The following is a 267,526-nucleotide window of genomic DNA, read 5'->3' as shown; positions in this document are numbered from 1 at the left end:
ATACATATTTTGAATATAAATAGTTCTCCAAGATTACTGTAAACTAATAAAGCCTTCCTTTTTTAAATAATAATTAAATAAACACTATTATTTTATAATTAGCAGAAGTAAATAAATCATAATTACTCTAACAATTGTATAACTACCACACAAAGTAAGCCAAAATTGTAAATAGTACAAGTCCGAACGGTACTACAAGTAAATTCTACCTACCAAGTTCCGCTCGTCGTCCCGTCGCTCCTGTCAATGTTCAAAGGTGTGAAGGTAGTAACAATACCCCGTGAGTGCAACTTCACTCGTTAAATTCGGGATGTAATGGAATATTCGGTAATGATGTATGAAATATATTATAAAATTTTATTAGTCTGTGGCATCACATATGTGATTTCACAATCGTGTTTTGAAGTGATTTTCGGATTTGTTAGTATTCTTAATTTAACCTAAAATTAAATTTGTTTTTAAATTGTATTGTTTTGGGTGTTATCGTTGGTTATAAGGTATTTGCACGCTTGATATGTTTTTTAAAGACTGTTTTTTGCTACTATTTTGTGTCTGTGGTTTTTATTCTCTGATTTATATTTTTGTTTCGCTGTTAAATATTATTTACATGTTAATTTTAATTAAATTGTTACGAAATATTAAACAAATTTGTTACTTAAGTTTTTTATTTTAATTTGTTATACATATATTGTGCCTATGTCAGGTGTAATGAATAAGACGCGGGACGTGGTACTAAACAGTTCCGACATATTTTTTTTCACAAACACGATTTATTTAGACAAATGAGCACTGATATATTTTACTTGGTTATAAGGTGTTGTGCATGTCCGTCTTGGTAGGTACCACAAATACAAACATTCTACCACCTAACAGGAAATTGCTATGATTAGTGGTGTTATATTGATGTTTAAATGGTGAGTGAACCAGTGTAGTAGTGTGTAGTGTACTCTGGAGTAATGACAAAGCATTCTAACGGCGCTAGTGTCATAAATACTATAAGTGGTCAAGCCATAGAAACCCACCACCAACGTAGCCTTAAAAAAAGATTATTATATAAAATTATAAAGTTAATACCGCGGGATGGAAAAAACTTGTATGAAAATCATCAGTGCAGTCCAAATCACAAGGTTATAAACGAGGTAACATATAAACAATTTGAAGAAGAGAACGTTAAACGAAATTATACTAAATTAGAAGTACTTTAGGTACTATTTACTAGCCGCTTTGCGCGGATCACCTGCATTAAACGCTACTGCCAACCAGTGAGTCAACGCGCTTTTACGTTCAAAAAGATTTATTTATCAAAGTCAGATATAAGATTAAATTATATTATTCAAAATATTGTTTGATAACTATATATTCGATAAATAAAATAACGATTCATAAAACTTTACGTTAGCAAAGTATGATTAGCCTTCTATCGTTAAATAAATAAACACTACAAAGTTATAAGATATAAGCAAAATAATTAGTCTTTCGCAATAAATGTACTATCTCACAAAAGTTTTTAAGAGTGGTCAATTCCGAATTTAACCCATACAAACTAACACTTCAGCTTTAATATTAGTAACGATTTATATATATATATTTACATAAAACCGTCTTTCAAATATATATTTTTTTTTTTAATGACAAACGACACTTTGTTAGTACGTCAAATTGACGTATAATCGTAAAACAAATTAAAAAGTAAAAATTATCTGTAAATCAAATAAAATGAAGAAAAATTATAAACACGATGGATACTAATACAAAAGAGATATGTGGACCTTAACTTGAATAATTATGGGTAGAAAAACAGCGGATTCAACTTGCGGACTTAGTTTTAATTTAAACCAGCTTCTCATGATCATCGGCTCAATAGTGATTCTTGTGCTATTATTTCTGATCGTATGCCACATCGTTAACGGACGATAAATACAAAATATGGGGCGAAAGGGTGATGTTTGCTACAACGTCGATATCCTCCAAGTTCTTCTGATAGCATTTGCATTCGTTACACTGCTCATGGTAATGAGCTGGATGTGTAAATATTTCCAAGGGACGTGATCATTTTTATTCGACAATGGGAGCAAATTGCGGTCTGACATTTAATTTAAACCAATTACTAACTGTCATCGGATCGATGGTCGTTCTTGGATTACTTTTCGTGATTATCTGCAATTTAATGGACAAAATACCCGACTGAAATTATGAAAAGATTTGAAGAGTCGAACGATGAATTTCAATTCGTACTTATTGCTTTCTCTTTTGTATTATTGCTTATCGGTATGAAGTACATGTGCAAATATATACAGGAATTGCCTCCGTAGTTGGAAATTTTCATAATACCGTTCACTTTGCGGGATGCCGCATATTTTGAGGCTGCCGCAAACCAAAATGAAATTGTAATTGCTATCCACATATCCGCTCGTATTGTCAACAATCCGAACTTTGAATGGTATTAATTTAAATAAAGTTTAAATTGTGTTTTATCGTTATTTTTATAACATAAACAATAAATTATGTAATATCTTGAAAACAACATTTATTTTATTCAAAGAATTAAAAAAAATAATTAAAGATGAGGATATGGTGCAGTTAACCAGTTTTGGAACAATTTACCCATTTTTTTAACTTCTGATCTCTCTATGTTGGCACTAACTAATTTTACAGAGTTATATTGGCGAACTGTCAAATATAGAATAAATAGATACAAGTCCAAAGACGATGAGATGAGATTTAAACATAGTCATTTTTACTAAGTTTTACCAATTTTATAAATTCCTAACATAGTTTTCTAATTATTTGAATAAAATGCATTCGTTTTCAAATATATTTTGCATGTTTTTTCAAACAAATATGTCTCTTTTAATTGACTAAAAAGATGAACTGAATCTAGAATAAGTTTTGTCCTATATTCATTTATAACTAACGAACTTTATTAAATAAGGCGCATTTGTTTTTGTCTTCAACAACGTAGCGGTGGTTCTCAGAAATTTTAATAAGTTTAATTCTATTATAACTGCTTGTCTTCTGCAATGTAATTGAATATTTAAATGCGGAGGATAACACAAAATTATTCACTTATATTGTTATGTAAAAAATGTTTCGTTTTTTTTATATGCTTTTATGGTAATGGTTTCCTCCTAATGGGTAGCTCCCGATTCGATTCCGATCCAATCGAAACTATTCCTCACATAAATAAATTTCAACCTTGGCAGCCTCTCATAATCCTAACTAAGGGCAAATTCTGATTATTTATATAGGTTATGACAGATCCCGATTATATTCCGATCCAACTTCGACAGAACAGCAACTGGATCATTGTATAGTAGTAGAATATGAAATTCGATTCGATTGCGGAAAAGTGCCAATTTGCTGGTAGAATTTGCGCCCTGACCGATGTCGGACGCGCCAACTGTAGTTGAGGGTAGTCTGCACAAGACACATCTAAATTTATAATGAGCAAGAATGTACGCAAATACAAGTGTATTTCCTTCTTCCACACTCTTAATCTGATGTTAAGAGTTTAGATGTAGAATTGACTTGCTTTCTTTTTTCCTAAATTCATTCATTAACGTCAGTTCTTTCACGATTTTTTTTTTCCAAATCGGTTGTATTTTACTTTGGCTATCAATAATTGAGGCAAAATATTAAATAAATATTTCACGTGAATCGTACTTTGTTCAAAATTGAAGCCAAATGAAGGAGAACATTTTCTGTTTACTTTAATAAAATATTGCTTAATATCAAGCAATATTACTAAATCACCTTTAAGTTAATTAGTTTGTTTTATTTCTCCAGACCCTCGCCATTGTTTGTGCGCCTTTATTCTTTTATTGTTTATTCGACTTTTCAAATATTCGTTACATTTCTATTGTTTTAATTTGTCCATCTAGTACTGATTACATTAATATATATTAATTAAAATTTAATTAAATTTAGTTAGGATTCGAAACGGAACTCGATCATAAAAAAAATAAGGTCGATAAAAGTAAATGTAAAATATTAATGAAACCTGGGCAAATCCGCTTCTCTTCTCGAAGAGATGCTTCGTAACTAATCGCGTTTCAGTGCGGGTCGATGTTTTAACATATGGCTGAAATTCATCCAACACATACTATTCTTACGATGTTTTCTTTCAACAACGAGCATGATTTTTGGATACACGTGTCCAAAAAATCTTTTGACAGTTTACAATCTCGCGATATAGATTAAAAACTAACGGTTTCATACGATTAAATTCCTTTCAGCTACAGCAAATCCGTTTCTGCAAAAAATGCAGAATCTTCCCAATCTATCCATTGCACACGATTTTTTCTTTTTTTCTTTGCCCTCTCACTGTCCACACTAAAGTAGAGAGAAGACACGAAGAAACGAAGAAAAATTTACTGGATCATAATGGAATATGTCTTGACTATCGTACAATAACGGGTCCTTATATATTCCAGTTTTTTTTTTGTGTCTCTGTGGCAATGACAACTGTATTTGGTGTTTGAAGAGAATTTTAAAAATAATAAGTGTTGTTTCTTATAATTTTGGTTAGTTTTATAAATCCGATTAAAAATCATTTATCATAAGCATATTATATAATTATACAACATTCAAAAGTGATCGCGAATAGTTTAGGATACCTGTAAAGATTCTTGACAATTATTAAATAAAAATAAATATCTTTTTGTTTTACATGCGTTAAGCATTTAAACAAAAAATAAAAGATCAACAAGTAAAAACAAAAAGATTACTTTAGTGCCATAAGTGGTTTCTAAAGTGACATTGGTGGCTTATAAGTATACTGTTAATATTTTAAGCGTTTACTTTACCTTTTTATAGCATAGTCAAGCGGGTTGTACGTGATCACGTCACCATGCTCATAGACATTGGCGCCGTGAGAAAATTTAAACATTCCTTAAACTGTACCACACTGTACCATCAACCTTGGGCACTAAGATTTTAGGCCTCTATGTCTAGTTACACTGGCTTCGTCATTCTTTAAACCGATACAAGAATACTAAGTGTTACTGCTTGACGGTAGAATATATTATGAAGAGTGGTACGAGCTTGCACAAAACCTTACCACTAATATAATTTATTTTAAGAGCTTTAAGCCGCTAGAAGTCCGAGAATAGAGAGTAATACCAATAATCACTCTCGATAATTGCTGTTCATCGACTTATCTTCTTACGGGCGCAGATGAAAGCCGACGTGATCTTCTTAAAAGAAGAAGGGCCCAAAACTTGTAATAACAGGGAACACATGACCTAATCAGGGTCTACTCGCGAATACTTATTATAAAAGGGAATATTAGGTATAAATGTAAACTTGGATGTAGCCAACCAACTCGAAGAGTATTTTCATAATGTTCCAGTAAATACCAATAAAGCACTTAATGCGTCATCCAATGAAGCCCTAGGCTTCCTTAAGCGTTACGTTCCCAAGAATGAAGTAGAATTTTCCTCTGAGAATATACCTCTCGACGGAGTATTAAAAACTTTTAAATCATTAAATTTTAAAGAGACGTTTTATGGGTTTTATCTTTAAAAATTATTAACTTAGCTTATTTTTAATAAATGTGTACAATTCAAGTAAACTAATTCCATTATTTAAGTTAAGTGATAAAAATAACCCAAACAACTACAGACCAAACTCAATTTTGCAAGTAGGTGATAAGTAAAATATTTGAAAACAAAAAGCAATCTTATTCAATTGTTATTATACTTTAACTCGAACAATCTAGTACATTGTTTACAAATAGATTTCACTTAGGGATGAAAAGTCGGTGGAAAGATAAGCAACTATGACAAAGTTAGCAGTGCATATACAGGTTCTTGGTTGGTTTGACATAAATCATCTTATCCTAAATATATGTTATTTTCCTTGCGAAGTTCAACTCATCCGTGGTTATTTTGAATAATGTTGAACTTGGGTTTGTTGAGTCGTCCATCTAAGTATTATCCTCTACCTACTCCACACTTCAGTGGGGTAGCAGATAAATGAAGTAGTGCCCTTTTAAAGCAATTAAAACAATTCGAAAACCAGCAGATATAAGCACTACTAGGCTATGTTATGTTATGCTAGGTTATGGTTAGAAATAGGTTTATTAACTGCTGCTTTACAACATATTTATGATAATATTATGTTCGTACGGAAGAATATATAAAAATCTTCCATAAAAACATAATAAATAAAAAAAATACTTTGCTTACCTACGGTACTGAGAATGTTTTTTGGCATTGTTATAAATATATATACATATATCTATATATATAAAAATGAATTGCTGTTCGTTAGTCTCGCTAAAACTCGAGACCTGCTGGACCGATTTGGCTAATTTTGGTCTTGAATTATTTGTGGAAGTCCATGGAAGGTTTAGAAGGTGAGTAAGTGTGATAATAATGCTAGGAATTTAATAAAAACAACTTTGTTTTTCCTTAGAAATAGGGATGGTCGATTATTATTGATTTTCGATGATCATCGATGTTAGACAATAAAACATAGATGTTTTAAAATTGATTTTGCTTTATTTAAAACATCGTTACATCTATTTCTCAAATTTAATAATTTCTTCCCTTTAGGACGACGCAAAGTTTACAAAAAAACACCGATGTCATCAATTAACATCGATGTTTAGTGCTCAATAAACATTGAGTATCAATGCTCGGTATCGATGTCATTATCGACGCCATAATCATGTTTTTGCAACATGGTAACCAACAAACCAACCAACAAATAGATCGAACCAATATTGACGATTGATTCCTCTTATGACAAAGAGTGCATTCTGCATCCTTCTATCCCCCTGTATATTATTACTCTTTGCTTCTATCTTTGTGAGTGACGGTTACAACTACGTGCGCGAGAACTTTCTTTACTTCGGTGATCCTTTGCGATGTGCTCTTTTTTAACCTTTGTGATAATGACACTTTACTACAAAGTGCGCGAGAATTTTTCTTACTTTTTTTACGATGCTGAGGAGAACATGAGCTGACTTAGGTCGTCGCAGACAATCAAATATGCGAATAGCTACTTCACGTGTTATCCGTACTAATGACCAGAAAGAGACAGATCGAGAAAATAGTCGTATAAAATTAAATGTTAGTAACATAATGAAATTGAGAGATCTCGCAGACTCAGTGGTCCTGTGATTCTGAAACGATCCTGCATTCCACTTTGATCCAGCAATAGATTATTGTGCCGACAAATCGGCAAAAATTGGGGAAATGACAATAATTGGTAAATATTATAAGATGTTACAATACCAGTTGGTAAGCGTTGTGCTCACAATCCAACAGTGAAGAGAACCATTGTCCATGAATTACAATATTTTCTTTATCGGAACAACAATTTAGTAAACATGTTCAAAATAGCATTGGATCGAATGCCATCCGAAAGCCATAATATTGTCGTTCGAACTGACAAAACACCTGCCGATGAGCCGATGCCGATGAGGCCGATGACACACAAGGAGGTTTAATTCGCTCACCATTGACGAAGTGGATGATGTCATTGTAGGAGAAAATTTACAGTCTAGAGATATTGCTTCATCGTCGGAATAATGATTTGAAACATGTATCTGAAACACACAGGACTTATGATGTGTCACAATCTCCTTTGATCGTCTGACAGGGGGAAGATGGGTACCATTTTAATATAAAAATGGTTACACAAGTAACAGGCGCTGATGCCAAACAGAGGCCCACAAAAAGTTATTGCTATGAATTTCTATTCATACGTGTAGGTGAAGTAAATCTTATTACTATCATATTCTGAGGTGCTTTTCCATCAGTTTGCAGTTTTCCATCAGTTTGCGATTCCAAAGAGACCTGATTGCTGAAACCATCACGGGAAATGATGGATACTCATTGTATCGTCGGCGATCAGTTGCGGACAATGGTCGATTGGTAGTTGTGAGGGTAATAGGAAAAAATATTGATGTAGACAATCGTTGTATTGTGCCATAATCGCTAATATTGTCCAAAGCTTTTGAAACTCACATTAATGTAGAACATTGTAACTCTGTGAAGTCTAAAGTACATATGTAAATATATTAGCAAAGGTAGCGATATGGCCGTCGTCGCTATAACCGATGCAAATTATGAAGTATCACAGTACCAGATGGGTCGCTATGTAAGTAGAAACGAAGCAATTTGGCGTATCTTTTCATTTGTGATCCATGAAAGACAAATACAGTAGTCCAAAAATAAAATATAATAATTAATTATATATTAATTACATATGTAATATATACTTACACATGTAATTAATTGAAAATAATAATAATAAAACCTCATTTATATCAAGTATTTTTTTATTTTTTTTATTTTGAAAATTTATTTTATACGAAAGTTTAGCTTTTTTATTTATCGATTATGGCAGTACGAAGTCTGCCGGGTCAGCTAGTATATATATATATATGTAAAACAAATATAGCAAAATATAATCAAATTACATTTAACAAATTTGAAGAGTGTATGGAGACAAAATTAATCAATAAATTTTATTATTCATTAAACTAACAATACTTTTTGGAAAAAAATGCCTAGATTTAAGCTCGGATTCCATAAGAGGAGTGTTCGAACAATAGTATTGTGAATAACATAATTGTAAATCTGTTTTTTTTAAAAGAGCAGCTATTGAAATATTGACGATACAGAAATTCAGATTGTAAAGTTTACTTCAATAAAATAAATTTGATTTAAATACAGCCTAAAAAAAAAGCAATTCGCCAATCAATAAGAAAACAGGAGACTCAGTTCTTCTTCAATCTGACGTTATGTGAATATAGTTTGATTGTTTTTCCAAAACCGTAAAATTCGAGTCCAATCTCCATTGTAATCTCAAATAATAAATCATTTTGATACGGCTTTGATAAATTTGTAACGGGCGACTCAATATTCGAGTGACATGCCGGCGAGGCATTTACGAGTACGAGTAATTTGAAGAAATTTTATTTCTTATATATTATATTTATGAAAAAAGAAAATTGTTTGAGACATCACTTATTCCATTAGCATTAGCAGCCCGTAAATGTCCCACTGCTGGGATAAAGGCCTCCTCTCCCTTTGAGGAGAAGGTTTGGAGCATATTCCACCACGCTGCTCCAATGCGTGGCAGAATTTCGTGAAATAAGACACATGCAGGTTTCCTCACGATGTTTTCCTTCACCGCCGAGCACGAGATGAATTATAAACACAAAAAAGCACATGAAATTTCAGTGGTGTCTGCCTGGGTTTGAACCCGAAATCATCGGTTAAGATGCACGCGTTGTAGTCACTGGGCCATCTCGGCTCATCACTTATTCCAGTTTTTATAAAATAGACTTCTCGAGTACAGTGACGAAGTAAGTGCACGAACAAAGATGCAACTGCAACCTTACTTCTGAATCTGATTGCAAGATAATCTAATAGGTCTCGAGAGGGACCAGTAGGACTATTCAGTTAGAAGAAACTCGAAACACACTGCGATCGATCACGAGCGCTTAGTCAGTATGTGATATGCGACTTTGACTACAACAATTATATAATTTACAGGATACACATATCAAAATGGCGTATCATCATATATCGTTTGTCAAAATTTCACGAGTGAGAACAAAGTAACTTTTTACAGAATTGGAGGAACTGCGTGAACTCTTTGGGTTTTCTAACGTAGTGAAGTTTATTGACAGATCCTAAGTACAAGATCTACAGAATTACAAATTAGTAAATAAAACAGGTATTTCTCTGTATATTAATACTTAAATGAGGAACATTGTATTATTATAGTGCATAATATAATAATATACAATAAAGAAAAATTTAATTGTAACTAATACTATGATCCTTACCGACTCAACGGATCGTCATGTAAATTTGGATAGACGTTGGCAGGGGTGAAGAAGACATAGGATAACTAACACTTAACCCCCTACATTAACAGCCTGTAAATTTCCCAATACTGGGCTAAGGCCTCCTCTCCCTTTCAGGAGGCTAAGGCCTCCTCTCCCTTTCAGGAGAAGCTATGGAGTATATACCACCACGCTGCTCCAATGCAGGTTGGTGGATACACATGTGATAGATGAGATGAATTATAAACACAAATTAAGCAAATAAAAATTCAGTGGTGCTTGCCTGGGTTTGAACCCGAAATCATCGGTTAAGATGCACGCGTTCTAACCACTGGGCCATCTCGGCTTAACCCCCTAACATGGTTGTAACTGCAAACGGAAATAATTAATATAATATTTTAATAAATCAAACGTTAATATCATTTAAGAAATAGCAAAATGGAATATTACAATGAAATTACAAATTAAAAGTAAAATTAAATTAAACACAATGGGTAAAGGAACAAAGTTATCGTTTTTACAACGTTATCGGGAAAAAGGGTCCCAGAAGTCATCTTATATTTTTACAGACGGCTACCCCGGTAGGGCTGTGCAGTGTTGTCATCTAAAAAAATATATATTTTTGCCAAATGTATGAAAGTAAGTTCGTTCATAATGACGGCCAAGAGACCGTAACTTGTTGCTGTACTAGTAAATTAAACATGACGTATTTGTTCGTGTTAAGTTTATTTCTATTCAAGTACAGTTTGTCAATGTTAACAGTTGTTGAAATAAGACGTAAGTTACAAACGATATTATGATTTTATATAGCTAACACTTATACATAGTGGAAGTGGGAAAAAAGATAAACAAATCTAAGATTTACGTATTTCATGCTCAACTCAGCTATACATTACTAAGAGTTTATGATTAATATATCTTTATTTATAATACAACATTAATACACTTAACTACTTATTTCCATTTTTTATTTTTCTTCCGAAAACAGTTTCGTCGACGTTCAAAACGCAATTTTTTCGCAAATCCAAAGTGTATAATCATAGATTAATCAAGCTCTCGACCACTGATATCGCGTCAATTTGCCGTCACGTTGTTTATTTGGCTTTTCTCCTCTTATGGTTGGAATAGAGTGTAAGAGAAAACACACCTAACCAAAATATCTCACTAATGAGGGTTCCTCAGGAGAAGTTATTTTAGTAAGAGTTCAGAAGATTTTGAACACAGACTAAGATAATGAAAACGATGTTACTCGCCTGGATTTCTTCTTTTTTTATGGCATTGGTTGGCGGACGTGCATATGGGCCACCTGATGGGAAGTGTTCACCACCGCTCATAGACAAAGGCGCTGTAAGACATATTAACTATTCCTTACATCACCTATGCGCCACCAACCTTGGGAACTAAGATGTTATGTCCCTTGTGCCTGTAGTTACCTGTAGCTCACTCACCCTTCAAACCGTAACACAACAATACTGAGTACTGCTGATTAGCGGTAGAATATCTTATGAGTGAGTGGTACCTACCCAGACGGGCTTGCACAAAGCCCTACCACCAAGTAAAAAGTATTAGAGGAAAGGAAAAGTCATGGCACGATTGTCATGTGTTTGCACACAAATTAGTTCACTTTGTCGTTGTATTAATCGCAAGATAAATCTTTAGCGGTCTTGGGATCAAAGCAAATTAAGACGCTGACAGCACCCAAATTACGACGTTCAATTATTACTTACAATTAGAATTTTTCCTGGTTTAAATCATGTTTTCAACAATTTTCTCTACTAAATAATAATGTTATTTTTAAACTATTTTATCGAAATAACAATAATAATACACTTTTGATTTGTTTTATACATTATTGTAATGTTTTTATAATATTGAAGAATATAATTTTTAGAACAAGTGTTATTAATAAATTGCAATAATGTTTATTTGACACAATCAAATAATAAGAAAATTTACGTCATACACTTACGTTGGTTCATTTTCTATACACATTGTACGTTTATAAATCTATTTATTCAAGAAGGCGCATTCCTCGCGTTAAATTATCGATATTTTAATACAATAAACTTATGAAATATAATTTAATTTTTATGTTAAGCTGTCTTTGTTATTGGTCGTCTCACACATACTGAGTAATTTTATAAGCACGAGCGTCAATCACTCGTACTAATGCATGCTGTTACTAATTTAACCGTAGAGGTGCGAGCTATTGATTGGATAGATATATACGATTCACTGAAAATGAATTCGTATTAGACTTAACTCAGGCGCAAGAATAACTAATAGAATAACTCGTGAGGTAACCTGTATGTTTCGTGTATCTTTGTTTCCAAAATGCATTGGAAAGAGCTTCCAAAATTATCCTTAAAAGGAAAAGAGGCCTTAGCCAGAGAGTGGCATTGGCGAAATAATCTGTGCCAACGTAAAAGCCACAATAATAGAATTAAAATTTGTTTAATAGCGTTAACCGCTTATAAATACCGATTAAAAGCGGTTTAACGTTTATCTCCTTATTTTTAAAACGATATCAAAGTAATTCAATCAAATCTCCATCGAATGGGGGAGACCGTTTAAAAGAGGAAAAAAATAAATATCACTGACTTTTAAAGCAAATAGTATCACCGAATCCGGATCTCGGACAAACTAAATTAAACTTCACGAGCGAACGAGACGCAAACTGAATTGGATTTTAATATTAATTAGAAATTGCAGTCAGTGTCGTTTTTTTTTTTTGTACATTGTGTAATCCCGGAGGCATGTGTTTCGGAATAAACAAGTGTAAAACGAACGTTGATTAAAAAAGTATAATAGGCTGTCCAGAGGAGTTGATGTTAGTCGATCGATTTATTTCCCGAATCGCTTAAAAAAAATTAAGTCTACGGAGATTTTCGATTATATTGAATTTAAATCGATAAAAGCAAATTTTGACACTTTACAAAATATTTTGAATTAAGTATAATTTTTTAAATTCGTTTTCTTTGATATCAATTTTAAATCATCTTTTATTGAACTGTAAGAAAGTGCTCATGCTTTTTTGTTGACCAAAAATATAATTAAACTGTATATATAATAAAAACAAGCACAAAAATAGTTTAAATAAAACTTTTTGTGGAAGAAAGGGACAGAGAGAAAGAGAAAGAAGAGGGTAGGCGGCATAACGCTTTATGCTTTTTACTCATGTTGATGATTTCTGCCAGCTAACTCTACCGTAGACTGTTCTACTGTAAACTTCGTTCCAATAATAATATTTTTTCTTTAGATCACCTGATAGTAATTTATCGTCCCCAGCTGAAATACGTACGACGAAAGACTTACTTTGGACAAGCTGGAAGACGTTGTCCTTCCTGTAAGTGTAACAATTGTTGTGGCGATCAACCGATGGTAACATTATTGAAGTCAATGCAACGCCATCTAATATTGTGTTATATCTACTTTGTTGTAGGAGTTTGTGCCCATCTGACTAGGTACCACTTACTCATCGTATTTTCTACCGCCAAGTTGAGTTGAGGTAAGTACTGTGGTGTTGGACATACTGAGGGACATCACGGTAGTATGCGCAAGCGATCCCGTGACGTCCCTCCAAATGACGGAAGGAGTACCGCTGGTTTTTTAGAGGGTACTGTGCTTTTTCTGCGCCGGCCAGCCCCAACACTATGTGGGGGAAACGCTTAACGCCTTTTTCCGGCAATAAAAAAACAAAAAAGTACTGTTGTGTTCCGGTTTGAAGGGAGTCAGTGTAATTACAGGTAAAAAGGACATAACATCTCAGTTTCCAAGGCTAGTAGCACTTTGTTTATGTAAAAATATATTAAAAAAAATGTCTTTAGGCATTGGCAACCGCTTACGTCTTATGTCTATAAAAATGGTAATCTGTCAAAACAAAGTAATGATCTAAAAAAGATTTACTAATTTTATTATCATTTTACATAATAAATATTTAATGAGTAACAACAACCATCAAACTAACCTACACAAAAACCTAATTTAATTAAAAGATCATCTGATTAATAATGCAGATGTTATAAAACATAATCGTTGTAATCAAATAATGTCCGTCTTTGATTAAAGAAATCCACGAACGAACTAATGTTTAATCAGACCGACTTAATTACACGCCAGTGGCAACGAATCTAATTGTTTTCGAAGTTAAATATTTCATTTCTGTACAATGATAGAAGCATTTTCATCTCGATATCAAAGCAACCCCGTCTCAACCAGCCCAGCGTTTTAGATAAATGTCCGAAGCAATTTAGCACTTCCAGTTCCGCTGATCAAAGATGTACTAATTTGAGTTTATCGTTCTTAAAGACTAAAACTGTTTTGTTATAAAATCATTCAGACGAATGAATTTAAATTTAGAATTAAGTTATTCTGTTGTGGATAATCTCAAATAAATACAGGGTGACTGGTGAATTACTATCGATACTTGAGGACGTGATATTTGACGATCATATATGACAAAATAAAAATTAATATAACATAAATATTAATAAACTTCTAAGTAAAGTTAACCAAAAGTTATGTAATTAATTACGCATCGTGTGAACACAGTATACCTACCTACATAACAAAACAGTTATGTAGGTAGGTACATTTAGTTATCGCGCGGTAGTTTACCTACATCCAAACGCCGCGCGCCGCCGCGTGTTAACAGGGTAGCAGGCTACCTTGGATAATCAAAAATGATCCAATTCCCTTCATACTTTAATCCTGGCTTAGGACAGGCAAAAATACCAAGATATTTCATTCGTTTAAGCAACCAATTTATTGACTAGGTAAATGGTGTGAACTTGACACAAAAAATAATATGAACTGTTTACCTATCTTGGTATTTCCGGCGTATTTAAAAATGGAATCATACTTATTTACAACAATTGTCAATCATTAAACTACCTATTTACCTACATAACTACACTAACCTTAACAAATGTTCAAAGTGAGCTCCTTCTCGTGTGATACACAGTTCGGCACGTTTACGCATATTGTCTTTCACACGATTTAATACGAATGGGTCACTTTTAATAGTTTCGAAAGCACTCGTAATCTTTGATTAGCGTTTAAGATGACGCTGGCCGTAGGTACTCGACGATTGGGGAACATCTCCCGGTACAAATTGATTGCGCCCGGCAAGCTATCATTTGCACGCGCATACGCACGAACCATGTCCAAGTATTCTGCATTTGTGTATTGATAAGCCATACTTAATTACTAATAAGTAATAACGGGTCACACGCACACCCGACAGATTAGGTATACACGTAAGATCGATCGCTAGGCGCGCGCACGGGAAGACGGACGTACAGACCTTACGGCGGCACTCGCCCGACTAATTAGCCACGGGGCGGGGGTTGGGGCTAGCGACACACGCGTGCGGCGGCGTGGTGTTGTATCAGCACGCCGCCGCACGCGCCGCCGGCACGGCTGGGAACGTGTCCACACTTTATTTATTTATACGGAAATTTGGTCAAAAATTAAGTACCTATTTTTTTTACATAATTCGAATGAGAATCATGTACCGAGTATTCTCCTTAAATATTGATAGTAATTAACCAGTCATCCTGTATAATTTATTGAAGATAATTTTTATTATGAAAGAGATGTCACTTAATAGGGCTTTGTCCAAATCAGTCTGGGTATGTACATTGTACAACACTCTTATCACATATTTTCATATGTTGAAGAAAGTGCTGGTAGATTTAGCAACCAAATAGTGGTAAAAATGATGGAAATGAATGGGATGAAAGAAAAACCGGTGGATGTTGGGATGAGATGGCAGGTACATAAGGAAAGTCGCAAAAGAGGTGTCTGGAGAGTCGATAGGAGGTTTGATTGATAAACACATGGTGGTAGAATGAAGAAGTGCAAAATGTACTGAAGGAGAAGAAAGGGGCATTTAAATAATGTCAGGCTGTAGAAAATGTGAATGCATGTCTGAAAGATGCAAAAAATGAAGTTTACAAGGAATGGAACAGGAAATCAAAGTAGGTGGTAACAGTTGCCAGAGGCAAGGGACAAGAGAAGTTGTGCAACTCACTGGAAAGCCCTAGAGGCCAGAAAGAACTCTACCGATTTACGAAAGAGAGAGAAAGACGATCGAAAGGTATAAACCGCTGTACTTAGTAATGTCGTGTTTCAGTTTGAAACAAATGATAATTATATACAAACGAATATTGTTTTAATATATTTAGTTTTTATTAAAATATTTTTTATATCTAAATATCATTTTTTTCTCTTGATTCTTTGATAAGACAATTTGCACTAAACGTAATGCTGCTTATTTTCATCTAGGAAAAGTCATTTCTCACGCAGTCCTTCTTTTGTCTTAACCTCGTCTAGTGACAAGATATTCATATTTTTGCATTACTTGTCCACACCGCAATGTTCAATTGCATGTCAGCTTCCCTGTCGCAGGTGCTACTGTCAAACTTCGTCTTAAGTACCTCTTTCGTATTCTATCCATTCTTGTTAGTCGTAACCACACATGTTAATCTTATAATTTCATTAAATTTATAATGTATTAAGTTATTCGAAAGCCATACAGTCATACCATACAGTCATACCCAACACACACACACACGTGCAATAAATACAATATTAAAAAATCGGAGCCGAGATGGCCCAGTGGCTAGAACGCGTGCATCTTAACCGATGATTTCGGGTTCAAACCCAGGCAGGCACCACTGAAATTTCATGTGCTTAATTTGTGTTTATAATTCATCTCGTGCTCGGCGGTGAAGGAAAACATCGTGAGGAAACCTGCATGTCTCTAATTTCAAACGAAATTCTGCCACATGTGTATTCCGCCAACCCGCATTGGAGCAGCGTGGTGGAATATGCTCCAAACCTTCTCCTCAAAGGGAGAGGAGGCCTTTATCCCAGCAGTGGGACATTTACGGGCTGCTAATGCTAATGCTAAAAAATCGGGGTAATACCGTTTTATTTTCTAAAAGTAATGTAGCCTGTAAATGTTCCACTACTGGGTTAAAGCCTCCTCCTGGTAAATATGGCAGAATTCCATTGAAATTAGACACATGCAGGTTTCCTCACGATGTGTTTCTTCACCGCTTAACCAATAGGCCGCTTTATCTCGCCTTTTTTATTTACCAATACTATTTATTTTAAAATAAAAATTTCCAAAGAGTATTAATTTTTGAGTCTTACTTAGGTTACCGATTCAAAAAAAAGCGAAAATCAGATATGCTAGACGCGTACGAATTTTTTTATCTGTGGTCATGAATTTATCGCAAGTGGCATTATGCGCCAGATCGAAAATTTTCAGAAAATTAGAACATTAAACTTCTTCAATAGTATACCAAAGACTCAGACTTTAATCATTTACGTTGAAATTAATCATTCAAACTGTTAACACTAAGTTCATATTTGGTTAATATATTCATTAAATTTACATGAACGAACGCGGTAAAATTTCGTCTAAAATTACATAGTTATGTCATTTCCCAAATAATTATTACGGTTATAAAGTGATATTAATTTGTCAAAATGGTTATTGGAATGAAGGTTTTTACTTTGAAAGAATCACGTATTTTAGTCATTGGATATTCGTCTGCCTTAATATTATTATTATTAAATGCACGCAAGCACCACTAAATTTTCATGAGCTTTTTGTGTTTATAATTCATCTCGTGCTCGGCGGTCAAGGAAAGCATTGTGAGGAAACTTACTAATTTCAGTGAAATTCTGCCACATTCCACGTGGTAGAATATGCTCCAAACCTTCTCCTCGAAAGGAGAGGAGGGCTTAGCCCAGCAGTAGGAAATTGACAGGCTGTTAATGTAAAGTATCTAAAATGTAATGTAGATATGAATATAACAATCATCAAAATGAAAAATGTAATACAGATTTATTGATGTACAAGTTTTCCATTAATCCTTTTCAGTTGATCGCTCTCTCTTTTTCTAAATTTCCAGTAATATTTTCCGTCCTTTTCACACACAGTCGATTCCACTTGTATATTATCCACCGTTTATATTCTTAAAACCAAATAGTAATTATCAGCAGTTGCCATCACGAAACCAATATTTTAAGTGCAATTCAACACACTTAGTTTTGCTAATTTAATCTTTAATACAAGTGGATAAATTCTATTTTCCAATTTTGAATGTTGATTTTTATTCCTATATTGTTAGAGGATGCAACAATGGTTGCTGATTCTAATTGGACTATATTGTTAACAGCGGCGGGTTCCGCGATATGTTCGATTCTGTTTTACATACATACATATATTGATATGCAAAATGTGACATTGGTTGAGCCACTTTGCTATTAAAGAATTTAAAGTGTATGTGAATTGTTCAGTTTTACTAGTTCGTACTGAAGTCGACGGTTTTATTATAATCCCTGTTTTAACACTAGAAAGACCAAGACCGTCAATTTGACCGCACAGCGATTTCATTCTTAAATATTTTACAGACTATGTTTTTGTTTCTATGACTTTTCCTAGATTGCTATTATTATGCTAAATCTGTATAAAAAAAATATAAAACTATATGTTGTATATGAGATTGCTTTACCAATACCTACTAAAACCGCACACCGTCAAAATGACGGCATATAAAATCAGCGATAAGAATAGTAAACAACTATTTCTTCAAACTAATGAAGGTACTTTTGTTTTTATTTACGTTAAATTCTGAGTCAGTTGATACTGTTTAGCTTGTTTACATTACATTGGTTTCGTCTTGTGAGTAGTTGTAATTTGTTGTAATAAAATGAGCCGCCCTCTCAGTAGTTCTCAAATAGAACAAGAACTGTTGCGTTATCGGGATATACAACTAGATGTATCCGGTGATGAAAGTGATGACAATTTATCAGTCAGTGCTTGTGACACCCGTGATGTAGAATTTCAGCCGGAACAAGACACTTCTTCATCAGAAGACTCCGAAGTAGATTCCTCTGCTATAAATAACAATATTATTGTAAATTCGCGTAGAGGACGTGGGGTATCTCGTAGATCCATTAGCGGCGGGCGAACAGCGCGCGGAAGACGTTCAGCTAGGACATCAGTACCAGAATTCAGTATGTCACAAGTAGCAAGTGACGGCACAGAATGGACTTGTACTTCTGCAAACGTTAGTGGAGTAGGACGTCGAAGCCAGCTAAATATACTTAGAGAAATCTCAGGTCCTACTCCATACGCCAAACGATATGTTGAAAATAACAAGCCAATTTCTGCATGGAGACTATTTATTCATGAGTACATTCTACGACGTATAAAAGAATTCATTGAAAAGGAAGCACGTGACAAGAGTCGAGTCGAGTCGAGTAACACTTGGAACTTGTCCCTAGATGAACTAGATGCATTTTTTGCTTTGATTTATGCTCGTGGAGCCTATAACATAAGCCACCTAGATTTAGATATTTTGTGGTCACAAAATTGGGGACCACCCGTTTTCAAAAATACTATGAGCAAAAATAGATTCAAGGAGATAATGAAATACTTACGGATTGATTTGAGAAGCACGCGTTCTGCTCGCTTAGCTAATGACAAATTTGCGATGATTTCGGATATATGAAATACATTTATAGATAATTGTCAAATGTGTTACATTCCTGGAGAAAATTTGACAGTTGATGAGCAGCTATTTCCGTCAAAAACTCGCTGTCCATTTTTACAATATATTGCAAACAAACCCGATAAATTTGGCATAAAGTTTTGGCTGCTTGTAGATGTCGAGAGTAAGTACCTATGTGGAGGATTTCCGTATCTAGGCAAAGACGAAAACCGTTCAAACGATATTTCATTACCTGAATATGTAGTTTTGAAACTGGTACAACCCTATTTCAAAAAGGGCCGAAACTGACAACTTTTTCACATCTCTAAATTTGGCTAAAAAACTTGTGGTCGAAAAGACTAGTATTGTTGGAACAATGCGGCGTGCAAGACGAGAAGTACCGCCGATTTGTAGAGGTATTCGCACAACAAGACTTAACTTTTATAAGTCTATCAAGGAAAACCAACAAAAAATGTTATCATTTTAAGTACTCTGCACCCCAACGTGAGCATAGGTACTGATAAAAAAAAAGCTGCCTGAGACAATTGAATTTTATAATGAAACCAAATTTGATGTAGACATTGTTGATCAAATGGCACGCAAGTACACCGTAAGAGCTGGAAGTCGGAGATGGCCAGTTCATGTTTTTTACAATATATTTGATTTAGCAGCAATAAACTCGTGGATTCTGTACCGAAAAGTCACAGGAATAAAAATATCTCGACATGATTTTATCCTTCAACTAGTGAGCGATCTACGTGCAGAGTATGTGAAAAAAAAAACTGTAACTGCGACTCAAAGACGAGAAACTAATCCTGAAAGAAGTGATAGTGAAAACAAGCAATAAGAGACAGCAATGTCAAGTCAATCGTAATTGTAAAAAAATAAAACGTGTGAAAACTGCACAATCTGTAAAAAAGCTGTTTGTGGGAAATGTATAAAAGATTCCAAAAAAACTATTACTTGTTACAAATGCTAAGTACCTAGTAAAATTATTTATCATAATTTAAAAAATAAATTGACTTAGTTTTTTTTTTAATGGTATTTTCGCAATAATTTCAAAAGTATTCTGAACCTCTAGTACCGTCAAATTGACTGCTGCGGTCTTTAAAGGTATAGTATGAAGCCCGACCCTTCTAGTGTTAAAACAAAGCCGCTTCCCGTCATCTGTACGCTTAGATCTATTAAAGTACTTCTTCTAAGCTGTTTTTTTAGTGATTCAAATTCAAGCGGTAAGACTTACATGTATCATACATGCATATTTACTTGGTGGTAGGGCTTTGTGCGAGCCCGTCTGGATAGATAATATAAATATTTTACCGTCAAACAGCAGTACTCAGTATTGTTGTCTTCCAGTTTGGGACATAACATCTTAGTTTCCATGGTTAGTGGCGCATTGGTGATGTAAGGAATGGTTAATATTTCTTAAAGCGCCATTGTGTATGGGCGGTGGTGACCATTTACCATCAGCCCATTTGCTCGTCGGCCTACCAATACCTTTAAATATATATACATATATATTATAGAAAAGAAAAAATGAGATTTTCAACTTTAATAAAACGATATATTTTTTTATATGTTTTTTCTTCGATCTAAAATCTATTTAGAGACCCTTATTGTGCCCGTGTAAAGCTATGACAGGCATTTTGTGAGATAGAATAATTTTGATTACATATATAACTCTGTCAAGGTAGTCAATTCAATAATTGATGTAATCGCACCCTACCTTGTCACTATATTTAATAAATGTGTCCTTAGTGGCGTGTTTCCTGACCTCATGAAACATAGTAGAGTATTACCAATATTTAAGTCAGGTAGTGCATCAGACCCCAACAACTATAGGCCCATCTCTGTACTACCAACTCTTAGCAAGATCTTTGAAAAGTTATTATTAAATCAAATGCTAGTACATTTTAATAATAACAAGTTGCTACACAAGAAACAATTAGGATTTGTTTTAGTAGTTTAACTGACGCTGGTGTTGAGCTCGTTAAAAATATTTACAAGGCCTGGGAGGAGTCACAGGATGCCTTAGGGATATTTTGTGATTTATCTAAGGCCTTTGATTGTGTGCAACACGAAACTTTGGCCAGGAAGCTACGTCATTATGGAATTAGGGACACTGCACTCAGTCTTCTGATTTCGTATCTGAGTAATCGGATTCAGAGGGTTGATGTAAATGGAAAGAGATCTCCCGGGTCTCCAGTTATTGTGGGGGTCCCTCAAGGATCAATTCTTGGACCATTTCTCTTCCTTGTTTATATAAATGACCTGCCACATCTCCTAGGTGATAAACTCGAGATAGTATTGTTTGCTGATGATACTTCTTTAATTTTTTAAATAAAAAGAGGTCTTTCAATATATGACGATGTGAACAATACTCTCTCTGGAATAGTAAATTGGTTTAGTGTTAATAATTTAATGTTAAATAGTAAAAAGACTAAATGTATTAAATTCACTACTCCCAATGTAAGATGTGTCAAAACGAGTGTACGTTTAAACGGGGAAGCATTAGATGTTTTAGAATCAACAGAGTTCCTTGGTATGACAATAGACTCTAAGCTCCAATGGGGCTCCCATATAAATAAATTGGCGAATAGATTCAGATCTGCAGCCTATGCGGTAAAAAAAATTTGACTTTTGATTGATGTGGATACGGCTCGCCTTGTGTACTTCACTTATTTCCATAGTATAATGTCGTATGGCATCCTACTCTGGGGTAATGCAGCTGACATTAATACTATTTTTGTACTGCAGAAGAGGGCTATTCGTGCAATTTATAACCTGGGCCCAAAAGATTCGTTAAGAGGTAAATTTAAAGAAATTAAAATAATGACTGTCGCTTCTCAATTTGTTTTTGATAATGTTATGTATGTACGCAAAAACATAAATGATTTTCCCCGAAATTGTGACGTACATTCTGTTAACACTAGGAACAACAATAAACTTGTTACTCCAAGTACCCGATTACACGATTATACGTTTTTACAACAGGATCCCAAAAAACGTTCAAAATTATTCAATTATAAAATTTAAAAGAATCGTTAAAGAGCGTTTGTGTGCTAAAGGATATTACAACACTAATGACTTTTTAGTTGACTGCACACCTTGGGAATGAAATGATCGCCTCCAGGCTGTTTCAAATAACTAAAATATAATTATCATTGTACATGGAAAATGGTTAATAAAAAAATATATCCCGCTGAGTTTCTTTCGCCGGTTCTTCTCAGGTCTGAGGTGCTAAATTCCGAACCGGTGGTAGATTTTTGACAATCAATAAGCAAGTGTAAACACTTCTATATTGAATAAAGTTTTTTGACTTTGACTTTAATTATTCAAATTTTCATTTATAACATACAAATAATAAAAAATACATAATAGTACAAAGAAAATTTGTTTCATATTGGAAAATAAAGCTTCACTGGCTAAATAAACTGTATCTTCAATCGTCCTCATCAAACTCAATAACAATCAAATAATATCAAACAAAATATAATGGAAATACACACAGACGATCAAGATATCTCTCCCTTAATTCTCTGAACAAGAACATTTCACATTATTACGTTTTATAATATTATATAAAACCTGACAATTATATGAATACCTTCATCATTTAAGATTCGTATGCAAATGCTTAAATTCTCGAAGGTAAGGTAGGGATTAATGAGCAAGACCACGGCGGGAACACAGCGTTTCCACTTAATTTATACCTGAGAAATATATTACAGTCTTAAGTAAAATACGTGTGTGACTAAGGAGAGAATATTCATTAATTCGCTTGACAAATGTTTCTTCTGTACTCATTCGTTTGGTTATTTTGTAATTAGTAGATTTCAGTATGAAAGAAAATTATTTGTTACCAAATTCGAAATAAAAATATACTTTATTCTAGTAGGCTTTTACAAGCACTTTCATTTAACAAACTATATTAAATTAAGCTACCGCCGGTTCGGAATGTAGATTCTACCGAGATAAGCCAGCAAGAAACTCAGTATTGACTCATTGCCACCCTTTAAAATACAAATTTATGTTAGCCAAATATATTATCCTGTATCTAATAATATGCTTTTTTTATTAATGCAATTTTACAAATGATTTATCTTATAAATATATATATAGACTTTTTATTGGCAATATCAGGATCATTCGAGACAAGTGGGCGTATATTCAAACGATTTTATATATAACGATTCACAAAGTTAGTTAGTTTTTAATTAAATAAATCAATTACACAGATATATTCACAATAGTCATCAATATCGATTCGTTAATAAATCATTTACAAAAACACATATAAATCACCGAATCTATTACAAAAGAATAAAGATAATGTCGGAAATTAGCGATTCGTCGCAAACGTGGTGCGCGGCAAATCTTGAATATCTGTCGATTCAAGATGGCTGCCTCGCTACCATCGACGCGTCGCTTCACTAGAGCGCCGTTTAACTCCCATTAACACTCTTTTCCAACCAGTATGAATAAAAAAGATGGCGGACCATACGCTGTCAACGTCATATATAATTAGATATCTTACTTGACAAATGGATAAAATACTTCCTTATACCAGGAAGTATTTTATCCATTTGGACACATAGGGCACTTTTTTCCCTAAAACCTATACCCTCACCACTCATACGCGGGCGTAAACTAACTTATTTTTTATTTATAAATGATAAATAAAAAAGGAGGGTATAATAAATTAAAAAGTAATGTTTCACTGATGAGCAAAGTTTTCCTCTTCTTTTGAAGATAGGACTACGCTTATGTCACCACAATGCGGGTAAATTTCCTCACCTCAGGTGTATTCTTTCACCGCCAAACACGAGATAAATTATAAAAACAAATTAAGCAACGTATACGTATATGTTGAAAACAAATTAAGCAACATATAAACTTAGGGTTCGCAGGCTTTCAACCAGCAATTTTTTTTTAAGATTCAAGTGTTTCGTGCACTAAGCCAACACAGGCTAAATAGAGCAACTCCCGATGTTTATAGACAGAAGGCACGACATTCCATACCGTGATCACGACACACTAAAACGATTGTTTAAATATGTAAAAATATGATCCCAACATAACCCTTAATCCCATTTAGTTCTCTAAGGTAGGCTGGACGTGACCATTATGTAGAATATATAATGGTCACGTCCGTATTTTTCTGTAAAATAATTATGATTTATTCTTTATATATAAAATGAAAAAACTATACCGAAGAACGAAGAAATTCTATATTCTAAATCACTTCTATAAAGTTTCACAAGCAAAATAAAATAAACTATATTTTTTACAAAAGTAAACACAAAAGTCGTTAATCGAAAAATCAATGGATGCGCAAAACGAAACTTGTTAAAAAATTGAAAAAAAAAAATCGTTTTGCATTTCCTGTCTCGAAAAACCTCTCTGTGGCACCAACTTCGACGACGGTTTTCCGAACCAATGTGACTTGGGTATCTTCAAAAGAAGAGCCAACTCATTCCTTTAATGCTGGCAACGTATCTGCAACGGTTGCAGATATCCATGGGCAGTGATAGTCACTATTACGTAGTTACATAGTTTGACATCTATTCCATAAAAAAAAATCTTATGGCTAGCAGAAGTGTCTAATATCGTGATCTGTCATCTTTATATGTCTACCTTGTTACCCGTTTTGGTAGATGTAAGTAGCGACTCAATTAGTTTACGGATTACGCCTCGTAGACGATATAACTATTCTATCATTCCTTTATTATATTTAAAATTTGATACGCAAAGAAAATTGTCGCCCTCCAATCAAAGTCAGACAGCATGCATACAAGGTTCAATATTAACATTTTAAAACCCTCATTTGTTATTCAACATATTAATGTGGTTACGTTTATTTACGTCATAATTATTTACATTAGAAACTTAAATAAGTATATTTGAATCCATATTAAAAATGGCTACTGACCAAATCATGACTGCGTGGAATGACGGCAGATCTATCAGCATTTCGTCATCGAATCGCTATTCCAATTTTCTAGGCAAAAAATTTACTAGTGCTCCTATCACCAGTAGAAACAATAAAATAATATTATGCTTAGTAAAGAAGTAATCGACATCAATCTGAAAATAAAGAAATGTGACATTGATTCACCGAAAATATTAACACAAACTTTTAATAAATCGATTTTGGTTACTTCAATTTGATTAAAAGTCCAAATCTGTTGATCGACTTAATTCACCTTTCGTAAAAGCGGTTTGAATTATTAAATGTATATAAACAACGACGACTAGGTGTAGGTACCAGACAAAAGTGCTTAGACTAACGATATCTCGTGACAGACGCCAGATGTTACTGAAGTACTTGAGACGACGTTTTGCACATGAGAAAAATGAACTCCGCGACTACAGTTTGACAGACTCGGGTTCTTTTATTTAAAACTCTTTTGGATTATTGAATTTTTTACAATACTTATTCTGCGGTTGTTTCAACGCGTCTGGACATTCATGCTACATAATAGAAAATATCGGTGAAATGTTTCCAGAATTAAATATACAATTTGGATAATTCAAAACATAATTACGGTACATGATTACGTTATCCTAGCCAGCTGATCAAATTAGCTAGATAAATAGTTAATAACTAGCTAACCTCATTTATTCGATGGAAAAACACGCCATTTTATATTGAGAGTAGGAAGGCATACTGACAAATGGGCCATTCGGTGGTAAGTAGTCACCACCGGCCATAGACATAAGGACATCGGTTAAGATGCACGCGTTCTAACCACTGGGCCATCTCGGTTCTCAAAGATATATTAACCATCCCTTATATTGCCATCATTTCCTAATATTAGATACTAAGATGTTATGTACCTTGTGCCTGTATACTGGGTCAAACCACTGGGCCCTTTAATCTAAAACGGAACGCTATTTGGTGGTAGAATATGTTATTAGTGGATGGATCTTGAAAATAAACCTATTAATCAGATTGGTAGTTTAAAGATAAAAGAAAAATTACTTAATTATATAATATACAGTTTAATTTCCCTCAATTATTTATTTAGTTATTCCACTGTCATCAACGCCGTTGATCGTGTCTTTTTGCGTATACATAAAGCACTCGCACACAATATTTGATGTCAATCTGCTTACCAAGTTCAAAACTTCAAGCTCAGAGTAACTACATAAGTTATAGACAGATGCCAACTTAAGCGTCAACTTAATAAAGCTAATAGTTTTCTATCATGAGCTAAGTACAGCATTAAATGCCTGAGTTAACTTAAGTGTCGCTTGGAATTCTTGAAGAAACTTGTCTTGCACATGCTGAGAGAATATGGAATTTCAATTTTATGACTTTTTGTCAGCTGGAAGGATTCCAACAATTATTTTTGGATTGAGATGCTGAACACGGATAAAGTTGCGCAAATTATTCTTAGTTTACGGATTATCTTAAACCGTTGTTATTTTCGATTCCGAGAACATTTATGAAATTATTTTTTTTGAATTCAAATTCAATTGATATGTTGTTTGGATTAGCACTTAAAATAATCACGATGTGAAAGTCCATTTCAAACGGATTGGTATTTGAAAAAAAAAGCCATCTTGATATTTTGGTATAAAAATGCAATGTCGATATGTTTTTATTATAATGGTATTTAAAGAATCTTACATCAGGCAATTTTCTTTTAAGTTAACACTGATTAATTAATATAGCTTAATGAGAAATTGGTTGAAACGGGCGCTATTGGTAAGAGGAATAAACTGATGTCCTCTTGGATAATTTTAGCTATAACACCTTTTATGGAGGGCGACTAGATACAAGTGCACTTGCTGTTCCTATAATATTAAAATCATCTTGGAAATTAGATTCTACTGAGAAGAATCAGCAAGAAACTCAGGAGTTAAAAACTTTAATACATTGAGCTACTACTGAGACTTTCCAAATTGTCAATTTATCCCAACTCGGCGATGGAACCCAGGACCTGTATGTTCTAGTAAACAAGGACACATTTTATTAGTACATCACATACATAGTAAGTAAAAATTAATAGATACGAAAACCTTCAAGTCTATTAAGCATAGAATTGTTCGGAAAAATTAAAAGCAATAAAAATTTATATCTTCGAAGTTATTATTAAACGTAATGAAAAAATCTTACCTTATTTACATCCAAGATCGGTGTTCTTGACATCAAAGATCCGTAACGGCCAAAAACAAAACTTTATTATTGCTTTAATTAACAAATTCAATTTAACATTATTTTATTCCTTTGATCTTTCTTCGTTAAAGATTTATCATGTTTTGTTTGAAACAAATAAAATTATTTGTAATTAACTTTTTAACGGAAATTATTTAAATGCATTTCGTGTAATAAAATTGATATTTGCGCCTAGATTGCCTACTAGATAGAAAACGTGACAGTAAATCGAAGACGTTTAAATCCGATGAGCGACAAATATTTCATGAACTCCATATTTATTTGTAATTAATTCCAGTGATGTAAGAAGACAAAAGAGCCTTGCTTGTATCGGATGAAATTCTGCCACATATGTTGGACGCATAACATTGGAACAGTGCGGTTGAATGAGCTCTGAAGCTTCCCCACAAAATAAGAGAAGGCCTTTGACTAAAAGTAGAACATTTACAGTAAAAAACTTCTCAATCGATATACATAAAAGTGTACTGCGTTTCGGAAAAGGTTTTAGTACATGATTTCTGACACGACTAGCAAGGATTTGATCTTCTTTTGAAAAATATAATAGATAACTCTCACATTCTTATAGTTTGACGTCATAATAATTAATAATTAAATAAAATCAAACCCAAAATTAATATTTAGATCCAACTTAAAAAATTCGAAAGACTGAATAAGTTGTTCAGCTCGTTACGTTTAAAGCATATCTAATACAAGTCTTTGTTACCTCCATAGCACGAAGTTTTGGCAGGAAAATATTGTGCATGAAAGTTCCTTTTAAAATTTAATGATCTATGAGTTAAACTTTTGACAGCGTGTTTAACTTCAAAATAACTGTCAAATACGTGTAGTCGCTCGTATTTATTGTATGCGTTTTACTAATAGAAAACGTAAGAAAATCAAACGATGTTTTCTGAGTCGAGATGGTCCACTGGTTGGAGCTTTACAGAAGATTGGAGGTTTAAGCCGAGACAACAACACTGAATTTTCATGTGTTGTTTGTGTTTATAACAATCGGGTAAACATCTCGGGTTCGGTGAAGGAAAACATAGTGAGAAAACCTGTATTTATTGGATGAGAAACTGCCATAAGTATATTTACCAACCCGCATTAGAGCAGCGTGGTGGGATATACTTTAAACGTTCCCCTCAAAAGGAGAGACCTTACCCAAGAGAGTGATAATTTTTTTATGAAACTGAGTTTACAATGACCAAGCTACTACTTTGCATACTCATTTGTAATCGAATTACACTGTGTATAAAAACTTTACTTCTCAGGTAGCTTTCTTAATTTAAAGTAAAACATATGACATAAAAATCATTTTTCAATGAAATATTAAAATTTTATTATATTTGTAAATGACAAAATACAGAAGCAAATTTAATTTTATTTAATAAGGCTAACATAAAGGGGTCTGAAAAGGGTTTGGCTATTATAAGCCCACTAGATGTTATTAATTCCTAGTTACAATGTTAATTTTCCTCCATAAGTTGACGTCATGTGGTCTATTTACACACGGATAAATAGAATGAAAAGCTTTAAAGCCTAGATATGGACCCCTATGGTCAAAACATATTTTTTTTAAAAAACCATTTTTTTTTAAAGAATAGTAACAATGCCCCGCAATAGTGCAATTAAAGAATTACTAATAGTTGTATTTGCCCCTCCTTTTAAGCTTATCACTTGTGTTAGGAATGGGGACGACAATAGCCCAATAGGGGTCAGGATCGATCCTGCAACTTTTTACATCGCTAGGCGGCCCATAAACCGATGCGCTACTGACGCTTCAAACCAACCATTGCTTGGGAGTGAAGGAAAACACCGCAAGAAAAGTTCCATGTGTGAAATGAAAATCTGTCACTTGTGTATCGCACAGCAGCAGCAACAGCAGTGCCGGCCAGAATTGCAACAGTGTGAAATAAGCTACAAACCTCGATCTCAAAAGAAAAGGTCTTAGTTCAAATGTGGGTCATTTATGGGTTGCTTGTTAGAGCTTTAAAAACTCTGCTCATTGAAAACGTTATTTGAAAATCGTCATTGTAAAGGGAGATACGCAAAAATTTACTGAAAATAAATTAGTATTGAGTAATGTGTATGACTAAATTTCCCAAAAGTGCCATTTTGGAGTTTTTGAGTTCATTCTTTTCACTGACGAAAGGTAATCTGTGCTAAATTCAAAGCATATTTGTATCATTGGTAGACGGACTCAGAAATATTAATCATTCCTCATGACACCAATGTGCCTCAAACCTTGAAACTAAAATATGATGTCCCTTGTGCCTGTAGTTATATTGACTCACTCATAGCTTAACAATATGAAGTAGTACTGTTTAGCGGTAGAGTAGATTATGAATGGGAGATAGCTACCCAGGCGGGATTACGGGAAGCCATACCACCAAGGAAATACGAAACCTCAATAAATTTATTAGTATTAATGCAATTTACAATTTAATTCAGCTATTGTCTGCCACCATATCCGATGTCACGAGACTTACCCGCTGCTCAGCAAAACACTTCATATCAATGTTGGTGATTCAACGACTCCGGTACAATGATGAGGAATTTTTAAGTACATCAGACAGGAGAATCCAAATGCAGTGTAGATATATTATATAGCTTACATTATATATCCATTAATGAGGAGCCTTTTTTTTATGATGCCTAACTGAATTATATTAAATTAAAATACATAAAAGTTATACGAGAAGTTGCAGCGATTGTCCAAGTAGGTTCTTATATATGTTTTATATTATTACTAGCTGTTGCCCTTGGCTTTGCTCGCGTGGAAGTTGGATATATTTACAGACTAACTTAAAATGTTACGTCTTTGTATACCTCATTGCTGTTCATGTTTCTAACTTAAAAAGTGTCAGACTTCCATTCAAACTATCAACCCCTATTTCAACCTTTAGGGGTAGAATTTCCGAAATTTCTTCCTTAGTGGGTGTCCACTCAATTAAACGATCCTACTCACCAAATTTCAAGGCCCTAACTTCAATAGTTTACTCGGCAATGATGAAATAGTCAGTCAGGACTTGTTATTTTATATAAATAGATAAGAAGATACAAGGAGAAGCGCTTCGCCGTTTCACGCGTTTTAACTTTAGACTATTGACGGGTCAAGCGTGATTTTCAGTTTTTGTATAAATATAAACAACTTTACACAAACGAATACAAGCAAAACTTCAGTGTCACTCTATCCGGGAGGTACAGTCGCGAGGGAATAACATTAAAACTTTTTTAAATCCAAAGCAGCTTGTAGTAGTTTGAATATTTAAAGGAAAAAAAAGTACTTTTTTAATGCAGTTTAGAACGAAAGTAAATTATCGTTATCGATGTTTCATTCGTTTGTATCTAAATGAAATAAGGATATTATAACATCTATATTTATTTAATTTGATCTGAATTTACGTATTTACTCTAAACTAACTCTAAAAGTATTTACGTACAACATTCCTTTTTAAAAAAAATTATAAATAGAAAATATTTTAATATCTGACTTGATGGCAATTAGTGTTACATTTTAAAAAATCAATTTTATAGCTGTTATAAAAAGTAAATCAAGATTATCTCTAACTATGGTGGGGCTTTGCACACCCGTCCGGGTAGGTACATACCGTAGTACATTCTAAATATAATTATAATCCTTTTGGAGATGAGTAAGTTAGTGTTAACTAGAGATATAAGGGATACAGATGTACTATTATGATGATGAATATTTCTTACATTGCTCTCTATGGCCGGTGCTGACCACTCACCATCAGGTATCCCTTCATTGAGTACATCGTTTGCCAAACAATTTGTTATTATTTTTATATAAATAAAATTAAATTAACACGGAGGATAAACGTGTACCTATAGCAGATAGTTTATTAGATAGGTAGCAACTTACTTGGTGGTAGGGCTTTGTGCGGGTCCGTCTGGGTATCTACCACCCACTCACCATTTTTTCTACCGCCAAGCAGCAACACTTTGTATCGTTGTGTTGCGGAGATGTACAGAATGATTAAAATTTTCTCACGGAGCCATTGTCTATGGACGGTGATCACTTACCATTATTGCTTTGCATTTGCTTGTCCGCCTACCTATTTAATTTAAAAAAAAAAGTCCTTAATGCCACCACTTAAAGGGTGCCTCTCTTGCTTTAATTAATAGTGTGAATAATTAGTGAGATGGCCCAGTGGTTAGAACGCGTGCATCTTAACCGATGATTTCGGGTTCAAGCCCAGGCAGGCACCAGTGAATTTTCATGTGCTTTTTTGTGTTTATAATTCATCTCGTGCTCGGCGGTGAAGGAAAACATCGTGAGGAAACCTGCATGTGTTTAATTTCAACGAAATTCTGCCACATTTGTATTCCGCCAACCCGCATTGGAGCAGCGTGGTGGAATATGCTCCAAAACCTTCTCCTCAAAGGGAGAGGAGGCCTTTAGCCCAGCAGTGGGAAAATTTACTGGCTGCTAATACTAATGCTAAAAATGTGAATAATTAGTAAATATTATCGAATTTGTCCGTCTTAATCTCTTTGTTTTTTATTACTATCTATAATATACAGACAATATGCCAGAAGGCTTAATATTGAGTACGGTTTATGTCAGAGGACTCTGCTGCACTACTTAGCTTAAAGTTTATTAATAGTTAAACAAAACAAAAATAGTTTTATCTATACTATTATTATAAATGCGAAAGTAACTCTAACTGTTGAAACTATTTACTTAAATTTTACACGTGTAAAGCCGAAGGTATTGGTAGTAGCAATAATGAAACAATAAGTATATTCGACATTTGTAAAAACGGTGTGTAGTGCGTAATGTGCAAATGAGGGTACAGACATTCGTTTCAAAACATTGTGTTTCGCAACACGCTAGTATTCGTGTTGAAGGGTCAATAGTCACTTTGAATTATACACTTTGTACGATTCAATTACTTCGAACATTTATAAATTCCTCATTGCATCGTAGTTCTACTAACCCGCAATGGAGCAGCGTAACGGAATATGCTCCAAACATTTTTCTCAAAGGAAGAGGAAGCCTTAGCCCAGCAGTGGGAAAGTTACATGTTGCTAATGTTTAAAAAAAATCTTATTAACTTAATTGTAAAAAAAGTTAAACCACGAAATTTACAATTGTGTTTACCGTGGCTTTATTTTATCTTTTTACAATTTCGATCGACTTTTTTTATGGATGTCCTTTACTTCCAGACATCTATCCCAGCAATCTAAATTTCAAGCTAACCATTTTAATTGCCCCCTGAGTTTTTATGGACTCAAATTTTGTGTGTCAATTGTTTCTAAATATTGTTTTGGTCTTACGAAATACTTGGACATTATACGTCGTTTAATCAAATAACAAGCTCTCGATCTGATATTAAGTATTTAGCTTATCATTGTTCAAAATAGGACAACCAAAATCTATTCGATGATTTAGATCTCATAACAAGCGGCACTTCTTATCACATAATATCCTCGGTGGTAGGGCTTTGTGCAAGCCGTCTGGATAGGTACCACCCTCATCAGATATTCAACCGCCAAATAACAGTACTCTGTATTGTTGTGTTCCGGCTAGAAGGGTGCGTAAGTCAGTGTCACTACAGGCATACGGACGTAAAATCTTAGTTAACCATATAAAACCATAGACAATTGTATTGTAAGGAATGGTTATTCCTTACAATACAATTGTCTATGGTCAGTGGTGACCACTTACCATCAGGTGGCCCATTTGCTCGTCCGCCTACCGAAATCATATATATATATATATATATATATATATTGTTCATTCGGGGCTTCATATTTCTTCATTATGGTGGGTATTCACTTCTAATTAAAATGCTAATGACAGTTGATTGCGCTGTTTATTTTTCACTATGATTACTCTTTTAATAAATAAATTTGATATAGAGACTGAGAGAGATGGAGATACAGACACAGCCATTTTACATTTTACGTACATTTGTACTGATATACCCTTATTCACTGATTAAAGCCACATTATTCCTGAGTGATGTAAGGCATAAATTATATATTTTTTCCCATTTCCTGAATAATAATTATCACCCGCGTAAAATTGGGTAGGCCGATACATACGTTCGAATTGTCCGTTATAAAAAAATTGTTCTAATTTTACGCCTTTTGATTATTTAATAGCAAATCCGCACATTGTCGATTTTACAGCAAACTTTATAAATTTTACCGCTATTACATATAATTGTTTTTCGGTAAACATAAAAATTCGGAATATAAAAATTCACCTATAGTATGTTTATTATGATTCTTAATACACATAAAATATAGGTATAAGTGTACCCAAGTAAAATTATTAATTGTATTTTAGAAGAACAGTGAAACAGGTACCTTCTCAAAAAACTATGAGTGTTCCATCTTAAGTCGTCGGTATTAAAACAATATTTTGAGATGGGCCAACGGAAGGTAGGTAGACTAAAAGATTTTTTATTAAGTGCATCAATTCGGTACACGTCAACAACTTATGTATATGGAAGCAAAGATTTCTACTCGCGAGCAAAAGTATTCCCAGCGGGGATTATTTTTCTAATTCAGCTTATATATTGAACCAAGCTCTTAAATAGAATAAAGGAAATCACTGTAATTAACATGTTGTTTTGTCTCATGACCATAATTGAGCTAAAATTAAATAATTTATTATTAAATGTCTTTGTGAAGAGTTGGGGTATGCATGTTTTGCGCGTATGTTCTAATTTCACGAATATTATTGAGACCTTTAAAGACTACGATTTTCATTTTTTTTTTTTTATGATTTATGGTGATATTATGACTTCGATACACTCATCATCATCATCATCATCAGCAGCCTGTAAATTTTCCACTGCTGGGCTAAGGCCTCCTCACCCTTTTAAGGAGAAGGTTTTGGAGCATATTCCACCACGCTTCTCCAATGCGGGTTGGTGGAATAGACATGTGGCAGAATTTCGTTGAAATTAGACAAATGCAGGTTTTCTCTCGATGTTTTCTTTCACCGCCGAGCACGATGAATTATAAACGCAAATTAAGCACATGAAATTCAGTGCTTCTTGCCTGGGTTTGAACACGAAATCATCGGTTAAGATGCACGCGTTCTAAACTCTGGGCCATATCGGCACATCGATGCACTCAATGAGGATTCCTCGACAAATAACGTGCGTGAAATCCTGAGACAATAATAATATTACATGCACTGACAATTTATTTAGTAGTAAAACCGCGAAGAAAGATAGTTGCTTAAATCTAACTGCAAGTGTTGATTCTTTAAACTTATCTTGCTTCTTAACCCATTGTAATATTGTATGAAGCTCACTGCCGAGCTATAAAGCTACTCATTCTAATGCTACCTTAATGCACCTTCCATCGCACAGGGGAGTTTTCCGCGCGATATTTTCCGTCTGAAACCGTCTACGTCGACCTTATTAAATTTTCACGCCAAATGCAATCTGGTATTTCCCTAGAATAGTGATGTCTAATGTACCGATTTTAAACGAAAAGTTCCGATATTTTGTTCTACCTTCTACTCATTAAGCATATCGACAATATAAATAATATTTAAATTACATTGCGTATGTTATATAAATTGAAAATTTATTATTATTAAATGTAGAGAGCTATTTATATTGAAATTATTATCTCACGTTTTATTACGGAGGCTGGGTATTCCGATTTTCAGTACCGAGATAACATTACTAACATAAATGCTTGTCAGCACAAAAGAATTTGGAATTTAAGTGAAGAGCACTTAACAAATTATTTTAGTTTGAGAGTGTAATATATGTTCTATTTTCAGTGAGAGAACTCGGCTAATTAAAAGTTATATGGTTCGTTAAATATTTTACCTTTAGTGTTTGCTTTGTATCTTAAATAATAAAACTTTTTTTTTTGTTATATCTCTAAAGATATTCTGTCCGTACTCCTTGCCTTTGGTGTATGTATGTGATACAATCTTTATTGTATTTGTTATTTTAGTATGCTTTATTTAAGTTTTTTCGTGGTATTCATTATGCACTTTAAGCATGAGTCTGCATTAGAAGTCGGAGATTCGAAAGGACATCTTCATTGACTCGGAATTTTGTTTTTCTTCTTGGAATTATGGATTCCTTGGACAGTTTAGATGGATGGTAGTCTTGGCGAGTCTGTTCATAATTAAATCAGCCCTACTGTAGATCATCTTTTAAGATTGTAATCTAGAATCTATTCAGTAATCACTCTTCGCTTCTGTCGTATAAAATACGAAGATTTTCTTGTGATGCAATATTGTAACCACTGCATGGGACTGTATCACGTTAATTCCTGTTCTTCATCAATATATGAAGGTGTTGGATCTTCTCCATTAACGTACCACTGGAGCTATCGGGATTATTTCTCTGCTTGTGAGTATGTCTAGTACAGAGTACTTTGATAGATGAGTAAAGTACTAAGGCTAGTACTACGTTGAACGGACATCAGTGTGTGCATGCGTTCTTGTGAGATGGTTGACCAAAATATTTGGACTGAATTAAGTTAACTTAAAGAGATTGACTCGGTCAATGATAATAGGTAGTTTAGTATAAAATATTTTATTTGTCTGAAATTTACTATGGAATTTTTATTTGACTCATATTCAACCTATTACTGTTGTAAAAACCATCAATAATGATCGTTGTATAATTTATTTTTTGTTAAATCCGTTATCTGCAATATATTTATATTTTAAAATCGATATCTGTAATATATTTTTATCCCGAATAAACATATTGTTATTCGTTTTCACATTTGTTCTCAATTACGTTTATCTAGAAAATAAACTGGTGCCTTGGAAAAATTGGAACAGTGTTATTTATTACACTAAAACTTCAAGACTAAACTCACAATAATGACAAACATCATTCGATTTTCTTGGTGACATTTAAAAGAACGCTGCAGGCGTTTTTGATTGGGTCTGCATCGCCATTTGCATCCACAATAATGAACAATACTGAACAGTTTACGATGCCTGATGATCAACGACTTTCAGTGACTTCAGAAATATTTTATAAAATCTATTAATTCAAAATCCTTTGTGTGATAAATTCCATTTTAAATAAATTTGAAATAGAGCATTATGAAAGACAATGTCTTTGACAGACAATAAACTCATTTACAAAATCGCTATCAATTTATAAGCAGGTGGTTGAATTTGTTGGCTCGTTCTTCGTAACTCCCAATTTGCAATTTAATGGCTAAAATGAAAATTTTAAACATCTATTTATGTATATTCTCTATAGAAATTTGTTAAGTAGCTGATAAACTTATCACTCATTATAGTTCAAAACCACAAAGTTAGTGATTGAGCTAAAGTTAAAAATAATTTAAAAAAGATAAGTACACTAGCGGAACACCCCGACTTCGTACGGGTTAAATTTATTCATAAATACCCATTCCTTTTCTTTATTTTACCCCTTAAAGTTGAAATTTCCAAACATTTCAGCGTTATAAAATAAACTTAAGTTCAAATATTTTACTCAGTAGATATAAATATTTTTCTATGGCTGCGCGTTGCTAGTCAAGCAAGATAAAATGAAATAATTGTATGCATTGCAGGAGTGCTATCACTACATAGTATAAAACAAAGTCGCTTAACGCTGTCTGTCTCTGTGTATGCTTAGATCTTTAAAATACACAACGAATTTTGATGCGATTTTTTTTAACAGATATAGTGATTCAAGAGGAAGGCTTATATGTATAATATATGCAAATTACACCAAATTTTTTTTTTGTTTTTACTTTTTCTTTACGATCTCGTTTATGCGTATGTCATTTGTTGAACACATTTATGTTAAGATTTTTAATTCTACAATACAAGTTATACAAGTCATACCTACTCTTGTCCTTAGGTCAGTTTGTTTCACGTGATTCGTCACGTCACGTCACGTGTTTGGGTTAAATCACGCGTGTATCCAGTCCATTTGTCAGCTGTAAAGGAGTTAGCGATGGAGCTCGACGAAAGGCAATCGATCACGGTATTGTTAATGCACTAGGCAGTTTTGTGCGCGTAACCATAACGACTCCTGGAAACGCTTGTGTTAAATACATTTTGTTAAACGCGATCGTTTGCGTGATAGATCACGCGAATATAAGCGAAGATCGTGCTTGAATAATCGTAAATTTCCATTGGATAAAAACTCAAGTAAGTGAAACTTAGTTTAATTTTTATTTATAAGTGCAAAGAAGCAACTATATGATGAATGAAATTTTGTTCACCGGGGAGGAGCATGGTTCTAAGCATTATTTAAACGTTACCACGTATAGTCTATTCCAATGGAAGTAGGAAAAAAGATAAACAAACCTTAGATTTACGTATTTCATGCGATTTGCTAATAACTCAGCTATATTGTGCATTACTAAGTTTATGGTTAATATATCTTTATTGATACAACATTATTACACTTAACTATTTATTTCACGTTAATTTTATGTCCAATATTTCGATAACAGCTTCATCGACGTTCAAAACGCCATTTTTTCGCAAACCCATAGTGAATATCATAGATTAATCAAGCTCTAGACCAATAATACCTCGTCAATTTGCTGTCAAATGTAGTTTATTTGGCTTTTTTTCTGTTATAGTTGGAATAGAGTATTCAATAACAGTTTATTTTATGTTGTTACTATATGAATTCTTCTTAGGGAATTCTAGCTCTTAGTGTTTGTCTAATTTACTAACAATATATTTTTTTTTTTTTAGCATTAGCAGCCCGTAAATGTCCCACTGCTGGGATAAAGGCCTCCTCTCCTTTGAGGAGAAGGTTTGGAGCATATTCCACCACGCTGCTCCAATGCGGGTTGGCGGAATACACATGTGGCAGAATTTCGTTGAAATTAGACACATGCAGGTTTCCTCACGATGTTTTCCTTCACCGCCGAGCACCAGATGAATTATAAACACAAATTAAGCACATGAAATTTCAGTGGTGCCTGCCTGGGTTTGAACCCGAAATCATCGGTTAAGATGCACGCGTTCTAACCACTTGGCCATCTCGACTTTTATTTATTTAACCATAGAGTTTTACAATATTTTTTGTTGTTTAGTACCCTTAAACTAGACATTAGTTTTTCAGATATTGCAAATTCCTATTCGATAATAACAATGGTTATGTCAGCAGTTGTACTAATAAATGGTTTAGTCAGAAAAAAAATATAAATAAATAAGTTAAGAAAGAATACAGCCAACTTTCAACGATAAGGTCAATCGGTCAATTTAAAGTATGAACGTATACATTTATATTGTCAAAGCCAAAGACAAAAATCTTTATTCAATGTAGAAGTGAAAAAATCTACCACCGGTTCGGAAATTAACACCTCGGACCTGAGAAGAACCGGCGAAAGAAACTCAGCGGGATATATATATTAGAGATAATTAATTAACACGGGTATACGACGCCATTTATTAGAATGACAATGACACACAACGTGATTAATTTTAAAGATTGTCAGTTGGGAGATGTCAATTGAAAATAATATAATACTGGCACGTGTTTTGTGACACAGCCGACTGATGGAAATATAAAGATTTAATGATGTATCTGTCAGTGTGTGTTCCTTTTTTGAGTGAGGCACTTGGTCTCTTGGTCTTGGGACACCGCCAGCGCCAGACGTGCGTAATGACTGAATAAATAAATTCAACGTCGGACGACAATAGTAATCTTTTAGATCCATGTGAATCTCCGACAGTATAATAGTTCATGTACGATAATAATAAATCCATTTTCGTTATATGAAACAGCCTGTTGATGTTTACTATTGAAGGGTAAGCACGAAAAAGCAAAAATTTACGCGAGACGCTTCTTTTACGTAGAATTGCAATCCGTTACGAATTTGTTTTTTTATGTTGGCATTTTTTTATTTGCGGCTTGTATATATGCAAAGTTTTCACATATACAAACCGATGTCTAGCGTTACAATATATTTGATCGAACGGTTTCTATAATGTAATTTTTTCAAAACCGTTTTTAGATATAAAATTTTAGATTTTTTTTACGTCATTGTATATATATTTCAATGTTATTGATTCTCTTGGACACAGTGGAATATTATTTATTATTCTAGGTACAATTTATTTTAAATAACGATAATTTGTCAACACCGGAGTTCATGAGACAGGTGTAATCTTTTTCAAATACTTCTTAGCCTTTTCCTTAATATTGAATGACTAACTTCAGATTTCTCATGATTATAACAAATTCTTAATACAAATTTAAAAATGTATAAGAAGTTCTATATAGACTAACTGTTACCCGATCGCTCCGCTGGGCATCATTTCTCCGCTTTTTTATTTAAAAAAGCGGAGAAACGGAATTCAAAATATTAAAATGGTATAACCATCTGACGAAGATACCGCTTCTATTGATCATATTCTTATCATACGTTCAGTAGTTTTCACGTGATTGACGCACAAGAAAAATCATTAAATATTTTATCATTGTCATTATATAATGATCATATGTAAAATGACAACAGTTTTTGTTCGTGAATTTTACCTCATCAATGTCAAACTCTTAACTAAAGCGTATGTGTGTATTTTACTTGAAGTTTGTTAATTCAAATCTAGCGACGACTGAATTTCTACGTGCTTAATTTGAGTTTTTTATTAATCTCGTGCTCGGAGGCGATAAAAAATATTGCTGGGAAACCTGTGTCAGATGAAGTTCAGATACAATTTGTATATTTGTGAGCTCACATCAAAGGACTATTACGGAATATTGTCCAAATCTTCACCTCAAGATGGAGAGTTTTTTCCAACAATGAGACAATTACTGACTGTTTCATTATTTTAGCTAATTTTAGCCGATAAGTAGTTAATTAAAAATAATTCATTCTGTGTGCGGGAGCCACCTTATAATCAATCTCAATCAACTTTGCATTATGTACTCGAATGAGCCAGTACAGGTACGAGAGACATTACATTCAAGACCTCAAGGATTAATGGCGATGGATGAAGTAAGGAATGATTTTCATTTATTAAAACTAGTGGTCGCGGATTGGTCGAAATTCATTGCTGACAAAATATCTGATATTTTGTCAACAATGAATTACGTTAATGCGTTGATTCGAAAAATACCTAAAAAAATTAAGCTCAACTGGACGATACCCTGTACTACAATAAGAACATTAAAATTAAAAAAAAAAAATTGATTTTCATCTTTGACTTTGACTATGAATGTTTCATATGATATATTATGAGTATAAACGTGTACGTGTGAAACCTATCTTAGTGTGTGTAATGTTCCTACACAGTTATTGCTGCACGTATATATTAATAATAATTTACTCAATACTTTTTAAAATGTTAACATTGTGTCTCAAAATATCACTAATGGTATAAAAGTAATAAGAAATTTATTTTATAATACGATAAGGTGTTTTACGTCCAAGTAATAAAGTATAAATGCAAATCATATGTATTTTTACTGTGGACATTTTAAGAATTCTTTATGTTCCACACTAGAAAGCCTCCCGCATTCGCACGGGTGAATTATATTAAAAACTAGAGACTAAGAGCTGGACATATACCATCACGGACTTTTTTGAAGACAGTTTTAAGTTGTACAATAATGTAGTACATTATTTTGATCTATCTCGTAGGGTTCAACCAGCATTTGCAATGTAAGCGCAAAAAAGAGACTTATTTACGACATCACATTAAAAACCTCTGAAATTATCTGTATTTCTCAACTTTAGAATGCATGTGTTATTCATATAAACCTTCCTCTCAAATCACTCTATCTTTGAAAAAAAACCGCATCAAAATCCGCGTAGTTTTTAAGATCTAAGCATACATAGGGACAGACAGCTGGAAGCGACTTTGTTTTATGCTATCTAGTAAAGATAATGAAAAGTGCATTTAGCAAAAAAGTATTAGGTAGATATTACTTTATCGATTCATATATATAAGTTATCTATAAATAAGAAACATATATAACATTAAAATAAGCGTTAATAGCGCAGTGGTTAACGGGCCGCCTAGTGATGTAAAAAGCTGCAGGATCTATCCTGACCCCTTGGGCTATTCTTGACCCCACTCCTAACCCATAAGTTTAAAAGGGTTAAATAGGATTTTTTTTATTATTTTAAGATATATATTACAAATATATACCTATATATTTATAAATAAATTGGAATCGTAATTAAACGTGTATTAAAATTCGTCCACAGCTTGTAGATTCCAATTTACATAATTTTAAATTGCTAATATCAAAGATTTATTATTACAGTCAGTTGTTGACCACACGTTTCGCGGCGAAGAATTTATTCGTTGCACATATTTGTACATACGCTATGAATAGAACACCATCATACTATCGCCTAATTTGTACAGAATATTTACAAATTTAATATACAGACCTACGTTTATCGCATTTTTTACTAGTGAAAACCGTATCAAAATCCGTCAAGTGGTTTGAAAGAAAGAAGCGAAGATACTGACGCAGATACAGAAACAAAAAGCGACTTTGTCATGTAGTATTTATAAATAGATATCGTTGAACATAAAAATATATTAATAAATATTTGACAACATCACATACATAACTCTGATCCCAAGGTAAGTAGGTAAAGCACTTGTGTTATGGAAAATCAGAAGGAACGACGGTACCACAAATACCCAGACCCAAGACAACATAGAAAACTGATGAACTTTTTCTACATCGACTCGAATCGGGAATCGAACCCGGGACCTCAGAATTGCGTACCCATGAAAACCGGTGACAACACTACTCGACCACGGAGGTCGTCTAAATGTTTGTGGTATTAGTCGTCACGACAATATATATATTAAGAAACCTTAAGAAACCTTTCAACGTCACGTTTCTAAACTGCATTTGAGCGATATTTACCGAGTCATATTATTTTATTGCTATAAGACATAATTTTCCCTTTAATGTTATAATTGGATGGATTGATAAATGGAATGACGGATCAAAATGAAAATAGCTTATGTTGCCGGGAAATACTGCTGAGACACGCTCTGATAAGACTTGGGAAGCGCTTGAATCGGCTTTAAGCTTTAACAACATGATTTATTTAATGTCAGTATGAATTATTACTACGTATTAAAGAGTTGTGATCATTACCACTGTTTATACTGACTGTTACTGTGACTAACCCCTATTATTGTGAGATTCTACCCCCTATTAATAATATTTATACATTGTATAACACCACGCTATATGCTGGGCCAAACCGAATCGATATGAGACCAGCCAAGCCAGCCAAAGCTAAACCCTAAGCCTAAGCCAAAACCAAAGCCAAGTCAAAGCAATGTCACGACAGTTAACTCTGTGCAAGCTCGTCTGATTAGGTACCACCCACTCATCAGATATTCTACTGCCAAACTGCAGTACCCAGTATTGTTGTGTACCAGTTTGAAGGGTGAGTGAGCCAGTGTAACTAAAGGCACAAGGGATATAAGAAAAAGGACTATAAATCTTAATTCCCAAGGTTTGTGGCCCATTGGCGATGTAAGGAATGGTTAATATTTCTGACAAACATAAAAAAAAGTTAGAGTCATACATGTTTGCATAAACGCTTATGGACTATGTTATTTTTTGTGTTCCAAATAAAATTTATAAAGGAAAATATATATTAATAAAATTAGTAAATATCATTCACATATTTAAAACACAAATTTAATTTTGTGGAAATTTAAATTTTTACATTCTTTTTTCATTTTTTTATTTATTTTGTTTTTTCTTTTCTTTTTTGGGTCAATGTGAATGTGAATACTGCCACAGATTCTACCACTAAAACAAACTTTATTTATAAGTTATATGTATTGCTCATTGTAAAGTTAACTGTAAGGTTCTTTGTGAGTAATAAAGTTCTTTAACCTGAAATATCGTTTAAAATAACATTATCAATTTTTTTTAACCTGAAATAATAAAATAATGCAGGTGTACGGTAATTCATATATTTATATTTATTTTACCCAAGCAAAGCCAGGATTTAATCTAGTATAACATAATGTATTATAAGTAAAACCTATCATAAACGAATACCAATCTTATTTTCGATCTACCTACAAATTTTTATAACAAATTCTCATATGAAAAAAAATGGTAATTCGACACGGTATGTCAGCAGTCCTGACGATTGGCCTTCCTATACTCGGTGTCGTGAACCATTTGTTGTTATTTACTTGTTCTGTGTGTCAGCCACCATTTTGGTGTTGTTAAACTTTGGTTAATTAACGGTTATTAATTAGAAATGTTATTTTCTTACGTATTACGGTTAAATTACGGTTTTTCAAAAACTTGAAATTAAAAATGACGGATGTGATTATTATTTATTAAATATTACATACTTTAACGCCTATTTCATAATAGAAGTCTCCATAGCTTATCCTGTTCCGCGGCGCAATATGCGTTCGACCTCACGAATGTACCATCATTACTCAAAGTCCGGCTAGCGCAACTAAGTTGATTTTTTTTCTCGTATTATAGCAAATATTCGGCCGTTACAGAAATCCAATGCGATATAAATGAGATATAATCCTTATGAATGGAAACCCATTTCGTTTTACGGAAAAGAAACGGTGAAAACGTGTCATTTCATATATATAATATGTGAATAAAAAGGACACAAAATAAATATTAAAAACGATTTATAAGTAAAAAAAGTTTATTTAAAATAATAACAAAGTTTTTACAAATGTGGAATTATCTTATAGTTTTACTATCACTACTGGCATTGCACTGCGATTTACCCGCGTAAATTTATAAAATTTTGCACACAAAACATCAACCCCTTATCACCGCTTCGAGTGTCGAAATAAAAAATACTAGACATTCAAACTATCATCATGACATGACATGACATGACAAATTTCATCTAAATCACTTAAGCGGTATAAAGGCGAAGAGTTAACAGACAGAGTTATTTTCGCATATATAATATAATGTCTAATCCTTTCATCGCCAACGCGCCACCAACCTTGGCAATTGTTTTCCTTCGCCGCCGAGCACGAGATGAATTATAAACACAAATAAAGCACATGAAAATTCAGTGGTGCTTGCCTGGATTTGAACCCGAATTCATCGCTTAAGATGCACGCGTTCAAACAACTGAACTATCTTAGCTCCTCGTAACGTTAACGTACAACATTTTTATTACATAGTATAGAATTTGATCTACATTTTAGGTATAAAAACTATGAAGTCGGCCGAGCGTACGACGCGGAATTCATTCAAACTATACCAATTATTAATTATTATTAAATAAATTAACTATTGAGACCTTAATATTCCGCGTGGTCAACTACAAAATATTTGATACATCCCTGGATCATACCTTGGATTATCTGCCCAATAATACTTTTTAAAGGTCTTATATCAGTACTGCAATGATATACTGACTATCCATAAAAACCTCATTCATACCATTTTTATCACGAAAATACTTGATAAAATATGAGAATAATATATAAAGTACCTACTTAAATATCTCCACGCATTATATGTGGAGTCATATCCACTTGACCTGGTAAAGGTGTAATTTACTGCCCACCTGTCAGCCCCGTCCCGGGCGAGCGGTAAATTCTTTATAATTGAACGCCGCAAATTATACCCGGATGAAACTGTTTCTTTGAAAACTACATCGACTTTCCAAATCCTTCTGGATGTTTTGGTCGAAATCTAAGTATAACTCCGATTATAAAATAAAAGACAGATGGAGCGTGTGTAACATTATAGTGAAGAAAAAAAGCGAATACAATTTTACCAGTTGTTTCTGTTTCCTGATTGGTTGATTAAGTCAAAATGGCTGTCACTTTAATCAATCAAAAAAAATCGAATTTATTTGTTCAATATAGAAGCATAATACTTACTTATTCATGCTCTAATAAAAACTGCCATCGGTTCGTAAAAGAAAATGCCCTGACCGGAGTAGAACCGGCTAAAGAAACTCGACGGGATTGTCCTTTTTTATATCACGTACTAACAAAACGACGCATCGTTTCGAACTAACCAGAATTTGTATTTGCTTTTGTTGCTTTACAATATTGATCCGCGCGATCGAACAAAAACGAGACCCTTTTGTTTGATAACCAATGTATTATTTATTAAATTAAGCTTTTAGAAGCATTTTAAAATCTAAAATATAATTTAAATCCTGAGGGTAAAAAAGGGTATAACTACCAAGACAGGTTTGCATAAAGCCTTACAACCTAGTAAATAGTAGTAATGGCTCTATTCAGTCCATGTACTTTTGTCTTTATAATTTATATAAGAGTTGACTTTACTACTGACGTTACGTTTTTAAATAACAAATTGAAGTTATATTTGTAACAATTCAAATGTTCAATGCAAAATTTAATTAAAAATGCGTATATAATAAAATATTGTATTGCCATATTCATAAAAAATAACCTAGGCTGCTTAGGTTTTTATAATTATCCACGTTTATTTATGCTAATATTATGTGAAAGTCACTGTCTGTTTGTTTTCGCGGCCAAACCACTCAACCGAATTTGATGAAATTTGGTATGAAGCTATTTTGAAAACGTACGCAGGACACTTATTATGCCCAACACCTGACCAAATTTCCCTAAAACGCAAGCAAAACCGCGTGCCACAGCTACTTAATAATAAATTCAGTATAAATATTTTTATTCTGTACCTTTATCATTATCATTATGATAGTCATAGTCAAACAAGTATTTATTATAAGAATTGATAACATTAAGTGCTTAAATATATATACAAATTTGAATTAAAAATAGTTACTGTATAAATCTTGACCGCGTGGAATGATGGCAAGAATGCTAGCAGCATTTCCCCGTTGAATCGTAATTCCGATCCTCTCGGCTAAAAATGAACCAGCCCTCCTGTCACCAGTGGAGGCAATAAGGCGAGGTGTTATACTTTTTGCACCATTACTCCAAGGGCCAAGTGTTTCGACAGCAAATGGGACAAAAAAGTAATTTGACATAAGACACGAATATTTAGATCTTTTTTTGCTTCAGCTTTTTCCGCAGCGGCACATAGTATAGTCATAGTACATTATGGCGACTTCCGTGGTCGAGTAGTGTGTACACCGGTTTTCATGGGTACGCCACTACGAGGTCCCGGGTTCGATTCCCGGCCGAGTCGATGTAGAAAAAGTTCATTAGTTTTACATGTTGTCTTGGGTCTGGGTGTTTGTTGTACCGTCGTTACTTCTGATTTTCCATAACACAAGTGCTTTAGCTACTTAAATTGGGATCAAAGTAATGTATGTGATGTTGTCCAATATTAATTATTACTCATTTATTATTAAATACCTTAATGACGAGTATCACAATAATTACTTTCGTTGCTCTTTTATTTATATATTATAAATGTTTCTGTTTATTACAAGACATTGTTCAGGTTTCTGTACAGCGTACAGCCTAATAAACGATTCGAGCGCTAAAAGCTATGCAAATTAGGGTAATTCTATCAGCATCTGATCGTCAATGTAGCGAACAATAGCGCGTCAGTAGCATTGTAGTAAATTTATATCATTTACATAGTTTACTTCGTACGATAATGTTTTCACAGAGCACACACATGTGACCTCGATTTTGTACATACATCATCAGCCCATATTCATCCACTGCTGGACATAGCCCTCTCCAAATGCACGCCACTGTGGTCTTTCAACTTCGGCAACTCGCATCCAGCTTCTGCCAGCCGTCTTGCGCAAATCTTCACTCCACCGTGCCTGAGGACGTCCTACACTACGTTTGCCGAGACGCGGTCTCCACTCTAGAACACGTTTTCCCCAACGGTTATCGGTTTTACGACAAATATGGCCGATCCTATGTCGATGACCTCGATTTCGTACACGATAATTACTAAGGACTGAAATTTGTTATATAATATCTGCGTTTCATTCTAAAAAATAATATAAACGGAACGGAGGGATATATCCTTTGACAATTCGTACTTCCATTTATGCCGAAATTGCAGTTCAAATCGTTATCCCAATCGTACTTTTAATCATTTCTAGAAACGATATCTTATAGGCGCGATGCCTTTGTCGGTACCCATGCTTTACATCTTCTAGACGAGTCCACGTTAAATTACGACTATACTATAATTACGTACTCTTTGATATACTTATTTAATAGAGAAGTTTGGGAGTTATCTATTTATAAAATATGTCGGAATATGTTATACGCTTCAGACATTTTTTTTTATCTAGGCGTACCGGCAAATGGACCACCTGATGTTAAGTGGTCACCTCGCCCATAGACATTTTTCGCTGTTAGAAATATTAACCATCCCTTACTTCACCAATGCGTCACCAACATTGGGAACTAAGATGTTATGTCCCTTGTGCCTGTAGTTACACTGGCTCACTCACCCTTCAAACCGAAACACAACAATACCAAGTATTGCTGCTTGGCAGAAGAATATCTTATGAGTAGGTGGTACCTACCCAGACGGGTTCGCATAAAGTCCTACCACCAAGTAGATACCACATAGTGATACTATCGTCTTATGAGGGTAGGAAGTAACGCAAACACAATAAAATTGATAATTTAATTTGGTTTACAATAATCACAGTAATCACATGTCTTTAATTAGATAGTAAAGTATTTAGCAACAGCAAGAGACAAACGTTACGTTGGAGGAATGCGAGTACACCCAACGCTTGTCGACTGAGAACTGTCCTTGTCGACTCTGCGCTGGCATCTGCCGGCCAACTAATCCATAAATTTATTCAAAAAACAGAATAAAAAAAGGGAATTTAGAACATTCTGTATAATATATAAATTACAACGCAAAAGTTTATTGTATGATAAAAATATTACTAATACTAGTATCCGCCCGCCGCTTCGCCTGCATTTGATGGGTTGGGCCGTGAGGGAGATAGTCGTAGGTTTGAAGTACAAAAAGTAATGTCCTATCCCTTTTCGTTCCTCGGGGTTCAAGATTAATACAAAATATCATCAAATACGATTCAGCGGTATAGCCGTGAAGGCGTACCAAGATAGAGTTACTTTCGCATTCATAATATTATTACAGATGGAATAATTATATTGAAGTAAAATAAATATATCAGTCAATGAATGTCGGAAATCTTTAATAACCTCTTCGAAGTTAAAGTGATTCGCTATTGCACGTATAGATATGATATATCGATGAAAATCTGAAGTTAAACCTAGTTTTCATAAATTGGAAAACTTATAGCGTCCGAGTTATATTCCAGTAGCGTTATGATGCTTTCAAAGTATCCGAGAAATATTTTACGACAACTTTCTTGATAATATGAAATTTATTCTTCTTGCTATTTCGTTCCTATTGTGTTTATTTATTGGAATTTACTGGAATCTTTCTTTATCGTAAAATATTATTTAAATTTATATATCTTAAAACAAATAATCTCGCGGATATTTTATACAGATATAGGAAAATAAATTACACTGAAAAATAAATTAAATTAAATTGTATTCGTCTACATTTTTCGATACGGATGCAAGAGACATCCTATAGGATATGAATTATTTTAATACAACATAATGTGTGATAATAATAAATAAATAAATATTGGACAACATCACATACATTACTCTGATCCCGATGTAAGTAGCTAAAGCACTTGTGTTATGGAAAATCAGAAATAATAACGGTACCACATACACCCAGACCCAAGACAACGTAGAAAACTAATGAAATTTTTCTACATCGACTCGACCGAGAATCGAACCATAATTATCGAGTACTGAGAATATTATCAAAATGTATCATTTTAATCAAACACACACATAAATAAACAATAACCTTGTCTCACGCACACGAACATGCAAAGATATTTTACTAAAAATATACTAATTTATAATTCGTCGGTCAGCTAAGCGTAATCGAATTACATATACGTAAACGCACAAACCTAAATTAACTCATTAATAATAGGTATAAATAATTATTATCGTTCAATGTAGCAATTACGCAACTTCATTTGTTATTCACAACCTTTTGAGCAGATTCATCTTTAATCCCCCCCAAATTTATTTCCTAACATCAAAGCTATGAACAGACATAAAGCGAAATAAATCGCCAAGAAGATTTTCCGTTACGAGTGGATTAGCTAAATTTAGATCCGTTCCGATTCCGTGATAAATCATTCCGGTGTTAGTATTTTGTGTTTTTTATGTGACAATAATGAAGAGGCACCTAATCTTCGTGAGAGATGATAGGATCAGACTGGACCAACAGCTTTACCTTCTTTCTGAAGCGTGGGATACACTGCCATCTTATTTACTGTAAATATCTTGACATGAAACCAATAAATTTTTTTGGGCTTACGATGTACTCAAAAAGTTTAAAGTGTAAGTAGAACTCGGGCTATCAAATTACGTAGCAAAATGGTTAGTGAGCCAGTGTAACTACAGGCACGAGGAACAAGCTTAGCTCCCAAGGTTGGTGGTGCATTGATGTAATGTAAATAATGTTTATTATTTCTTCTTACAGCGTCAATGTCTGTGGGCGGTTGTGACCACTTACCTATTAAAAAAAAAAGAAAATCTATGAAAAAAAATGAAAGTAAAAATAATATTGAATTTCCATTTGAAAGTTACAGTATTGTGTCCATTTATTGGGAGTATCGATTTTTTTCTGAAATGCTTAATGTGTCTTTGGGTTGGATTGTGTGTTGTTTAATTTGATGTTTATAGATGTGTGTATACGCAAGCACGTGTACGCATGAAGTCACATACATTATCTTTTTCGCCACTCTTCCAAAGACAATCTGATACAGATGGAGAGAGTTCAGGCGAAATTTATTGACGATTATATCTTTTTTATTAGCACAACTTTGATACCAGGACTTCTAGCTCTGCAGCCTTTTAAGCTAGATACTGCATCAAGGAGGCAGTTACTACAATACAATTGACAGACATAATAAAAACAGCGGTTAAAAATCTGTGACCTAGATTATTACGTGGTTAATTTTCATCCAGAATAACGCATGTTTCCTCTGAGAATTACCGCAAACCAGAATATAAACTGCACCTGCAAGCGAATGGTTAGAACCATAAAAAGTTATGATAGACTTTGTTGACAATACAATGATGTAATAGTATATCTTGTATTCGTTATTTAGCACAGAACAAGTCGACACGGCGCCTCAGTTTTTATCTAATCATTTTAAATCATTAAATTTACAAGTAATGAAATAATAAATCATTACAAAGTCGCTTACCGCTGTCTGCCTGTTTAAAACTACGCAACGGATTTTGATGGGGTTTTTTTTAATAGATAGACTGATCTAAGAGGAAGATTTATACACATGCACGATATAATAGAGAAACACTTATAGGTTTAGAGGTTTCTAATGTGATGTCGTAAATAAACAGATTTTTTGGCACTTACATTGCAAACTCTGGTTAAAACCTACAAGATAGATCGAAATAATGTACTATAATAATGTATATCTTAAAAAGGTCTTCAAAAAATCGACGGTGGTGTATGTCTCTTAGGGATAGTCCGATAATAACCATTCTTTATCCTTTACTTTTTACGAGAAATAATGGCTTATATTCGAAGCGATTTTAAGGAATACAGCATTAATCCTTATCTAATTAAGTACCTTTAATACATTGTGCATTTAATACAGATAAATATGGCCCTCATATATATTATTATAAATATAATTTAAGTTACAACATGTAACTTAAATTATTATTTTCGAAGATATCACAGATTTAAAACGCAGGTATGTAGTGGTTTGTATTGTCTAATGACAAAAGCTTTGTATATAATTCTGTACTATATTAAGCATCAGTATTGCACCGCTAGTAAAATATATAATTCACAAATTTCTTCAATAAAGAATCAAAAAAAAAATAAGGGATTTTTGAACATTCTGTATAGTGTATAAAATAATACAAAAAAATATTACGATAAAATTATTACTAAAAATATTTTTATGATACTAGTATTCGCCCGCCGCTTCGCCTGCATTTGTTGGGTTGGGTTGGGAGGTGGTCTTAGGTTTGAAGTACAAAAAGTAATATCCTATCCCGTCCCTTTTTCTTACTTGGGGTTAAAGATTCACACAAAATTACATCCAATTCGATTCAGCGTGAAAGCGTAACAAGACAAACCCGTGCGAAGCTGGGGCGGGTCGCTAGTTATTTATAATTTAAAATACAATATTCGAGAAGCTACCTACTAATAACTTACCTCCTTGCTTTTAGTAGATCGGTTCGGTGGCATTTGCAATTGCGATTTGATATGGGACATATCTTTCAGTTTTTTTCTCAGAATATTCATAATACAATGAGGTCACAAGCTAATCTAATGATATGTCTAGCAAAGACGTTAAATTACTTATCAAATTAAACGAAGTTTTTACTAGATGAAAACCCGGTTTCGCTCGGGTAAAATAAATAGCACTAAACAAATACATGTTAGAAGTACTTATTTATGTGGTTACATTTATATTATAATTATATATTTAAGAAACTCATATTTTGTTATTGTATCCGATTTCACAAAAGTGTTATCGATTTCAGAACGTCATCCGTGTGACTTTAAAAGATGTTTTCCCGCGCAAAATGATTATTAAAAAAAAACAAAAGAGAGTCGCCCATGGAATGACAAGACAAGCACAATATTAATTAATGACAAGGAGATTTTTGTTAATTGGATTTTTAACTTCAGGACATTTACAAAATAAAACAACTAATAAATAAATACTCTATGTACTGGTGTATTTATTATTTTTTTATCGTTTACTTTTCATATAAAATATTATAACTTTTCATAAACGTTAATTGTATATGATAATTTATTGTGGATAAGTTTCCACCGAGCTTACCGTACCCTGGAACGAAATTATTATTTGGAACGCCCATTCCTAATGCACCCGTAAACGTCAAATATGGTCGCCCGTTGAACTGTCATGTCATTGAATTATGTAGATTTAATGTCGAAATATCTCGATTAAACGAAATTTGCGGATATATGTTGTCGACTAAAAAAACATACTTTTTCTACGATCTTTAATTGAGGATAGGTTTCGATTGGGTCTATCGTAGACCTGATTAATTGGTTAATATAGAAGATTTGTATTATATGGTAACGACAATTAAATGCCAAAAGCAAGAAAGCATATTTTAATAACAAGAATAAGAAATAAACTAGAACACAGTTCACCGTTGAAGATTCATCATCCATCGTCCCATGCTTTATCGGAAGAGCAATAGCTCAACATTGAAACGCAATACGTAATGAATGGCTTCACAAATTCGATACAGTTTCCGAAAACGTTTAACATTCGCCCTGTAGGAGAGACATTCACGTTTAGGAGGCGTCTTCATCTTCACCTATCAGATTGCATCACAGATGCACAAATAAACTACTATAATAGACTATCACGAAATTGCTCGACTCAACTTTGCATAACTAAATTTAAATGATAAGCAATCAAGTTCAATCCGTTCCTATCGACGACAAAATATTTTGTCATATTCTATTATTTTTTTACGTAATTGTACCTGATGAACAAAACGCGATACACAAAATACCGTAAAGTAGTAAATATGTGATTGGTCACATGAATGGTAATCTTTCGGGCTGGAATATTTCGGCAACCGTTGGAGAACCAACCACAGCAATCGCATAGAATTAAATAGATGTTTTGGTAGAGAGTGTGTCACTGACCTTACAAATCTATCATCCGTACCAATAGATTCTTATAATTAATATTGTGCTCGATAACGCAACGATTTACAACTCATACGAGATTACGAGATTACGAGTAATCGCTCGACCATCAAAATCTGTTGATTTAAACCTTATCTAAAATTGATGAGTATGCAAAGATGAAATAATCAGATCACAATACGATTTGGGATAATTTTCGAGGGAATTGAATCTATGCGTCAACTTTTACTTGGTGGTAGGGCTTTGTGCAAGCCCGTCTGGGTAGTTACCACCCACTCATCAGATATTCTATCGCCAAACAGCAGTACTCAGTATTGTTGTGTATCGGTTTGAAGGGTGAGTGAGCCAGTGTAATTACAGGCACAAGGGACGTAACATCTTAGTTCCCAAGGTTGGTGGCGCATTGGTGATGTAAGGAATGGTTAATATTTCTTACAACGCCATTGTCTATGGGCGTTGGTGACCACTTACCATCAGGTGGCTCATTTGCTCGTCCAATTACAGATATCACAAAAAAAAATTTAAACATAACTGGCTATATAAAAATAACATACCTAATTTTAAAACAAAGAATATTAAATATAAAAATAAGATTTTCTTTGTACTAATTTTTTGGGTATTTTATAGTCCGTTCTTTGCAAAGCTTTTTAACAATACAATGCTGTTTAACGGCACGCCCTTGTTGTGTCTATTTGTGTTTCTATTTTTGTTAAAAATATTACACTGAGAAATTCAGTTGCACCCAAATGTTTTTTGTTAATTATTTATTTTAGGTGTGGAATAGATTAGACAGCAAAAAGTTCTCTTAAAGTTTTTTTTTTTATTTAAAAATTATTGTATTTGTAAATAAAACACTATTTATGAATAAATTATATATTTAAATAACACCACCCACCAGCAACAATCTCCTTCAAATAATTTTTCACTACAAAGAAGAAATTACAAACGACAATATGGATTCAATTAAGGACACATTAGCAACGATGACAGAATTATTTAATACAAGGATGAACGAATTTCAGCAGGATTTACAAAAAAACTCTTCACCAGTGACTACCAGTTCGTTGGCTGCTGATTTCAGTTCCTTCAAGAAATTCATTTTGTCAGCTTTAACTACACTGCAACGACAAGTCGAATTTCTGACTAGGATTATCGACCGTCAGGAAATGAAAACACGTCGTAAGACACTTTTATTTCACGGTGTTCCGGAGGAGAAGTCCGAGGATGTGTCGGCGCGCGTCACCAGTATTGTCGCCGAAAACTTAAACCTGGCGAATTTCTCCAGTGCCAGCATCAAATCGTCATATCGTCTTGGTTGGTCATCTGGCAACAAGCCTCGTCCCATTGCCGTTAAGTTTCGTGACGCAGCAGTGCGCGACAAGGTTTGGTTTGCCAAAACCAAATTAAAGGGAACTAGCTTCACTCAGTCGGAGTTCCTGACGAAGACACGGCACATTGCGTTCCTGGCGGCAAGAGAGCGTTTCGGTGTCAACAGGTGCTGGACGCGTGACGGGATCATATTCGTGATCACCTCGAACGGGAAGCGATATCGGGCTGAATGTTTAGCTGATCTCGACGAAATTCCGGGGTCCGTTCCATCTGAAGCGCTGAAGTCTCCCGTCCAAAACATCGCTGCCGGTCCAATAACAACTGAATGCAAGACAGCTGCATCGCGTTCGAAGCGGGTGATAAAGAAATGATTCACTTCGTATAGGTACTATGCTATTCTGTCTTGTCTATTTGTACAATAACTTTTATTTCTTGTTTTAATAACTTATTTCCTTAAATTATTTTTACTTTTATATACTTTCTTGTTATTTTAATAGTAAGACACTTATTTACTTCGTTGATTTACTATTTTTGTTATGTTTTTTCGATATTAATTTGTTTACATTTACTTTTACTTTTAATTAATGAACTACTGCACGTCAGATATTATACGTGGCTACGCGACGACTGCCGGTAGTTTGTTTATGTCATGACTTTATTATCTTAATATGTAAGTGCAAAATAGTAACTGACAATTGGCATACTTAGTTTTGTAACATTTTCTTTTTTTTTTTTTTTTTATTTCAGTTTTTTTTTATTGTTTTTTGTTTTCTTTGTCTCACTCTATTGTTTAAAATATATTATAATTCCAAGTCTATAGAAAGCTATAAGTAAACAAAATTGCAGTATGTATGTAATTGTGTGTATTGCTAATTTGCTATTATTATGTTATGTTGTGTATTTTTTTATATTACTCTCCTTGCAGCTGGCGGGTGCGTTGAATGGAATTTACAAAGGTTTTATTGTATTATTTTGATATATTTTAGGTATATAATAAACTGTATTATACAATATTTTATATTTATAGATATTTTATCATATACATAAATTTATACAATTTTAATTTGTTTTTATTTTTATTTATTATAGTAAAAATACCTTGTATTCACATATATATATATTTACATCTAGATAGTTATTTGTTTATTCTTATTATTCGAAAATGTCTTTAACAGATGATTGTGACACGTTTTTATCCTTATCCTCTTCCGACGGATTGTCTAGTGATGACAGTTTTTACAGTATTCCCCCTCTGAGTGATAGCCTAAACTCTCACTTCACAGATTGTTCAAAAAATTTCAATGCAGTCCATATTAATGCACAAAGTATTCCTGCACATTATCCTGATCTGTTGTCGTCTTTTAGTAATAATAATAATATTCACGCTATTTTAATTTCCGAAACTTGGTTAAAGCCTTGCTTGCCTTCCACTTCCTTCTCTTTACCGGGATTCCACCTAATCCGGAACGATCGTATCGGCCGGACAGGTGGAGGGGTTGCAATTTACCTTCGCTCTCATATTCCTTTCAATATCATTAATACTTCGCAACCTCAGACCGGTGCAGCAGAGCATCTTTTTGTTGAAGTTATTTTCTCCCACACTAAACTTTTACTCGGGGTTTTTTATAGTCCATGTCTTACTGTTGACTATTTTTCATCTTTTGAGACCTTATTACATTATTTAACTCCCTTATATAGTCACACAGTAATCATGGGCGACTTCAATACATGCTTGCTGAAAAATGACCACCGGTCTTCCCGACTTAATTCTCTTGTCAACAGTGCTAATTTAAACATTCTTCCTTTGCTTGCCACACATGTTCTACCTAATTGTTCTCCTTCTCTTCTGGATCTAATTATTGTTTCCTCGATTGACCATGTTGAAAAACATGGTCAATGTGATGCCTATGCATTCTCCTATCATGACCTTCTCTATTTGTCTTATAAAATTAAGCCACCCAAAGCTAAATCAAGAATTCTTCTGCAGCGCAATTTCAGTAGTATGAATTCTGAGCGACTGTCTGAAGATGCAGCTAAAATCGATTGGAATGCGGTTGAAAATGCACATACAATCGATAACAAAGTTGCTATTTTCAATTCGTTGTTAACCCAGCTGTATGATGTCCACGCGCCTATCAGACCCGTGCGGATCAAACATCTCCCAGCACCCTGGATTACATCTGAAATAAGGAAATTACAGGATAAAAAGAACTATGCCAAAGCGAAATATAGATCAGACGCCACTGAGTCAAACAGAGAGAAATATGTCAAAGTTCGAAATCGTTGCAATAGAGTGTGTAGAGATGAACAACGACGCCATATCTACAAATCTGTCATCGAAGAAGAAGATTCCTGTAAAGTATGGAATTTTTTAAAGTCACTAGGAGTTGGTAAGACGCGACAGGACAATTCTTATCAAAACTTGAATCTTAATGATTTAAATATCTATTTTTCCTCTTCTGTTGCTATTGACAGTGCAACTAAAACATGTACAAGGAATCAACTTTCAGCTTTACCAACTCTTGATACTCCTGTTTTCTTTTTTAGTCAGTTTTCCGAAAGTGACGTTAAGAAGAGTATTTTAGCAATAAAGTCCAATTCTATCGGGTCTGACTGCATTAGTCGTAAGATGATCATTCCCATCATTGATATCCTGGTTCCTGTTATCACATCAATTTTTAATGCATCCATTTCTACTAGCGCCTTTCCATCTATTTGGAAAAATGCTGAAATTATTCCTCTCCCGAAAAAAAGTAATCCTTGTTCTATGTCCGAATATCGTCCCATTTCAATTCTTCCACTTTTGTCCAAAGCTCTTGAACGTCTTGTTCATCAACAGCTTAGCAATTTCCTTTTAGAACATAGTCTCCTTAATCCTTTTCAATCTGGTTTCCGTCCTGGTCATAGTACGACTACTGCACTTGTCAAAATTACTGAAGATATACGATGGAATATGGACAATCAAAGGGTTACAGTATTGACGTTACTTGATTTCAGTAACGCTTTTAATACTGTGGACTTTGATATCCTGTGTGATATTCTGCGCACTCTTAACGTATCTCCTACGGTTACTGAATGGTTTCAAAATTACTTACAGGGACGCCGACAGCGAGTCAGACTGAATGATTCATACTCAGACTGGTCAATGGTCTCTGCCGGTGTCCCGCAAGGTGGCGTGTTGTCCCCTCTCCTATTTTCAATGTTTATTAATTCTATCAGTAATATTATCACTTCTCTCTATCACCTCTATGCAGACGATCTTCAGATATACTCTCACTGCACAGTTAATGATTTAACTAAAACTATAAACTGTATTAATAGCGATCTCACATCAATAGCAAACTGGAGCAAATCCTTCGGCTTAAAAGTTAATCCATCTAAAACTAAAGCGATAATAATTGGTAGCTCTAAATTACTAGCTCGAATCGATAGAACGCAGCTACCACCAATAATATTCGATAATATTGAAATTTCTTACAGTGACAGTGTTAAAAATCTGGGTATTTTGTTTGACCAACATCTCTCCTGGGGACCACAAATTTGTGACATAAGTCGTAAGATATTCGCTTCAGCTGGATCACTCCGCAGATTGCGTAATATGCTCCCGATTCCTACTAAAATTGTGCTTGCACATAGCCTTCTTTTACCAATTCTTGATTATGCTGACACATGCTATGTCGACATCACTGAGGAGCAACTAAATAAGCTTGAGCGCATTCAAAATTTATGTATTCGTTACATATTTGGTTTACGCAAATATGATCATATATCCGAATTTCGCAAGAAGCTCAAGTGGCTCCCAATTCGCCTTCGCAGGAATACTCATATTCTCAATCTGCTATACTGTATACTGTTCAATCCTGTTTCCCCTCCATACCTAAAAGAACGATTTAAATTCCTTAGTGATTCCCACGAGCGTTCCCTTCGATCTGAAAGCAACTTGCTTCTTGAAATTCCTTCCCACTCCTCTAATTTTTATAGCAAATCCTTTACTGTTCAAGCATCCCGTCTTTGGAACTCCCTACCCCTGACCATTAGACGTGCTCAATCACTGCCAGTTTTTAAAAAAGCTGTCAAGAAACATTTCCTAGAAATGTAACTTTGTAATATATAAATATTTCTTTATATGTATTTATCGATTAGTTTATATATTATTTATATATTTATTGATTATATATGTATGTTTGCCTGTGTATATGTATCTATTTATTTTTGTATGTATATTTGTATGCACAAATATACTCGTATGTATGTATATTGAATATTCCATTTAAAAAATGTACACCTATGCCGTTAATAGACCATTTCCTCTGCCCCAAGGTTGCCTGGAAGAGATCGCTCTTCAGCGATAAGGCCGCCTTTTGTGCCATGCTTTATTTTGTTAAATTTATTTCCTGTGTGTTTTACTTATCTTGGTGTACAATAAAGAATATATTATTATTATTATTATTATTATTTTGTGTATAATGAGGAAAACTGCTAGCAGGGTTTCATAACGTTACGTCAAAAACAACACCATTATTTTGTTGACTAGTACAGTTATTTAATTTGTTGATTATGATAACGGGCGCATTGAACAAGTGTTTGTGGAGTAAGTATTCAAGCTAGTACGTAATAATTTAAATTAAAAGTTATAAATGTATGCACGTACAATGTACAGCATTTTAGTAAAAGGACAATATCGTAGTACATTGGTCAGACCGAACAGAATACCTGATTATTCATGGAAACAGCATTTTGCACTCCACCATTACAGCAATCACTGCAGAAATATTATCAGTAAATAAGGTAACAGTTCTCAGTTGTGAGACAGCGAATAGAGAAGAAGTACGAAAATTATTATCAAATATAATTACTGACTCTATTAGTTATTTTTAGTTGAATCAATACTATTCAGTAATACGATTTGATCGTGACGACTGCAAAGACTTATGTCCAGCCATAAATTAAGCAAGGAATGACTCAGATGTTATGCTCCCCAACCATCTAGTGAAATTCAAGATATTATGAAAACACGGAATGGAATGAGTTCCAGACAAATATGCCTAACGTGCAGAAAACAGGGCTGGTACCTTAAGCACACCTAGCGAAAGTACCACGTTCAGCAATCATCTATGGCAGGCTTCAAAGCTATGGTAAGTCACCACATACAGGATATAAGACTTTACAAAATATTGTTGCGTAATCAGAATATGACGTCCTAAAAAAATAAAATCGATACTATTATCGATATTTAACGATAATTTAATTATTCACCAAAGAAACAACACGCTTTAAAAAATAAGATAAATTATGTAAGATCCAATCAATTAGAATGTAATGCTTATATTAAATATTATATTCCTTATCATTCATACTTCATATATCTGTATATTACAGACGTTATCTGTCACTTTGTATATTAATCATTATAATATTATCTTTTTAGTCTGTATGAATATTGACAGGTACTTGTCATGGCGGGAAAATTGAGTCTCGGATGTACGAGTATATATATTTTGACCTGCGAATCGAGTAAAATATTATTTATGATTCTAATAAGTCTATATAAGAAAATCTAATTGACATAGACCTAAAACCAAGTACTTGAATTAATACAATAATTACAAATTACGAAATTAAGATCTTCTCAAGATTGTGCTGACAAAATGACAGCTGTCACGACAGCGGTGTGACGTGTGTTTCTATGCTGTAATTCACAGAACCACTTTAAAATAATTCTTGTTGCTATTTCATATGACCTTAATTTCCCCCAGGAAAATCTGTCTTTGGAAGCCAAAATAAACGCCTATGATTTTACAAATAGGCAAAACTATTACGCCAAGGTATACAAATATTATCAAAGCGAAGGTAAATCTATCGCTCATATCACTTAACCGTATCGCATCGTTAAGTAATCTTTTGTAAAAAATACATTAATAAAAAAAAACATATTGATAAAAAAATAACCTGAAGCTACTACTTATTTACTTCCAGGTAGAATATATTATATACATATTATATATTTTACTAGAGCCGAGATGGCGCAGTGGTTAGAACGCGTGCATCTTAACCGATGATTTTGGGTTCAAACCCAGGCCGGCACCACTGAATTTTCATGTGCTTAATTTGTGTTTATAAACCATCTCGTGCTAGGCGGTGAAGGAAAACATCGTAAGGAAACCTGCATGTGTCTAATTTCAACGAAATTCTGCCACATGTGTATTCCACCAACCCGCTTTGGAGCAGCGTGGTGGAATATGCTCCAAACCTTCTCCTCAAAGGGAGAGAAGCCTAAGCCCAGCAGTGGGAAGTTTACACGCTGCTAATGTAATGTAATGTATGTAATAAATATATTATTGTATTTAACGGACATAACTTTGTATATTGTAACATAATATTGGAAAAGAGTAACTACTGAGTTTCTTGCCTGTTCTTCTCGGTAGAATTCAAACCGTTTAACTAAATACACTTTTGTAAAATGACGATTCAAAAGTCCTTGCAAAAGCCTATTCAAATAAAGTTTTTTTTTAATTTGATTCCGAAATAAAACTTAATGATGCCTAGAACTAGAATAAAAGTAACGTAATAATATATACATATATATGTCCCAATAATGGCCGTCTCTTATTTTGAAGAGAAGGTTTGGACCTTATGCCACAAAGCACGAGATAAATTATAAACATAAATTAAGTACATGAAAGTTCAAAGGTCCATGACCTGGTTAAGACACACGTGTATATTAGTCACCACTGGGATTTACGGAATAAAATTAGGACGCGTTCAGTGAGATAAATATACTTTAACCCCTTATATTAATAATTATCTTAATCCATCAGGTACACCCTAACTAATATTAAAAATGCAGAAGTAAATTTGTTTGTTATGTTACGCCAACTGCACATCATGCAAATTTGGAACGTCTTCAAGGGCACAATAAGGGTATCCATTACACTCCCCCCCCCATACACACGGTCGAAACCTCTGCCAGAAATTAGTAACAATATAAAGAATAAATTGTAAGAAATAGACTTACTGGGTGAATTGTATCGAAAAAGACGGATGGGAACACAAAGCGCTCCAAAAATCCTCATATTACAAATACATTCGACGAAATCTGACAAACTATATGACTTAGACGAAAATTCGATACGCGGCAGGCAAATGTGCGCGTCGATGCCATTCATCCGGCGTATTGGCTCTGGATAAAATTGTTGGTAGAATATATTGGTTTTGTAAACTACAGTATAAACATCTGTGAACTTACCACTGATAATACCGTCAAATATTTCAATAATAGTAACATTAATTTTGGTTCTAAATGGCAATGTTTCGTTGATGTAAGTAAATAATTTTTATGTTTTAATCATAAAGATAGATATTAAATTTGACTACTGAAAGTGATTTCATAACACCAAGTTATTTTCAAAAATGTATTGAGGACATTGTTGTTCATAAAAATGTATATTTTATTTTCCCGATCGAATACCATAACGATCACATAGCCAAATTCACATAAGCTACTTTCTGTATTCGCCATAACGTGTCATGGCTATTTTTATAGGTGCCATAAAACGCAATTCGCAATGTCGTTGTTTTTAAGAACAACAACAAACCGTGGGCTGTTTTCCACTGTTTACTTTTCTATCTATACGAATATTATTACTGATAAAGTAACTTCGTGTGTTTGTTTGTCTGTCGCTTTTTTGCAGCCAAACCACTGAACCGAAATTGATGAAAGGTATGAAGCAAACTTGAACTCCTACGAAGAACATAGACATAGACTTTTTTCAACTCCTAAAATGAGAGCAAAGCCTTGGGCGACAACTAGTACCTTATAGATTAATAATTCTCTCATCGACATGCATATAAATAATAAAGAATATAATGCTTAATAAAAACATTGAAATTAAAATTGTGATTTTATTGCACTTTTTTATACGAGGCGAAATTATTCATCCATCATTCGAATTCTTGATGTTTGAATTTCCACAAGTCGTATTTTCCTTACACTAAAATTGATCCAACAATTGCTTTAAGCGCCGATTCCGAGCGATGAATTTAGACGGCGGGACGTCTTCGTAGACTTGATTAAATTTTAATGTTTTTTACACGACTGCACGAAAAAGGAGTGTAATGTTTTCAAGGTTCATGCATGTAGGCATGTATGTTTATTTCTAAATTGCACGATAACTTTTTTTAAATACTTAGGCACGTACATTTGTGGCTCCGCCCGCTCCAGTAAAATTTGGGCACCAGCGGAAGCTGAATCGGTTGTCGATGACCAAAGGTGGTAAAAAAATCACGAAGCGAATTTGTAGTTCTGAGATTAAAACAAAATGGGATTTGACAATTGTGTACTTAATGCCTTTTGGTTTTATTTAATGATGGTTTAATTACGTAGCATTTGAGTAGTAAAATAAAAAAAGACTTATTTTTTTATATCTAATTAACTTTATCTAACTCATTTAAATCAGAAAATACATCAGACGAGAAATTTAGTCTAAATTCTCATCTGAAAAACTTATATTCCATATTTTCAGTACAATTATGTAACTATACCGAGGAAAATATTTATTTTCCCCTAGAGTGTAAATTGCTGAATAAAAAAGATATAAATAAGTCAACCTTTGGTCTTCTGTAACACAAAGACTTATTCCAGAACGTGTTCTGTTTTAGTGACTTATTTTTTATCTTATAAATCACTCGGTCGACACCAATAAGTCGAATTCTCACTTCGTCTAATACAATTACTTTATAGGGAATCTATCTAGGGTTCGCATACATTTTATACATATAATAAAATTGGAGTGTCTGTATGTAATATTAAAGTAACCGCTTTGTACTAAATGTACATGTATGTATTCACGGTACACATACCAAAATAAAATTTCTTACAATTTTTGTCTGTCTGTCTGTTTGTTCCGGCTAATCTCCGGAACTTCTGGACCGATTTTGACGGGACTATCACTGCCACAAACCTGATGTAATAATACGTATACAATATACATATTACACAAATTCTCTCAGATATAGAATATTTAAAAAAATATGTCATGAGTTCTACGGTTGTAGCCTACTCCAATTTCTTTTTTTATGTTATAGGCAAACGGGCGGAAGACTCACCTAATGGAAAATGACTACCACCGCCTATGGACATATGCAACACCGGAGCTTGCAGATATGTTGCCGGCTTTTAAGAAAGGTGTAGGCTCTTTTTTTGAAGGTTCCCAAGTCGTATTGAAGGGGTACAGATGAACAAATTTTAGATTTACCCATTACATGCGAATTGATCAAAGCTCTGCTACATTTCGCGCTAGAGAGAACTCATGATTAGTACATCCTTATTTAAACTACAACATTGTTCCACTTAACTACGTCATTTACTTTAACAGCCTCTAAATATCCCACTGTCTCATTCTCCGCTTTGAGATGAAGGTTTGGAGCCTACTCCGCCACGCTACCCCAATGGTGGAAAAAAAAATGGCAGAATTACGACCTTTTCTTGGGTACGCCAATCCGAGATCCCGGGTTCGATTCCTGGCCGAGTCGATGCATTTGTTGTCTTGGGTCTGGGTGTTTGTGGTACCGTCGTTACTTCTGATTTTCCATAACACAAGTGCTTTAGCTACTTACATGTGATATTGTCCAATATTTATTATTATTATTAGAATTTCATTAAAATTAGACACATGCAGGTTTCACCGCCGAGCACGAGATGTATTATAAACACAAATTGAGCACATGAAAATTTAACGTGGCTTCCCTGGGCTTGAGCCCGCAATCATCGGTTAAGATGCAAACGTTCTAAACATTTCGGCTTTTATATAGCTAAACATGAATACACTGATTAAGTAAAAAAGAATATATACAAAAAATTAACAATGATATTTGACTCAGCATATAGTTAAATATTAAAAAAAAAAACAACAAAAATATCTCCATATAACGAAGATCCAACACAAAGATATCAGACAGACCAACAAATACGAATATCAACGATTTAGAAATTCTTTCTGCGAAATTACAGAAAAACCGGCTCACCATTGAAGTTTATTGTATTTTTTATCAATGTCTAAAATGCAAAGGTATTATTTTTTCGGAATGGTATTACCGTTACGGTTTTTAATTTCGCAGAATTGGAACGCAAATGTTTATTTTCAATTCTGATACATTACGGGTTTAAGAAATTATAATTTTTAGATACTTTTTATATGATTTTAAACAATTATATACAAGAAACGCCTATGTTTAGTAGTTTGCCATTACGGATATAAGGCTATAAATAGGGGATAGTAGAGGCAGATTTTTTTTGTACGTATTAGGTAGGCGGACCAGCAATTGGCCCACTAGATTTTAAGGGGTCACCACCGCTCATAGACATTGGCGTTAGATATATTAACCTCTCTTACTTACCACAACCAACAAATTTTTTTTTTTTAATTGAAAATAACTTGGTACTAATTGCTAAAACAATAGTCCTGTGTAGGAACCAGTTACTGAAAATAAATCCAACAGCAATTGTTATCCAAATTAATAAATATATGGCCTTCGTCCTCATAACTTTTGTACATCGACGCATTGCCAGTTAACGAGCTGTGCCATTGCTACCCATTGTTAAATTCGCTCGCGTAAAATTTTAATTCGGAACTTTACACGGGCATAAATAACGGCACAAACTGTTCGAGCACAGTTTTAATATAAACGGACAATACGATCACGCCGCGGGAGTTCTTGAATTTCTTTTAAAATATGTTTTCATATATTTTATTGATTTATTTAAGTTCAGAATGTTATTTTTATTTCGTTATGACTCAAGCACAAATACGTATAATAAATGGTGATTTTGTACAGGGTCCGGTCCTAGACCGCGAATCGGCAAACGCAGCGTAGCGTGCCGGACGTCTTCCTGTCAGATAGATAGATTACCTGAAGGAGTTGGAAACTGACTGGATTTGGAAGATGGTGAATTGGAGGTTTGGCGCTCTTTGGGTTTTTTTTTTTTATGGCATTGGTTGGCGGTCGAGCATATGGGCCACCTGATGGTAAGTGGTCAACACCGCCCATAGACAAAGGCGCTGTAAGAAATATCAACCATTCCTTACATCACCTATGCGCCACCAACCTTGGGAACTAAGATATTATGTCCCTTGTGCCTGTGATTACACTGGCTCACTCACCCTTCTAACCGGAACACAACAATACAGTGTACTGTTATTTGGCGGTAGAATATCTGATGAGTGGGTGGTACCTACCCAGACGGGCTTGCACAAAGCCCTACCACCAAGTGAAGGTCATAGTTTGGATTCGCGGCTTACGAAGTGGATGGTGACAAATAACGATTATTAGAATAAGTATATATGAGTATATTCTTTATAGGCTGGCTGTATATGTTTATTATAAAAAAATCAATACAACAATTTTTTTTCATTTCACCTGGAAATTTAAAGAAAGTACATATAATTTATATCTTACATGGATGGTTTTATGCGTATGAAATAATCCCATTATCACTGGCCGGCTTTGTTAAGTTTTGAATAATAATTTTGGAAACTAATTATTTAATATACTCATTTCCAAAATAGCCGAGTTGGCCCAGTGGTTAGAATGCGTGCATCTTAACCGATGATTTCAGGTTAAAACCCAGGCGGGCTGACTGAATTTTTATGTGTTTAATTTAAGACTCATCTCATGCTCGGCAGTGAAGGAAAACATCGTGAGGAAACCTACATGTGTCTAATTTCAACGAAATTGTGCCACATGTGTATTTCACCAACTCGCATTGGAGCAGCGTGGTGGAATATGCTCCAAACCATCTCCTCAAAGAGAGAGGAGGCCTTAGCTCAGTGGGAAATTTAAAGGCTGTTAATGTAATGTATGTAATGTAACTCATTTCCACATACAAAATGAGTTATATAAGATATACAACTAAGTTATTAAAAATCGAAGTTAATTTAAAAGCACACTGCCCTGCTTAATATTGAATTGAGATTCCCTAAGAGAATTTTCGGAATTTGACAAGGCATTACATTTGCATACTTTATTATTTGGCTGATCTATTATTGAATTGTTCAGTATTTGTATTCAATAGAGATTAAATAACAGTAACGACACAGGGGAATAACATCTTAGTTTCTAAGGTTGGTAGTGCATTGGCGATGTAAGGAAAGATTAAAATTTCCTACACCACCGATATTTATTGATGATGGTAACCTCCTAATATCATGTACGCGCGCGAGAAGTACTACCTATGTACTATTCATCGTTATTAAAAAAGTTTCTAATTCAATTAATTTCCATGCAAAAAATAATTAATTACAAGACAATCAAATAATGTAGTTCTTAATAATAATAATAATAATTATTATTATTATTACTAATGTAATTGCTAATTTTTAATTTTACATAAATATTATAAATAAACATTGTAAATTAAAATAAGGAGTGAAGTTGTCTATTTCGAACGATTTGACGTATAATTGACAGTTAAACGAGCAACTTCATTGTGTGTTTTTAAGACAACCTGTGCGCGCGCATCATTTAAATGCACACTCATAATTCGATCGTAACGAGTCAAAGAAGTATAACTTCAAAAGTATAGAAGCTAGTCAATTATTATAGAGGAAATATTCGTATTTGGTTACGTCAGTGTTGTATTTGCGTTTGATTCGTGTACACAGGCCATGACCAATGATTGTGGTACTTCAGTGAGGATTTATAGGAATACATTGCTCGTATACAACGTCACGAGGCTTCGACGCTTTACATAAATTTGATTTATTTTCCCAATTCGCCAATGGAGTGTATATCGCCGAAGACAGGTACGATTCATATTATACATCTTGTCATTTAGATATTATCATGATCGGTTCGCGTTGTTATTGTAATAATTTGATACTATTCTTTGAGATATCTTTTTTGTTGAGTTTTTTTGTTATAAAAATTGTTTTTGTTATTTTCAGAAGGATATCTGTTTTGTGTGTACGATATACATGCAATTATTTCATTTTTTACATAATTATTATACATTAAATTAATTGTATGTCAAAGGATGTAGAAGTTTATTTGGGATTTATTTTGATTAATTATCGTCCACTGCTGGCAATGTCAAACTGTTAGCTTGAGCGAGTTCGTCACGCTGTCATTATGACGTAAAGAGCACGTAACATTCGGAAAGTGAACTTGATGGGAACGCCGATCGTATGCGCTGGTACAGTTGATCGGACGAACTCGCTGCGTTACCAACTGAATCGCGTTCCATCTTGGTAATCTTGTAATATTTTTAAGTTACTGTGATTTAATATTGAAAATACATTACTAATGTAAACGGCTAGGCTTTTATTTCGATCACAATGTCTGATAACGACTCGACGCCAGACTCCTCGTTATAAATATTTTAGGAACGAAGTAAAAATCTTCGTGTAAGGAAAGAGCAATATTCCCTATCCTGGGGACCTTTTCTTCTCTTTCTCTTTTTCTCTATTTTCTGTCTCTTTCTATTAAATAGATTTATAAAATTATTTACACTTCTCGTTATTAATTTAATTCAGGCGAGATTTTAAAAACAATTTCTTCGTCGTTGTAACAACTTCGTTTTAATCAGTCGCCATTTTGAAAGATAATCTACGAATCTATTATTAAAATTACTTTCATTATACAAAATAATAAAGTATTTATTGAACTATTTACTCCAAGGATATTATAACCACATTGGTTATAATGTGGAACAAATAATGTAAGGAACAACCCATAAATGTTTTAGTGCTGGGTAAAGCCTCCTCGTTTGTTCCACTCTGCTTCAAAGTGCAGGTTAAAGGATAATTTGTTTTTTGCACCGCTGAGCACGAGATGGGTTTCAAGCAAATTACCTCAGATTATCAAAATACAAAAGGCAAATAAAGCGGGCAAAACTATAAACTGAAGCATTTAAAGAAAATGTGTGTCTGTGTCTGTGTAGCAATTTGTTACTAGGGCTGTTTCTTAAATAACGATTTATTGGTCATAAAATTGAAAGCATATTTGACGTATCATACATACACTCACACACACACACACACTCACATTGGCATATACACCCACACGCACGCAAGGACGTAAGAGTCACTTAAAAAAATCTTCAGATATTTAATTTAGATGACGCTAAAGGAAATAGGTTACTTTACTAAAAGCATAGTTTATAATTTTAAGTAATTAACTGCTTGATTATAGCTTTGACCAATTCGTAATGCAATTTGAAATGACAAATTATTGTCCAACATTTCAGAATTTATCGGGGTAAATTGCGCCGTGTAGGAGCACCACAGGATTCCGACGTTTTAGCTAAATGTGATTTATTTGTTTGCCAATGAAGTGTAAATGAACAAAGATTATGAATAACGCTTTAAAACGTCACGCATACTAATATTAAAGTTAAAATGATTGTTAATTAAATGAGAATTAATAAATATTATTTTTTTATATATCTGTCTTTTTTTTGTATGGCAATAATAATCAAGTCGTTTTTGTTTCGTATTATACGAAATTATTTGTAAAGAGTTCGATTTTTGATTTTTTAAATATATTCACGTTTTACACGATTTAGATTTGGGGGTAGAAAGCTGTCAAGTTGTGTGCAATATATACAATGTATGTGTTGAATTATTTCGGTAATTACACTCTGATTTCGACCACATTGACCACAAGAATTAATTCCGAATATTGAATAAATCTCATAATCAGACACGGTTCATAAGACTTCAAGCACTGAACCAATAGCCTTACATTATTGCGAAGTAAGGAAGTCTAAACACTCACGAACTACGCAGTTCTCGAGAATTTATGAAACTTTACCTACAGCCCATAATCCTTACCCCATGTTTTTCCTTCGAAATTAAAAAAGTAGCCTATGTTTTAGCAGCGGCTTAAGTCGAAGAGGTAACAGACAGACTTTCGCATATGTAATATTACTTTAACAGATAACATTTATTGTCATTCAAAGTGTTAGATTTGGTGTACAATTAAAAAAGTAAATATCGTTATGTATGAGCGAATACTCATACATTTGACTTAACAGCGAATTGGCTGAATTATGAGTAGATAATAATTTCCATTCATTCATAAATTAGTCATTACGTTGTGAAAATGGACGTTCCATTTATCGTTAAGATTAACATGCTGCAAGCTATGATTCCATGTTAGTTCATTTTATAAAGGGTAACAGTCTGTAAGTGTCCCACGGCTAAACTAAAGCCAGTTAGTCTCTTTGTTGAGGACGAAATTGAATTCAATCCAGCACGCTCTTCAATACGTATCGATGAATATCCATGTGGCAGTTTCATTCGACACATGCATATATCCTTACCATGTCCCTCAGCGTACGAATAATGAACAAATTAAACACATGAAATGTCTATTACTAGGCCGGATTCGAATTCGCAATTCTTATTAAATTCACGTGTTCCAACAACTGGGCTATTTCGGGTTTTAATTATAATAATGTTAATATATTGATACAATGCGTTTGCCAAGCTCTATGTTTTAATCACATATTATTTTGAATCGAGTCGAATATATCACATCTGTTTATTAAAGCCTTTGCCAAAACGTCATACGTTAAACAAACGACCGACACATATCCACAACACAGATATGCAACGATAAACCGTTTTATTTATTTCACATTTTAATGACGTATCAGAAATATAAATGTAAAATAAAACTTGATTGGGGATAAGACTTTATGCAAGACCGTCTGGTGATCAGCTATTCTAGCCCCAACTAGCAACATTTAGTATGATTGTGTTCCAGTCTGAAGGGTTGTAACTGCAGGCAAATGGGAAATAACATCTTAGTACCCAAGGTTGGGGGTGCATTGGTGATGAAAGGAATGTTAAAAATTAATTACGGTATCAATGAATAAGTGCTCATAGGGCTCAGGAGCTCAAGAGCAATACCAATAAAAAAGTAAATAAATCATGTTTCTCCCGTAAAAAGACTTCTTCCAGCACACGCAATAATAAATAGAAAATAATATACATTTTTAATACTGTGCTGTGAAAAGAAACAATTAAAAATAATTATTAATATTAACGGATGCTCTAATGAAATCCATAAAGCTATTATGTAAAAAGAAACTCGAAACTCATCACAGAACATGAACGTGAAAAATGACGTATCACCGTAAGTTGTCGACATTTCACAAGTGAGATACGCAGAGAGAATCTTAGGGAATGCTGCCCTGCTGATAGTTTTAATTTTTTTGGTTTTTACATTAGTTGCCTGTAAAATTCCCACTGCTGGGCTAAGGCTTACTCTCCCTTTGAGGAGAAGGTTTGGATCATATTCCATCACGCTGCTCCAATACACATGTGGCAGAATTTCGTTGAAATTAGACACATGCAGGTTTTCTCACGATATTTTTCCTTCACCGCCGAGCACGAGATGAATTATAAACACAAATTAAGCACATGAAAATTCAGTGGTGCCTGCCTGGGTTTGAACCCAAAGTCATCGGCTAAGATGCACGCGTTCTAACTACTGGGCCATCTCGGCTCTTATTAATATATCTCGATATTTTTCATAAAATAACAAAATACCACGTCTAATTGCAATATTTGTCATTCTAATATGTAATTAACTGGAGTGTCATACGCTATAATTTTGATATACAAACCCGTGCAATGTATTAACGTCATTGCACATAATTCAAAATAATTAGCGCATAGGAAATAATAACAAATAACCAGCAAAAAACAGAATTTATATAAAATAAAACAGGATTAAAACACGAGACTACCTCGGGGAATCCCAGAACGTCGTAAACAACAAGACAAGACGATATTATTAAAGCTTAAAACGCGCTGAAACTGGCTAAGAGAGATTCTAAGATCACATTTATTTACAATTATCACTTCGGTACTATTTATATTAACTGCCTTGTTGCTTCAAGGTCATTCAATGATTAATGCCCTTGTCCCATTAATTTTATAAGTTTTTTCTGCCTCGCACAACCACTCTGTGGAACCAGCTTTCGCCGGCGGTTTTTCCGAACCGATACGACTTGGGAACCTTCAAGAAAATAGCGTACTCCTTCCTACGGCCGGCAACGCACCTGCAAACCCCACGGTGTTGCAGATGTCCATGGGCGGTGGTAGTCAGTTTCCATCAGGTGAGCCTCCTGCTCGTTTGCCACCTATGACATAAAAAAAGTCTGCACAGACGACACGACCACCACTTTTACCTATAATACCACTTTTACCTAACTTCTACCATCTGACAACCAGACGCCGTGAGAGCCTTAACCACGTCGTCATTAAGCCATGTACATACAGCGTCTCACACCCTGCCCTTTTACTTTGAAGAAGATAGTAAAGCGCCTCTTCGTTTATTTAACTCGCTATAGCTAAGTTTTAAATCATTATTTATACATACCCGTATTTTCCTGGTCTTTTGATTTGACTATATTTTTTAAGATTTGAAAGAAGTTAAAAGTGAACAGGGAAAGCCTTTCAGTAATCAATATGTGCCTTATAAAGGAACCGTTCAGCCGTGATAGCCTTTTTCCAATTCAACATAAAACAATATAACCCTGGAATCCAAATTACGCAATACGTAAGCGAAGTTTGGAAACAAAAGCCGTCTATTGAATTACTTAGCTTTATCAAACCACAGAAAGCACCCCCTACTAAAATCCAATGGCTAAATTATTCTTGCCGCATAACATAAACATTTATTCGATATATTAGACTGCTATCGGTCTTAGACGGTCCAGGTGTAGGATTAGTGTCTGATCTAGCTAAATAATTTCATCTAATGGGTTCAAGTTTCCAGGGTTATTCAGGGTTAAACGGCTGTCTAGATGTGAACAATATGGCGTGTATTCTAACTGCCGTAAGTAAACGTCGAGACGTCGTAAATGCATACAATAAATTTGTTAAAGTAACTTGATTATATTTGGAATATTTTTTGTTACTTTTATTTTAAAAACGCATTTGACGCTGCTTGGTTTGATTTAATTTTTTTCTGATGGTTATAAAAATATTATGTATAGCGTTTGAAGACTTTAATGTTCTAAGACCTTAGTTATATACAAAAAAAAATGTATTCGTACAAATAGTGAAATATTGCTATTTTTTTTTTTTTATTATATAATATACTTCTTTGATCTTTAATCGCTCTGTTACAATCTCATTCTTATTATATACTATAGCTATGTAAGTATATATAAAATTTTTTGGATATAATTAATTTTAAGTATCGTGTACATGTTTTTTTTTTAATATCAAGAATAGAAAGCCTAAAACAACATTCAGAATCGTGCAATATTCCACGATCCGACACACATAGATACATATATCTTGTATCCTTATAAAATAACATGTCCTTACTGATAAATTTATCATCACAGAGCGTAAACTATTAAAGTTAGGGCAATGAAATTTAGTGAGTAGGATCGTTTTATTGAGTAGACAGACCCACAAAGGAAGGAATGAATGGATTCATTTGTATGGATGTCTGTCAGTTTTTAAGTTAGAAACATGAACCTTTAATTTTGGGATACTGATTTAAAATGAGTAGATACCTACTTAAGCTTTTCTGGATATTCTACCCCTAAGGAGGTGAATTAAGGGTTGAATTTTTTTATGGAAGTCCGTCATTTTTTTGTTAGGAACATGAAACTTTTTTTTGGGATAGCGGATTTTGTTATACAAAGAGTTCTTAAATTAACGTAATATTTTAAGTGAATCTGTAAATAGATTCAACGCGATTTCACGCGAGCCAAGCCGCGGGCAAGTGCTAGTAATTTATAAGTACACAAATATTTCGTTGTTTAGATGTACTATGAAGAATGACAGTCATGTTTGAATAAAAAAGGTACTTGTATTTGAATGTGTAATGTTGCCATGTAGCGGGTACGCATTTCGTGTAGAGTTCAAATATTCATGGTTTTTCCTATTTTTATGGCACAAACCTCACCACATATGAAACCTAACAATTAGAATGCTTATCTTATGTTACGTCACTGCACAATACAAAAACAAAATTTTTAACACTATGTCCTCCGTCTTCAAATTACGCAAAGAATAGTTATAATCGCGATTAAATCTGAATAAAACCGATAGTAATGTATGAAATGTATACATCACGAAAAATTTAAGGTATACAATAATAATGCTCTCCTGGTTAACTAACTGGTAACAGGTGAAGTTGATACGAATTAATTAAGCTTAATAAATTAATAAACATCATAAAAGTGTGTTTTAATACAGCATTTATATTCGACATCACGGTACCATGTGCAAATGACCTTGGTACCATGCGTAAATGCCCTTCGTAGAGACGGAGAGGGTACCACTGGTTTTCAGTGGGTATTCTGGCACACTCGGCATCGGTGAGAGTGAATTACGATTGACGTTATTTCAGCGGATTAAAAGCTACTTATATGCCAGAAATAGACAAAAATATGTCCTATGCCAGGCTCCTTGACGAGAGAACTCTATTGGCGCGCCATGGGGGAAAGATCGTTCGTAACGGCAAACAGCATGACGCCCTATTATGGTATAATACCCCCTCTCCGTCACCGCTCTCTACTACCTTGTGTTTGCGTACCACGTATACTACTATATACACTTAGTTATTATAGAATATTATGAATATTATATAACAAAATTATAAATTCATTTTTTTCTTAAAAAAAAGCGAAGGCTGTATTTTTTTTAATATATATATTTTTTTTAATTTGAGACAGAAAGCCATGCCTTTCAACATTCGACCAAAGACAATAAGCACGGTAAGAAAGAAAACGTATAATTAAACGTAATTTTTACTACTTCAATAACTCGTGTGTGTATACATATGGATCTGTGTGGGTGTGTTAACATGTGTTTGTGATAATATGAAATATCTCTGTGTGGTGGTATAATGAAGTGGTAACCAAGCAATCGTATGTGCAAAAAACCAATATATAATAGGTATATGATTAGGAATCATGATAAAATTCAAACTGTCCGGACTGACTGACTAAGGCCGGCTCTCCGTTTGAAGAGAAGGCTTGGAGCTAATTTCACCACGCCTCTCTAATATTAGATAAAACCCATAAGATAACAACTCAACAACAAATGAGATAACTCAACATAACAAATGAGTGCAAACACATATTTTTAATGCTAAAGAAAATATTTCCGTGCAATAAATACATCAGACCTTACTGATATCTTCAAATATTTACTCGTTGCCTCTCCTCATTAAGTACTGGCGTCGAACCTTTTAAAGTCCAAGTGGGTCATTATGGTGTCCTAGCCTTAAATTAAGGTAAATAAATAAAGCCGTATACAACGTTACCCTTAATTTGTACCTTGTGTTAGCTTTCACCTTAGATATAACTTTCTCTAGATGTGGCGTTTAGTTTTTTTAGTTTTTTATTTAATTCAAAGGTAAATTATAAAGTTTACTTAGACTTTGTTGTTTGTTTGTGTTGTTATGTATTGTACTGCCAAATATCAATACTTCGTATTGTTGTGTTCCGGTTTGAAGGGTGTGTGATTCAGTGTAACTACAGTTAAAAGGAATATATCAACTTAGTACCCAAGGTTAGTAGCGCATCGGTGGTATGAGCAATGATTGATATTTCTTACAGTAGCAATTTATATAGGCAGTGATGAGTGATGGATGAATACAAAGAAAATAATTCAAGATAGTTTACTTGGTGATAGGGCTTTGTGCAAGCCCCTCTGGGTACGTACCACCCACTCATCAGATATTCTACCGCCAAATAACAGTTCTCTGTATTGTTGTGTTCCAGCTAGAAGGGTGAGTGAGCCAGTGTAATCACAGGCACAAGGGACATAACATCTTAGTTCCCGAGGTTGGTGGCGCATAGGTGATTTAAGGAATGGTTAATATTTCTTACAGCGCCTTTGTCTATGGGCGGTGGTGACCACTTACCATCAGGTGGCCCATATGCTCGTCCGCCAACCAAAGCCATAAAAAAAAAGTCATCCTAATTTAAAGACATATTATTTTTTATTCAAAAATATATAATTATAATTACAGCCCGTAACATAAGTACAGCAGATCATAGTTCTCCTTACTCTTAGGAAGTAGGTAGTCATAAGATAAATATTTTTATAACAAAGACCTCTTTATTTGACGACCTCCATGGTCGAGTAGTGTGTACATCGGTTTTCATGGGTACGCCACGCCGAGGTCCCGGGTTTAATTCCCGGCAGAGTCGATTCAGAAAAAGTTCATTAGTTTTCTATGTTGTCTTGGGTCTGGGTGTTTGTGGTATCGTCGTTACTTCTGATTTGCCAAAACACAAGTGCTTTAGCTAGTTACATTGGGATCAGAGTAATGTATGTTATGTTGTCCAATGTTTTTTATAATATAATAGTGACTTAGTCAAATATCAAACAGTGTATTAATTCGCCCCAAATAAAATAAATTTCTAATAAAATTAATGTCTCATCTAGAGTTTATACATCATATTTGACTTTCTCGGTCCTCGTAAATCTTCATAAATGGAGGGGTCTCTACAAAGTCGTCCAGGTGCGTGGTTATGATTTCATACAGCTCACATTATCAGTTATTTGTCGACAAATTGAATAAAATTTTTATAATAACAATATGTATAATAATTGTATTATATTTTTCGATCTAAGTAATCAACCAAAGTATCAGAACTTTCGTTTGATTATTATTCGTATGTCTAGATAGACTGTCAAAGCTGAGAACGCGTCGCAATCGCAATAACGATTACCTTAAATGTTAACACCTTGCTGCTCCAGGAAAAACTAAAAAATCCTCTAAAAGGAGCTTCCATCGCTTATATAAGCCTCACTACAAATCACATGATTCACAATATTGAACAGAAAAGTCAAAGTGCCCTATTTAATATCAACGTTATCAATACAATTCAAAAATAATTTAAATTTAATTATTATTATTACAGTTGATTTAAAATTACAATACATAGTGTAAGCCTTGTTTGTAATCGTCTTATTGTTTATTTATTTCTCACTCAATCTGTCACAAGACTCTTCAATCAAAACTTATTCTACTAGCGTTCGTTGATTATCGTGTATAAAAAATAATTTAGTTAGAATACCTGTGTAATTTATATGGTGAAAAAGTAGAGCCACTGAGTTGCTTGCCGGTTCTTCTCGGTAGAATCTACATTCCAACCCGGTAGCTTTAGAATTAATGAATAAAACGTGACGTTTAAAAAATGATTATAAGGGTCTACTTGATTAAAGAACATTTAATTAATTATCCATTAACGCTATCTATGGTTTTTTAAATATCCCATTTTTTGTAAATATAATACTTTTTTGTTTATAATATTTATAAGTGGAAATCAAATGGTCCATCTGATGGTATGTAACCAACGTAAGAAATTTTAACCATTTCTCGCATAACCAATGCGTAAAAACCATGGGAACTAAGATGTTATGTCACTTGTGCCTGTAGTTACATTTGCTCCCTCAGCCTTGGAACCAAACCACGACAATATTACTACTGCTTGACGATAGAATATATGATTAGTGGGTGGTACCTACCTAGACGGGATTGGAAAATTCAAATTAATTTAAAGCAAATCATAAAACTTTAATTTTATGAACGATCATTTGGGACAATAAACTTAGTTTTGAAGTACGGTAATGTATTCTTTGTGGTCGTCCTATGGTCGAAAATCGAACATTAAATGATTTTATTGAAAATTCAAGAGAAATATGTATGAGATATTTACCATGTTTTTTATTTTTATTTGTTGGAGCTCGATATTTCGACATTATCTACGAATGTCTTGTTCACGAGACTGACGTTTGCGGGTAGATGTTGACGGCATTAGAAGTGTCCGTATCGGACTACCTCCTTTCTCGTACGTTTGCTGTTTACTGCTACGTTTCCAACAAATAAAAATAAAAAACATGTTAAATATCCCGTTTTAAATACTGTTAGTAATAAAAATAACCATGTTAATTTAAAATCTTAAATATGTATGAATTTGCAACTATAATACATTTCCCTTGTACTCTGATTTTCATATTTGAAACACTTAAAATCGCTAATCAAAGCTAAAGCTAAAGCTAGTCAAGTTTCGGGAGCTTAGAATATACTTATTTTAGTTAACATAAACTGGTGTTCACTTTTTTGTGAAATAGTTGAACTTGGATCGGAATAGAATCGAAAACATATCATTACCGTTATAAATTAGTAGAATTAGTCCCCACTTCTATAAAGACAAACTCAAAGCTCGACGAACACGATGTTATAAAATCAGTAAGAGATTATGCAATTGAATTTAAACGTTATAGAATTTAAATGATATACATATCAAAATAGCGTATCACCAGACGTTTCACCTTTTCACAGAGTCCTTACCGAATAGCACTGCGGAATGGACATGAATTATTTTAAAATAGAAGAAGCAAAACGTGTAAAGAATTTACCTTGAATTCGAGCTCTGAATACTCTTTGAAATATCGGTAGTTTTACATTCTCATATTTTCTTAAACATTCAAAACGTAAAAAGTTTGAAAACTAAATTCTGTAAAATGATATTCTATTGATCTTTGGCTTACAGTTTACTTAAAACTTTTATATCTTAAAAAAATATTGTTTTAGACGACGCACACAAGCAAAACCGAGTCGAGAAGTCGGCGTAATATTTTCCGATATCTTCAACAATCATCATCGTACACACACACACACACACCGATCTGATGACATTCGATTTGTTTGGTAGTTTTTGAGTGTGTTTTATTTTAATTTAAATAGATTTTACACATTACGTTAGAATATCTTATGAATAACTTCTATTTATTTAGTACTTTATTAAGTTTTAAGGTTATAAGACAATAAAAGATTATATGTAGCACAAATATTTACTAACCATTATAATCGCTGTAGTAATCGTCATAGTGTATTAATTAATAGTTGCATTTAACACCAATTACCTTAATACTAACTTTGTACTTTGATAATTTAAAAAACCAATTCATATATTGTCAACAATTTAACAAACAATACCAATCACATTTTATTACAAAATTATGTCATACCTTAAATGTTAACACCTCGCTGGTCCAGCGAAAAAAAGGGCTTCCTTCACTTACACAGGCCTCACTACAAATCACATGATTTACAATAATGAACAAAAAAGTCAAAACACCTTCTTATTTAATGTCAATTTTATCAATACGATTCAAATATAATTTAAATCTAATTATTATTTTTATTGAATTGATTGAAATATACAATAAATAATGTAAGCGTTGTAATTATCTCATTATTTAATAATTTCTTACTTAATAATATAGCAACGAAGTATAACATACCACAATTACGCATACATAAGGGAATAGAGAGGGTAGAGAAAGGGGTCATGATGGCATATGAGAGTGTCATGCCATTTACCATCTCGCAATGCCAGTCGATCTTACCCCCAAAGCACACCACTAAATGATTTTTTTTATTTAAAAAATTAGAGATAAGCTATACAAATATTATAAATGCGTGAGTAACTCTGTCTGTTACCTCTTAACGCTTAAACCAGTGAATCGATTAAGAAATTAAATGAAATTTGATATGGTTAGTTTGAGTTCCGGGAAAGGACTACAAGGCTTTTTAATTCGTCCCTCGAGGGCGTAAATTGGGCTTGACTGTTTGTGTGCTATAAATAAAGTTTTATAAATTTTGTTCGGGTTTCCACCGCAGATTCAGCTAGTATCTCAATATAATAGACACAACCAGTTAGCTTACACAAAAAATTAACGTAAAATTAGAAAAAAATTACAAAGAGTATGGATTAATTTATTTAGCACTGCTCCGCTGTACATTTTCTTGATACCTTTACTGATATGGTTTTGAGAATTAAATCAGTTTTTAAGTTATTATATACATTAATTAAGTTCAAATCCATGAAAGCCACAATAAGTTTCAAGATTTTTAAATGAAAAACATCGTCAAAAAAATTAAAATTACGATTCACCAACCCACACTAAACCAGCGTATTGAGATGGACTCTACATTTAAAATGTTCTAAGAATTACAATCGTCCCCTTTTTTATATAAATACATACATTTATTAGTTCTATCATATTTAATCATATAAATACTTTGATTAATTCGAGCTAAGAATGATATACGACGCTATAGTCTTGACAACGTATTATTTACCTAATTTAAATTATTCATTTACAAACGTCAGCGTGACACTGACAATATAATCTAACATAATATGAATTACGAGAATGAAAATATTAAAGACCCTTCAAAATATTTCAAGGTAAAGTAGTAATATACAAATGCCTTAAATTTCGTAAATTCCAGGAAGGGCCCTTAGCTCCCTCGAAGGGAACAGTGAACTTTATATGATAATAAGCATTTTAGTATCAATTTCCACGAGGGTATTATATCAATAATGGTATAAAATAAAGTCGCTTTATATTTATGTATGTATTCTGACTTCTATAACCACTCACCGGATTTTGATGCGGTTTACACTGCGATAAACGAGACTTGTTGATATTTAATTTTTAAATTTATTTTCAACAGTTTAACTATACACTGTTCATGAGATACAGCCTGGTGACAGGCGGAGAGATAGACGGACAGCGGAATCTTGGCCATAAAGTTTTTTGTTTAGTTTTTATTTTTTTGTATTATATTATATCAGTATGTACTATATTTAAATAAGTACATATATTAGACCTAATTATTTAGGCATGTATTAATTTATATTTATAGTTATGTGTGTAATATGTATTATTAAATTTTATATATGCAGTATATGATTTATCAAAGTAATTACCCCTTCCCAAATTTGTTTTACAACCAGTCCTCTGCCCAAAGGTTGCCTGGAAAAGAACTCTATTTTACCGATAAAACCGCCTGTTGCATTCGTGCAACTTTTGTTTAATCCATATGTAAAATTTAGTTTTAAGTATTGGTACAATAAAGTATAAATAAATATCGTAGGTACCACCCACTCATCAGATATTCTACCGCCAAATAACAGTACACTGTATTGTTGTGTTCCGGTTAGAAGAGTGAGTGAGCCAGTGTAATCACAGGCACAAGGGACGTAACATCTTAGTTCCCAAGGTTGGTGGCGCATAGGTGATGTAAGGAATGGTTAATATTTATTACAGCGCCTTTGTCTATGGGCGGTGGTGACCACTTACCATCAGGTGGCCCATATGCTCGTCCGCCAACTAATGCCATAAAAAAAAATAAAAATAAATAAATAAATAAATAGGGTCCCGTATAGATATATATAATATAAATATTTCTTTTTGAAGCGATTTTAATGATTCTTCTTGTGTGGGGTTCAGTATAGCTTCAGAGCGATCCCAATTAAATATCATTGTAATTTGCCATTATATTACGATTTCCTTTATAAGTGTACATAAAGAAATTATTTTGAAATAATGTAGCTATTTCTTTATTAGAAAAATTGTATTTCCTTCGCACCGGTGCAATTTATTAATAAAGAAATGCACTTTTAATGAAAGTGCACTTAGCTAGAAAATTCCGCCTAGCTTTATCATAAGATAATATATATGTACACTATACATCGAAATATACAAAATAGCATAAGTTCTTAAAAGTATCAAGTATAAAGTATCCCTATCGCTAAATATGTATGATCTTTATATCCTGTTATAATTTGTTTTAATCTAAATAATATATAAGAGACAGTGATAAAGGGAAAAAATGACGCTTAATCGAAGATCGCGCAAGGAAACCTACATATTGTGTCAAATAAAAAAAAAAGTATAAAAAAAGAGGTCATATATGTAAGTGAATTTTTATAAGTCACTGTAAAAACGAAACAAAGGAACGTTAGCTTTTACAAAATAAAATCATATTCATAGTTCAGTCAATTTATGCAACGCTTAAAAACAATACCGATTACTAATAAAATCCCCCCCTCCCCCTGTGGAGCCATGAGCGGAAACTAATATTCTTATAAACTCTCCGCCCTGACAATTATCCACTATCATATACCTACATATAGCAAGCAATTGCTTAAATAACACACGAGTAATTGACATACTTATATTTGGTATAAATATGTTTTCAAACAGTCATTCGTTTTATATCAGTCTTGTTAAATCAAAAGAGGTAGTTTGCTATTGTTTGTTAAGTGATATATTTCGTGATAGAGCGCTATAAACAACCCAACTAGTATATACACGCGTTCATTTCCACTGGCTCTGCTAACGTTCAAACAGTTGGAGGAAACTTAATACATTTAGTTAATAGTAATAATATTTTTGAACTCCGTCCATAGCCAAAAAGCAAGTAGCGTTTTGGGAGGTCACCTTCCCAAAAAGATTCCAGTGGACCAATTCCGATGCTTGGATTATTGTGAATGCTTGTCTTTGGTTTATTTGAAAGAGCAACGGCTTCTTGCCGTTTCTTTTCGCTAGAAGCTGCTTTCCGAAACAGTAGCAGTTCAAATACTGACGAATCATAAAAAGTTTTACTGCAAAGTTTACTTGAATAAAGTAAATTTGATTTTATTTGATGGTCTATAACATGACCATCTTCGGCGAGACGACTTCCAAAGCAGATTAAGACGAGCCTGATCGTAAAATAGCGCATATAAATGAAAATTTAAGTACTTTTTAATTGTGTAGCTAAGAATATATTTATTTTGAATCACACTAATTTAAAAAACAATAATTATGACTAAACAAAACTAAGTGTTAGTGATATAGTAACATGAATTGGGTTAGATTTCATGTGCACAGAATATGACGTCACAAACAGGCATAGGCAGGCAATACTTAAGCCGATTTAACGGGATTCCTTTTTTATTACAATTATTACTTTATATACAGCTATAGTACACACATACACAGTAACAGCCTGTAAATTTCCCACTGCTGGGCTAAGGCCTCCTCTCCCTTTGAGGAGAAAGTTTGCTCCAATACGGGTTGGTGGAATACACATGTGGCAGAATTTCGTTGAAATTAGACACATGCAGGTTAACTCGCGATGTTTTCTTTCACCGCCGAGCACGAGAATTATAAACACTAATTAAGCACATGAAAATTCAGTGGTGCCCGCCTGGGTTTTAACCCGAAATCATCGATTAAGATGCACGCATTCTAACCACTGGGCCAACTCGGCGTAATAATATATCTTATTATAATATACTCTACTGTCACTGATCTTCAAACTAATCTCATTTAATAGCTAACGTAATTAGTAATCGTTATCAATTATATAGGTACACGTTAGGGGAATATTTCAATTTGTACATTTAACAGGTTTATACTATCGGCATATACTGTGGTTTTGTTCGTAAATTATTTTTAATCTAAAGTTATTTGCGCGCCTTAAGAATGAGACCGACTTGTATGCCGTGATGGCAAACTGTACTCTCTTATGTAGGTGGTAAGGTTTTGTGCAAGCCCATCTGGGTAGGTACCACCCACTCATCAGATATTCTACCGCCAAACAGTATTGTTGTGTTCTGGTTTGAAGGGTGAGTGAGACAGTGTAACTACAAGCACAAGGGACGTAACAACATGCCCAAGGTTGGTGGCGCATTGGTGATGTAAGGAATAGTTAATATTTCTTACAACGTCATTGTTTATGGGCGGTGGTGACTGTTTACCATCGGATAGCCTTAGGTAGATCATAAAAAAAAAGTTATTCCACCATCGTCTCATCGTCTCGTGCGTGCGTAGCACGTATATTACATACTTCGTTGCTATATATTATTATAAAAGTTATTTTTTTTAGCATTAGCAGCCCGTAAATGCCCCACTGCTGGAATAAAGGCCTCCTCTCCTCTTTGAGGAGAAGGTTTGGAGCATATTTCACCACGCTGCTCCAATGCGGGTTGGCGGAATACACATGTGGCAGAATTTCGTTGAAATTAGACACATGAAGGTTTCCTCACGATGTTTTCCTTCACCGCCGAGCACGAGATGAATTATAAACACAAATTAAGCACATGAAATTTCAGTGGTGCCTGCCTGGGTTTGAACCCGAAATCATCGGTTAAGATGCACGCGTTCTAACCACTGGGCCATCTCGGCTCATATAAAAGTTAGTTAAATGTATTTATTTTAAAATGGTTTTTTATTTCCCTTATTTTAGTCTAAATTATTATTGTTTTTTTTTTTTAATGTTCGATATTTCAAATCAATCGCTTACCCCGTAACGAATAGATTTTTTTCTTAACTAATCCAGTATAATTAAAACTCTATCATGAAGAGGTTAAACATTTGCATAGACAGACAGTAATATAATTATCAGACAAAGACTCCTTTAAATTCACACCACAGAAAGGCCCAGTATAGTGTGAGACAAAATTACCAGTCCATTCCATTGCTCTATGGATTGGCACACGTGTTTCCTTCTACCTTCTAACAAGAACGGGTTATATTTCCCAGGATGACTATCACTATCACTTGACTAATTCAGTTAGAATTTTCATCACGGCTTATCCAAGATTGAAACTCAACAATCATCCCCTGGACTAGTCGTCATATCCTACCGTCGTTTTTTTTGTTATAATATTCAACGTACAAACAGTTACCTGTTAAATATAAAGGTATATATGTAAACATACGCTAATTAATTTTAGATCCTGTTTACATATTTGTTAAATTAATTACCAATAGTTTATACAACTATGTTTATTAGCTTTAGTATAGGTATTTTAAACATGCACACTGTTTATTGAAATTAATTACTCGAAATGATCATATAATGGCATTGATATAATTTAAATCACATAATTGTGAAGAATAAATCTATCTGACTAGCTTACTGCACAGGAATATTGCTGTGCACAGATTACAAATATATTCTATCAGTCAGAACTCTATCCCGCATGGCTATGACGTAAACGACCTTAGAGAGATCAGGTGCAATCCTCAATTTTGAATTCTAGAACGTTACTAAAAATTTCTGAACATGAAAACTTATAAAAATTTTAATAGTCAGTGCGATTCTGTAAGAATTCACTTCGTATCTCACTCGTGAAATGACGACAAATGACACACAGTGATACGCCATTTTGTATTATCACGTTCTGACATTTCACACTCGTGTTTGCAATGAGATTCGAGTTTCTTGTTACAGAATGAATACTGAACCAGAATTTGGACACAGTGGACTGAAAACTACAGCCTTATAAGCTAAGGTTTAGACAAACGAGGCACACAAAGTTACTATGTTACAAATAGTCAATAAATCATCTACACACAAATATATATTCGTCAGTGAAAAGTGAGAAACGCTAACGCGCCAAAATGGTACTTCTGGGAAATTATCAAGTTGTTTTTAACCAAATTTACTTCAGACGAAAACAGTATGATTTAAAAGATTATTTTTCTGAAGATTATTATTCTGAAGAAATCAACGTTAGATCTCATTTTGCAAAAATAAAATTTTGGCGCTTCAGCTTTTCTTCTTTTACTGACGATATGTTACTGGGTAAATGTCAGATAGTAAAATGTCAAAAATTAAGAACGGCGTATGTTCAATTTTATATAACGAGCCAATTCCCGTTAAATTATAAACAAAGTGACCTAGCCGAAAGATTGAAAACTATCGAAATTTCATGCGTTATTTTGTAAATTGAATTCTCCGTTCACAACTTTCGACAGTTTTCAATCAGTCTAGATTTATTATAAACTAACGTTCCCAACAATTTAACGGTAACATATAACACGAATCCATCGTCCACGACTGAATTGAAATGAATTTTAAATAGAGATTAGATTTTTACTATTGTCCCTGACTGTTTCGTCAAATTTTCAACGACCGTCCCTACTGCCATTAAAAACTTCACACTAAGAGAGGAAGATATAGATATTGAGAGTAAAAATGACAATAATTAACTTATTTCTGTCAGTATGCTTGGTAACTTCACATTTTAATTTAGGAATCTTTCAACCAGAGCGATGTTTTGATGCTATGTTATCCTAGTACTTTTTTTAATAATATAAGTAGGCGGACAGACACATTTGCCACCTGATATTAATTGTTCACCGTCGTTCATTGAAATTGGTGCAGTAAGGAACATAAACCATTCGTTAAGTCACCAATGCGCCACCAACCTTAGGAGCTAAGATGTTATGTCCCTTGTGCCTGTTACATATCCACTGAAACACTCATACTTAAAACCAAAACACACTAATTTAAATGATTGCTATATGGCGTTAGAATATCCCGATGAGGTACCTACCCAGATGGGCTTGCAGAAAGCCGTACAACTAAGTAAAGTAGTCGGTTTTTTTAATTCAAAAAATATTAATAACAGTAACAAATACTTAATCTTCAAAACATTCAATTAATCTTTTCTTCGTCGAAATCGATCGATGGCTTACAACCCCGTACATATAACATGAAGTTATAAAAAAAAAAAAACTGATATCTGACATCCAAAGATATTCAAAGCATTGATTTCAATTTTTGGTCTGAAGTCTAACGATTTCAGCTTAGATCGACATATTCTTTGCATTATATTAACACTTACGTTGCATTGCGAAAAGGGTAAATAAAATCAAGATCGGTTACCGTAACAATATCCCATTATCTAGAGGTAGATTTCTTGAAACAAAACAAAAGAAAACGAATTCGTATTTCGCCAGCCTTCAGACAATATTAAGACGATAAAGGGCGGCTTAAAAGAAAAAAAAAACTGTTAAAGGAATCAGCGAAATCCAAACAATAAACAGAAAGGAAACGTCGTAAGCGATATTTATCGGTAAAATATTCCACCACAAAGAACAGTCTGCGGAGGCAGTAGGATCATAAACTAGAAGGAGCCTGATTTTCTTTGGTCGACAATCTAAGGTTGTATTCTCCTATTTAACATAATGACACTCTCAACTCGAGAACGGGTTGGAAATATTTAAATGTTACATTTTATCTTTGTTTCATACTAATCTATGTATAAATTGAGAAGACGAAACAGTTCAGTGCCTCTTTCTCGTCTGTCTGTCAATCGGTGTTTTGTGTTATAAGTGAAAAAAAAAATATTCGAAATATAAAAATTCGTACCTATTCTTTATAAAAAATTTCAATAATATAAATATGTAACCATGGATGCGGGGCTATCTGATCGGGATTAAAATACTTCGGCAACGTTTGACCATGAACATTTACACATACATTATTTATCATGCAAAAATGTTTTTTTAGTATCAACATCGGTGTAGCTCATGACTAAAACCTACATTGTACATGTAAGTACTATGTAAAACTATCAACTATCATAATATAAAAATTACATATGAATATATAATGCGAATTTTATTTTCTTTTCTTGTTTATTTTTCTAACGTCGTCACTGTTAAACCAATTATCAAAACTTTTTTTATTCACTTTGTCAATGGTATTGTTACTTGGTATACCATGTTCAAGGCCGCTTGATCTTTTTGACAGACGGGCTAGTGATGAGAAACAGAAAATATAACAGGCGATGGATCGATGGGTAATTCAAATTAGAATTCAATATTTTTTTTACTTATTTTTCTCAAAAAGAGTTATACCAGCTAAAGAGACCCCAACCAAGAGAACCCCTGTTCGTAACAATAACTTAACAATGATCTTTAATAAGGATTTTTGTAATCGATATTTGTAGCAGTTACTGCCTGTTATTCGCGCCCCCACCGTACGACCTATGTAACATTGTACAAGCGTCTATTATTTACAGTGTTTCTATTTAAATTTTACTTTGAAGCAATAATATATACACATGTGGCAGAATTTCGTTGAAATAAGACACATGCAGGTTTCCTCACGATGTTTTCCTTCACCGCCGAGCACGAGATGAATTATAAACACAAATTAAGCACATGAAACTTCGTGCTTACCTGGGCATGAACCCGAAATCATCGGTTAAGATGCACGCGCTGCTTTGCACAGAGTACAAATATATTCTCACTCTCATCTCACTCTCATCTCATCTCTCATCACTCAGATCTCTATCCCGCACAGCCATAACGTAAACGACTTTAGAGTGATAACGTTTTATATAATATTATTTAAATTTATTGTTTTAATCCACACTGAATTTTATTATTATCAAACGTTTTTGATTTATTTTATTACTATGAAATATGTAACGAAAGCAACTACGTTCCTACCGGGTGTCCGAAACACCTCTCGTTTTTCTAAGGACTCTATAGTAACTCACCTCTAAACGGAGCTGCGTTCAATCGATCGTCGTATCAATATTGTCATATACTTAAACATATATAGAACAATGTTAGGTATAGTTAATACTTATATTATATATTCGCAGAGAAGAGAATACATATCTTACTCGGTTAGATCACATGACTGAAGATTTCACACGTAGTTAAATTAATATTGGCTGTAAAAAACTGAAGGTATTAAGAAAAATTTGACCGCATGTAAATCCAGTCCACGCTCATTGGAGCATCTGGTCTAGCAGTATCAGTGTGTAAATTTTGCCCAGCAGTGGAAAAGTTACTGACTGCTATTTACTTGCTTTGGAAATTATTATATTTCGATATCATATTAAGTATATTCATATTTTAATTGTGTATGAAAAAAATAAACAATAACTTAAAGAGGTACTTCATGAGTATACTAATAATACCGTGAATTATTACAGATATAAAAAAAAAGATATGTTTATCAATTGATATATAGCTTCTCATTTAAAAATGATTTTTAATCTTAGTGTAATATTAGTCATTAAGGAAATAACCCGTCTTTATTCCAACATAATAATAACTTTAAGTCATTTGTCTTCAATGAAGTTTCTTTATTTTTAAAAGAATATATAACTTTATCGTAGGGCTTTGTGCAAGCCCGTCTAGAAAGGTACCACTCACTCCAACTGCCAGTCCACCAATATATATATTTACGTTATATATGTATACTATACACACACACTGATCCACGGAACTATACAATGTATATATGTTCACAACCAAGAAGCATTTAACGAATAAAATTAGTTCTTTATTTTTTTGCTAAGCCCAGATATCGAATATTTGACAACACTAACAGTCTATTAATACCCCACTGCTAGACGAAGACTACTCTCCCTTTTGAGGAGAAAGTTTAGGAGCCTACTCCACCACGTTGCTCTAATGCGGGTTGGGGAATACACATGGCAGATCCACTACGTGCAGTTTCCTCACGCTGCTTTCCTTCACCATCGAACACGAGATGAATTATAAATACAATTAAGCACATAAATTTAGTTGTGCTAGGTTTGAACTCAGAATCATCGGTTAAGTTTCACGTTTTGTAATCACTGAGCCATCTCTTGTCTTAAAAACGATAACTTAAACCTTAACGTTATAATTATATTAACACACACATTATCGTAACCGCAACGCGTAACCGTAACGTTAAAGCGTAATACGTAACCTAAACGCGCAACAATTATTTTCTCCCACCTTGCCCATAGAAATTTCACTGCAGTATATTATCACTCAGTTACGGATAATAGCGTAACAATAGGAGCACGCGTTACAGTAGACGGGTTCAGTAAATACGGCCGCCGCTGTTGAGACCGGATGTTTGCAGTTTTCCACTCTAGAAGATAAACTGCCGGCTCCTTATTCTCGTGATATATAATTGTTTTACACTTGGTATCATTTCTAAGATTTCCAATATTGTTTCTATTTTAAGATTTTTCCGATATTTAGTAAATTCTCATCCTGTACAGTAGAGTGTTTATAGTTTGTAATTTTACTACTTAGAGTTACAGAGTATTTAGTATTTATTGCTTAGGAAAATAAAATCGTCTCTATGTAAGATATCTTTAGAAAAGAGTTTAATAATTTTAGGCAAGTATTATTAAATATGTATGTATGTATGTACACTGTACATAGGTGTGTGTTTATCTGGTAATATGTTTGTGTGTAACTGCTACTAGATGTAAACGATTACGACTACCTCTCTCTTCGAAGTTGAGTATTAGAGCACATTTCAACACTAGTAATTCATTGCTTTTTAAGTAAGATCTCATTCAACAAAGTCATGTTTTCTCACGATACTTTTTTATAACACCATGTACATTGAGCATGAGCCGAGATGGCCCAGTGGTTAGAACGCGTGCATTTTAACCGATGATTTCGGGTTCAAACACAGGCAGGCACCACTGAATTTTCATGTGCTTAATTTGTGTTTATAATTCATCTCGTGCTCGGCGGTGAAGGAAAACATCGTGAGGAAACCTGCATGTGTCTAATTTTAACGAAATTCAGCCACATGTGTATTCCGCCAACCCGCATTGGAGCATCGTGGTGGTATATGCTCCAAACCTTCTCCTCAAAGGGAGAGGAGGCCTTTAGCCCAGCAGTGGGAAAATTTACAGGCTGCTAATGCTAATGCTAATGCATGTACATTGATCGATCATTTGAACTCACGATCTACGACAAAATCAACGAGTCATTTTCATTGCAAAATGTCTATATAAAAATATATATGCATATATTACTGTATGCTTACCTAAACCATTTAACCGATTATGATAAAACTTTATCCATTAATTTCCCCGCGAGCATTTTTGGTGTTAAAAAAAACAGTCTACATAAACTTAGTCGATATAAATTTCCATGTACTGTCTCATTCAAGTGCCAAGTCAGGCTGGACAGTTAGCGTCAAATTCATTAAAACAACGTACATCATACAAAATGATATAAAAAGCATTTTTCGTGCTAGTAATGATAGAAAAAACAAACGTAAAACGATTTTTAAACTAGAAAGCAGTTGAAATAACAAAATACATCGTACGTAGACTTTTTAAAAGTCTCCTGGAAATCTCGCGGGAACAATTAAGTAAAGTAAATACATTTATTTAAACGTTACGAGTGTTTTAATTATCCACACATTTATAAACACTGTTTAAATTGTACTGTATGTATGTCCGTGTTTATTTAAAACGATGTATAGAAGTTTGAATATATATTGAATATATATTAATATTTTTATATATATTGAAGTTATACACTACCAAAAACTACTTTTTATTACGCGTATAATAATTGTCAATTCGCTCGAAATAGACAACTTCACACCTAAAGTTTTCTTTAGTGTTATATTAGTGGTGAAAAAGAAGAATAACAATTTTTGTAATAATTATTTATATTATTAAATAATGAGTAGATTATTATTATTATTATTCTCGGCAAACGTAGTGTAGGACGTCCTCAGGCACGGTGGAGTGACGATTTGCGCAAGACGGCTGGCAGGAGCTGGATTCGAGTTGCCGAAGAAAAACCACAGTGGCGTGCATTTGGAGAGGCCTATGTCCAGCAGTGGACGAATGCGGGCTGATGTGTGTGTGTGTGTGTGTGTGAGTAGATTATTATTATTTTGTCGTAATAGTTTGATTGCGATCAAAACTATTATTTAATAATGCCAAAGGACTCGACCGCCACGCGCGTATGTAAGTACACGCACCGTTATTTTTATCTTATTCACTTATGAAACTTTAATTTTTATTGAAATTTTGTGCCAACCCAGTAGGTACCCAGTAGGTATCACCCAATCATCAGATATTCTACCGACAAGTTTATCTACTCTGCGCTCTATTGTAACTCGCCACTAGATGGCGCTACAGTTCAACCTCTATACCTTATATATTACATTTATCAGTATACACTATGCAAGGGCATTGCCCTTTGTATTGACAATGTCTCTTAGCATTTGCTAAATATAAAACAGAGATAAAAAAAAATCTATTTAAGTGTCACTTCTGCTTACATAAGGTCGTATGTTCCACGCGCTTGTCCAATCCGCTTTTACCAAATATTTGCCAAGTACTGACAAGCCAACATTGACCGTCCACACGCTTGCAAGTGTTCTTATTACGTCGTGAGCTTAAGGCATGACAGTGAAGTAACTACTGACTCAATGTTTCGTTGGACCAGTTAGCTATTTTAATCGCTTGTTTATCTAGCAGCACTAAATACAATGTTGTGAATTCTTTAGAACTGTTTGAGTGAAGCAATTCAATTGGTTTTATTCAGCGCACTTTATGAAAGGCTTCAGGTGGACATAAATCTGTAAAGGCTCGAAATTTAGCAAAAGTGGATGTTAGACTTTCATTCTAGAAGTACTTTATTGTAACTAATTTATAGTCTAGATCTATTTATTTACGTTAAATTGACGTGCAATAATATGTGTCAAATGTTCACAAGATGTCTTAGTGTGCGTGAGACGACTAATGTAAGAATTAAAACAGCAAAAAAAAAACAACATCGACGCAGAGATGCTCGCCTTCGTGAGTGTACAAATCTATAAGTGGATATTTACAATGACTCACACATAGCACTAATATATTTTTTTTTATATAATTCTTTACGCAGCCTAGCCAACTATAAGATAATATCTTAAATTCCAGGTTCAAGAAAACCTATACCCTGTACAAGATAGCTTAATCTTTTTGACAGATGTCAATTTTTCTGATCGACATAACTTTGCAATGACGAACATATTATTTTCTTAATTTAATGATTTTAAAAATTGTAAAAATATTTTAAAAAATACATATAATACAAATGATCCTAAAGATTATCCGAAAATTTTCTATTATATATTATTGCTTCAAAGTAAAATTTAAATAGAAACACGGAAAACAATAGACGCTTATACAATGTTACATCGGTCTCTTTGGCTAGTGGTTGGGGACTCTTTAGGTGGAATAACTCTTTTAAAAAAAATATCCGTTCCATCGACTGTTATATATGTTATATTTTCTGTCCTCAGTAACCCGTCTGTCAAAAAGATCAAGCTGACTTGAACAGGGTATAATAACGTTTTAATGTCCTCAAATGGGATTTAATTAGACGAACGACTGCTTCGTTGACCGCTTCGATGAAAAATATTTTGAAAATATTTTGAATTATAAGACTGCCATCTTTTTTAATGTTCGATAAAACACTAAGGAGGTGACTGACTTAAATAGAATAATGAATATATTAAATATTATAGATTCTCTACTTTTCGAACAAATATCCGAGGGTAGACCAGAAACAAATCCAATTATCCCAACTAAAGCAGTATAATATACAATATTTAAAACTCGATAGCCATTACTAGATGAAACTAAGCTTTACCAAATGAAACGTATTTAATGAGGGATGACTATCCCTGGGTGTAAAATTAGTATTAAATAAACGAAGTGCTCCACTTGTAACACGAAATACCAACTAAAAAGATTCTCTTTTAAAATTTCCATTATGCTCGCCAATGCGTTCACGAACAAAACATTATTGCAGTCCACATTTATTATTTAAAAAAGTTTCATTACTTTCAACTTAAATGCAGTTTAAGCAATATACAAAGTGAACGTTAATTAAACTTTGTTTTGGTTGTAATGCGCCAGAAATTCCAGACGCTACAGAACGCAGACAGCTCCATCATTACTCGCAAAACATTATTTCGGTAAAGATACAACTACTAGGTATAATAATAATGACAACCTCCGTGGTCGAGTTGTGTGTAGACCGGCTCTCATGGGTACGCCACTCCGAGGTCCCGGGTTCGATTCCCGGCCGAGTCGATGTAGAAAAAGTTCATTAGTTTTTTATGTTGTCTTGGGTCTGGGTGTTTGTGGTACCATCGTTACTTCTGATTTTCCAAAACACAATTGCTTTAGCTACTTACATTGGGATCAGAGTAATGTATGTGATCTTGTCCAATATATTTATTTATATTTATATTTACATATATAATTCTAAAAGAGTACAAACTCAAACTCAAATTTCTTTACTCAATATAGAAGCATTACACTTAATTATTGATAGTCAAATTAAACAATACCACCGGTTCGGAAAATCAAACACCCTGAGAAGAAACTCACCGGCGAAAGAAACTCAGCGGGTCTTTTTTTTTGTCAAACTAATAAAATACACATATTGAATATGAATAGAAATAGCCAGGAGGCGATCGTTTCTTTCCTGTTCAGGTGTGCTGTCAATCACAAACTCACTAATCGTATAGTACACCTTTCGCACACGCATTCCTTAACATTTTTTTTTAATTTGGCAAGAAGCATTTTGAACGCTTTCTGGGATCCTGTTGTAGAACCGTATACATTGCCCTACAAAAGAGTTACTGACTCTTTGCAGTCGAGTAACAAGAGTAGCAAGTTTGTGTTTGTTCCTTGTACCATAGCTATGAGAATCGAAACAGCGAACAGCTTTCTACATCACAAATATAGTATGGATAGCGGCTGCGTTACCCCAAAGCATAATACCGTAAGACATTATACTGTGTGTCTAAAATATAATTAACAACCTCTAAATGTCTCGTTGCTGGGCCTGCTCTTCTTTTTGAAATGAGGTTTAAAGTTTACTTTACAACGCGTCTCCAATGCGGGTTGGCGGATAAAAGTGGCAGATTCTCATCCGCGAATTGTAGGTTTCCTTACGATGTTTTCCCTCACCGCTGAGCTGGAATCTTCGAGTAAGTTCGTCTTCTAACCACTGTACCATCGTGGCTCATGTTTTGTAATATCTTGTGTCTGTCTACTAATTATTCGTGTAAAAAGAATAACACTAAGTTTTGCAAAAAATATTTTTATCATCATGAAAAAAGTACAACGCTTACCTTGCACTCCCTTACTTTTTTTAAATACAATACAGGAACTTCCAAATTAAATATTTGGAGGATAAGTGGTCACTATCACTCAAAGACATTGGCGCTGTAAGAAATATTAACCATTTCTTACATATAATATTGATAAAAATACACCACCAACCTTGGTAGATATTATGTTATGTCCCTTGTGCCAGCAGTTACATTGGCTCACTCACCCTTCAAAACGAAACATAACAATACTGAGTACTATTGTTTGGCGGTAAAATATCTGATGAGTCGGTAGTCAGACGGGCTTGCACAAAGCTCAACCACCTTCAACAATCATCAAATCATATGTCAGCCAAATATACAAAATCCCAATGAATTAAATACTATACCTTTCTCGTGAATCACTCCGTCCTTAGTGAAAACCATATAAAAATTTGTTCGGTATTTTTTGAATCGCGATGAGTACGACGAATGGACTTTATTTTATAATGTTTAGTGATAAAATTTTTCATTATGTTTTTAATAAACTGAGCGATTCACGCATTTTTGGTATAGGGAAGTGTAAAATTATCTAATAAAAAAATTCTTCCAGTATTCATTAAATTAAAAAAAAAAACACGCTCGCATCGTCTTCCTGGAATTTATAACATGAAATCTTGAATAGAAAGATAACATATATACGCCAAATCATTAAAAAGCCTTTTTAAATAAATTCGTTATTAGGAATGAAAAATTAAAAATATCGAATTACATCGAGCTAAACAAAACTTAATATATCAATTTACAAAACATTATTCACGTAAAATGTACTTCACTATTCGAAACATTTGTATAATTATTACAGGAATGTACAAACAGAGAACGGGTTTACGGTACATTAAACAATTCATTTCTCTAACAACGTAATAAATTTAAGAGATCGCGCAAAATGTAATAACGAATGGTGAGAACATTTTCTTCAAAGAATACGTTTTACGATCTCATTTAATTCGGTATCAAATGTCAAAAGTTTTGTTTCAACCTTTGTTATATTACAACCGAAACTGTCAAAAAACATCTAATTATGTTCAATTTACTTCTTTGTTTATACCGAATCACGTGTTTTGATGTACGACAAAATGATATGCGTTGAAGGCTACGTTTACTACGATTGCAAAATTAATTTAACTGAAGTTACAATTACAAATGATAATGCCTATATTACATATTTACTATAAAAGCAAAATTAAAAAATTATACGAATGGAATTTTAATTTTGTCAGCCATTATGAACATTGCAAAATTGTCGTGACTGTCGAAATCTTTTATTTATTTCAGCTTAGATTAACCAACATCTATAATAAAATATAGTCTATGTATCTAGAAACTTCGTTCGATTAAATATCATTTTTTTTAACAACGATAACTTAACGAACTGAGACTATATATATATATATATATATATATATATATATATATAGATTAATATTAGAAATAGCGACTGTAAAAATCGTGACTGCGATGCTCAAGAATGCTTTAGTGCAAGTACAAGATATAATACAGTTGTCATTTCAGATAAAATAACGACCCGTTAACGTTCCACCAACCTCTTCTAGAAGAGGAATTGTAAAATTAATCACTACTTCCTGAGCGAGGGGAAAAGTAAAAATATAATGAATAAATGTAATATTCAAATATAAATTTTTAGTTGCGATTTTTAATTCTTTTCTAAAATAAGAAATTTCTTTTAACTCAAACTCAAACTCAAATTCCTTTATTCAATATAGAAGCATTACACTTACTTATTGATGGTCAAATTAAACACTACCACCGGTCCGGAAAAAGGAACACCCTGACCTGAGAAGAACCGGCGAAAGAAACTCAGTACTGACCTAATAAAATATATTTCTATGTTTTAATCGAAATTCAAATATTGCTCACGATATGAAATTCATAATATACAGGCTCAGTGGAAAAAGGTCTGAGTCTTGCGGCCAGATGGGTCGTGTGGCCAACTACGCTAACCCCGACCATTGCATATTTCGAAGAAAGCAGCGAATTTCTGTTATAAGGATCAGCCACGTAGCGCCCGGTTGACACATAACTATACAACTCTTTCACCACCATCCTGCTTTCATATACCTAAGGTTAAGCAGCATTCATATATCATTTGAATACTTCCGCAACACACAGTTTTAATAAATTAAAAGTTTCTTCCCACAAACAACTCCGATAGGTTGGTTTTTACCTTTTGTTAATATTATATTTATTTTGTGGAAGGGTTGATGAAGTGGTTAGAACGCGCATCTTAACCGATGATTTCGGGTTCAAAACCAGGCAGGCACCACTGAAATTTCATGTGCTTAATTTGTGTTTATAATTCATCATTCTCGTGCTCGGCGGTGAAGGAAAACATCGTGAGGAAACCTGCATGTGTCTAATTTCAACGAAATTCAGCCACATGTGTATTCCGCCAACCCGTATTGGAGCAGCGTGGTGGAATATGCTCCAAACCTTCTCCTCAAAGGGAGAGGAGGCCTTTATCTCAGCAGTGGGACATTTACGGGCTGCTAATGTAATGTAAATGTAATGTGGAAGGGTTGTTGGTTGGCCTTTGTGCAAGTCTGGGTAAGTACCACCCACTCATCAGATATCATTACTTCAAAGCAAAATTGGTAATGACCCACTTTGGAAGAAGGTCTCTTTCCCTCTTAGTACTAACTTTAAAAGCTTATTTTACTGCTCCTCTGCGGAACTGAACGTGTAGAACTTTTACATCATCCTATACAAATTTGAATATATTCATTAATATTCTTGTAATAATAAGCTATTACTCAAAAAGTATACAACACTCATTGAAACTATAAATATTAATAGTTTCAGATTAATCGTCAAGAGTTTGTCATTAACTCTTAGAACTCAATAAAACTTACCTCTTCGAAAATAGCTATACTAATATGTATCTTACGTGTATAAAAATCCTTACAATTTAACTTTCGTTAACTGAGACTAAAGTAATAATAATAATATGTTAATATCCCACTTCAGGACTCAGACCTACTCTCTTTCTGAGGAGAAGACTATAGCTTCCACCACGCTGTTCCATTTCGAATACACGTGTCGAATACACGTGTTGCAGATTTTCATCCGGCACATGGTTTCCTTACAATATTTCCTTTTACCGCTTATTACAAAAACAAATTAAACACATGAAAATTCATTCGTGCTTACTCGGGTCGGAATCCATAATTTTCGGTTGAGATACAAGTGTTCGAACCCTTCTAAGCAAACATCGATTATTAAAAAAATAATTCAATGATAGGAACATGAAGCAGACTGACCTGCGTTTTCGACATTATTCCAACGTTTGACTCTTCATTGAATACAACGCAAACTATATAAAACGATCTTGTATTATAATTGTCCGATAAATACAAATGTGCCTATAAATTTTCCAGTATCAATAATCACTTATAACTAATTAGAGGCTGATCTTGTGACTGGAATACATTAAACAGCAAAGGAAATTGTATCGATTGAAGAACGCACGATAAATATTGAGAAAAATATTACGGCGCATATTGAATCAACTTTAGGTTTGATTGTATAAGTTACGTTTGGGCTGCAAATATTTCATAGCAATTCCTGGATATACGTTTATATGTTTATTTTATATGAGTATAATAAATAGGCAAAGACTATACATTTTAGTACCTTATCTTTTCTTCTGCTTATCATTTTTTTTTTATTTGGTAGCTTTTGAAAAACTTAATGGTATTAAAGATTAGAAGATCTGGATGTAAATGTTACAAATTTTTCTAACGTCTTTATTTGTCTAGAAGTTTCATTCTGTATTTATTTTTAGTTAAGGTGAGAAACAAACAAAAGGCTCATCTCTTGTTTGAAAGTGACTACCACCACCCATGGACATCAGCAACACCGGAGTTCGTGTAAGTGCGTTGCCGGCTTTTAAAGAATGTAATTTTGTAACAATAGTGTATTAGTAATTTGAAAGAATGTAAATAAACTATTTGATTAGTAGAGCTTGGATATCCGGAAATTTATTAGCAAATTCTACGAAAACATCCTATTCAGCAATCAAGACATTATCATTTATGTTACAGACAAAGGAGTAAATGAAAAAAATAATTTCGATACAATATATAAGAGTTTTAATGTATACAAGACTAAACTTTTTTTGGTCTTCCCTAAACGATACCACTTCAAGCAGCGCTGTGGCCTTTGAGTACCATGAATTCCCGCTGTGTTTGTTGTCGTGGTTGTCAATCCACCTGACCGGTAGACTCCTATACTACTTTTCTAAGTCATAGCATTAATTTGAAAACTTTCCTTCAAGACCTGTATTACTTTTTCCAAGTCATACACTTTATTCGAGAACTTTCATTCCTAATAGCTTTTATCCAGTCCTTCGAATAATACACCCAGCCCAGTTAGCCCACCGTGCTAATTCTGTGGGATATGACGGTCATATTCATTTGTCTACTTTTAAAATGTCTATTATTGTTGATCATGAAATTTTTTATACACCACTAATATAAATTAGCTAAGGTCTGGCTTGTTCGTAACAATAGTAATATCTGCTTTATTTAATCCAAATAAAATTACTTCGCCATTATCAAACTAATATCGTGGTTTTATTTTCTTAGTTTTTCTTTTGTTTTTAACTCAATCTCACAGCAACAAACTGAGTACGCTTAGTGACCTTGACCTTGCGAATGAGGCAAAAGAATAAACGAAACGTAAAGATAACGTAAGCTATCACGTCAATCAGCCTGTTGTTATGAATAAAACAAAACCCATAACACAACCTAAGGAAAGAATATTACTGAACATCAAAGAATCGCAACCGTATTTATGACGAGAATACGATGATTTCAAAGTAATCAATAACACAAATACAAAGCCATGTAAATCTTCGACATCTCAATATTCGCCTTTTTCATTGGTTAGCTGAAAAAGAGCGCACGAATATTTGTTTTGTAGTTATATTTTTATTTATTTCAATACTTTATCGCACAACATATGAGTGACCATAAGAGAAACCAAAAAAAATAACATCATTTAACGAATTGTTGCACAAAGGCGGTCTTATCGCTTATAGAGATCTTTCACAGACAACCTTTGATGATGAACCTTAGAAAAAAAACCAGGTAAATGCAAATATGAGACAGGAGATTTTGGGATACATGAAACATAAATAAACCAACGCTTTTCATAAAAATGTTTTATTATCTTTACAGTTGGTATAATTGCACAAAACGACTTAGGTCCTTAAATACATATACAGACGTTTAAATTCACACTCTGTACGAACTAACATCCCTATACACGAAACCACATTAATCAATAAGGTGTAGTTGATTTCACAAACCTAAATAATCAATTCCTATTTCATTAACACTTCAAAAAAAAAACATTTATTAGGAAATCTGTAACACTTCCGACGTACCTTGTTAATACTTTAACCTTTAAAGCCTTTAATAATACAATTAAAAAATTTATATTTTTTTTCCTATTACAGTCTTAATAATTCTTAACGCAATTCCAATACTGAATTAAAAGTTGAATAAATTTTATTTTATACAAAAATGGTTACCTGTTAATTTAACAAGTTTATTTATAACGTCATAGTAATATCTTAATACATAGTTAGGTTTTAGTTTTTACATTATTTTATAAGATTATTAGTTTATCGAGACGAATATAATCATTCGTCTTATTTGGCACTAAATTTACCTAATTAAAGTAATTAACAAACACTTCAGTCGTTTTATTAAGTAAACATTTATGTTTATCAAAATCATTCTTTGTCTATACTAAAATTCACTCATCCTAACAAATCTTGAAAATATTCAAACACCAATTTCAAATGGAACTCCATCTTTAAAATTGTAGATATTTAAAAGAACGTCTTATTACATTGGTGTCGCCCGTTCTGGTTCTTTCTCTTCTTTGAGAGTGTAAACGGATCGACGTATTGCACTACCCTCGTACCTAGTACTAGGAATATGGTGCAATACCTCGGGCAGTGTCTCCACATCAGAATTGACTACTGTCTCTTCTGTGAAATTGCCGCTTTCGTCTCGTCAAGATCGCTGTAGGAATTCAGGTGTTGAAGTCTTTTGATTATTTGCTTTGAGTATTCTCTCATGGTGCCTTAATCGGTGAACAATTTCATCGTGGAGAACATTGAAACACATCGCAGTCAGAGCTAAACCAGTCATAATGTAAATCGAGCAAAACCAGATAGTACCAGAAGAAGCACCGTTCTTCTGAGTTAAACCAGGTGCCAGATGTCCGAAACCAATAGTGCTAAGGCTCATGAAGCAGAAATAAACTCCATCTATAGGACTCCAACCTTCCAGCTGGTATAAGACAAGAGCTCCAAAAAATATATAGGTAAAAATGGCTGCTAGACATAGTGAAATTGGTGCAAGAATCGAAAATCCACGTAGAGATATTTTTGAATCAGTGTCAGCACAGCTCATTGAGTCACAATCGCGTAGAAATTGTAAACCTTGAGTCTTATCTTTTATAGAATTTGTGCTCAGACTGTTAGCCTGTGATGCAGAAATAATAGTACCTGATGGTGATCGAACATAATACGGTTCTTGTAAATGTAAGGTTTGGCTCCTGTAATCATCTTGACGCCTTACTTTTTCTTTCCTTTCTTTCACAGCCATTGTTCTGTCGTCAAGGCAGCAATAACCACATTTGGAGCATAAGCAGCAACATAATGCCCGACTGAATATACTTCGAGCAAGTCTAGATAACAGCGCTCCCACCACAGATAAATATAATAGAGTAAGTGGTATACCTATAACGGCATAACCAATCGTGACAGCTTTCCCGAGTGCTGTTTTTGGTGCCACACTGCCGTAACCTGCAAATAATTAATTAAAAATAAATTATATTGTCAGATTCAAATAAATCCGTTGTACTGCTTAAATTATTTATAATGTTAAACATTTTACTTTACCTATTGTTGTTAAAACTGTTAATGAATACAGGAATGCTTTGGCAAAATTCCACTCGTATTCATCCGTAACCAATGCTGGAGCTGATTCTAGTGCTCTCGCATCCCCATGTTGTTCAGATACGTCTGCAGCAACTCGAGCAATAAGTTTTTCTTGAAATCTAGCAATTTCTTGAGCAGCAAGTCTAGTCCAGTTCTCTTTGTACAGAATATTCAAGGATACCGTTATTTCCCAGATGCTTTCTACTGTTTGTGTCCTTAATTCAGCACTGACTTGTGCGATGCTGCTGTTGACTTTCGGTAAAGGATTTGATTTTCTGTTTTCATTCGCTTGATACGATGTCGTTGCTAACGTTTTCTGATGCACTTTTGCAGCACTGCCTTCAATCGCTAGGAATATAAATGCTCCAACTAACGTGTACACAAGAAGGATTGCGAATATTCCTAAATTTGTAATACATCCAGCTATCAAACTCTTCTTTTTGCTCTTCTTTGTTTGGATGCAAAGACAGCACGTTGTGATTACATCATCGTAATTATCTATCTTACCATTTTTCTTGTATTTCCCGTTAATACTGTTCTTTTTCTTCTCCATATTTGATTTTATGATTTAATGCTATAATACATCCTTTTTTTCTTAATTTTAGATCAAATGAAACGATTTACGGTCGATCACATCTGAAACAAACAAAAAAAGAAAATAAACTACAAGCATCACTAAGTACATTGTTGTTTATACAGACGTGCTTTGATTGTTTCGTTAATATAGACTCTTGAAAACCTGAATATAGAGAAAGACTTTTTCGAATTTCGCAAGGACATAAAGTAGCTTGACTAGTAAAAGGCGTGTCTGAAATACCAAGGAATAGGAAAAAGAAAATCAAAGACAATACTCTGAATAAATACGTTGTATGCAGCGACGTTGTCTATAACAAATTCAGTATAAGATTTTATTCGTTAATACATTTTCTTGTATCATTAATGCTTCGTCAGTATATGTACGTTATCAAAATATCGTATTTGCGATTTTAATATTTTTATTAAAAAGTTATTTTGCTAAGGTCGTCTGGGTATGTACCATCCACTCATCAGATATTACACAGCCAACAAAAAAATACAGACTTCAGACAGACGAAAGAATTGATAACCTCCTCCTTTTTGAAGTCGGTTAATAACAATATCTAATAATGTTTTATTTCAGTTTGATCAATTTTTATCCAATGTAGGCACAAGGGACATTACATTTTAGTTCTTAAGTTTGGAAGCACATTGACGATGCAAGAGATGATTTAGTATTCCTGCAGTGGCAGTTTCTATGGATGATGGTGAATTCTTACATTTATTTTCAATAAAAAATAAAAAATATTCTCGCATGCGATAATCAACTAACCCGCTACGAAGTTGATGCGGGATATACTCCAAGCCTTATTCTAAAAAAGAGAAAGTTTATTTACATTTCCCGTTATTGTTTAATTCTACCTTCATTATAAATAAACTACTAATGCTTTATAGCATACAGATACTTGAAGATAAACACAATATACGTACTAATGATATTAGACTACGTACTACAATATTCTAATATTAAGATGACACGACATTCGTGAAGTTGAATCATATTGTCAAAAACTCATATTATTTGGAGAACATTGAAAAAGATACCATAAAAAACTCAACCATTGATAAACCTGAATGGCAAATAGCTTAGTAAATATTTTATATAAATAATTTCGAGGGGTCATACAAAAAGTCAATCTGAAGCTATTGAGTAATAATATTATATAAAACAGCCGAGACGGCCCAATGGTTAGAACGTTCATCATAAGCTGGAGTTGCTAATTCAAACCCAGGCAAGCACCAGTGAATTTACATGTGCTTAATATGCGTGTATAATTTATTCTGAGCTAGGCGATGAAGGAAAATATCGTAAGGAAACTTACATGTGTCTAATTTCAACGAAATTCTGCCACATTTGAATCCACCAACTCGCATTGAAGCAGCGCTTTGGAATATACTTCTAACCTTCTCCTCAAAGGGAAAGGTGGTCTTTTCCTAGCTATGGGAAATTTGCAGGCTGTTATTATATAATATAAAAATCTCCTTTTCTTAATATTCGAACTAGTGTTAGTTACGAAAGGTTATTTCGAAGATGGAATAAATTAAAAGACCAAATAAATTTTAGTTACAGTTGTTGAAGGCTAAGAAAAAATCAAACTCATACTCAAACATCTTTATTCAACATAGAAGTAATACACTTTCTTATTAATTGTCAGAATTCTACAACCGGTTTGGAAAAAAACACAGAAAATCTGAGAAGAACCGGCATCCTTACTGTTCATAAAGATTTGGCAACAGTGTTCAAGTTAGAAAGTTTCAGAACATTAGACCAACGTGGTATAAAGTGTTCATAGTTCAAAGAACACTTTCCACTACATTAGTCAAAGGTTTCATTTTCATCAACTTAATATAAAGATTAATAATGTATCTTATCTCTTCAATAATAAAGACTAAAGTACACTTAAGCAAAACAGGATATTAAGAGAAAATTATTATATTTTAATAATTTTTCTTTCCATACAAAAGATTTTCATTGGCTTATGTGTAGGCGAGGCTATGGATTGGTGCCTTTTGATCAAACGTCTTTACTGAGAAATTAAACAGCAACCGGGAGTGATAAAAGGATTAATGTATCCATTTTCCTTTACGCGACGATTTCGTTCGAATGCTCTTTGCGTTTTTACGAAAATATATTCTATTAATATATCCACATCTATCGGCTTATTTAGAGAGTTTACTTATTTAAGGTTTTTAACAATTAATCATTTAGCCTCCCAATTGTATATTTATAAAATGAAACTTAACGAATAAATGTCTCATTGCTAATTTAAAGCAATCGGTGAAATAAACATCGGTACGTGAATTTGTGTGGTTATTTTTTCGGATTCAGTTTGGAGGTTATTCAACAGCCCCGGTTCAATGCAAGATGGATCATTGGTTGAAGTTTTGCAAGAGTTTAAACTCGCAAGCTATTTTATAGTCGGCATTTGTTTATAAGTCTACTTGTCATATTTTGTATTTATATTGAGTAGTTATCATATTTTTGCCTCAATTAATCGGTACTTATAATGTCTTGAAACATTTATAACTTGGTTTAACATTGTAATTGCTATTAATAGTATTATTGTGATCCTAATTAGTGTTATTGGACAACGTCCGTACTTATTCAATAAATAAATAAACTAATACAAATATTGCAGACTTTCACTTTGTTTTCCTTAACCACCGAGCACGGGTTAAATTGAAAATTCATGTACACTAACAACTAGACCATCTCAGCTTTTATATTCGCTCATATTTATAGTAATTGTTATGTCATATTTACTGTGTATACAAAACAAACCGAATCAGAGTAGATGTTACGATATGTTTCAATTTAGTATCAATTCAAGAGTCTAACTCATAACTAAGTTCTTGAACGTTTCAAGCTCGACGCTTTCCGCCTGTTTTTGCTACACGTTAAGTTTGTAACTAATCGGCAACTTCTGTTTGAGATTGGAGATAGTTGGAAACTAGTGTCGGAGATATTACGAGTCGTATTAATTGTTTTTGTAGTTCATTTTGTAAACATATAATAAAAAACTATACATTATATGTAATATTTAGTTTTATTGCTTAAATTCCCTTTTTATGGGAGAACATCATATGAATAAATATTATTACTCGAAATATTGTTCCAAGAAAACTGGAATTGAAACTTCTAAGTACCACTTTACTTGGAGGTAGGGCTTTGAGCAAGTCTTCAAGCAAGTTGTGTACCGGTTCGAAGATTGGTAATTACAGGCACAAGTGACATAACATTTTAGTTCGCAGGGTCGGTGGTGTATTGGTGATGTAAGGAATGGTTAGTAATGTCTATGGGCGGTGGTGACTACTTAACATCAGCCTCATTTAAACGTTTTCGAACTTATATTTTTCGGTCACCCTTAAGAGATGTTGTACTACTTTTCATAACTTAGTAGATGTTTAACAATAAACTCTCTATAGTATTAAGAAACAATACAAAGTTGTATACGATGTTTCAACCACAGCAAGATAATTTTACCTTTCGTAAGCTAGTGTCATGAACAGGTACGCGAAGTTAACCAATGTTTTGTATTCAATAGGTCTCCTATTGCAATCAATGTAATACTACCAAATAAAAATGTCACCCCAATACTGCACGTCTCGTTTCAAAAGACACGTATTATAAAAGACAATTAGTGAACTTTCAAACAATTCAAGAGACGCTTACATAAACAATCATACCATATAAATGACGCACGGAAGTTTGGCAAAATCTGTTTTTACTCCGCGTTAGTTTCTGCGGAACTAATCGCAACTCCTATTCAACACATTGAGAAGTTGGAACACATTAAGACGTTAACGACCGTACCAATATTGCTATCGTCAAACTATCATACGTATTATATTCAAATGCACTGGGTTTCCGGAATCGTGAACATATGTAGACAATGGTATATCGACAATGTCGATTGTTCGACAGTGGATTAAATTCAAATTCAATTATCCTTATTCGATAAAGACGTATTACTCTTTTCGGAAAGAATCACCTCAGACCTGAGATAAACCAGCAATAGAACACAGCAAGACTTTTTTTTTGTTTTTCATCATCATACTGTCTGTATTCCTTGAATCTACCGTTAAACAAAACCTTTGTTAATGTTATATATATCTACGTGAAGTAAATACTGTTAAATTATAAATCTATCTCCCGAGATCGTAAACTACCGGAATATTGTAAACGGTGATTCAACTTACAAAGATACTTACTTACTTGTAAACGTAAGTAACAACTACTAAGCTTACATTTTTAGTCTAAGCATACGAATAAGTAGAAGCTTTCACTAATATGCCGTGCAACTCTTAAATAAATTATCAAATGAATATGTGTCATACAAATTTCTGAGACTTATGTTTTCAAACTTTTTTTTTCAGGTAAGCATGATGAATCTTAGACAATGATCGTTGATGTAACTCCTCGAAACAATTTATATGGATAAGAATAATCTCGCTTTCTTTTTGTAAAATATTTGTGCTATGTAGTAAAATTATATAGACTTCATGTGTTATTTATTTACTTTTGGTACTTTTTATTATTTTCTTGTGAAATTTCTTTGTCTACGTGTGACTCAGATTTTTTAAATATATAATAATAAAATTGTATTTAATTTACACAGTTAATTTATTAATTGTCGGAAATGAATCTCTATAAGGCAATACTGCAATCTTTATCTATGAGATAATTAGTATCTTACAAGGAATTTTTGGTGGAATCTACATTTTGGACCGGTATATATGATTACTTACCGATTTTAATATTTTCCACACCGAATTACAATATCAATCTATATTTTTTATTACTAGCATGTATTTTTGGGAATACTCTTGTAAAAGACGATTCTAAGATGCTTTTAAGACCCTACTTAAGTATATATTTGATCTATAACAATAATAACATCAGCACGTGAAATAAAAGCTAACAATCTGAATAACACTTACCTACTGAAATTTTATTATCAATTTCGAATTTACTACGAATCTCGCTTAGAATCCGTTCAAGCGCACGCAGGGTAATGAAATAATTCATTTAAATTGGAATAGAGATTTCAATGGGACATTAGGCGTTGGGGAGGCTAAAACTCTGTAATATTGGATTATGTCACTGATTTATGCAAAATCTTTATCGGCAGTGACACCTGAAATTGGATTTTGGTGTCGTCGCATTACGTTAGGTAAAAAGGGCTTAAAATATTTCCCTGTCTGACCATATTTTATAAACGTGTTCTGTCACTTATGTTATTTGGAGAGTTAATATTATTTATCACATATGTATTTTGAAAATTTAGGATTTTTTTTCACTGCTGGTGTTCAAAATCAAAGCTTTAGTTTTTTTTATTAATTCTAGTTTCGATGTTATATAATACTGGCATGGATCACGAAATATAAGTTTTCCTACTGCATACTCTATTTTCGAATGGAATCGTATGTGAAAACGTCAAATAATATTGCGTTCATTTTTCGTTTAATTTGTCAAGTCTTTATGAAATTGTAGTGCAAAAAAAAATACCTTTAAACGTAACAGCTGTATTGAAATGTTCTATATATATTTTTAATATTGATATATTTTTTATTCTCAACTAACGAATGGCTTAATTTTTTTTTTTAGCATTAGCAGCCCGTAAATGTCCCACTGCTGGGATAAAGGCCTCCTCTCCCTTTGAGGAGAAGGTTTAGAGCATATTCCACCACGCTGCTCCAATGCGGGTTGCCGGAATACACATGTGGCAGAATTTCGTTGAAATTAGACACATGCAGGTTTCCTCACGATGTTTTCCTTCACCGCCGAGCACGAGATGAATTATAAACACAAATTAAGCACATGAAATTTCAGTGGTGCCTGCCTGGGTTTGAACCCGAAATCATCGGTTAAGATGCACGCGTTCTAGCCACTGGGCCATCTCGGCTCTGAATGGCTTATAATGAGGTTCAATTATCGCTAGAGTTATTTGTGAGCAATTATCTGATACGACTAGCCACCTATTGTATGCCATATTGTATAAGAATCTTCACGCAATTGACATCAACAGCTGTATAAAGTTACAATAATCCAATAATTGGCTTGGGACGCATACGACACGAACGAAGATTTTATTTATGTTACCGTTAAAATGTTAGGATCGTTAGCTTATAATGAGTATAGACAGCAAAATGTCGAAAAATTATGCACAAATTATAACAATATGAAGTATTTCTGCTTGGCGGTAGAATATACTTGGTGGTAGGGCTTTGTGCAAGTCTGGGCAGGTACCAACCACTCATCAGATATTCTACCGCCAAACAACATCTTAGTTCCTAAAGTAGGTGTGCGCATTGGCGATGTAAGGAATGGTTAATATGTCTTACAGTGCCATTGTCTATGGGTGGTGGTGACCAGTTACCATCAGGTGGCCCATATGCTAGACAAGAAAAAGAAAAAAAGGAATATGGAGTATACAGACAGGCTTGCTCAAAGATCTACCACGAAGTAATTATGTTGTCGTCATTATCGGCTATGGCGGAAAATCTCATGTGAAACATTGGAGGCTACTCCTATGCAGGAAATATCATAGTACATAAGTGTGTGTGCAATTACAGGTGCACTCCCTATTCCCTTACTCTCATATTCCGATGAGACGGCAAATCTGACACGGTCGGAAAGAGTTCAGGGATCTTTACGTAGTTTCCGAGGTATGAGGGACACAAATCTGACGATGATAACCTCCGTGGTCTAGTGTGTACACCGGTTTACATGGGTACGCCACTCCGAGGTCCCGGATGCGATTCCCGGCCGAGTCGATGTAGAAAAAGTTCATTAGTTTTCTATGATGTCTTGGGTCTGGGCGTTTGTTTTACCGCCGTTACTTCTGATTTTCCATAACACAAGTGCTTTAGCTACTTACATTGGGATCAGAGTAATGTATGTGATGTTGTCCAATATTTATTTATTTATTCTGGGCTGTTGCTGAGATTTTTTTAACGAACCTACTCTGGATTTGAACCCAAGACCTCGTGATTAACCAACAGGCAGACAAACAGATTAAATTCTTAAATTGAATAACATTCCATGCAACTAGAAAAAAAAACACACGATACATTATTTAATACTAGCTCATATCTAGCGGTGTTAAGGTCCTTATTTGCATTCCGTTATCCCGTTTATTCGGGATCGGCTTTAACTATGTGGAAATGATTTGCCAGCATTTTACGGCCACCTGCTGGACGCAAACCCTTTTTGTAATACCATACTGATGGCTAAGCCAGGTATTATTGATATGATTCATGGATTCAACTTACACGGTTGAGTTGAGATACGCGGCCACGATTTAATTTAATGGACCGAATGTGTTTATTTAACTATTACATTTTTACAAAGTTTCGTTTATTATCGGTTTCATTAAACTTATTGTACGCGAATATTGAATACATATTATTCGTTTATAAGTTTTATTCGTTTCAACACTGAGATGAAAAAATAACTTTAAAAAATGCCTTTTAATATTGAACCGATTTTTACCTTCTTTTTTCGATTTTTATTCCACGCATATGCCCCCGTGGAATCTTTATTTCACTCAACGGTCCAGTTATTAGAAAGGGCACAACTTAACCTATGATTGCGGATTCATAGCCCAAGCAAGCACAGTTGAAATGTTATGTGCTTCATTTGTGCTTATAATCTATCTCAATATTAACATCTATTAATGAAAACATATCTATATGTTCAATTCGGTTTTCCCTCTGTCTTTATAATTATCACGTGATTTGCGATAAAGGAAAATATCGTGAGGAAATGTTCGCCTACATATGTCGAATTTCAATGAAATTCTTTCGCATATGTATCCACTACTTTCCATTTGAGCAGCTTAGCGGAATAATCTCCAAGCTATACTAAAACCAAATTGCAGTTTTGCTCACTAAATATTTAAAAATACAAGTTGACTAGACGAGCACCAACGTCGAATAACAAGCAAAAAATCAGCCCCTTATACTTTGCTGTACAATGAAAATGTGTTTAAAAACTCCTGCAAGATTAAGGAGCGTACTGAGGCCTGCATTCAGGACGGCACAATTCCTCTTTCGCTTGTTATTTTTTATGAGAACCGTAATAATGTTCATATACGCTCGTATTATATCGGCAGAGGCGGAAAATATCACTTTAATATTAAATGACGCAAGATTTTTCGTTGAGATGAAAAACGTGTATAATATCAAATAACGAAAGTCGATTAAAGAATCTCTTAAAATCCCAAAATGAGATTGAGTGTTTTAACATTTTCTTTTAACGATAATAATGACGAACAAGAGTATCGACTTATTGCTTGATTAAAATTGAAAATGATTCGAAAGCGTTACTGTAAAGTCAAGTTAATTATTCAGCAAGACAGACTCTTTCATGAAGATATCAAGGTATTTTAGAATGATGCCCACTAAAACCTCTGTAATGGCTAGCTATCAGGTAGGCTGTTGGTTCGTTTATAGTTTTTCATGAACTTCACACAGAAACCTCAGAAAATATTCATAGCTAACAAGAAAATAAGCTTTACCAAATTTTTGATATAAATACAATTGAGAGTTTTTAGAAAGTGTTCTCTAAAACTCAAAGTAATAACATTAAAGTTATATCCAATCATGAAAATTAATCTTGATATCTGTTTAATGTATATGGAGTTCGTCACCGCTTAACTGATCACCAAAAATGTGAGCACGAAAACATTTATTTTTCACGGAGAATGTTGCTTCTATAAGTCGTAGCGAATAATGGTTATCAAACAAATTTAAAAAAGTATTACGTTGCATACCAGCACGAAGCTAGATATACAACCTCCTTAAACAAAAAAAGTACAAAGAATATTACTTGCATGTAAATGTTGTACCTGAAATCAAGTCACGTCACAGCATGTATCGGGCGTAACATTTTAGTGGTCCTAGCGACATACTCGACACGTGGGCGCTCAAGTGAACAGGGACCAATTTAACTGAACACTAGCCTCTCATGAAACAGTGAAGTACAGCAAAATTGGATCGAAAAAATTGAAATGTGTTATTTCAATTGATCAAATAGTTATTTTATAAAATGTTTCCAAAACAATTGAATCGTTACAAATATCGTAAGCGACGGAAAAGTATGTGATGTAAGTATTAATGATTAAAAACAAAATAGACAAACTACTTTTTAAAATCAATAGAATAGAAATATAAAAACAAAAACATAAGTTAAAAGATATTTGAAAAACATTACAAGTGATAGAATAACACATATAACTAAGCAAGTCGATAGAATTATTCGCCGGAAAGGGCGAGAACGAGATTGGCATTATTTGTTACAGATTCACTATAAACAAGCTACCACAGACAATAAAAACGACAGATAAACTATGAAAGTGCTTAACGACAATTTTACAGCCTCACAAAATGTTCCCACAAACGTTTGAATTTGAATACCGATTCATGGCCATTAAACACAGGGTTCGATTTTATCCTTATCGATTTTAAGTTTATAACAATTTAATAGGTATTTAGTATAACGAAATGGGATTCAATGAGATTTTGGGGTAAAATCAGTTTATTTTGTGCTAGACAGAATACCTATCTCGTTTTAGAAAAAAAAAATATTTTAAGTATCAAAGCAGGATATAGGATTTCGAGACGTATCCCGTCAAACGATTTCTATTCACGTTGATATACTATTTACATGCACGTATAATTTTTATAGTCGATATCGTCTATAACTTTTTGTTATTTCACGATCGTACCCTGCTGTGAATTTCTTGAGTCAGCTTGATCTTACCGAACAGCTCTAGAGTATAATACGTATCCGTCAACCATAACAACATCCATCAATTCTGATCTTCGGAAAACTTTTTTCTCACGCAAAAATACAATCAATAAGTTCACAAATTGTAGCACCATCGTAATGAAACGTGCGTCTCCTGAATACGAATTTGAAACGAAGGGATATTTCTTAATTGAATAAAGGAATTTAAATATAAATTCTAAGTTTATCATTTCCGATAGTATTCGTCTTTATTATCTTCTATTATTTTCCTAGCTTAATGTTCTATCTATCTATCACATATCACTAGCCTTGTTCAAATGTGATAACTGCTAATTGTTTAAAAAAAGAAATTGGCACGTTTGCCAGAAATATAAGTTATAAAAAAAAATCCTCCAAGTTTAAATTTGAATGCCATGCATTCGAAAGAATAACTTCAGACTTTCAAACTAGTTACAATTTAATTTATTTTAGCCTCCTTGATAAAGGAGGTAGCTAGTAGATACTAAAGATGTGGTAGGGTCTTATTTAATTTAGAAGTATTTATAAGACTTATTAGATAATGTAACCGATTTTGATACTCATACATACACAAAATTGTTTTGGAACTACATAATGTAGCAGTAGTAGCAGTTTGTAAGTATCCCACCGGTGGGTCAAGGCCTCTACTGCCTTTGAGGTGGCTCATTCCACCACGCTGCTCCAATGCCGTTTGGTTGATACACATGTGGCAAAATCTGTAGCATAATGCGCGGAGCTCGAAATGAAAAACAGGACAAAAGGAAAACCAAATAAAAATGGAGAGATGTCTTCATTATCATATAAATGTGGATACCTTTACCAATGTCAATGTTTAGCGTTTTTTATCGACTGTATCACGGTGAGTGCTCTGAGGAACTATTCTCTCTAATACCTTCTTCCCCTTTCCTTAATAAATCTACGCGTACTGGTTCGCGATGTCACCGCCTAACTGTGACATCGATACTATCACGCACGAAGTTATTTGGCAACTCTTTTTTTTTACGCACTGCCATAAAATGGAACTCTGTACCAGCACACGTGTTCCCCTCCTCTTACAACTTGGGTACCTTCAAACGAGGCGTGAAGAGGTATCTTGCAGGCCGGCATGGCGAGTTCAGGTGGAGTGGAGACATATGCCTACCCGAATTATATCATATATATATATCATTGGATGTAAAGATACGGGAAAGAGATTTATAAAGAGTTAGAAGAGGCCTACTCCTCAGAGGAGAGAGACAACACTCTTACATTGATATCATCTATATGGATACTATAAACGCGATAGCACAGAAACACTCAGTCTGCTGTTGCTCTTTCACAGCCAAATCACTGAACCGGAATTTGATGAAATTTGGTATATAGCAATGAACTACAAGGACGGATATAGACTTTTTATGCCTAATACCTAACGACCACTAAAATGCAAGCGAAGTTGCGGACGACAACTAGTTTCATATAATTATACTAAACATTATTATGACCTAGAATAAGTACTCATTGCACTGATGTAAAAAAATGTAATAGAAATAATGGCTAGTTTTACTTTATTTTTTATAGTGAAAATGGTTAATGTTAGATATATTTAAATATCTAACATACATATTATGGAAATGCATATTACATTTCTGAATAATACATATATATCCTTTTATATCAAATGAAAAGCTATGCCTTTGTCTTAAATAATGGCTTCCGGCCTCCCGAACCCCGAATCCGAAGACAGATCTACGAAAAGATTATTAATTGTTTTACTAGAGACCAGGAAGCCAGGACAGGTTTCACACGTGCTAAAATAATTTATTGTGGTTTTTTTTTATTAATTTACGGCCTTACTTATAAACGTTAAGTAATGGGGGTTAGTTAAACATTAATTTATCTCTTTCTGTCATCATTAATTTGTCATTTTAATTTGTGATTTGTTTAGGGGTTGATAAGTTAACCACAGAACCCGTAAATGTAAACAATACAATAATGGACTGCATCTTATATCTTAACCGATGATTCTAGGTTCAAACCCAGGCAAACACCACTGAATTTTTATGTGCTTAATGTGTGGTGAAAGAAAACTGTACGTATCTAATCTTAATGAAATACTGCCCTTGAGTATCCACCAACCCGCATTGGAGCAGCGTCGTGGAATAAACTCCAAGTTTAAGATACAGGACACTTTCAGCCTAAGTATCACCCACTTAGGTGACAAAATGTCAATGCTTTTTACTAAAAATCGTTTTCCATATTTCCAATATACAAAATGACGAACTACCAGATGGTACCAACCAACTGACCATCTTGTGATCGATAGTGATGCAACGACACTATGTGACGTATGTATGCCTGCTGCAGGTAATTTATACATGATCCGCTTTGGACCTGCACATGATTTTCCTTTTATTCGATCAGCAATACCATTTTTTATATGTATATATGTAATCAAGTACGTAGAGATACTTTGTAATTCTATATAAAAATAATGAAAAAGTCAAAAGTATTCCATAAGCTTGCTAAATGCTATCGCATATTTGAGAAAAGGTAGAAATTATTAATTTAATAATAATTAATAGAAAATTATAAAATATTCCTACCGAAGCCTTAGAAAATACTCAGTAATGAGATACGTAAAGAAAAATGATATTTAATAAACGTTCAGCTATTATTTTCCATTCAAGACAAATTGTTAGGTTTTCACTAACTTTTATGTTTTGCTATCTGTATTTATCGTAACGATATTACATTACCAGAATTTAATTGTTTTTACTACAGTACGAAAATATTTCGACTTCTTATTTAATGGTCATTTTATTAAGTGTACATCTTGTTTGTTATTGTTTAAACTATATCAATATACTCCATTATTTTTTTAATTGGTAAGATTTTAGAACTAAAAAAGCATGAATTCTGCGCAAGAATTTAGAACTAAAAAAGGATTTTTCAAAATTCATCTCTTAAGAGCATTAAAAGGGAATTTAATTTATATCTGAATTAACCCTTAAGAGGGTGAAATTTGGGATGAAAGTTTGAATAAAAGTTCGCTTTTTTTATGTTACATAAATAAAGTGTCTGACGTTTTGTAGTATGGGTGATACGTGTTACCAAAACATTTTTATACTTAAAACATTCGGTGCTTGGGATATCCCATCGGATACCCGGTGTTTAAAGTAACATCCTGTAAATGTCCTCAGTCTTGTTAACTAAAAAATGTCCTCATCGACTCTTTAAAGAAAACATTATATATTATTTCTGTAATTAATTAACCAATGTAGCCATAATGCCTTATATTTTGTTTAATTTTTTAATTTTGTTTAACTTTATCCATAATTGTTTAAGATTTCCGTTACGTTTATTGATCTCATTTATTGTATAATGTTACCTATTCGATTTTATGTATGTTAGTCTTTGTTTTTAATTTTTATTATTGTATAATTAGTATCAGTGGAAACTTAGCTGATGTATGTAATATTTTTTATTTTTATTCCATAAGTTTCATCTCATTGTTTGTTTCCCGTTTTAACACGTTCGTTTTTAACACGAATTAAGCAAAGTTTTTGTGTTGCTTGTTAATCATACAACTTAAAGAAAAATTACGAAAACCACTGCCAAAAAAGTTCTGGGCATATATGGGTTAAGAGTAAAGCTTGTGTCACTGGAAACGAAAAGAGCCTACGGGGTCGAAACCTTTCAAAAACTTTCGCATCGCAACTAAAATCATATAACGTTAAACTATTGAATCTAATTGAAAGTTTTGGAAATTTCAATGATATAAACATCGTATTAGTGACGTGTTTCCGTCAGATTGTAACAAACGATTGCATGAATCAACTAGTGTATTTTTGTTATGAAAATGGTAAAGGCGAACGGGCAAATTGCCCACTAGATAGACATTGGCGCCTTAAGATATATATAACCAGTTCTTAACACACCAATACGCTACCAATCTTGAGAACTAAATATGTTATGTCCCTTGTGTCTTTGTGTTGCTTATTGACGGTAGAATATCTGATGAGTCAGACTCGCTTGCATAAAGCCATGGAATAAATTACTATACTGTTTTTCTTTATATATTCATAAAAAAGCTATACTATTTATTTTACTTCTAGCGAGATCATACGGTACAATTTTGGATGGCCAACATTTGATGTCCAATAAAAATTTTAAAGCAAAATGAACAAATATAATTTTTATTTTTCAAAGTTGGTCGACTTTTATGGAATCTATGTTTTTTGCTTCAATCATATTGAATCAGACTTCAAATAAAGCGAAAGCGACAGATCTACCTCTCATTATACACGGTACACTTTTTATACGATATAGAATTATATGTAACTAAATAAATATTAAATAAATATGTGACAACATCACATACATTACTCTGATCCCAATGTAAGTAGCTAAAGCACTTGTGTTATGAAAAATCAGAAGTAGCAACGGTACCACAAACATCCAGATCCAAGACAACATAGAAAACTAATGAAATTTTTCTACATCGACTCGGGAATCTAGGACTTCGGAGTGGCGTACCCATGAAAACCGGTGTACACACTACTCGACAACGGAGGCCGTCATATATGGTCGTACATACATATATATATACGTAATAAGAGTTTGGACTAGTCGTTCAATTTCATTCAATATATAAAATCAATGTATATGATTTTTAGTTGAATGATTTTTTGACTGAGTAACAAGAGTAAGTACTAAATTCCTTGATGGTTCTCCTAAATAACATATGTACCTATGTACGTTTCGAAGCGGTGGTTGCTTTATATTAAATTTAACGTTGTTAAATGACAATTCACAAGTGCTTGTAAGTGCCTACTTGAATAAAGTGTAATTCGAATTTAATTTTGATTATTAAAGAGCGCAAACCATTACCAACTTTAAATGAATATTATTGAAACCGAACTTTCTTTACAGTGGACAGAACTGACAGAAATCGCCACGTTAGGGAAAAGCGTTATGGCAGGTCCAGGCGACCTTTCCCTCTCTTTCTCTTTATCCCTGTCTCTTTCTATTATATACGGTTTAATAAAATATAATTAAAACTCACACCGAATTTTAATACAAATTTTATTTCTTGTCATGAAATTATTCTCATACGTTGCTAATTTGTTTCATTGCATCTATTATTTTATTCATAATATATACTAATAACTTCGTTTTAACGGGTTGTCCCTTGACAACGGGTTGTCAAGTTTTGTTTTAATTTGTTAAATTTTGTTAACATATATACTACAGGTACACGTCATCCTATTCGTATGTACAAAGTAAAATGTATAGAATTACATTAGCAGCCTGTAAATTTCCCAATGCTGGGCTAAGTCCTCCTCTCCTTTGAGGAGAAGGTTTGGAGCATATTCCACCACGCTGCTCTAATGTGGATTGGTGGAATACACATGTGGCAGAATTTCGTTGAAATTAGACACAAGCAGGTTTCCTCACGATGTTTTCCTTCACCGCAGAGCACGAGATGAATAATAAACATAAATTAATCACATGAAAATTCAGTGGTGCCTGCCTGGGCTTGAACCAGAAATCATCGGTTAAGATGAACGCGTTCTAACCACTGGGCCATCTCGGCTCAAAATGTATAGAATATAACCGTATAAATGTAATAAAGTCTTTGTTAAATATAATAAAAATTTGCTTGCATTTTAAAATAATATGATTTCATTAAAATACTGTTCATTTATAATTTGAATAAAATAATATAAATATTCGACTTATAAAAAAATTTATTAACAACTGAAACATGCTACCATATTGGTTTATGTTTAAGAGTTGGGTTTGAGATTCGTGTCTCTGAAATAATGTGTACAAGTGTTTGTATGACTTACGAATTTAACTGACTGACTGAAACATGTCACATACAAACTACTGACTTGAATTTCTCGATAGAATTTACATTTCAAACACCTTTAAAACCATTTCCATTTATATTTCATCCTAGAGATCTGAAATTTCACATGTCTGTACAATTCCGATGACAATGCATTTTCATGATAAGCGCGACCTAATTCTACCTCCAGGATTAACTCCAGCCAGAACACCTCAAAGGTTAACAGTACAGACACGAAATTTCGATATAAATATTTAATTAGGACAGGCCATTCTAAGTTTCACCATGAGATAAATATTGGTATTTGGGTGGACTTCTGACGAGCGATCTCCTAAACGGTTAAAAACACACACTAGAAATTTAATGTACGTATTCATTTATAATTGACCTTTGTAAATTTTATATCTAAGATTATTAACGTTATTCAATCAAATTTCTCCAACTCTCTGAATGTTATATCCACGACGCCGCTGGTTCCTACAAATTTTATTAAGCTGGACTTACACGGGTAACAAAATTATATAATATAATTATAATTTTCATGGTACTGATGAAAATTCCGTTGTCTATTTAAGTTCCTCGGTGTTGTACAACCTTTGAAGTCAGTTGTTTGAAATACGGTTAAGTGACAAGAAAGCCTCCTTATTGAAGAACTGAATTGAAGTTAATTAATCAAGTGCCCGAATAACACATAGAAATAAATAACCTTAGAAATGTGTACAGTGAAAAGAAGATAAATTAAAAATTATTGAATATTTTTATACAAAACTCCAGTCGAAATAGTCTCGATAACATGATATCGAAATATCATTACTGATAATATAACTACACGTCCTTCTGTCGTCTGTTTTTAATCCATAGAATATCACAAATAATTACTGTTAAATTTTAATATTACTAAATAAATTCAATCGCAATACTAATTACCACAGACGCTGATATGAAATTAAATTAGGCAGATCACGGGGTGGTCAAAAGTCGGACATACTGAGTTATCTATAAACCTGTATCTCAAGAAAACATCGTGAGGAAACCTGCATGTGTCTAATTTCAACGAAATTATGCCACAATTGTATTCCACCAACCCGTATTGGAGCAGCGTGGTGGAATATGCTCCACACCTTCTCTTCAATGGGAGAGGAGGCCTTAGCCCAGCAGTGGGAAATTTACAGGCTGTTAATGTATGTAAAATTAAACGATACATCTTGTTTAACTAAGAAAGTCTTTAAAGTAGAGCTGAGACAATTGTAAAATAGAAGATGTTCATAATGCATTTCTTTAGGACATAAGGTCTGCATCGAAATGTCACAACAATATAACATGTTTCCTTTAATGAAAACAACTGCATTATTTTATAATTATTTGGAACTGGTTCCTTTTTTTAACTGTATCCTATCAAAGTATCAAAAAAGAAATTTCAAAGTATATCTTACAAAAAAAATGTAATTTAAACATGTTAAGCATACTAATATTGGTAACTTAAAAACTTAAATGTCATTTTTATTACTTTTGTTTCATAATTTCTAATAAATAAATAATAAATAAATATTGGACAACATCACATACATTACTCTGATCCCAATGTAAGTAGCTAAAGCACGTGTGTTATGGAAAATCAGAAGTAACGATGGTACCACATACACCCAGACCCAAGACAACATAGAAAACGAATGAACTTTTTCTACATCGACTCGGCCGGGAATCAAAATCGAGTCCTTGGAATGGCGTACCCATGAAAACCGGAGTACACACTACTCGATCACGCAGGTCGTCATCGTCATAATTTCTAATAAAAGCAACAACAAAAAAAATTGTAAATCAATAAAACCATATGTCATATTCAATGAAAGAACCATGTCAATTTTTATAGGCACTTGCTTCTATATGATCATTATAGAGATATGTAATTCAAAACTCGGTCGGTTTATCTAACAACGCAAACATGATACCAATTTAAGAGATTTAAAAAACGCTATTCACGGTTAGTAAACGCGTATCGAATAGTTCGCGTCAAATGTAACGCGCACTCGTGTTCTTCCGTTTGCGTTTGATGTTAACTCAATTAACGCAACTAATAGGCACACAGTAGCACTTTGTAATGTAATGAAAATTATATGCTTCAAATCTTAGTTTATTATTATATTGTATTTGCTTTGGTGGCCGCACTTTATAGTTCCGCGCGCTCCGTGTGTCTTCTGCTTTTTAATCTGAACTTAATAATATAAAGTGACTATGTAAGTTCGCTGGTGTTTTTTTTAATAGTAAATACACCAAAAAATGTCGAAATATATTATATATAGAGTTATTATCTGCAGAACAATTGAATTTTGAATTCACGATTCTTCCGGGGGTTTATTTAGAGGTTTTATTAACAAATATAATATTATATGTTAATAAAACCTCTAAATTATATTAGAAAAAAAAAATACTTAGATTTTATTTTTATTCTGTGATAATTCAAACCGCACAAACACGCTTTTAACTTAATTATAAGTTTAAAAAAAGAACACAAACCTTACTCTCGTATTTAAATACTAATTTTAAAATAGGTAAAATAAAAAAAAATTAAAAACCCGTATTAATTTATATTTAGAAAATATAAATAACGTCTGCCGGTCGGCTGACTTAAAATGCTGCATTAATGCAACTCCAATTATGAATAGAGAATTCAACTCGGATTTGCTTATGCTGACAGAATATGCACGTCAGTCAAACGATACTTTAGCATCTACTGCTATGCAAATATAGCCTATTTTTGAATGCATTGTACATTGTAACTACAAGTCCACTGTATTAACAGTTCTTTTGTATGTCACACGTATTCCCATAAGTGGCTTTTTTCACAAAGCCACGTAAGAACTGAGGAACGCTTAGAAGAGTTTTTTATTATTAATTTATATTGTTCGCTAGGTTTTTTTTTTTAAAGACGAAGTTCTAAACAGACTTAGGCTGTAAGCTAAATAGCCGGTGTGCAATTTACTTTATATTAAATTAAAAATGTTTTAATCAAATAAAAAGTATTAACAACAAAGAATAAAAATATTTCTAAAACAAAACAGAAATATTTATTACAAATAATTACTAAGATTTTATTTATTTTTGAAATAAACAATAAATACTAAAAAAAAAAAATTGATAAAAAACTTACTTCTCACCACATGTCCAGCTAGCTGCAATTTTATGAATTCAGAAAGATTACAATCGAACTCATAACCAATCATATTCAGAAGTCTGTCGGTATCGAAGTAATCTGATCACTGATAATTTTAGATGATCATTGAAAGTTCAAACGGTCGGAGTGTATTGCAGTCACTCATCTTCAATGATTGCCACTGATCTGTCAACATAATGAACCTAAAAGTGATGAAATTAACAACTCTTACATTCAAAAACACTTATTGTTTAACCACTGCCTTTTAACATTTTTTACACGTGTATATTATACGTATATTGTCCTTTGAGCGAATAATTGGGGTGTATTTTTTATTTATAGTACAAATAAGTCACTACAATGGGTTGAGAGTCGACCACTATCCGCCATCTTTGAAGTTCTACCGCGCATGCGTGTTTTTTTTTTTCAAAATGGCGCATGCGTTATTCGCTCCGTTTTAATGAAAAGATTGAATGAAAACATTTCCATGAGTATGATTTAATAGAAAAGAGGAAAACTTCATTACTCAGAATGAGTAATTAATAATAATAAATATATAAAACAAAATAAAAAAAACAAAAAAGGGGTTCGTTGTGCAATTATGTCGTAATATATAAAATATTTATAAATAAACCTAGGATAAGACGTTTAATAAAAACAACTATTTTTTTATAATTCATAGCTATATTTTTCATTAAATTCATATATATTACTAGCAACCCGCCCCGGCTTCGCATGGTTCGCAACGTTGATACTAAAAACACTACAGAATGTCTATATATACAACGTTCTGCTGCTTTTTTGACATTAGACAAAACAAACCGGACATACAAAAGGGACATAAGTCCCTGCTTTTTAAATCTGTAATATCTTCGAAAATATTCATTTAAATTACACGCTGTAAAGAGCCATATTGATCTATATTAAATGCACAATGTATGTGATGCAATGCAAAGTACTTACTTGGATAAATACATGCTGTATTGCTTAAAATCACTACGTAAATAACCTACTATTTCTCGTAAAAAGTAAAGGATTAAAAATGGTTATTGTGGATTGTGAGAATACCAGAGAATACCAGAGATACTAAGAGATAGAGATATACCATCGCGGACTTTTTTAAGATTTTTGTATAATTAAATACTAAAGTACATTATATTGATCTATCTCGTAGGGTTTAACCAGCGTTTGCAAATGTAAGAGTCTAAAATTATCAGTTTTTCTCTACTATTTTGCGCATGTATCCTCTTCATCACTCTATCTATTAAAATCAACCGTATCAAAATCCGTTGCGTAGTTTTAAATATCTAAGCATATGTATGCTATGGACAGACATACAGAAGCGACTTGTTTTATACTATGTAGTCATACATCGCTTAAAATAACTACTAAATTTATTTACCCTTATTCTCCATATAATCTACGTTCCAAACCGGTGTTAGCTTTACCTTTAATTAAACCTTCATTGGAAATTCAAAGGTCTTCTATCAATAAAACAAAATACATACATAATGTGTATTTGATTGAGAATCTTAATCATAAACCATTTCATGTAATACCAATTTTGATTAATTAACTTTAGCCGAGCCGAGATAGCCCAGTGTTTAGAACGCGTGCATCTTAACCGATGATTGCGGGTTCAAACCCAATAGCAAGCACCACTGAATTTTCATGTGCTTAATTTGTGTTTATAATTCATCTCATGCTCGGCGGTGAAGGAAAACATCGTGAGAAAACCTACATGTGTCTTAATTCAACGAAATTCTGCCACAGATGTATCCACCAACCCGCATTGGAGCAGCGTGCTGAAATATGCTTCAAACCTTCTCCTCAAAGGAAGAGGAGGCCTTAGCCCAGCAATTGGAAATTTACAGGCTGTTAATGAAAAAAAAATAATGACTTTTGCTTCGTCTATAGTGCATATTCATTATTGTGCAAGTAACTGAATCGCTTGAGGGCTACATTATGGGAGTGGGCAAGAAAAAGCGAAACATGCTGTAAATTTTAACTAACAGTTGAAATCCACCTTTAATCTAGAGAAAAAGTGGAGGACCTATATACCATTCTACCAACTACTATAATAGTAATACTTTGTATGCATGTTGCATGTGGCAAAAAAACTTAATCATCTCAGCCGGAAAACGTCCACCGCTGGACAAAGGCTTCCCCAAATTTAGCTAGTTTAATTCCAACGCACCCACAGTGCGTAATATGATTTTTTAGGGTTCCGTACCTCTGAAATAAAAAAGGAACCTTCATAAGAACACTTCGTTGTCTTTCTAGACAGACAATAGACAATGCGTTCCGTAGACAGACATCTATGGAACAGTATAAATTTAAAATAATGCCAAATGCTGAGGTATGCGGTGTCTCTCTCTGTGACCTTAAACTTAACTAAAAAAAAATAATTTTTAACTCTGAAAAAAAATACGTCTTACACAATAAAATATGGATGTTTATGTCGCGTTTTCAATACATTTGCAAAGGGAATCAAAACCTACAGAGTACTTCCCGTTGATCTAGAATCATGAAATTAGGCAAGAAGCAACGAATGAATGAATCTTGAAGCACAAGTATAAGATCCGAAACCGTAAATTTGTTTTGTGGTACGGAACCATCAAAGCGCGAGCCCAACTGGCAATTGGCCAGATATTTTTGTTAAATACTATGGCTTACAATATATAAAGCAACAAATAATTAAATACATGGTATTATGTTGTAAGTATATATATATATATATTTATATATATATATATATATATATACTTACATATATATATAAGTGTTACTTATATATATATATATATATATATATATAAGTAACAGTTTATTGAAATAAGAATTGATGACATCAAGTGCTTAAATATATACAAATATGAATTAAAAATAGTTACTGTATAAATCTTGATCGCGTGGAATAGCGACGAATTGCAATTCCGATCCTCTGGGCTAAAAACGAACCAGCCCTGCTGTCACCAGTGGAGGCAATAAGGCGAGGTGTTATACTTTTGATGAAGCTTTTTGCACCACTACTCCAAGGGCCAAGTGTTTCGACAGCAAATAAGTATAATATATAAGTTGAATTTAAATTTGTAAAACGGCTTTGTTCGTCAATTTGTCTTAAAATAATTTATCTCTCGTTTTTCAAAATGAAACAAATATTCTATATAATAATGTCTACATAAATCATGTACAGACATATTTAATATAAAGATATATTTAAAGAAACCACTGCATTTATCGCACACAAAACATCTCCATCACCCTGACAAAAACGTAAGCTGTTTATATACAGAAAATAACCGCGTCGGTTCTAGTCTGAAGCTTCCGTGACGTTCGAGCATTAAACATGAGAATTCGCTGAAAATGGTTAGATATTTAAATGTTTTAAGAGGGAACGCATCCATTTACATTATACCCATTTAAATTTTCGGTAAATTTAAATTTGAGCGCTATTCTCTTGTTTGTATCTATGGTAAATACTATTGTATCTAGTATTCATTGTAATTTTGTTTACTTGAATCTCTCATTTGTCTGATTATATTCTATTTTAAGAGTTTATTTGTTTGAATCTATGAATCTCTGGTAAGTTCATACATTCAATATATTTTTTTTATGGTATCGGTAGGTGGACGAGCAAATGGGCCACCTGATGGTAAGTGGTCACCACCAGCCATAGATAATGGCGCTGTAAGAAATATTAACCATTCCTTACATCACAATGCGCCACCAACCTTGGGAACTAAGATGTTATGTTGTGGCTGTAGTTACACTGACTCACTCACCCTTCAAACACAACAATACTGAATATTGCTGTTTGGCGGTAGAATATCTGATGAGTGGGTGGTACCTACCTTGGTGGTAGGGCTTGCACAAAGCCCTACCACCAAGTAAATAGTAAAAAGTGAACTAATAACAAAATACTTGCGCTAATACTATCAATCTAACCCTAGGTAGCTCAATAAGATAAAAATATATATTTTGGTCTGTGATTCACATCCTACCTAATATTATGTAAAAATGCGAGTGATGAGATTATGTATATTTGTTTATTTGAAACGCTTTTGTGCCTATACTACTCGACGGATTATCATGAAGCTTAAATTCACGTCGTTAAGTGTACAGAAAAGGTCATTAGGTGCCCAACGAAACCACAAATGAAAACTATACAAAAATTAAATTCAATGCAATCGGTAGTTGCTATAAAAATGACGTGAAGATAAGTTCAAAAAACGAATTTTATATATGAATATATCAATAAATTGATCGCTTAACTTTATTCCAAGTATGTTTCAAGCAGAAATAGGATACTTTATGCTCTCAATATAACACTACCGCGATACTTTAGTTATTTCCACATGATTGCGTGTTCGCTTTGAAACTCGGCTTTATTTCAGGATTTAGCTATCGGCGAAAAGATTCTACAAATTATTTGAAACGTTAAAAATAAATCATTTATAAATACAAAATTGTTTATAGCCATATTATTAACGAGACCACCTCTCGGGTGTGTGTATAAATATTGTATCCTGAAAAAACACCATGTATTCCTATAAATATATATTTGGGAATGAGCGAAGAAATGTTGTCACCTTTCGTTTGGCATTTATACCACATTTGCAAGAAAGTCGTCAAAAATGTGCACAGGAAACTGTATAGTGCAAGTATATAAACAATCTCAAATTGACGACCTTCTTGGTCGAGTAGTGTGTACACTGGTCTTCATGGGTACACCACTCCGAAGTCCCGGGTTCGATACCCGGTCGAGTCGATGTAGAAAAAGTTCATTAGTTTTCTATGTTGTCTTCGTTCTGGGTGCTTGTGATACTGTCGTTACTTCTGATTTTCCATAACACAAGTGCTTTACTACTTATATTGGGGTCAGAGTTATATACGTGATGTTGTCCGATATTTATTTCAGCAATAAACATTGGGAACTAAATACGGCATTAAGAAGCATTGAACTGCACTGCATTCGATAACCCAACTTTTGGTCTTCAGAAGTATTTCGCTTCATGTGAAACATTGGTGAAAACAAATATGATATTTTTTTCTGAGAATAATTTATTATCCGACTTCATTTCGATTTATTATGAAGTCACAAATGGAACACACGTCGCTAGGAAACCAGCTCAATTTGGAAGACAATTTAATTCTATCAGATGAATATTACGAAGTAATACGCAAGCATTTATTATTTCCACTTTCTATGTAAGTAGGAACGAATTCGGCTAAAGATGAACTGTTTATGTATGATTGATACAATTGTTTATTAATATTGGTTGATGGCTTATTAAATTGTTAATAGTATTAATAACATTATTGTATTTATATGTTAATCTATGTGGAATTATATCATGGAGCTATACACAGGTACAGGAGTACCTACACGTATTTATTAATTTAAGATGAATTATGTTAGAAAAACTTACGAGAAACTATTTCGGGGTTTTGCTTCTAGGCATTGTAATATCATGCAATTAGAAAAAGTATTAAATAATTCACGTAATACGCGCATACATTTTATTTATTTATTTAAAATTTATGAAGTTCATGTAAACAAACAAACTCCAGGCCTGTCGAGACCGTCGAGGAGTTCAATATATCGATAATCAAGTTGCGAACAAGTTCACCTCTTTCTCTGAGGACGTTACAGACGTACGTACGTACGTTTGCTACGTACGGTAATATTCTTAGCTACTAAAAACAACTAATATATATTTATATCGCTACACTCCTTTTGCAATAAGTGTTAGCTTATAAAATGTTTAGTTACTCTATCTTTGCGTAAAACTAGTCGCTCGCAAATTTCAAGTTTTCGCAAGTTGATACAAGTATTATCCTGTGACGTAGATATTTTTGTACAGTCAATAGAAGGTACTAGCCATATTATAGATATCTTGGTCCCAACCTTGTTTCTATATGTTGTAGAATAAAGTTTTTTTTTTTGGTTTTTATGTTATCACATAAACAGGTGGCCCATAGACAATAGCGCTGTAAGAAATATTAACCATTCCTTACAATGCCAATGCGCCACCAACCTTGGGAACTAAGATATATGTCCCTTGTGCCTGTAGTTACACTTGCTCACTCACCCTTCAAATCGGAACACAACAATAGTGAGTACTGTTGTTTGACGGTAGAATATCTTGTGAGTGGGTGGCACCTATCCAGACGGGCTTGCACATAGCCTTAACACCAAGAACAGAATAAAGTATTTTTTATTTTAACAAGACTTAGTATTGTACTGATTTGAACGACGAGTGAGCCATTGTAATAACAGGCACAAGGGACATAACACGTTGGTTACCAAAACTGGTGGCACATTGGCGATAAAAAGATGGTTAATATTTATATGGCAGTGGTGATGACTACCACAATTGTTGGCCCAAATGCTAACCAACTTCTTAAATTAAAAAAGCATTGTACTCCTAAAATCTTTAACTTAAATTAATTAAAGCCACGACGAAGGTTGGTTAATGTATAAATGGAACAAAACAACGTGGACCTTTCGAGTTGCGGTCCCGTATGTTGACGTGAAGTAACTCTATCTAATTTTCAACCAGACGAGGTTCGACTCTCAAGGGACGTACTTTGATCGTACCCGCATATATCTATATATTGTGTATTTGATTCTGAAAACAATGTTTGCCGTATTTGATTCGCCTAGGATATTTAAACATCTAAATAAATTATTCACGTTGTTGAAACTACAGTTTAATTAAGCACTATTATTGTTTATAAGAAAGAATCTTATTTATATATAAACTAGCGATCCGCCCCGACTTTGAACAGGTGCGATTTATTTATAAAGAAAATAACAAGTGTCTTAGTGATTTATTAAAAAGAAATTAAATATTATGTACCTTTATTTATTTTACAACATTAATAATTTATTAGTTTATAAATTTACACGCGCGTAGCTTATAAAACTTTACCTATAGCACAGAATTCGTCAGCCCCCATTTTAACCCCTCGAGGAATGATTCATAAAAGTAGATATGTCATTCACCGGGACTGAAACTATCACCATATAAAATATCATCTAAGAGAAGATGAGATAAAAGACAAGAATTACTTTCGCATTTATAATATTAGTATAAATGTCATAAATGAGAAATTCAAGGGAATTGTGAATCATAAAACGAAAGTCATCCACGGCACAAATTTCAGTAATTTTAACCACTGATGTCAAATTTGAGCCGAGATGGCCCAGTGGTTAGAACGCGTGCATCTTAACCGATGATTTCGGGTTCAAACCCAGGCAGGCACCACTGAAATTTCATGTGCTTAATTTGTGTTTATAATTCATCTCGTGCTCGGCGGTGAAGGAAAACATCGTGAGGAAACGTGCATGTGTCTAATTTCAACGTAATTCTGCCACATGTGTATTCCGCCAACCCGCATTGGAGCAGCGTGGTGGAATATGCTCCATACCTCAAAGGGAGAGGAGGCCTTTATCCCAGCAGTGGGACATTTACGGGCTGCTAATGCTAAAATGATGTCAAATTTTATTGTTATAGTTATACCTTATATAGTATTACCATTGAGCATTGAAATATTATATGCTACACGTAATTTCGAAAGGGTTATCTTTTAAAATTCATTCGAATGTAATACCGTAAAAAACATTTTTCAACAATATTAAATTCCCAATATAACTAACATATTTATCTGAATGAGGAACAAAAAAGAATCTGAGAAAACGGACTTGCATCATATATCCTTTAATTTTTTGTTAATTTCAAGTAAATAAATATAGTTGAATGAGTGTACATTAAAAGACAGACACATTCTATTGTAGAACTAACTATATGCAAAACGTTCTAATTTATCGCCTTTCTATTGATGAAAACCTTATCAAAATCCGTTAGTTGGTGTAGAAACAGTGTGTACGCAAATACGTGTTCATCATTTTCTCCTACATTATGATCCTATAAAACAACAACCAATAGGACCTGACATTTTAGACATGGGATAGAGAATGCTTTTCGAAGTACGGAAGTAAGCATAATTTCCAAATTTCGACTTGTTACTGAGAATTTTGGACATAATACCCAGAATATAACTATTTTCTGACCTGACCAGGGTCACAGATTCTCGGGATCTGAAGCAGTATAAGCAGAAAATAATTATATTCTGGGTAATTATACCCAGAATATAACTATTTTCTGACCTGACCAAGGTCACAGATTCTCGGGATCTGAAGCAGTATAAGCAGAAAATAATTATATTCTGGGTAATTATACCCAGAATATAACTATTTTCTGACCTGACCAAGGTCACAGATTCTCGGGATCTGAAGCAGTATAAGCAGAAAATAATTATATTCTGGGTAATTATACCCAGAATATAACTATTTTCTGACCTGACCAGGGTCCCAGATTCTCGTGATCTGAAGCAGTATAAACGAAACCCACGACGTAGTTCAGTAGTACCTGATTACTTAAGCTCCACTTCTTAAAAACATCATTAGCGATTCCTGTCACGCCTGAGAAATAATTTACATGTATTTAACATTAGTGTAATTGCCTTAGTTAAAGTACTGTAAGTGCGAATTATAAGTCGCCTTAATCCCACATTGTACTGTTTCGGAATTACTTTGAATAAGTATATTTTATTTCAGTGTTTAATTTTTTATTTCACACTAGCTGACCCGGCAGACTTCGTACTGCCATAATCGATAAATATTTTATTTTTGGTCTACTGTATTTGTCTTTCATGGATCACAAATGAAAAGATACGCCAAATTGCTTCGTTGCTACCTACATAGCGACCCATCTGGTACTGTGATACTTCATAATTTGCACCGGATGTAGCGAAGACGGCCATATCGCTACCTTTGCTAACATTACATATGTCCTTTAGACTTCACACAGTTACAATGTTCTACATTAATGTGAGTTTCAAAAGCTTTGGACAATATTGGCAAGTATGGCACAATCCAACGATTGTCTACATCAACATTTTGTCCTTTTACCCTCACAACTACCAATCGACCATTGTCCGCAACTGATCGCCGACGATACAATGAGTATCCATCATTTCCCGTGATGGTTTCAGCAATCAGGTCTCTTGGGAATCACTTGGAACACTTGCCGTCGACCATACAGTTGAAAACTCTGCATGCAATTTTGGGTCAACTGTTTCATAGCATTTATAATTAATGTATTTTTCTGATCGAAGCTGTCTTTGGTTCAAACGGATGTTTGTCAATCGTTCAGTCTCAATTTTGATATGCATGTCAACTGCAAACTGATGGAAAAGCACCTTAGAAAATGATAATAATAAGATTTACTTCACCTTCACGGATCATGAGTCTTTATGAATAGAAATTCATAGCAAACTTTTTGTGGGCACCTGTTTGGCATTAGCGCCTGTTACTTGTGTAACCATTTTTATATTTTAATGGTATCCATGTTCCCCCTGCCAGACGATCAAAGTAGATTGTAACACATCATAAGTCCTGTGTGTTTCAGATACATGTTTCAAATCATTATTCCGACGATGAAGCACAATATCTCTAGATTGTAAATTTTCTCCTACAATGACATCATCCACTTCGTCAATGTTGAGCGAATTAAACCTCCTTGTGTGTCATCGGCCTCATCGGCATCGGCTCATCAGCAAGTGTTTTGTCAGCTGGAACGACAATATTATGGCTTTCGGATGGCATTCGATCCAATGCTATTTTGAACATGTTTACTAAATTACTGTTCCGATGAAGAAAATATTGTAATTCATGGACAATGGTTCTCTTCACTGTTGGATTGTGAGCACAACGCTTACCACCTTCCGCATCTGAATTGCCCATAAAATAAATTTATAAAAATAAATGATCTGCATCTGGTAGTGGTAATAGCGCCCTCAAAAAGTGATAAACTTGTCCTTGTATTGGTAATTTTTAAAGATTTGTATATAATTATTTCTAATACATATATTACAATATTTACCAATTATTGTCATTTCCCCAATTTTTACCGATTTGTCGGCACAATAATCTATTGCTGGATCACAGTGGAATGCAGGATCGTTTCAGAATCACAGGAGCACTGAGTCTGCGAGATCTCTCAATTTCATTATGTTACTAACATTTAATTTTATACGACTATTTTCTCGATCTGTTTCTGGTCATTAGAACGGCTAACGCGTGAAGTAGCTCTTCGCATATTTGATTGACTGCGACGACCTAAGTCAGCTCATGTTCTCCTCAGCATCGTAAACAAAGTAAGAAAAATTCTCGCCCACTTTGCGGTAAAGTGTCATTATCACAAAGGTTAAAAAAAGAGCACATCGCAAAGGATCACTGAAGTAAAAAAAAGTTCTCGCGCAAGTAGTAGTAACCGTCACTCACAAAGATAGAAGCAAAGAGTATAATAATATATAGGGGGATAGAAGGATTCAGAAAGGACTCTTTGTCATAAGAGGAATCAATCGACAATAAAGGTTCGTTCTATTTGTTGGTTGGTTTGTTGGTTACCATGTTGCAAAAATATGATTATGGCGTCGATAATGACATCGATACCGAGCATTGATACTCAATGTTTATTGAGCACTAAACATCGATGTTAATTGATGACAACAGTGTTTTTTTGTAAACTTTGCGTCGTCCTAAAGGGAAAAAATTATTAAATTTGAGAAATAGATGTAATCATGTTTTAAATAAACCAAAATCAATTTTAAATCATCTATGTTTTATTGTCTAAAATCGATGATCATCGAAAATCAATGATAATCGACCATCCCTATTTCTAAGGGAAAAGAAAGTTGTTTTTATTAAATTCCTAGCATAATTATCATACTTACTCACCTTCTAGACCTTCCTTGGACTTCCACAAATAATTCAAGACCAAAATTAGCCAAATCGGTCCAGCAGGTCTCGAGTTTTAGCGAGACTAACGAACAGCAATTCATTTTTATATATATAGATATAGTATTATTATTATGAAAATCTGCCAACCATGTGAATTTATCTACCTACCTAAGAGAAGCGTTGTGGAATAAACTACAAAACCTCTTCAAAAGTAAAGAAAACCTTACCCAGCAATGGAACTGGCATTTCCTTTAATTACTTTTATGTATAACTATTGAAAGATATGCACGTGGCGGCACTCGCGTTTCACGTTAAAAACCCTTTGTCGTTGCGTGATTTAGTACAATATATTCTTAGATAAGAAATAAAACATAGCCAGCATTTCCTACCCTTCAATAATTTGTCAAGGATTGAGACGGCCCAGTGGTTAGAACGCGTGCATCTTAACCGATGATTGCGGGTTCAAGACCAGGCAAGCACCACTGAATTTTCATGCTTAATTTGTGTTTATAATTCATCTCGTGCTCCGCGGTGAAGGAAAAAATCGTGAGAAAACCTCTATGTGTCTAATTTCAACGAAATTCTGCCACATGTTTATCCACTAACTCGCAGTGGAGCAGCGTGCTGGAACATTCTCCAAGCCTTCTCCTCAAAAGGAGAGGAGGCCTTAGCCCAACAGTGGGAAATTTACACGCTGTTAATGACAATCTCGGGTATAGGTATAGAAGCTACGTTAGAGGGATCACAATATCCTCTCAGTCACTTTAGTGCGGGCCTTTGCGAGCGGTTTCGTTAGATAGTCGCTTTTGTAATATTCGTGTTCCTTTTTATTTTATCATTAAATTATACTAGTTTCGTAATTCGTAATAATTGTTCTAATTAATTACACGGTTATGTTGGTTTTAGGAAGTGTAAAATTATAAGAGATAGATTAGCAGCGTTTTGTTTATTTTTTTTAATATATCCTGCTACTCGTGTATAATACTAGTAATATAATCTTTCACAATACATGGTCTATCAAAAATATTCTTAAATCCTACTGATAGACCCTGATTTAGTATATTCAAATTATATTATTATAAATGAGAAAGCGACTTTTTAATTTTTTGTTTGTTACTCATTGCCGTTCACCTTACAACCGGACATCGTGATTTTTTTTACTAACTGGCTGACTGCGTTGGACCAATCCACCAACCAGCATTGGATCAGCGTGGTGGAATACGCTCCTGACCTTCTCCTCAAAGGGAGAGGAGGCCTTAGTTAACGCTACTCGTTAACTTAAGCTTGAACGTATGATAGATTGTAAATTATTTATTTAAATAACAATCACTTAAGTACGAAAATAATGATTTACTTTATAATATCGTTAAATATATAAATTTAATTTTGAATTTAAAACGGTGAGCCAAACCGCGCGACAGGTGGTACTTTCTAATTATCGCAAAACGGTCCGAGCTCATTTCCATACATTAAAATTAATTATTAAACGACGAAATTTGATTTTAGATGACACTAGAGAATTTCGAACGTTTTACCTTCAACATAAAATTATACGTAGAATTATTCAGATAAAGGAATTTGCATTATTTCTAAATTATCATTTTAATACTAAATGTATAAGCCTTAAGGGTTATTATTGGTTAAATTTTTGATTTCATTTAGGTTATTTTATAATGGAATTTTAAGTTGCAATTCGGTCTCTCGTTCAGCGACTGCATTTCTTGTGTCCGCATCATAACGATATGAATCGAATTCTTCTCGCATACTACAACAATTTATAGTATTACTACTAGTGATCAAAATATATTCTACTAGGTTCCGACCGCGTATGAGGGAGGGGATTAACTAAAGGGGAAATTCTGCCACATCCTCAAAGGAAGAGGAGGCTTTAGGCCAGCAGTGGGAAATTTACATTAAGACCTTAATTATATCCAAAAAAAATAAACAAAGAATTACTGTACAAATCATGATCGCGTGAAATGGCTTCGATCCTGTCAGCATTGGAAGCGATACGGCAAGATGTTATACTTTTAATGGAGCTTTTTGAACTACTACTCCAAGGTCTCAGCGTTTCCCGCTGAGTTTCTTTCGCCGGTTCTTCTCAGGTCCGAGGTGCTAGATTCCGAACCGGTGGTAGATTTTTGACAATCAATAAGCAAGTGTAAACACTTCTATATTGAATAAAGATTTTTGACTTTGACTTTCAACGTAAACTTTAAAAATTGGAATATGAGACGAATACTTATCTTTAAATAAACATTTTGACATTGTCCAATACATATGAAACTAAAACGCGAACACTTTGGAGTGCTACTGAATCAGGTGAATTAATTTTTTTATATTAAATTATTTTAATTTATTTTGTAATTTATTAAATTTTAACTCATTAACACTTAACTCGTTGGTCGAATTTAATGTCAAGCGCATTCCTGAAAAAGGTCATTATAAATTTCAGTTTTGCCGTTTCGAAAAGCTCTTTCTACTTTTCCTCGAACTGATTAATTCTTAAAAGCCATTATTTTTTCTCGAACATTCTACAAATATTAATAAATACAAGTATCTTTGACTTATCTCTCTAACTTGACAGATAATTTATCCCCGCAACTAATAATTTAAACGTTTTTGATTATTATATAAAAAGTACTTGACTGTATTTATTCTATCTTTATGAACAATCCGTATACTTACTTGTACTCTATTCCAATCATAAGAGGAGAAAAGCCAAATAAACAGCATTTGCCAGCAAATCGACGAGAAATTATTAGAGCTTCATTGATAACTTATTATATTTACTATGGATATGCGAAAAAATGGCGCTTTTTGAACGTCGACGAAACTGTTATCGGAATTTTGGAAGTAAAATTAAATTTGGAAATAAGTAGTTAAGTGTAATAAAGTTGTATAATCAATGACGATATATTAATCATAAACTCTTAGTAGCACAATATAGCTGAGTTATTAGCAAATCGCCAGAAATACGAAAATCTAAGGTTTGTTTATCTTTTTTCCTACTTTCATTGGAATAGGTTATAAGTATGATCATCCATTGATGAATATATATGTTTATAATCTAGCTTACTTAAGTCCGTAATTTTAAATGTATTTTCTGATTGTATTCTGTATGTGTGCGTATGAATAAATAAATAAATAAAATAGATGCAGACTCTTCCTTTTTTTTTAATTCGGTTAAGAGCTACTAAAACACCAGTCCGAAACACTACCGGAAGACATGTTTATTTACAGCAAGCGATGTTCAACAAAACCGCTAAACTTTTAAATGTCCAAAAAAGATTCTGGGAAAAGATATTCAGAGATAACCGAGCTTTAAAACTGCCTGACCGAATCACGAAGAGTATTTTTTAGCTACACTAGTTATTTGTGAATGCCGTACGTCGTACCGATTTCCATTAAATGTCCGGAAACGATTTATGTTGTGAATGACACATTTATACTTAAAAGTCTTTACTAATATTATGAAGAAGTAAATTTCGTTTGTTAGTATATCCTTACGAATAATCTCTAGAACTAATGTTCAAATTCTAAAATTTTTCACTGGTAGAAAGCTGTGTGCCGTATACCTGTGTGCTATGGGTATAAATTTTCTTTATTAATAAAATGCTCCCGAGCGAACCCACAGTAGGTTGCTAGTTCTACAGAACAAAATTGTGATAAAAATCTCCAATATTTTATATTTAAATTTTGAATGATAGATTTTTCGGTGGAAGAGTAAAAATATTTTTTAAAAATGAAAACAAAAAAAATGGAGGATTGTTTTCAGTATTAATGTTTGTATGTTTTTTTTTTTTATTTCATAACTAACTACATAACTTTTGAATGCCCGAACAGATTTGAATGTATAATATGGTATACATAAGCAGCCCGTAAATGTCCCACTGCTGGGATAAAGGCCTCCTCTCCCTTTGAGGAGAAGGTTTGGAGCATATTCCACCACGCTGCTCCAATGCGGGTTGGCGGAATACACATGTGGCAGAATTTCGTTGAAATTAGACACATGCAGGTTTCCTCACGATGTTTTCCTTCACCGCCGAGCACGAGATGAATTATAAACACAAATTAAGCACATGAAATTTCAGTGGTGCCTGCCTGGGTTTGAACCCGAAATCATCGGTTAAGATGCACGCGTTCTAACCACTGGGCCATCTCGGCTCTAATAATATGGTATTGGTGTTGGTATACAAACCTTTTTTTTTAACGTAGTGAAAACCTTCAGAAGCATGTCCGGATTCCAAGGGGGGAAAACCGGGTTATGTGGGATTCTCACCACTAAAACCACACAGTATAGCCATCCTCGGCATGGATTGGAGAGGCGTCGAGATGGTGTCGATAAAACGCATCCGCGATACCCCGTGTATTGCTCTTTACAAACCTTTAATCGTCCTGACTGACACTGGCTATAAATTCATTCATACAGTCATTCAGACCCGCCGTGTTTAATTTTAAAAGGCAAATAAATATTCTTTTGCTAATTTGCTGAAAGATTTAACACTTTACTCGGTTAAGGTTCTGTGCAAGCACGTCTGGGTAGGTACCACCCACTGGTATTCTGCCACCAAACAGCAATACTTATTATTGTTTTGTTCCGGTTTGAAAGGTGAGTAGCCAGTGTAATTACAGGCACATTGGACATAACATCTTAGTTCCCAAGGTTGGTGGTGCATTGGCTATGGAAGGATTGGTTGATATTTCTACACGCGGTGGTGACCACTTAACATCAGGTGGCCCATTAGCTGGTCCGCCTACCTATAACATAACAAAAATATACTACAAAATATCATATATAATTTTAATTAGGTCCTGAAGTTTAAAAAAAAAAATAGAATAATTATATCAGTTTAAGAAAAAAACAGCCTGCTTAGGAGGGTATTAGTTAAACAATGCTCTATCTTTATCTCTTGAATGTCAAATCAATAATGGGAAAAAGAGAGAAAGTGTTTAAATTAATATCGCTTTAAACTTTTAAAAGTAAGCTGTTTGACTTTGCCTCAACTTTGTTTCGATAATCGTTAAATCTCTATGGAATAAAATTTGATCCTCAACTCTTGATATTCCGATACAAACTTTACACTGAGTATAAACGATACATTGTGCTATTACATTACATTACATTAGCAGCCCGTAAATGTCCCACTGCTGGGATAAAGGCCTCATCTCCCTTTGAGGAGAAGGTTTGAGCATATTCCACCACGCTGCTCCAATGCGGGTTGGCGGTATACACATGTGGCAGAATTTCGTTGAAATTAGACACATGCAGGTTTCCTCACGATGTTTTCCTTCACCGCCGAGCACGAGATGAATTATAAACACAAATTAAGCACATGAAATTTCAGTGGTGCCTGCCTGGGTTTGAACCCGAAATCATCGGTTAAGATGCACGCGTTCTAACCACTGCCATCTCGGCTCTTGTGTTATATAATATATGATTACTTATTGTTAAAAAGTTCTTACTAATTAGGAACGAGATACTGGCTGATTATCAGTTGTTATATGTTTTGTAGTTGAAGAATTTGGAGAAAAGTTCTCTTTTTAAATATTGGAATGAAAATTGCTATGAAACAAAACTGCCCAATTTTCATTAAATTCGTTCATGTTATGTTATGGATAAAGTTCTGATGCGAGCACAACACGTTTACGTGTTATTCGAGGCACGGGAGTATGATGGTAAGGTGTCCGGTACTGCCTACTACTGAACTCCGAGCTGCCACTGAAAATGTCTTAAGAAAAAAACTCAAGGAGCTTTTTAGCCTGACACAGGATTTTAAGTCAAATTCAGGTAGTCTGCAGTCTCAAAAACTAGTCACTAGACCAATGATATAATTGGAACATAAGTTAATAAGGGTAGCTTCAAAAAAATCATCAGAGAGCACAGCCTCAAGACAACTACACATAAACGCGACATCAGAGTCGCCGAGGCTGTATTCTCTCTGATCGAGCGCGAAGCAGGGCCCGCTGGATTGCAGTAAAGCTTTTAATAGTAAGTATTAAATGGATTACTAAAAGGACCAAATGTATGTATATATAACAGTATCCCTATTTATTACAAAATAATTCAACGACCTCCATTGTCGAATAGTGGTGGTGTAGACCGGTTTTCATGGGTGCGCCACTCCGAGGTCGCGGGTTCGATTCCCGACCTTGTCGATGTAGAAAAAGTTCATTAGTTTTCTATGTTGTCTTGGGTCTGGATGTATGTGGTACCGTCGTCACTTCTGATTTTCCATAACACAAGTGCTTTAGCTACTTACATTGAGATCAGAGTAATTTATGTGATATTGTCTAATATTTATTTATTTATATTTAGTGTGGGCCATGTCTTCCAAAAAGACGACAACCTTGAAGTCCAGCGTCATCTGCTGATGTTCAGTAAAAATATAAAATACAAAACGCCAAAATGTATAAAAGTGAAATGTAAAAAAAGGCACAAATAACTGTGAGCCCATGGATGTTGTAAAATTTAATAAAATAATAAATAGAGGTAGAAAAAGATAAAAGTACTAAAGTGTTATATTTCTCTATAGATTATAAAAAAGTATTCCTTTTTTATGATGATGATACGCGGACGTGCAACTGTGCCACCTGATGGTAAATTGTCATCACCGCCCATAGACATTCGCACCGTAAGAAATAATAACCTTGACGGGTTACACTTACACTGTCACTAACACCGATACTCTGTATTGCTCTTTGGCGGTAGAATGCCTGATCCAAGTCCTCCCTTTTTTAAGCAATATTTCTTTCAATTCCTTTAAAATTACATTTGTCTGTCACCAAAGTTTTGTACCTCTTACTCCGTTACATTAAATTTTCATCAAAACATGTCTTTTTCTCAGCAAAACTTTTACTCTTTGTCGTGATTGTACGACCCACGTCAGGATAAGATACGGGTCCCAAATGAAAACACACTGTTACTTAAGGAACAGTTCCTTATCAAAATGAAACAAATAATACATAAGCCGTTATGGCCCAGTGGATAGAAGACGTGAATCTTAACCGATGGTTCCTTTAGTATATTGCGTAATTTATTTTTATAATTAATCTCGTGTTCGATGAAGGAAAACATCGTGAGTTTCCTATATGTGGCGAATAAAAATCTGCCCCATGTACATATCTATCGACCAATCTGTATGGAAGCAGAATGAGCTTAGCCCAGCTGTGGGATACTTACAGGCTGTTACTTTAAAAATATATAAAAATATAATATACTTATTTCAAATATGTCTTTCAGTGTAAATAAGCTTATAATAGTTTCGTTGGTCAAAAGATCCCAGGCTCAATCTGGTTCGGTTCTTCTGTTTTTAATTTTATTTGGAACTGCCTTCATGTTAGTCTTAGTAAACGACTAAAAACGGTATGTATTTAATGAGTACATACGCCTGCCTATCGAATGTTAAGTGGACGTAAGGTCTCTGTTATGAATTTCAAAGTCCAATTCCTGAGGAAGATTACAGCACATTATGGCCGTCAGCATTTTTTTTTTAGCATTAGCAGCCCGTAAATGTCCCACTGCTGGGATAAAGACCTCCTCTCCCTTTGAGGAGAAGGTTTGGAGCATATTCCACCACGCTGCTCCAATGCGGGTTGGCGGAATACACATGTGGCAGAATTTCGTTGAAATTAGACACATGCAGGTTTCCTCACGATGTTTTCCTTCACCGCCGAGCACGAGATGAATTATAAACACAAATTAAGCACATGAAAATTCAGTGGTGCCTGCCTGGGTTTGAACCCGAAATCATCGGTTAAGATGCACGCGTTCTAACCACTGGGCCATCTCGGCTCGGCCGTCAGCCGTGGAACACAAATGCTTAACACGATCGAAACCGCGCGGCGCATCTAGTAACTAATGAATTAGTAAATAAAATACAAAATAATCAAAATATTAATTTATTACAATAAGTCTATTATCCAAAGTCGGTGTGATCGGTGTAACTTTCTTTATATAGTTTTCTAAGACATCGCTATCTTTGCCAATTGAAGTCATGTTCTTTCCATATTTACTTAACATCTGGAATAAATAATTATATTTTATATAATAATATTTAATCTCAAGTTGACGGCTTATTAGATATAAATTAAATTGTACACTTGACATTTTTTATCCTTTTTTGTATTGCGTACGTAATCGGGCTATTAAATTGATGGTAACACTTACCACTGACCATGGACATTAAAAATAATCACCATTCCTTACAACGCTAATGCGCAACCTACTATGGAAACAGAGATGTTATATCCCTTGTGCCTGTAACCGGAACTGTAAACCAGAACACAATAATACCAAGTATTGCTGCTTGGTGGTAGATTATATGATGAGTGATACCTACCACGGGCTCACGCAATGCCCTACCACCAAATATCCTTAATCATTAAAATAAATAGTAATTATCTTACTTAAAATAGCTTAAAGACAACTAATCTCAATCTACCATAAAATGTTTTAGAGTCAAACATACCATTACGAACCTAATTACCCTCGATATTATTACTATTAAAAGATGACAAGTGTGTTGTTTTGAGCAAATATGACTAGAAATTTTATGGATTGTTAACCCTTATTGTTGGAAACTGTCGAACTGTTTGAAGACTTCGCGTACGAGTACAATCAATTCTATTTGATGTGTCTTAATAATGAAAGCATAAACTACTTGAACATTTTCAAAATTAAATATATTATTAACATTTACAACAGTCTGCAATTATGACCTATATTATATAAAAATAAACCCAATGATTTTTTATAATATATAATTGTATTTTTACGTGTTGAAAAAGAGTAACTACTTAGTTTCTTGCCGGTTCTTCTCGGTAGAATCTACATTTGCGGTGGTAGCTTTAGTTAATATAGTTTGTTAAATGACCATTCAAAAGTGCTTGTAAAAGCCTACTTGAATAAAGTATGTTTTGATTGATTGATTTCTGCTTGAAAAAGACGAACTAAGCAATAAGCACTCTTGTATGACTGGGCCTCTACTTGTCTCTTTGTATGACTAACTGATCACGAATCACATTGCTGTGATATTTTTCAATTATACTTACACCAAAACCGTTTCCGCCTTTGCTAATAAAGCTCATTGTTGTTACTTGATATTCCATTTCTGGTTCTAAAGGCACGTAATCTTCACCTTCTTTAACTAATACTTCAACAGTTAACTCGTTCGTCAAGTTTAATTTTAAGCGCATTCCTGAAAAAAATATAATAAATTTCACTTTACCATTTGTTGTTTCAAACATAGCTTTTTCTACATTTCTTAACGCTGATTTATTACTTAAAAGTCATTACTTGTTCTCGGACATTCGACAAATTAATATTAATAAATACAAGTTTATTTTTCTTCTCTCCGAAACAAATAATTCAAGCGATAAAGCGTTTAATAACGTTTCCTTTTTATATATAATTGCATATTAGGTATTTACGTATCAAACATTATCTATTTCATTAAAAAGACAAATCACTAATTTCAAAAAAGATATACATATCTTTTGAACTTATAAAAAAGAATGTGTTCATTTCAACGGCAGGACAAGTAAATGGTGGACTGATGTACTCGTAGAAACTTTGGTTATAAATATTCCATAGTATTTGCTAATAGTTCTGCTATATTATATATATGTTTAATTTATCACTCATGTACTGACGAACATTAACTACAGTCTTTCTTGCCGTTTCTTCTTAATATAATTTACATTCTGAACCGGTGGTCGCTTTATGTTTGATACAATTCTGTAATATGACGATTCAAAATTCTTCCAAAGTTTCGATAACAATATCGACATGTTTTCACGAATCCCTAATTAGATGTCATTCAGTCAATTCAAGGTCAATTAAGTTTATTTTTCTTGCACTACTCCTGCCATTGAAATTAACTTTATCTATTAAAATTTTATACCCAAGTACTTACCCGAAACTTGAGGCATCCACGGTCCTTGGAAGGGCTTAGCGACCCAGGACGTGCTCATGCAATTTTTAAAGGCATCGATCAAATATTTTCCGAGCAAAGAAAAGGTAACCACGGTGTTTGTAAACGGTAATGCATTTATAACTTCGCCTCTTGTTATTTCTGAATTCATAGAATTTTGTTATTTTAAAATATTCAGTTCAATTAATGGCTAAATTTTTTAGACATTCAGTGAAGTGTATATATTAAAAGACATATATATACATTAAAAAATACATTCATTTCATTCTATGTTTGTCTAATTTTTACATGTTTTTATAGTATATGATTTCAGTTGTAGTTACCTCCTTTTGGAATTGATCCACGAATCATATTACGCAATACGAATGATACGTGGGTGAGGTTTGAGACTTTCAATTCCTTTGTCTGAAATATATTAATTTACATGCTTTATAATAAATGTTAATATTAAATGAATAAGACATACTATATTGCTGATTAAATGTTCCTCAATCTTTTATACATCTCACGGTATTCTTTTGTCTCATCGAATTGTGATTTATTTTGACTTTTGGGTAGATGTTTTTTTTTATATACGATATTTAGACGGGCGGACAAATGGGCAGCCTGATGGTAACTGGTCACTACTGCTCATAGACACTGGTGCTGTGTCAAATATCAACCATTCCTTTTCTAATACATTTCAATAATTTCACCTTTCGGGGGAGGACTGTTTATCCTTAACACAGGTTATTTAATTAGCCTAGCTAGGATAGCCAGTACTTATCTTGATGAAGATCAACCATATAATTGTTTATGAGTTATGTGGAATGAGTATAATTATTCCTTCAATCCCCAATGCGCTTCTCACCTTGGGAACTTATATCCCTTAAATCCCTAAGCCGGAACACAACAATACTAAGTATTGCTGTTTGGTGATCGAATAAGTGATGAATGGATCTTACCTACCTAGACAAGCTTGGACGAGACCCTACAATAAAAAAAGCCGAGATGGCCCAGTGGTTAGAACGCGTGCATCTGAATGACGCACCACTGAATTTCCATGTGCTTAATTTGTGTTTATAATTCATTTTGTGCTCGACGGTGAAGGAAAGCATCGTGAGGAAACCTGCATGTGTCTAATTTCAACGAAATTCTGCCACATATGAATTCCACCAACCCGCATTGGAGCAGCGTGGTGGAATATGCTCCAAACCTTCTCCTCAGAGGGAGAGGATGCCTTAGCCCAGCAGTGGAAAATTTACAGGCTGCTTATGTTATATACATTACTAAATGTACTGTACTTATTTGGTTTACTGATCAGTCACAAAACGGAATGGACCAGTGTAATTCCAATGATTGACGGTATATTAACGTCGTAAGAGGTATTATTTACTAATTAGAGTAACAATATCTATGAGCGAAGATAACAACTCAGACGATTCATCGTCTCCTCCTATATTAAGCGAAGATACAGTTTCTCCACCTCTACCTATTTTTTTAATTATCCATGTCCTGAATTTTTTGACTATCCAAAAGTGAGCACAAAGAAAAGCTATTAAAAAATAATCCTTAATAAACTCAACCGATATACTTACCGAATACAAAAATGCGTCCGCGAAAAAATCGCCGATAGCACACTCCTTCGATCCACAATCTTCAGCAAGAAATTCATCATCAACGAAACCAACTACTTCGTTTACGATTTCATGAAGATCATCAGTATAGGGTTGGAGTAGAGCTTTTATATCAGGGTCTAGATTTTAATAGTAAATTATCAAATAACAAAAGAAATATTATTACGTATATAATTAAAATCATTAAGAGTTTATAAAATGCCGATACTTATAAAAAAAATTGGTTCAGTGGTTTGACTGTGAAAGAAAGACGTTCTTTCGTTATAAGACTTGAAACGGCGTTATTAATGTTTAAAATAATATTGTACTTCATCAATTAATTAAACATGCAACTAACCTTCTGGAATAGATCTGTTGAGAAACACCGGTTCACCCTCGAAATCCTTCAAGTGGCCCTCCTTATCAAAATAAACTGTCAGGTTACCCAAATACTTTGTAAAACATGCCGCTGTCACAATCAAAACCTGATATAAAATTAATAATATATTAATATACGAATTAAAAGTAATAATAAGAAATCAAATACCGGGAATCGATTATTAAATGAGTTAAAATTATCAAATGGAAAATATGAGCCAATGAGCAATTCACGACACGTTCTCGACGAGAAAATGTCAGTTTTGAGTATAATCTTACTTGATGCCGAGGATTTGATTCAGTCCGCACAAGTACAGGGTATGGTCCAGAAATATATTCATTACTCGGCGACTTCCCGTTCCATAAAAGACTATGTGAGTGACCTCCTACAATTATGTCAATGTTCTCTCCAACCGTCGATGCTATTTGCCTTTTAACATAAATACACGTTTACTTTAAAAAAAAAAAACAATTAAAAATAATACTAAATAAATATATTCTACGAAAAGATTACGTTGATATTTTGACGCTAATAGGTCGATCTAGAACAAATCATCCGTAAACCCAATTTCTATCAAACTCATTCGTCTGCTAAGTTGTTATTGTTTGGACAACCTGTATCTAATATTAAACCTTTTGCTTTCAATATATCATCGCAATAAAAATAAAAATAAAACATTATACGTAATGAACAGAATCGGAGCAAAATCCATAAATTCGTTTGACTGAAAATGCACTGAATCTTTATAAGACTATGTTAAGCGGATATTGGAAAATCCAACAGATTTATTCCATAGATAATAAAGTTATCGATGTATATTACTAGTATTCCAACAAAAGAATCTTATGCACCGTAGTCAGCGATTTGACAGGTTTATTAGAAAATATGGGAGCTAGCTACTTTCTTTGCATTTAAATCGCTTGCTAGTCACACGCATGAAATACATCGCTGTAGTTAAATAACACAATGTAAAATAAAACTAAATTATGTATATAGAATCAAATTGCTTCGTAGCCGACAATTTAATTTTAGTATCAATAATTTGCATGTCAAATTCTCATAAAATCAAAATATGACTTACTTGTCAATATTAAGTCCACAGTGAGATAACAGAATTATAATATTTACTCCTTGATCTTTTAGTATCTTGGCTTCTTTTTGTGCTGTTTTTATTGGATCTAAAAAGATAACATTTTCAGCATTCGATGATGTCTGAAAATTGCAAAATCACTTATATAGTCATTGACTTAGTTTAAGTTTTCTCTCTTGTATATATTTTGTACCTTGGTTTCTGGTGTTATTAAACCGAATATTCCTATTTTTCTTCCATTTCTTTCTAATATTATATGCGGTTTATATAAACCGTCCAATGCTGGTTCAAGGCTTGTATCGATGTTGGCCACGACGACTGGAGCTTGGAGTGCCTTAAGGTACGGTGCTAAGCCCACTATTCCATCATCGAATTCGTGATTGCCAATCGTCTAAAAAAATTTATAATTGTAAATTTTACTCTTATCTTTTAACAAATACTGAGTTAAGTTTTACAATAAATAACCAACAAAATAGATTATTAAACAACGTGAAAAAACAGTGTACCTGTGTTAACGCTCACACTTGAACAAGAAAAGATATTATTTCAATATTTTTTCGATAATCTAAAGAACGTGATAACTTAAAAATGGTTAACTTTTGCATTATGCATATGGGGGTTAAAATTGTCGCAAATAATCACCCCTATCACTACCTCGAATTACCAATAACCCTGTATAATCATTACCAAGACAAACGATCTATTCGCATCCACTAGTGCATCTTATTGCAGTTGACTAGTACGTACTTATATCTTATGTACATTTGTATGTAAATATAATTTATTTTGTCTTAAATTATCTCTCCAAAGTGTTAATGGCCAATATTATCAGAACACAAATTTATTATCTGTCAAAGTTTATTTATTTAAATAAATAATAAATGTGCTTGTCAAATATTAAATATATTTGTATGCCTAGCGGCATTCTTTGTTGATATATTTATTAACCGTAATTTGTTAACAACCCAGTGACCTTATCAAAGAAATTAATTGATTTAATATTGTTTTAATTGAAGGTAAAAACCTGGAAAATTATCTCTACAGTTTTCAAGGCCTAATTTGTGTTTACCAGCTCTTTAGATAATAAGGAAAACATCATAAGGAAAAAGTTTTGAAATAATAGTAAGTAGCAATGCCATCAATGCTCTGCAATCAACACGCGAATATTAAAACTGATCTTAATTTTTTTTTAAGTTTTCTCTTTGTGTCAATGATAAAAATTTATCATATAAAAATGTATTAGTTGAGCATACACAATTATGCATATTATGCTTGACATTTAACATTTACATGTATGTGTGTGTGTGTGTGTGTGTGTGTGTGTGTGTGTGTGTGTGTGTATGTGTGTTTGTTTGTGTGTGCGCGCTCGTGTTTATATTTCGTCTTTTATATATTTAATAATATATAACGAAATAAAGGACAAACGAATGTAAATACACGTATATTTCTAGAGAATTTCAACAAAAAAAATTGAAACTATCAAATTTCCAAATGGCAATTAACAATGATTTAATTTGATTTGGTTTACTCACGTGTGCATCATTTGGCAGTAAGTTTATGAATCTTTGCGTTATATTCCATTTCAACAACGTATACCAATAGGTTCCTTGAAATGTGTCGCCAGCATTCAACAACAGGGCGTCAGGTTTCTCCTTGAGCAGTGTTTTGATTTCATGGTACAAGCGCGCGTAGCCTCCTAAGCATGATGTATCGTTCGATATGCATACTGGGTAAGATACTGTCGTTTCTTCGAATCTGAAATATATTTTTTTTATAAATTAAGTACATAAAATGTATTTATATACAGGGTGAACTTTTCAATTAGGCGTAGATGGTCATATGCAAAACTATGAGGTATGGGCCTAATTTTATTGAAAACATCAGGTGGTTTCTGTTAAGTTTTAAAAAGTGTGAAATTAATATAAATAACTGAATCACAATCAAAATATACACGAAGCTTTTACAAGCACTATTGCGTCGTGATTATACACATCTCTATTAAACGTGAAGATACCACCGGTTCGTAGGTAGATTCTACCGTCTACTCTTCTCTTTTCCAACATTAAAAAAAAAACAAAGTTAAATACAATGATAAATATCCTGGCTGAAAATCAACAAGCTCCACGCCTTTTTATCGTTTATACAAACTTATGTTGAATAATATGCCTTATTTATTGATATTTTTTTAACAAACGATTTGATTTAATTAATTAGCAAAGTTGAACAAGAACAATTAAAATAATAGGATGATAAGGAATTCAAATAATGATGATGAGATTATCAATGTAGTCCAAATAAGACTACGGATACATGATCGTTTGTTTTAGTCCAAATAATACTCTTATGTTATTTTAGTTTAGATTAAACCGGTTAGAACTAGTTTTACAGATCGGGTACCATTTTGATCGCGATCGCCTATATGACCTTGATACACTCCAATTTTATTACATAGGCATGATATACGAGTGTTCCGAGACTAAACAAAACTAGAGAAATAAGATACCTTAGGGAAACCCATAAGGACGAGACACATACAAATATATATACATATATATAGGCATATATGACTTTATGAATATAACTGTTATAAAAACCCTGTCCGGCGCTGCACGCCCGTTAACCGAGTTTTCCCTGGACGGTTATCAATATTTTTTTCGTTGTATTATTATTTAAACCACAGTGAAAAATATATAGTGCGTTTTTTACGAGAGTTTCATTCAACAGTTTGCAGTTTTATTTCTTTTGGCACGTTATGGGAAATGAAAAGAGCAAATTTTAATGATGCGCGTGCACAGCGTGACATGAAAACAACGTGTGACGTCACGCCATATACACTTTACACTCAAATCAAATAACTCTTTATTGGAGTACACAATAAACACATACTTTAGTCAAAAGAGGCGGCCTCATCGCTAACAGCGATAACTTCCAGGCAACATTAAGATAGAGGAAAGAAACAGAAATAAAAAGAGATAGGAGTGTACATAGCAGAGATAAACATAGTATATAAATACATTACAGTAAAGTAATAATATATTTGAAATAAAATAATGTACAGTACTTGATACATAGGCATGCATATACATATGTATGTATATAATTATATATAATTTATATATAAAATTAAATTAAATTCTCGCAAAACAAACAGCATTAAAGTTGCTTCAAGATTGTTTTAAATGAAACAAGTGATTGTGCACGTCCTACTTCAACAGGAATGTTCCACGGACGAACAACCTGAACACTAAAGGAACTAGTATAGTATGAAGTCGAATGATGACCTTATCTTATTTTACAAGGTTTATTAAATAAATAATAATAATAAAAATTTGGACAACATCACATACATTACTCTGATCCCAATGTAAGTAGCTAAAGCACTTGTGTTATGGAAAATCAGAAGTAACGACGGTACTACAAACACCCTGACCCAAGACAACATAGAAAACTAATGAATTTTTTCTACAACGACTCGGCCGGGAATCGAACCTGGGGGGGACCTCGGAGTGGCGTACCCATGAAAACCGGTGTACACACTACTCGACCACGGAGGTAGTCGTAAGGTCGTATTTTATTATAAATTTAAATTGTTTTAACGTTTTCGTGTGTGAAATAAAAAAATATATATATTTTTTTTATAAATATTTTATTATTTTTTCATCAGATTTATATGCTTATGCTTTGTTTATTTATTACTCCGTTCCATACTTATTTACTCTAAAATTCACCCATAGTGAGAATGGGCCAATCTTGGAAATGAATTTTGAACCAATTCTAACCAATTGTTTGAACCGAGCAGAAACGTTTAATGATAATAGAGTACAATCTGATTTATAACAGTATTTTTTTTATTGACATAATTCCTCTCGCGTATCTGCAATCTATGGAGAGATTTCGTGAAAAGGGACGGAAGTGTGTAACAGAAATATAGAGAACAAGCGCTACTTGATTTGGCCAAAGCGTGTACGCAGTGCCAATGCTGGTCGTCAGATGGTACCAACTCATTTTGCGAGACATGTGTTAATGTTGCTTATTATTAAGATATCAGATGTTAAACATCATATACAACTGTAAGGCTTGTTTTTTTTTTTTTTTAATATCATACAGATAGCTAATCATAGTAAGCAGTCTTCTCATTATGAGTGTTATTTTAATAGGTAAATATTCATCATTCTACATATATCCAACCTCAGAAATCAAGATGTTATGTCACGTGTATCTGAAGTAACATTGGCTCACTCACACTTCAAACCAGAACACAACAATACTAAGTATCACTGTTTGGTGGTAAAATATTTAATAAGTGGGTGATTGGTACCACGGAGTAAATTAAACGTAATAATAAGTTCATCGTGAGATAGACTGCGAGGCGTCGCTAGTAGATAAAAGTAAACAATTTTGATGAGAGAAAATAATTCATTCAAACGTAGTCTAATAAATAATTTTACATAGTTCGAAATTCTCATTATTATCTTTACGTAAATCTATACTAATATTATAAATACGAAAGTAACTATGTCTGTCTGTCACGGGCAAGCCACAGAAACGAATGTTATTAAATTTGGTTTGATCGCTTGAACCACAATAAAGGATATAGCAATCATTCTAATACCTAATAACAACCAATACCTGAAACGCGAGCAAAATCAAGCACAACTAGTACTTTATTACGATGTTTTTACTTGATTTATAATATCGGACGTCTATTTTAATACCATATATATAAATATAATATAAGAATCGAACAGGAAGATCGTACGATATGATCTAAGGCGACGTGTACGTCTTATAATTAACTTTACAGATATTTTACATTTTGCAGAGTATAAACCTTATATTTGCTATCTCATATTCAAAACCCTCTGCGTCATAAATTCTGGTAAATATTGCTCGATTTTTAAATCAGTATTAGATAATTATATTTAATTAATATACCAATTGTTGCGTGAAATCATTGAAATAGTCCTTGCCTCTCAGATAACTTCTGAAAATCAAATGAAATTACACATGATAACATTCATATGATTAAATTTACAAGAAGAATACTAGGAAGAAAGTATAATTTTAAATCACTATACAAAAATGAATAATCTAACCAGACTTAGTGTAACATTTGTAACTACATTTTGACCTACGGACTTTTTTCGTATGCAAAATGCGTAAAATATTTTTCATATACTAAACACAAAGTACTACTAGTTATCCCTGCGACTCGGCATAGACTACATGTATTTTAAATTGCACGACGATCGGCTCAGTGGAAGGGCTTTGTGCAAGCACTTCTGGTTAAGTTATTGTACCGGTTTGTTACCTAATCATCAGATATTCTACCGGTTTAAAGAGTCAGTGAGTTCGTGTAACTGTAGGTACAAGGGACATTACATTTTAGCTCCCAATGTTAGTGGCATATTGGTTTAGTGTTAAGGAATGGTTCATTTTTCTCACAGCGCGACCGCTGTGGGCACTGTGGACCATTGACCATCACGTGGCATGCACATCCAATGTGCAAAGCTTTAACAAAAAAATTCATAATATTCTTAATCGCATGTACATTCCACAGAAGGCGACAGACTTGAATGTTAACTTTTTTTTTGTTTGCTACCTTCGTTCGAGTATGAATATATTATTATTATTTTTATAATAAATTTAAAGAATCGACGAGGACACGAGGACGGACCCATAAAGAATTTGTTTTATACTTTTAAAAGCGAATATTCAAGTTTAATTGCAACCCGTTTAGTGGCAGCAGGCAAATCTTACCGAAGTAAACTATCAAGATCAATATTTTTTGGGAGTCCTTATTCTAAGAACGGAAGGTAAATTGTAATTCAGGCCGCTGATTGAACAGCACCGTGGCTAGGCGTTTAATTGGATGGCTGATTAAACTATTTGCCTGCGACATCTACATAATGTCTCATAATGTCCGAATACAGTAAATTTGTTTCTCCGTCTCTTTATTTTTACAATTCCTATATTTTTATGTTTAAATCGCCGGTGCGAGTAGCTAGTATATAATTACAGCACCATATAACTAATAAAAATATGAGGAAATAGAAAAATAATAATTAAAAAGAAGGTCTTATTGGTAACAGCAATAATTTCCAAACAATCTTATTATGAAATCTTTATTAATAGCTTTAATTACTTGCCTGTTACTTATTTTAAATACACAAAAGTGCCAAGGTTGTTTCTCTAAAAGTACGTCCCTTCCCGAGGTTAAGCCACGTGGCTGAGTCTCGTGGCATAGCCGGAAACTAGCGGGGACACGCGTTAAAGATAATCAAATTAAGTACGTACTTTTAGATATAGTTAGAGCCTGATCACTTTTACACCTGATTATCAAGAAAAAAGCGTACAAATTTCCTAAAGACAGGAAATGCATCTGCATCATGCAAGGTTTCCTCGCGATGTTTTCCTTTCCTCGAGCACGAGACGAATTACAGACACAAATTAAGCACATCGAATTACATTGGTGCATGCCTGAGTTAGAATCCTCGATCAGTTAAGATACACGCTTTCTAAGCACTGGCCCATCTCAGTTCTTAATGAATTATTAATAAGTTAATTACCTACTTAAACATTAATGATCTTGGCTTGATCTTTCAAAGTTTTGATACGTAATATATGTATATTTAAAATTGACGCAGACTAAGTCAAAGATTATCAAAAATATAAATAATTTTATGATACGCAAAAGATAACTGATGTAGGTCAAAATGATACTCTTAAGACTAACCCATACTGCCTATATCTAATTGCGAATGATATCCCAGATTATGTACGGAATGAAATTGCCGTTTATATAACTTTAACTGTTTAAGAAATCAAGATTTCCGAATATATCTATAGACGTCGCTTTGGACTGAACACGCATTTCTAGTCCTAGTTTCTTTATTTCATTCTAGACAAAATAAACTAATGTTGTAATCGATTTTCTGTCAATTGTTGTTAATGTTTTTGTTTTCATTTTAAAGATATATTAATGGAGGAGTGTAGTTTTTAGTTTTTTATGAATGTATAATGTAAACCCGTAGTGGTGTATCACACTGAACGAGAAAATGTCTCCTACTTTTACTCAATAATTTGTGGATACGCCAATGTTGTTTCGAAAACCTATAAAATTCCGTTTTATAAGTAAATTAATTTACGAAACTAAGGCGAAAAATTATGCCAGTTAATTTCCGCTAATGTTTCATTTATTTTTAAAAGCATCAAATGGCGATAACTTTGGGGGACCTTACATAAGTATTGTGTACATCATTTGCAAATCACAACAGATAATTTTTGGTAGTGAAAAATAAATTTAGAAATTTTATAAAAATTTAAATATATGGATAACTATACTTCAATATTTTGATTTTTAGTCACAAAAGCGGATTATTAATTTATTATATTGAAATAATTAAAAGTCGTAATTTTTAGTCTGTATATCATGTGACCTAAAACACGAGCCGCCATTGGTGTGTCGTCAGATGGGCAAAAACTTTCATATTCATCTGGCACTTTGATAAACAACTATTCCGGAATTTTAATGCCAGTCTTTGCACATACATTCAACGATAGTGATTTTAATTCATTATTATCTCAAAAAACACACAAATTATTTATATAGCTGTTAACTTTTCATGTGCAAAGGAAACGCAATAAAACGAAAATGTTCCAGCCCAGCCAGTGTGTATACACAACTGTTGTTTTTCAGTATGACGTCACCAATATGACAGCGTTTTCGCGTGAATAAAAAGGTTTAAAATGTTGTTAAATGTATGGCAAGAAAACGTGCTTATTTTGCCAAAGTATGTATATGATTTTGTGGCTTTTTACTAGGAAAATCAACATTTTGAAGTACTTTTCCAAACATAGTAGTAATACCCTATTGCGGAAGTCTCTATAAACCATACTTTTTTTTTTTTTTATCTAGTATTTTTAAGGGACCTTTATAGGCAGCATATATGTCAGCCCCTTCGTTACACGGTAAATTTAATCAAAATTGGTTCAAAAAGTATGACTAAATCAGTTTCAGAGAATCACTAAAAAAATCATTAATTTTAATTGCTGAAATACTCATAAAGTTACTAAGGATAGAATTAAATGCACCAATATTAAACAAATTTAAATTTAGTTCATATTTTAGTGTAGTAATGAAACTTGGAACGCTTTTAGCTCAGTTTATAAAACAAATTCATAGTCTGAGCGAGATATTTTTATTTACACACTCGACAATACACAATATTATTATTACTTTTTGTTATAATGGAAGGCGGACTCGTAAATGAGCCACCGTTTCTATACCGATAAAAGGAATTAGCGGTCAACTAATTCCTTTTATCACAATGTGCCACTAACATTGGCAACTAAGATGTTATGACTCTCGTGTCTGTAGTTACATGGGCATACTCACCCTTCAAACCGGAATAAAGCCCTAAGCCAGTTAGAAAACCTACAAATCCTGGGTCTCCCAAATAAAGGTTATTTGGTTTTTTGGCAAGTAAATATCAATGGCAGCTCGAAAATAAGAATTTTAAAATGAATAGATATATACTCTCGCGCCTCAAATAGCATTTAGAGACGTTGTTTATGCTCCTGATATTAAGTGTTTGTCGAGGGAATTATAACAGGAACGCAAGCACTCCTGTGTATCCACACATACTTCAACATCCCTTGCGCTGTGCCAGCCAGGGAGGTCGATCGATCTCCATTAAATTACAAAATAAAAAACATTAAATCCAGCCGATGTGCTGAAGGAGGTGGTGGGACCCGACTAAAACACGGATAATCGGAAGTTTTGGTACACTTTGGGAGAGTTCTATGCCCAGCATTGGATTGTGATTGTCTAATTAAGCTGATGATGTTGACATTGAATGCCGTTAAGAATGGCTGTGGCCGAATTAGATCAGGAGGACATCTTTATTATATCAATATTTTATTTCTATTTTGTACGAATCAACTATCTATATTAATATTATAAATTCGTAAGTCACTCTGTCTGTTCAGAAAATTTAATGAAATTACGTATCAAGGAAGTTTCACCCCAAAGAAGGAAGCGGAGCAGTTGACATCTAATTGTTTATATAACATACTCTATCATGCAATTGCTATTAAATTAATGACATTATATTTATATACTTAAAAATATGTGTATTATAAAACATATTTTATGATTATAATTCTGATTAATTATATATAACACTTTAAAAAATCCTCGTAAAACTATTTAACGAATCAATTTTAAATTAAGGAACGAACCCATGACTGATAGCGAATTAACTGCTGCAATCAACACTAGATTATTTTTCTCACCTTGCATGAAAATCGTTATAATGAACAATGTCCAATTTATACAAATCTCGTTTAAACACACCACAATTAACAAAGTCACTTATAAATAACAAAAACGATATAAAAAATAAACGTAACATTATGATTTTTAATAACGAAATACGCGAAGTACAACTTCTAGCTCATCACTATCGATTACCGAATAGTAAAACCATATCGACGTCAGTTTAGTATAGTCGACACTTAAATACTACTAAGTACACACGGAGTCAAACGAGTGCTGTGAAAAGATTACTTCCACAAGTATGTAGTTGAGTGTTAGTTGAATTCTGTTATCAACTCTATGCTGTTGTAATAAGATTGATAAATTCAACACGTAATTTTGATATGGACATTGAAATCGTTGCGAAAACACGGGTTACGAAATTATACCACGCCGTCAGCTGATCGGAGTTTAGTGCAATTATCAGTTCATTGTAACTTAATACGTTAAGTATGTGCGTTATGTTGCGTACGATAAATTGTTTAAAGGATGAAAATATTTTTTGATGTGAATCAAGTTTATGTCGTATATTTAATTTCTTTAAATTTTATTGTAAATTATTTCGCGTGCGATGCTGTATTTTAATAATAAATGGAAATATTTTTATAGTGAACTAGAGACCCGCCCCGGCTTCGCGCGGGTGCAATGCTGATACTAAATATAACGAGGAATGTCTTTATATACAACGTACACATCTTTTTTGTCATTAGACAATACAGGTTGGTTAGGTTGGAATTATGAAAGTCCGAAAAAGTTGTCCCTTTATAATAAATACTTACATTTACCAACTCATGTCGGTAAATCTTAGGTTTTACTGGGAAATCTTAAGATTTACCTTAGTTGGAGCTTTAACAGTAACATATATACTTTTATTTATAACAAGATTATGTTGTCGTTGATTATTAACCTAGCCGTGCGGGGTCCTTGGACACGGAGTTTAATGGCTATTAGGGAATGGCCCGTGGCGCATGGCTAAAGTGACCATACATGCAGTCTTGTATCGGAGAGTCCCACTTACAGATACTTACTTACAAGATAATTACGAACTAACCGTCAAAATATTTTGAAGCGAGTTGACAAAAATATAAATGGTCATTTAAATATATTATATATCAGTATTATAGAGTTTATTTTTTTTTTATGAGGAAAGCAGGAAAAACTATGACATAAAGTTAGCACGTATACCAGTAAAGTTTCCACTCATAACGAACTATAATCAATTTACTTTGACTTTGTATTTAAGTTGTAAGCAAGGAGATCGTGACAATAAAGGTTAACTGGGAAAAACTTTTGCTAGGCGAAGTAAGTCTAGTAAGTAAAAGTCCTTTAATAAAACAAATGATGATGCTATTGAGAACCTTAATTATATTTAAGCAGAATACGATAATTATGTATCGATTGACTTCTAATGTCTGTTTTTTCCAATTTGTTTGTGACGTAATACATGTTAATAATTCACTAATGCTTAAAATAGTAGTGGATTTACTTGAAATTAAGGACTATAAAAGATATTTTGTGCAATTTCAAGTAAACTGTTAAAATTTATTACATTTATCTTATATATATATATGTATATATATATTTGTCTTTTTCATTATTATCGCTCAAAAGAGCGAACTACGGTCAGTCATAAGATTTTCCAGTAAAACCAGATTTACCGATTATGAATGGTAAATGTCCATAAAACTTTGGAATTCGAACTTTTACCATCATTCACTTGGTAACTCTTAGGATTTACATGTTAGGTTAGGTTAGGTTGGAATGGTAAAAGTCGTCACGGTAGCATGCGCAAGCGATCCCGTGGCGCCCGCCGAAAGACGGAGCCCTCTCCGTCTGTTTTTTAGTGGGTAAACCCGGCGTACCTGGGCGCACTCGGCGTTCAGGGCTCCGGGGAGTCCCCCCCCCCCCCACCTTCCATCACGTGGGGGAAGCGCGTAACGCGTTTTTCCAGCGAGAAAAAAAAAAAAAATGGTAAAAGTCCGAAAAAGTCGTCCCTTTATAATAAATACTTAGAGAATGCCTAAATCCAGTGATTACGATTTTAGAGTTTTACTTGCAACGTTTTCAATGTCACAATATAGCTGATAAGGAGTCTTTCCTCAAGTTGTTGAAATCTTTATCGCATACAATTAACGATCATATAACTTGTATCTTAAGAGAAAAGTGTACAAATGCAGACTTATCCCAATTAGAGAAGAACTGTAGGTTAACCTATAGTCAAACTCCTGTTAACATAGATTTTTGCTGGCATTCCAAATTTGAATTATATTTAAATATTTGAAAAAAGGAAATAGAACGTTAGACATACGTAAAAACTCAATCTTATATATTAATAGAGTAAGTCGATTTTTCCCAGTGATTATGGGACAATAAACACATAAAAAATCTTTCGCTCAATCTTCAAACCGGAACACAACAATACTGAGTACTGTTGTTGACGGCAGAATATCTGATGAGCGGGTGGTACCAACCTAGGCACAAAGCCCTACCACCAAGTAAACGTGTTTTCCTTCACCATCGAGCTCGATATGGATTATAAACACGAATTAAACACATGTGATTGGTATTTGGAACCGCGTGTCTAATTCTTCTGAACAATCTTCGGTAATCATAATCACAGTCAAGTATCTTCTGACAATTTCACTTGATATACAGATTTAGGTCGTTGATATGGTATTTCACGTGAAATACATTAAAGTATTTTTTAAACGACTCGACATTTTTACAGTTGCCTTCAATCCATAGATACGAGTGAATTCGATTAGATGCTTTATCATATTTTATAATCTCCCGCAAATTTCAAGAGGTTTTCGATTGAAAACAGGTATAGACTGCGTGTAAGCCGAGTTTTCCCAGTGGTTAGAACGCGTGCGTCTTAACCGATGATTTCGGGTGCAAACCCAGACAAGCCCCACTGAATTTTCATGTGCTTAATTTGTGTTTATAATTCATTTCGTGCTCGACGGCGAAGGAAAACATCGTGAGGAAACCTGCATGTGTCTAATTTCAACGAAATTCTGCCACATGTGTATTCCACTAACCCGCATTGGAGCAGCGTGGTGGAATATGCTCCAAACCTTCTCCATTATTATAATATACATGTAGTAGTTAGTATATGAACATATATATCAATAATAAGCCAGTAGGTATACATAAAATTTATATCAGGAGATGCGACGCGTTTGTGTGAAGGTTTTAGTATATAATATATTACATAAGCAGGTACGCTTTGCAGTATCACCCGTCTTAAATTTATACTATTGACGTGACGAGGGAGAATTTCATGTTCTCGTATTACAAGAGTAATTATCGCGCCGTGGAGTTTCGCGCTTAAGATTATAAGCGTGAACGCGCACTTAAGAGTACTTTAATTATTATTCTATATCAGTTTTCGAGTAAATGTTCGATAAATATGTTCAAGTGAGCACTTTAAAATTAATCATTATATTTATTACTTTTATAACTGTATATATTTATAATATTAAGGATTTTACGAGAAAATGTGATACTCATAGCATCGGTACAAGGAACAAACACAAACTTGTTACTTATGTTTCTCTGCATAGAGTCAGTAACTCCTTTGTGGGGCAATGTGGAAAGCGTTCAAAATGCCTCTGTTGCCAAATTAAAAAAAATATTTAAGGACTGTGCGAAAGGTTTATTATACCATTAGTGAATTTATGATTGATACCACACCTTGGGAATGAAACTCTGTTTTTATTCATATTCAATTGCGTAAATAATAAAATAGACAAAAAAAGACCCGCTCTGTTTCTTTCGCCGGTTCCTCTCAGGTCAGGGTGTTTTCTATTCCGAATCGGTGGCAGTGTTTTGACTAACAAATAAGTAAGTTTAATGCTTCCATATTGAATAAAGGAATTTGAGTTTGAGTTTATACATATTTTTCGCATATGTACCAGACAAGCAACAGGATCATGTGATGAAAACTGACTACTACCACCCAGAGTGTTGTCCATTTGTGCAACACTCCTTGCAGACGCCTTTTAAAAATGAAAGGTTCCTAAATCGTATCGACTCGGAAAAACCGCTGGCGAAAGTTGATTTCATAGAGTGGTTACGCGAGGCAGAAATTGCCTTAATAGTCGCGCTGTTAGTAGTAGGTTTATATATCTGTTATAATAAAATGAAATTTATACAGATATATCATAGTCATAGTACAGGATAAAAACTTGCTAGGGTGATCGTAGCGCTTACAGCGAGCTCTACCAGTGTAATCACAGGCACAAGGGACATAACATCTTAGTTCCCAAGATCGGTGGCGCATTGGCGATGTAAGGAATGCTTAATATTTCTTACAGCGCCATTGTATATGGATGGTGGTGACCATTTACTATCAGGTGGTCCATATGCTCGTCCGCCAAAGGATCATAGGACTAGTTTACACTGCGACTTACTTCTAAGGTCTTTCATTTCTTAAAGGCCGGAAACACAACGCAAGACCCCCGATGTTGTCCATGTCACTTAGTCACTTTCTATCAGGTGAGCCTTTTGCTCGTTTGCCACCTACATGATAATGAAAGCAAAAGCTTACTCACTACAAATAAAAATATGACTAAACAAAGATTTCATTGTTACGCGGGTTAAATCTATACATATAATAAAATTGGAGTGTCTGTTTGTAATATAAAAATAACCGAGTTTTACTAAATGCATATGTATGTATACACGGTACATATACCTAAATAACATTTTTTTACAATTTTTGTCTATCTGTCTGTCTGTTTGTTCGGGCTAATCTCTGGAACGGCTTATTTTAGATTTATATGTAAAATAATAATAAAGTCACGCTTTTTTATTAAATTCAAACGAGCACGAAGTCGCGGTGTGCCCGCGATAATACAAAAATACAAAAATAAAAACCGAACGATGTTATTTTCATGGTTAAACCTTAGCCTTAACTATACAAATTAATAATAATTTATCGACTGACATACATTAAAAATAAATAATCATTTTAATAAACATATCACATATTGATACTTCCTTTATTATTTACGTACATATACTATTACTAAAAAAAATGTAATAACGTAAACTGTTCATTGACACACTTCTAGCATAAGGAAGCCATTAAAAACTATCCTTACCAGTACGGGAGTACCATCCCAAACGTCGAACCGACTTATAACCTTGTTGCCATTTTAAACGCTATGATATAATCTTGTTTTAAATTAAGAATAAAATATTTAAAAAAATCATGAAAGTATTTCGTTGTTACGAGCTTCTATTGTTTGTTTAACTTGCAACGTCGTATCTGAATTTAAAACGCTTCCTCTTGTCCTATATAGTCCTGATATCAATCCTTGGTTTATCTCCGATGACAATGCATCAATCGTAACACAGCCAGGATTGGCTCCAGATGAAGGAACTCTTCAAGGATGTGTAGCTTATTTTTTATAAATATTTTTTGTAAATGATTTTTAACAAAATTATATTAAATATATATTTAAATTGTTTTTTAGTTTCTAATTTGACATTTAACAAATTATTCAATTCATAAATAAAAATACAATTAAAATGAAACAGATAAAAACAATTTCTTATTTAATATTCGGACCAAAATAACATTTTTATAATTAACTTACATTTTGATTTAAAGCTGTCTTCGAGTTTCTATTTAAGTGTTTTATCGTGAAATTGTTTTGTAATTATATTAGTAATATGATTTCATATTATATCTATTCAAATGTAAGATAGTTACGTTACTTACGTTATTGAAATTTGATAAGAACTGATATAAATATGTCATCAAATACTTTATAAATATGTTTTAATATAATAAAGGTTAAGCCAGACAACCAAAGCAATTAAGGATATGAAAATCAAAATCAAGTAGGCTCATAAAAGCACTTTTGAATCGTCATGTTACACAGTTAAATTAAATTTAAAGCTACCACCGGTTTGGAAAGTAGATTATATCGAGAAGAACCGGCAAGAAACTTAGTAGTTACTTTCTACCATTTTCATTACTAATTTTGATTTTAATTCGTATTATGTGGAAAAATAAATATATTGTATTCGATTTCACCATGACACGAACAATTGAAGATCACGAGACGAATCACGTCGATAACAATAGTTTATTCTAAGCGTTTCGTCATTTTCTTTCGACAAAATGGCTGACGTTGAATTTAGTGGAAATCGATGTAACTTCATTATTTAGGTACCAAATTAGCATAAATGTCGCTTGAATTCATTCTGAATGAATGAACAACAACACACAACAAATTTAAGATTTTAAATTAACATGGTTATTTTATATTACTATAAGTATTTGAAACGGGATATTTACCTTGTTTTTTTATCTTTATTTGGTGGAGCTGGATAATGTCGAAATATCGAGCTCCACCAAATAAAAATAAAAAAAAAATGATAAATATCCCGTTTCAAATACTTATAGTTCACAAATGTAAGCGTAATATCATGGCACATAAAACGCACAAACAATAATGAGATTAATTAAAAAAAAAACACATCCATAATTCAAAAACAGAACCGCTATGATATTTAATTTCACAAAATAGAATGTAAAGAATCATAAAACGAAAGTGGAATAAATAAAAAAAGAAATTCATATAGCATCTAAAACGAGTACGCCCACGGTCAACGAACACTTAATTAGTTTATGTTTTATAAATTCATATATACATAAATACTGGTAGTCCTAGTTTAAGTTTTAATTTTAGCCTTATATGTTTTCGTATAGTTTTATTTTTTATGCTAGCTGTAACTACCTTGAAGTGAAATTATATGTATAATTGCAACCTAAGGATAGATAAATTTTATGTAAAATATCCACGTCTAATTTTGTTGGTGGTTCTTTAATAAATAAATAAACACGGCCGCTAATTATATCGAATAAAATAAAACGAGAAACAATTACAATACGAACTGAATTATAATACTGGCAATAATTATATTATTAATTTTTTTTTTTTTTTAATATTGGACAACATCACATACATTACTCTGATCCCAATGTAAGTAGCTAAAGCACTTGTGTTATGGAAATCAGAAGTAACGACGGTACCACAAACACCCAAACCCAAGACAACATAGAAAACTAATGAATTCGTTCTACATCGACTCGGCCGGGAATCGAACCCGGGACCTCGGAGTGGCGTACCCATGAAAACCGGTGTACACACTACTCGACCACGGAGGTCGTAATACTTTAACTAGATAAGATAAGATAACAAGACTAAAGTAACATCCCAACAAACTTTTGATCTCGAGGAGGAGGTTTGAAGTTTATTCCACCACACTAATTCCAATCCAATTCTTCGAATCCAAACTTTTTATGGTAAATCATCACCACTGACTGTAGATATTAGCGCTGTAAGAAATATTCTATTCGTTACATAACACCAAACTTGGGAGCTAAGAAGTTATGTTCCTTGTGCCTGCAGTAACTCTTCAAACCGGAACACAACTATTACTAGACTATTACTTAGACTAAGTATTGCTGTTTGGAAGTAAAATGTACTCATACGACAGAGCTAGTAAATTAAATTAAACCGAACCCCTTTAATTCTAATTAGAAACGAAATATTGTCTAATTTCATTCGATACGTATGACGAACCCGAGATGGTCCAGTGAGCCGAGATGGCTCAGTGGTACGAACGCGTGCTTTTTGACCGATGATTGATTGATTCAAACCCAGGCAAGCACAACTGAATTTTCATGTGCTTAATTTGTGTTTATAATTCATCTTGTGCTCGACGGTGAGGGTTAACATCGCGAGGAAACCTGAATGTGTCTAATTTCAACGAAATATGCCACGTGTGTATCCAAGAACCCGCAATGGAGCATTGGTGGAATATGCTCCAAACCTTCTCCTCAAAGGGAGAGGAGCCCAGTATTGGGAAATTTACAGTCTGTCGCTGATTGTATCACGGGAAGCAGGAAAAGCTGATATGTCATCCCTATTGTCATTTGTTCGTATGGACAATGTAACGAACGACATGAATGGAATCTCACGAAGACAATTGAACAAAGAACTATAATAGAAATATCACACTTACCGAGTCAGTTGGTGTATGACGAATAATTACTTACGTATATTGTAACGTTTTATTTATTTATTTATTTATTTATTTATTTATTAAGGCAAACACAACAGGTTACAATCACATAGAGAATATTTCTTAAACATTAATAGTGTCGAACAGATTATAACCCTAAGGGTGCATGCACAACATGACGGGATTGCCAATTATTACAGTTAACAAATTCCAATACAGGGGATAACTATGTATTAGTACTAAACAATAACAACAGTAGGTATATCAAGAACATAATAAAATTAAATTACATGGACTAAACAAAAAAAGACAAAAATAAAATATTAAAATTGATATTCAATGAAGTTACACGAATTAAATTTACAAGAAGAAAATAAATAAATGGTATAATAAACAATTTTGGTTTGAATTTACGAAAAAGACAAAAAAATATAATCGTTAATAACTACAATTTTTTAAGTTTACAAATTGCATTTTTAAAATAGACATTTTTTACAATTTTTACAAAGGACGCTTGGTTTATATTAAAAATATCAATTTCATGATTATTATTATTAGTTATTTCATTATAAAGGCGGCACATTCTGATAACTGGATTATAAAAAGAGGTATTGGTTTTAAAAACTTGTAAAGAAAATGTTTTTGGCTTGCGGCAGTTGTACCTCGTATTAATATTTATGCTCGCGAGCAAAGCAGAAGAATCTAAATTTGAATGTATGATTTTGTGAAGTGTAATCAAGTCCTGCTGCTGTCGACGAGTACTTAATGAGCCCATTTTGAATTTTATTAGACGATCTTTGTAGCTTTTGATTTGTCTATGGAGATTGTTTCGATAAGTTAATACTTTTAGAAACTTTCGTTGTATTTTTTCAATTCTATCTGAATGCACATAGTAAGAAGGAGACCAAACCACGGCACAGTACTCCAGGATGCTCCGAACTAAGGTGTTATACAATGAAATAATAGCATTAGATTCTTTGAAGGATTTTGTTGTACGTATTATGAAACCCAAATTTTTATAAGCTTTGGTTGTAATATTATTATAATGATCGCGAAAAGTTAATTGGTCATCAAAAAGTATTCCAAGATCTTTAGCTACTGATTGTCGAGCAATTGCCTGGCCCTGCAGTTTGTACTCAAAAGATATTTTATGACGTTTTTTTGTAAAAGATATAACAAAGCATTTTTTAATATTTAAGTTCATTTTATTTACTTGACACCATTTGGACAGAGTAGTAAGGTCATTTTGTAGATTTACACAGTCAAGATAATTAGTAATGACGTTAAATATTTTTAAATCGTCCGCATATAGTATAGAGGGTGAAGTTAACTCATTAATGAGATCATTTATAAATACGTTAAAGAAAAGGGGCCCCAAATGTGAACCTTGGGGCACACCTGATTTAATAATAACCGGTGACGATAATAGACCTTTTAGTCGTACTAATTGATTTCTATTTAATAGATACGATTTTACCCATCTAAACAAGCAACCATGAATACCAGTTTTAATTTTTCCAGCAAAATTTTGTGATTAATTTTATCGAAAGCCTTGCTAATATCTGTGTAAATTGAATCTACTTGATCTTTTTTCGCAAAAGCATTACATAAGAAATTTTTATATTCTAATAGATTGGTGTTTATGATAGACTTTAAGGTTTAAAGACGACCTATGGAATGAGAGAGCTGTAAAGAGCCTATGGAACAATCTAGAATCACTTATTTCTTTACAAATGGATACATATCAAATTAAATAAATAATGAATAAATATTGGACAACATCACATACATTACTCTGATCCCAATGTAAGTAGCACAAGTGCTTTACACTTGTGTTATGGAAAATCAGAAGTAACGACGGTACCACAGGGACCTCGGAGTAGCGTACCCATGAAAGCCGGCGTACACACTACTCGACCACAGAGGTTGTCAATTAAAAATGATGTGATTCCTTTTTTAAATTATTTAGTTTATAGCGTAAACAAATGATAATAAAAAATATTTGACAAAGAAATATTTATTTATTGAATGATTTGATTTGATCTTTATTTATAATACATTACACTTAACTTCTTTTATCCACTTTAATTTTACTTCCAAAATTCCGATAACAGTTTAGTCGACGTTCAAAACGCCATTTTTTGCAAAATCCATAGTGAATATCATAGATTAATCAAGCTCTCGACCAATGATGTCGCGTCAATTTGCTGTCAAATGTTGTTTATTTGACTTTTCTCCTCTTATGATTGGAAAAGAGTATATACGCGTCCGGTCCAGCTTCTCTAAAGTTTGAGTATTATGTATATGTCATTAAAATAATTTAGGTAAAGGCAATAAAATTAAATATTATTATAAAGATTAAAATTATGGTATTTTAAGTATAGAATTAATGATAAATAAGTAAAACTTGTTTTTTAAATACTAAACTAAATAATATAATAGACAAATATACGTCCCATATTTATGTATATATTTATTTACTGGCCCAAGACCATCTCAAACGTAGAGCTGTTGGAGAAATGCCATGAGAACCCGATCAACAGTCAGATCAAGCGTCACAAGTGGAGATGGATTGGCCACACGCTCCGAAGGGACACCGACCATATTTGCTTTACCAAACATGTTTTGGACTGGAATCCCCAAGGGAAAAGAAAGCGTGGCCGTCCTCGTCAAACCTGACGACACTCCGTGTTGGTACAGGCGGCGTGCATCGGAATGACGTGGAGCGAGGTGAAGCGTGAAGCTTAAGACCGATCGCGATGGAGGACATCTGTGGACCCCCTTTTCCCCATCTAGGGGACATTGGTCATTCATCATCATATATATATATTAATAAATGTTGGATATTAATTATATTGGATAATTAATTGCGCTACTAATCATGGAAGATTAGTATGTTTTCTACTAGGTCATATTACATTTTCAGTCACATTTTATTGAGATAGAAAATCTCCGCATTTATTTGATGGCATATTAGAAATAGGGCTAGGAATATTAATATTACATAATATCAAAAGACTGGTTCGTTTTTTGTCTAAACGATCGGAATTGCGAATCAATACTGGAAATACTGTTCGCATTTTTGCCACCAATCCACGCGGTCATGATTTGTATGTATTTTTTTTTGTATATAACTAAGGCCTTATATATTACATATATTAGCGATTTAAAAATATAATAAAGTATAGCTAGGTGTTCCGAATAGTTTACACCTTGTGGTTTAGACATATGTACATGTTTCGTACAGTTTGATATATCGGTTGACGTTTATGGACAAGTGGTAGTGAAGTTAGGAAATATACGTAGTGAAGATGTTACAAAAAATACCAAGTTGATATTATTAATTCAAGTAAAAAGCCTAGTTCTGAACCGCGGATTCGCTTGCGTTTTAATGCTTGGTTGTCGGGTATAAAATGTATGTCCTTTCTTAAGTTTCCGTTGGCTTAGCCGTGAAAACAGTCAGACAGAGTTACATTCGCATTTATAATAAGTATAAATAACACCAATAGAAAGGCATAATATTACATTCAACAAATTACTTCAAGTTTCAAATACAATTTGTATAGTCAACAATAATTCTAAATTTCAGATTTTAATGCTAATAAAAAATATATATGGAATTTGAATCAATGTTACTTTTATGTAAATGATAATACGCAAACGATTCATCAAACGCACGGACGCACGAAAAAATTGGGAAACAAAAGAATTATTCAAATCGTTCTGATAGTTTTTGAGTTAAACGGGCTATTATAAATCAGCTAACCTAATCCTGGTTTATCGCGTACAAACAGAGGCAGATCTAAAGGTCCTGGGGCCACAAAGGAGAGGCCCTAGACTAACAGAGGCGTTGAGACCCTGCTCATTATATTATGATTTAATTAGAATATTTTAATTTCAATCAGTAAGCTATAATTTATTTAATTATATCGGTAACTTTTAAAAGAGTAATTAGTAACACTACTTCTTATTTAGTGGGGGCCCCTCTCATGTGGAGGCCCTAGGGCCCTAGGGCACTATATATATATATAACAAAATCTGTCTGTAGCGTCTGTCTTTACGCAGTTTTGGGGAAGGCAGCCGATATATATATAGATGTATGTTATTTAGATTATAGAATAATTTCAAAGTTTATAAGCTTGTTTCTAAACTCATTCAAAAACTCGTCCAACATTTAGAGAACTGTAGGTGTTTCCAACTCTCTATCAATTAACAATACAAGACTAGGGCAAGGCTTAATGTTTGAAACGTATTTTTGCGTCAAATATTCAATGAAATTACATTTTATTGTTATTGCATTTGATTGGAATATATTCAACTAGGTATTCAAACTTTAAATTAAATCGTATTATTTAAGCTAAAGTTAACAGTCTTTTTTTTATTTATTGATATATGATTGATTTATGATAATGATCAAATTCTAAAATAAAGTATATATGTTGTTCTGTAAATCAGTTCAATTGAGTCAACTATGAGACATAAAAATTACAATCATTATTGACGCGTTTTTACATGAATACAATCGAATCGAATTTATTAAAAAAATATGTTGAATTCTTGGGACCCTGATAAGCAGATCCGGTTCCCTGATTGGACGAGACCGGTAATGATTTCTGACCCTAATACAAATATACGCCACTCAGACATCGATACACTACCAAAACGAATAACGTAATTAAAACTCGCTGTCACACGTTTTCTTTGTTAAGTCACCTTTGTACGACCTTGTCTGATGAAAGGAAAACCGTTCACATCATAAATCCAATTATAGACGCCAATATGTCACAACAAGTGCTAATAGAGTCCTATTTAATTTAACTGTTCCGTAGTCAAAAATTAGAATTAGTCGACATTTATCGTATCCTTTTTTTATTTGTTTAAAACTGTAGGCGGACTGGCAATCGGGCCTCTTGATAGGAAGAGGTCATATTAACCACAGGAATTAAATGAAAATGTTGACTGAGTTTTCGATTATTGGTAAATTAATTTCAAAGTGAAAGCTAGGAATTTAGGCATTCCATGCGATTTGCCTATAGCTAAGCTACCTATATTGTGCACTACAATCGGTTCTTGATTAATACATCTTTATTAACAATACAACACTATTCCAGGTAACTACTGGCATCCAGTTAAATTTTACTACCAACATTCAAATAATAGCTTCGTGGAAATTCAATACGTCATTTGTGTGAATCAATAATTAATTAAATGTTATTTAAGTTCTCGACCGATGATATCACGTCATTTCGATGTCAAATGTTTTTTTATTTGTACTCTTGGGGTTCGAATGGCCTAAAGGTCTCAAGCTAAATTAATGTAAAAATTCAAGTTAACGAACATATACAGTTTATTGTTTTAAATGTTTACATCGACTTATCAAATTTAGAACTTGAACTCCTTATTTTTAAATCTTTAAAATAATTTTATTTTTTAATGCTATTAACATTATTGTCTCCAAAAAGGAGGGCAAAGCATTCTTTGCCAGTTCCTTACCACCTTTATGCCACTTCTACGTCACGTCATTTATAAATTTCGTGCGAGTAAAACCGAAGGCCAGCTAGTAAATAATAATAATAAAAAAAAACGTTATTAACAATTTTTGAAGTCAAATATTGATTTTATTTGAATAGTGATGGTATTTCTATGTCATATAGTAAAAAAGAATCGTAACTATGAATAAAATTGTGTTATGTGTTATTGAGATATAATATAGGTACTATATGTAGCTACGAAGGGAAAAGGAGTCCCGCGACATATAACGACTAGGGTATGTTTAACTCGGCCTGATAACATTATATATGTTTAGACTCCAGATTTTTTTTTGTAACATTGTTGTAACTTCAAATTGTTTAAAAAAAAAACACCAAACCATACAAACTAATTTAAATTACTTAGCAAATATCAAAAGCAAATACCTTTTAAATATTCAAACAAAACCATTGAAAATAAATACCTTACCTTATTGTCCGAGAGCTCACAGATAAAAATGGCGATTTGTATTAGGAATAGAGATGTCTTCTAACTATATATACCATCTATAGCATATTGGACGATGTGCATAAATTATCATTGATTTTTGACTTATACCTTATCGGGGGTGTAACTCAGTGGTAGAGTGTCTGCTTCGCATGCTGAAAGTCCTGGGTTCAAATCCCAGCACCTCCACTCGCATCAAAATTTGATACCTTTTTTGTATCTTCACGACTGAGTTATGTTAATTGACTAATCATTGCCATAATCAAAAAATATATATTAATATATAAATCATGTTATATATTTTGTTACTGTAGGAGGGAACCATTAAAATGCATCTTCACACATATGTACTGCATGGCAAAAGGTTCAGATGGTATATAGTAAATACAGTAGCAATAAAAAAAATGGATTCGAACCCTGTGCTTCTAAAATGTTCCACTGCTACATAAATGAAGAAAATACAAGTCAACACCTTTATCATAATCATGATGAAAGATCATCCATTAGACAATAAAAGTAAGCAATCGCTCTGGACTTTCTCTAGGCCTGCAGGAAGTATAGCAATAGGCAAATTAGGGAGATACATTTATATTAGCAACTTTTTTATAATTATGATGAAAATTCATTCATCATTCGTATAGATAATAAAAATAAACACAGTTATTTAATATTTACAATTTTTTTGGAAGCAAAATAATTTTTGAAAAATAAATGACACTTCTAATGAAAGATTTCATTTAAATCAGCTTCATAAATGTGCATTTTTTTATCTTCAGCTCATATTAATTCTTTATTTGAAATAAAAAGATAATTAAGAAAAAAATCATTTAAACATAGAATACTGACATTTTGACCTTGTCTATAATCGACAGTCGCCTTGTAAACTTCGTCTAAGCCCGCTGGAATACGATTTCTAATGATGACCAAGAGTCGGGCACTCTCGCATCACGAACTTCCTTGATGTAGTACGCAAACTACTGCTAATTGCGTTCATAGAAGCCCTTATGAACTTCAATTACATTTGACTAGTATAGATATATTTACATTATGTGTTTGTGAGGCTCTATTAAACACGAACCTAGTTTCCGTTTTCAAATATTGTTGCTTACAAATATCTAACTGCCTCGTTGGTCTAGGTGCTAGATACAAGGCCACAGATCCCTAGGTGTTATATAAAAGTTATAGTTTTATGTACACTAATAGTACATAAATTCTCAGTAAAATCCAGAAATCCAGAAGTTGAGTGTGTACTCTCCAGTGCCTCGAAAAGCACGTACTACCATTGATTTTGTGTCTGAACTCTTTCCTGACGTTTCGGAACACCCGCCCATTACCGTCTTTACCATAGGCACATGGGGCACGCGCCCAGGGCCCCCATCCTGAGAGGGCCCCGAAGAACCAACAATTTACCAAATTAAACCAAACAATATATAGCAAAAGGGCCCCAAATTCATGGGTGCCCAAGGGCTCCAGCACAGCTTGAGACGGCTCTGCACCCGCCCCATTGGACTATGAAAGTGAGGTAATAGAGAGTGCACCTGTTTTTGCACACACACTTGTGCAGTAAAATATATCCTGCTTTGTTGGTTGATCTCCCTTGAGATTGCGCGCTGAAGCCGAAATCGATCAGGTCGACAACATCACCATTTACAACAGTACAGTACACCAGTAACCGCTGCTCCAATGCGGGTTGGCGGATTCACATGTGGCAGAATTTCTTTGAAATTAGACATGCAGGTTTACTCACGATGTGTTTTCCTTGTGATGATGAATTTTAAATACAAATTAAGCACATGAAAATTCAGTCGTGCTTGCCTGGTTTTGAAGCCACAATCATCGGTGAAGATGCCCGCGTTCTAGCCACTGGGCCAATAAAAGACAGTCACCTCACCTGTTTACAACAAACATTTTTAGGTAAGGAAAACTAAATTAAAGGATCATTCGAATTAAAATTAGAAAACAAAAAATATTATCAACATATGGTTTTATTGTTTATAAATGTAATTTGTTAAAAACTTTATACTAAATCATAACTTTACATAGACACTTCCGAGATCACACTTTATATCAAAATTGTTATTAATTGAATTGACTCGTCTTATTTCATTAGTCTTAATATATAACGCAAGTAAGTATCTACATAATATATATATATATGTCGCAGCGTCAGATAATTAAATATAGTTTGAGATTTGATTCTGGATGGCCAGTGAAGTCAATCACTCTTTGTCACGTTAGAAAAACATAAAAATGGCAGTTGTCAAGAAGGATAATCTCGCCGTTATCCCCAAACCAAACAATATTGCCGGCTCGCCGTTATATATATATATATATATATATATATATATTTTAATTACTTTTTTAAAACAAACATTTTGATACATGGGTATAATGTCTATAAGTTTTATGTTTTTTATATTTAATGTCGCATATCACATTTTGACATTAGACAATCGTGTTGTGCGGCTCCGTAGTTCTTCTTACAGAATACCTCTATTGTACCCCTTTTTTCCTAAATTTGTCAACCGATTTTCTTTTTCTTCTATTTCGTACGTTTAAAAAGAGCTTCAGCGTAATTAACATAAAAAAATAAATAGAATAATAATTTTAAAAAGTTTGTAACACTCAAATTCGTGTATTTTTCATCAATTAAAAAATAAAAGTATTTAATTAAATTATATTTTTTATCTGTATTAATAATAAGTTAGGCTAAATTGATTCTCGACTTGTAGACATATAAACTTTTATTAACATTATAGAAATATATCTTTGTTTCCGAAACAAATAAATAATATATTAAACATTTTAATGTAATTATGGCTACAATTTAATTATTAATTACGATTCTATTATCTTTTGTGACATTTATCGGTGTATGTTTCTTGATATAATTTTCTATAATTTTCTGATCACGACCGATTACTTCAACATTCCTTTTTCCATTTTTAAACATCTGAAATAAAAAAAAAAAAGATTGCATAAGATTCAATTTTTATTTAAATGTCTGTCTGTCTGTGTCTGTTTTTCTTTCATTGGCAAACTACTGAACCGAATTTGATGAAATTTGAAATGAAATAAGATTGTACTCCTATGAAGTACGAGTACATAGGATTTTATATGGCAAAGACCTGACGACAAACCCCTAAAATGAGATCAAAGCCGCGGGTGACACTAGTTTAAGAATATGTGTATTTTGTGTGTATGATTAACACTAACACACAAAATACATCGCTCTTTTTTGTATGTGTATGTGTGTGTGTTACCTATATTGTTGCTATCCTTGATCGATCTTACGTTATGATATTGCACTAAATATTCTGAATTCAACTTAGGGTTGCCTGAAAGGAAGTCTTGGCAGTTATCTTTCGCATAATTTGTTTAAATAAATTTAATAATTCTTACTGTAAATCCATCCCCTCCATCAGCTAAATAAGCTGGTACGATCAAGTGATAGAAAGCTTCAGGGTCTAGCGGCACGTCTGACTTTTCGTAACCAACGGACACTGACGTCACTCTTTGTCCTTGCGGTTTGGAAACATTGTACGTAACTTGCAAACCTAGAACGAATGAAAAGGCAAATTATCAGATGCCTTGGCTTCCTCCTTCCTCACATTACCAGTCACTCGTACTTTTTAATTTTGGGTTGACATAGTACTTAGATGCTTTTCGCCGGAATACTGTGGCTAATAAGACATTTGGAGGAGTCAATATGTAAATGGAAGCACGCGAAGCCTCCAAATTTGGAAATGTATATTTAGGTAGGTTTTTTTTTATGGCATTGGTTGGCGGACGAGAATATGGGCCACCTGATGGTAAGTGGTCACCACCGTCCATAGACAAAGGCGCTGTAAGGAATATTAACCATTCCTTACATCACCTATGCGCCATACCCTTGTGCCTATGATTACAATGGCTCACTCACCCTTCTAACCGGAATATAACAATACAGAGTACTGTTATTTGGCGGTAGAATATCTGATGAGTGGGTGGTACCTACCCAGACGGGCTTGCACAAAGCCCTACCACCAAGTAAAATGGTTATGTTCTTTATCTCAAATCACAATAATATAGTTTAGACGTAACTTGTGTTTCAGCGCTTAGTTATGAAACTAAGATTGTAAAATAAAAGACAGGTGGAGCGCGTGGTACATTACAGTATAGCAACCGAAGCGAATACAAATTCATACATTGTCCATCAAACGTTTATGGTTTATTGCATACAGTATTTGCAAAATGAAATTATTAATAACAACTTCGATGAAACACAATGCGCCGATTTCGATGTGAATGGTTTCGTGGATGCTTACGGACACGACCAATGACTATTTATTAATAATATTTTATTAACAAAACAAAATTACTTTTAATAAATTTATTACAATAATATAAAATAATAATAATTAATAACAAAATAATTTAATTAATTTCTGGTTTGCTAATGTTATTACAAAAACAGTATAACGATGATACGCCTGACCGTATTTCGCGCTGCCTTCCGCCAAAGGGGAATGAATTTAAAAGCAATTTGACAGTTTGACGTATGACGTTCGGAAAGTTACACTAATTCTCCTTATAATCTCTTATACAGAGTTATTGGTAATTCGACTTATTCCCGTAAGGAGGTAATAGGGGTGACTATTTAAAATAATTTTGACCGCCATATACATAATGCAAAAGTGAACCATTTTTGTTATCAAGTTTTTTCAAAATAAGTCAAAAATGCAACAAAAAACTTAAAAAAAAATGTATCAATTTAAATGTCATTTTTTCTTCTGATTTATAAAAATAATTAAACATTGGTTATTCATCAATATTAAAACAATAATTATCGGTACAAATTTAAAAATGCGTGACGGAAAACGATATAATTTCAATACTTTTTTGAATTTTTTCCTGTAAAAACCTGTCTTGCAGATTATTTTAAAAACAACACCTAATTAACACTTACAGTGAAATGAAATCAAAACGAAACCTGTTATATGTTTCGAAATTCCTAAAACATATTTTTAATAAATCCGAAGTTTCGCGGGCGACCCGCTAGTATATACGTATATAAATGCTGGTTGCGAATACTATTTATTTTAAATAATATATATGTAATTAACAAACCTGACAGTTGCAAGACATAAGGTCCCTTGAATGGTGACATTTCCCACGCGTCGGAAACACTTCGTTCGAGAGCTAGCTTCACGTCCTTGCCTTGCAGTTCGAATGATTGTATGCGATCGTTGAACGGTAATAGTTCGAATATTACTCCTTTGGTAATTTCTAAAACGAATAATATTAAAAGGTGTGTTTTTTTATTTCTAATAAATAGGCAAACTTACCGTGGGCGCCTTATGGTAAGCGAATGGAAAAACAACGACCATAAACAAAAATAACCACCATTCCTTTTATCACCAATACGCTACTTGGAATTACACGTCTCATGTGCTTGTATCTACACTGAATGACTCAATCATACGATCTATTATTTTAACTTTAAAGCCATTAATCTATATCTATACTTCTATACTAATATATATATATATATATATATATATATATATATATATAATATAAATGTGAAAGTAACTCTGTCCTGTATGTCGCTCTTTCACTGCCAAACCAATGAACATCGGTCCGGTATTGTAATACTTACTTCCACTAGGTATGGTAGACTTGATATTACCGCGTTGAATAAACGATATGTAATGGATATTAGATCGTAGCGTCTTTCCCTGAAACAAATATAGTATACATTGTTGTGAACTGTTGTTGTTTAATAATTGTTTGTCGTTTCAGTAGCATACCAATGGGGTAGGTTCTGTACTAGCCACTTACATTTAACACACCGCCAAAGAGCAAATTGGATTCCAGTTTGAAAGCTGAGATAATTTTATGTTACAAAGTACATTAAAGAACTGGTGATTGGCTTCGTTTTGAGGAATAGGTGTTATATTGCTTACAATAATAAATATTTACTGCTGGTACAGAGTGAAATAGCGTTAAGCCCTTTTGTATAATTTAGTTTTGTTGTGCAATATAAGTTTAAAAAAACATATACGATAATTCTCAAGTCTGTATGTTGACTCGGACTATTCCTCAAACTTTCGTACTTACAAATTCAGTTAACGAGTCAACCAAAAGATCGCCAAGCGCGCACTCCCCGAAGACACACTTCTCGAAATATAACGTAGTTTTACTCTCTCCGATGACTTCTTGCTCCGCTTTGTGTACCATCTCCGCGTACGGTGCTAGGCGAGTTTTGATGTCATCGTCTTTATTGTCATGAAAATAAAAATATTCTTATTGATATGCGTTACGAGATTAAATTGAATGTTAAATAAAAACCGAGTAATACCGGCAAGGCAAAATAGTTACATATATTTTCAAATAATATATAAAGATATTTGTTTATACATATGTATAAAAATAAACGAACATAAGCTCAAGCCCATAAGCCCTTTTATCATATGTACCTCTTCGTCTTGACTTGTATTATTAAACTTATCAATCAATGTTTTTAACGTAAGATTTAAATTGATTAAAAGATTCAGTAAAATAAAAAATATCAAAGACTGTATTAGGAAATATTTTATAGTCGCGTATCACTTTTTTATAAAGACTGTATATTTTACGGAAATTTTTAATAAAATTAGTCATTATAAATATAATGACTAATTTTATAGTTGTTTCAATTTAAAATCATTTATATTAATTTAAGTTTCTATTAATTATTTCTTGTTACCATCAACAAATAAATACCTAAACGAATATCATATATTAAAAATGTTGTATGTTTAATAGCCCAATTATTGCAAAACTACTATGCAACATCAATCAAACAGATATAACAGGGCAGCCTATATTGGATAATTATAATTGAAGAAGTTTGATATCGGGGTCAAGTTCATAACACAAAGCTTATAAATAATTTATAAATAATGATAAGTACTTAATTCTATTTTTGTAAAAGTGTAATGACGACATGACAGAGTTAACTGTTGACGTTTGGTCTTTTAATCACTACCCATAGACATGAAAAATATAAGAAAACAGTTAAAGGATGTATGTAAGGTCAAATCCACAGTACATCTATTTATTTTTTAAGGTTAATTTTTATGTAGAAACGTCAATACTCATTCATTTCTGTTCGCATTTTATAATTAGTAAAGAAAAAATTATGTAATTTTGTTTAATAATTTACAACTTTAAATATAATGAATACGCAGTTTGATATTTAAATTTAAATATTTCTATGAGAATGTGACTGCATCTAACATTAAGGTTAACGCATATTGCGTCGTTATATACCTATATATATTTTCAGGTGCTGCGTTTCCGCATTCACGTGTAATGTGGTGGACGTACTGAGTTGAACAGCAGTTCACAGAACGCTACTGAAACGTCAAAAGTTAATCCAAATATCTTCATAACGACATCGGCCACAGTGGTTTTTTTTCGTGAAAAAATATATGAAGTTTCTGAAAATCCTTTTTTTGACCGTGCATTGACTACGATACATATCTACTATACTTTTTTATCATTTTAGTTCGATTTTGTCAACTTTCGGTACGAATAACACGGAGTTAAATGAGGCTTTTATTCTCAAATATTGCTTTCTAATTATCGGCAAAGTCGCTTATTCTTTTTCCAATCGATGCAGCGTACTCTGTTATATATTTAAAATTTATCTAAAGTTAGATAAGAAGATATATTTTACATATATCCTTAAAGTCGAGCATACAGATACTCGGCCTCAAATTTGGATAGGCTGCGGGATCCTGTCGATATAACGCGGCCTCTCCGCACATGTCTCTGCAGTAATCTCTGTGCCACCTATTTATAAGCTAGCTAGACCAACGAAGCAGCCAAAACTCCAATTATTTGAATGAAATGATCACGTGCCACTGTTAAGCGTTTCTTAAATACAACAATCAAATGTGAAATATAATACTTATACACACCCTCAGGTAGAGATCGATCCAGGAATATGGGACCTCCGATCCATTTCACGTAGTCACCGCGAAAATCGAAGGAAACAGTCAGACTTCCCATATACTTAGTAAAAGCTGAAGCTTGAACTATCAAAACCTAAAACGAAAAGCCTTTTAAACTTTCAAAAGGAAATAATGTATATAATAAGAATAGTTTGTCATGGCACATGACAGAACGTCGAATATAGAAACTTTTTTTTAAATATAAAATATGTAGGCGGACTAGCAAATGTCACCAGCACTTAGAAATATTGGCGCTAACCATCACCTGGCGAACTAAGATGTTATGTCCCTTGTGCCTGTAGTTACACTGGCTTACTCAGTGTTTAAATACAACAATACTGTTGTTTAGCGGTAAAGTATGTGAGGTATGTCTCACTGGCTTTTTATATTACAGACACTCAGTTTTAAATGTATTGTTGTTATCATTTTTGTTTTTTTTCTTTTATTTTCCTATTCTCGGTCTCTTTCATGTTAAATGTGAGAACTGTTTTTGGCCTAATAGTTATTAAGTATTTGTTATTTTTGTTTATCAACGGCTGTATGTTATCCAATTAAATAAATAAATGAATAAATATGTGGGTGCTACCGAAACTAGCTCGAACAAGGCCTTACCATCAATTAAAAGCACTCAGATTTATGTTACAAGATTCTGATGGTGGGTGAGTCAGTGCGACCATTTATCTAATCATGATTTAAGAATTGATATCTATGGTGGAATTGGAACCCTAAAGTGCCAATGTCTGTCAGTGTCAATGGGCTGAAGGTGATCACAAGTCACCACATCCTCATTTGATTGACAGCTTGCATTAGACGGTCACTTGGCTCTATTGGAAATATTATTGGTGAAAGGTAAAAGGTAAAGTGAAGTCTAGCGCCTAATTTCTGCTGTGCTGGAACCCTCCAGGCGAGTTGAAAGAGTGGACGGGGATTGCGTGAGATGTATAAATAGTTTGCTCGGAATAGAATTTATTAGTCAAAATGGTTGTTAAATAATTACCAGTATATTGATTCAGAAGATAGAAGAAGGAAGCTATAATTATCGTATTAGGTGATATGTAAAGAAAAAAATCCTGACTACCTCACAATGAGAATAGGCCTTCCACCATCACCAGTCTCCATTATCTAAACTTTTAGTCAGAAACATACCTTGTGTTTTTTGTTGGTGTTCGTTTCAACGAACACAGGGTATGGTCCGGCCACTTCCTCTCCGCTCGGCGCTGGACCGTTCCATAACAATGAGTGGGTATGGCCGCCTACTATTATATCTATATGTTCGCCGTAATCACGGGCAAGTTCTCTGAAAATATTATGAAGTCATCAATTTTATTAAAAAATACGTAAATAGTATACGTAAAAATGGAAAATATCAGAGAATAGAACCAAATGAATCCATGACATCCATGACACTTATTAAAGTGACCGAACATTGTTTGAAAATCTTGTATGTATGCGACAACATTTATAACATATAACACAAACAAGTACATGATAAATTGTTTATTTAAATTAAATTAAATTTAGTATATGAGTAAGCATGAAACCCGAGGAAACCTAGGAACTCCCATTCTAACAAGCCGCGAAAGCCGCCGGTTGCAGCATTTAACCGAAAACTATTTTTTTGTCAAATTACTAAAGTTCCTCAAACCTTCATAAACATTTTATTTAGCATAAACTATAAAATATTTTTACCGTGTTGGTATTATTTTATTTGAATAGAATTAAAGATAATTCCGCGATAACACTCACTTATCCACGTCAAGGCCGCAGTGCGAGAGAACAATTATGATATCAATTCCCTTATCGTTCAGCACTTCAGCTTCCCGTCTCACAGCTTCACGTGGATCAGTGAACTCCACGTTACCCGCTGAAGATAAGATCTGCAATTCGATAAAATAGAAGCATTTATATGAAACATCTATCAGCACCGAATAAAAACGTACATCTTAACCGATGATTGTGGGTTCAAACCGATGATTGTGGGGGTGAAGCAAAACATCGTGATTTCCTCACGCATGTGTCTAATTTCAACAAAATTCTACCACATGTGTATTCCACCGACCCGCATTGGAGCAATATGCTCCAATCCTTCTCCTCAAAGGGAGATGAGGCCTTAGCCCAGCAGTGGAAAGTTTACAGACTGCTAATGTAATTTACAATGTCATAACTTAAATTGTCCTTTTATAGTCAATCAGGAAGACGTCTTTTGTATAAATATTTTAACACAGCACTTTTTTCGACCTTTATAAAATATATTGAGCCGAGATGGCCCAGTGGTTAGAACGCGTGCATCTTAACCGATGATTTCGGGTTCAAACCCAGGCAGGCACCACTGAAATTTCATGTGCTTAATTTGTGTTTATAATTCATCTCGTGCTCGGCGGTGAAGGAAAACATCGTGAGGAAACCTGCATGTGTCTAATTTCAACGAAATTCAGCCACATGTGTATTCCGCCAACCCGCATTGGAGCAGCGTGGTGGAATATGCTCCAAACCTTCTCCTCAAAGGGAGAGGAGGCCTTTATCCCAGCAGTGGGACATTTACGGGCTGCTTATGTTATGTTATGTATAAAATATATTTGTAAATACAGTGAACTCCCGATAATCCAGCCCCTGGCTAATTCTGTACCCCCTGTAACGGATTACAGGGGGTACAGAATGTACATGTCTATTATTATTGAATATTTTTTTTACAATCTTCGCTAATGTAGGTATGATTGAGTAGGATGCAACTTGTACGCGGCACCACTATTGTGCTCGACGCGTTTTTTGTTTTCATTCTTTATGCTTAGTTCGAATTTGACTACTACTATTAATACTAATATGAAGTATGATTGGTACTTCAGAATATAATATATAGAATCTTATCGTTGGGTATGTAATTTGTCAGATTACAAGATACTCTTTTGTAAAATGTTCCGGACTACAGGGGGTCTTAAGCAGTACTCTATAATCCGACAAATTCAATAGTCCGATAGTGCCCTGCAAGAAGTTTGTCGGGTTACCGGGGATCATACTTATATAGATATAAATATTTTATGCTAACATAAACATGTTTTTCCTCGAAATAACTTATTAAAACTGTGTCATCACCCTGACCGATTGCGGCCACGGCGACAAACTATGCAGGATATATTATAGTGCAGAAGGGTTTGCGAAAACACAGCTGCACCTCTATTCCCTCATAATCAAGTGGGAAGTTCGATGCGAATGGAAAGAGTTCAAGCGCCCGACCAACGGCTTTACGTGTTCTCCGAGACACGGGAATGTACGCTTCAGAATGTAAGTTTTAGACTCCATGTCGATAGTAAAACCCAATTACTATTTATCGAACATAACTAGGGATTTGACCCAGGACCTCTCTAGTTGCGGTCATATATCTAGCCACTAGACCAACAAAGTATTAACACTATATCATCTAAATAAACGCTACCCACCTTAGTGTCTGTTGTTATAAGACCTATGATGCCGATTTTTCTCTTCTTACGTTCAATGATTATGCTTGGTTTGTACAGTCCTTTTAAAGCTGGTTCCTTGCTAGTATCCATGTTAGCAGCTATAACGGGTGCTTTCAAGGCTTTTAAATACGGAGCCAGGCCTTGTGGTCCATCATCAAACTCGTGGTTGCCAATCGCCTGTATCAAATGAATATTATTACAAAACACGTCTCAAATGAATACAGTTAAATGTTCAGCCAGTGAGAAAAAAAACAAACAAAAAATAAAATTAAAATTCGAATTTCGAAAATTTATAATAATTTAACTTTTCCTCGGCTGGAGTAAGACCTTCTCTCCAGGAGAAGGTTTGACACTTATTTAACCATAGCTTGCTTATTACGATTTCACTCTTATGACTCCAGGGACGTAACTAACATGTGGTTAAGACGTCATCCCAAGATTTCCTCACGATGTTTTCCTTCACCGTTGATTACGAGATAAAGTACATAAGCAAATGAAGTTTCATTGCTGCTTGCCTGATCCCGCAACCAATGGTTAAGATTCATGTGATTTTCTGAACCCTCTCCCCTGTAACAAGTTCTTATATCCTCCACTTATTTAAATCACATAATATACCTACATATATACTGAATAATAATTATTAGTTAATAATATCTCGTTGTTCGGTTATCATTCTTAGAGGATATATGTGTTTAATAAGGTTATTCCCACAATTTACAAATAAATTACATAATAACCTACACCATCATGCAATTTAAGAACGGAAATGTGTAACATTATGTATTCAGTGTCAAATCAAATGTGTATTGTGATTTTCTCTATCATGAGTACATTATAAAAATCTACATACGTAACTTGCACCTTAATATCTGTTATTAAAGTACAAAATCGTTTGAGTAGTTAATTTTTTTAAGATGATCCAATTTCCTTTGCTGGTAAGATCTGACTATATGTCTGCTAATTTTAAGAGTCGTGCTTTATTATGCAGGAGTGACTTTTTATGGTTATCTACATTTTGTAGGCATAGTGTTTTAGTAATTGTTATGGATCCAATTTAATTAATTATAGTCCTGTTTAAATACAAACCATTCACTCGTCACACAACTATACGAAGCGTAAACGATAAACATTGCCGAGTGGTTTTTACCACATTTTATTTTTAGTTGTCTATGTTCACCGAAAATATTATTATTTAATTAAATTCAGTTTGTGATTTACGATAGATACGTATAAAAATAATTACTTTATTTTCATATTAAATGTTTGTGGGTGGACAGATAAAAAGGCCACCTGGTGGTTAATGGACACTTCTGCCTTATGAAATATTAACGCCTCCTTACACCATTACGGCACAAACCATGGAAACTAAGATGATTTGTCCATTGAAGGGGATGTTACCGATCCAGTCGAGATAACATAAAGCCCTTCTGCCCTTCCTATTGTATTTATTACTGTTTAGGTTATCAATTTTTTTTTATAACAGTCACTTACATTCGGAGTATTAATAATATGTACAAACTTATCTAAGTCTCAGTCTAGGTCAACTAGAAAAATCTATTATAAAGATAAGCTTTCCTTGATGACATAATTCTTGTTCATATTAATTTTCTTAAGAACATGAGTAGGATATAATAATTAAAAAAAACAAGAGCCTTACTTTGATATGTCACTTATAATGCATATATAAATTATGTTATAAGCTACATCTATACTAATATTATACATATGAAAGTAAATATGTCTGTCTGTCTATCTGTCAGTCAGTTACTCTTTCACGACAACCACAGAACTGAAGTCAATGAAATTTGATATGAAAAACCATTCAACTCCTAGGAAAGACATTTATTTTTAAACTAAACCCCTAAAAGGCAAGCAAAGCCGCGGGCGAAACTAGTTTAATTTAACACAAAAACGTACAAAAAATAGTGTCATTACAGTATCAGTGTCTGTTTTGTAATATTATAGATATCAACGGGAATTAAAGGGAAATTCACAGCACCGGAAAATTAGGGAAATATTCCCGGACACATTTTATGGCCATTGCTCTTCCATTCTCTATTTGACCATTGAATTTAAAACAAAATCATTATATTATTCATTTATGTCACCTTATTCCGCTTGAGTGAGCAGAATAAATAACAAATTCATATCTTCTATACATGTAATAAAAAATTGGAGTGTCTGTTTGTAATATTAAAATAATCGCTTTTTACTAAATGCTTATTATTATTATTTTTACACGTTATTTACATTATATATACCGATACAATTTATTTTTTAATTTTTGTCTGTCTGTCTGTTTGTTCTGGCTAATCTCTGGAACGGCTGGTCCGATAATGACGGGACTTTCAATGGCAGATAGCTAATGTGATATGGAGTAACTTAGGCTACAATTTTTTTTTTTGTTAAATTCAAACGCATGAAGTCGCGGAAACAGGTTGTATTTAATAAAAGTACAAAGTTGCTGTTAAGAACAGCGATTATAATACGTGAATTTTAACCGATGATTCTGTGTTCAAACCCGAGCATACATCACTGAATTTTGTCTGCTTATTGTGTTTATCTCGTGGCAGTTAAGGAAAACAACGTGAAGAGAAAAACTGTATTCGACAAATAGAATTTGCCACATGCAATTATGGATTAATTACCAATCCATATTAAAGCAACTGGTGGAGTAAACTCCAAACCGTTTCCTCAGAAATGGGACATTTAACGACTATTATTTTTCTTTTACAAACCAGAATCAGGGGCCCCTTTCACTAAAAAAACGATCTCTGATACACATAACACAACATTTGGGAAACAATCTGACAATCGCGTCTGTTGTTAGTTTGAAATACGCTCTATTATTTCAATGATCTAGAAATTTCCATCGCTTTTAATTTCAGCGCTGTTCTTTACGTAATCATTATCATCATGTTATATAGTAAAATTATTATATCTATAACATTATCACGTTCGTACGTTTATTATCAGTTAAAAAAACTTGGTCTGGGTGGGTCAAACCATGGGTTTTTTTATGACATCGGTAGGCGGACGAGCAACACTGTCCATAGACAATGACATATGAAGAAATATTAACCATTCCTTACATCACCAATGCGCCAACAACCTTGGGAACTAAGATGTTATGTCCCTTGTACCTGTAGTTACACTCTGTTGTAAAAAATAGCTTAAGCTCTTCAGATTAAATCCCGTCATTAAAAAGATAAAGAGTATTTCAAGACAGATTTATAAGAGTGAGAAGAAAGAATAAAAGAACTGGCGGACCGACTTGTGCAATAAGAGAATTGTCTTCCGTCTTCCGGAATTGGCTAGTTGCTCTTGAAAATTGCCGACATACCATACGACAGATTTGGAAGTTCTAATTATTATATATAAATATTTATAAAGTTAGAAAATAGACTGTAAGTTAAATGATACTTACATGGGCATCGTGTGGCAGCAAATTCATAAACTCCTGAGTGACATTCCACTTCAGAAGAGTATACCAATAAGTCCCTTGAAAACTATCACCAGCATTTAAGAGTATGGAATCTGGTTTCTCCTTCTTCAACGATTCAATCTTTTTAAACAGACGAGGAAATCCACCGAGGCAGGAGTAATTGTTGTACCGACATGTTGGAGTTTCCACTGATGTTTCCTCAAATCTAAAATAATTGTTTGTAAAAAAATTTGCAATCGGGAAGTAAATTTTCCACTGCTAAGCAATGGCTTAGAAGATTATGAGGCTGTTCTGATTTTACGTGAGTTAAAAATTAATTAAAGAGCCGAGATGGCCCAAATTATAAAACTCGTGGATCTAAATCAGACGCCACGATTGTTTAATAGTATTAATGTACCAAATCTTCTATCGTGGACACAGATAGACAGACATCCTAACAAACAACAACAACAAACGTAGTAACAATCAAAATCAAAATATACTTTATTCAAGTAGGCTTTTATTACAAGCACTTTTGAATTGTCATTTAACAAACTATTTATCTATCCACCGGTTCGGAATGTAGATTCTACCGAGAAGAACCGGCAAGAAACTCAGTAGTTACTCTTTTTCAACATCTAAAAATACAGTCATGTTAATAGACAATTAGTTAATAAGTCATTTTTTTAAATTTTTTTTTAATACATTATGGTTAAGTTAAAAAATCATAATGAGAATTAAAATATACTTCAATCATTTTACAGAGTTAAATTTAATAACCGGGATAGGATGAATAATCATACCTAACTATATTTTTGTAACCTTTATGACCTTCAACCTTTATAACCAACGATCTCTTCCAGCATTTATACAACCCTGTACAAATTTAACGTAAGTTTTAAATTTAGCTAAAGGCAAATGTAAAAAATTTAAACAAAACGAATACCCTGCCCCAGGAAGAATGTACTCGACTTTGTCCTCTCGAAATCTTGTTGAATATTTGTGAACAGTACGAGGTCTGATCAAAAGATACGGTAATTTTTATGGCACAGTGAGAGAATCTCGTGCATGGCGGTTGAAAAAAAAAAGATTATTCAGATAAAATTTTAATATAATTATGTATACTCTAATCAGCATTTGAGAAGCGTGGTGAATAAACTGCAAACTATCTTCTTAAGAGAAGAGAACGCTTTTGGCAACAATGGAACATTAATAGGAAAAAAATACCTAAATCACCGACTACCAATTCTCTAACACTAAGTATGTTAAGCTTTTTAGGATAAATTTTTCTGCTCCCGGGTGTAAATAGTCGTATGTAGCATTTATTCAGTTTGGGTAGGTACTACACAATAAAGTAATTGCACCACCAAACACCAATAAATACTTAATATTGATGTTCGTTTTAAAGGGTGAGTGAGCGGTATAAAGAACCTAATAATTTAGTTGTCAAGATTGGTGACACATGGATGATAAGGAATTGTTAATATTCCTTACAGCTCCAATGTCTATGCGTAGTGTAACCACTGACCATTATGTAGCCCATTTGATAGTCTGTTCATCTATTGTAATATAAAAGCCTTATGGGACTTGTCAAGTAAAAATGAGCTGAAACTCGAGGGTTTTATATAAGCCACTGTAAACTGTAAAGTTGCACTATACATCATCTGATTCCATTATTGATTCAGCTCCATAGTACGAAATTGTTCTAATGTCACCAGATACATCTACGATAATTTTGTAAGCACCTTCATAAATTGATACGTCAATATTAACGAGAAGCAGTTTATATTAAAACGACTTCCAAGATTTTTTTACTTACTGGTCAGTAAGTAAAAAAATCTTGGAAGTCATATGTAAAGTTTGGTTCATATGTAAAGTTTATGTGTAAAAGTGTGTGCTGGTAAGTTCCAATTACATCGACAATAACAAAAGTAAATGTTATTGTATATTTTTTCATTTGATATTTGGACTTCGAAACCTCGGACTAAAAAACATTAGGCAGATGGAGCGTACGGAATATTCTAGCGATGCAACAAAACGAACTATACGCAATATGAAATTTTACCGACCAAACGGGAATTTTACCCTTGCAAACTATTATTCCAATTCAGTTCATAAATGACGGAGTTCCGAGTACAAATACTCGGTAGTACGAACCGATGCGTCTTTTTTTAATACGTTAAAAGTACCGTCGCGTTAATTGTTAATAATTTACGTATTATTAACTATTGATAACACACACTACCGGGAATTTGCATTCGCTTCTGTTACTCCTTGCCTTTCAATAGTTCACGTTATACCTTGGTTACCATAGCAACTGGAGGAAAAATTATGAATAATAAAATGAAATTATAGATACAGACTACAATACTGAGCATATATTAAATACATGTTCTATGCGACGATCTTTTCTAAGAACTTTACCAAAAACAGCTATATATTAGTTGATACATATGATGTATATAACCCAAATAAAAAATTACAATAACATCGATTTATACTTCTTACTCATCCTGAATTAAATAATTATTATTTCGTATTGATAACAAGAAATATACGCAAAAGATTTAAATTAAGTTTTCAAATATGTAAACAAAACTTACCTTGCATGAAAATCGTTGTAATGTATAATGTCAAGTTCATACAATCCTTCGAAAGGTAGAGCGAATGTTAAAACAACACCAAATATAAAATGAAACTGCAATATTTCAAATATTATCGAACGCATGTTGAAATTTCAATATTTTATTGTATACATTTAATATACTTGACGTTTATCCATAGACGTCTACACGCTCACTGAATTAAACGCAAACTGAATAAGTTGTATCACTGACAGTGAATTGAGTCAATTGATGGGTTAGTCAACGGCTACATTATCGGTCCCCGGCGTTTCGTCTTATCGCGGTAAAAGTAGCGAAATCATTTTTCAATCGTAATTGACACTAGACTCCAAAGTTCGAGACTGATTCGCAAATATACAGTGACGAGACATTAAGACAAAAACATCGTCAAGAACGGTCGTACGTCACGTATAACGACGCAAGCGTGCACTTACACGAATAATTAAATTAATTCAAGAGAGCCTTCGACTTGTTATGTTGTTGTTTTTTTAAATAGTATTTCTTTCTTAGTTTTATTATAAATGTGAAAGTTTATCCTAACTATCCGACCATGACGCGCCAATACACAAGTTCACGAGTGGGTACCAATTCATAATCACTTGGTAGTTATGTTTAGTGTGAAGTCCGACTAAGGGAATAATTTCTCATCAGTTACTTTAACGGCAGACATATTCTATACTTTGCGTTGTTGTTAAGTGCTGTGAAGGGTAAGTAAATCAGGGTAATAGGCATAAAGGTTATAACATTTGTGTCTGATGACGCATATATGACAAGTTACTGTGCAAAACTCATCACTACATATCCACGGTCCAGAACAATAACCTCAGCAATATACGAATCATAAACAATTCAATTATTTCGAGGGTTGTAGACACAAAGAAAGAAAACATGACTATCTTTAAAGTATGGAATATCAAATCATCTTGTACCAATTATTTAAAGACATTAACACAACGTTATGAGTGGATTTGTGTGTGTTCGAATGATTTATACAAATATATAATATATAGGTAAGTTTAATTATTTCTTTTATCAAGGTCAGATCACTCAAAGGGCTATGGAGAAGGTTATGCGCGGACTTTCCGTACGAGATCGAATCAGAATTGAGGCAATCTATAGGCAAACTTTCTCCTCAAAGGGAGAGGAGGCCTTAGCCCAGCAGTGGGAAATTTACAGGCTGTTTTGTATGTTATGTATGTATAGGCAAACCAAAATTACAGACATAGCTCGAAGAATTGCCGAACTGATTGGCAGTAGGCGGGGTACGTCGTACGTTGAACCGACGGCCGCTGGTGCACAAAAGTTCTCAAGTGGCGACAAATTACCGGAAGATGCAGCGTGGGTAGCCCCCCTACACTGACTGACAATCTTGTAAGTATCGCGAGAGGCCGTTGGTTACAGAAAACTCAAAACTGGCCGCGGTGAGAGGTCCCTAGGAGGCCTTTGTCCAGTACAGAACGTCTTCTGACTGAGAAGATGTTGCTGATAAGGAGTCCTTATATCAGTTAGAAATATGTCAAATTTATTAATGAAAATAAAAATTGTCTATGGGATCCTTTTAAAGTTTTTGATTAGATTACTGAGCAAGCAACCTCTAACCAGATGCCAAATAGTACGTATATGGAGTATTAAAAGATATACAAGATTTATTTTGATAGAAATAAAAAATTGGAACGACGAGAATAGCAAAGGTGTTTAATTTTTTGGGCGTAATTTGTATTTCTCGTTTAGCATTAGCAGCCTGTAAATTTTCCCACTGCTGGGCTAAAGGCCTCCTCTCCCTTTGAGGAGAAGGTTTGGAGCATATTCCACCACGCTGCTCCAATTCGGGTTGGCGGAATACACATGTGGCAGAATTTCGTTGAAATTAGACACATGCTGGTTTCCTCACGATGTTTTCCTTCACCGCCGAGCACGAGATGAATTATAAACACAAATTAAGCACATGAAAATTCAGTGGTGCCTGAGCATTTCTCGTTTATTAGGAAGGAATCAATACAATATCTGATAGCGAACTAGGATATTAAATTACGTCATTATAATGGTTTGTTTATATATAATCTATTTGTAACGAAATGTTGTCTCGTAGCTGTATCAAGTTCTGTTTAAATTACTAAAATATTTTTTCTTTTATAGATTTTTAAATACCAATTTGTTAACCAAAATAGTACGTCAAATTTTACAAAATAAAATATGTGACAATCCATAGGTATCAGAATAATACTAATATAATATGCTACTTAAATTTTTATAAATATAATTTATATGTATAATATGAAATGAGAAAAGTATATCAAACGACTTGTTTTTTTTCTTATTTAATCTTTATTTTCAAACTATTACATATATAAAAGTCAATAATTAAATATAATAGTTTAACAGATATTACGAAAACATTGTATAACTTCTCATAACAGACCGGCATATAAACCTCTTATTATATTTACAGAACATAGTCAAAACTTCTTATTTAGGCCGCATTTACACGTTAACGATTAACAAGGAGAGGCACGTGAATATAAAAAATATTCAAATGGAACGTTCGTTATTGTCCTTGTGTTTCGCCTCGCTAGACATGACGCTCGCACTGGTAATTAGGACACGTGTCAAAGGTGAGATGAACCAGTGCTTACACAATAGTAAACGGTCACGTCTACTCAGCCTAAAGCCATGCGGATATCTCACAAAACAAATCTTCGATTAGCGAGGCGAAACACAGGCAATTAGCATAATTAATTAGATTATAAAAATAAGTCAATTCCACGAAATGGCTCCCAGGGGAGAAATCCCTCGTGCTCTCAATGGTTAATCGTGACCTTCAGAAACCGAATCAATTCTTAGGATCGTTTTACATGCCGGCTTCGTCTCGCTTATTTCTAGCCACGCGCAACGACCAATCAGGTGCCAGTATTTTGTTCCCTCGGAGTACAACTCGGTGGAATGGACTTTATCCTTAATTAATAATAAAAAAAAAACTCCTATCTCATATTAAATGTCTGCCTGTTACAAGATTAACACTAAAACATTATCATTAAGATTATTTACAATATTTACAGAACGATCAACAATTCATGAATCATAACGGAGGCCAGTATAATGTGACTTCATTGTGAGCAGACTCGGGTAACCATTTCAAGTATTCCTCCAATAAATCTGTAAAAAAGATTTAGCACTTAATGGGCACAATTAATACAATAATAAAAAAAAATCAAGTATTAAAATTAAACTAAAGTTATCGTTATTTTATTTCCTATTTGCTAAATCTATTATTATGTATTAAACCATCGATTTACTAGTATTTTTTTTTTGTTATAATTAGCGAGCCGTTAACTGAGATATGCAAAGGTGAATTATAATTCATATTAAAATAAAAATAAAATTTTTGGTATTAAGACATTTTGTTTATCAAATAGCTTTCTATTTTAAACAAATAAATAAATACGATGGATAAATATATCTTAAATTATATGTATAAGACACTCATTAACACCTAGCTAACATACTATAAAGCCTGTTTTTATCTTTAATTATTATAGAAAAAGCAGCCTATTTTTGACATTATATATTATACTTCATTTACTAAATTAAAAAGAAAAATCTATTCAAATATTTACGCCTACAATTTTTTATTTAAAGAATTGTCAAACTGACAGATGGGCCACCTGGTGGTATGGGGTCACCATTGCCTACAGACTGATATTGTCAGAAATAAATAAGTTTTTCTTATTTCTTACAACTTCAATGCGATACCAACCTTGGGAGCTAAGATGTTATGTCCCCTGTGCCTTTAGTTACACTGAATCCTTCAAACCGGAACAAAACAATACTAAGCATAAGAATATCTGATGAGTGAGTGGTACCTACCTAACAGACTTATACAGAGCTCTCAAGTAAAACTTTCTACGACCTATAACAAACGGTTTAGCAAACTTACAATTAGGCTGTTCTTTCCAAGCTGACTCCAATTGGTCTCTCGTACCGGCTCTTCTTGCAATTAAAGCCTTCAGTATTACTTCCGTCCTAGACTGCAGCTTCGCCCAGCTCTTAACCATCGTTGACGGCGGAGATAAAAGAGATCCAGCGTATTTCTTCAGTTTCGGGAATACTTTCCCTTCTATGAGATATCTTGCAAACCATCTGCAAGTAGTGATGTGAATTTTTTCTGATCGATATTATCAACGGTAGATAATAGAGTTAAACGTATGCGAGCAACCATAGACAAAATATTCCCTCACGAGTCACTCACACATTAAAAACGACACGAACGAAAAGCGTTCAGATGCAGGACACAGGAGAATACTACCAAATCTGGGCTGCTAGCACAGTAAGTTTGTTGGCAGCAAGGAATCGAACCTGAGTTCTCATTGTATCAATATAGACTAATCACTAAATAAATAGTATATAATACATCATCAATAACATTGAAAAACCAATATTTGTGTTTAGATATTTTGGTTTCGGAAAATCTGTACAAAAACTATACGTAAATGTGTAAGTCTCTTGGAATCAAGCAAGTCGTCTGATGTCCAAAGTTCAAAATAAGAACATAAGAACAATCTAAAATATTTTTTTATCAATTTTGACTGGCACAGATTAAAATAAAATAAAACAAAAACACATTTAAAAAGTTAATTAATTAAATGATAGTTGTTACAATAGTCCGGAGTAAATACTTATAAGTTTGAAGTAGTTCAATTGCTAAGTTTATATAAGTTTCCGACCATGTTCTGTTGTCTCTGTCTCTAAAATATATCAAAAAAAAATATACGTGATACCGTATAATGTTGATTATTTACAAACCTGTATCGTTCTATTTTATCCGGATAATCGATTTCAACAACGGGCAGCTCCCAGCAGCTCAGTCCGAATGTCCCTTTGAAGTGACATTTGACACGGCCTGATGCTCCGTCGTACCTCGGCTCGGGCGTCGACAGAGGATCCCCTGTTCATATCAATATTTTCACGTAATAAGATAAGTTACATCCTATGAATGTCACAAAACTGGGCAGACGTTTAAGGAATATAATACTACCTACTAGGGATTGGGTGGATACACATGTGGCAGAATTTCATCCGACACGTGCAGGTTTCCTCACAATTAATTCATGGTTTGAACCCGCAATTCGATTATAATTAACGAACTAGTTAATGGCACTTCTCAGTTTGTTACATTGAATAAAATAACGGAGTTAGTTATTAAGATGTATTTTGTTTACAAAATATAAATATATATATTTATGGCATTGGTTGGCGGACGAGCATATGGGCCACCTGATGGAAGTGGTTCCCACCGCCCATAGACAAAGGCGCTGTAGAAAAAAGATAATAACCATTCCTTACATTACCTATGCGACATACCCTTGTGCCTATGATTACAATGGCTCACTCACCCTTCTAACCGGAACATAACAATACAGAGTATTGTTATTTGGCGGTAGAATATCTGATGAGGGCTTTGTGCAAGCCCGTCTGGGTAGGTAACCCAGACGGGCTTGCACAAAGCCCTACCACCAAGTAAAATATTAATTTTAAAAGTTAATATTATATATTGTGTAAAAAATATATAGCGAATAATACTTTAAAATACATATGTTATTATTAATATACAGTATTTTTATATATTATATATTACCATATATTATTAATATATTATTTTATAATATATTAATAATATATAACTGAAAAATAAAATAAAAAAACGGTACAATTTATAAAAATAAAATGTAAAAAAAGGCACGGGCAACTGTGAGCCCGTGGATGTTGTATATATATATATATATATGTTCTTATTATAATACATAACATATTCAGTCGGTATATGGAATATCTCACAATATAATGCCTGGAGGATGTTACCGCTGATCAACAAATAGAAAAATAAGTTTAATAATCTTTATATCAGTTTTATTTTCTCAATAATCAAATTCCTATTTCTAAACTATTCTCACAATATGACCCCTTCTAATTAAATAAATGATAAACAATTATCGTTTAATATTCAATTAATGTGTATTTAACATCAGACTCACCTAAATTACACATTTGCGGAACGTATATAGGTAGCCATTCGGGTTCGATGGCGGCCACGTTCCTCATGACCATTTTCCTTCTGTCCGTACCTCCCGTTTCGTACAACTCCTGGTATACGACCCACTCGGGTATGCTCTTCCGAAGTATTGACTCGGAATGTAGGAACACCGGTTCCTCTAAATTACTGCAGTGGTAGGCGTATTTGAATTTTCGTTTATCTTCGCCTGGAGAAATAAATAATTGTAATAAAACTTAAGCGTCAATAGCGCAATGGTTTACGGATCGGTCCTGACTCATATGGCTATTGTCGTCCCCACTTCTCGCTTTAAGCCAAATTGGAGAGATAAATAGGAATATTACTAATTTCTTCATAAAAAAATCTTTAAATTATTTATATATACGTGCCTCACGTGGGGGGTAACCAAAAAACGGGCGAATGAAATAACAAACAAACCATTATAATGTATACATTACAAAATAAGTTTATTTTTGTATTGTTAATGCTCACTGTACAACAGTGTTGTTTACAGTGACCAACATCCATACAATATTTGCGCAATTAAATATTATTAAACATTTGAAACATCCTTAACGCCTCTCTGAAGGTATAAAACCACCTAGCTAAAACGACAATTTAAAATAACAACAATCACACAATGTAACAATTTCATACTTAAATGCAACAATAAATATTATTAATGCAACATATTCAACGCTATTGCAATTCTAAATAAAAACACGCAGACTCAGCTTATCTTCTCTTAATTGAGGATATTATTAATAACTGTACAAGTAATTGTAACGTCACGGCGCTCAAGTATCAAGTTATATCAAATTCATTAATACAGTTAAGATATTTAAAAAAAACACACACAAAATTATTTGCAATATAAACTATTATTGTAAATGCTAAAATAACTCTTTCTGACTGTCTGTCTGTTACACTTTTATGGCTAAACCACTGAACCGAATATGATGATTTTTCTTAATGCAAGCTCGAACACTAAGGAATGACATTGGCTATTTTATCCTACCGATACGAACGAAGTACAACTAAAACCTACGAAAGACATTACCCCCCCCCCACTCGTCTCGAAGGTGAAAACTATTAAAACATTCTTATTTCATTACCATCTTTCACTTCGTCGAGGCCTATCTTCCTTCCAACTTGGTCGCCCAGCCCGCTCAATAACAGTTGCCTCAACAGCTTTGCTTGTTTGTCGTCCGGCGGTTTCATCTCCGGGTCTATGGTCACGTTCGCTCCTGACACGCTTAGATTTATTTCTGACGTCAACTGCTTACGGAGCTTGCGAATTTCTTTAATAGCCTAAATTTAAAAAAATATATATGCACGTGAACTTATGGTACAATCATTAGGAGCTACCGATTTCACGGTAGTATTAATTTTGTCGATATTCACACGGAAAGCATAAATTATGTGGTTCATGTATAGGATTAATAGAGAAAAGACAAATTACTGCCTTGGCTGCAGATAAGCAGTAGTATAAATTATATATATATATATTATATAAATTATATATATATATATATATATATATATATATATATATATATATATATATATATATATATATATATATATATATATATATATATTATATATTGAATGTAGTATATATATGTTTAATATGTATATATATAATTTCGTATAAGTATGTTTTCTCTCATATATGTACACCTGAAACGTTTAATTACTGTTTACTATGTCCTACGTAACATGGTTGGCTGGCAGAGATCGCTGCTTAGCGATAAGGCCGCCAATTGTACATATAGATCAAGTTTTGCAATTACTGTATAATTTATTTATTCTTTGGTGTACAATAAAGAATACTTACTTACTTACTTACTTACTTACTTACTTACTTACTTACTTACTTAAGCACCTCGGTTTAAAGCACGGGTCAGGCCAATTAAAACTTTTCTGAAGAGAAATACTTAGAAGAATCAGCGGTTTGGTTAAAACGTTAAAGCATTCGCGTCCTACACCTGAACTCAGTTCGGTCGGATTATGAGCGATGGAATCGAGAATTCACTTGTGTTTAATTTATTAAGCGCTAACTTACTCGAAAATGACTGTGGCCTGAATCACTCAAAAGGAAGTCGTCATAATTTAACCACAAAACCAACTCTCAAAGCATATAATAAAAAATTAACAGCTCATGAATCGAATAATAAAAACAAATTATGGTAATTCTAGTAATACATTTAAAGTTATTTCCTTACCTTTACCCTTAAGCCATATTTCGCACAGAACAGTTCTTCTTCTCCTTTAACATGGGCATATTCAGCTGCTCCAACCGCTCGGAGCAACACGCCCGGGTCACCGAGCAACAATGTATTGCCAGTGGCCGGCCAGCTATCTGCTTTGCCAGTCATAACCTAAAATATATTGATTTTAATTAAACACAGTAGAAACCTAAAACCAGAGAATTATCGACATTAAGTCCTTACTTGGTGATAGGGCTTTGTGCAAGCCCGTCTGGGTAGGTACCGCCCACTCATCAGATATTCTACCGCCAAATAACAGTACATTGTATTGTTATGTTCCGGTTGGAAGGGTGAGTGAGCCAGTGTAATCACAGGCACAAGGGACATAACATCTTAGTTCCCGAGGTTGGTGGCGCATAGGTGATGTAAGGAATGGTTAATATTTCTTACAGCGCCTTTGTCTATGGACGGTGGTGACCACTTACCATCAGGTGGCCCATATGCTCGTCCGCCAACTAATGCCATATATATATACAAATATGGATTAAGATTTTTAACTAAAAGATAAAGTACAGTACAAGGCAAGAGACGTGACATCCTAGTTCACAAGGTTGGTGACGCTTTAGGTCCTACTAAATGCTTTAAAAAAGATTACTACTAAATAATAATGTTCATATTACATACCTCCTGCACGGTGAGCGCTGATACAAGGGCGACGGCGTAAGGTAACAAGTTGAACTGATGGCTGAGAGCCAACATCTTCCCGTATCTAGGGAGCAGTGGAAATGCTGACACGGCTTTACCCAGGGGCGTCACTTTAAGTATCTAAGATTAATTAATTTTAATTAATAAGTTTTGTATAAACCACGAAAGTTAAACTAACGTTTATAGACAGTCCAATTAAAATGTATTCGACATTGGTAACTGTGTTGGAAACAGCGGCGAAATTGAAAAGTGCCCAAAACAAAAAACCAAGTTTCACAAGGGACATAACATCTTAGCTACCGAGGTTGGTGGCGCATTGGCGATGTAAAGAATGGTCAATATATCTTGCAGCGCTAATGTATGTCACCTATTGGTGACCTACATTGGGCAAATGGCCTATCTGATGGTATTCTCCCCTCCGCTTACATATACAATAAAAAAAACGCTAAGTAAATTAGTAAACTTTTATCGAAACAATGCAAATAGTTGGAATTCGTCCTTTAAATTGAAAGCAATTATTGATTGATCGACCAAAATGTTTTATCGTGTGTTTGTACGTGTACGTGTTCTACTTTTGCTTGCGCGCGGATATCAATTAATGTATTTTTATTCGTCAAACTATTATATATATGTTTATACCTCTTCAGCGTTTTTCTTCTTAAATTTCTTCGTTTCATACTTCTCCAATATTCCCAGAACTTCAAGTCGCTTTTCTGCCAGACGTAATTGAATTTTATCAGGAGCAGTCGGATACGGGAAATTCACCACCTAAGAATATTATCGACTTATAATGAATTTTATGTAATACTTACATACAGGTATAATTACTTTATCTCTATGAAGTAGTCGAAAACACAGACGCATTTATAACGTTTAACATTTAAGCTGCACGAGAAGGAAAGAAAAAATTGTAACAACAAGGCGCTAATTCTACTCAAATCAAATCAAAATATTCTTTCTTTAAGTATTTAAGTAAGTTCATAAAAGTACTTTTGAATCATATTACAGTGTTGAATTAAATTTAAGGCTACCACCGGTTCGAAAAATAGGTTCTGCCAAACTCAGTAGTTTCCACCATTTAAATTACAGATTATGTCAATACAAAAACTAGGCTTTAGAAGTTTACCTTTCCTCCTCGTGTCTATACAATAATTGTCACCGTTACTTTCAATAACATCTATAATATTGTAAATATACATATTATGGACCGGACAGCTCTTTTTTGTAGGATGAAAACATTTTTAATATCTGTAGCATTACCCGAAAGTAAAATGTCATGAGACATATTATGAAAATTAAATAAGTATACTATGATACTAGACTAATCGAGCAGTATCAACATCAGTTAGTTGTCTAACTTTTGTGACCGTGTATGCTGAGGAACTATTTAAAGGACTATAAAAAAGATTCAACTAAAGCTATTGAGTCTAAATTGATTCATAAAAATACTATAGTATCGGTTACATTTAGATCACTATTGTTTAAAGTTACCTTTAAATTTAGCTTCCTTAGATTAGATTAGTTAAGGCAAACAGTACGTATTTTGTGTTTTTGGCATTTAGAACTAAATTATTTTTTGTAAACCAAATTTGTATCAGTTTTGTATCATCAGCAAACAATATAATATTACAAATATCTTTAACAAAAGAAGGAAGATCACTCATATATACTAAAAATAAAAAAGGACCCAAAATTTATCCTTGTGGAACACCCATTCTTAATACAGATCCAAATGACTTAATTGCATTAATAGACACCCATTGAATTCTTAATTGAAGTATTAAGAAATGAGATCAAGAGCTTAACAGCTTAACACCGTATTGTTGTAGATGCTACAAAATCGTTTCGTGTTCACCCAATCAAATGCTTTGGATAAATACGTCAATAGCATTCTGTGATTGTCTACTAACAAATTATCACTCTGTCGCAATCGAATCGAAACGTTATCATTGCCGTTAAGTTGTTATCCAATTCTACTAATATAACAATCCAGTTGCGGTTCGGTCGTAGTTCGATCGGAATATAATAGGGTTATGATAACAAATTTAAATAAGTAGAATTGGCCATCAGTTTTATTTTTTTGAGGACTAGTCGAAATGAGATCGGATTAAAATCTATAACGTATCATAACCGTTATATGTTCATAGTACCCCCTGGTTTCCGTCTCGACAAAGTCAATTCATCCTCGGACAAGATGTTTTTATATAAAATTCCTCAAATACTTTTAGCTTTGCTAAATAATAAATTTCAATCACACGTTAAGAAAACATATGATTAATTAAGTGTTTTACTCGATATAGAAAAAATGTTTATATGATAAAAATCATGAAGTTTGTAATAAAATTACTGAATTTAATAATCTATGTCGAAAAAAATAGTCCCGCGCTCACCTTGTCGATGCCCATGCACTTCATCATGAGCACGAGGTCGTCCGCGGGGCGCCGGCACAGCTCGGGCTCGAAGTGCGCCGGGCAGTCGTGCTGGAACACGGCGCTGCTGTACAGGCGGTAGGCGTGCCCCGCGCCCGTGCGCCCCGCGCGCCCCGCGCGCTGCTCGGCGCCCGCGCGCGACGCCCACACCACGCGCCACGCGCTCGCGCCCGTCGCGTGCGAGTACACGCTGCACAGTGGTACATTGCGTTACACTTGGCGTTGGTGTGGCACTGCCGGTGGCCACCAATGCCTGTGTCGGGGCGGCATTATATAAAAAAAACTGCGGCGCTAGCGGCGCAGAGAACTCACCGCATCTTCTTCTTCCCGGTGTCGACGACGTACTTGATGGCGGGTATGGTGAGCGAGGTCTCGGCCACGTCCGTGCTGACGACGCAGAGGCGCGCCCCGGGGGGCGGAGGCACGAACACGCGCGCCTGGCGCTCCGAGCTCAGCATGGAGTACAGCGGCAGCGCCCACAGCGGCTGCCGACACGACTTTATCACCGGAGCCAGGCTGTCCTCTTCGACATCTAAAAAATATTATATTCTATGCCGAATTATTTGGTAATATTTTATTTAATGCTAAACGAGTACGTACGCGAATAAAAGTATTCGGTATTTATAAGCAAAAACGAAGAAATAAAACACTTAGTATACTTTATTTAAGAAGGCAATTACGACACTTATGAATCGATATTTACTGACTTCAAAGACGGGTTTTACGTGGAGTCGATTCAAATATAAGTTTAAGAATATGTATAAACCTGAGTCGCTCAGATGACCATCGCTATCGTCATCGCTAACCAAGTCCGCTTGGCCATCGTCTTCGGGCATATCGTAGTCGTCCAAATTGATTTTCGGTAATTGTTTCAATTTTTGCTTGGTCTTCTTACGTGCTTTTCGCATTCTTTTCATTTCTTTCTCGACCTACAAATATATACATAAACATTATTCATTTTCTGTAATCCGTTCCGCTTGCCTATACTATAAAAATGATATTTAATTTAAAAAAAAAATGTAACCCATTAAAATTTATTTTATGTTTTTGGTTTTAGATATTAAAATGATTATATTACCTCGTCATCATCAGACTCAATATCCTCAGGTTCAGAGTCAAGCGCTGGGTCCACATCATTAACCGTCTTCTTTGTTATCAGTTTCGAATAGTCAACGTCTTTTCGATAAGGAAATGATGCCTTCAACTTACGTACCAAGTAATTTACCTGTAAATAATAAAATTATCTAACATATTATTATGTTTTTTTCATGTGTAAACATCAGTACATGGTCTCAGCTAGCGGCTTTGAACGTTAAACGACGGCAGCGTAAGTCTAAAGTTTACACAACAAATCTCGTGAGTATGTTGGCAGTCATACTTTTTTTTCAATTTCAGTCTGAATTATCACCGGTATAACATAGTGTTAATAGTACGGTCAGCAACAAAACATTATATTTCCAGAAGACATGTTTTGAAGGATCTAAGAGAGGGGTAGAAAGTTTCAAAGGAACCAATAGAGGTAGACTACCATTAATCTCAAAAGAAAATCAAAATTTGTTGATAATAATGTAGATGATGAATCAAAAATAATCCATGAATGTTTTTATAAACAGGAAGGAGGAGAAATAGATGACACTATGATTTACATTTTGAGGTTGGTTTGGAGCTTATTCATGTGGATTCCAAAAAATAATTAGTTTAAAAACCTTACTGACCTCTTGTTGTCCAGTAACAAATATAAGTATTCCTCCTTCAGGTAGTCTTGTGTGTATTTTGACAGCTTTTTTGTATGCTTCCTTTAAATAATCGCTGTATGTATTCTTATTAAAATGTATCGTCACTGGAAATTGTCTAGCTTCTACCTGTAAGAATATTAATAAATAATAATTAGATATCAAACTAATCTGTAATAATATATATGTTTAATAATATATAAATATGATGCATTGACACTTTGATGAGTCCTATACTATAGTCTATTCCAATTAAAGAAGGAATGAAGACAAACAAACCTTAGATATACGCATTTCATTTTGGTCTCTCTGATTTAACATCGAAATAATAAAATATTTCATGACGATCGGTTGAGTGGGTAAGGCGTGAAATCGTAACATACCAACAAACTCACAGTTAGAATGTGAAAGCGTTACATAACGTAACATAAAACAAATAAACTTAACTTGGTGGTAGGTATTTGTTCAAGCCCGTCTGGGTAGGAACCACCCACATCAGTTACTCTGCCGTCCAACAACCAAACTCAGTATTGTTGTGTTCTGGTTTAAAGGGTGAATGAGCCAGTGTAACTACAAGCACAAGGTACATAACATCTTAGTTCCAAGGTTCATGACGCATTTGCGAGGATTGGTTAATATTTCTGACAGCGCAATGTCTATGGGCCATGACCAATTAACATCAGGGGGGCCAACTATTTCATAATAGTCAGATTTGTAATATTATTTGGATAACAATATTTATCATTACTGAATCCTATAATATTAGTAACATTAATATTTCCTTACCTTTATAGTTGGAGGTGGTGTTTTAAACAACCTTGTATTCTCTGTGAAGTCTTCAACCCTGAGCGTCGCCGACATTATAATTAATCTTAACGTAATCCCTCTTTTAACTCTAAGCGGTACGATTCTTGATAATAATCCAAGTAATATATCCGTGTATACGCTACGTTCGTGAGCTTCATCAATGATTACTACTGAATATTTGCTTAAAAGAAAGTCGGATTGTATTTCCTTGAGGAGAACACCTGAAATTTAGAATTAGCATATATATACTAATAATATAAATGTGAAAGTGTCTATCTGTATGTCGCTCTTTCACGGCCAAACACGAATTTGACGAAATTTGGCATGAAGCAAACTTGAACTCCGAGGAAGGAGATTAGGATTAGGCTACTTCTTTTGGCTAACACATGACAACCGACCACTAAAACGCAAGCGAAGCCGCGGGCGACAACTAGTATAAGATGGATTTCTATAAATTAATGGAAAAAAATAACTCTATTCTAATCTGCGTTCTGAACTGGTGGTAGCTGTACATTTAATTCAACGACAGCATTAACTGTCAAAAGTGCTTTTATAAGCCTACTTGAATGTATATTATTATTTTTATATTTATTTCCATAATTATTTAGTTTAGTTATTATATTAATTATTCCATATCTATATTAGGTATTGGTTTAAATTAAAACACTTCTTATTCCTATTTAATTTGTTCATAAGAGGCATATTTAAATTAATTTAAGCAAATAATAAACCTGCATTTATTACAATTTAGAGAATTTTTAAACTTTTAATACCAAATCACACTAATAAACAAAGTTGCAGACTATTTTTTTTCAGACGTTATGTTTCATATTTTGAGCTTTTTTTAAACTAGAATATAAGATCTTCTTACCATCTGTCATAAACTTTATTTTTGTGTCCTTAGTGACATTGCCCTCGAAACGCATTAAATAAGACACCTCCTTGCTCGTCAAGGCCAGCTCGTGTGCAACTCTCTTGGACATCGCTACCGCCGCCACTCTCCGCGGTTCCGTCACAGCTATCATCTTATTCGCCGCATAGCCAGCCTCATAGAGGAATTGTGGTATTTGAGTGGTTTTACCACTTCCTAGAAAATGTAAAATAATTTTAATACGAATTATTATAAGTTTCCTCAATATTTCCAGGTCTTGGGCGTAACATACGACATCCGAAAGAAATAGATCAAGCTCAGGACTAATGGCTTTACGTGCTTTCAGTGTCACAGGAGGGTAAACACTGCCCAGTTCCAGAGAGTTTTTGGACCGAAAAACTTAATATTTTTTATCGATCCAATTCAAGGTTTAAACCCGAAACCTCAGGGTCTGCGAATTAATAAGTTAGACACACTTAACAGGTTGTAAAAATAATATGCTACGTACTAAATTTGAGCCAGTAATCAATCAGGTATATATACAGTTGGTGCCTAATATACATTACATAGAACTTTCCATCCAAAAAAAAACATATGACTTTTTTGATTAATTTGTTTTGAACTAGAATTCTAAAGCTACTACCAATGATGGGGTTAGAATAAAATTTACTAATGAGTCTAATGTTGTCGCTTAATTAAGAGTAACTACTGAGTTTCTTGCCGGTTCTTCTAGATAGAATCTACTTTCCGAAACTGGTGGTAGATTTACTTTTAATACAACACTGTAACTTGACGATTCATATATAAAAGTGCTTTTATGAGCCTACTTAAATTAAAAATATTTTGCTTAACTAGTAAAAGTTATAAGATAAGTTAAATGTTTACCAGTCTCTCCAGCAACGATAAGAATTTCATTTTCATTAACCAACTCCATTATTCTCTGTTCTTCGCCCAGAATCGGTAACTTTAGCCTTGCTATTTGCACTTTCGGATCTCTTTTTATATCCACGTGTACTGTCGGCACATCAAGGGTAGGCTTTATAGACTTTAGTGGTTCATTAATTGATATACTATTCATTTTGTCTGAATGCTTAGAATTACTTCCTTCATTATTATCTGGTTTTATGATATCATCTGTATTTTGAATTGGTTCCTCAGTGATTTCAGTAATCTCTATATCTTTCGTAAGTTCTTTCTTAACTTCTTTACTTGAAGGATCGGCAGAATCAATTTTTATTTCATCTTTGACCTCAGGTGATTCAATGTCACTTGAATCAGATGCAGATTCTTCATCAGTTGAATCTTCAAGACCAATAACATTAGGATCATATTTTTTCTTCTTATTGCCATCCATGTTGTCCATTCTTAGCAGCCTTAATCTCTTTTTTGCACCTAAAATGGAATTTCGTATAATTTAATTCATAAACAATTAAAATAATGTCACATAAGTTTCTAATCTAAAAACCTAAAATCTTGATCATTCAATTTACTTATATGTAGGTACATAAATCAATGGCCAAAAAGAATAATCTCACTTTAAGTAAAATCCATCAAGCAATAAAGACTGATCAATAAGACAAGTGTCAAAAAAAAAACATTAAATAATATTTTGATATATACCAGCTATACTGCTAAATTTTTTTTGTTCACTGGGTACAGTGGCTTTGTGTGCAGCTTCTGAATTATATTCATTCAGCTTACGTAACCCAAGTGTTTGGAAAGTTGAAATTGTCGTCAAATGTGCTACTTCGTCTGGAGTTGCTTGCACTTGTGATAAGGATTCTAGTAGAGCTGCCCTCTAAAAACATAGATGTGTAGTTGTTAAAATTATCATGTTCAACATATTAATTGCTGCAAATCTTCAACAAATTAATTTAAAACATTTTGTGACTTATTTCTTACTACTCAGACTGAAAACATAAAATAATACTAAAACTCACTTTCTTTAAAATAAGTCATTATAAAGGTAAAATTTTACTCATATTATGATAAAAAAGAATTTTTTATAAACAAGATATATGGTTTATTTTTTATATTGTAATGTGGACTACATTATGACAATTATGTTAAAATTATTACAGTATAAAATTATGACAAAATACATTATCAACTGCAATGCTGCTGCATTGTGCAGAAATATTCCGACTCACAAAAACACCAGTGTCATTAAGGTTTTATAGAGAAAACTGTTGTACAATGTTATGCATATTATTATGAAAACATTCTTTAACATTTGTACATTTTTTTTTTTTAAATTCTTAATGACTGGACAGGTACAATTAATATTAAACTGAACCATAAATATGCAGACTTAAAGTATTATTGTCATACATAGATATTTTCTTTTTTTTTCTAACCTTCTTCATACAAAAGCAGATTTCATAACTTTTGTTATAAGTATACTATCAATACCTGTTTTATAGAATTAGTGATATACAAATTTATCCCCCAAATGCGTCAACTTAAGCATTATGCTAGTACTATTAATAGTCAATCTACCATTACAATTCCGTAGTTGACAAAAGTCAAGAATAAATGTGAGACTACAAAATGCTCACTTAATTTTAGAGTTATCAAAATATTTTAACTACTTACATTTTCTTTCTTTTTTTTCTTATCAACAATTTTTTCTAATTGCTTTCTTCGGGCTTTAGACAGAAATTGGACTTTTTCCTTTTTATCAGTTATGACTTTTGTTTTTCTTTTTGTTGAAGGCAAAGCCAATAAATTACTTGTATCCGTGGAGCCATATTCGTCCGCAGCAAACTCAAGTTTAATCTAAAAAAATAGTAATAGGTATTTATAATTTTGAGTAACCTAAATAAGACTAAAGCAACAATTAATATTAAAAAGTAATTTAAAAAATTAAAAATATACATGTGCAATTATACTGTTTGAAAATAAACTTCTAAATTAAATATTAATAAACGAATTTTACCTCATTTGTTTGTGAATTATCGATATTTGTTTTAACCACTTGACGCGCTTTAGCGTTGTAACGATTCTTGCCCATTTTATTTAATTATTTTACATTTGTTAGATATAAATCATTTAATAGTTTTGATAGATTTAGATATCGTAATTTTTAGCTTCAATATATTTTGGAATATTGCAAAATAAATGAACTTAAGTATAACAGCAGTCAACTATCAAGTCAATGTGCTTCTGTTATGACTTTTTACTTCATCGTCATTATTCAATTCTTTGTTCTGCTCTGGATACGAGTTATTATAGTTTTTTTTTTTTTTTAACAAAGTACATTTCTTAGTTGACTGCATTATAAACATTTAAAAAAGCGTGGAAAATTTAAATAGATTTTTTTAAAATTAATTTGACCGATGGGTCATCGATCGTCAACTTATTAATTGCTAGAATAATTAGATCGTTCAATTTCATTCATCGATTAATATACCCTCTATTTGTCTTTGTTTACTTGGTTAGGCAAACTATTATGCTGCGTATCGCATACATTTATATTGTTTATTAATTATAGACGCTTTGCACTTCTAATTGTTAAAAACTACTAAGTTCGAAACCCAGAATGACGCAGTTAAAGAAAATGAACAGAAACCATTACTTGTATGTAGTGGTAACTTAACTGGAATTATGTCAAATGTAATGCAATCCATGTCAATGTGACATGTGTGTATGTTATTATTTTATAACCTCTAAAATATAATCGTGTAAAAGCTTTATATAGATAGAAAATAATATTTTATAGTATAGTTATAATAAACACTTATGACATGTTACATGAAATATCACGAAAACGAATAACCGTCAATAAATATGAAGAAACTAGCTTATCTTGGCATAATTCCGTGTTGGCGGTGCGTGGATACAAAATTTTACATTTAATTGATTTTTCATATAACTTACATTCTCTAGAAAAAGAAATAGATTTAAAGGAAAGTACGATATGCGCCAGTTATGATAGTCCAGTACCAAATAATTACCTATCAAATTATGCTGCACAAGGAGTCAACAATTTGGAACTTGTCGAGATGATAACAAACCCCGCCTTTTGGCCACATAATAAACTGCTAACACAGGAAATGTCCAATATAATATCATTTAAGTGGTCGCCTGTGAATCTAATAAATAACCACGAAAGCGTACTAGCAACGGTAAACAGTGTCGGTAATGTAGAATTATTTGGTCGAAAGAAGCAATTATGGTACAGTGTAATGGAATTCTCAAAAGAAATGATGAAACATTTAAATTCGAAATTCGAACTATTAGATCAATGCCCCCAAAAGTTTAAAGAAATGGAAGATGTTGTATACAGCATAGAAACATCAACAGTATGTTGGTCGCCAGAACTGAATCCTGATAATTCTTGTTACTTAGCAACAGCTCAGAAATCTGGCGAGATATTGTATTGGTTACTCAAATGTAATGATACTGTGCAGACAGAATTCTGTGGCAGTATAAAGAATTCGAATAATGTTGAAATTCCATTAATGGTTTGGATACCAATTGATAAGAATAAATTTGTCTTAATCATTACAAATGAAACTGGTCAAATGTTTGCTAATGAATGTCAAATCATTGAAAACAAAGTGACGCTTTTGAAGGAATACAGTTTATGGCAACACACAGATAAAATGATAGTAACATATTTGGAATATATATTTATAAATGATATGTTGTTGATATTCTTCAATAAACACAGACATTTAATCGTACAATTATACGACAAGAGCTTTAAACTAGTCTGTCAATGTGTGAAAAATGTAAATGACTACAAGATATCTTCTATAAAAAAAAGTAAAGATATTTTCTACGTCAGCACAGTTAATACAAAGATATATAAAATTAATTATTCCATCATGGAAGACTCGATAGACGTTACCTTAACCTCATTTGACATCAAAGATACATACACAACAAGCGAGCTATTCGGACTTGGATTTTCATATAATAACAATTTATTTGCCCTTGCAATGATAGATAGAAAATTATTGTATCGAAAACAATCATTAAAAATTGAAATAATTTTTCTGTGCCCTGAATCTGACCCAGAAGTAGAAGCAATGACCATTATAAATAATCCATTAAAAAAATTAACAAATATGTGGGATTATCTTGAAATACTACGATGCAAAATAATAAAATCAAAAATGTTACCTCAAATAGACTATTATCAATTACTAGAAGACGGTGCAAGTGATGTGTATAAATTAAAAGTATATTTAGTTTTTTTAATTTTCTATCAAAATTTGGAAACGCTAATGACACCACGTTTGAAAGGAAAACTTCCAGAAACTTCTGTTGATATTATAAAAGATAGAATTCTATTCAATCAAGCAATAAGTGTTATTAGTGATATTTATGATAAATATACAAAGAACAATCATTTAACAGATTTTGAAAGTGAATGTTTTGATTGTAGCAAAAGATATATCAATTATTATTGTGAGTTATACTCTGAAAAACGTAGTGATTATGTATCCGATGAAATTTGCTCGATATCTAATTTGAATTTAGAATACACATGTCAGGCATGTGATGAGAAAATATTAGAGTTTACATGTAAGGACAGACATTTGAACATGTTCTGCCATCTCACATTCAGTCTTATTGATAGAGATCAATACATGGTGTGCAAATGTTGCGGGTCAACTGCAAGAATAGATTTATATAAGCAAAATCCAACTTGCGTTTTCTGTGATTTATACTTAAATAGTGTTTAAATTTGCATAAACTGTGTTACGGTCTCATCAAACACAAGTAACTTGACAGTGTTATTTGTTTAAGAAAAAGAGTGATTTTTTATATAGAGCGGAACATTTGGTCAAAGGCTGACAGGGTTCGAAATTATCAAGATAATAACGAACCGTGATAATTATCCGATAATTATCACCATTATTAAAATATCATTTGTTAAATTATTTCATAAGAAATATCGATGGTTTATTGTCTCAAAACAAACAAAAAATATGTTTAATTTTTTTTATATAATATAATACAATACAAATCAACATTAATGTCATTAATTAAAGGTGAAATCTTTGTTCGTCAGATTTGACAGATTTGTAACGAAACTACTTGACCAAAGAAGCCAAAGGAATATTCATCAGATGATGATTTTATTTCCATTGGCATTGTTGCTGCTATAGCTTCAGTAGAACTAGAACTTATTTGTTTTTCTAAAAGCCAACCTAGATCTTGCTTCTTGGTTTTGTCTTCTTGGTTGTAATACTTAAACAAGAATACCAGCTTTGCAGCCTTTTCGTTGCCCAGTCGGTTTCTTAGCTTTGACTGCACAAGCCCAAATGTTGAAAAACATCTCTCTAATGGCTGCACCATTAGAGAGATGTTTTTCAACATTGAAGCTGTTGCGGTTAATAACCGTTCTCAAAACTTTATGAACTTTTCTTTTTGTGGCCATCTCTCTTCATCTTCTAGAGTCACGGAAGTCCACCACAACATAGGGCAGGTGTTCTTGAACGATTCGCTAAACGTGGATTTGGGAAAAGGGTGAGATTTTGCTGTTAGTGCCATTATGAAAGGAGCGAAGTTTTCATCAACTCCTACAGCAATTATGAAGTCATACGCTTGTTTTTTCCGTTCATTGTTTAGGCTTCGACCAAGGAACCTATGATCTATCATATTCGCAGCGTAATGTAAGCCTTGCAGCGCCATTGCTCTGCGGCTCAAAAAGACTTTCTTTGTTTTGGCACTTTGGTATGCACTGTTACCCAACAGGTCAACCTCGAGTTTATTCCATATTTCAACAGCTATAGCTATTGTGGTAGTATTACGTTGCATCCTGTCGAGAGCTGTTGCAATGGGTGATAATGTTTTAAGGAAATCTACAGCATTCATTGTAATCTGACAGTCATTTACAATTTTTATAACCTCCCTATCGATTTTGTCTTTATGGTCTTGGGCTAACTTGAACTAAAATTCCTCTATTGTCCAGATACGAGCGAATAGCGTCGTTCATCGTGTTTCATCGTACTTCTAAAGGGAGGACTAACTTTTTACCGCCTGCTTGTTTTTATAGAGCTGCTGGAATGTGATGGTTGCGAAAGTATTTTATTACTTTGACAATCGATGTGGCAGGGATCCCAAATCTTTAGCCAAAAGATTTAAGATATGAGCTGAACATCCCTATTGTATTATATCCACGTCTTCAGTTTTCTCAAGATGACTCCGCATTAATCGTTCATTTGCAGCACTGTCTGTGACAAAACTTCTAACAGTAACGCCTACTTCCTGCTTAGCTTTAGCCATTGCTTTTAGTGCGATGGCCATCCTGAGACATGCAAACTGTTTGATTCCTAAGTTTTTCTTTGCATATAGACATTGTGTCAGCATATTTTTTTTCTAAAATGGGATTGCCTATTTCATATGCTGATGGAGGTCTATACCCAGGCCGTAAAAGAGCGCACAATTTTTTAAACTCCTCGTGTTCAACATGATTGAATGGAGTGTTAGTCGCGTAAAAGTATTTTCCGACCTGCATATCAATTTTTTGTTTATATTCCTTGGTTGTAGTTATGACTTCGGAATTTTTAAGACATAGTATTTTCGATTGTGTAGGTAACTGCTTTCGGCCACTTCCAGTTTCCTCACTAACTTCTATTGTTTTGCCTAAACAAAAAAAATTATTTATTTAAGTATTCTTAAAAACTGAGGTTGAGGTTACTTAGCGACGCGACCCGGCGCGCGTACAAATCTTATTAGCGATACAAAATACAAATTAATTTAGGTACTAGAATTTGAAATTCCCGCGCGGAGTCGCGCTGCTTGAAACTACTGGCCTCTTATTGCGTCTCTGTGTGAACTGAGTACTGAACCTTGTTCTCGTGTATCAACGATTTGAGATTATTTATTATGATTTATGATTGTAAATATAACTCTTAATAAAGAAACATGAAATGCCAAACCTGTGTTTTGACGCACTATAGTCAGTTGTGACTGAGGCTGAACTGAACTGGAACTGGTTGATGGCTGGGAATCTGGTTCTGTTATCTTTACTTGCGGCTGACATACTTTAACGTGAGATTTCATTCTATTTATTATTCCTTGCATCTCTTTGTTACATTTTTTGCACCGAGCCCATAACCCAGTATTTTTTGTCTTAGTGCAACTAAAGTATGACCACACTGGATCTTTCTCGCGCGGCATTGTTGAAATTCAATACAATAAACAATATTTAACATAGTAAAACAATAACATTCGAGTTCACTTGGCTTTACGTAACACCAACTGACATAAAGGAAATACACGTTTGGGTACTTAGAATATAGTTCTATTTCACGGGCGCATTTTTTTGTTATTATCAATTGATAATTATCAAACTGTTTTTATCATGATAATTATCCTTTCGAACCCTGATGGCTGACTTTATTGGAATTTGGAACATTTAGGTTTGATATTAGAAATTATCTCAGTCTTGGTTGCACGTAAATAACAACATAGCTTCAAAGATGCCAAAACAAGTTTTTCCTAGAAGTTTCGTAAACGAAGGTGATATCTACTGTACCTGTTCACGAGTGTTCAGTTTAAAGTTAAAAACATATAATATTAAGCTTTTGACAAAAAATACTGTCTGTCATTGTAGATAGATTCAGCTTACGACTATATTTGTATGTATAGAAAGCTTAGTACGTGAAAAAAAATTTGGTCTACTACTGGCTACTATGTACACGCACACTAGTATGACGATTGGCGAATGGCGAGTGTGAGACATAGCTGTCACGCACACTAAGATAATTAAGTTGGCTCTTTTGTTTTAGTTGTTTTGTAGTGCGACACTCTTCTAGATATATAAATAACACAGGCCTACAACGATTTTGGTGCCGGGGATTTTAGACTTCAAATATGTCTTACGTGGTGATATCAAAAGTGTTACCGGTTTTTTTCTATCAGCTCTAGTTTTCGAGATAAAAAAATAACAGATTTGCCTTAGAAACATGAAATGTTAAAGGATTTATTTGTACTCTTAAGAGAGTACGAAAAATTAGTAGCTGAACAGGAAATTCACATGTAAAAAAAAGTATCTTGACTTTGATGTGTTCTGACGTCGAAATAAAAAGAGCCAGTATAGTTACAAATTATATATCGATCACTGAAATTATACGGAATAACATCTTATTGTACTAATCAACAAAAATGCAGCAGTAGTGCCGTAAAATTTTGGTCTTTTTTTGTATTCATTTAAACATGACAATCAGTTATACAAACTGCATACATAAGATAAAAATAAATGATACACTTATTGTATCCAGTTGTACGATCTGGTCGCTCTAAAAATAAAGCTATTCGTATATCGTCTATGACTATTAATTTTCTTGAGAAAGACTTTTTTTGAAACTACACAGTGTGCATCCAAGATATCAATCAATTAGTAATACTTTATCGATGAACCAACTTTACTAAACTGATATCCATCAACTGCCTATTAGGTACTTGAGAATTACGTAATTGTTTTCCATTAATTTATCTCCAAATTACCAATAAAAATAAGCAGATTAATCTCCCAAAATGGACATTGATAGACTATTTTGTGTTCAAACATAAATAAACGACAAAGTAATAAAAAAAACAGCTCTTTATTATATTGCTGTCTATTTTTAATTATTCGTTCATTCAATGAACAAAAATGTAACATAAGAGCAATTACTAATTACTTATAAGTTATGTTTTATTAAAAAATCTGATATGAACTTAGATTCGTTTTTGAACTACTAAAGTCTAGACCTAATAACGTATTATTACATATACATTACATATACTATGGAATGGCATGCTGTACAGACGTAAACTACTAATATACTTTTCTTTGTGAGTGATTTTTAATGTATTCTGTTTAAAGACTAAACGTATACACACTTATTATTTATAGTACTTAGTACTTTACATAATTTATAACATGTTATGTATCTCAATCATTTGCTGAATAAAATTGTGATAATTATTATTTTGTATTGTTTATTATCTGTATTCTTTACATACATACATACATACATACAAAATCGATTAAAAATATACATTTCTTTTACACCTTTGCCTCGCCGCATGGCGTTTTTTTTTTGCTTTTATGTAAGGACCCCTTCATACATAATCTATGTGATACATCGTCGAAAACGTTAATACTATTTGTAATTATTATCATTGTTAAGTCATTTATTTTGATATGGCTTAATATTGTGTAATAAATGACGCTAAAGTTGACCAAAGTAGACCGAGCATGATTTTCCATTTTTGAACAAAAAATATACGATATATATATATTTTTTACTGGACTTAATAACTAGCAATCAAGCACTAAAACATAAAGATAAATACAAATGTTAAACATTACTTTACTTGGTTTGTGCAAGTCCGTCTGGGTAGGTACCACCCACTCATCAGATATTCAACCGCCAAACAACACTTGTTGTGTTCGGGTTTGAAGGGTAAGTGAGCCAGTGTAACTAGTAACTAACCAGTGGCACAAGGAGCATAACATCTTAGTTCCCAAGTTTGGTGGCGCATTTGCGATGTAAGGAATGGTTAATATTTATTACAGCGCCATTATCTATGGGTGCCGTTGACCATTTACCATCACGTAGCCTATTTGGAAAATTTATAGAATAAAAAAAATACTCCAGCTAAATGTATTTATTTTTATTTTGTGCCCGTGCCTTTTTTACATTTTACGTTAATACATTTTGGCAATTGTTTATAAATAACAATATCCTGTCTATATACTACTAGCGACCCGCCCCGGTTTCGCGCTGGTGCAATGTTGACACTAAATATACTACGGGTACAGAATGTCTTACAATGTTCACAGTTTTTCAGTCGTTAGATACAAACCGCTAATTTTCGCCATCTCCGAAATCGAATAGGACGAGAGCAGTTAAAAGATCCATTCATAAGCAACCATTATTTATAAGAAGAGCATCAAAAAAAAACTTTAAAATGTATGTTATAAAAAAATTCAACAGGTCAAATTTGACGTTGAAATTTTGAGACCTCTTTAAGGAGGACACGAGGCCATGGACTGTGGTTCACATCGCCACACCTTACGCCACCTTTCTTTCTTAAGAACTATCTAGAAAAATTGTTTTAAAATTTAGAGACAATAAATTTTTTCTAAGCAGTAATTCGAGGTGTCATTAAAAATATATATTAAATAATATAAGACCAAAGAGTAAACACCTGAGGCACGCCAGAAAAGAAAATACACAGGAGTACAATTGATACCCATTACTAGGAATTATTATTTATCTTTAATAAACGTTTCCGTAAAATTGAAATAAGTGTAAAAGATAAGACTTACAGTTTGATTAGTTTTAAATATAATACGTTTGAAAACTCTCGTTAATCTGTTGAAGATACATATATATCAAGAATAGCTAGGAATAAAAATAAATAATATAAAAAATATAAGTAATAAAAAATTGCGATTATCTTTTCTAACTTCCTAAAATGCCTAATGAATCAAAAAATAAATAATCGAACTTTGCAAATTAATAGATTATATTTGTTAATGCACGCGGGTAATTTGACTTGGATGTACGAGCCTAAGTAATGGTCTACTTTCGTTAATTGTAGTTCCGTTCCTCCGTTAAATACTTATCTGAAATTATAAGATGAGTATGAGTTCCAAAAATATTCTGCTTACTCTTATTTTATACTGACAATATTTATGTTATGTGGTTTATTATACCTGAAGGAAGAATTACGTACTAAAGTTAATAAACTGAGTTTATCGTCCAGTTAGACGCCGGAGTCAAGCACCAATGAATCACTGTGCTTAATTTGTGTAACAGTGAAGTAGGACATCGCAAAACCTAAATGTTTCTAAGTCCAATGAAATATACTGCTACATGTGTATCAACCCGTATTGGAGCAGCGTGGTTATTGAGTAAGCTCAATGGAGACTTTTGCTCAGCAGTTACCACTGCTGTGTTTATTAACGTGCTTTTTCTGTAGTGTTTTTCTGTGAACAATTCACTTTTACAGGTCACAGTTAGTAAATTGGTAGTGTTACACAATAAACCGTTAGTAATGCATTTGATCTGTATCCAACTGTGCAGATTAACGTCCCATCAGATTAGCAAGGTAAATTTTTTATCCGACTTCAAAAAATATTTGTTACCTCAGTCATTTTTAAAACGATTTTTAAAGTTGGGAGGCTATAAATCCCATTTAATCAGTTAGTAATTTATACAATTTTTTTTTTTTATTATTAATCTTTGAGTTTGATAAAAGTCAAAACGAAAAACATTATTGCTATGATACTATGATATCTTATATGAATCTTGATCTGTGAATAAAATGCTACAAATAAATATGGATATAATAAAATACATTGGGCATGAGAAAACAAATAACTTGTCTTTTTTTTTTAATTTTTTTTAATAAATATTTAAAAAACTTAATTACAACTATAATTCGGCGAAACTACATTTATACGGCAGAGTAATATCTGCGGGCAACGTTATCCCAGCCAGTTACTGTGATGTCCTGAAAAAAAAAAAAATATAAATGTCAAAAAATATCCTATACCAAGATATTATAATAAACGTCATGATTTTCAGACTTAAATTAAATAGGCTTATTTTACTAGAAATTACTATCAATATTACTGCGCGCTTAAAGATTAATTTAAAATAAATAAATAAGCGAACTTAAAAAAAATATATCATGCTTCAATTTGTTTAAAATATTGCTTAAAATTAAATAGTCTTCAGCAACAAAAGTCGTTGCAAAAAGTTCAATTGAGTGGCTGGCTTTAAAACCGGTTTCAAAAAGCGTAATATATATATTTTTCCAATTAACGTCCTTATAAAATGTAATAGTTCATAAATAAATCAATAATTTATCTAAGAATTATATTATTATTATTGCATAATAAAAAGAGGGGTTATGGTTGGTGTGCTATAGGTTTCATAAATTTTGTACTATTAAAGCCGCAGGTTTAGTTAGTTTATATATAAAAAAAAATTTGCATACTACGCACCACGACAAGCTGGTCGCCACTGTATTCTCTTTTAAGGGTGATACTGCGACCGTCTTGGAATTTCTGTACTTGGGTCACAACATTACCAGAAACTGTGAACGTTGTCTTTGCCTGAAATAAGTTTACTTATGTGTTATATGTTGGGAATTTATAAAATTAAAAATAAATATTGTCTATGAATATTTGCCTCTAGATTATCTGTGAGTCAAATTGTACAGATAATTTATTGTTACATAGACTTGAATACGTACTACGATTTCAGGAGCGACATTTTCTTCAAATTCAACGCCTTCCTTGAACTTAATTTCCTTGGTTGCAGCGTCAATGGTAGTCAAGGTGTAGTTGTCTCCATCCTTTTCAAGTTTCTGTGATGGTTTGGACGTCAGCAAGAATTCCGCTTTGTCTGCTGGGACACCTGTAATCCATAACAACTATTGTTAGGTTTCTTCTGACAATTCCAAAATAGGTTATATTTTAGGCTTAACAGATGCCAGAGATGGCCATCTCTGTTCTTAATGTAAATGTATATATTGTCTGATACTAATAGTAAACGATTATAAAATGGATATCTTATGATAAAATATGTTTTATAGCACTTAAATTAAGTCAATATTAGAATGTATAAAATATAAATCTTATGTATCAAACAATTTGTTGGTTTATCATTTGGAAATTAATAGTGACCGTTTGACCGATTATCATTAAAAGTTGGTTCATTTAGAAGATTTTTATGCTATGTACTTGGTTGTAACTCACCACCAGATGGCGATTAGAACATCTACTAAATGAATTTTAAAATGATTAACTATTTATTATCTACATGATCGTTTAGTTTAATCAACTGTTTGTCATACAACAGTTTTAATTTTTTATATTTAGACACGCAAAAGATTAGATAAAACATCCCTATTAATATTTACAAGTGGGCTTGATTAATTCTTTTTTAATATCAATTCTTATCACAAAACATACAAATATATATATATTTTGTTAAGTAGGTACTTAGAATCTATTTTATTTTTTTAATTATAATGTAAAATTAAGTAAAAAAGTGACATATCACATCGACTTTCAGTTGCTAAGCATCAGCCGGCATTATTCAACGGCGATAAAATATTGTGTGGTTTATTATATATATTTACTTTTAATTTTTATTATATATATGTAATCAAAAGCTATTTCATAAGCAAAGGAATAATTATAAATATAAAAAAAAATTGCATAAAATATAAATTAAACCTCTACATAATAAAAAAATATAAAAGAAAGTTTACAAGAATTAAATTTATGATTTTTTTTTTAAATAATTTGTGAATTTTTACAAGTCACATTGAGCGTATTATTTTCCTTAAATGGAAAGAAACCTAAAATACAGATATAGAAACAGTCCTGTCCATATTGTAAAATCTCAAATTGACTTACCGACATAAGACAGGAATTCACGGAAGTTCTCATCTTTTTGGAATTTGTAAGTTTTACCAACGTACGCCATTTTGATTTGTTGCAGGTAACGTTAAATGCCGATATGGAATTAATAAAAAATGCTTGAGCGGCTCTTTTTATTAGCAACTGGGGTGATTCAGAAAGATAAGTACAGTTTTTCTTATCTTATTTCGTTGATAATATTTTTTCTATAAAATATTTCTTATAATTTTTATGGTCATCAATTTAATTATATTTTAGGTGCTTGCCAAGAATTGTGACAGTTTCAAACCCAGTTAAATATTTTACTTATTTGTAAATTGCTTAATAAAGGTAAAGAAAGATTTAACAAAGGTATAAAGAATTATAGTTTCACAATGAAATGAAATTTCGTAAATTTTTTTTTTTTTTGTTACACATAAAATAAAAACATTTGAAGTGCATGTAATTTGAAATACTTTGTTAATGTATAATAAATATATAGTAATTTGTTTCATGAATATTAATGTCTATATTTAATTCATAAGTCCATAGAATAATAATGTATACCTTAATCAATTAATAATTAAAAATGACTTAACGACTATTTTGATGTTTAGTCGTAATATATTATTCCTTACAATCGATCTCTCGATTAAATATTAGCAACTTGCATTTTTTTCTTGTCTTTTTGTAACCAACACGAGTCCATACATAATTATAGTGTTATATTCAAAATCCAATACTCTTGCACCCAAGGTCAGCGGTAGGTAATACTAAAATTAAGGTATCGTAATAAATATATATATTTATTAAGTATTTACGATTCATTTAAGCCTCGTCATTGTGATATTTATCTTTTTATCTAAGTGCACACAGGACAATGTCATTACAAATTATACTTTTAATAACGGTGACAGCCGATTAGTGGGTTTATATTTTATTCTTAATAATACGTTAACATTTAAGGTGTGTTTACATTTAACAAAAGAGGTGTTTATTGGTTCATCATTCTGTCCTGCAAAATGTGACCAACTTTTTTTTTTTTGTTATTGGTAGGCATATGGTTACCTGGTGTGACCATATGAGAAATAAGATAATGGGAGCTAAGATATTATGTTCCTTGTAGGTAGCTACGCTGGCTCACTCGCCCTTCAAACCGGAACACAACAAAATTAAGTTATTGCTGTTTGGCGGCAGAATGTCTGATGAGTGGGTGGTACCTACCGAGATGGGCTTGCACCCAGCCGTACCACCGATTTTACCAACGAAATTTCAACCAATTATGATTATTTTACCCACTCTTAAAAGGATGACAGACCTTAGATCTTCCAATGGTAGAAAATCGATCGATCAAGTGTCTCAGTTTTGAATTTAAGTCAAATGGTTACCTATTTCGTTATTTTAGTAATCTACATACAGTAACACATTATCTTCTGGACTATGTGACTAATGACTATTCATTAGTTGATTTATAAAAATCGTTTTATTTTAAGAGCTTTTTAAAGAACTTACACCTTCGAAACATAAAATTAATGCTATAAGTATTTGAAACGGGTCATATAATAAAAATAACCATGTTAATTTAAAGTTATTGGTTTAATTTATTTTGCAATATTAGCTAACAAACATTAAAATGGAATTTGACCCCCGATTTCGATAAGATTAGATTGGTAACAACTCTGGTAAAGATAATTTTCTGCATTATGGCATTTATATAAACTTTTTATTACCTTAAATAAACAGAGCCTAAAACTAGTGATCAGACAGAAAAATTCTGGTCTATATTGAAAAAAGTTTCAATGGTGGAAAAAAATCGCTTCTTTTATTTAAGCAAAAGCATACTGTAATTAAGCTGCACACTGCATGATAACCTAGTAAGAAAACTCGAATGAAATAAATATCCAATATACAAGTAATGGTAAGACCAGAATAGTTTTGATAGGAGTTTGCGTAAACGGGATTCCAGAATCCAGACTATTGTAAGATATCTCGCGATAAAATGGCCGCCAATTCAAACATATTTGGCGGGAATTTGTCAAGTTACATTGTTCGACTCTCATTGTACCTGTCATTGGTTCACTTCATAATAAAACGGTATCATTATTAGTTACATAATTAAAAAAAAAAATTATCACCAACTTTACAAATTTAAATGGTCCTTTTTTATGTTATAGCAACGAAAATAATTGATTATTTAAAAGTAAAACTGACTTAAATATTTGTTATTCGATCGAATAAAGAGATATTCGCCCTACTGTTTATTAAAAAACAAAAAATCTAAATTATAATTTTTTTATTAAATTGTTCAAACGAACATTTCTTTGCTTTCTTTGCAGAACATTTTTCTTATCAGTTAATTTCAATTGTAAAGAGTTTATGTGGATATTGGTGTAATAGCGATAAAGATTATAACTACGTTGACCGATATTGTTTAAGGTGAAGGAGTGTCACACTCACCTAACCACTCCTTGTTTTTCATAAGCAAGGAGTTTATCAAATGTCTTATAATTTGTTTAATCGAGTGCTGTGACCTATATTTAACAATAAATTCAATTTTTATTGAACGATTGAATTGCAAATAAAAAATAAACTAAATTGTGCTAATTTAAAACTTTATTTTATGTAACAACAATAAAAAAATATTCAAGATAATTAAGTTTAAAATTAAAAAGCGAAGTTTAAAATTGTTTCGCAGTGAACGACTTTTTTTATTGCACATCATTTGGAAATGATATCTTGTAAAGTATTCATTCGAATGATATAATGTAACAGACAATTTATATTAAATGCCCAAACTAACTAACATATTTATCGGAATAATTAATAATATTAAATCGGAGAGAATGGGTTCTTAAATAACCTATAGCTTTTACAAATTTGTATTAAATAACAATAGTATAATAAGTTTACCTTAGAAGATAGACACGTGCCGTTGCAGATTTTTATGTAGGCTTTTTTAACACCTACTAGGTACATTATTTTTATGTATCTCGTAAGGTATAGCCAGCGTTAGCCAAGTATGCGTACGAAAATATTTGACTTCCATCCATTGAAGTTGATGGTTGACCATCAAATTTTATTCAATTAAAAAAAAAAATTATAAACAAACTTTTCTCGATCTTTCAATTAGTGAAAAACCGTATCAAAATCTAGAGGGTGATTTAAAAGTAAACTGAAGATCACTTTATTTATAAATATTATATTTATAGATAAATTGACACCACCAATTACAACTACCCTTTACAATGTGAAGGGTAGTTGTAAAGTGTAATGTAAAGTTTACATCTTCAATTGTGCCGGTAACTACGGGATAAAATGTTTTGTCCCTTGCGCCCGTAGTTATACTAGCTCACTACTCACTATTTGACTATTCAAATCATGATGTCGTTTTCCAATTCTACCAACACAACAATCCAGTTGCGGTTCGGTCGTAGTTGGATATAAATTAAAGCATCGACCCTCGATAGTTAGCTGGGTTTAATTTTTGGACGAATACTAAAAGTTGGATCGGGATAGAAGCGGGAACGTATCATAACCATTAAATATTAGTAAAACTGTGCTAAATTAATAATTTTATAACATATTCTTTATATATTAAAATAGCGTAAGTCGATTTTTGTCCCAGTCACTGATTATGGGACGATAACTGTACATAAAAAAAACGGTTTTCAACTTCGGGCTTCAACTAAAGATGCGCAGAAAAGTAATGCGGATTCTTGATTGAAATTTACTAAATTGTTACGATTTAACAAAAAAATAATTCTCCAGAGCGGAAAAAAATTACTGGCCAATTAGAGAGCGGTACTACAGCTGTAAAAGAAAATAAATAAAAAACGTAAACAAAATTAAATTGCTATCGACAAACTCCAATTCTAACTGAACTGATACTATTTGACATTAAATTTTTTAATTAAAAAAATGTTTAATGATTTGGCGCCAAATGTAGATTGTGATGTGTCTTGCAGTTTACAATGGAATGAAATCAAAACAAAACCTGTCATAGAATTCTAAATTCCAAAAAAAAAAAATATTTTGAATAAACGCGAAATTTCGTAACTAGTATAGAGTGACGGGTGTAGAATCTATAAAAAAATGTATTCATCCTCTACAAGGGTTAATTGTACAAAAAATAAAATTCACATTGTTATAAATAAAAAACATTTGGAAATTTATTAAATCTTTATAAAATTAACGTACATAATTTAATTGTCTTTTGTATCTTTATATTTATCACAGTAATTAATTACAACAATAGTATCAGATCATTTTTTTTTAATTAATCTAAAAAAAATGGCCGTCAGATAGAGAGACAGACTCCCGCCAGATATAACCTCGAAGTTGGTTAAAAGTGGATGATTAAAAGAAAACCAACTGATATGGGGTCAAATAAATAAAAGCATAAAGTTTCATTAAAAAAATAAATATAATTTTCTTATTATTATTATATATGAAAATAAAGTATTTATATTTTACGTGCTACACACACGAGTGAGTGCAGAGCTACGGCAATAAGTTAATAAATAATCATGCCGTTTGCCGTCACGATATACGAACCGCTCTTACTCCAAAGGTGTACCAATCGATGTTTCACAGTTCACACCGAAATAAACTTATTTAACTAATTCATATATTCGAACACACGTTCCGTTCCATCCTTCTGCTGTTGTTGTCTGTGAAATAATAATAATTATTACGTTGATTATTTATTTGAATCATTGTTCACTTGATATAATCTTAATTATTCTTTATATATACATATTATGTTTCCTCATTAAAATTCAGTAAATAATTAAATTGACGTCATTACCAATTAAATGCATAATATGTGTGTAATCTTTAAAAATAATATTAAAAGTGACAAAGAAGTTAACGGAACAGTACATAGAGTAAAGCCATCTTGGAAGTGGCATAAAACTGCACTACATCATAGTTTTTTTTTTAAATATAACATTTGAGCATTTTTTTGAAGGATGTACGAAATTGCTTTTGATTATTTTATATCTGTGATAATTTATTAAATAGCCGTACTTCAAGTATTAAATTATTTTTACCGTAATTACTTCTCGAGGTTTATCTAAGTAGTTAACATTTCTTAGAAAATGATTTTGAAGTTGAAGTGCTTTTAGTAAATTTTATGTTAGAATGTGGATTTTAATGAGTTAATTGTTGTTAATTCCACGTAACTTATCTGAGTGCGGTTTTCATGTGAGATGTATGAAAAGCAAAATAAAATTATTCTTTAATAAAAATAATAACTTGAATAATGAATATTTCGATTTTGAGTAAGGTTATAAAAACGCTTATAAGTCGTTTACAGTATTGAATTAAATGTAAAGCTACCTTGAAATAGCTTCTACCTTACTTACTTCTAGTGAAGTAGATTTTATCAAAAGGAACCGGTAAAAATAATTACTACCGGTAGTTACTCATCATTTATATAATTACACAATAAAATTTATATAATTATATGGATGATTTTGATTTTAGGTGATGAATTATCAAAAAAAGCCTTTATAGTACCCTTCTCATCAACCTAAACACAAATTTCTATACTTTAAACTTTTAAAAAAGACGAACTTCTATTAGTTAGCTAATTTGTTAGATGCTGCAGTTTTAAAATAAACATTAACATCTGTAACTTCTTTTCAAAAGCCTAAATATAGGTTTCCATATTCCATAACATCAGAAATAACGAATTTCCATATATCTTACCACAGTGAGTTGGTTGTCAGTGAACTTTCTGATGTGTGTGGATTTTCTACCGTTTTGTTCTGTTTGTACTTGAACAAGACTGTCGCCTTCTACGTGCATCACCGACTTAACCTGTAAATAAAAAATAAAAAAATATTAGCAAACATGTAGGTATTCAATTACGTATGTATGTGTGACTTCGAATGATTATTTTAAACGAATAAATTAAATTAATTCTACATTCTACGGAGAAAAAATGGCACGAAATTCAGTAGTTACTCTATTTTTTTATAAGTCATTTTAGAAACAATATAAAATTAAATGTCAAGCTAAAGCTATCACAGATAAAATAAAATTGATATATCATACATGAAAATCAACTAACACTCGCTCCACAATTTATATAATTCACATCATCTTGTTTATTAAGTGTATTAAGTATTTGATGATTTGTAATAATTAATTGCTAAATGTATCTAAACGATTTTATCATTGAATAGGTACACCAGAAAAGACGCATGACATTGCGTTTTTGTACAATTTAAGTCTCTGATTGTATCTAATCTAGATTATTTTGGATATACATTATATGATTGTAATTACTCTGTGACGGAACGAAAACTTACGATTCAAATGTTCTTGTAAGACTAATTGAATTTTTTACATTACATTACATTAACAGCCTGTAAAATTCCCACTGCTGAGCTAAGGCCTCCTCTCCCTTGGAGGAGAAGGTTTTGGAGCATATTTCACCACGCTGCTCCAATGCGACACGTGGCAGAATTTAGTTTAAATTAGACACATGTAGGTTACCTCACGATGTTTTCCTTCACCGCCGAGCACGAGGTGAATTATAAACACAAATTAAGCACATGAAAATTCAGTGGTGCTGGCATGGGTTTGAACCGCTGGGCCATCTCAGTTCAAGACTAATTGAAAAATATATCTATATTTGTATATTTTTCAAGTAGTTATTTCAATTTCGTGCAGGTCGCCTATCCACAATTGTAGATCGTTAAAAAATAATCATTTTTAGCCAACAATACACATATATCCGCAAAATTCGTATAATCGAGATATTTTATTGTTAAATCCATGAAATTCAATGACATGACAGTTCAACGGGCAGCCATTTTTGACGTTTAAAGAATGCTTAGTGTTAGTTTTCACCAACTAAATAGAAAATATAGATGCTCGATAATCACAACGTTTATAAAAAATATATGAAAGTACATGATAAACTGTATTTGTTTAGTTTTCATTTATTTTACCCGAGCGAAGCCACGTTTTCATCTAGTGTTTTTATAATTTGCTTTATATGCACATAATATAGGTACTTACTGCACTTTAACCCGTAGAAGTATTCTATAAGAATAAACTCGAAACTTACTACAGAACACGTGCATGAATTGTCAAAATGTGATATACGCCATCGACTAAGACTATACTCTAATAATTATAAAATTTATAGAAAACACATATCAAAATGGCGTATAACCGTACGTCGGTTGTCATCATTTCACTGATGAAATACTAAGTCAATTCTTATAAAACCGAATTGCTGAAATAAATCACAGGTAATTGATTCATTATTACACGATTAAACGAACAAGCTGTTTCCTCAATTCCATCTGCTTAATTTCTTACAAAAATCAAATCTATTACAGTTATCTTTCAACTACTTGGTATGTTAAATCTATGGACTATGGTGTTGTGCATTAGGTACATAAACATAGACGTTATTATGGGAAATACAAATAAATAGTATAAGTTTTTTAACTTCAACCTTATAAGTATATACCAGCAAGGGTAATTATTTTTGTACCATCTGTACAGACTAGTATTAAAATAAACAAGCTTCCGGATGCAAACCGAATTCTGTCTATCTGCCTTTCCCCCAAAAAAGATTAAAAAGAGGCCTTTTAGGGTGGCTCACCGATAGACTAAGACTTTACTAGCATCGGCGAGACGCCCACCAAGGTGCGGTACCCGAGTTTCCATGACCCGTGGATTAAATCGAGTCTGCACCTTATATATCATTTTTTTATTATATATAAAAATATGCTACCTAAAATATACCTACTCTATATGTTTATTAAGTAAAAAAATCATAGCCGTATTAATTACCCACTATTTATTATTTTCATAAATGATTATATAATAAGGAAATATAATATTGGTTATTTTGAAATCACACACATTAATCATTATGATACCTTATAATTAACGACTGACCCAAACCGGCGTCGCACGAGTAGAATTATTTAACAAAAAACAGAAATTAGTATGTATATTAATTTTATTACAGGTATTTATTTAACTGAACTTCATTAAATAAAACTTGGTATTGAGATAGTTTGAGTAACATATTCTTTACATTGGCTCTTTTTTTTAATTAATTCCTCGAGGGTATAAAATGTGTACTAAAGATTTGTGGGCTATAAAATTGTATAAATTTCGCGCATGTAAATATGCGGCTTCAGTTAGTACTGAAGCCGCATATTTACAGATTATTTAATTTACATAATTATTTAATTTACATAATTATTTAAAGATTTTCTTAATATAATTAAGAAAATCTTTAAATAATTATGTTTTACAATTAAGCATAATCATCATCAAATCAGTGTAATCACAGGCACATAAGGCAAGGGACATAACATCTTACTTGGACGGTGGTGACCACTTACCATCAGGTGGCCCATATGCTCGTCCGCCAACCAATGCTATAAAAAAAGCATATATTTTTCTTACCTTGACACCATCAGGTCTATCTTCAATAAACTCTTCGCCAAGTTGAAACGTCGTAACTACTTTTCGTATAGCGGTAATCATAGTTAGGGAATAAGAGCCGTCTTCATTCTTCGTCAACACGCAGACAGGGTACAGAGAAGTCACAAGCTTACGAGATAATAAGCCCACCTCTAGAAATAAAAACAAAAAAATCAATGATATTATTAACATCCAATAAATACAAACATGATCAACAAGGTTTCGGAATATAGATTCCATCGAGAACCAACAAAAAACTATACCGTGTTTCAAACATAAAAAAACACATTGTATATACAATAAATCAACATAATCTGCTTGTGTAACAAATATCTTTTAAAATAAAATACTGATACCATTTTGATATTATTACCATGTTCCGTTAAGAGATCTTGCTTGACCCCCATGGGTTGAATCATAATATTTAATAGACTATATATTATATAAGCTTCTTCAAGAAATGACCTATCAAATGCAATCACTTTTTTTAATCTCTAAATAAAAAAAAACAACAAATAATGTATATTTTATTCTTAAACGTAATAATTTCATCTGCTTATACAAAAAATTCTGTCTACAATTTTCATATTTTATGATTTAAATCAAAGAAAACATTCAAAACGTATTCTTATGTTAGTAAACAATCGTAACAAAAAAAAACAACTCCATTCATTACACCTACACGCCTATTCACGTGTAGATTTATCAGTCTACGCGCCATTTCTACTGACAAAATTGTCACTTTATCGCAATCGAATCGAAACGGTATCGTTGCCCTTCATCTGTTTTCCTATTCTACTAAAAGTGTTATGTGTTGTTGTCCAGTTGGGATTACCATTGGAAGAGGCTATAGACATTCTGTATCACCTCGATAAAGCATTCGCCTTCCGAATTTATAATTTGAAATGCATGTACATTAAACATTACACCAATACTTATTTTTATGATAAACAAAGGACGGCGATGTATTAAGCCACTCTAAAAGACCAGATTAAAACATCAACTACCCGTCATTGACCTACAATCAAACTTGTAGAGTTTAGTAAGATTAGACGATCGAAAACGTATTCACGTATGAACGTAAGAAATATATATATATTTTGTTAAAGTATTGTTTGTTAATATACAAACTACTTAATAAAAGAATAGAAATAAAATAATAAATAGAGATAATAATATCTTACGATACGTAAATAGTCAGTTTGCCAAGTACCTACTGGCATTATATGAAAGAGTTTATCAATTAATTATAAATTGATCGATAACAGATCCTAGATTAAACAAATTTTAATCTTTACTCGTTTACGAATTATCGTTATCAGAATCTTCAACAGAACTCTTTGACAAGTCATATTTAAATAGTGTGGGCTCAGCATAAGCGTTCAAATAACAGAATATATCTTTAAATATTGTCATGAGTGTACATTCCGTTATAATTATACAAAAATATACTACAGTGAATGTTTGTATAATAATAATATATATGTGAGTACCCGAACGCGGTTATTTTTCCTCATTCTTAAGTTTGCATGAAGATCGTCTTCTCAATACGACCGCGTACATCTTTCTTGACGTTATTGTACCTATCTATAAGTTGGATTGATTTACAGTAGAGGTCTTTTGTTTTCTATTGGCGGGATTAAGGAAATTCTTATATTCTTAAATCATTTCAAACATATTAGAAAACTGTAAACTGTACATGTTTCACCTTCCTACTGTTAAATTTTTACTTTTTTTAGGATATATGTTGGTAGATGGGCTACTTGCAGTGGTGTAGGTATCGTAGGGAAAAGTGGTGCAGGACCCTGGACCTCAGAAGACCTTTAACCTAAGCTTTCAAAAGAGCGGGTCAGCCACCTCACCAGCTACTGAAGCTAGAAAACCTCGACCCTGTTCACAAGATTTTTTTTTTCCTATCTATAATTTTGAAGGGCAATATAAGTTAAAGAGGGGATGGATAGAGGGGGTGAGGGACCGATTCTTTTTCTTTCTATGCACCTGGGCCTTTATCCACCCAGCTACGCCACTGGCACTTAATGGTCAACAACGCTCACAGACATTGGCGCTGTACGAAATATTAACGATTCCTTACATCGCCAATGCGCAACCGAACTTAGGAACCAAGATATCATATCCCTTATGCCTGTAGTTGCACGGGCATACTCACCCTTCAACCCAGAACACAACAATTTTAAGTATTGCTGGTTGGGGGTAGATTATCTAATGACTGGGCGATACTACCCAGACGGGTGGACGATGTTAAGAGGTTTAAAGAGGTCAAAAATTGAAACTGAAACTTGCTCATCAAAAACTGACAGGTGTTAATTAAGTTTTAAGGGTTTGAACTGCATTTTATTATTTCTCTCAATTATAAGCTATCATCATCACCCCTAACCTCATAACATACTATTCTATATAATAAATTCTAAGAATAATTTCAAGGCAGTCGATGCAAATGTCGATACTTTAGGAAGCTTGTTAGCCTCGAAAGCGTTATAAATAAAACGCGTCACTAAATAACTGTTTCTTTTTTTGTTAAATTATATAGAAGATAAAAATAACATGCAACCTTAATTTATGATTTCTACCCATGTATGACATTCTTTTGATTATTACTCGTTAGAAACACCCAATAACCTTTTATTTTCCTTTTTTTTTTACTCACTGGAAAAACGCATCAAGCGATTCCCCCATATAAAGTGGGTATGTAGGACTCGCCGGTGCATATGCCGCCTAGTGACCTTATTTTGTCCTGACAGGACTGAAGTTGAACTCAATTTGTACGCAGGACCTTGGGACCAGCAGCTTTTAAGCTAGCTATGATATATGTATAGACAAACGAGGAACTTCTGACCTTACGTCTATGACGACAGTCCGGAAACGCAAATCTATGTTTTGAATATACATATTATGTATATTTATTATATTTTTTCACGGTTCTTGCGAAACAGCCAGCCCGTCTAGAGTGTTAATAATAAAACCTTTTTAACATACTTTTCTTAATTAAATACTATCGACTAAACGTCCGAGACACATAACGCATTTATGTGGTTGGCTTAAATTTTATTAAATATAGATATTTCGACGGTATGTGGTAACTCATAAAAATATAAATACAAAATGAGTTTTTACCTACTCTTTCATAACTATTATTTCTAAAATCCTCATTTACATTTTTAAACAACTCCGAAACGTATTTAATAAAATTACGAATTCTAATAAAATAAATTAAAATATATAAAATTTAGATGTCTCTTGTGCCTGTAGTTACACTGGCTCACTCAACAGCACACAACAATACTACTGTTGTTTGGCGGTAGAATATATTTTTATGTTAATAAGAAGAACCTCGCCTCGAAAATAAAAAAAAAATATACAAACGAAACTGTATGGTTCTATTTATTTTACTTTATACTTTATTCTTTCAAAACTATCTTTACTGTTTTGGTAAAAGGGCGTAAGGTTTGAAGTTAACTATAGCGGAATGCAGTTGCATGTCAACATGACAACAAACGCTTCAAATCATCTTTAGCCCTTGTATTCTGGTGGGATAACTAATATTCACTCTGATTTTTATGATGTTGAGTGTCATTTTAGACAGAGTATTACTTTCCATTCGTTACCGCGTATATAAAGTCCTTGTGTATAACGTTATACATAGATATGTATACGGAAACAATCTACGATTACACATACATACATATTTGTGTAACGGTGAACTGGAGCGAGTTTTTTTGATTAATATGATTAAGTATACGTTACAATTTTTTTTTACTACATACGAATAAGGTTGACAGGCCGTTAAATAAGAAATCCGAATTGGAGTGGTCGTTTTACCATTACGGTTTTACAACCATTTTTTTTTGTTGCAAATTAGAAGCCAGACTGTCTGATGACTACCTGATGTTAATACCTTACCTTAGAATATATAATGAGTGGGTAGTATCTACTACCTAACAGTGGTGGTACCATCTAGATAAATATGTAATATTCGATATTGACGCGCTCGTTCTATAGGTTCATAATACTTGATATAAATATTGACAAATAGCGTAAAAAAAACGACAAAACCCGCATATGTAAATATTTAGTCGGACACGACCTTAAAAAGCCAAATATGGCAACCCTGCCAAAATAAGAGAATTAATCAAGGTCAGTTTAGACCGAGCGAACATATGTTTCACAGTTAGATTTATCGTCACTCACACACACACACTCACCAAATTTATAATTATGCAAATAAATTAAATTCGACAACTCTTTCGTTTGTGAATTGAAATTCTCTACGAGCACTCGTGTTCCCCCCCTCTTATATAATCTGGGTTACTTCAAACGAGGCGTGAAGAGGCATCTTGAGGGCGGGCATGGCGAGGGCGACTTGTGCAGTTCATTCTACCTGACTATACAGGCCGTCTTTGCGTTTGGATTCATTACCACTTTTCATCGGGAATAAAAGAGTCATATACCCGGTTTTATATAAAAAAGTGAATTACAATTGAAACAATGATCATGATAGCAAATGCCACTTAACAGTAATCTGAATTACCTATAAACATAAATCAAAATATACCTACTTTATTCAATTAGGCTTTTAAAAGCACTTTTGAATTGTCATTATACAAACAATAAGTGAAGCTACCACCGGTTCGGTATTTAGATTCTACCGAGAAGAACCGGCAAGAAACTCAGTAGTTACACTTATATATATTTAACTAACATAACTTTGTATTATCACTTTATCGCAATCGAATCGAAACGTTCAGCAGCGTTCCTATTCTACAAGCACAACGATCCTGTTGTAGTCCGCTGAAGTTAGATCGCAATATAATTGGGATCGTATAGTATAATATAGTAGAGTTAACGCTTATTGGTGACCTCCGTGGTCGAGTAGTGTGTACACCGGTTTTCATGGGTACGCCACTCCGAGGGCCCGTGTCGGATTTCCGGCCGAGTCGATGTAGAAAATGTTCATAAGTTTTTCTATGTTGTCTTGGGTCTGGGTGTTTGTGGTACTGTCGTTACTTCTGATTTTCCATAACACAAGTGCTTTAGCTACTTACATTGGGATCAGAGTAATGTATGTGATGTTGTCCAATATATATTTATTATATTTATTTACATTAAGCTGATTTCTAAGTTACGATGAAGATTTTTTTTTTTTAATAACAGTCAACATATATATATGAAACTGTTTCATAGGCAGACAGGCTTGTTCCTATGAAGAGATATATGTAGGTAATACGAGAGGTAGAAGTATGTTGGTTTTACTTATAGCTTAAACTTATTTTACTTCAATAATTATTAAATCAGATGTATATAATATATCATCGTAATTCATCATCTTTAAGAAAGTTTTAGTAGCATTATTAGCATACCTGTGTTACTTTGTTAATTCAAAATGTCAATAAGATCAAAGTACTGAGGTGACTGTCTGTAATGTCTGCGAGTTTGAGGACATTCCTCCGTTTGAAGACGCCATATTAAAGGAAAAAAAAATTATGCAAATCATGATGATATTATGATATATTTTTTTATAGTAATTAATAAAAAGTATTTATAATAATTTTCACTAATCTCGAGTCACTTACGACGTTTATCGAGGAATGAACTTACTTCCTGAATCATGAGGAACATTCTTAAATAAATGCAAAAACGTAACTGAATCCAAACTAGTTAACAATAGACACAGCAGTTATTATCTAATGCAAAAACATGTACACCTCCCACGTCAATAGTGTAATATAAAGATGGGGAAACTTCGATACTCAGATATTTAATAATAAATATAAATGTTTTAAGTGGATAAGATACTTTTGAACATTATTCATTGGATAAATTTTAAATTAAATAAATAATGTATTTTTTTTTTAATTTTGACAAAGATCCAAAATAAAAAGCTTTGCAATTTCATATAAACTGATAAACAAAAATATTTTTCTTAAAATATTGTACGTGGTATAATAATAGTATAAGCTATAACCTCAGAACGCACTTCATCTTTTTTTATAAGTTTTATTAATATTAGTTTAGCAGTTTTTTTCGTTTAGTTTAGTAGCAGGAAAACCTCATTTATTGGTCCCAAGTAGATTCAAACGAAAATCAATTAGACTTAAATAAATACCTACTTAAATTACACACAAACAAGATCATATCCAGTAAAGTAATTCTGTAAGAAGAATCTCGAAACTCATCGCAGAACACGAGCGTGAAATGACATAAAATACGACATTGAATATTATCATTATAAAATTTATAGGAAATACGTATCAAAATGGCGTATCACCGTAAGTCGAATGTCAACATTTCACAAGTGATATACAAAGTGAATTCTTACAGAATCGCACTGCTGTTTTACTTGACACTCCTGACTAGTACACTTGCGCAATTGCGCACGTAAGTCAATTAAATATACCGTTGCGTGTTGGATTCCACTAGCGTTCAACGCTAATGACTTTTTTCTGACGGTGATAAACATCGCCTTGTGATTATTTATTATGTCTACAAATTCGTTTCGTATAAACTCAGTTTCCATGTTTATTGCGACCTTTATGACCTTACTTTGTACAAAGCATTAGATACGATAATATATTTACATAATACATACAAAATGAACTTCATAGGTAGGTAAATTGATTTTATTATTTCAATATTTATTTTAAATAATGACAGTGGAATTACTCGTACTTATTTGTCCGTGCTGACTTCGTATCGATAAGAGAAGAATCAAATTCTTTTAGCAATAAAATACTGGAACCCAATTGCAGCGCACACATAAAACGACATCAAAATCAGTTTAGGAGAAATTTCTCCTAAAAGAGTGCAATACACGCGTACGGACAAAATATTGTATACATTACTACCTTACTTAATCTCCAGTTTCATATATCTTTATGCGTTATTGTTATTATTATTTTTTAATATTTTGTATACTTTTTTTTGTAAGGACAAACAAACATTAAACAATAAATTAAAAGGTATAATATTTTTCTCATAACCATTTGAAACATGGCTTTAAAAAGAAACTGTTTTAAGAATATCATATGTTATATTTAAAATTATTTTCGTTACTTAGGAAAAATTAAGTATCTAATATTATACAACACTAACCCTTCTAGAAGGAACACATTTATCATACTATGTATTTATACGGTATTGTTGGTAATAAATAATTAAAATATAAAAGTAAGTAATATTCATGGAGATGTACCTATTTAGCCGTGATGCGTACATTTGTTTAATTAACGTAATTAAATGAATAAAAAAAAACACGTAATATAGTAATTACTTGATGGTAATTAGAACCTTTAATATCAAATACAAAATAGAAAAACAAATTATATTTCTAAAACAAGATTTACAAATAATAAATTAAATGTATATACATTGATTAAATATGTAAAAAAAAAAACAAAATGTTGTTGCGTTAAAAATTAAATTAAAAAAAAAAACTCACCAATAAATTTGAGATATTCCTCGAAATTATCCGAACTCTTTAATTTGTATTTTATACCAATATATTTATCCATTTTATTCACAATATATATACGTCAGAAGATCGGAGTAATCGCGGTCAATAACCGTACAAAACTTAAAATACGTCTTTATTTTGTTGAGTTTATTATAAAAGTGAGAATATTTGTAACGCGAAATAGACACCAGCCGTTAGAAAAACACGTGTTACTCTGACAGCGATATGTTTTTATTAAATTCTTTGTATTGAATATGGAATGCTAATTGAAATATAATCAAGTTTAAAGTATCGTTTACATGGATGTAATGTATATTATTAGGTACGGGCTATAATGTTCTTTTTTATATTAAACTTATTGTAAATATATAGAATGTACATACTTGAAAATAAAGCGATGGTTTTGTTATGAAAAAAAAATAGACGAGGATATTATGTGTTAAGTGTTTAATGTATGTACTGTTGATGTGCCATTCAAATAAAATAAATAAATAAATAAAATTATTATCTTAGAAAAAATTACACTCATATTTATTAATTTTTAAACAGATTTAACTTTTTATTCTTGTCTTATTATATATATTATACCATTATTATTTTTAGCTTGTCATTTTAATGTTCAATAAAAGTTTAATGTCGGTTTTAGTTCCAATATTCAGATTAATACATAGTTATAACATAAGGATCAATTTAAATAAGTATATTTTAATTTAATTTCGGTCGTATTTCAAAAGTTAGCGCATAAAGCGGACTGTATGCTTAGAAAGGTTATTTTTATAAGGTCAAAATCTAAAATAAAAACGAATTAACGTACTAAATGATGATTTATTTCAACCACCACGTCCATTCTCAAGGTAGACCAGCTATCTGCGCAGGAAGATTATATTCGCTCACTCTCGTAGTCCAATAAGATTTCCAATCCAACTTGGTCGGAAAGAGTTCAAGGTTTTATATGACAATGAAAATCAAATTAAATCAAATCTATTTTATTCCAGTAAATTTTTCAATGAATCATTTTTGAATCGTCCATTTTTTAACTCTACCATCATTTCGGAAAGAAACCTCTAGCGAGAAGAAACAGCAAGAAACTCGCATGGTTGCTCTTTTCAAATAAACAGATTTAGATAGAGATTTAGACATAGCCAATTTTATTACTTTTTACCAAATGTTATAATCCTAAAAGTGCATTCCGACTCTGAAGAATATAAACTCCTCCAACTCCAGACTCCGAGATGCTGTTACAAATTTCTCGCACGGAATGAATTCAATGTTTTATGGTAATCGGAGGGTATAAATCTTCCAAAATACGTGGTTTCCAACAATAACATCGAAATACTAATAATTAAAAAGTTATTAATTTGTCGTTATTATACATATATGTTATATTGTATTGAGTATTGAGTAAAAAATATAATATTAGTATGATAAATCATTAATATTGAACAAGTACTTTTTATGATATAGGTAGGCGGACGAGCAAATGGGCGACCTGATGGTATGTAGTCACCACCATAAGATATATACTTAGGTGCTGTAAGAAATATTAAACATTCCTTATATCGCCAATGTGCCACTGACCTTGAGAACAGGCTAACTCACCCTTCAAACCGGAACACAGCAATACTGGGTACGTTTGGTCGAATATCTTATGAGTACCTACCACGAAGTAAATTAAAAAATATATAGAAATCGTAGATATTTAAAAGTAGATTAAATTTTTTTGAGTGTATTTAATACCAATTTTATGCAGCAAATTATGAGAAGCAGAGTAATGTATGTGATGTTGTCCAATTATTATTACTATTTCTTATTAAGATTTTTTTTTATAAAATACGTATTCGTACATAACTTCGAAAGGTCTACAAAACAAAATGACAATTTAAAAATACATATATCATTATATATAGATAACATTTCTCATGATGTAGACACGACATGCGTTTAAAGTATAAATAAGCGTCTAGTCCATGACAGCAAAAGTACATTTCGTATGTATATAAAAAAAAATATGTAAACTTATGTAGATTAATAAAAATGTTGAATGCCATGTACCTTACATGGCATTCAATTGAGTGAAATGTATGTAATTTTGTAATGTTATTGTATGCTTATTTGAATCACTTAAATTTCTAGTTATACTATAACATATTTAAACAAGTGTTCTATAATATTTGATGGCTCATCTGTACGAAGCATCAAGCGTGCCTTGTTATTGGCACTCTAGAGGAGCATCGGTAGCAAAGTAGCCATTGATTTTACTTAATTAAGATGAAACCAGAATCATCGTCGCACCATGCTAGCGGCACTTCACTAACTAATACTTATTGAATTACTTATAATGTTTTAGAAAAGACTTGTATGATTGTTTTATTAATTGTCTTGATAGATACCGTTTTTTGGTGTAGTTGTTTTTTTTTGTGGAAATGGAAAACGCATTACGCGTTTCCCCCACGTGTAGTAGGGTGTGGGACTCCCCAGGACCTCTAGTACACCGAAATACCCACTAAAAAACCAGCGGTACCCACTCCATCTCTTTTGTTTTTTTTTTGGCTACGTGATCGCTTTGTATGCTACCGTGACGCCCAAGCCATAAAGAGTTTCCCGAGATCATGAGGTTGGATCAAGTAGAAAAGAAAGTAAAGCTGTAGGTCATGCCACGAATCCTTTTTTTTTAATTTATATTTGGTTTGGCTAGATGTTTCTACTATATCCAGACGCCGTTAATTATGTATAAGTATTCATGACTTAGAGTCGAGATGGCCCAGTGGTTAGAACGCGTGCATCTTAACCGATGATTTCGGGTTCAAACCCAGGCAGGCACCACTGAAATTTCATGTGCTTAATTTGTGTTTATAATTCATCTAATGCTCGGCGGTGAAGGAAAACATCGTGAGGAAACCTGCATGTGTCTAATTTCAACGAAATTCTGCCACATATGTATTCCGCCAACCCGCATTGGAGCAGGGTGGTGGAATATGCTCCAAACCTTCTCCTCAAAGAAGAGGAGGCCTTTATCCCAGCAGTGGGACATTTACGGGCTGCTAATGCTAATGCTAATTAATGACTTCTTAAACTGAATTAAACAAATTCTGTATCAAATTTATTTTTGCGCTACGTAAATTCGATCACGTCAGCGAATACCGTAACCAACTGAAGTGGCTTACAATTAGACATCGCCGCAACTTGCATATACTCTCCCTTCTCTATTCTATCCTCTATAATCCTTACTCTCCTAATTACCCAAAAACTCGGTTCTCTTTTTTAGGCACTAACACTGATTGTCATCTTGATCTGCGGTCAAGAAGTGACAATCGCTTAAAGATGCCAACAGCTCGTACTCGCTTTTACAGTGAATCTTTTACTGTTAAAGCTGTGAAGCTATGGAATATGCTTCCCCCGGAAATTCGTCGCTCTGATTCTATTTATATATTTAAACGTCATGTGAAAACTCACTATCTTTCCTTACAATAAGTAATGTATTTACGTTTATTGAATATGTATTATATATAAAAATGTTATATGTGTGTATGTATATATATTTATATGTATCTATGTATGTACGTATATACATATATATTTATATGTAACGTATGTAGGTTATATATATTTTACATTAGTATGTATATTATTAGTCATTATTCTCTTTTATCTTGAATATTATTTTATTTTTATTTTTTGCACTTTCCTGTTTCTGCTTTTGCAAATCCTTTCACCAAAGGTTGTCTTTTAGAGATTGCTTTTGCAATAAGACCGCCTTTGCACGATCTTATTTTCTTGTCTTTGTTGTAATTGTTCTCTTTATTTGTATGTCCTTTCATTGTGTGTGCAATAAGGTATTAAATAAATAAATAAACCTTATTTGTGAGTTTAATGTTAGATCAAAATTTTTCATTTCAATTTAATCCTCATACTTAAACGTAACTTTTTTTAATCTTAATTTTCTGACAGAGTTGTTTATTGACAGTCCATTAAATTCAAAGTCAAATTATTTTTCATTATTTTCATGAGGACCTCATTAGCAATTACTCTCATCAAATCCTAATTACATTTTGGAAAAATAATTTGAATATGGCTATTCTGTTTGATGATAAAAAATGTTTTATATTATTTATATATTGTATACATTTTTTAAACACATAGCAAAGCTTGGAGAATGTCAAATGGTCAAATGGAAGGGTCCCTGCACTGCCTGTATTTATTTGCAGTCGGTAAAACTTGATGAGTAAAATAACTAAAAATGAAGTCAATAATACCATGCCATTTTTATTTATAAATTAATTAAATGAAACAATTTAAAGTATTTATTTTTATATTTACAGTTATTATTAATAACAATTAAATCATAAATCTGGATGCAAATAGCTTTTAATTTTTTTATTAGAGCGTTCAGCTGGTCTTGCACACAAGAGTTTGCCAAAAACACATACTATTATGTCTTTTATAAATAAATTAAAAACACTACACTTCTTAGGTATAGTAGTCACTATATTATCTTCAGATACAATTTTAAAAGTATTTTTAGTGTCCATTACACAAATTCCTTTTTTACCAACATAACTAGGACATTTAGAGCGTACTACTTCCATCATAGCACCATGAAAATCTGCTCTATAAAAACTTTGGGTAAACTGAACCCAGTTATTACTTTTTGAGTCCGGAATCTGTTCTTTTAGTTCAAGTAATTGACTTATATAATCAGACCAAACTTTATTTAGAGCTAACATATCATTATACTGGATGCTGTTCCTCGGTATAGTATAAAAACCGAGAGCTTTCTTTTCATTCCGTGTCAAAATCTTAGACTTCTTTGTCTTCTGTTTTCCTTTTTTATCTTTACTCTTTCTTTTAGCAAGTAAGAAATCTTTCTTCAACTCTGTTTCTATACTATAACCCTCATACTTAGGCGCGTGAGTTTTCAGGAAATTGACTATTGACTGCGACGCCTCGTCTTTTATTTCTAAATTAGACATAATTAGTTATCACATGTAACTTAATAATAATGAGAAAATCATTTAACACTTTTAAATATATATTGTTTATAAATTTAACAAATTATAGAAATCCCGCATTCACGTAAATCAAAACAACAAGAAAACGTCATTGTCAGTTGTCAATTGTCATGTTATGTTATAGAATTCATTCGCTCGCCCACAGATATTAAGAGAAAATAATAAATTATATGTCACTCTATTCACCCCACTATTCCCGACCTACTGATACTGAGTTGTTTTTTTCTTAAGGGTAAATCTTGACATAAAACTAAACGGACTTAAATATATTGCTTAAATGATTTAATCCTTAACAGTTTATCCATTACTGTCTTGCTTAATTAACTATTTATAAATATTAGAATTGTCAAGTGCCGAATTATTGGAATCAGTTTCAGTACCAAATGATCAAAAAAATTTTAACTGAAAATAGTAAACATAAACAAACAAAAACAAATGTCACAACTCATATCATTTTTTTGATTAGAATTTTAATTTAATATACATACATGTATTATTTACTCGAATAAAATAAACCTACAAATCTATTCATATTATTAATTTATTACGAGTGACATTTGAAAGGTTATTTAGAGGTTATCGTAGTATTGTAGAATTGCGCTCATGCTTTATAATGAAGCGTTTTCCACTTCAATAAATTGTTAAGATAACACAGGAGCGTCCATTTAATTTATTTTATAAATCATATCGAAGAAACTTTCTCGAACGCCTTGCATTATTTAAAAAATAAGCCTAAAAATTATATATCAAAATAAACATTTTTTTACTTAAATCTAGTAAAATGTTTAAAAAAGTGTCGAAAGTTAAATTAAATAATGGATTTGAAATGCCTATTATTGGTTTAGGTACATATGCGGTAAATATTTTTTTTATAAACAAATCTATTTAAAATGGATAAAAGTACAATAATTGCAAATCAATACTAAAACTGCTAGCAGTCAACAACATCTAGAGGCTTAAAATTCGCCCAAATAATTTCTATGCAGCTTAGAGACACTTCATCGTTCCCAACGTCTTCAAAATATTTAAAATATTAAGACATTAATTGAGTATTCTAAACTCTATCTTACAGCGCAAAGCAGAACCTGGCCAGTACAGACAAGCTGTAGAATGGGGTATAGAACTTGGTTATAGACATATAGACACTGCATCTTGTTATAAAAATGAGCAAGAAGTAGGAGAAGCAATTGAAACGAAAATAAAAGAGGGATTGGTTAAGAGGGAAGATTTATTTGTAACAAATAAGGTGAACAATAAATAATTATAAAACTAGTTATTCATTACATGAGCAATTATTGTACAATTGCAATATTGTTACAGAGCATTAAAGTAAAGAGTAAAAATATGTATCCCTATTTTAAAGTGTTAGGATTCAGCCAGATTTACTTAAAGCATAAGGAACATAACATCTAAGTAACAATAACAAAGTAACAGTGTGTGAATATTACACTGCTGGTCTAAGGCTGCTCTGTTAAATTATTTTTCAGCTTTACTTGGAGATAGGGCTTAGTGCAAGCCCGTCTGGGTATGGACTACTCGCTCATCAGATATTCTACTGCCAAACAAGTTCAACTCAGTGTTGTTATATTTGCTAAACTTGTATAACTATAGGCACAAGGAATAATATCTTATACCTTTAGTTCTCAAGGTTGGTGGCACATTGACAATGTATGAAATGGTTATTATTCTTTACATTGTCTGTGGCGGGTGGTGACCACTTACCATCAGGTGGCTCATTTACCCGTCCACCTACCCGTATGGGTGCCAATGTGGGTTCTTGGTCCAAAAAACATTATTTGATGTGCTTACAATAAAATTAGAAACACTTAAAGAGCTCATAAAATTGTATTAATTTTTAGATCTGGAATGATCATCATGCTAAAAGCGAAGTAGTACCAGCCCTAAAGAATTCATTGAAAGAAATGAAATTGGATTATTTAGATCTATACTTAATCCACTGGCCGGTGTCAATTGATGTAAGTATCGTTTTTAAAAGGGAAATGTTTGGATAATGGATTAAGCTTGCTTTTGTAGTTAATTTATTTAGTAGAATATAATATAACTATTAAAAAAATAGATTATCATTATAAACAGTTACTTTACCCATTTAATAACAATTTTATAAATGCATTAAACTAAAATTAGAACTTTTAATTCAATATTTGTAATTAATCTTAATCTAAAATATAAAAACGTAGATGGCGCCCGCGGGTTCGTTTGCGTTTTAGGGGTTGATCGTAGAGGTTTTAGATATAAAAAGCCTCTTGATTCAAGTTTGCTTCATACCAATTTCATCAAAGTCAGTTCAGTGGTTTGGACGTAAAAGAGCAACAGATACACGGATTTACTTTGACATTTATAGTATTAGTATAGATAACAACAATATTATTTTATAGGCAAAGGGTGAAGATACTGCAATAGATTACATAGAAACATGGAAAGGTATGGAGGAGGCAGTAAATCTTGGACTTGTAAAATCCATAGGTGTTTCGAATTTCAACGAGGAGCAACTGAAGAGGATTCTTAAACATGCGAACATCAAACCGGTTGTTAATCAGTTTGAGGTAATATATATAACAATTTAAAATAAAACTATTTATTTTTTACCGTGGCGACATATGTTTCCTACTCCAATGTATTTTATTATTAATTAGGGGCTGTTTTCCCTGATTAAAGATATGATTATAATTTTTCTTTGAATCATCTTTTGAAACTCTTAATTTATTTCCTAAATTTATTTTCACAGATAAATCCAACAATGACTCAACATAAATTAGTAGATTTTTGCAAGGAGATGTCTATTATTCCAGTGGCATATACTCCACTAGGTCTTATATCTGAAGCCAGACCAGAGTTTATCGGAAAAGATGTAATTAAAACTGATCCAAAATTGGGGGCAATCGCTGAAAAATATGGCAAGAGTCGAGCGCAAATTGCTTTAAGATATTTAGTAAGTATCATGATGTTAAAATATGATAAAAAGCTTTTATTAGTCTGAGCCACAATTCAAATCTACCTGATGATATGCAGCCATATAAAATAACTATTGAACCAATGAGGCATATTTATTGGTTATACCCTAAATGTCAAAGGCACAGTAGGTTACACAGCTGGGTCAAATACCACCTAAAAATTAAATGTTCAGGTTAAAATCGACAATGACCATTTTAGACTTAAAGAATTAAAGTAAAAGTAAAGTATAAATGTGCCACTGCTGGGCTGAAGGCCTTATTCTCTCCCTTTTGAGGGTAAAGTTCATTCTTTACTTTAATATCATAATCCTTGCCAATGACTTTTCTATTTTCAATTTCAAAACTTTATATTTTCATCATCAGGAGATTCAAAGAAATGCTCTGATGTGATGAGCATTTCTTGGAATAATCCAAATTTAGAGCTGGTGCAAATGTAAAGTACAGATTTTTATATTAAAACATCATGTACTGATACAACCTTCTCCAAAATGGGCTGCATCTTCTGATATATTTATATTTATTCAATAGTTAAATAAAAATAATAATAATATTAAAGGCAAAATGTCTTTTACTAATATAGTTTTATTCAACATTCTTCTAATTATTTTTTTATATTTCTTTACTTTATTAGACTCAACGCGGCATACCCGTCCTCCCGAAGTCGTTTACAAAGTCACGAATTGAGGAGAATTTGAACATCTTCGATTTTGAGTTGAATAAAGAAGAAATGAACATTATGGAAAGCTTCAATTTGAACCACAGATGTGTTCCTGGACGAGCTTTTGAAAAATATACATATTATCCATTCTAAGCTTATTTGCTGTAAATTCTATATACATTTGTTAAAAAAAATAATGTATTTCTGTGATAATAAAGATACATTTTTTCAAAGTTTTAGTTTATTTATTGATAATATCCACGCGCTATGACAATTGAACTTTGTCAAAATATGTCGAAAATGACAGTTTACGCGCGAAGGAGCGTCAGCAAAGAAATTATGAACACCGACTATTCGACTCTGAATAAATGAAAAGTCTATGTAAGTATATGATAGTGAATAACACTGAACTGTATAAAATAAAAAAAAAACAATTTTGCTTGCCATAATTTATTGAAATGAAAACATGAAATAAATAACATTAATGTGACTTGAACACATTCAATATTTAAAAACAGTAAAAACATTTTAATAGTATGTATAACTAAATTAAAATTATTCGGAATGTCCTTACAAGAACTCTAATTCAATTAATAAAATCAAAACATAGACATTTACATAAAAAAAAAAAATTGCAAAATAATCGTTAATATACATTCATTTCTGAAATGCTGATTGTCAGATACTAATCTAACTTTGATCAGAGCTTTAGAAACTGTCAGTTAGTTTTTTATTAATCTTTGTTTTGTTTATTACAATGAGTTCCCTAAGGCTCGAGAGGTGTTAGAGAGAATGTTTAAAGAAATGCAAAACTTAATTTAACATAAACAAATGGTTTAACATAAATTTTTGGAAACAACGAAATATATTGCTTTTAAGCAGAATTTATTATTTAATAAATATATATAATATATGTGTCAGTTGTAATACACTTATACTATTATTTTTACTCTTGTATAAATCTGTTTAAAACAGACAACATAGCGAAGCATCCCATAAATTAATAGTAAAATATTAAATTAAACAATATTTAATAAAATTCTCATTAATTGATAGACAACACTGTTTTATCAACGAATCACTTTCATAAAATTAAAACACTGAAATTGTCCATTTTTGTTAAAGGGTTGTTTAAAAGTATGACTTTTTAATGATATGTAAAAAATATCTAAGATCGTCATACAAAGCTGCATAAATATTCATATATAGTGCAAAGTAAATTCGTTTATTTTCAAAGAAATAAGTGAGAAACATATACATTAAATTTAAAAAAAAAAAGTACATAATTTCATATGCCATAAAAAATGAAAGCAATAAAAATATTAAACAATGAAAAATCTTTTTAAATGCGGACAATCAATTATTTTTAAAATCCTTTTATTATTCAAATTGATTAAATATTATGAATAAAAATAGTTTTTATTCTACTAAATATTTTTGGGCACATTAGATTTGACGTGTCGATAAATATTGAAAAAAAAAATCGTGAGCGTAGCTATTAACAGATATTTCGGAGTAAGGCTTTCCATACAAACAATGCCATTATTAAAAATACGTCACTATCAAAACATTGCCTAAAACTGAAGTATTAATCTCGTAGGATCTTAAGCTCGACGATACGAAGGTACCGTCCACAACCACAAAGACAATTAATAGCTACGCCCATGGATAATGCTTAAACTGTAGCTACAACTCTAAATGCGTTTTATAAAAATAAAGGCAGTCATAAAAAAAAATTAAATAAAATAAATTCCTCATATAAATCACATTACCTACCCTGGAACCAAGAAAAAATGATCACGTAAGAAAAAACAAATATATTCTAAAAATATTATTCCAATGCATATCTAAAAATAATAATATATAAAAATAATATAACGACATAGAATTATAGCTTATATTTTTAAGTTCTACAAAAATATAAATTTTGATGTCATTCTTCTGATCTGATCCTAACATCATTTAAAATGTTTCACAAATACTACATAGAAAAGTTACACATACATATTTTATACACTTAATCTAGTTTGACATGAATTCGTTGCAAATATTGTAACTATTTCACTTAAATCCTTTTAGAATTGTCTATTACAATATTCAATATGGCAGCACTTGCAAGAAATTCACGAAAAACTTGAATTAACGTCATATAGAGTGGGTAACATTAGTACTTATACTATATCTTTTTCACGTCTTATTATAAAAATATATAGTAGTCAATATATAAAATAAGTGTCTGTTTATGAAAGCAAACAAAAAAAAAAAACAAAGATTATCACCATAATCAAAGTATGACTAATTGTTTAAAATAAACTCTTCAATTATTTACGAAATCACATGTAATAAAAACAAAATACTTTCAAAAATTCAGATATACATTCGACCTGCGATAACAAAAATCTATTCATATTTAAAAATTCTAATAATAACGTTCATGAAATCTGTATCCCGTTTACATTAGTGGTAATTTATAAAATGGCAACATTTTGACCCGTTTACACTACTTCCATACATAATTGAATACGTCCATGATACTGTCGTATATAGTGAACGTGATCGCGACATCGAACACTACTCTACTGAGACGTGGCACGGTACCTTTGTAGAAAGCGAGTGGACCCTCGTGTTTCCAGGTCTTTATAAAGCAATCCCACGTGCTCTTGTATTTCTTAGCTTCGAGACCTTGCATTCGAGTTTTGACTACATCAATTGGAGTGTTACCGAAGACGGATGCTGCACCTGTAAATAAATTAAAACAACTTTTTTAGTTAATATGTATTTTATTAATATTAATAATGACCAAAGCGTATGTATTGTCTTGGTATGGGCATGTTATGCGGAGGAATGAGGACCATGTTGTGAGAAAGGTTTTGAGTATGGATGTGGATGGATATAGAGGTAGGGGACGACCCAAGAAACGATGGATGGATTGTGTGAAAGACGATATGGTTAGAAAGAATGTTACTTGTGAGATGACGTCTGACAGAGAAGTATGGAAGAAGAAGACATGCTGCGCCGACCCCAAGTAAAATTGGGATAAGGGCAGGAGGATGATAATAATGACCAAAGCGGCTTCGCACAGAAAGGTGAAAAAAATATTAATAATAACGCGTTTGCATTTATCTCTAATCCCAGTAACATACATGACCATAATACTTTTTTTTACATTGTAATAATATTAATAATTTGAATGGGTCGATTTGTAAAGTAGAAAATAAATAGGTGCATCTGTAAGTCGGATTTAATGAATCTTCTTAAAATTAAAAATAAAAATAATAAGAAATGTAAATCGATCCTTGCGCAATGCACCACCAACTTTGGGAACCAAGATGTTATGCTACTTGTGTCGCTGTTTGACGGTATAATATATGGTGAGTGATGGTACCTAACCAGGCTTGCACAAAAGGTTACGGTAGGCCACCAAGTAGCATGCGTTTAAAATGTAAAGTCTCTCAAGCACTATTTGGTGTAATTGATATTTAGTGTGTGGATGATACAGTTTAAAATGGCAATACCAAATATGGATTAATCATGTGATATGTAAGATCGATGTTATTGTCAAAGTCGAAGATCAAATCTGAACCAGTTGGACGCAGAACCGAAGCGGGTGGCTTGTGGGTGGTCCTATACCCAACATTGGAATAAGGAAAACTAGATGATGATGAATTGGATTAAGGTGTTAAGGTCGTATAAATTTGATAAAACTTTGTTTATAATGGATATTAGTCTAACCTGCAACACCACCGAATAAACCAACGATGTATTTTGGAACTGGTTTGTCTCTGTCCCCGCCCTTGTACCAGTCTCTGAGAGATTCCATTACGAAGAATCTTATAGCTTGATTGCTGCCCTGCTTCATAATAGTGGCTGTTACGCCCTTGTAAACACCACCGATACCTGGAATTAACATTTATGAAAAAATATATCGAAAATTAACAAGGAAAGATATATATATATATATATATATATATATATATAGTTTTTTATTTAAGTCATTAAGGCACACAATTGTAATATTGTTTCCAAAATACTGCCAACTTTTATGTTATACAATTGACGTATTCTGTAATTTATCGAAGGCATTTGATTCTTTAGAGCACGACACGCTTTGTGTTGAGGTTAAAGCACTTCATACCAATGCTTTATAATGAATGAATGGAATAGTCTTCTGGATCTATATCAAGACTGGGTGTACCACAAGGATCAACTTTTGGGCCTTACCAATTTTTTTTATATACATATGGTCTCCCTTTCTAAGTAAAAGCTGCTTCATTATTTCTTAATGTTGACATAAAACAAATTAATGATGACGATGTAAACAATGCATCATCATTCATGCAGAATTGACTTACAACTAATAGTTTCGTTTTAAATTTCAACGTAGTGTTTACTTTACCTAATGTTTGAAATAATCTAAATGACGGTCACATCATTATTATTACATATTTTATTTTTATGTAATGTGATTCATTATAAAACATCCGTGAAATTTTAATTTGTGGCCCTTAACAGGAAGACAAAGTTGCGCAAACAAAAAAATAAACATACGGAAGATATACATGTTGCTGATAATGAAACTTATTATTTTCGAAAATGAATGCAATAAAGTCTAATCTACCGGATATTGATAATCCTTGATTCGTATAAATATTTTCTTTATTTTAGTATTGTCTAACAGTACATTACTTAAGGGTAACCCTATATATATTGGATTTTTTTTGGATATAGGTTGTCCTGCTTTTTTAAAGCCTTGAGTTCGAGATTACCTTCGGTATGTTGTGACGATGTAGGAATACTTGCAGTAATGCACTATATCGTAACAACCACATTATGTATATCTTAAATCAATAATGTAGATAATTTTGATTCAATCATAAAATTAATGATTTTTTGTATAAAAACATTAACTCTCAGCACACTTCCATATAAACTTTAAATGTGGTAAATTTGTAATTTATAAGATATTCAGAACTTACCTTCTTCCCTAACGATAGTTCTAACACCATGGAAGAACCCTTTAAACCTGGGCTTCTCCATTCTCATGTCATTGATGAACTTCACTTTAACAGTTTCCATAGGTGTGACAGCGAAGATCGCTTCAGCCACACCAGCAGCCAAACCGCACGCCAGTTTGCCAGTCGTTGATAACGTACCATTCTCTGTTACCATGTAAAGTTTTGCTTGCTCGAATACTCCGAATCTAAAAAAAGTTTTAACTATATTTTAATAAATTATCAAAAACATTATACACGTAAGGATACTCTGAGTACTTCATTAATTCAATTGATTTTGGAATCGGCTCTGTATTTAACTTTGCTAGTGTCGCTACTACGTATATTAAATATCCTTTCTCCGTCTTATTATTTCTATATAAATCCCTTACGAATCAAGCGTCGAAATACATTGCATTTTGATTTTAAGGAATAAAACGTTTATTTTATTATCATTAGTATCCAAACGCAATACGATTTTGTCAACCGAAACCACAATTTACTTAGTCAAATTAAAACTTAGTTTAAACTTTTTATTATTCCACTCTGAAATTCAAAACAAAACAATAAATTATTATGTAAATACAATTCTTAATCAAGTATTTTTTGATGTTATAACATTGAGACAAATCATTTCATCTATTAACAAATAAGGTAAATATGATTTACTTATGTAAATTTTCCTTAAACTGGGTTAAACCAAACATTCGTTAACGTAGCGTACAAGCATGTTGTAATTTATATTTACATAACAATTTATTTTTGTGTTGCGCCGAAAGTTCCAGTTCTGGTGTTCGTGTATTGATTTAAGAAGCCATTTAAATAGGCTAATGCGAAAAATAAAGTGTCAATTATTGTAATCAGTATATATTATGAGTTTAAATAATAATTACTTTATTCATGAATAAAAATACATTTTTTTAAACTTTTGTCACGTGACACAAACCGCTCCTGATTGGTCAGGCTTATGATGACGTCACTTGCTTGTTAACGTCGTTTGCCTACTTTATGTGGATTATAATATGTGCCATAGATTACAATATAGGCAAGTGACGTCACCGACCCCATTGCAGCGCCATATTGTCAAAGTAGCGTTTCCGCGCGCTATTTAATTATGGTATTTTTAATTTTATATTTTTCAGCAAATATGTACTAGAATTAAAAAAAAAACTAATTTTACTGGGTTCCTTAACCTCTACTAAATAATATAAAATAGATTTTAAAACCAGTCATATAGCCTATTGTGCCTTCTTGCGTTTATACATATATATTTTTGAAGCATTTTTGAGCGTTTCTCCGTTATTTATGTTATGAGTTACGTGCTGGGCTCGCGACTTTGTGATTGGACGTCATTTTTTTCTATTGATAAACTTATATGTAACTGGGGCAAGGTATGCGTTTAAAATACCGCAATTATTTTTAACTCTGCCAGAGAATAAATTTCTGTGCTATCTTAAAAGCTCTTTAATGATACAACTAGCTCCTGTGTATCTATAATAATATGTATTATAAGGTGGTAAAGATTTGTATATAGGGAGTAATCTTCGGAATTAAAATCAAATCTAAAAAAAATCACTGGTAGAAAACTATATTATTTCTGAGTACACTGTACAGTGTACACCCGTATCGTATAAAGTGCACCCGTACGAAGTCGGTGCGGGTTGTAAGTCCTTATATACAAACATATCTATATACCATATGAATATCAGCTTTTTTAGGTACAAATATTTGTCGGTTTTAAAATGTTTTTCTTTCCAACATTAAGGCATTAATTGTTCGGCGATAATAAATACATCGCGGGGATACTGATATATCAAGTTCTACCACATTTGATCCACCACCTCGAATTCGAGTACAGTGGAAATGAAGACCATGGCCCCATGAGGGATTACATCTTTGTCTAAAAGTGAACCAATTAAGGTAACTAGAAAGAAATATTCTCATCTAACCGTAAAACACGATCGAGAAATGTCAGACTATGACATTGACTACTTAAAAACATTTATCACCGTAATACCATTTTCAATATGTCACGACTGACATCCGAAGTGAGTTATACAGAATAGCGCATCATTCATTATTGACTTCCATGAATCTTGTTCGATTTTTAAATATTCAATACTTATTAAATACATTGATTATCTAGGCTAATGAACGTCCGGAATGTCATTGAATGCTATCAGTATAGACAGCGACACATTGAACTGTAGTTATCACCTAACGACTGAAACATGGTAACCTCTCATGAAAGTCATCCGTGACTATTTATTTGTTTTACATAATCGTGTGATATAATTGTGAATATATATATGTTATTACAGGAAATTAAGTAAGGAGGTTGATTACGTAATAGAATAATTTTGATTATAATACGAGCATGTTAAATTGAATGAATTAAATTTAATTGACTTTGCATCTGTGCAGGTTATACAATAATACTCAAGTGTGCGCGTAAAAACAGGTGCATGCTCTATTTTGTCAATCTTATAGTCGAATGGTCGGCAATCTGACACTAAGGGTTCGGAACTGAATGCTTTCAGCGGAAATATAAGAACTACCAACTTCCAAACTCCGGGTTGCTAATGACTTTCTTCACAGGAAATCTAACAAGTTTAAATTAAGCTGATCCAGGACATCCGGGAGCTCGGGATCTGATAAGCTAGACATTTGAGCAACGTGGAAGATATTTAAACACTTTTTATCTTAAAGAACGATCGAAGTTTCAAGTGTAGGATTTTTATGTTGCACATAATTTGGAATTGATTATATCTTCTATAAATATGCAGTTTTATCCGTCGTGTAAGATAAAAATTGAGATAGCTCAGCTAAAATACATGATATAAATATAATATAATTTATATCATTTATATATAGCACATAGGAATTATGTAGCTTTAAGTCAAAGACAATTTAGAATTGGATCATCGGTTCCAACGTTTACTTTTTTAAATATTTGTATAGATTAACTAATTTTAACGAATTACACTTAGGAGTGGACTGTTTTCAAGAACATAAGGTATGCAATGATTGTTAATAATAATAACTATAATGAATAAGTGGCACCGGTAACCGAGAAGCTATATGGAAACCGGCTGTCGTGGGATGGCATGTTATGCGGAGGAATGAGTACCATGTTGTGAGGAAGGTCTTGAGCATGGACGTGGATGGATACAGAGGTAGGGGACAACCAAAGAAACGATGGATGGATTGTGTGAAAAACGATATGACTGGAAAGAATGTTACTTGTGAGATGACGTCAGACAGAGAAGCATGGAAGAAAAAGACATGAAGGGCCGACCCCGAATAAAATTAGCGTAAGGGCAGGAGGATGATGAAGGTATGAAATGATATTTTGTATATTTTTAATGTTATTCAACTTACCGTACTGCAGATTTGGGTATTGAGCCGTATAAAAGGACACTGAGTCCTCTGTACAGACCGAGGAAGCCATGGCCTTTGACGGTCTTCTGAACGCAGTCAACGATACCTGTATATTTCTTTGTACCACCTGAAATTCAATATTTTCCATGATATAAACATAGTATCAAAAGGTCAGATGTACACTCCCCATTATAGAATTTGAATCACTTTCGATTAATATTTTAAGAAATATTGTGTAATATATTCCAATGGCTTTTTTTATACAGGTAGTCGGACGATCATATGGGCTACTTGATAGTAAGTGGACATACCGCCATTAAATTAATAAATGCCGAGAGCAGTAAAGTCTAAAAACTTTAGGTTCAGGTTAACATATTCCAGGCGATATGTTAATAGCTTGATTATTATAACACACATTGCATTTGCAAAATTATTCCACTTAGGTACTTATATTGCAATAATTTTAATTCCAAAGTTCCTATAATAACGCCGACATTCAAGACGCCATTTTTTCACGAATCCATTGAGACATAATATTATAAATCTCGATCACTAATGTTATATCAATTTAAGGTCAAAGTTGTTTGTTTATATTTATGCCATTGAAATCGACTATATTTACCAATTTAGGTTACTATGAGACATATAATGGAAGGTAAGGGCTGTTTACAATAGCATATCAAATGTATGTGGTGTAACGGTTCATTTTTATAGCGTCGCATAAAATCCGTATGCAAAATGAAACATTTCTTTTTTTATGATGGTAAGTGGTCGCCACCGCCCATAAACATTGACGCTGTAAGAAATAATGACCATTCCTTACGTCACACCAATGCGCCACCAACCTTGGGAACTATAATGATATACCTTGTGCCTGTAGTTAAATTGGCTCACTCACCCTTCAAACCGGAACACAATTATACTAATTATGCTGATTGGCGATAGAATATCTGATCAGTGCATTGTACCTATCCAGAAACTTGCACAAAGACCTACCACCAAGTAAATATAGTACTCTTGAATACATAGTAACCATAAACATTGATGAGTTATGTCAACAGATTGTACTGTCATCCGAATTACATAATATATTTGCTAAGTATCAAATCGATACAAATAGATAAAGGTTGAAATCTTTCTTTTCTTTCTTCGTTTGTATACTCACTGCTCTATATCACACGTACAATAGCTTTGGTTTTGCCAATTGGACATTTCAAAAGTATATTAAAACCATCAATCAATAATATAGATAATAAAATGTGTTAAGTTATACGTATGTAATTTAAATGGCGATTAAGAGAAACTAAGTGTTCTATGTCGGATGTATTCCGCAGACTATACCTACTGTTACCATTCCGAAATGATGGCCCTTAGACATTGGCGTCGTATGGAATTTTCACCATTCCTTACATTGCCAAAGCTCCAGCAACCTTGGGAACTAAGATATCCCTTGTGTCTGTAGTTACACTGGTTCGCTACTTTTAGTACACAACAGTACTAAGTATTGCTGTTTGGGGGTAGAATATATGCTGAGTGACCATCCATTTGGAGGTATTGCCCATAATCGCCATGCTGGGCAGGCGAAAGAAGAAAGACCACAGTGGCGTGCATTTGGAGAGGCCTATGTTCAGTAGACGAATGCGGGCTGATGATAATGATGATGACCATCCACTACCCAGGCGGGCTAGCCTAAAGCCCTAACCAAGTGATATTATTGGAAAGGGGGTAGAACACCTAAGCAATGAATAAATTGCCTCACGCTATTGAATCATGATCATCATCACGATATTGATAATTGAGACAATTTCAAGTAAATTTGTGAGTTAAAATTGCAATTGGTAGTAGCGAAGAACATGCGTAGTTTCGGAAAATTGACTAGCGAGCAAAACAATAGACAATTTGAAATATATCACTGTTTAGAACTTACACATAAACATGCGACACTTGAAGGTTTCTTTCACAGCCGATGAATAATTTGACTATAGAATTCACGATGAATAATCGCAAATCTTTTCTAACAATGTAAATGCGAAAGAAACTCTTTTAGCTCTACACGCTTAAACTGCTGAACCTATTTAGATTAAATTTCGTATGGATATAGTTTGAGTTCCAGGGAAGGACATAGGCTACTTTTTTAATTTACAACCCGAGTTAACATTTTGAATCACTACCTTCGGTTAAGTATCTTAACTTAGAAATTCCTGTGAATTTTCAGTTCCAAGCCTCCCAAGGTTATGAGACAAAATACTGATGGAATTTTTTCATGGTAACTGGCCGAATTCGATTTATATCTACCAGTATTACGTATGTATCTACATATATGAATTGTATATTTTTATAACGTCCTCGTTGAAATTGTAGGTCAAGTACTTTGATTAGTGGCCGAGTCACGGGTATTGTATACGAATCAGTTCATCATCTATTCGTTATTATAAATATGAAAGTAACTCTGTCTGTCTGTTGCTCTTTCACGCCCAAATCACTGAACATTGGTATGAAGCAACCTTGAACTCCAATGAAGAACATACGCTACTTATTTATTCCTGATACCTGTCTACCATTCCTAAAACGCGAAGCGAGCAAAGTCACAGGCGATAACTAGTTTAAAATCTACAAACCATGGAATTTTGTTACCAGATCTCTTCATTTATCAGAATGTATACAACGGTATCAGAAAAAAAACTATAAATATTTGATTCGTTATCTAAATTTTGTATGCGAGATATGAATGTATGTTTACTCGCTCTGAAATGTAAAAAAGGCAAATAATAAATAATAAAATGATTTGAGATGGATTACTAGATAGAAGACGTGGTAAGGCCCATGTGAAGGAAAATATAGTGAGGAAATCTCCTTTTTTCCTCTTCGATGCGATGGAATACTTTGTAGACTATAACTGTGTCACATATAAACTAATACTGGAGCGTCGTATGGCAAACGTAAGATGTGTGTGTGTGTGTGTGTATGTGTGTAATGCATGTGATAACGAAAGGCATGTTGTATCAATCCATCCATATTTAAATCTATGTGAATATACACTTTATATAGAAGGCAATCGTCACAGTTCACAATCTATGAGTTTCGAACTGGTGTTCTAATCGAATAAATCAATATTTCGAAATGTCGGTAATGCTTCACGATGCAAAAGTACTTTTAATAGTTTATTTGAATAACTGATATTTTAAAATTGTTTTATGGTCGAAGTAAATTTACGGAATTAAAAGTATTGATTGTCGCTTCCCAATATTTACTAGAAAATATAAACGAAGTTTCTAGAAATTATGATGTCCATTATCAATGTAAGTAACAAACAAACTTGTTATTACTGTGATTCAACTACACAGGGTTAACAATTGTGTTATGGGACAATGTATACGCTCTTACAACAGAATCCCAGTAAACGTCAAAAAAAACTGTCAAATAAATTTTGTGTGCTAATGGTTATTATAACATTGGCGAGTTTATAAGTGACTAGTTGTCGCACGTGGCTTTGTTTGCACTTCAGGATTTTTTTTATCAGGTGTGTGCGTGCGTAAAAAGATAGCCCGTCTTTCCTTTGAGCTCAAGCTTGCTTCATACTTAAATTCATCGAATTCGGTTGTCTGGTTTGGCCGTGATAGAGCAACAGACAGACAGAGTTTCTTTCGCAATTCTAATATTGGTATATATAGCACGCCTTGGGAATGAATCGATGGCTCCAGGCCGCTGAGTTTTGTTAGTTCGTCTCAGCTGAGAGGTGTTTCTTTCCAAACTGGTAGTTGAATTTTGACAATCAATAAAAAAGTGTCTAGTAATGCTTTTATGTTGAATGAAATAATTGAATAAGATTTTCTTGGCGTACTTAATTATCTCGTTAAACGGGGTAAAGAAAAGGCGTGAATAACTTTTGTTTAAATAAATTTACGAGTATACATTACATCACAGATTTGAATCGTCTGGATTTAAATGCACGAAATGACGTCAAATATAAATATATCGAAGATTTTAAACTCCAACGAGATCGTTTTAGAAATGAAGTCGGCTATCGAAGCTTTTTTTAGAACAACAAATTTTATGAATTCGTATACATAATACTTCTTACGTTTTAGTGATAATATATTGTTGATAAATATTTTAAAATGTGATCGTGATCGTAGCCTATCTATAAATGGGCTATCTAACACTGAAAGAGGTTTTAAAATTGGAATAGTTCCTGAGATAAGTGAATTCAACCAAACTCTTCGCCTGTAAAACAATAATAATAATACTAGTATAGATTTATTTTGTTACTATCAAAATTTATTACATATTTTAACACTTGAGATGTTATATAACAAACTCCACCGCCATGTCTGTCTGTCTGAACGCGATGAGCACAAAAATTACCAAATGGATTATTAATGACGAATATTAAGGCGTAAAATTCATTATGGTAGGACGATAACTGTTGTCACAAAAATCACGCATCATAAATATTAATCCCATACATCCCATATCCCAATCAACTGAGATTCTAGTGAGCGCGTCGTGTAACCCAATAGATATACATATATGTATCACGATTTAAAAACAAATTAGTACTTCATATTCAAGTTGATATTTTTACACAATACCCCAGCTTATTAATAAAATATACGGTATACCTCTGTTGTCCTTAATTCTTAAAATAATAATAAAAACCGGTAGATTTATTTAGGGTTCCGAGACGAAAAGTCAATGCAACGAGACTTGCGCCGTTAAGGTGAATCTAGATCTAAGTTTTTATATAGCAAGCTATGGTCGAAGGTCAGGGTTAGATATTTTTCAAAAAATCATTTCATCTTTCATCTTGTAAATTATAAAATATGCCTATTAAGTTCGTTGAATCAATCTGCCTAAGCCTACCTCATCTGCAAATATTCCTTACACACTTTTTTTTTTATAATAATTTTATTCTACCTGTCCTGTCCTGTAATTGAATCGCGAATTATACGTAAGTATATATTATAAGTAAATTGTGTTTTTAATTTGGTTAAACTGTTTTTAAAGGTATTTTGGTCCCATTTAGATATTCTCATAGTGAACCTTTTTATGTTGTTATATCAAAATTATTGCTATATTGTTATAAATTATTTCATAACTGTTTACTTAAATAAAATTGTGAGTGTTTGATAAAGCAAGTTGTGATATCGGATTATCTGATTTTATCTGATGCGTCGCTATATCAATATTAGAAATATATAAAACAAAAATTCAAGGCTGAATGTTGTAATGCCATATCATGTTGTATCGAACATAAAAAAAAAATTAAATACATTTAAATGTAGTTAATCTAATGCAGATAATTTATTATAGTACAGTAACAATATTAAAGTGCTGGTAATGACGTGTGGAATTACAAATGCGGGAGCACAAGATACATAATAAAAAAAAATTAAGCATAAGAAATCTCAGTGCTTCCGGTACTGAACCCGTTAACCTCAGTTTTAGAAGATTTATGTTTACAATATGTAAACAAAAACATTGGGCCAGTAAACGAAAACATCGCGTTTAAACATGCATGCGTCGAAAGTAACACAAAGGTGACAAGTACAGAAAGGAAAGCTAACTTCTTGGTAGGCTTTTGTACAAACCCGTCCGGGTAGGTACCACTCTTTTATCATGTATTCTACCGCCAGACAGCGTATCGTTGTCTTCCGCTTGGCAATGGCAAGTCACCTCCGCCCATAGACGTTGGCGCTGTAAGAACTATTAACCAATCTCCAATACATCACCAACCTTGGAAGTTAAAATGTTATATCCCTTGTGCCTGTTGTTACATTGGCTCGCTCATTCTTCATCATCCAATCCATAACAAAGCAATACTAAGGGTTTCTGTTTGGCGATAGAATATTTGATGAGTGGGTGAAAGGCCTTCCACTAAGCAACATAAGTATTTTAACATCTAAATACATTCCTTTTGAATTAAGAACTAATTACAATCCTTAACTTTTTAAATATAAATAAATATACCAGATACGATAGAGCTACGAACGCAATCGTACATTGATCGGATAACAATCGTTTTACGATAATTATCGTGTAGTTGCTAACAAAGCGAAGGTCTTATTTTTTATTAAATATATTTGGTAAATTATTTCTCTTTAAAATACACTAGGAATCTCATGTAATAGCTAAAATCATAGTTCGTAAAGTACTTTATTCTAAGTAATAAAATTTATTTATTTCTTTTAAATCAACAATGACTTATATTATTTTTGTACCATAAATAGGCCTTTCAGCGACACGATCAAATCTGGGTATGAGCTTCTGTATGTTTTTGTATTTAGTTTGATTTTATCTCGTGCTCGGCGTTGAAGAAAAACCTCGTAAGAAAATCTGGTCGCCAATGTTATTCTGCATTTATATCTTAATACCTAAAATTAGTTGAAAATAATAATAAGTTTACCAACGACAATGATATCGTATATTGCGATAAATATACAAAAAGAATCAGCAGCATTGATTAACAATTAATATATTTATAATATAGTACTAGTTACTCCTTCCGGCTTCATACGGTTACAACCTTTAGAACCAAAATATATTTTTTTCCTGCTAGGAAAGTTGAATTAGGGGGCTTGTCTCTACTATTATATGCACGTATAATACATATATAAACCTTCCGCTAGAATTACTCTGTTTATTGATGATTAAAATCCATTGTTGTAAAGATAAGCTTCAGACAGCGGGAAGCGAATTAGTTTTATATTATTTATATAAAATACTTTTTGTTTCAAACAACCAATTTTAAGGAAAAGCAATGTACTTTTCATTCCTTATAATTAATTAATATTATCTGTATTTTAATATGCAGCAATCATTACATTACATAAGCAATTTGACCTCAATTTTAATTCATAATCATTAATTCTGTTTGGAGTACGAGGTCATTATTATAATTATTATTATTCAATTATTTATTATTGTAATAAAAGACAAGAAATTTGAATAGTATTTATAAGACTTGTTTGTTTGATTTTGTATCAATGTTTTGACATTTATCCTTTAAATTTGAAAATTTAAATTATTTTAAAATTAGAACTGCTATAGAATGCTAGCCTGCTTTAATAGGTACCACCTTATGTAATGCAAATTAAACAGTATTCTACTGTTTTGTTTTAATTTAAAGTTATAACAATTTAAATATGGAGTTCCTTATAGGAAATGATTATTTTGGAAAAGGCTTAGCTTTTAATGTCATTTTTTAGCTGTACTGATGCAATTGGAATTAAAAAATCGATAAATTAAATAAGAATATTCTATAATTATATATTTCACTTGGTAATTAAAAGCATTGAACCTCATTTCTCGGGTTTAATTATTTTACAGGTTCATTAATCAAAATGTATATTTTTACGATTATAAAGTATGTTTTTTTTATATTAACATTAAAGTTAAAGTATAAAATAATATATACCAGTAAACTATTTAAGTAAATTAGAAGCTACGAATGTTATTTCCACAGCTGTCAATTTATCGATGAAAAAAAATATTGTAATCGTACAAAGTCCATTACAATGGTTAAAGAAGACAAACAAATATTACGGAAGATTACTTGATATTCATGTTAGTATCGTAACCTCGAAAATGATACCCGTGCAACATGATTCTAATTGGAAAATATATTTTCATAACAAGACTTTGTTTCATCAATTAAAATGTTCTCAATAAATACTTCGTTCCAACAACGCTGAATGACGCAATATATAATATAAAACATACATTATTTTTTAAATTAATTAACCAACTAATTTAGACGAAGGTCAACTTCAAGTATTTCACATAAATTATAATAATATTATTATGGTTGTAGAGTGATAGTTTTAACATTTCATTTAAGAAGTACACTGACCTTTTTCGTCTAATTGGAGTTGTGTTTTCACATATTCGGTGGGGAATGTAATACAAATTTCAATGCCACCAGTAATACCGCCGGCAACAACTCCTTTCAGTCCGACTGACCCTGGACCTGCGGCTGCTGCTGCCGCACCAGTTTCAGTCATCCATGGCCTCGAAAAGGGATTTTTAAAATTTTGCCTCTTATTAGACATGTTTATTTTCCGCACTTGTCGCTATTTAACGACTATGATATGCGATGCACCTTCCCACCGAACAATTAACCAACGACTGAATATGAATGAGTTACCGGTAACGTTAACTGAACGGTGAACGATTCAAACGCGAGGTAAATGTAGAGATTGGAATGATTGGATTGTATGAAATAGAATGAATCATAAAAATATTACGACGTGCCTTTTTTACCTAAAATAATACAACTAATAAGTTAATAATACAACTAATGTGTTATTGAATAGTTGAATACAACTATTCAATAACACATTATAAATTATTAGATAACGATGTCAAGTTCAAAATATTGAGTGCATTAGATTGAATTAACAATCAATCGATTACAAGGGGTGAACTGGGCTTAAATCTTGTAGCATAATTTTTTATATAATTTGACTGCATAATAATTATCAGCAATACTTATTGATATCATGTTGGTTAGATTCAAAGGTTTATTTTTATATTCTATATAAAATTATATAGATCAAATGTTTTACACGGAAAGGGTTTGTCCCTTTTTATCATCTGTATTAAATATATCATTGTATTAATAATAGAAAATAAAGAAATAACAATCAAACAGTCACAATAAGTTTAACGAGTTTTTAAGTCTTACACAAAAGTATAAGTAAATATTTATTTTAGTTGCCTTGTCTATGGTGAGAATACTTTAATCTGTTGACGTTGTCAAAATACGAAAAAAAGAATTGTCTATTATAATTTGTATAGCTTCAGCTTTGAGCTTGTTGTATTGAGTTATGCTTCATTCTAGTTTTATGTTAATTTCATTTCTTGAGTAATAGTATATTTATTTGTTGGGTAAAAGAAAGAGAAAAACATTAAAAATGGCTTTAAGGACATACGGCGATAAGCCGATCAGTTTTCAAATTGAGGAAGGCGGCGAATTTTATTGTGTTGGATCTGAGGTATTTGGACTCCTAAGACTATTTTATTCACTAACCTAAATATACATCGCCTGTATAAATTCTTATCTATTAGACTATATATTTTTAAAAATGATTCATAGGTGGGAAATTACTTACGGTTATTCCGTGGGTCACTCTACAAGAAGTACCCTGGCATGGCCAGGAGGACCCTAACAAATGAAGAACGAAAACGATTAGTCGATAATGGGTTAGGGCCGCATGTTCTGTCTAGCTCTGTATCACTGCTGAAGGCATCTGAAGTTGAGGATATTATCGAAGGGAACGATGAAAAGTAAGTTATTTAAAATAATGTGTATTATCAGATCAATGTTCAATCATTGATTCTGGATAAAATCCTAAATATCCATAAAAGATATGCAAATTTTATCCATTCATCCATCTTTCAATAAACTGTGTTAATGTTTCAATTATCCGAAACTATTTCCAGAAACTTGGAATATTTGTTTTGATAATAAAAAGAGTGTTAAATATGATTTCATTAATTTCATTATTTGGTATCCTAATTTAGATATAAAGCAGTATCTGTTAGTCAAGAACTTGCCACTCCTCGTGAGAGCAAGAGCAAGAAGCCGCATAACCCATCATGGCTACCAGTTATGCCAAATTCATCCCATTTGGATGCGGTTCCACAGGCTACTCCAATCAGTAGAACTAGAGTTCACAATAAGAAGGTAGTATGTGTTTATTAATGTATTCTTTATAGTTTTGTTATCATATAATAAATTATAATAATTCATACAATCATTCATTCATGCTATCAGAGTCATGGCTAGTGAGCCACCAATCTTGGGAACTAAGATGTTAAGTCCTTTGTGCCCATAGTAACTACATACTAAGCATTGTTTTTCAACAGAATACATGATGAGTGAGTGGTACCTTTTCTGGAGCTTGCACAAAGCCCAACTGTCAAGTATATAATTGTGTTTTTATTTGCAAAATTAATCATAAATATTTTATCATAAATAGGTTAGAACTTTCCCACTCTGTTTCGATGATACGGATATGACGGCAATGCTTGAGAATTCTTCTCAGAAACAAATCTTGGTACCGATCAGACTAGACATGGAGATCGAGGGTCAGAAGTTAAGAGACACATTTACATGGAATAAGAATGGTAATTAATGTTTAAATAAATAAACATAAATGTTGAGACATTTTATGTTAAAGTCCTTTACAAATGTCTATCCCTATGTATACTTACTCTATTTTGTTTTTAAATATTTGCAAATTAGCTAATGTTATATATACTTCCGTTCAACTTGGAAAAGTCATTTCCTCATGAGATCCCATATTTATACACCATATATAAGTGATCGCCAATACTCATAGATATTTGCATGGTGAGAATAACCATTTCTTACATTGCCAATGCACCTTGAGAACTAAGATGTTATGTCCTCATGTGTGTTACAGTTTTACTGGCCCAATTGTTTTTCTAACAGGAACACAGCCATACCAAGTATTACTGTTTATTGGTATGTGAGTGGGTGGTACCTATGCAGATAGGTTTCCACAAGTCCCTCCAAATAAATGATAAATGTTTCATGTTTTCATACAACATACAAATTTGGATGGAATCAAATGTTCCTACTACAATTTTATGAAGGAATCTTTTCTTATTACGTAAGAATAAGACTAAATTGTAAAGAGTGAAACTGTTTACACAGTTTTATTATACTCTACTATATATTAATTAGTTTATTTTTAATGGAGCGCAAAGTAAGTTATGATAAGTCATTTGTTTTTAATTAGCTTCAACTAAAACTTTCTGACTATTTTTTATGTTATAAAGTATTTGCTGATTTTTTTATTTGCCAGAATCAATCATTACTCCAGAGCAGTTTGCGGAAGTACTTTGTGATGATCTGGAGTTGAACACAAGCACATTTATACCAGCGATTGCAACATCTATTCGTCAGCAAATTGATGCCTTCCCGAGTGAACCTCCCGCTATCTTGGAAGAGCAATCTGATCAAAGGGTCATTATTAAGTTGAATATTCACGTGGGAAACACTTCTCTTGTTGATCAGGTAATACTTTAATAATTATGAAGTCCTTAAAAAATGTTAATTAAAGTCTTGAATTTTTCAATCAAAAAGTCAAAGAATGCTTAATAATTCTCTTGCCAAAATACTTAAAACTGTTCTGTAATGTGTAAAATACTCTTATTTACATAAAAATTTAACAAATGTTGGTAAAATAAAGTGTAGTGTAAATGTTGAAGGCTGATGTGATCATTGTCACACCCTTTCTTATTAAGTAAAAAGAAAGGGTGTGACAATGATCACATCAATATTAATTCTTATTAAGATAATAAGAATAGGAAATATTTTTTCTTGAAATTTACAGGTTGAATGGGATATGTCAGAGAAGGAGAATAATCCTGAACAATTTGCGATGAAACTGTGTGCAGAATTGGGTCTAGGGGGTGAATTTGTGACAGGTATTGCATATAGTGTGCGGGGGCAACTCAGCTGGCATCAGCGCACATATGCATTCAGTGAAGCACCATTGCCTATAGTGGAGGTAAACTATTTTTCATTACATATACCACTTATAAAATGTATAATAGAACTATGTATGAAAAGCATGAGTTGGAGATATCTTTTCCATATAAGTTACATATATACATACAAGTTTCCGGATTGTGTTTTTCTCTACTGCAAAGCTTGAGATTAAATTTTTAGCTTAGTACTCACAAAATACAGCCAAAATAACGTAAAATTACTAATTCTAACAAAGTTATGCAAAAGAGCATATTTTATAGAAAAAAAAACTAATATCTAATTACCAAAGCAAGGGTTAATGATATTGGGTCCATAGCACTAAGCGACAGAATAATAAAGAGAAACTAAGCTTATGAGAAGGAGAAGAATCGAAGAGGTGGCCTTATTAACGTTATAAAGTAAAAATAACGACTCATGCAAATTTTAATTATATTTTGAATTTATTCTATCTCAGACGCCATACCGTCAACAATCAGAAGCCGAGCAATGGGCTCCATACCTAGAGACACTGACTAACGCTGAAATGGAGAAGAAGATCCGCGATCAGGATAGGAATACAAGACGTATGAGACGTCTTGCAAATACAACTCCTGGTTGGTAAATATAATAATTACATAAATGGATGCCTTGATTAATAACAGTATAATTAGTTATAATGACCCTTCTTACACAAGACCATTCTGATAATCTACATAGTGCATCTTGTACAGTGCTGATGATTGCCTTGTGTAGAAAGGGCACATAATAGCAATGATATGTTGTCTATGGCAAATGTTGCATTTTCGTCAATTTTGTTAACAAGACTTAGTTTATTCTTTATGGGCTACATATTTATCATATATAACATGCTTTTATTGAGTAATAGTATATATTGATTTTCTAATTTCTACAGTGTTCCTACTGTGTTGCCAGAGTAGATTTGTTTATGGTATCATTAGTGCAGCTATACTTTATGGTAAAGTCTGAAACTATGAGAGTCATTTTCAATTATTATCAGGAAATATTCAGTAAATTAATTTTCAATGTTCAAGTATGATGAAAAATACTATTTAGGAATTTATCTTCCTTGTTGTCTTGAATGATACTTTTTGAGCGACTGGTTTTTTTTTCTGGTGCCAGAGCACCATCACCTGTAATCAATCAACTTCCCTATATAAACTCTGTGGCAAAGATACTTTAAATTATATACTATTCTTTGCAAAGAACTATCACTATTCCCTCTAATTTAAAATACAGTAGAACGCCGATTATCCGAATTAATTGGGACTGGGGTCGATTTGGATAATCGAAAATTCGGACAATCAGACATAGATTGGTAATAAAGAAAAACGAACTGTCACACATAGAATTAACTTTATAAAGTTTAACAAACACAGTTCTACAACCATAGCAGTTTAAAATTATCTGAACTCCAGCGACTTCCAACTTGTTACAAATAAAACTTGGCTTTGATTTTTATATTCAGCTTAGGACCGATTCGGATAATTAATATTTCTCATATTGGCAAGACTGCTTATATAAATACAGTTAGACTTGTATGTGTGATGTGTTTTATACATTCACACCTACATACATAAGTATATAAATATGAAACTTCATATGTATATTATTTAATACCAAGTACACATAAACAGGGTTTCAGACTTTATTGTAAGTATTCAATGACAGTTATGTAGTTAGAACATTTTAATTTTAGATCAAATATATATTTTTTCGAATTTCGTTAAATTTCGTCTTGCAATGTTCTAGCTATATCTAGTTTATTGTAGTATTTATAACTAAACGAACATAATCTTCTAATTCACCATATATCTTGAATGAGAAATAAATTTATTCTATGGTGTATTTCTATGATAGTGTATTTCATATACAAAATTATTAACAATGTTATATTAATGATAAAATTATAACGAAATAGGGATAGAAAGTTTTTTGAAAATATAAATTCAATCGTAAGATAGTTTTTTAAATGCTTAATTTATTATATTTTTTAAATTACATTGTTTTATAAAATCGATTTTATAATCTGAATCAGAACTGGTTTCGAGGTAACATTGATAAATTTCGATATTAAAAAATATAGGTATAATTTGTTATAAATTAATTCAAATATAAGAATTCAAGAGATATATTTATGATATTAATTGATTTATGAAAAATATTGATTGATATATAAAACTCACTAACTATGAACTACTTCATTGTAATTTTTTTTTATACATTCGGATTTGAGACTTAGTTTTGAATAATAATAAAGAAAACTTGGTTCTCTATAAAAAAAATATACAAGTAATTATTGTTCCATTTTGTAACAAGCAAAACTTTTTTTTATTTATATTCATTTTATATATGTAACGTGGTATATACTGATATAAAATAAAATAGAATTATTATGTAAGGCGGGGAAGGTATTTTAATAAATTATTTCGTTATATTTTGGATATGGTAACATCATTTAAAATGGGGGAGTTTAATAGGTTTTTTATATATTGAAATTGAGCTGTTTGAAATTATTTATTGTATGTTATTTTGACCTGCGTACTTATATAAATTATTTAATTAAAACAAATAGTAAACTAAGTACAACAAAACACAATATTTAAGTCAAAAGTTGTCATTGGGTTTGGTAGAGATCAATTATAAAGTATAAAGTTACAATTTTTTTTTATATTTTAATATTTAATCGATGTATTGAATTAATTGACTTCTAGTTCTAGTTAATTTACGTTTAAAGACTCGATATTTTTTATTGTACTTTTAAAATTTGGATGCAATTGAAAACACTGTTTTTTTTTGCCATTTCCAATCACAGGAAGAAAATATAAAGAAATAAAACACGTCGTCAGTCATATTGACATTATGTAGTTGGTCGAAATTTTTAATAATCTATGGTTATTTATTAGGGATTAAAAAAAATAGCGTTTTGAATTTCGAAAAGTTGTTATCAGAACTTTGTAATTAAAACTAAATTAGTTAGCAAGAAATAATTTATACTTTTGTATTATGAACAAAGAAATTTTAAGAAAACATTGATTATGTGAATCTATGGTTTGTTTATCTTTATTCTTCGATTGGAATAGGCCATAGAGAAAATATCGAGTCTGTGTAGTCTTTTAAAGCTTTAACATATTATTCGGTATGAATTATTATGAATGTTTTACTGATGGTGATCGACTTGTCTCGGTGTTTTAGTCGTAATTATTTATGTTTTATTTATTAGATTAAATTATTAATTTATGTACTTAATTTCAAATTAATGTAAGAAGTTCCATACAGTTTCTACAGGTGTATAAGGGCTTATACGTGATTGTTTGATAACGGTAACATTGAATAAAAAGTATTAAATATTAAGATATTATGAAAGAAATACAATGAAATTTTAGTATTTCATTTATTTGAAATGTATACGAAGTCATGTTATTTACATATTATATTATCTGTCCTAATGCTGTTAGGATTATGTAAAATATACCATTAAATTATCATAAAAGTAAATATAATTCTTTGTTAAAACCCACTCGAACTCTTCTGCTTTATATATGTAAAACTTAGAAATAAATAATTTCGATAGTTGTGCTAACTGTACAATCGGGCTTTACTTGCTGTCACACGGCAATCCTTTCTGAAATCTATTCCAACAGTATTTGAAACAGATAATAAAAGCTTAAATAGTTATTACTTTAATATATAAATTCACTAACGAGGGCGCGCCCCTTTAAGTTAAAATCTCGGCGTCAAGTAGTATACACTGACACTCGTGTTTACAAGATGTCTTAGTGTGCGTGAAAATGTTAAAATAAGAGTACAGACAACATAAAAATATATAAATATAATTTTATTACATTTGTTTTTAAATTTTACATCTAGTTTAATGCGGAGGGTCGCGCCTAGGTGAGTGAATAAACAATACATAGTATACAATATAAAGAATATTAGTTTAAAATGAAAAGTCAAATTTATTTCCCGGGCATGTAAAGACATCTATCGCTGCTGTTATTGCAAAAGGTCGTATGTGTTTATAGTTTTACATGTATTTTAATGCATTTGAACTCTTTTAAATTATTAGATAATATAAAATAGTAGAATATTTATCCACTACTATTTAAAGAAAATAAATAATTAATTGTCTTGTTTTATAAATAGTACAATTTTGACATTCAATCTTTTGCACTAGATGTAGCGATAAGTATGTAACTGCATGTTGATATTTCGATTTTTTTATGTAATATAACCGCGGATATAAATATTTTCAGTACAACTTATTACTATAGTATTTTAATTCTGCATAAAATAAATCGTTTTGATAATAGCACTCGTCGTTAGTCGGTCAGTTGTCTTACTACGAGAAGATCGTTAATTAATCCGATTTTATAAATTACTAGAAGAAGCGTTCATTTCTTTTGGAGGCTGTCGATTGTTGACATATTATTACTTAAAATTTATATAATACCATTAAAAGGAATTGAATGCCTATTCTTTCCAAACACTTTGTTTGCTTTTTTTGTACTTATGTAGAGTTGCCTTGGCCTGACAATTGCTTAAAAATCTTTCAGTTAAAAAAAAAGATTTTTGACGTACGTTACTCCTCACTAAAGTACAAAATGTTTGCGCGGTGTTGTTAGCTAAATGATACCGTTCCTAACGCTCAATTTATATATACTTAAATATAAACTCGTATTCGGGTTATATTTTGTGCAGAATTTAATAGAATTAGGCTATGTTTAAAAGTAAGTAGACTGTTAAACTTTTTTCACATTAAACGATTTTTTTTCCCCAAAAAGTATTAGTTTCATTTAAATGACGTTTTAGTTTTAATAGTTTTTAATGCATTGAGTGATTAAGTTGATACAATCTGCTTACCATTATATTTTTAATATGGCAACACTGATGTATGAAATCGCATGAAAACATACTCATTTTATTCATAGTGCATGTTAAATTATAATTAGAATTCGCAACATATATATCTTAAATGTACATATATTAAAATATTAGTAACTAATTAGATTATTTATGTGTAGCATTAGTAAGTTACGATTGCTATTTTTTTTAATAAAAACAATTATAAAGAGATAATTCGTTACAAAAGATTGATTGAGAAATGTACTATAAAAGTGTTGCTATATATAAAAATAATAAAACAAATTCTGACATATTTGTTTGGTGGCAGATGTATCGTTGAGCCGCGCTGTCAATCGGCTGATCCGAGCAGACGAGGCGCTCTTCCAGAATACGCCTGAGAAGAGAAGAAAAAAGATTTAATCACTCAACGCGACCAGTTAACATCTTCGTCTAAAATACGTTGAGAACATACATTTATATTGTTATTAATAAAAAAAAAAAATCGAATACACTATTGTAGTAAGATATTTCAGCACTATTGATCGTTTTTGGGATTTAATTGATGGGTTTTATCAGTTCATTTACATGACGATGTTTTAAAAAACAATAATAATTCAGCAATTATTTCTATCTAAATACATTCTAAGCAACGTTCTTTCTTTAATAAAAATAAATAAAAGCGAAGAGATTGTAACTATTTTTTTTTAATAAAAGTAGCTTGTTACTTTTTCAAGCTTCATATTTATGATATAATCCGAATTAATTAAATTTCATACATATTTAGTTTGTGTATTGACAGATCTTTGAAGGGCTGAATGAGATCGTGTAACACAGCTTGCATAACAGGCACGAGGGACATAACATCTTGTTCCCAATGTTGGTAGTGTATTGGCGATGGTGACGACTTATACCATACCATACCAAAAAGCCATTTCCCAATCTGCCTTTCCATTTCATATTAAAAAAAAAAACAGGTCGTTAAGGCTCAAGCACTCTCAGCAATGATTTTGTTTTGATCTACTAGCACAAGTGTTACTGAAACATTTATGTCTAAAGGTTTCAACTTGACAAATTAAAGTTTATATGATATAACAATAAGACATTCCTGTAAGAAATGAAAGCGTGTAGTGTGTGTAGTTGCGTTAGTTTGTCAGGAAATTAGAAATTCATATTTAAATAAGTCTAACTGTCGTTAACGGTCGTTTTCGATTTTTGAATGGCTATTCTCGACTTGTCCGCCAAATAACATTGAAAATTAATGCAATATTAAAAAAAAAAAACCTTTAATTTTTAGTGTGTTTATTTTCGTATATATGTTGAATAAATAGAAATATCAAACATTTCTTTGTTTCTTGAGTTGGACTCGATCTGAAATATTTTAATCTTTTGAAAATAATCCACATAACTTAGTGGTAACTAGTGTCTACTAATGTTTGTCATAGATTTATGTAACATTTTTTAAAATAAATATTTGTATGTAAAATAGTGTTTTATTTAACTTGTGATTGTAATATGAAACTAGTTGTCACCTGCGTCTTCGCTCGCGTTTGAGGGGTTGGTCAAGAGAAATAGTCCTGAAAAAGTAGCCATGTCTTTTGGAATTAAAGTTGTGCTTCAAATAAAATTTCATCAAGATACCCAGAAACAGAGAGTTTCTTTCGCATTTATAATATTAGTATAAATTTGTCACAAAATTGGAGTATGTTTAAATTTATTACCACCAACTTGTGGTTTTTAGATGTTAGCACAAAATAGAGACACAACAAGCGAGTGCTGCCGTTTTCATTATATGGCAACACTTGCCAGATTCCTAAATTTTGTACATTTGTTGTACGTTTTGTTTTGTTTTGTACGTTTGTGATCATTTTTTGATAATAATATGTATTAAACCAAGCCGTAAAACTCAATGTGTTTTATTTTTTAATGCATTTATTGAAATATCTTGTAAGAAATTTCTAAGCTAATAGACCAATTTGAAATGTGTAGATGGCATTTTTTATTAAAAGTAAACAATTTATGCTGTTGATTCAAGACTGAAATATAAAATAAATTAAAATATTCGGTCAAATGGTTTACAACCTTCGATAAATAGTAACTGTGACTTATCTATTTACAGACATGTGTATTTGATTTGTATGTAGACATTCTAATTATATATTTAGATATCGTAAACTTAAGATTCTTGGATAGTTCATTTTCTTTCTGATTATATTGAGCTAGTAAGTTATATCTTAAAGAATACACTTCATTGGTGAATATACTTCATACGTGAAATTCAGCCGAATATGTGATTTGGTGGCCTTAACTCAGCAGAGGGATATTTATAGGCATTAGTTTATATATTTGTTAGTTTAAATAGCTGTAAACTTAGCCCTAAACTTTTACCTATAACAATGCGAAAATTCCATCGAATAAACGTAAAGTTACTTTAATACTATAAACAGGTAAGTTTTTCATTTTATGACGGAATTATCTTATCCGATATTGATGGAATTTGATGTACCTATTGATCGATTCCTGTCACGGCGGCCGTCCTCGAGATAGATTAGCCAATGCCCAGGAAAATTAGTGCTTAAGTGTGTGCGTGAACACAGGTGCATTCTCTATTATCTCAATCTCATACGATGGAATATATAATAATATGTAATAAGATCAACGATTTTTCGTACTTTTCGAGGCACGAGAATGTAATCACTGTTAATTTAGAAACTTGGGACTTTTACTGAGAATTTATGGAGAGAATAACTTAATAACTTTATGGCCTTGACTCAGGGTTTGAATCCAGAAAATTTTACATCGGAATTGCATATTTATAATCACACATTTAATAATCAATGTCAAAAGGACGAAATAACAAGGAAAAGCTGGTGACATACGTAACTAGATACCCACCCTTATAATATAGCTAAGATCGGTATGCTAATGATTGTGGGGATCGTTTTACAAAAAACTGGAACTGGCAAGGGTTCCGTTATCTTGTTCATTAATAAAGATAAAACAAGATAATATGTACCTATTGTTGTTTACACAAGTCCATGGCCGCCTAAACTATGGTATACAAAACTTTCTTTAAAACTGATATAATGTATCAAAACACGAATGTCCGTAAGGGAAATCATAGTAAGAGAAAATATACCTTCCACATACTCCTAGAAGTTATACACTTTGTTATTTTCCTTGTTATTAATAGCAAAAATAACTTCCGTTTTGTTTTTGTGTCCCCTTAAATTATGCATTTGTGCAGACAGGCAATTGATACAGGCATTTTGGAAATAAAACATAATTAAACCATAAATATGCTAAATTATAAAAATTAAGTGTGAAATAAACCTAAACAACACTTTGTAACGAGAACGTTGAACGAAAACCTCGAACTGTTTTGAATCAAAAGCTCCTACAAACTATAAAGGGTGGAAGGGCTAATATTGACGCGTTTTCCTTAAGAAAATAGTTTAGACGAAGGCAAATAATGTCCCCTCAGTCGTTTAAGATTTATTAGGCTCGATTCAGACGTTAAGACGTAAAGAAGATTCAAGTTTCGAAACGAGAAAACACGATTTGCGCATGTGCTAAGCCGACCAATGCTGTTTCCCTGCATCATATTAGGGTTGGAATTGGGAAATATTCGGAAATTAGTATAGTATCGATACATTTTTATTAATCATTGCCAATAATTAACATAAACAGTGACAGTATGATTTAAATAACGCTGATATTAAAGTAATTAAGTTAATTGAACCAACTAAGTGATACCGTTGAAAATTATTAAATAATTTTCAAGAAGAAATTGTAATATACATCCATTATAATATTCAATACTCATTTTTAATATGGATTGGTTTCTTATTTATTTTAATAATAATAATAATAATATTTAGATCTTTACGCAACTATAAACTATGGAATGCACATGTATATTAGTTATTGCGTTTTCGTTTTGGATATCCAGCATATTTATAATATAATATTACTTATTATATATTGTAATTGCAATTACTATTTACCTTATTTCTCGAATTTAAAAAATAGTTTTTAGTGATATCTAATCGTCCGGGTTGTACTATTTATCGATAATATATTAGA

At 32.8% G+C, this 267,526-nt stretch overlaps 13 protein-coding genes and 1 non-coding gene across 16 annotated transcripts; 5 read left to right on the top strand and 9 right to left on the bottom strand.

The window, feature by feature from the left end:
* The first annotated feature begins 54,020 nt into the window (after positions 1-54,020).
* Positions 54,021-55,070, top strand: LOC125071947. The gene has a single exon (XM_047682395.1). It carries the CDS (start codon positions 54,081-54,083, stop codon positions 54,825-54,827), a length of 747 nt encoding a protein of 248 aa, XP_047538351.1. The 5' UTR covers positions 54,021-54,080; the 3' UTR covers positions 54,828-55,070.
* Positions 55,071-99,672: 44,602 nt separating this feature from the next.
* LOC125071908 (TWiK family of potassium channels protein 12-like) lies at positions 99,673-120,696 on the bottom strand. 2 transcript variants are annotated; one of them, XM_047682335.1, is made up of 3 exons: positions 120,320-120,696; positions 100,952-101,626; positions 99,673-100,855 (listed from the first exon to the last, which is right to left on the bottom strand). In XM_047682335.1, exons 2-3 carry the CDS (start codon positions 101,541-101,543, stop codon positions 100,059-100,061), a joined length of 1,389 nt encoding a protein of 462 aa, XP_047538291.1. In that variant the 5' UTR covers positions 101,544-101,626; positions 120,320-120,696; the 3' UTR covers positions 99,673-100,058. The 2 variants fall into 2 exon arrangements, with proteins under 2 accessions (XP_047538291.1, XP_047538293.1); XM_047682337.1 differs by lacking the exon at positions 120,320-120,696 and adding an exon at positions 102,889-102,916.
* Positions 120,697-139,021: 18,325 nt separating this feature from the next.
* Positions 139,022-153,680, bottom strand: LOC125071907 (apyrase-like). The gene is made up of 11 exons (XM_047682334.1): positions 153,432-153,680; positions 145,667-145,889; positions 144,328-144,525; positions 144,126-144,256; positions 143,323-143,473; positions 143,024-143,150; positions 142,648-142,805; positions 141,394-141,475; positions 141,053-141,211; positions 140,190-140,335; positions 139,022-139,158 (listed from the first exon to the last, which is right to left on the bottom strand). The coding sequence occupies exons 1-11, from the start codon at positions 153,548-153,550 to the stop codon at positions 139,033-139,035; spliced, it is 1,620 nt and encodes a 539-aa protein (XP_047538290.1). The 5' UTR covers positions 153,551-153,680; the 3' UTR covers positions 139,022-139,032.
* A 13,912-nt stretch (positions 153,681-167,592) lies between these two features.
* On the top strand, positions 167,593-167,664 carry Trnaa-cgc. Its single transcript has one exon. It is a non-coding gene; the product is annotated as a tRNA-Ala (tRNA).
* Positions 167,665-169,452: 1,788 nt separating this feature from the next.
* LOC125071684 (apyrase-like) lies at positions 169,453-185,331 on the bottom strand. Its single transcript, XM_047682014.1, has 11 exons — positions 184,940-185,331; positions 182,340-182,562; positions 178,892-179,089; positions 177,204-177,334; positions 176,604-176,754; positions 175,425-175,551; positions 173,578-173,735; positions 173,117-173,195; positions 172,585-172,743; positions 170,878-171,032; positions 169,453-170,428 (listed from the first exon to the last, which is right to left on the bottom strand). Exons 1-11 carry the CDS (start codon positions 185,062-185,064, stop codon positions 170,303-170,305), a joined length of 1,632 nt encoding a protein of 543 aa, XP_047537970.1. The 5' UTR covers positions 185,065-185,331; the 3' UTR covers positions 169,453-170,302.
* A 2,035-nt stretch (positions 185,332-187,366) lies between these two features.
* LOC125071683 (probable ATP-dependent RNA helicase kurz) lies at positions 187,367-202,911 on the bottom strand. The gene is made up of 19 exons (XM_047682013.1): positions 202,703-202,911; positions 202,360-202,542; positions 201,385-201,562; positions 200,650-201,156; positions 199,765-199,980; positions 198,873-199,114; positions 198,069-198,215; positions 197,432-197,578; positions 197,120-197,282; positions 196,666-196,885; positions 196,315-196,543; positions 194,564-194,692; positions 193,904-194,044; positions 193,235-193,390; positions 192,122-192,317; positions 190,990-191,214; positions 189,761-189,902; positions 188,895-189,097; positions 187,367-188,113 (listed from the first exon to the last, which is right to left on the bottom strand). Exons 1-19 carry the CDS (start codon positions 202,775-202,777, stop codon positions 188,037-188,039), a joined length of 3,576 nt encoding a protein of 1,191 aa, XP_047537969.1. The 5' UTR covers positions 202,778-202,911; the 3' UTR covers positions 187,367-188,036.
* A 513-nt stretch (positions 202,912-203,424) lies between these two features.
* LOC125071838 lies at positions 203,425-206,058 on the top strand. Its single transcript, XM_047682237.1, has one exon. The coding sequence runs from the start codon at positions 203,511-203,513 to the stop codon at positions 205,458-205,460; it is 1,950 nt and encodes a 649-aa protein (XP_047538193.1). The 5' UTR covers positions 203,425-203,510; the 3' UTR covers positions 205,461-206,058.
* Positions 206,059-206,131: 73 nt separating this feature from the next.
* On the bottom strand, positions 206,132-208,024 carry LOC125072033. Its single transcript, XM_047682503.1, has 2 exons — positions 207,663-208,024; positions 206,132-207,366 (listed from the first exon to the last, which is right to left on the bottom strand). Exons 1-2 carry the CDS (start codon positions 207,901-207,903, stop codon positions 206,999-207,001), a joined length of 609 nt encoding a protein of 202 aa, XP_047538459.1. The 5' UTR covers positions 207,904-208,024; the 3' UTR covers positions 206,132-206,998.
* A 4,101-nt stretch (positions 208,025-212,125) lies between these two features.
* LOC125071956 (fatty acid-binding protein 2-like) lies at positions 212,126-214,264 on the bottom strand. Its single transcript, XM_047682406.1, has 4 exons — positions 214,154-214,264; positions 212,983-213,146; positions 212,732-212,842; positions 212,126-212,235 (listed from the first exon to the last, which is right to left on the bottom strand). Exons 1-4 carry the CDS (start codon positions 214,221-214,223, stop codon positions 212,179-212,181), a joined length of 402 nt encoding a protein of 133 aa, XP_047538362.1. The 5' UTR covers positions 214,224-214,264; the 3' UTR covers positions 212,126-212,178.
* Positions 214,265-218,539: 4,275 nt separating this feature from the next.
* LOC125071888 (fatty acid-binding protein, muscle-like) lies at positions 218,540-230,280 on the bottom strand. The gene is made up of 4 exons (XM_047682307.1): positions 230,052-230,280; positions 222,581-222,750; positions 219,848-219,958; positions 218,540-218,805 (listed from the first exon to the last, which is right to left on the bottom strand). The coding sequence occupies exons 1-4, from the start codon at positions 230,122-230,124 to the stop codon at positions 218,746-218,748; spliced, it is 414 nt and encodes a 137-aa protein (XP_047538263.1). The 5' UTR covers positions 230,125-230,280; the 3' UTR covers positions 218,540-218,745.
* A 4,104-nt stretch (positions 230,281-234,384) lies between these two features.
* Positions 234,385-235,197, bottom strand: LOC125071943 (ribonuclease P protein subunit p29). The gene has a single exon (XM_047682387.1). The coding sequence runs from the start codon at positions 235,034-235,036 to the stop codon at positions 234,407-234,409; it is 630 nt and encodes a 209-aa protein (XP_047538343.1). The 5' UTR covers positions 235,037-235,197; the 3' UTR covers positions 234,385-234,406.
* A 320-nt stretch (positions 235,198-235,517) lies between these two features.
* On the top strand, positions 235,518-238,895 carry LOC125071942 (aldo-keto reductase AKR2E4-like). The gene is made up of 6 exons (XM_047682385.1): positions 235,518-235,931; positions 236,148-236,321; positions 236,935-237,051; positions 237,472-237,639; positions 237,822-238,025; positions 238,679-238,895. The coding sequence occupies exons 1-6, from the start codon at positions 235,857-235,859 to the stop codon at positions 238,856-238,858; spliced, it is 918 nt and encodes a 305-aa protein (XP_047538341.1). The 5' UTR covers positions 235,518-235,856; the 3' UTR covers positions 238,859-238,895.
* Positions 238,896-240,082: 1,187 nt separating this feature from the next.
* On the bottom strand, positions 240,083-255,200 carry LOC125071693 (putative tricarboxylate transport protein, mitochondrial). The gene is made up of 5 exons (XM_047682032.1): positions 254,930-255,200; positions 247,078-247,204; positions 243,682-243,905; positions 242,438-242,602; positions 240,083-241,444 (listed from the first exon to the last, which is right to left on the bottom strand). The coding sequence occupies exons 1-5, from the start codon at positions 255,126-255,128 to the stop codon at positions 241,206-241,208; spliced, it is 954 nt and encodes a 317-aa protein (XP_047537988.1). The 5' UTR covers positions 255,129-255,200; the 3' UTR covers positions 240,083-241,205.
* Positions 255,201-255,877: 677 nt separating this feature from the next.
* Positions 255,878-264,881, top strand: LOC125071954 (SWI/SNF-related matrix-associated actin-dependent regulator of chromatin subfamily B member 1-A). Of its 2 annotated transcripts, XM_047682401.1 has the most exons (8): positions 255,878-256,073; positions 256,175-256,365; positions 256,603-256,765; positions 257,061-257,208; positions 257,913-258,124; positions 258,444-258,620; positions 259,056-259,194; positions 263,772-264,881. In XM_047682401.1, exons 1-8 carry the CDS (start codon positions 255,993-255,995, stop codon positions 263,861-263,863), a joined length of 1,203 nt encoding a protein of 400 aa, XP_047538357.1. In that variant the 5' UTR covers positions 255,878-255,992; the 3' UTR covers positions 263,864-264,881. The 2 variants fall into 2 exon arrangements, with proteins under 2 accessions (XP_047538357.1, XP_047538358.1); XM_047682402.1 differs by lacking the exon at positions 263,772-264,881 and having other exon boundaries at positions 259,056-259,202.
* The last annotated feature ends 2,645 nt before the right edge of the window (positions 264,882-267,526 follow it).

The sequence above is a fragment of the Vanessa atalanta genome, chromosome 20 (assembly GCF_905147765.1).
Source record: "Vanessa atalanta chromosome 20, ilVanAtal1.2, whole genome shotgun sequence".
Lineage (NCBI taxonomy): Eukaryota > Metazoa > Arthropoda > Insecta > Lepidoptera > Nymphalidae > Vanessa > Vanessa atalanta.
This window is presented reverse-complemented; position numbering and strand designations above follow the sequence as displayed.

Bases quoted from the DNA above. Each gene is read 5' to 3' on its own strand.
- LOC125071907 (XM_047682334.1), bottom strand. From the start codon at position 153,550: ATGTTACGTTTATTTTTTATATCGTTTTTGTTATTTATAAGTGACTTT. The intron at 145,890-153,431 runs GTGAGAAAAATA...AATATATTTCAG, and splicing joins TATAACGATTTTCATGCAAG to ATTCGAAGAAACGACAGTAT. The intron at 143,151-143,322 runs GTAAGATTATAC...ATTTTATATCAG, and splicing joins AATCAAATCCTCGGCATCAA to GTTTTGATTGTGACAGCGGC.
- LOC125071888 (XM_047682307.1), bottom strand. From the start codon at position 230,124: ATGGATAAATATATTGGTATAAAATACAAATTAAAGAGTTCGGATAAT. The intron at 219,959-222,580 runs GTAAGAAAAATA...TTTTATTTACAG, and splicing joins ATAGACCTGATGGTGTCAAG to GTTAAGTCGGTGATGCACGT. The intron at 218,806-219,847 runs GTAAGATATATG...ATTATTTCACAG, and splicing joins CTGACAACCAACTCACTGTG to ACAACAACAGCAGAAGGATG.
- LOC125071684 (XM_047682014.1), bottom strand. From the start codon at position 185,064: ATGCGTTCGATAATATTTGAAATATTGCAGTTTCATTTTATATTTGGT. The intron at 179,090-182,339 runs GTAAGTATCATT...CATTTGATACAG, and splicing joins TGCTGCCACACGATGCCCAT to GCGATTGGCAACCACGAGTT. The intron at 170,429-170,877 runs GTAAGAATTATT...TTTTTATTTCAG, and splicing joins ATGGAGGGGATGGATTTACA to ATGTTTAAAAATGGAAAAAG.
- LOC125071954 (XM_047682401.1), top strand. From the start codon at position 255,993: ATGGCTTTAAGGACATACGGCGATAAGCCGATCAGTTTTCAAATTGAG. The intron at 258,125-258,443 runs GTAATACTTTAA...TGAAATTTACAG, and splicing joins ACACTTCTCTTGTTGATCAG to GTTGAATGGGATATGTCAGA. The intron at 258,621-259,055 runs GTAAACTATTTT...ATTCTATCTCAG, and splicing joins CACCATTGCCTATAGTGGAG to ACGCCATACCGTCAACAATC.
- LOC125071908 (XM_047682335.1), bottom strand. From the start codon at position 101,543: ATGGAGAAGAAAAAGAACAGTATTAACGGGAAATACAAGAAAAATGGT. The intron at 100,856-100,951 runs GTAAAGTAAAAT...AATTATTTGCAG, and splicing joins AACAGTTTTAACAACAATAG to GTTACGGCAGTGTGGCACCA.
- LOC125071947 (XM_047682395.1), top strand. From the start codon at position 54,081: ATGGATTCAATTAAGGACACATTAGCAACGATGACAGAATTATTTAAT.
- LOC125072033 (XM_047682503.1), bottom strand. From the start codon at position 207,903: ATGCCGCGCGAGAAAGATCCAGTGTGGTCATACTTTAGTTGCACTAAG. The intron at 207,367-207,662 runs GTTTGGCATTTC...TTTTTTGTTTAG, and splicing joins TATAGTGCGTCAAAACACAG to GCAAAACAATAGAAGTTAGT.
- LOC125071693 (XM_047682032.1), bottom strand. From the start codon at position 255,128: ATGTCTAATAAGAGGCAAAATTTTAAAAATCCCTTTTCGAGGCCATGG. The intron at 243,906-247,077 runs GTAAGTTGAATA...AACTTTTTTTAG, and splicing joins ATACCCAAATCTGCAGTACG to ATTCGGAGTATTCGAGCAAG. The intron at 242,603-243,681 runs GTAAGTTCTGAA...TGTTAATTCCAG, and splicing joins AACTATCGTTAGGGAAGAAG to GTATCGGTGGTGTTTACAAG.
- LOC125071943 (XM_047682387.1), bottom strand. From the start codon at position 235,036: ATGTCTAATTTAGAAATAAAAGACGAGGCGTCGCAGTCAATAGTCAAT.
- LOC125071942 (XM_047682385.1), top strand. From the start codon at position 235,857: ATGTTTAAAAAAGTGTCGAAAGTTAAATTAAATAATGGATTTGAAATG. The intron at 236,322-236,934 runs GTGAACAATAAA...ATTAATTTTTAG, and splicing joins ATTTATTTGTAACAAATAAG to ATCTGGAATGATCATCATGC. The intron at 237,052-237,471 runs GTAAGTATCGTT...ATTATTTTATAG, and splicing joins ACTGGCCGGTGTCAATTGAT to GCAAAGGGTGAAGATACTGC.
- LOC125071956 (XM_047682406.1), bottom strand. From the start codon at position 214,223: ATGGCGTACGTTGGTAAAACTTACAAATTCCAAAAAGATGAGAACTTC. The intron at 213,147-214,153 runs GTAAGTCAATTT...TATGGATTACAG, and splicing joins TGAATTCCTGTCTTATGTCG to GTGTCCCAGCAGACAAAGCG. The intron at 212,236-212,731 runs GTGCGTAGTATG...TTTTTTTTTCAG, and splicing joins GTGGCGACCAGCTTGTCGTG to GACATCACAGTAACTGGCTG.
- LOC125071683 (XM_047682013.1), bottom strand. From the start codon at position 202,777: ATGGGCAAGAATCGTTACAACGCTAAAGCGCGTCAAGTGGTTAAAACA. The intron at 198,216-198,872 runs GTAAGGAAATAT...ATATTCTTACAG, and splicing joins CACCACCTCCAACTATAAAG to GTAGAAGCTAGACAATTTCC. The intron at 194,045-194,563 runs GTATAAACATAT...AATTAATCTTAG, and splicing joins AGAAGAAAAACGCTGAAGAG to ATACTTAAAGTGACGCCCCT.
- LOC125071838 (XM_047682237.1), top strand. From the start codon at position 203,511: ATGTTACATGAAATATCACGAAAACGAATAACCGTCAATAAATATGAA.